Raw genomic sequence first — 288358 nt, 5'->3', positions numbered from 1 at the left:
CGGCTTGAGTTCCGTCGGAATCGTGTTTGTCGTTCTGAGTTTGTCGAGGTGCAAAGGTTAGTAAACCTCGATGTATTAGATAAATAAACTTTACGTTGAGTGTTTGAGATGCAATATAAAAATTGGTATGGAAATTTTCTGCCTATGTTTCATTGTCTGCATTTTGGTTCATTTTCATGTTATGTTATTCTTGTTTATTTGATGTCATTTGATTAAGTTGGACTAGTCGTTCTATGACACAAGTTTGACGTTAATCTGTTCGTCCTTTCCTTTGGCTAGGTCATTCGGAAAAAATAGTATTAGTGCATGCTGTTACTACTCCCGAAACACTCTTTCACTAAACTCCTTTTATTAAACTTCTAACAAGTCATGGGATTTTAGTTGTAAAGAGGCCGTAAGTTTAGTATTGTTAAAGACGTAAAAATGGCATCCTTTTAAAAATATAAAAAAAATAATAATAATAAAGAATAAAATGAGACGAGCCTCGCCGAATAAAAGGGACAAATTGCGGGGCCCTCACAAAATATATGTATTAAACACTTAGATTCCGGGACGGGCCGTTTAGCAAGTTTCACGGCCCTACCCAAAATAATAATGCGCTAGTTGCTTTAGGCGCGCCTTTAATAATGTTATCTCCCTAAACTCGGGTGCACATTTATGTGACCCAAATCCAAATCTCAACGGAGTCGAAATATGTCTCTAGTCACGGGCGCATTGATTGTGGCGTGGCCCGAGATGCATTTTCATGACGTTGCAAATTCTTTTAAAAAATAAGAATGAGATGAGCCTCGCCGAGTAAAAATACAAATTGCGGGGCCCTCAGTAAATACTTGTTTAAAATTACTTAGAATTCAGGAGGGTCGTTTAGCGAATTTCGCGGCCTCCGAAAAATAATAATGCGCTAGTTGCTTTAGGCGCGCCTTTAATAATTTAATTTTCTTAAACTCGGGTGCGCATTTCATGCGACCCAAATCCAAATTCTAAAACATCAAATAAAATATGTTTCGGATTGTGGGTGCATTTCATGTGACACAGTCCAAAGATATGTTTTAAGCGATGTTCACATTTCTTAATAATAATAATTAATAAAGCGGTTAAAAGATAAAATTTGCACATGGTTCATAATTGTATTAAAAATCAGATAAATAAGCCGAATATAACAGTTGAGCGACCGTGCTAGAACCACGGAACTCGGGAATGCCTAACACCTTCTCCCGGGTTAACAGAATTCCTTATCCGGATTTCTGGTACGCAGACTGTAATATAGAGTCATTATTTTCCTCGATTTGGGATTAAAATTGGTGACTTGGGACACCCTAAACCTCCCAAGTGGCGACTCTGAAATAAATAAACAAATCCCGTTTCGATTGTCCTTTAATTGGAAAAAACTCCCATGCGCCCCGCGGGCGCGGAAAAAGGAGGTGTGACAACATGGACTTACTCGAGACCTTAAATCAAACCAAACAACATCAAAAATATGAATCACACCTATATTCAAGCCTAAGGAACTAATCCAAATTTCCAAATCTAAACCTTACACCGAACATGCCTAAACAACTCAGAATAACCTCAAATTTTTATTGCAAGTCCTAAATGACACAATGGAACTATCCCGACTCCCAAAACCTAAATCTGAACCCGATATCAAGTTAACTCTCGGTCAAATTTATCAACCTGACAAATTTTCTACTTTTCCCATTTCAAGGCAAAATGACCTAGGAACCTTTAAATCCAAATCTGGGAACACGCCTAATTCCAAAATCACCATACGAAGATATTGAAACCATCAAAATACCATTTTGGATTCATCTACCCAAAAGTCAAACTCCAAACAACTCTTACAACTTAAGCATCTAACCAAGGGACTAAGTGTCCCGATTCGATCCAAAATTTTCCTGAAACCAAACCAACCATCCCCACAAGTCACAAAATCATAAGTACATATATGTAAAGAATCAAATAGGGGAAATAGGGCTAGAGTACTCAAAATGACCAGCCGGGTCGTTGCATTCTCCCACTCTTACACAAATATTCATCCTCGAACGAGTCTAGAATCATATCTGGAGTTTAAAAAATGTGAGGATATCCGCTCCACATCTCCTGCTCGAAAAGTAGACTCCTCGACTGGCTGAACTTGCCACTGAACCTTCACTGATGCTATATTCTTCGACCTCAACTTTCGAACCTACCAATCCAAAATGGCCACCAACTCCACGTCATAAGTCAAATCCTCATCCAACTGCACCGTGCTGAAGTACAGAACATATGAGGGATCCCCATAATACTTTCGGAGTATGGAAACATGAAACATTGGTGAACTCCCGATAGACTAGAAGGCAAGGCAAGTCTATAGGCCACCTATCCCACTCTCTCAAGCACCTCAAAAGGACCAATATACCGGGCTCAACTTGCCCTTCATAGGCGAAACTCTGAGTAGAACCTTCTCACCCACCATATATGCAATATCACGAGCCTTCCTATCAGTATAACTATTTTTCCTGGACTGTGATGTATGAAGCAACTCCTAAATCAACTTCACCTTCTCCAAAGCACTAAGGGCCAAATCATTGCCCAATAACCTGGCCTTTCTAGGCTCAAACCAACCAACTAGAAAACGACATCACCTCCCATATAAGGCCTCATAAGGAGCCATTTGGATATTCGACCGATAGCTATTGTTGTAGGAAAACTCTGCTAATAATAGAAATTGATCCCATGAACCTCCAAAATAAATGACACAGGCTCATAACATGTCCTTCCAAATTTGAATAGAGCGCTCGGTCTGCCCGTCCGTCTAGGAATAAATGTCGTACTTAGCTCGACCTGTGTTCCCAACTCATGCTGCCCTACTCTCCAAAAATGCAATGTAAACTGCGTGCCTCGACCTGAGATAATAAACACAGGCACACCATGAAGGTGAACAATCTCCTGAATATAAATTCAAGCTAGCTGCTCTAAAAAGTAGGTAGTCATGACTGGAATGAAGTGTGCAGACTTGGTCAGTCTGTCCACAATGACTCACACTGTATTGAATTTGCTCAAGGTCCGTGGAAACCCAACTACAAAATCCATAGTGATATGCTCCCACTTCCACTCCGAAAATCAAGCCTCTAAAGCAGACCACTCGATCTCTTATGCTCGTATGTTATCTGCTGGCAGTTCGAACACCAAGCAACATACTCAATAATATCCTTCTTTATTCTCCACCACCATTAGTGGTGCCTAAAATCATGGTACATCTTCACAGCCCCTGGATGGATAGAGTATTGCGAACTATGGGCCTCCTCAAGAATCAACTCTTAAAACCTATCCGCATTTGGAACATAGTTTTGAACCTTCAGCCTCAATACCCCATCATCTCCAATGGTAGTCTCCTTAGCATCACCGTGTTGCACCGTGCCCTTACAAGTGAGGGTCATCATACTGATGTGCCTTGATACACTCAAATAAGGACGACCATTATACAACACATGCAAGAACCCTACTAGCAATCAAAATATCCAACCTCACAAACCGATTGGCCAAATCCTAAACATCCAATGCTAACAGTTTCTCCCCAATTGGAATACAAGAAAGACTCCCTATGCTCTCAGCCTTCCTACTCAAAGCATCAGTTATCACATTGATCTTCCCCAGATAATAAATATTGGTGATATCATAGTCCTTTAGTAGCTCTAACCACCTCCATTGCCTCAAGTTCAGATCATTTTGCTTGAATAAATGCTGAAGACTCATGTGATCTATGAACACCTCACAAGACATGTCGTAAAGATAATGCCTCCAAATGTTGAGATCATGAATAGTGGCTGCTAACTCCAAATCATGCACTGGGTAGTTCTTCTCATGGGGCTTCAACTAACGCGAAGCATAAGCAATAACTCTACACTCCCACATCAACATACATAGACTGTATAAGAACTCGATCCTGAAGGCAAAACCAGAACTAAAGTTGTAGTCAAGTCAGTCTTGAGCTTCTGAAATCTCTCCTTACACTCATAGGACCACCTGAATGGGGCACCCTTTTGCGTCAATCTAGTAAATGGGGTTGCTATAGATGAAAACCCCTCCATAAAAAGGTGATAATACACAACAACCCCAAGGAAACACTGGATCTCAGTAGAAAAAGACGGTTTGGGCCAACTGTGAACTGCCTCAATATTCTTCAGATCCACCTTAGTTCCCTCACTAGACACCACGTGGCCCAAGAATGCTAGCGAGTATAACCAAAACTCATACTTGGAGAATTTAACATATAGCTTCTTGTCCTTAAAGGTTTGGATCACGATCCTCAAATGTTGCTCATGATCCTCCCAGCCATAAGAATACACCAATATATCATTAATGAAAACTATGATGAAGGAATCAAGATAAGGCTGAAATACATTGTTAATGAAGTGCATAAAAGCTACTAGGGCATTAGTCATCCCAAAAGACATCACCAGAAACTCATAGTGACCATAGTGGATCCTGAAAGCTGTCTTCAGAATAGCTGATTCTCGGATATTCAACTGTTGGCACCCCCATCTTGAATCTATCTTCAAGAATACCCTAGCACCCTGAAGCTGATAAAAAAATTATAAATACGTGGTAGTGGGTACTTGTTCTTGATAGTAACGTTGTTCAATTGCCTATAGTTAATGCACATCATTATAGAACCATCCATCTTCACAAGTAATGTTTGTTCACCCCAAAGTGACACACTAAGCCTGATGAAATACTTATCAAGCAACTCCTGTAACTGTTCTTTCAACACCTTCAACTTTATTGGTGCAATGTAATATTATAGAATAGTGATGGGCTGAGTGACCGACACCAAATCAATACCAAAATCAGTATCCCTTTCGGGTGTCATACCCAGCAGGCCTGTAGGAAACATATCTAGGAACTCCCTCACTACTAGAACTGACTCAGCAGTAGGAGTATCAACACTAACATCTCTCATGAAGACCAAATATGCAAAACACGCCTTCTCAGCCATATGTTGAGCCTTCAAATATGAAATCACTCTACTAGTAGTGTGTCCTAGAGAACCTCTCCATACCAACCTAGGCAACCCCGACATTGCCAAAGTCACGATCTTAGTGTGACAATCAAAGATATCATGGTATGGAGATAAACAATCTATATCGAAAATGACCTCAAAATCAACCATATTGAGCAATAAAAGATCGAATCCTAGTCACATAACCTCCAGTGATAATAACATATGATCGATATAGACGATTCACATCAGTAGAATCACCCACTGGTGTAGCTACATAAACAGGAATATCGAACGAATCATGAGGCATATCCAAATAACGAGCAAAATAGGAGGACACATAAGATTAAGTGGAACCAGGGTGGAATAACACTGAAGCGTCCCTATTGCATACTAAAACAATGGATGTGATCACAACGTCAGAAGGAAATGCCTTTGGCCTAGCTAGAAATGCATAGCAACGGGCCTGAATAATGATTGATTGACCTCCCCCTCTAGGGAGACCTCGAACTGACTGAGCCCCACCCCTAGCTGTTTGTGCGAGTGGTGTAGCTATTGGTTCTAAAATTATAGGCTGCGAGCTCTACTGTGGAACTCTACTCAGAAGTTCGGGGAAATCCCTCTTGAGATGACTCAAGTCTCCACACTCAAAGCACCCCTCTTATGAGGCTGATGACCTTGATAACCCGAATAACTACTTGTGGAACCCTGAGCAGATGGAGCACGGTAAGAATTCTATGCCGGTAGCGCACTAAATGATAACAGAACTGACGAGCACTGTATTAACTGTTGCTAACTGATGAACCACGAGAAATATGATGAGCTACCTGAGCGGGCCTAAAAAGGCGTCCTCTGCTGTAATGTGGTTGACCTGTAGATGAGGAGCTGCTAAAGCCACATGAACCATGGGGTATCTTGGCCTCCTGCTCTTCTCGCTCAAGCCTGCAAACATGCTCTAACTGCCTAGCAATCTTAACCACCTGTTTAAACCTAGCATCTTGAACCATGGGGTATCTTGGCCTCCTGCTCTTCTCGCTCAAGCCTGCAAACATGCTCTAACTGCCTAGCAATCTTAACCACCTGTTTAAACCTAGCATCCATCTTGGCCTCTCAATCCAAACTATAACGTAGACCATAGTTGAGCACATTAATGAACCTCCTAATCTTCTCCCTCTTAGTGGGAACCAACCATGTTGCACGACATGCTAAATCTACAAATATCATCTCGTACTGGGTCATAGTCATATCCCCCTAACATAGCTTCTCAAACTCCCTATGCAACCACACTGGCTGATTTAACTACACTTGCTCACACTGCACCAATTCCTACAACTAATGAGGGTGCATCGGTTGCTCCAACTGATACTCCAGTTCGACCTCTAGCCCCAACTTTCGGTCCTAGTGTTTCCAATGGGGACCTTAGGGGAGAAATACAGATGTTGGCTCAGATAGTAGCTTCTCAGGCCCAGAGATCGAATATTGCACCTACTTCTTCCAGCCAGCAAGGAGATTCTTCTAGTTCTAGGGTGAACATTTTTCTTCAATGACATCCTCCAGTGTTCATGAGTACTAATCCTGAGGACCCCCAGGACTTCATTGATGAGATGCACAAAATTCTTCGGGTTATGTGTGCTACTGAGATGGAAGGAGTGGAATTGGCTTTCTACCGCCTGAAGGAGGTGACCTATTCTTAGTTCGAGATGTGGGAGGAGTCCCATGAGTAGAGGAGCCATCCGGTGAGGTGGAGTGAGTTTTCTGATGCCTTTATTAATCATCCCTTGACTGACGAGACTAAGGTATTCTGTGCCACTGAGTTTGAGAACCTAAAACAAGGTAGCATGAGTGTGTGGAAGTACCATATGAGGTTCGCGCATCTGTCCAAATATGTTATTTACATGTCGCCCACTATTGAAGCTAGAGTGCATTAGTTTGTTCAAGGCCTCACCCCTTGGTTATTAATGAGGCCGCTACAGCTGCCTTGAATTCGTATATGAATAATAGGAAGATGGTGGCATTTGCTCTAGCCATCGAGACCTGCAAATTAAAGAATAGAATGGAGCGAAAGGGTAGAAATATAGCCCGGTCCGCTGGAAACTTAGGTGGTTCTTTTGGTGGCGGTAGTGGTGGAAGGTCAGCATTTAGGGGAGGTTCATCAGGGTCATCCCAGTCTTTTGCTCAATCTTCGATTACTGCACCGCCATCAGGTCGCAATCAGTAACAGTTGAGCTATTTCAGGCCCTGTCAGGACAACAAGGGATCATACTAGTAGGATCGACCTGGAGAGAGATGTCAGCAGCAGCGGAGGCCCCCATGCCCTAGGTGTGGGAAGATGCATATTGGGACATGCTTCATAGACTAACATATATGCTATGGTTATGGTATTACGGGTCACATTCAGAAGGATTGTTGTTCGTCCTGCCAAAGTGTAGGTAGGGGCACGACACAACCAGCCAGTTCTGTAGCTACTACATTTGTAGTACCTCCTCCAGCTCGAGGCCCTCCAATACCCGTAGGACATGGTGAAACTAGGGGTTATGCACAAAGTTCGGGAGGATCCAGTTGTTTCTATTCTATGAGGGGTCGCCAGAGTTTAGAGACTTTTCCAGGTGTTGTCACAAGTATATTGACTGTCCAATCTCATGATGTATATGCTCTTATTGATCCTGATTCCACATTGTCATATGTCACTCCTTATGTTGTTATGGAATTTGGGATAGAGACGGAGCACCTTCATGAGCCGTTCTTTATATCTACTTTGGTTGGTGAGTCTATTTTGGCCACGCGAGTTTATAGAGATTTTGTTGTCATGGTGCAAGGTCGGGACACCATGGATGATCTCATTAAGTTGGGTATGGTTGATTTTGATACACTAATGGGGATGAACTGGCTTTATTCATGTTTTTCCAAGCTCGATTGCCGAACTAGAACCGTTAGGTTCGAATTTCCATATGAGCCAATTATTGAGTGGAAGGGGGATGATGTGGTGCCAAAGGGTAGGTTCATTTCTTTCCTTAAGGCCACGAAGATGATTAACAAGGGGTGTATTTACAATTTGGTCCGGGTTACGGACACTGATGCTGAGGCGCCTACACTTGAGTCTATGCTAATTGTGAGTGAATTTTTAGAAGTCTTTTCGGATGAGCTCCCTGGGATCCTGCCAGACAGGGAGATTGATTTTGTGATTGATGTGATGCCAGGCATGCAACCTATTTCTATTCTGCCCTACAGAATAGCACCAGCAGAATTGAAGGAACTAAAAGAACAATTGAAGGATTTGTTAGAAAATGGTTTCATCCGGCCGAGTGTGTCACCTTGAGGCGCATCTATTCTCTTTTTAAGGAAGAAAGATGGGTCACTGAGGATGTGTATCAACTATCGGTAGCTCAACAAGGTCACAATCAAGAATAAGTACCTGCTGCCAAGGATATATGACTTGTTTGTAATTGTAGGGTGTTTTCTCTAAGATTTACCTAAGGTCAGGGTATTACCAATTGAAGATCAGGGAATAGGATATTACTAAAATAGTATGGATAAGGTATTGGAACTTGTTGGTGTGACTGGATGGGGTCTCAAGGCCTCGAGTGTGTTTTCGGGTAGTTTCAGACCATTTTGTCTTGGTATTGGATTGTTGGTTTGATGATGTGTTGTAGTGCTTTGTGATCATGGTGAAAAGATAGTAGGCAGAAGGATTTTACTCTTCGCATTCGCGAGCAAGGTCATGCGTTCACGGAGAGGAGGGAGCTGAAGCACCGCAATCACGTGAGGAGGACGCATTCACGAAGGAGTGATGCTAGAGGGAAGGAATACCTCTACGTTCACAGAGATAGGATTACATTCATATAGGCTTAGTAGGTGGTGGGGGTTTCGCTAAGGACTTCGCATTCGAAAAGAAGAGGCACCAGTTGGGCAAGGATTTCACCTTCGCGATCGCGAAGTTTCTCCCACGATCACGAAGTGTATAACTGGACAAAAGTATAAGTTATTATTTTCGGGACCTTGAGCTCATTTTATCATATTTTGTGGTTGGTTAAGTTTTCTTGACTAAAATTTGATTATTATTCATGATTTTACCTCTGATTTTGGCATTTGATTGGTGAATTTGAAAGAGAAAAATTAGGGATTTTGGTAAAACATTTCTAAAGTGAAAAATAGAGATTTGAACCCTACTTTGGAGTCATATTTGGAAGAAACTTATATATTTAGACTCATATTTTAATGCGTAGTCGGGATTTGTTACTTTAGTTGGTTTCCGGGAGGCGAGCTCGGGTAGACTTTTTGGTTTACTTTGTGCAATTGATTAAAAATTTCACCTTTATCATTTGTATTCGATTCTATAGCTTTATTTGGTAATATTGGGTTGTACTTAACTAGATTCAAGCCGTTTTGAGTTGGATTTTGAGGATTTCGCACTTTTGGTGATTTTAAGGCTATCAAGTGGAGGTAAGTCTCTTGGCTAACCTTGTTAAAAGGGAAACCTCTAGGAGATGACTTGTTTGTTGTGTGTTTGAGGTATTGGGCTGGTGTGTATATATAGTGGCGAGCGTATATACATTCATCGAGTTTATATCATGACCAGAGATAGAAATTGGATTTTTTATTTTTATTTTAGTTGACTATGTGCTCGTTTGATTCATGATCTATTTAGTTTATGTGACTACTGTGCTCTCTTATTCATGCAAGAAATCATGCCTAGGCTTGTGATTAATTGTGAAAGCATGTGAACTTATTCTTGATATGTTAAATTGCTTAATTGTCCGTAATCACAGAGAGATTTCACGAGCACATATCTGTATGATATTTTTTAAGTCCCTGTGCACCTTCTTCCTATAATTCTTGAGCATGTACATACATTTTCAATAATGGATTCGTGATTTGGATCAAGGATTTTGGCACGAAGGGTAAGCGTGCAAGTAAGACACAAATATGACACATTAGACATGATAATCAGATATTGATTTATGAGGGGATGCTATTATACCCCTCTTGCGCTTGGATTTGATCTGTCCCTCCGGAGTTAGGTGATAACCCATGTTACTTTTGACCTTGTGAGCATGGTCGGTACATGAAACTTATAACGGGGTGATACATATATTGTGTATTGGGTTATGTTGATACATGGATTGTGTATTGGGGTACATGGATCTTGTACCGAATGAGCATGTATTCTTAATAATGACTCATTTAACAACTTTATTTAACTGTTAATTGTACTTGACATCCTTATATGCTAATTGGGAGCCCCGACTCCGCTATTTGAGCATGTTATATTTTACTTCAATATCTAAGCAGCGTATGGTTATTTCTGTTCCAAAAAAGCATGCTTAATACGTTTCAACTATTGATATATGTGACTCATGTTATTCATGATGTTACCTATTGTTAAGTTGTTAAATTCTATTATTTCACTTGTGTGGTAAGCATTCTGAAGTATCTAGCCTCTCCACTACCTCTTCGAGGTTAGACTTGATACTTATTAGGTACCGATTGTAGTGTACTCATGCTACGCTTATACATATCTTTTTGTGCAGATCCTCAGGTGAGTCCTAGTAGAGCTTTTTGATTGGGCTAAGAGATTTCACAGAGACTTAGGGTGAGCTACACTTTATAGATCTACTGCGCAGTTCCCGAGTCCTTGTCCCTTTTATTATTTCTATCTATTTGTATTTCAGATAGCTTGACATGTACAAAAACTTGATCACATTTCTTTAATTTGCTCGTGTATTTGTGCCACCAAGTCTTTGAGGCATATTATGTTGGCCATGTCTAGGCCGTGATTGGGTTCCACTCGATATTATTATTGTTTTGAGATTGTTTCCATCTTTAATTATTATTTACCTTTGTTAAATAATGAAAATGGACCTTTATTTATTGTTTTCGAGTTGGTTTGCTTAGCAAGTTCAGCTAGGCGCCATCACAGCCTTGTCACACCTCCTTTTTCCTACACCCCGAAAGGGTATAAGGGAGTTTTTTCAATTAAAGGACAATCGAAACGGGATTATATTAATTGAAATATTCAGAGTCGCCACTTGGGATAATTCATGGTATCCCAAGTCGCCAGTTCAAATCGCGAGTCGAGGAAAAGGTTGACTCTGTATTACAGTCCGCGAACCAAAAATCCGGGTAAGGAATCCTGTTAACCCGAGAGAAGGTGTTAGGCATTCCCGAGTTTCGTGGTTCTAGCATGGTCGCTCAACTGTTATAATTGGCCTATTATCTGATTTTAGAACATGTTTAATTCTATGTGCAATTTTAAGTTTTCAACTGCTTTCATTAAATTAATTAAAGGAAGATTGCAACGTCATTTAAAATATGTTTCAAACCACGTCACATAAATGCACCCGCAGTCCGCAACACGTTTTATCTAACGTTGAAATTTGGATTTGGGTCACATAAATGTGCACCCGAGTTTAGGAAGGTAAATTATTAAAACAATGTGACTAAAGTAACTACGCGTTTGCAACTTTACGAGGGCCATGGAAATTCGCTAAATGGCACGCCTTTATTGCTAAGGATAAAACAAAATTAATTAAATCAAGGGCCATGCAAATGTCATTTTTGTTTGGCACAACACACCTTAATTCTAAATTAAAAATTCAAATTAAACTCAGAGGGCCATAAAGTATTTGTATTGTCTAATACGGCTCACCTCCTAAACACACTTAATTAGACGTACTCGAGGTATTGGGGTAGTGACTAATCATGTTGTTTACTGAGGCCCAAACTCAATTATTAGTGAGGTCCAACTAACAACATCAGGTGAACGGGAAATCTAACCTTCTGGTTTTAAAATCCAAATGTTCAGTATCCATTTACCAAAAGAAACTTTGCATTGAAAATGAGAACAATTTTAGATACAAAAGAAAAATAAACGGTCCATGTCAAAATCAATTAGTCTGAAGGCCGAAAGAGCAGGCCCAACACGAAAGGCCCAATTTAATTAGGAGTTAAGGATGGACCAAATGGAAGACTCGAGTTCGAGTCACTTGACAAGCGTCCAAGGTCAGCAACGATTACAAAAGGGGGGGGGTGCGGTATCAAATCCAGCTAATTACCAAAGGCAGAGCAACATTGAACTTTAAGTTTGGGCATGAATGGGCCCAAGTTTTAATGACAAACAACAGTCCAAAAATTCAAATTCACAAACGAGTAATGAACATGACAAAATTCTTCATCTGGGCCAACCTATAGCCCAAGTTTTCAGACCCAATTGAAAACGCAAAATCAATACAAATTGCAAACCCTGTCAATCTATGACATTGCATCATTACACATATCCTTACCTTTTCCGTTAATTAAACCTCCCTCCCCAAACCAATTACTGGATATTTCCTAAACTCAGATGCCCTTTTACTTTGAAACAAATTCACACATTTTCAAAGGGAAATTAACGCCTGTATTCTTCCTCCAAAGCAAACCCAAGATGATCCCCTTTTCTTAGCATGATTGACACAATCCAGACTAAAAAAATCCAATTATTCAATTGTATGACCATAGTAGCAAACATTCTATAATAACATAAGAATCAAGATCTATGACCTATCACTGATTCTAATCATATGTATTATCCTTCAGTTCCCTTGACCATTCAGAGACAAAATATACAAACTCAATAATTGGAATGTCACTTAACTACAGAATTTTATACAACACTACAGTCCATGCTAAGCAAAATACTATCCCTTAGAAGAAATGGTCAGCAGCCAACATTATGTGCATTAGAGGTAAAATTTAAAACAACAAACATAAATAGAAATAAACTTAAAAACATGCTTCGAATTCTTCATTTTTTCATTTCATTCTCCAAATTCACTTCACAAATCATTGAAGCTCAAAGTAAGTACCTGGATATTGAAAGAACAAATAAAATATGAGGAGTCAACAGCAAACAGCAACAGAAATCCACCCAGATTCAGCCAATAATAACAGTGAAATCAACTCAGAAGGAAGAAACCAATCCCCAAATTTAAACCAACTCTTTCAATTCCCAAAATTCAGTCCATTTTCAACCTCACATAGAATCAGAAACTGTGCAGTAATGGAAAGCTTTAAGATTCAAAACAGGAAACTCAATGGAACAATATTCTTTTTTTATTTTTCAGTCATTTTTGTGATTTTTTCTGGATTTTTATCTCCTGATCTCTATATTCTGTGTTTCTCTATTTTTCGAGTCCCCTTCTATATCTGTTTTCTAACCTCTAAATTGGTAGCAAGTTAGTGCATTTTCCATTACAAATCCCATTTTTCATTTTTAATTATCTCCACTCAAACATTTAGTGCATTTCTAACTCTACCACTTATTAGAAGCTTCATAAGTAGGTACAAACCTCCTTTTTTACTAAACAATCATCAAACTACCCCTTAACACCCCTATTAATTACCTCAGAAACCTCATGAGTCAAGTTGACCCAATAATTTAGCTATACATAGGCTCAATTATGCCCCAATTACCTAATCAGACCTATTGAAATGGGGTCTAAAATGGCTTCAACTTCCCAAACAGCAAGAATGAATCAAACAAAACCAGTAGTCTACGACAAAGGAGAAAACAATCGCTTAACTGATTTCTAAAAGTTAGAACCTACACTAATTACTGATTAAACAACACAAATAGACCTGGAATTAACTAAGTTATTAAATCAACCTAATTAAGTTAAACGGTGTGACTGAAACGAAAAGCAAAATCAGAAGTTTCAAGCATGACACTAATGAAACTAAACAGACTACTAGAAATCAGAGAGAAGACCTTTAAGAATTGAGAAGAAAATTGAACACAAAATTACGCTAAAGGGATCCTAAGTTCAGGATTTTGCTCAAATTTCATTCAAAGTAATAAAAAAACTAACTAAATAAAGGGAGAGGAAAAGAAGAAAAAGTAAGATAGTGAAAAGAGAGGTAAAGAAACTTACCGGATAGAAATCAAATCCCATCGGGTTCAGTGATTTAATGAAACTAATGTTAATCATTTGTTCTTTGTCAAGAACAACTGATCAACATCAGTTTCGTCAAATCAACACTTCAAAACTCGAAATCAACAACATCTTATGGTCATGCATGCCACCGGGTTCGATGAAAAAATGATTTTAGGTTTTTTAGGCTTCGAACTACGGATTTGAAATTTGAGGAGTTCTGAATACATTCGAGGGAAACTAATGATGAATTTGGTATGAGGGAGTCCTGGGAGTTATATGGTGTTGATTTTGGAAGTGATTGAGCCACCAGAACTGCCGTGAGGCAATTTCCGGTGGGTGGAGTGAGGCGGAGTGAGATGGGGCGTCTCTAGGGTTAGAGAGATGGGGGATGGAGGGTTGGATTTAGGGGTAGGGGGTTTGGAGGGTTATGGGTATATTAAATTAGAGAATTAATTAGAGCTGTTGGATGATAGAAATCCAACGGCTGTGATTAATCCTTTAATGAAAACGGGGTCGTTTGGTTTCAAACGGGACTGGATCGGGTAGGGGAGACGGGTTGGGTTAAATGGGTAATGGGCGAGAGTTTGGGCTGTTGGATGTGGGGGAATGAGCAGTTGAGATTTGTTGACCCCGAAACGACGTAGTTCCACTCCCATACTACGTCATTTCAAGGGTCTGGGCGACTGACTTCTTGGACCGGGTTTTGGGCAAATTTTGGTTGGGTTTTGGGGGTAGAACGACTTGGGCCTGGTATTTTAATTAAATGTGGCCCAACTAGATTTCTTATTCTTTGCTTTTTATTTTTCTGAATTTCTTTTAAAAAAAAATTTAAAATTAAAATAAATTACAAACCTAAATTAATCCCTGATCAAATTATCCTATTAAATTAATTTAACTCTAAATTATAATTATCATGACTAAATTAAATACCAATTAAAGTAAAAACTACTAAAATTCAAGACTAAGATTAAAAGGCAGAATAAACTATTTTTTGTAATTTTTTTCCATTTTTATAAAACACATAATTACTAATTAATTCCAAAATACCAAATTAAATCCTAAATGCAATTGCAATATATATTTTTTGTATTTTTCGTTAATTAAATAAAATAAACATGCACAGACAATATCCACACAATAACAGAAAATGCCACAAAAATCCACGACATTGCAAACAATGAAAAATTATTTTGTTTTGAATTGATGGGAGTAATTCATATAGGGTAAAAATCACGTGCTCATAGCTGCCCCTCTTTGCTCAGAAACACGAAGAGTTTTCGTGCAAAGATAAAGTGAGCGGATACGAGCGATTTTTTCCCGTTTGAATACTCCGTGGGAATTTTTTTTTTGAAAGAATCTGACCGAACCTCTGCTTCAAAGGTTTCTTGCATATCCTTAGCTATAAAGGAATCAGGTCAATGTAGTTCGGGAAGTTTCGATAGCTGGGACTACCATGAAGCTGTGATTTCACTGTTGTTGCTGCTGCTACTGCTTACTGAACCCCTTATTACACCATGTCAAAATAAAAAGACACTAGACTAGACTATGATCTATGCATTATAAAAGTCCTATCTATATCTTCAAACTTGCTCTTGTGATTCTTGTTGCTTTGTTGACTTGTATTCTCCCGGTGAAATCCCTTTGTTGCCGACTTGAATTGTAATCTGAGATGTTTTCCCTTTCTCCAGGTGGATGCCTGACTGCTGAACTTGAATTGTATTCCCTTGCTCTCTAGGTGGGCGCCTTATTGCTGAACTTGAATTGTATTCCCTTGCTCTCCAGGTGGGCGCCTGATTGCTGAACTTGAATTATATTCCCTTGCTCTCCAGGTGGACACCTGATTGCTGAACTTGAATTGTATTCCCTTGCTCTCCAGGTGGGCTCCTGACTGCTGATCTTGAATGTATTCCTTTGCTCTCCAAGTGGGCGCCTGATTGCTGAACTTGAATGTATTCCCTTGCTCTCCAGGTAGGCTCCTGACTGCTGATCTTGAATGTATTCCCTTGCTCTCCAGGTGGGCGCCTAATTTCAAAAAAATAAATAAAAACAAAGAAAAATTTCTGCCCTAGTTTGGTAGCTGGGCACATATGTGAGTGTTAACTGAATCATGTTACCAAATATCAGTAAGAACTTGAAAGCTGAAACTTGAACTGTACTCCCTTGCTCTCTAGGTGGGCGCCTGATTGCTGAAACTTGAACTGTTGTTCCTTGTTCTCCAGGTGGACGCCTGATTGCTGATACTTCAACTATTGTTCCTTGTTCTCCAAGTGGACGCTTGATTGCTGATACTTCAACTGTTGTTCCTTGTTCTCCAGGTGGACGCCTGATTGCTAGTACTTGGTCAGCTCTTATCTTTACCATCCGTGTTGTTCTCCCTATTCTTTAGATGGGCACCTGACTTCAACAAAAATAGACAAAACAAAAGAAAATTTTCTGCCCTAGTTTGGTAGTTGGGCGCATCTGTGAGTGTTAAACTGAATCATATTACCAAATATTACTAAGAATTTGAAAGCTAGGTCCCATTATCCAGGGGGGGTCCTGACAACTCTTAACTAAATGATAATTTTAAATCTAAGCTATATCTTTTAAAGGTATGACTTCCGCTAAATCTTGTTATCTAAGAAGGTCTTAAACTACTCCCCATTATCGAGGAGGGTCCTGAAAACTCTTAATTAAACGATAATTTTAAAGCTAAATTATATCTATTGAAGGTATGTCTTATGCTAAATCTTGTTATCCAAGCCAGTTTTAAACTACGTCCCACTAAACATGAGGGTCCTGACAATCAAAAATCAAGTTTTATCTTAAGAGTGATAATTTTACGGCTAAATTATATTACCCTACAACAGAACTTATGCTAAACCTTGTTATCTAATGGAAATCTCAAAGCTAGGTCCCATTATTCAGGAGGATCCTGAAAACTCCTAATTGAATCCTATCTTAAACATGCAAACTTTGAAACCAACTTATATTCCTTTGGGGTACATTTATGCTAGATTTTGCTATTTACGATTGTTTCGATTTTTAAACTAGGTCCCATTTTCCAGGAGGGTCCTGAGAATTCTGCAATCAAACTTGCCTGGTACTTGTTCTCCTTACGGATGATTTCCTAAAACAAATGCCATCTTTTCCCCTGTTTCAAATCAAAGAAAATCTTGTCAGTTTAAAACGTGGTGGTTAGTTGTGGCATTCTTGCTGGAGGTGGTTTTCTTTTTGCTAGGCTTTGCTTCGTTCCGACTGCCTTGAACATGGTCGAAGTATTGTTTTGACCTTTTGACTGATCCTTAACTGTAGGATCCCCAACTGTTGTTCTCTATTTCTGACCTTTACATTTCCCACGACATTACTAAACCATTCCACCGATTTAACTTTTGCTTACACCCTATGTCCCACTTTTCATCATATTATCTTTGGCATGTCCTAGCCGCATTTTGCTTTGTGCAATTTTGAATCTGGTAGTACACTTTGACATTTCTTCTTATTTGTTGAAACAAGGCTAACCTTGGAAGAGCTTTAGAGGAGTAAAATTAACAGCAATGAAATGCAATGATTTTGAGAATTAAGAATAAAGAAGAAAATCCAAATTTGGATGATTGTTGGAGATAGGAAAAGAAACTTATCTGAGTGGAGTCACTGGCACCAATGATCATGGTATGCATTTTGGATTAATCAGCCCAGTCTATTTAACCAATCTCTTTTCCAATTGTTTTATTTTGTGCTCCAAGATTTCCACAACCCAATTTTACTTTCCGCCAACTTACGAACCTTGTTCGACTTGCAGTGCCCTGAAGGGTTTTCACCGGCAAACCTCTCTCATTTGTTTATTCCTCAATTCCTTGTCGCCTCATTGTGCCTGTGAAGGTTTTCATCAATAAGACTCTCTCATTTTTATTTTCTCTCAGCTTTCATCGCCTCATGGTGTCCATGAGGGTTTTCACCAATAAGACTCTCTCATTTTTTGATTTCTCTTGCTTAAACCAAAGTGTTGCCCCTGATATGAATTCTCTTTACTTGTTTGATTTGGCAACTCTCGAAGACTGATCGGGAGGTCTTTCTTTGGATAGCCATGTGGGTTCTTCGATATGTTTGGAAAGAAAAGGGTATCAAAAAGGCTCCAAGCATCTCAAATGGGTTAGAATTACAACTTTGGGAATCAGATTTCTTATCACAATCACAACTTCTGCCCCAGTATCTTGCTTGGGGATATTTTGATATTTTATTTTACTATGACCGAGCTGTGAGGCTGCCTACGTATCCTTAACAGGAATCAGGTCAAACGTAATTCACTGCCGAATTTGTTTGTTCAGTTGTACTTTCTCTTTTTGCTTCTTTTCTTTTCTTTTTTTTTTCTTTTTCGTTATTGATTCCAAAAGAGGGGTATGAAAGAAATAAATAAGGCTAAAAAAAGGGGGAACAAAGGGTAAAGTGTTTAGATAGTAGAACAGTTTGCCTTCGTCATTTCAATCTTCGAAATAATGCCAAATACAAACAATCAACAATTATACCAAAGAAATCATACATAATATCTCTTGACTGCATCAGAATTTATAGCCTTGTCTATGCATTTTCCTTCGATATTTGTTAAACATAAAGCACCATTGGACAATACTCTAGTCACAATGAATGGCCCTTGCCAATTTGGGGCGAACTTGCCTTTTGCTTCAACCTGGTGTGGAAGAATACGCTTCAGCACTTGCTGACCTACTTCAAACTTCCGGGGACGTACCTTTTTATTGTATGCTCTTGCCATTCTCTTTTGATATAACTGGCCAGGACACACTGCTGCCTATCTTTTTTCTTTAATCAAACTCAACTACTCCAAACGGGTTTTGACCCACTCATCATCATCAATCTCAGCCTCAGCGACAATCCGAAGGGACGAGATTTCAACTTCTGCAGGTATTACTGCTTCAGTGCCATATACCAACAAATAAGGAGTTGCACCTACTGAAGTACGGACAGTAGTGCGATAACCCAACAACGCAAATGATAGTTTTTCATGCCATTGTCTCGAACCTTCTACCATTTTTCGAAGTATCTTCTTTATGTTTTTGTTGGCTGCCTCGACTGCTCCATTCGCCTTGGGACAATATGGGGTAGAATTGCGATGTGTAATCTTAAACTATTGACATACCTCTTTGATCAAATTACTGTTAAGATTAGCACCATTATCCGTGATGATCACCTTTGGGATTCCGAATCGACAGATGATATTTGAGTGAACAAAATCGACCACTGCTTTCTTGGTCACCGATTTGAAAGTTTTGGCCTCAACCCACTTGGTGAAATAATCAATGGCTACCAGAATGAATCTGTGCCCATTGGATGCTGCTGGCTCAATTGGTCCAATGACATTCATACCCCAAGCAACGAAGGGCCATGGTGCGGACATTGTGTGCAACTCGGATGGCGGAGAATGAATTAAATCTCCATGTACTTGGCACTGATGACATTTGCGCACAAAACTGATACAATCTCGCTCCATGGTGAGCCAATAATAACCTGCTCGGAGAATTTTCTTTGCCAGCATGTATCCGCTCATATGTGGTCCACAGACTCCCGAATGTACTTCGGACATGACAGCCGTAGCTTGTCTAGCATCTATGCATCTTAACAATCCAAGGTTTGGAGTTCTTTTATATAAAACTCCTCCACTTAAGAAAAACCCACTTGCCAACCGTCAAATTGTTCTCTTTTGATCCCCCGTGGCTTGCATTGGATATATCCCCATTCTTATGTACACCTTGATATCGTGGAACCATGGTTCGCCATCAAGTTCTTCTTCTATCACGTTACAGTAAGCATGCTGGTCTCGGACTTGAATATGCAGAGGATCGACATAAGCTTTGTCTGAATGGTGTAACATTGATGACAGGGTAGCCAAAGAATCGGCAACCTCATTATGGACCCTTGGAATATGCCTGAACTCCACTGGTAGAAATCGTTGACAAAGATCATGCAAACATTGTCGGGTATGAGTTTCAAATCTCGTGTTTCCCATTCTCCTTGAATTTGATGTACCAGAAGATCCGAGTCTCCCAAGACCAAAACTTCCTGCACATCCATGTCTGCAGCTAGCCTTAAATCCAAAATGCATGCCTTGTACTCAGCCATATTATTGGTGCAATAAAACCGAAGCTGAGCCGTAACAGGATAGTGATGTCCTGTTTCAGAAAAAAGCACAACCCCTATTCCAACTCCTTTCATGTTGACTGCCCCGTCAAAGAAAAGTTTCCAACCTGGTTTCTCGATCTGCTCCAGTTTATCGATATGCATCACCTCTTTATCGGGAAAATAAGTTTTCAATGGCTCGTACTCATCATCGACCGGGTTCTCGGCCAAATGATCCGCCAATGCTTGGGCTTTTATTGCAGTCCGAGTCACATAGATGATGTCAAACTCTGTGAGCAAAATCTGCCACTTCGCAAGTCTTCCTGTCGGCATAGGCTTTTGAAAGATATACTTCAACGGATCCAATTGCTAAATGAGGTAAGTAGTGTAGGATGACAAATAATGTTTCAATTTCTGAGCCACCCAAGTTAGGGCGCAACATGTCCTTTCCAGATGAGTGTACTTAACCTTATAAGCTGTGAACTTCTTGCTAAGATAGTAGATGGCCTGTTCCTTTCTACCGGTGATGTCATGCTGCCCTAGTACACAGCCAAATGAATTTTCCAGGACTGTTAAGTAAAGAATCAAAGGTCTCCCTGGTTCCGGTGGAACCAGCACAGGCGGGTTTGACAAGTATCCCTTTATCTTGTCGAATACTTCTTGACACACATCAGTCCACTTGACCGCAACATCCTTCTTTAGCAACTTGAAAATAGGCTCACAAGTTGTCGTGAGCTGAGAAATAAACCTGTTGATGTAGTTCAACCTCCCTAACAGACTCATCACTTCAGTCTTTTTCCTCGGAGGTGGTAGTTCTTGGATGGCTTTGATCTTTGATGGGTCCAACTCGATGCCTCACCGGCTGACGATGAATCCCAACAGCTTTCCGGATGGAACACCAAATGCGCACTTGGCAGGATTAAGCTTGAGGTTGTACTTGCGAAGCCTCTGGAAGAATTTCCTCAAATCCTCAACGTGGTCGACCTGATGCTTTGATTTTATGATCACACCATCTACGTATACCTCAATCTCCTTGTGTATCATATCATGAAACACAGTAGTCATCGCCCTCATGTAAGTTGCCTCGACGTTCTTCAAATCAAATGGCATTACTCGGTAGCAATAAGTTCCCTATGGCATGATGAATGTTGTCTTTTCTGAATCTTCTTCATCCATTAGAATCTGATGATAGCCGGCATAGCAATCCACAAAAGATCCAATCTCACACTTGGCATAATTATCGATCAAAATGTGGATATTGGGTAGTGGGAAGTTATCCTTTGGACTTGCTTTGTTAAGATTGTGGTAATCGACACATACTCTGATCTTGCCGTCCTTCTTTGGCACAGGCACGACATTAGCCAACCAAACAGGATATCGAGTGACCCGAATAACCTTTGCTGCTTGGTAATTTCTTCTTTAATCTTCACACTCATATCAGTTTTGAATTTCCTCAACTTTTGCTTGACAAGAGGAAACGCTAGATCAGTGGGCAATTTTGGACTACTAAATCGGTGCTTAAACCCGGCATGTCGTCATATGACCACGCAAAAACATCTCTATATTCGATGAGTGCTTTGATTAACTCTTCCTGGATCTTTGGCTTGAGGTGGACACTTATTTTAGTCTCTCGGATATTATCTGCGTCCCCTAAATTGACTGCTTCTGTTTCATTCAGGTTGGGTTTGGGTTTTTCTTCGAAGTGAATTAACTCCTTACTAATCTCTTCGAAGGCTTCATCTTCATCGTATTCTGACTCGTAGTCACAATCTACTTCTTGAACTATTATTTCAGAATCAGATTGATTTTTAAGACTAGGCTGAGGATTCCTTATGCATGTCATGTCATTAGAGCCATCGTAAAAAGAACTGTACAGAAAAGAAAAGAAAAATAAAAAGGAAATTATTAGGAATGACAAAGAAAAGGGAAATTGCATTTCATTGAATTTTAAAGATAACTAGGTTTAACACATCCAAATGGACGGAACATAGAATATGGATTACAACCCTAGAATAATCCAGATAAAATGAAAGAAAAATCAAAGCCCACTACCAAAGCTCCTTCCGAGTAGGAAGAGGAGTAACTTCCCAATTACTGATCTTTGCACTTGGTCCAATGAATTGCACATCCGCTTGACTTGATCCTTCTCCAGTTTTCACCATGTTAACATCAATGAACAACCTCTCGAACCCCTTATCCAAATCTCCATCATCATCAATCAATGAACTGGGAACCGTTGCTGTCGGATGCTTTATGGCACTAGGCCTAACAAATGATCTGGATAGCTACGGGATGGGCTTTGGGAGGACCCACACCCTTTGCCTCAACTTTCTGGCTCTTCTTACATCCGCAACTGTGGGCTTAAACCCCAGACCAAAGGTATCCAAGTTTTTGGGCAGAGATACTGGCTGTACGATGCCCTGCAACGAAGCACCCAAACCATTGCCAGGTACGAAGCCATTCTTCAACATCTCAGAAGCCACCATGACTGACGCGGCTGTTACTTTAGGAATTGGAATGCTTTTCCCCTCTGGGATCTTTTCAACTGATACTGCGTCAAAGACCTGATATACCCATGGCCCTTTGTCGTCTTCAACTTCGATGAAAGGTACGATGGCATCATTTTGGGCACACATATTATCCCCACCGTGCACCACAATTTCCTGTCTATCCCATTCAAATTTAACCATCTGATGCAAAGTAGATGGCACTGCCTTGGCGGCATGAATCCAGGGTCGCCCCAGCAAAAGATTGTAAGAAACTGCCACGTCCAACACTTAGAATTCCATAGTGAACTCAACGGTCCCTATTGTCAGTTCTAGTATTATATCGCCTACTGAATCTTTGCCCCCGCCGTCGAACCCCCGAACACAAATGATATTCTTGTGAATTCTATCATTGTCCACTTTCAGCTTGTTCAACATAGAGAGAGGGCAAATGTTTGCACTAGATCCATTGTCGACTAGAACTCTGGTAACTATAGAATCTTCACACTTTACCTTCAGATAAAGGGCCCTATTATGCTCAGTACCCTCTTCGGGCAACTCATCATCGGAGAAAGCAACTATGTTTACTTCGAAGATTTTGTTGGCTATTTTCTCCAAATTATTCAAGGAGATCTTATCGGGAACGTGCACTTCATTCAAGATTTTCATTAAAGCTTGATGGTGCTCATCCGAGTGGATTAGTAATGACAATAGCGAAATTTGAGCAGGCGTCTTTCTTAATTGTTCCACGATAGAGTAGTCCTGTAGCTTCATCTTCCTCAAGAATTCTTCTACTTCTCCTTCAATTACAACCCCTTTTACCAGCGCCTGATTATCTTTTGTTCTTCTTAACTCCTCGGGAGTAAAACACCTTCCCGAGCGAGTCAAACCCTGGGCTTCACAGACTTCTTCTCTAATTTCTTTCCCTTTATACGTCACTACCACTCGTTCATAATTCCAAGGAATGGCCTTGCTATTGATTATTGGCAACTGGGTTACTGGCTTGATAATAACCCGATCTGCGCGGGCACCTTCCACAATTATGACAGGTTTGCTGGCTGCTCCTGGTACAATCACCTTCACCCCTTCCTGCTTCGTTGCAACCTTGCTTGAAGATCCCTTCTCAATTGCCACAGATGGCCCAACAATATTTTTGCTCGACTTGAGCACCGACTCCTCACCTGCTGATTGTTCAACTATCTTGACTCCACTGGACCGAATCATCATGATAGTCTGTGATTGCTTCTTGGGTTCCCCCTACTCATGCACTATTTCAATCATATTTGCCTCCTGATAGGTTGACATCAGATTCCTATTGATATTGGGTGCCTCGGGAGCTTGAACTTCAATTCTATTGGTATCAATGAGCTCCTGTATCGCACTTTTCAAGTTCCAGCACTTCTTTGTATCATGACCCGAAGTACCAAAACAATACTCACAGCGGATAGTATAATCAAGATTCTTTGGAGGAGGATTTGGCAGTTTGGACTGTATCGGCCTCAGCATATCCAACTGTCTTAGTTTGTGGAACAGACTAGTGTACGACTCTCCCAACGGAGTAAAGGTTTTCTTTTTCTGCAACCTTTCACCCTTAAATGCTTGACTAGGCCGGAAACTTGGTCCTCGTGGATGCATATAAGTATTTTGTGGAGCGGGAGCATGCCATTGCGTGTGGGCAGGAGGTTGGTTGTATGCTTGTGCATGGTGGACAGAAAAATAAGGTTCTGGTGGGGGATAATAGTGTTGGGGTGGATTGTGGTGGTAAGTTTGTTGATGGGGTCGAGGTTGATTGTAGTGGTAAGGTGATTCTCTGGATCCGGACCAAGTTCCTGACTCAACTATTTACGCGTCCTCTCTCTTCTTTTTCCCAATCCCTCCTATGCCTCCCTGAATTGCCTGAGTAGTTGCTTTGATAGCCGAATAGCTCATGCTTTTATTCGCCTTGAGGCCTTCTTCTACCATACCCCCCCATCTTCACCACTTCGTTAAATGACTTCCCCACAGCTGAGACCAGATGGCCATAGTAGGTAGGTTCTAAAGCATGTAGGAAGTAATCCACCATCTCACTTTCCTTCATTGGGGGGTCTACTCTTGCTTCTTGCTCCCTCCATCGAAAACCATATTCCCTGAAACTTTCACTATGTTTTTTCTCCAGTTTAGTCAAGGACAATCGATCTGGAATGATCTCAAGATTGTATTGGAAGTGACAAGCAAATGCTTGCGCCAGATCATCCCATGTGCACCATCTTCCATGGTCTTGGCGGGTATACCATTCCAATGCTGATCCTCTCAAACTTTGACTGAAGTAAGCCATTAATAATTCATCTTTTCCTCCTGCTCCTCTCATCTTGCTGCAAAAACCCCTCAAGTGGGCTACTGGATCACCGTGCCCGTTGTATAGATCAAACTTGGGCATCTTGAAACCTGCCGACAATTGCACATTCGGAAACAGACATAGGTCCTTGTAAGCCACACTTACTTGACCTCCAAATCCCCGCATGTCCCTGAATGATTGTTCTAAGCTTTTAACTTTCCTGAACATCTTTTCATGTTCAGGATTTTTGAATGGTTTATCAGCTTCTATCGGGAAGTCAAAGCGAGAAGTATAGAAATGGGTTTCTGGAGCTTTGAAAGTGGGCTCCGAGGGATAGTATTGGTTGTCCGGGGCCTGGAACATAGGCTCTCTAAGAGATTTGTGGAGTGTAGCTGGTGGAGGTGCTACGAAGACAGGAGTTACTGGTGGAGGAGGGTATGGAATTGGTTTAGGGGGTGGAGATTGTGGCGTATGAGAAGTGGTGCCCCCGTAGTGTTGGTAAATGGGAAAGCTCGGGGACATATCAGTGACAAGATGATCTTGAGACTGATCCGGGGGTGGGGTGAAGGTAGGGTTAGCCGGGTAAGCTGATGGTGGTTGTCCTTTAGCCCAGGCCTAATACATTTCGGCCATTTGTTGTTTTAATTTGTACATCTCTTCTTTCATGGTATTGACATCCAACTCTTCTTCTTCTCTCGAAGGATCAATAACACCGATGTCTACATTTGGGATAGACATGATTATTTTACTTTTGGATCTGGTTTGGTATGGGTGGGTTGCCAGTATGCTTAGGTGAACTAACTGCTTGAATTCTGGATATCAACAACAAAACTTGTTAGTCATTAGAGCTTAACAAATAGGCAACCGCACATAGGAATGCAATGCACTTAGGCAATTAGTCATTTCTATCATGCATTTGCTTGGTTGCTTGTGTCATCCCGAATTTTCCTATTTATGACCTTTCCCTTTTATTGTTACTCACGCCTATCCTTTATTCCCCCTTTTTCTTTTTCTATTTTATTCTTTTTCTTTTGGTTGTGGTCGAATCCTATGGAGATTTCCTACGTATCATGACCCCGCATGAATCAGACCGAGCGTAGTTCTGGGGCAATAAAGCGTAAAAATGAAAAATATTTTGGGATTTTCAATTCATCTCATAAAAAGGAAATTCTTTGAATTACAATGATTCAAAACTAAAAGACTCAAAAAAGGAAAACAACAGACTCCAACACCCTGAACTGACTCACGAACTGACTTACAGACTCAAACTCCTATAGAAAAAGAAAGGTACATACTCAAATAAAATCAAGAATACATTAATGCTCCTGGTGCCTGCGGGACATCATTCGGTCTCGCCGCGGGCCTAAATGCGAGATCCTCTTGCAGTCGCTCAAAATCACTCATAACTTGGCGGCCGAAAGTCATTACTGCAGCGAAAAAGGTGGTACGAGTCATGTTCTCGCACGTTTGGCACTTCATGGTAATGTAGTCAGCGATGGTTCTGATCCTTTTTCTAATTCTGCCTTTTCCCTGAAGCAACCTCCCTATTTGCTGATTTCGGGCTTCTAACACTTGAGAGTCATGAAGGTGTTGATTTTGCAAATACTGCATTCCTTCCTCCATCTGAGCCATCAGATCATAACAGTTCTCCCTATCAGCTTTGAAATCTTTAGCCTGCTTGACTGCCTCATTCTCGAGAGTGGCTATCTTTCTTCTTAGGATAGTGATGGTCCCTTCATAGTTCCTCTTCATCTGTTGCACAAATCGTGCCCGCTCTTCTGCGTTCTTTGTCCATTTTGCCCGGATTTTTGCTAGACCAGCTTCAGACTTTTCCAGGTCTTCTTGATACTCGAGGGCTTTCTTTTTCAGACCGCTTATGAGTCTTTTATCATCCCAGCTTCTTTCCGGATTTCTGGCAGCTATTTTCATCTTCTGGATCTAAGCTTTGAGGGCCTCATTTTCCTGAGCTAGTTTTTTCTTTTCTTCCTTGTCTGTAGCGGCTTGAACACCCTTTTCAAACTGAAGCTCCATGACTCGCCTTTCCAACTGGCTTATTTTGGCCCTGTACTCGTTTTCTTTGGTCAACCAGTCCCATTGCACCTGTGCCCCATCGGTGAATAGTTGGACATGGGGTCTCTTTGCGGGCCTCTCGGGGATCTGGAATCTTTTGCCGAACTAGGCAATGTACTTGGGGTCCACTTCACCTCTAGCTAAATCTCGCACCATGGTCTTAGGTTCAAGAAACCTACATTCATTCAATATCTGGCGAATTTTCCCTTCTGGAAATGCGGCTTTTGGGCCCAGTTCAATGGCATATTTACTCAAATCTTCATCATTGGGAACAGTTTGAAATCTTCCCTAATTGGCGCAAAACCCTGAAGGGAGCATATGGCTGGATGCTTTGGATGCCCATTAAGAGGATATAACACACTTCAGCTAACGTGTACGCTGCTTCGGTGACAGGAAGCCATCCGAATTCCCACTCAATTTTATCTGCAGTCAAGGATCTCAAATGTATAAGCCAAGCTTTAGTGCCTTCTAGGAATTCAATACCTGCCACTCGGCTTTCGAATTCTTCAATACAGCTCAAACCGGTCAAACCGTAATTCATGTACCCAACCCGGTGGCAGAGATGTTCTTGCATCCATAATTGTAGCAACAGATTGCAGCCTTGGAAGAACTTTCCCCCTTCCCGATAGATAGTCAAGGCTCGATAGATTTCAGATAAGATTAGAGGAACCACAGTGAGGTTGGCTTTATTGATTGCAACATCGATCATTCCCACAAGACCTATCTCTATATTACCATCTTTTCGCGGACAAACCACAACACCCAAGAAGGCTACCATGAAAGCTAAACCCCGCCTTGTCTCCCATTTGTCTTTATTTCCGGCATGGGTTAGACCAGTGTTCGGCTCTTCAAAACCTCGGGGGTTACCATATCGATGATACAAGAACTGGAGCATTCAATACCCTTTAGATAAATTTCCGTCCTGAATATCCCGACTAATACTCAGCAAATCCAGAAATCTATGGGGGGATACCGGTCTTGGTGCCAATGGATATCGACTTCTAAGGTTTCCGTTAAGGCCTGCATAACCCGCAACTTCCTCCAATGTAGGTGTAAGCTCAAAGTCGGAAAAACGGAACACATTGAGAGTCGGGTCCCAAAAAGGTATTAAAGCTTTAATTATGTCCAACCTTGGCTTGACATTCAATAATCCGACGAGGCCTCCCAGAACCTTTACCACTATTTCTCTACTGCCTTTTCCTAGATCATTCCACCACATACGGAGCTTTAAGGGGATCTCATTAAGGACTGTGAAGGATTCAATTTCGTTTGTGCTCATCCTGCACATTTATTAAGGTGATTTAATAACTCATTTTGACCTAAAACAAATAACACCATTTTTTCAAAATTTTCATTTCAAAAAACAAAGCCTGGTTTTGCAGATACAACCTTTCAGCACTCTGGGAAAGAAGATTTTAAGGCTATGCCCGCTAACCGTTAAAAAAATGACCCAAGGTAGTTGTTCTTGCAAAATCAGCCTTCTGGCACCCTTTTGGGGACATTCGACTCATTTTAAGCAAGAATGGCATCGCCCGACTTATTTGACACAAATCAAAATTTTGTTGTTTTTGTGCTATTCTTGCAAAAAAAGAAAGTTGGACCCGATGAGGGTTGTCTACGTATCCCACATCCGGCAAAAATCAAACTGGCATAGTTCAGGCAAGTAAAACTATTTTTGAAAACAAAACTCTTTTTTTTATTCATTTTTCTCAAAAAAAAAATCAACGGAGTTTCAGTACTATTTGGACATTCATTTTTTTTTCAAAACAGGTGATTAACTCACTCAACCCTTATACCGCTATTTTCTTTTCCAACTTTTCTCTCATCATTCAAAAGCCGGTCAGCATGCGAACCAAAAGCAAATAAATGCACAAGTAGCATGTAAAATATGCATCAGTATGGTCTTTTTAATTTGGGTACACCTGTCCTAGACGGACCCAACCCCTGTGTTGAGTCCCCAAAGTCAAATGCACATGATGCAATCAAACGTTCCTACTAGGGATCTGGCATGAGGCTTTGTTATACTAGGTTTAAAACCTGGGTTTATTGTTCTAGACCTGGCTTACCCGAGCGGACAGTTCAAGCTGAGGGGGGGTAGCGTACCAGGAATACAGAAGCTTCACCGGCTTTGCAACTTGTCCGAATCTCGTTCTAAAATTGGAATGACTCGAACAGAAGAGAAGTCATACGAAGTGCACACTCCCCAAATGATTTAGAAGACTCAGAGAGAAGAAGGGTTTCGTAGCAGTTTATATACAGTTCAATAATATCAAAGTGGTAAAAGCAACACTTAGCACATTAGGTCCAAACATGTGAATAAAACCAGATAATAAATAAAGCCAAATATAACAATTCATCTAAGCTCGAATTCTAAATCTTGAACCAGAAGTTCTGGGTTCTTGTCCCCAGCAGAGTCGCCAGAGCTGTCACACCTCCTTTTTCCTACACCCCGGAAGGGTATAAGGGAGTTTTCCAATTAAAGGACAATCAAAAACGGGATTATATTAATTGAAAGATTCAGAGTCGTCACTTGGGATAATTCATGGTGTCCTAACTCACCAGTTCAAATCGCGAGTCGAGAAAAAGGTTAACTCTGTATTACAGTCCGCGAACCAAAAATCCGGGTAAGGAATCCTGTTAACCAAGGAGAAGGTGTAAGGCATTCCCGAGTTCCGTGGTTCTAGCATGGTCGCTCAACTGTTATAATTGGCCTATTATCTGATTTTAGAACATGTTTAATTCTATGTGCAATTTTAACTTTTCAACTGCTTTCATTTAATTAATTAAAGGAAGATTGCAACGTCATGTAAAATATGTTTCAAACCACGTCACATAAATGTACCCGCAGTCCGCAACACATTTTATCTAACGTTGAGATTTGGATTTGGGTCACATAAATGTGCACCCGAGTTTAGGAAGGTAAATTATTAAAACAATGCGCCTAAAGCAACTACGCGTTTGCAACTTTACGAGGGCTATGGAAATTCCCTAAATGGCACGCCTTGATTGCTAAGGATAAAACAAAATTAATTAAATCAAGGGCCATGCAAATGTCGTTTTTGTTTGGCACATCACACCTTAATTCTAAACTAAAATTCAAATTAAACTCAGAGGGCCATAAACTATTTGTATTGTCTAATACGGCTCACCTCCTAAACACACTTGCTTAGACGTACTCGAGGTATTGGGGAAGTGACTAATCATGTTGTTTACTGAGGCCCAAACTCAATTATTAGTGAGGTCCAACTAACAACATCAGGCGAACGGGAAATCTAACCTTCTAGTTTTAAAGTTCAAATGTTCATTATCAATTTACCAAAAGAAACTTTGCACTGAAAATGGGAACAATTTTAGATAAAAAAGAAAATAAACGGTCCATGTCAAAATCAATTAGTCTGAAGGCCGAAAGAGCAGGCCCAACACGAAAGGCCAAATTTAATTAGGATTTAAGGATGGACCAAAAGGAAAACTCGAGTTTGAGTCACTTGCCAAGCGTCCAAGGTCACAAGGTCAGCAACGATTACAAGGGGGGGTGCGGTATCGAATCCAGCTAATTACCAAAGGTAGAGCAACGTTGAACTTTAAGTTTGGGCCTGAATGGGCCCAAGTCTTAATGACAAACAGCAGTCCAAAAATTCAAATTCACAAACGAGTAATGAACATGACAAAATTCTTCATCTGGGCCAACCTATAGCCCAAGTTTTCAGACCCAATTGAAAACACAAAATCAATACAAATTGCAAACCCTGTCAAACTATGACATTGCATCATTACACATATCCTTACCTTTTCCGTTAATTAAACCTCCCTCCCCAAACCAATTACTGGATATTTCCTAAACTCAGATGCCTTTTTACTTTGAAACAAATTCACACATTTTCAAAGGGAAATTAACGCCTGTATTCTTCCTCCAAAGCAAACCCAGGATGATCCCATTTTCTTAACATGATTGACACAATCTAGACTCAAAATAAATCCAATTATTCAATTGTATGAATATAGTAGCAAACATTATATAATAACATAAGAATCAAGATCTATGACCTATCACGGATTCTAATCATATGTATTATCCTTCAGTTCCCTTGACCATTCAGAGACAAAATATAAAAAACTCAATAATTGGAGTGCCACTTAACTACAGAATTTCATAGAACACTACAGTCCATGCTAAGCAAAATACTATCCCTTAGAAAAAATGGTTAGCAGCCAACACTATGTGCATTAGATGGTAAAATTTAAAACAGCAAACATAAATGGAAATAAACTTAAAAACATGCTTCGAATTCTTCATTTTTCTCATTTCATTCTCCAAATTCACTTCACAAATCATTCAAGCTCAAGTAAGTACCTGGATATTGAAAGAACAAAGAAAAGATGAGGAGTCAGCAGTAAACTACAACAGAAATCTACCCAGATTCAGCCAGTAATAAAAGTGAAATCAACTCAGAAGGAAGAAACCAATCCTCAAATTTAAACCAACTCTTTCAATTCCCAAAATTCAGTCCATTTTCAACTCACATAGAATCAGAAACTGTGCAGTAATGGAAAACTTTAAAATTCAAAACAGGAAACTCAATGGAACAATATTCTCTTTTTATTTTTCAGCCGTTTTTGTGATTTTTTCTGGATTTTTGTCTCTTGATCTCTATATTCTGTGTTTCTCTATTTTTTGAGTCCCCTTTTATATCTGTTTTCTAACCTTTAAATAGGTAGCAAATTAGTGCATTTTCCATTACAAATCCCCTTTTCCACTTTTAATTATCTCCAGTCAAACATTTAGTGCATTTCTAACCCTACCACTTATTAGAAACTTCTTAAGTAAGTACAAACCTCCTTTTTTACTAAACAATCATCAAACTACCTTTTAACACCCCTGTTAATTACCTCAGAAACCTCATGGGTCAAGTTGACCCAATGGTTTAGCTATACATAGGCTCACTTATGCCCCAATTACCTAATCAGACCTCTTGAAATGGGGTCTAAAATGGCTTCAACAAACAAAACCAGTAGTCTACGACAAAGGAGAAAACAATCGCTTAACTGATTTCCAAAAGTTAGAACCTACACTAATTACTGATTAAACAACACAAATAGACCTGGAATTAACTAAGTTATTAAATCAACCTAATTAAGCTAAACTGTGTGACTGAAACGAAAAGCGAAATCAGAAGTTTCAAGCATGACACTAATGAAACTAAATAGACTACTGGAAATCAGAGAGAAGGCCTTTAAGAATTGAGAAGAAAATTCAACACAAAATTAAGCTAAAGGGATCCTAAGTTCAGGACTTTGCTCAAATTTCATTCAAAGAAATAAAAAAACTAATTAAATAAAGGGAGAGGAGAAGAAGAAAAAGTAAGATAGTGAAAAGAGAGGTAAAGAAACTTACCGGATAGAAATCAAATCCCATCGGGTTCATTGATTTAATGAAACTAATGTTAATCATTTGTTCTTTGTCAAGAACAACTGACCAACATCAGTTTCTTCGAATCAACACTTCAAAACTCGAAATCAACAACATCCTATGGTCATGCATGCCACCGGGTTCGATGAAAAAATGCTTTTAGGTTTTTTAGGCTTCGAACTCTAGATTTGAAATTCGAGGAGTTCTGGATACATTCAATGGAAACTAATGATGGATTTGGTATGAGGGAGTCCTAGGGGTTATATGGTGTTGATTTTGGAAGTGATTGAGCCACCGGAACCGCCGTGAGGCAATTTTCGGTGGGTGGAGTGACGCGGAGTGAGACGGGGCTTCTCTAGGGTTAGAGAGATGGAGGATGGAGGGTTTGATTTGGGGGTAGGGGGTCTGGAGGGTTGTGGGTATATTAAATTAGAGAATTAATTAGAGTCATTGGATGATAGAAATCCAATGGCTGTGATTAATCCTTTAATGAAAATGGGGTCGTTTGGTTTCAAACGGGACTAGATCGGGTAGGGGAGACGAGTCGGGTTAAATGGGTAATGGGCGAGGTTTTGGGCTGTTGGATGTGGGGAAATGAATGGTTGAGATTTGTTGACCCCTAAACGACGTAGTTCCACTCCTATACTACGTCGTTTCAAGGGTCTGGGCGACTGACTTCTTGGACCGGGTTTTGAGCCAATTTTGGTTGGGTTTTGGGGGTAGAGCGACTTGGGCCTGGTATTTTAATTAAATGTGGCCCAACTGGATTTTTTATTCTTTGCTTTTTATTTTTCTGAATTTCTTTTAATTTTTTTTTTAAAATTAAAATAAATTACAAACCTAAATTAATCCCTGATCAAATTATCCTATTAAATTAATTAAACTCTAAATTATAATTATCATGACTAAATTAAATACCAATTAAAGTAAAAACTACAAAATTCAAGACTAAGATTAAAAGGCAGAATAAACTATTTTTTGTGATTTTTTTCATTTTTATAAAACACATAATTACTAATTAATTCCAAAATGCCAAATTAAATCCTAAATGCAATTGCAATATATATTTTTTTTGTATTTTTCATTAATTAAATAAAAAAACATGCACAGACAATATCCACACAATAATAGAAAATGCCACAAAAATCCACGACATTGCAAACAATGGAAAATTATTTTGTTTTGAATTGATGGGAGTAATTCATATAGGGTAAAAATCACGTGCTCACTAGCCTTGAGGTGGGATTTTGGGTCATGACAAGTTACTATCAGAGCTCTAGGTTGTGTAGGTCTCGGTATGGAGACGTCTGTACTTATTTCTGAGAAGCTACATGATATTAGGAAACTACCCTTCTTTTATTCTTTAACATGCATCTTTATTGATCCAAAGTTTGAATCTTTTTGTTTCTATTCTCACACAGATAGTGAGAACACGTTTATTGAGAGCAGTAGGGCAGATACCAGCCCCTCAGGCTAGGGTTGTGAGAGGCCGTAGTTGAGGCTGAGGTAGGGCCTGTGCTCCAGTTAGAGCCCCTTCTAGGGTAGCCATTATGGATCCACCAGTAGCTCTGGTAGGGGAGCAGGTTTTTGATTAGTGTGAGCCAGTTGGACCAGCTCAAATACCAGAGGGGTTTATTGCTACCCCAGTACTTCACGATACCCTTGTTCTTTCTGTTGGTCTGGTGGAGGGCCTAGCACAAACTGGAGTACTTCCTGTGGCACCAACTACTTCTCCGACGGGGGGGGGAGGGTTAAAGACTCTCGTTACTCACGCTCCTGAGCAAGTTACGGCTGGTTATCAGATGCTAAGGGTGGTACATATTGGGGGACATCCTCCCATAGCTGTTGTAGGCCGCTATGGATGAAGAGGAGTAGAAGAGGTTTGATCGGATCAGGAAGATGGGCCCTCCACATTATGATGGTGATCCTTTTGCCAATACATAGTATTTCATATATGGTTTCCAGGAGATTCTACTGAATCTTGGTTTGGTGAAGTCGAATGGGGTCGTATTCACTTCCTTTCAACTTCAAGGGACAACTAAGAGGTGGTAGTAGTCATATGAGCGTAGCAGTCCAGCAAGGTCACTTCCACTCTCTTGGAGTCAAATCTGACATATCTTCTTAGAGAAGTTCATTCCCCTCACGTAGAGGAAGGAGATGCAGGGTCAGTTCAAGCACCTCCAACAGGCCCGTATGTCAGTGATCGAGTATTTGATGAGATTCATTGAGCAATCCCATCATGTAGCTTTTCTAATCCCTACTGAGGTTGAGGAGGTCCATTGAGGGGTTAAATTTTAGTATCAAGATTCTATCAAGGGAGGTAGAGACTAGTACTACATTTATTTAGGCTGTATACATAGCGCGGGGGATTAAGCGCATTACAGGGTCAAAGCAGGGAGACCATGGTGGTGAGAAGAAAGAAGCTCCGATATTTTGGTAGTTTCAGTGGTACCCGTCTAGAGGTAGGGATCATTCTAGGAGAGGCCATCCTAGAAATCCATCTCCTTCATCTTATTAGCCCCCTTATGGTGCTCCAGTTGAGTCTTCATTCTGTGCATTACTAGTATCGAGCTCCTACTGTACTACTTCAGCCCATGGTTTTTCTAGTGGATACTCAATTTATTAGAGGTAGCCTCAGTTTCAACAGACATTCTCAGCTCGAGGTTGTTTTTAGTGTGGAGAGGTAAGGCATTCAAGAGGGATTGCCCCATATGTGGTAGAGGTGCAGCATAGAAGGATTCTCAGGCAATGACTCCAGTTCCAGTTCCTACACCACCAGCCCCACCATCTAGAAAGGGAGCTTAGGCAGTAAGGGGATTCCCTGGAGGCAAAGGTCAGTCGGGCGGAGGTTAGGATCGCTGTTATGCATTTTTAGGTAGATCCGAGGCAAAGGCTTCTGATGCCGTGATCACAGGTATTGTTTCGGTCTGTCGCAGAGATGCATCAGTTCTATTTGATCCTAGTTCTACATATTCTTATGTGTCATCGTACTTTGCATCGTATTTGGATTTTCTCCGTACTTCTCTTGATATTCATGTTCATGTATTTACACCTTTGGATGGCACTATTGTGGTGGATTGTGTGTGGCAGACTTGTTTGGTTACAATTTGGGGATATGAGACCAGTATTGACCTATGGTGGATTTTTATGTGATCTTGGGTATAGATTGGATATCTCTATATCATGCTATTCTTTATTGTCACACTAAGACCGTGACGTTAGTTATGCTAGGGATGCCAAGGTTGGAATGGGAAGGTTCTCTTGGGTATACTTCTAGTAGGATGGTTTCATTTCTGAAGGCTTAGCGGATGGTTGAGAAGGGGTGTTTTGCATAGTTATACTTTGTGAGAGATGTTAATACTAATTCTCCTACCGTTAAGTTAGTTTCTATTGTGAAAGATTTTCCAGATGTATTTCTAGCAGACACTGAGTATGCCACCCAAAAGGAATATTGATTTTGGTATTGAATTAGTGCCTCTCAGTCAACCCATATCAATTCCACCATACAGTATGGCTCCAGTAGATTTGAATGAATTGAAAGAGCAGTTGCAAGAGTTATTGAATAAGGGGTTCATCAGGCTTAATGTTTTACCTTGGGGTGCACCAGTATTGTTTGTTAAGAAGAAGGATGGGTCTATGAGAATGTGATTGACTATCGGCAGTTGAACAAGGTGACCACCAAGAACAATTATCCATTTCCTTGCATTGATGACTTATTCAACTAGCTTTTGGGTGCTAGGTTATTCTCGAATTGACAGGTTACAAGTACTTTGGTCATAAGTACTTTGCTTTATATTTTGATGATCTAATAAACTTACTATCCAGAACTAGATAAGGAACATGTTACACATTTACAAGACCTTAAGATCACAAGAGTCCAGGTTGGGATCCAACGTGGGATATGATTCAACCCTTTATAGTGGAAGGAATGGCTGAGGGAACAGGTCCTTACCAGTTCCAGAGGAGACTGTAAGAAGTCAACTCTCCAACTGGAAAGTTGCTGCCTGCACACACTACAATACAGGAACAATGCAGTAGTCAAATTTCTGTGGAAGGCTTTTTACCTAACTTTCTTATATCATTTTATGTGATGTCACACATGTATATATACAATCAAGGAAGGTAAAACATTTTTTGCTTGAACACTTAGAGATTTTACTCAAGCTCTCTCTCACGTGATATCCAGGAAGTAATTCTCAAGTGCATCAAAAACAAAGAACAAAACAACTACGCACCAATTCCCACATCTAGTTATTATATGTCTATAGTTGAGTTGTAACTTTGTAATAATTCTTCAATTGTAATTCCTATCTAGCTTGTTTAGAAATATTCTGTAGGAAACCCTTGTAAACGTTAAACTTGTGTGTTTGAGTCTTGGATAGAGTTAGTCAAGTTGCAAAGTCTTTGTAATAGAGTTATTACAAAGTGGCTTGTAATAGAGTATTACACGTTAGTGAGGGATTAAAAGGTTAATTCCTAGGTTGCATAGATTGTAATCTAAAAGCTTCTCAGTAGTGAAGTTGAAATCCTACAAGGGTAGGTCGTGATTTTTAATACCGTTGAGTTGGAAATTTCAACATAAAATTCCTCTTATCATTTATTTACTACGGTGTGCGTGTGTACTGTTGAACCTGATAGAGAACCTGGTTATCTATAGAGTTTGGTTGACTCTTTTATACTATCAATTGGTATCAGAGCGAGTTCTTTCTATCAGGTTCACTCCTATAAAGGATCCTCATGGCTGCTCCTCCAAACTTCGAAGAAGGCGAGTCTACTTACGAACCACCCAGGTTCAACGGACAGTATTATGGATGGTGGAAAATTAGGATGCATGACTTCATCATGGCTGAAGATTCTGAGCTATGGGATGCCATATGTGACAGACCCTTTGTCCCCACCAAAAACCTTGGCAACCCATCTATCTATTACCAAGACAAGGAAAGAATTTAATGATGTTGATAGAAAGGCCATAAAGAAGAACTTTCGTGCAAAGAAAATTCTTGTTTGTGGCATTGGTCTTGAAGAATACAACAGGATATCAGCATGTCAATCAGCAAAAGAGATCTGGGAGGCTCTTTATATAGCTCACGAGTGAACAACACAGGTGAAGTAATCCAATATTGATATGCTCACGACAGAATATGAGCTCTTCAGAATGAAAGATGATTAATCCATCCAAGATATGCATACTAGATTCACCCCCATCATCAATGAGATTCACTGTCTTGGTGAAAGTATTCCGAGAAACAAGCTTGTTAGGAAAATCCTTAGTGTACTGCCCAGTTCCTGGGAAAGCAAAGTTAACGCCATTACATAGGCTAAGGACTTGCAGATACTGACCATGGATGAACTTGTTAGAAACTTGAAAACCTATGGAATGGAGAAGAATAAGGACAATGAAAGAAGAGATCCCAAGAGGGAGAAGAACCTGGTCCTCAATAAGGACAACAAGGACTCAAGTGGTGAAGACGGGGACATGGCCTATTTGACAAGAAGATTCCAGAAGATGGTTCGCAGGAATTGTCGACGCCCCCTTTTTCTCTAACCGTGGGGTCAGAAATCGGGTATACGACATTGGGAGGACAACTCTATTCCCTTTCGAGAATTGGGTTTAGAAGTAGAAGAGTCGCCACCTAATGATTATAGTGCATTAGGACACTTTAAGAAGGGTTTGAGATGAAGAGACCAGAGATTAGGGTAAGGGCTAAAAATTATCCAGAGGGGAAGGTGTTAGGCACCCCTCAAGATCCACTAGTGTGGTTCCGTCCATGTTACAATTATGACTTTACAAGTAAACAATCAAGGCTCAAATAAGGATTCGCATATAACATTGCAATCAGGTTGAAAACTTTCGAAGGTAGGTAGAGAGGGCAGAAATTTATAAAAAAACGATTTGAATAGTTTTACAAGAAGAGATGAAAGCAAATAAAGGGAGAGGGGTCCTAAGTTTATAATTAATATGGATCACTTCAATGCAATACCCAGCAATCACTCCTCAGAAGAGGGGTCGCACATTATATTAGCGCATTGGTCATCATATCCATATCTACCCTTCCCACCCCGTTAAGGTGTTAAAGCGCGAAATGGTATCGTTACTTATTGCATGCTATTACCCGTCCCAATCCTATCAGTCCCGGAGGCATATGAGACTCCTAATCCTAAAGGGGAGGGAGTTGGGGCTTTTGCGGAGTTTTCAAAAGGATAAAAATCTAGGCGACAAGCAATAACAGATAGCAGTTAAAAGGGAAACAAATAGCAGTTAAGGCTCAAGCCAGCCTCCTCATTCAAAGTAGCAGATTATCTAGCATGACTTATAAATACTGGTTTGGTCTGTATTAAACTTAACGTAGGAAGGGTGGCTAATTTATCACATATTTTCAAATAAGAAGTCCGAATTAGGCCTGCCTACTGTTTGTAATTATCAAAACTGATGCAATTATAAAAATTTACCCTAAGGCTTGCCTAGGCGTTAAACAGAACCTATAGGCATGATATCTATTAGTTTCAGAAATAAAGAAGTAAACTGATTGCAGAAAAAGAATTGTCAATTACAGGGACATAAGATCTGCAGGCGTTAAACATTATTGCTACTGATTTTAGGCTTATAAGCGAGTTGACGATTCAGGTTTAGTTAACAGCTCCTATAGACAAACTTTCTAGGTGTTACTGATTTGAGCACTGTTATTGCTTATGCAGGAATCCTGTAGGCAGATTGTCTACATGCAATTGATTAGGTATTTAAATCCTATAATAGGTTTGCCTAATGACGGATGCAGAATGCAGGAAGTTCTATAGGCATGGCGTTTATATGAAGATGCAGAATTTTAGAATCGGCTTACAGGCATAACATTTGTTATGAAATTGCAGAAAACCCTATAGACATAGTATTTATATGAGAATGTAGAAAATCCTATAAACATGGTATCTATATGAGAATGCAGAGTTTCAGTGATTTATAAAATGCAGAACTTTAGAAAAATGGTAATCCCTATGAACATGGTATCTACATGAGTGCAGAATTTCAGAAGTATACTAATTCCCTATGAACATGGTATCTACCCCTTGCATGCATAATCCCCTGCCATTTTCCACTAGCCGACCCCAAATGTTTATTACAAGATTATTACAGACCAGAATGAATAAGAAATATATATCAGAAATTAAAGATTCCAACCAAGGAGAGCCTAATTCAGACCCCAGGTCTGAAATATGAAATAAACCAACTTCTCAAGATTAGATTCCAAAGCCTTCTCTCATCCGGGGTGTTTCAGAGATCCAAGGAGTTTCAGGAACTCCAGGCAATGCTTACACCCCAAATATATTGCAGAATTAGATTATAGTGCAGTGGGGAAATGCCAGCTCTCAGATGTCCAAGTTCAGAGGGAACTCAAGGTCCCAAAACAGGGCTCAAAAGAGAGGGGCAGAACTTAAGATTCTAGGAATAGGTGTAAGTGGACAAGGGGAAAGGGAATCAGAGAGAGACAGGGTAAGCTAGTGGTCATGCCAGCAATTGGGATGCTGGCACACCCCTGACCAGCCAGCTAGTCAAGCATTGAGAGTTGGATAGTAATTAGGATACTGTCAGGCCAAGAGCTTAACTCAACACATAGAAGGGAATAGGGGTAGAGGATTCGTAACAGAAGCAAAGAAAGGAGATATGAAGCACAAATTACAGCATATAAGCAATAAAGTAAACAAGAAGCTTGAAGCTGTGAAGTAAACACATAGGGGGTGAGGCAGAATATTTAAACAAAGGACATACCAGTTTCAAAGAAAATAAGTAAGCAAAAGTAGCCTTGAGAGAGCCAAGTTGCAAACAAAGTAGTTCCAAAAGATCTCAAGCGTAGCCAAGTATTGAATTCAAACAGTATTGCAAGTAAGTAATCAGAAGTTTTTTTTTTTGTAAAAGTATTGAATTGTAAGTTAAGGATCCAAGTGCAGAAGGGTCGTGCCCCTTTTATAGTGCAGAAAACTAGTGAGAAAAGGTAAGGAAATAACATTGAAATCAACTTCCCTTTAGTTAAGGGATTCTGATTTCAACATGTAAAAGCCAATTAAGGAAAGAAGTTTTGATTAAAACCTTTTCAAAGTAGCACAAAAGGGGTAAATATAGAGAAGTTATTAAAGGAAAAAATTCGATAGTACACGGCTTGGAAAAAATAAGGAAAGGGAATCAATCAAACAGCCAGGGAAATCAAAATTACAAGTTCAATTCGAATGAACCAAGTCAGGAAAAGGTAAAGGAGGTTCAATCAAAGAAAATTAGTAACAATCAATCAAACTCCCCCCCCCCCATTAGAGGATTTCAGAATCAATCAATTAGTTGGTAAAAAAAGACCTTTGAAGGCAGAGTCCTTATATATAAAGCACACAAATATGTGAATACCAGAGGGGATTGTCAAATTATTTAGAAGAGAGTTTAACAAAGAAAGGTTCAGAATCATAAGCAAGAAGAGGTATAGGTCTAGTTTGCAGACTCACAATAAGTCTGGGAGTCCAGGGTCCCGAAGTGGAACCTAACTCGCACACAAAAGATCAAAATGCCAAGAAATCCCCGAACCTTAGGGTTTCGAGTTGAGTCAGACAATAGAGAAGAGAAGGCAGGCTCAAAAGTCTTTTCTAAAGACTTATGAGAAATAAACAGACATGATACACAGTCAAAAGCATGGAGAACACATTTTGAGAAAAACTCAGAACTTAAACAAGTTCAGAAGAAAAAGTGATACAAACTTAAGAAGCAGTAGATGAAACACATTTAGCAAGAACACGAACAGAGCCCAGTAAAACAAACAAAAATCGAAGACCTTAACAGTAAACACATATAGTAGAAGAGTAATGAAAACATAACAAGGATAATCATGTGAGCACAGGAGTAACATGTATAAAAGAAAAGTAGAAGGACAATACAGGCGTTATAGAAAAGAAAATATACGAACATAGTATAGACAAATACATGCAAAGAAAAGAAAAAGAAAAGCTAGAGAAACATTTTAGGCATTTTCAGAAAACCCTAAATCGAAAAGAAGCGATTTTGAAAGTAACTTTTGAAAGAAAAGTTGGGGAAATTGTTTGAAAACTCAAGTAGAGCATGGATACACAACAGATCTAAGAAAAATTGAAGAAAACCTCGAATAGTCAGGGTTTCGGAAGAACCCTAGAATGAGAAAGGCTTTTAAAAAGGTCCGATCGGAGCAGGAGATGTCAAAACCAAGCTTGAACAGCCATAGCTGGCCGGAGCAAGGTCGGAGACAAGCCAAAGAACTCGAATCAAACAAGGTCTGGGCCAAGCCTCTTCAAGGTCTGGTCTGGAAACCATGATAATCGAGCACATAGGAGTCTTAGGAGGCTGGTACAGGTCTTTAATGGCTTTGGAAGCCATGGATTCAGGCAATTTTAGGTGGTAGTCAGAGGGAGGCGACTAGGGTTTTGGAGGAGGTTGAGAGAAAAGTGGATTTCAGAGGCGGCGGACTAAACGAAATGGCTAGGGTTTGGGGGTAGGTCGGGATTAATTTAGGAAAGGGTATAAGGTGGTCGTTGATCATTTTGATCAACGGCCTGGATTGAATGGGTAGGTAAGGGATCCGGGCAGGTTGTTCTTTAAAGGGTCGTGCGTCAGGGTAATTGGTCTCTAAGATTGGGTTTAATTGGGGGTTAATTTGGGCTAAAATTGAAAGCCAATTTGGCTATATATTAAATAGCCATTTTTTCCTATTTAATTTATAAGAAATAATAAAAATGATTTTAAAAGTAAATTTAAAGTACTGACCCAATTAATAATATATAAATATTAATTTAAAAATATTGGAAATAATTTTACAATTATAAATTGCTATTAATCTTAAAGTAGGCTATAATTGCAATTATATGCAATTTAGCTTTTAAAATACCCAATAAATTTGTAAAAATATACAAAAAATTATATTAACTATATTTTGGTATACATGTGGGAATAAAATAAATTATCCACCAAAATTGATGATTTTGGGAATAATTATTGGATTTTGTACTACTAAAATAGACAATAAATTGGTTTTGAAAATCTTTAAAAATTTTGAAAAAATACCAAAATACTTGGGCATGCTTATATATGCGTACACATGCTATTTTGAAAGTATTTTGAGTATAAAAAATATATAGAAAAAAATTGGGTATCAACAGCTGCCCCTCTTTACCCGGGAAGGATGAAAGAGTTGTCGGGTAAAGATAAGATGGCCAATTTTGACCGGAAGTGGCGATTTGAAAGGAATGCTGACCGAGATCTGGCTCTTGAGCTGCCTACATATCCCTGGTCTTACAGGAAACAGGCCATATGTAGTTCCGGAACCATTTGAAACAGACGAACGCGATGGGATATGTCGATGTTTAGATTTGAAACAGACAGAATATGTCGATGGAGATTTGAAACAGACGAATGCGATGTTTAGATTGAGAGAGGTTTTCTGGAAAAAAATCGATAGGCTGCGGGAACTGGAGCGGGATCGCTCCTGCTGAGACGGCCGTTGCCAACCGGTGTACCTGCAAATGAGCAATACAAACATATGTTGTGCATAAATTTAAACATGATACAAGTTCCCACTGGACCATGAATGCTTTCTTCGGACGGTTAGGATGACGTCCTTGGACCATGATGCCCTGGGCCATGAAGCGTATGATAAAGGATTTGCAGGCTATGAAATGATGTTCTCGGGCCATGAGAATGATGCCTCCGAACTATGATGCCTTTGAATAATGATATGCAAAAGATAAAATGGGGTCCTCAAGCCATGGCATGGCGTTCTCGGGCTATGCAAATGGTGCCTCCGAACAATGACGTCTTTGGACAATTTGGCGATCTTTCAGCCCATGAAATGCAGAAGGCGGCGATCTTCTAGCCGATGTAAGACGTAAATAAAAGGCGGCGGTATTTCAGCCGTGCAAGAAAAATAAAGTGGCGCTATTTCAGCCAATGCAAGACGTAAAATAAAAGTGGCAACATTTCAGCCATGCAAGAAAATAAAGTGGCGATATTTCAGCCGTGCAGGATGGAGGTAGAGCTTAACCTCAGAAGGCATAAAGGTAGCCTTATGCAATGCAAAGATATGCAGATGGACGTAGAGCTTAACCTCGGAAGGCAGAAAAGTAGCCTTATGCAATGCAAAAAATGCAGATGGAGACAGAGCTTAGTCTCGAAAGGCGGACAAGTAGCCTTATGCAAGTGATGATGGAGGTAGAACTTAACCTCAGAAGGCAGAAAGGTAGCCTTATGCAATGCAAAATGCAGATGGAGACAGAGCTTAGTCTCGAAAGGTAGAAGAGTAGCCCTATGCAGATGATGATGGAGGTAGAGCTTAACCTCGGAAGGCAGAAAGGTAGCCTTATGCAATGCAAAAATGCAGATGGAGACAAAGCTTAGTCTCGGAAGGCAGAAATGTAGCCTTATGCAATGCAGAAAAATGCAGATGGAGGTAGAGCTTAACCTCGGAAGGCAGAAAGGTAGCCTTATGCAATGCAGAGAAATGCAGATGGAGGTAGAGCTTAACCTCGGAAGGTAGAAAGGTAGCCTTATGCAATGTAGAGAAATGCAGATGGAGGTAGAGCTTAACCTCAGAAGGCAGAAAGGTAGCCTTATGCAGTGCAAGAATGTAAAAGGACGATTAGTAGTAAGATCTCTTAGCTGATTATGACAATATGACTGCTAGGGAGATTGTATACGGATAGCAATTGCGGACAAGTGATGATTCTGAGAAGTTGTATTCTTGAGCGTGCATAAATATACCTAATGATATTGTGAATTGAGTGCCTGCATCCAAAGAAAAATCGTGAGTTCTATAAGGGTAAAGTTTAGTTCGTCTTCCCCGGGCTCTTGACGTTGTGTGTTATTGGGGTAGCGTCACTAAACAACAATAATTCGGATAATAGTTATGCATGATTTAGTAAATATAGCGTAAGTATATGATCGAAAATAGCTTTCTTTAGATGAACCAACGACTGCGACGTGGTTCAAGACATTGCAACCTCTTTCGCTCCGGAATTTTGAGGATCCTCCTCAAAATTCTGCCCCAGATTGCTGAGCGAACATTTTTGACGGCTGTGCTGAATGACTAAAAACATCTTTGGAATTTTGAGGGTCCTCCTCAAAATTCTGCCCCAGTTTACTGGGCTGGCGCTTCTAGCGATGCATGAACTAAAATTAACTTCGGAATTTTGAGGGTCCTTCTCAAAATTCTGCCCTAGTTCCAATAGCGGGGAAAAATGGAATTTTTATTAAATTATGACCGAACCCATAGGGCTGCCTACGTATCCCCTCTTAAACGGGAATCAGGTCAGGCGTAGTTCGAATTACAACATTAAGAGAATCATAAATGGTTACACATAATATCGTTTCACTGCATCTGAATTGATTGGCTTCGGCCAGACTTCTCCATCCATCTCTGCAAGAATAAAGGCTCCTCCAGTTAGAACCCGGTGGACCATGTACGGACCCTGCCAATTGGGAGAGAACTTCCCCTTGGCTTCATCTTGATATGGGAATATTTTCTTCAACACCAGCTGCCCCAGCGTAAACTTCCTTGGCTTAACCCTTTTGTTAAAGGCTTTGGACATTCTGTTCTGATACAACTGACCGTGGCAGACCGCATTCATCCTTTTCCCATCTATGAGGGCTAACTGCTCGTAGCGACTTTTTACCCATTCTGCATCATCCAACTCTACTTCTTGTATGATCCTTAAGAAGGGAATTTCTACCTTGGCGGGGATGACTTCCTCTATACCATAAAGCAGCATGTAGGGAGTTGCTCCGGTCGATGTGCGGACTGTGGTACGGTATCCCGATAAGGCGAATGATAACTTCTCATGCCATTGTTTGTGCCTTTCGACCATCTTCCTTAGTATCTTCTTGATATTCTTGTTGGCTGCTTCCACAGCTCCATTCATTTGAGGCCTGTAGGCTGTAGAGTTCTTGTGTTTGATCTTGAAAGTTTCACACATTGCTTTCATCAAGTCGTTGTTGAGATTGGAACCATTATCGGTGATGATTGATTCTGGAACTCTGAATCGACAAACAATGTGGTCGCGGACGAAACCCACCACAACCTTCTTAGTGACCGCCTTGTATGATGCTGCTTCGACCCATTTGGTAAAATAATCGATCGCCACTAAGATGAACCTGTGCACATTTGATGCGGCAGGCTCGATAGGTCCGATAACATCCATTCCCCAAGCGGCGAATGGCCATGGTGAGCTTGTTGCAGTAAGCTCGTTTGGAGGTGCCTTTATCATATCTGCATGTATCTGGCAGTGATAGCATTTGCGAACATACTGGATACAGTCTGTTTCCATAGTCATCCAAAAATACCCTGCTCGGAGTATCTTCTTTGCTAAGACAAAACCATTCATGTGCGGCCCGCAGGTCCCTGCATGCACTTCGTCCAATAGCCTGGATGCTTTATTCGCTTCGACACACCTTAGTAAACCCAAATCGGGAGTCCTCCTGCACAGGATTCCTCCACTGTGAAAAAAGTTGCTGGATAGCCTACGAAGTGTACGCTTCTGAGTAGCGTTGGCAAGTCTTGGATATTCCCCTGTTGTCAAGTACTCCTTGATGTTATGGAACCATGGTTTTCCATCCGCTTCTTCCTCAACGTGGGCACAATAAGCTGGCTGATCATGAATCTTTACTGGGATGGGATCAATGAAATTTGTATCTGGATGCTGGATCATGGATGATAAAGTAGCTAATGCATCAGCAAACTCGTTCTGGACTCTAGGGACGTGCTGAAATTCTGTCTTTGTGAACCTTTTCCTCAACTCCTGTATATGATGCAAGTAGGGAAGTATCTTAGAGTTCTTGGTTGCCCACTCTCCTCGAACCTGATGTATGAGCAAGTCTGAATCCCCGATCACTAGCAATTCCTGAACGTTCATGTCAATGGCCATTTTGAGTCGCAAGATGCAGGCTTCATATTCAGCCATATTATTGGTGCAAGGGAACCTAAGCTTGGCGGATACCGGGTAGTGCTGGCCGGTTTCTGATACTAGGACTGCTCCTATGCCAACTCCTTTGAAATTTGCAGCTCCGTCGAAAAACAACCTCCAACCATCATAGGATTATGCAATATCTTCTCCTATGAAAGATACCTCTTCATCGGGAAAATACGTTTTTAGGGGCTCGTATTCTCCGTTCACGGGATTCTCGGCGATATGGTCCGCCAAGGCTTGCCCTTTGATTGTTTTCTGGGTCATGTGAACAATGTCGAATTCACTTAGCAGGATCTGCCACTTGGCGAGCTTGCCAGTGGGCATGGGCTTCTAGAAGATATACTTCAGAGGGTCCATTCTGGATATGAGATAAGTAGTGTAAGCACAGAAGTAATGCCTCAACTTCTGCGCGACCCAAGTCAGAGCACAACAAGTGCGTTCTAAAAGAGAGAATACCGGGCCTTGTACGGTGTGAACTTCTTACTGAGATAGTAGATGGCTTGCTCCTTTCTCCCTGTTTCATCATGTTGTCCTAGAACACAACCGAATGCTCTATCCGATATCGCAAGGTAAAGCAATAAGGGTCTTCTCGGCTCAGTCAGAACCAAGACCGGCGGCGTTGACAGGTATTCCTTAATTCTGTCAAAAGCTTTCTGACAATCATCAGTCCATTTGGTAGCAGCGTCCTTCTTCAACATTTTGAAAATAGGTTCACAAATGACCGTGGATTGAGCTATGAACCGGCTGATATAGTTGAGTCTTCCCAGGAAACTCATCATGTCCTTCTTGTTCTTTGGCGGCGGCAATTCTTGGATATCTTTGACCTTTGATGGATCCAATTCTATTCCTCAATGACTCACGATGAAACCCAATAATTTTCCAGCAGGAACCCCGAATGCACACTTGGCAGGATTCAGTTTGAGATTGTACCTCCTTAGTCTGTTGAAGAACTTTCTTAGATCTGCCATATGATCCTTGGCTTTCTTAGATTTGATGATGATGTCATCCACATATATCTCGATCTCCTCGTGTATCATGTCATGAAAGATGGTAGTCATGGCTCTCATGTAGGTGGCACCAGCGTTCTTCAAACCGAATGGCATCATTTTGTAACAGTACATTCCCCACGGCGTGATGAAAGCCATTTTCTCTGCATCTTCCTCATCCATCCATATCTGATGATACCCAGCGAAACAATCAACAAAAGACTGCAACTCATGCTTGGCGCAGTTGTCGATAAGAATGTGTATGTTAGGCAAGGGGAAGTCGTCTTTGGGACTTGCCCGATTAAGATCCCGGTAGTCAACACAAACTCTAACTTTCCCATCCTTTTTTGGCACTGGCACGATGTTGGCTAACCATGTCGGATACTCTACTACCCTGAGAACCTTGGCTTTGACTTGCTTGGTAACCTCTTCTTTGATTTTCAAACTCATGTCGGGTTTGAATTTCCTGAGCTTCTACTTTACCGGCGGGCATGTTGGATCTGTTGGCAGTTTGTGAGCTACAATGGAAGTGCTGAGACCAGTCATATCATCATATGACCAGGCGAATATGTCTTCATATTCCTTCTGGAACTCCGTGTACTCTTTCTTTTCTGAGGGTGACAGGTGAATACTTATGCGTGTTTCTTTGACATTCCCTATATCTCCCAGATTAACGACCTCAGTTTCGTCCAAGTTAGACTTAGGCCTATTTTCAAAATTCTCAACTCCTCTGATGACCTCTTCTGGTATATCATCCTCTTCTGAGTCCGTATCTGTTTGTTGCGTCGTCTCGTTGCAAGTCACAATCGTTGGTTCATCGTCAAGGAAAGTAATAGTAATGTTGTGTAAAATAAAGTGAATGATAGAAAAATAATAAGAGCGAGATATATAATAAACTGAAATGCTTCGATTAAATTCTTAATTGTTTTGAGTATTAGAGCTCTTTTCAGAATTAAAGACAATGCGGAAATAAAATCAGCTAGTAAAAAGTAAAGTGTGATGCATGGTACTTTTGTTTAGCCTTGCTACCCCGAAGCTTTCCGGGCCCTGGTGGTTCTGATTGACCAATTTTGCTGAGGCGCTCTCCTCGGTTCACAACTTGTATAGAAGGGCCTTCCTCCCCTTCCTCCTCGAAAATAACACAGCAGTCCATATCATCATCCTCCAAGAACAGATTCTTCACGGCTGCCAATGCTTCATCTTCCTCCGACCCATATATAATATTTGCCGGCTAGAAAGTCTGCTCTAGGTGAGGTATCAGATGCTCCAGTGGGTAGTAGGGATCGCGCCATGGTGGCGACCAGTGATTGAACTCTTCCCAAGTGTACTCATACCCCAAACCAAATGTAGTGCCATGTTTTTTCTTCAGCTTGATGGGTTTGGCGATTCCCTGGAGGTGTTTGCCAAGTCCCTTTCTAGGTTCGTATCCACACCAATTCAGGATACTTTCAATCTTGTTATCCCACCATTTATCTTTGTCTACAGCGTTGACTCTTTCAATGTGGTGGTATGTTTCTCCGCCTATTCTCCTTCTGCCTCCAATCATCGGGATGGTCTGGCGACTATATATGGGGTTGCTACCATCGCCATGAATGATCACCTCTTGGTGATTCCATTCGAACTTCACTGCCTGATGTAGGGTCGATGCTACAGCTCCAGCGGTATGGATCCATGGTCGTCCCAACAGCAAATTGTAGGATGTTGGGACATCTATCACTTGAAAGTCAACATCGAACTAGGTTAGCCCCATTTGCAAGCATAGGCTGATCTCTCCGATAGTAGACCTTTGGGACCCATCGAAGGCTTTGACATTGATGGCCCCATCTTTGATCTCGTGCAGGCTCTTTCCCAATGTTCTGAGAGTTATCAACGGACAGATGTTGAGGCTGGAGCCTCCATCGATCAAGACTCTAGTGACGAAGTAATCCTCGCATTGCACGGTGATGTGTAGGGCCATATTGTGACTCAGTCCTTCCGGCGGCAGTTCATCTTCGTGGAAGGTGATTTTGTGGCTTTCCAGTATTTTTCCTACCATATTTGCCATTTCGCCCCCAGTTATGTTGCTAGGCACATAAGCTTCGCTCAATATCTTCATCAAGGCATTTTTGTGTGCGTTAGAGCTCTGTAGAAGAGCTAGGATGGAGATCTGTGCTGGTGTTTTGTTCAACTGCTCAATGACCGAATACTCCTTAGCTTGTATTTTCCTCCAAAGATCATCGGGACCAGTTTCAGTAGTCTACCCCGAGGCTTGCTTACTGGACTCAGCTAGGTGCTCTGGAGTGTAAACCCTACCTGTTCTGGTCATACCCTGCGCATCAATTGCTTCTCCCGTCTTGGTCTTTCCTTTCCTCCTTGCTTCAGCTGTGTAATCCCATGGTATGGCATTTGAGTGGAACGGTGTTATGTCTGACATTGCTATAGGAATGGGTACCCTCGGTGGTAACACAACAACTTTAAAGAGTACAGGTGCCTTTGGAGCCCCAAACTCAACCTCAATTGGCCCGGCCAGCTTCGCAGAAGAAGGTGCTTCAAATTCGAGAGGTATAGACATGTTGACTTCATCACCCCTGGAGGGCTGGTTCTGTACAACAATCGGGTTAAGTGTGGCTGCCGGTTTCTTTGGCTCATCATCCTCAGCAATCAATCCTATCGATCCCTTGGGATCCCAGTTATCTTCGATCTCGATCATGTGAATGTCCCCACCTCTATGATCAGGCAGATGGTTGTTGTGGACATTGGGAGTAGGCTCCTTTGCTACGATAACCTTATTGTCGATCAGAGTTTGGATCTTGTCCTTCAACGAGCGGCACTCATCAATGGTATGTCCCTTCATGCTGGAGTGGTATGCACAGGTCTTATTAGGGTTGACTCAATGGGAAGGATTTTCTGGAGTTATGGCAGGGATAGGGGAGACGTAACCAACAGCTTTAAGTTTTTCATACAGCTGGTCAATTGGCTCAACGATGGCTGTATATTGTCTGAGAGGTCTGCGGTCAAAATTTGGTCTGGTTCTAGGGAAATTTTGGTGAGTGGGAGGTGATTGGTAGTGGGGGGGGGTTGGGCATTATAAGCTTGGTAAACAGGTGCAGGTTGAGAGCATCTGGGTGAAGTGGGTTGATATGCGGGAGGTGGAGATGATTGGTAAACGGGTGGTGGATTTTGGTAAGAGGGTGCGGGTGCTTGGTAATTCGGGATAGGCTAATATGTAAGTGGAGGTGACGGGTAAGTGTGGTATTTTAGTGGTGATTTGGCTCCCTGTGCGACCATCACGGCATTGACGTCCTTTTTCTTGGACGTGCCACCAGACTATAAAGCCTTGTTGGTGGCATGCAATGCTTCAAGATTAGTATCCATACCATTCTTAATGCCTTCCTCAATTCTTTCTCCCAGCTTGATGATATCGGAGAATTTTTGGCCCTCGATCAACATCAACCTCTCATAATATTGTGGGTCCTGATCCCGGACGAAGAATCTGTTCATTTGCTCCTCTTCTAAGGCCGGCCTGACCTTAGCAGCCTTTGATTTCCAACGAGTAGCATACTCGTGGAATGTCTCGGTAGGCTTCTTCTTCTTCAGATTCTGGATGTAGAATATATCCAAGCATTCTCTGTATTGAATCGGAACCTCTCCATGAAATCTGATGCCATACCTACCCAGCTTGTCCATTTCTTGGGGTCCTTACTGATGTACCAGGATAAAGCATCCCCCTTCAGGCTTCTCATGAAGAGTTTCATACGGATTTTCTCATTCCTTCCGACTCCGACCAGCTTATCACAATATGTCCTCAAATGGACTTTGGGATCTCCCGTGCCATCGAACATTTCGAACTTGGGAGGTTTGTATCCCTCCAGAAGTTCAACATCTGGCTGAATGCAGAGGTCCTCATAATTCAGCCCCTCTATGCCTTTGTTTCCTTCCATGCCCTGGACTCGGCTGGTCAATTTCTTGAGTTCTGTTGCCAAGTTTCTGATAAGAGAGTCCTTGTCATCAGACTCAGGTGCACTTGATATTGGTTGACTGTAGTGGTGTATGGTATCTACGTAGATGGGAGTGTTGTGGGGGTGGTCGTTTGTGGTGTTCAGTGGTTCAGGAATGGGTAGTGGAGTGTGGCATGTGTTGCAATGTTGAGCATGAGTGGGTTGCATCTGTGGTTGTGGGGTGTTCTGTGGAGGTGCGGGATTTTGAGCATTTGAAAAGTTGACATCAGGAGCGGTGAGAGTGAATGATAAATTTGCCAAGTTCCGAACTTGATCCAGTTCTTCTTGGAACTTCAACAGTTTCTGCTCAAGTTGGGCAGCAGTTTCCTTAGCAACCGGGGTACCCTGAGGAATCTCAATTCTTTCAATTTCCTTTCTGGCGCTTGAATCTCCCATTCTACCTTTGTTCTTGTTTCGGATAGGACTCGGAGGAGGAGGAGGAGGAGGGCCCTTGGATCTCGTACTGTATGATGATGGTGCCAGAATGCACGAACTAACCTTTGGGGAGGGGAATAAAAATAAAGAAAAACAAAAAAGGTAACAAGTTAGTGCGGGTTATGAGAAGAAAATGTTGCAATATTTAAACACATTGTGCAAGAATATAAATTGCGTCCTAATTTGGGTGCCTCGTTGTGCCCGAGGTAGGCCTAGCGACAAATTAATTTGGAGAACTTATAATGCTAAATCCTCATTTTATTGATAAAAATAAGACGAGTTCACAACGATGCTAAATAACAGAAAATAAAATGTCACTAGTGGCCATTGGCCTTATTACATCATTAAAAGCAAAATAAAAGACTCCTAACTACTTGGTCCCAGAAGGACCTTTCCCAGATTTGGCATCTTTATCCCCCTCGAACAGCTTCACCAGCTCGCGCAGTCGTAGCAGCAGATACGCTTGGGCCAAATGTCCGCTTGCATTCCCTTTAGCGTTTCGACAATCTTCAATCCTCTTGAGGAACTTTCCTTCTAGCTCCACTAGAGCCCGCTCCAAATATCCTAGTCGTTTGTTGGCGCTGATAGCCATATCTTTCCATTCCTCGATCAACTTTTGATGGGCTTCTTGTATTTCCCGATGCTCACTTTCACACTCTCGAATTCTCTTGCGCAGTTGATTGTACTTAACCCGTGCTTCAGCTTTTTCATCGATGATTCTGTGTCCGTGAATGAACCCAGGCTGACCCATACCATTGTGATCATCTTCCAACAAACCCGAATAGTGCGGCACGCAACCAACATGATACCTGTCTAGATCCATAAATTCTTTCCCCAAAATGAGCTTACAATGCCACATGTGTTGAGCTTGGCATTTGTGAGGGCTATCATCGTCCTGGAAATCAGCCCTAAAGTGACTCATTTTGTCGACCCTTGGTATGATCTGCTTTCTTTCTGCCTGCCTCGGGATCGAACAATGAATTCTTTCGTAGGGAACCATTCGACCATCCACTGTACCTAGTCTTTTTTTAGATTCTCAAATAGCTCTACCCATCTTCTAGCGTCCTCTGGCTGAGCAAACATGTTAGGAATATAATTCATATGTCTTGGTTGGTGGAAGGCAATGTGATCATCCCATTATCTGCGTAAGATCTCTTGTCGGTATTCTCCTTTCTGGAGGTGCTCCATGAGCCAGAGCTGAAGTAATAAATTGCATCCCTCAAAATGACTGGCTTTTCGCTGACAGTTGTCCAGAGCCCGGTATATCTCAGCAACAATCATGGGCACTATACTGAAAGGCCGTCCGCCAATTCCTTCCATCAGAGTCTTGGTTACCATGGTCAGTCTGGTGTGGATCCTAGCCTTCTTCATAGGGAACACTATCATCCCCAGGAAACAAAACATGAATACGAAGACCCTTCTGTGAATATGCCCCAGTGAGGTGAGGGAAAATTCATTTGAGTAGGTGCGGTATGACTTGCCATGGCCGTACCTCTCGTACAGATAGCCGAATGGGATGTAGGAGTCTTTCAGACAGGTCAAGTCTGGGTTCTTCTTCAGTCCCATCATCTTAAGGTAAGCCCTACCCTTACGATTCTCTGGCATAAGCAAACCCGGAGTCTCCCAAGGAATACCAACTAAGCCTCCTATTTCTTCGAGCAAAGGAGTCATTTCAAGGTCCCCGAAGCGGAACACGGACCTGTCACTATCCCAGAACAGAGTTGCAGCCTCTATGATTTTGTTGTCAGGCTGGATTTCTAGAAGAGAAGGCAGATTCCCTAAGTATTTGCGGACGAGTGTCTGATCACTGGAGTGGAGATCTTCCCACCAATTCAGCAGCCTTGGATGAATGTTGGTTACCATTCCAAATCTGGGGACTTCGTGCCTCATTTTCTGCAAAACAAAGTGTTAGACCCCTACCCCACCAGACTCGACTATGTAAACCAATAATTAGCATAAAAAACATTTAGTTCTCCAAATAAATGCACAGAACGTGTAGGTGTCCATTTGGGTTTCAGGGAAACCCGATGGACTTTGGATAAGGCTATCTTAATGAGTCATTATGTGGACAACATAACTGACTCGGCTAGGTTTGACCATGATGCATGCACAGTTAGACAGAGTAAGGTTTCTATCGGGGTATTAGACAGGTACCCTTGAGCGGACAACTCAAGAGGGAAAGGCACGGAACCGTCGACTGCACCGCTGATAGACTGGTTTTACCGCAAATACGCCTTTGCCGAATTTAAAGGGTGATAATATTGGAAGAGCGCAACCACTCATTATAAGCATTGCTATGGTATTTGTTTGGCACGAGTGGAATATGATGTTGAAGATGCAGTTTATAAGAATGAAACAAATTGACATGTATTTTCACGTTCATAAGATAAATGATTACAATAATTGCAGTAATTACAATAGTATTGAAATAAAGCAGTAAAGGAAAGCAGCTAAAGGAAAGAAAAGACATGAAGAGCCAAGTGAGTTTCGTAGTGAATAAAAGATAGTAAATAAAGCAACTAATGAGATAGTAAAGTCACAAGCAACATGCAATGGTAAAAGCCTAAAGAAAATCCCCATCAGAGTCGCCATGCTGTCGACGCCCCCTTTTTCTCTAACCGTAGGGTCAGAAATCGGGTATACGACATTGGGAGGACAACTCTATTCCCTTTCGAGAATTGGGTTTAGAAGTTGAAGAGTTGCCACCTAATGATTATAGTGCATTAGGACACTTTAAGAAGGGTTTGAGATGAAGAGACCAGAGATTAGGGTAAGGGCTAGAAATTATCCCGAGGGGAAGGTGTTAGGCACCCCTCAAGATCCACTAGTGTGGTTCCGGCCATGTTACAATTGTGATTTTACAAGTAAACAATAAAGTCTCAAATAAGGATTCACATATAACATTGCAATCAGGTTGAAAACTTTCGAAGGTAGGTAGAGAGGGCAGAAATTTATAAAAAAAAGATTTGAATAGTTTTACAAGAAGAGGTAAAAGCAAATAAAGGGAGGGGGTCCTAAGTTTATAATTAATATGGATCACTTCAATGCAATACCCAACAATCACTCCTCAGAAGAGGGGTCGCACGTGATATTGGCGCATTGGTCATCATATCCATATCTACCCTTCCCACCCCGTTAAGGTGTTAAAGCGCAAAATGGTATCGTTACTTATTGCATGCTATTACCCGTCCCAATCCTATCAGTCCCGGAGGCATATGAGACTCCTAATCCTAAAGGGGAGGGAGTTGGGGCTTTTGCGGAATTTACAAAAGGATAAAAATCTAGGCGACAAGCAATAACAGATAGCAGTTAAAAGGGAAACAAATAGCAGTTAAGGCTCAAGTCAGCCTCCTCATTCAAAGCAGCAGATTATCTAGCATGACTTATAAATACTGGTTTGGTCTGTATTAAACTTAACGTAGGAAGGGTGGCTAATTTATCACATATTTTCAAATAAGAAGTCCGAATTAGGCCTGCCTACTGGTTGTAATTATCAAAACAGATGCAATTATAAAAATTTACCCTAAGGCTTGCCTAGGCGTTAAACAGAACCTATATGCATGATATCTATTAGTTTCAGAAATAAAGAAGTAAACGGATTGCAGAAAAAGAATTGTCAATTACAGGGACATAAGATCTGCAGGCGTTAAACATTATTGCTACTGATTTTAGGCTTATAAGCGAGTTGACGATTCAGGTTTAGTTAACAGCTCCTATAGACATGCTTTCTAGGTGTTACTGATTTGAGCACTGTTATTGCTTATGCAGGAATCCTATAGGCAGATTGTCTACATGCAATTGATTAGGTATTTAAATCCTATAATAGGTTTGCCTAATGATGGATGCAGAATGCAGGAAGTTCTATAGGCATGGCGTCTATATGAAGATGCAGAATTTTAGAATCGACTTACAAGCATGGCATCCGTTATGAAATTGCAGAAAACCCTATAGACATAGTATTTATATGAGAATGCAGAAAATCCTATAAACATGGTATCTATATGAGAATGCAGAGTTTCAATGATTTATAAAATACAGAACTTTAGAAAAATGGTAATCCCTATGAACATGGTATCTACATGAGTGCAGAATTTTAGAAGTATAGTAATTCCCTATGAACATGGTATCTACCCCTTGCATGCATAGTCCCCTGCCCTTTTCCACTAGCCGACCCCAAATGTTTATTACAAGATTATTACAGACCAGAATAAATAAGAAAAATATATCAGAAATTAAAGATTCCAACCAATGAGAGCCTAATTCAGACCCTAGGTCTGAAATATGAAATAAACCAACTTCTCAAGATCAGATTCCAAAGCCTTCTCTCATCCGGGGTGTTTCAGAGATCCAAGGAGTTTCAGGAACTCTAGGCAGTGCTTACACCCCAAATATATTGCAGAATTAGATTATAGTACAGTGGGGAAATGCCAGCTCTCAGATGTCCAAGTTCAGAGGGAACTCAAGGTCCCAAAGCAGGGCTCAAAAGAGAGGGGCAGAACTTAAGATTCTAGGAATAGGTGTAAGTGCACAAGGGGGAAGGGAATTAGAGAGAGACAGGGCAAACTAGTGGTCATGCCCAGCAATTGGGATGTTGGCACACCCCTGACCAGCCTGCTAGTCAAGCATTGAGAGTTAGGATCCATTGTGGATCAAGCCAAGGCTTGGACAGTAATTAGGATACTGTCAGGCCAAGAGCTTAACTCAGCACATAGAAGGGAATAAGGGTAGAGGATTCATAACAGAAGCAAATAAAGGAGATATGAAGCACAAATTACAACATATAAGCAATAAAGTAAACAAGAAGCTTGAAGCTGTGAAGTAAACACATAGGGGGTGAGGCAGAATATTTAAACAAAGGACATACCAGTTTCAAAGAAAATAAGTAAGCAAAAGTAGCCTTGAGAGAGCCAATTTGCAAACAAAGTAGTTCCAAAAGATCTCAAACGTAGCCAAGTATTGAATTCAAACAGTATTGCAAGTAAGTAATCAAAAGTTTTTTTTTTTGTAAAAGTATTGAATTGTAAGTTAAGGATCCAAGTGCAGAAGGGGAGTGCCCCTTTTATAGTGCAGAAAACAAGTGAGAAAAGGTAAGGAAATAACATTGAAATCAATCTCCCTTTAGTTAAGGGATTTTGATTTCAACGGGTAAAAGCCAATTAAGGAAAGAAGTTTAGATTAAAACCTTTTCAAAGTAGCACAAAAGGGGTAAATATAGAGAAGTTATTAAAGGAAAAAATTCGATAGTACACGGCTTGGAAAAAATAAGGAAAGGGAATCAATCAAACAACTAGGGAAATCAAAATTACAAGTTCAATTCGAAAGAACCAAGTCAGGAAAAGGTAAAGGCGGTTCAATCAAAGAAAATCAGTAACAATCAATCAAAGCCTCCCATTAGAGGATTTCAGAATCAATCAATTAGTTGGTAAAAAAAGACCTTTGAAGGCAGAGTCCTTATATATAAAGCACACAAATATGTGAATACCAGAGGGGATTGTCAAATTATTTAGAAGAGAGTTTAACAAAGAAAGGTTCAGAATCATAAGCAAGAAGAGGTATAAGTCTAGTTTGCATACTCACAATGAGTCTGAGAGTCCAGGGTCCCGAAATGGAACCTAACTCGCACACAAAAGATCAAATGCCAAGAAATCCCCGAACCTTAGGGTTTTGAGTTGAGTCAGACAATAGAGATGAGAAGGCAAACTATTCAATAGAGGCTCAGGAGTCTTTTCCAAAGACTTGTGAGAAACAAACAGACATGATACACAGTCAAAAGCTTGGAGAATACGTTTTGAGAAAAACTCAAAACTTAAACAAGTTCAGAAGAAAAAGTGATACAAACTTAAGAAGCAGTAGATGAAACACATTTAGCAAGAACACGAACAGAGCCCAGTAAAGCAAACAAAAATCGAAGACCTTAACAGTAAACACATATAGTATAAGAGTAATGAAAACATAACAAGGATAATCATGTGAGCACAGGAGTAACATGTATAAAAGAAAAGTAGAAGGACAATACATGTGTGGTAGAAAAGAAAACATACGAACATAGTATAGACAAATACATGCAAAGAAAAGAAAAAGAAAAGCCAGAGAAACATTTTAGGCATTTTCAGAAAACCCTAAATCGAAAAGAAGCGATTTTGAAAGTAATTTTTGAAAAAAAAGTTGGGGAAATTATTTAAACACTCAAGTAGAGCATGGATACACAACAGATCTAAGAAAAATTGAAGAAAACCTCGAATAGTCAGGGTTTCGGAAGAACCCTAGAATGAGAAAGGCTTTGAAAAAGGTCCGATCGGAGCAGGAGATGTCAAAACCAAGCTTGAACAGCCATAGCTGGCCGGAGCAAGGTCGGAGACAAGCCAAAGAACTCGAATCAAACAAGGTCTGGGCCAAGCCTCTTCAAGGTCTAGTCTGGAAACCATGATAATCGAGCACGTAGGAGTCTCAGGAGCCTGGTACAGGCCTTTAATGGCTTTGGAAGCCATGGATTCAGGCAATTTTAGGTGGTAATCAAAGGGAGGCGACTAGGGTTTTGGAGGAGGTTGAGAGAAAAGTGGATTTCAGAGGCGGCGGACTAAACGAAATGGCTAGGGTTTGGGGGTAGGTCGGGATTAATTTAGGAAAGGGTAAAAGGTGGTCGTTGATCATTTTGATCAATGGCCTGGATTGAATGGGTAGGTAAGGGATCCGGAAGGGTTGTTCTTTAAAGGGTCGTGGGTCAGGGTAATTGGGCTTTGAGATTGGGTTTAATTGGGGGTTAATTTGGGCTAAAATTGAAAGCCAATTTGTCTATATATTAAATAGCCATTTATTTCCTATTTATTTTATAAAATATAATAAAAATGATTTCAAAGTAAATTTAAAGTACTGACCCAATTAATAATATATAAATATTAATTTAAAAATATTGAAACCAATTTTACAATTATAAAATGCTATTAATCTTAAAGTAGGCTATAATTGCAATTATATGCAATTTAGCTTTTAAAATACCCAATAAATTTGTAAAAATATACAAAAACTTATCTTAACTATATTTTGGTATAAATATGGGAATGAAATAAATTATTCACCAAAATTGATGATTTTGGGAATAATTATTGGATTTTGTACTGCTAAAATAAACAATAAATTGGTTTTGAAAATCTTTAAAATTTTTGAAAAAATACCAAAATACTTGGGCATGATTATATATGCATACACATGCTATTTTGAAAGTATTTTTAGTATAAAAAATATATAGGAAAAAATTGGGTCTCAACAGGAATGGAGGCATTCCAAAAAGGGAAAGTTCTAGCAAGCGAAGAAATTATGACCTCTGTCATAAATGTGGCAAGCCAGGACACTTCATCAAGGATCACCCTCTTATAAAGCAAGATCAATACAATAACAACTTTGACAAAGTAGCTAAGAGGAACCAGGTTCCTGACAAACACTTCAAGAGAAAGAATGATGATGACAATGTTGTAAAGCAAGATCTTGCTACATGGGGAGACTCCTATAGCGAATCTAAAGAAGAAAACGACCATGATGGTAGTTCAATAATGGCAGTAGAACATAAAACAACTGAGTATGACTCAATCTTTGCTTTAACGGCTCACTCTAATGACGATGTAGATGACGACAACGATGAGGTAAATTTTCTGGATGTTCAGAGAAATCTGAAATCTTACTCTCCTAAAAAGCTCATGTCATTAGCAAATGTACTAATTGATGTGTACCATAGTTTTATCAATGATAAAGATGCATTAACTATGGAACTAGGAGAAGCTGAACAAACCAGAGATGACTTAGTAGTCGTTGTAGTTGATTTGAAAGAAATAATAGAGAACCTGAAAAAGGAAAAGAATGCATTATAAGAGAAAATTGCTAGTAAAGAACATGAAAGAGATGATCAAATGGTTGTTGCGGTGGACTTAAAAGAAATCATTGAGTGTGTAAGTAAAGAAAAAGAAGCCTTGACTAAGAGAGTTGCTATCATTGAGCAAGAGAGAGATGACCTAGTAGTGGTGGTAATACACTTGAAAGAGACAAATTGAGGAATTAAAAATGGTAAATAAACCTGGAAACTTTGAAAAGGGAAAGGAAGTTGCAAGTGAGGCACACATTAAGCTTGAAAATAAGTTGAATTTGGTGAAGACTAGCATGTGTGCTGAGCTGGAGAAAAACAGACAGCTAGAAGAACTAGGAAAAGTAAAGAGTGACCTTGATACATCGCTTAAGTAGACCTGGTCCTCTGATGATATCACTGCCATGTACACCAACAGCGGGGTAAATAGGTAGGGGATTGGATTTCAAAGGGAAAAGATTCCCTACAACCCTCATAGCAAGTACATTACTATAACCGACAATTGGCTATGTACCCATTGTGGTAACAATGGGCACCTCAAGGAAAACTGCATGGCCAGGGTTCAGACTCATCAAAAAAATAAAATCTTTGTTGAAAGAGTAACTACTGCTAGAGGACCTGGTCCATCAAATAGGAAATGTATACTGCCTGCTTGGACTAAAAGAGCACTCGTTCATCCCTTCTCTCATTACAAGGGACCCAAACTTGTTTGGGTTCCTAAATTTAACCCTTGATTTCCTTGTGCATTGAGCAGTGAAGGGGAGTAGCCGACAATGATATATGGACAACGACTGCTCAAAGCACATGACTGGAAATATGATCAATTTTCCTTCACTAAAAGCATTACAATGAGAGAGTGTACCCTTTTGGAAATATCTAAAAGGGGTACACTTTAGGAGTTGGAAAATATGTGATAAGGGAAATAAAGTGAAATCCTTGTCCAGGATATGCACAATCTCAAATTTTGTGACTGGTGAGGTGATGTTGTAGCAAAAAGATACAAGAATACTTATGGTGTTGCGCTTGAGCCTCTGCAGAAGTGGTGATATAAGTTGAATAAGAGTTGTTGAAAACGATGCTGAACTATAGGGCAAAAGGCTGGGATATGCAGGTTTTTTCATCAGTAAATAAACTGGCCCTGAAGGACCTGGTTCGAGGTCTGACCAAGTTAAGTATCAAGGAACACAAAATGTGCAATAGGAAAGTATGTCAGATCTCCATCCATGCCCAAAGGGGCATCCAGCACCTTAAGGCCACTTGATCTTCTTCATATAGATCTAGGTGAAACAGTGAGAGAGCCAAATAGGAAAGAAAGAAGATATATCTGTTTGAGAGTGATTGACTACTCCAGGTCCACTTGGACTCTATTCTTCAGAACCAAGCATGAGATATTTCAATTAATTGTGGCTTTTGTTAAGAAGATCTAAGTATAGATAGAAACAAATGTGGCTTGCATCAGATCAGATCATAGAACAGGTTTGGATAATGCTAGAGTGGATGAATGCTGCATTCAAAGAAGAATTATTCAACTTCTTGACTCCAAGAACAACACAACAAATAGAGTTGTGGAAAATAAAAACATGACTCTTGAAGATTTGACACAATCAATATTATTTGATGGAGGGATTGAAAACATCTTGACCAAAGTTGTTGACTCATTTGAGGATATCTGGGTGCAATTGTTATGTTCTCAACAATGGAAAGGATCAACTTTGAAAATTTGATGCTAAAAGAGATGAAGGAATCCTCCTAATGTACTCGTCTTAAGAGGGAACAATAATACCGATCAAGGTGGATAACGCTTAGTGATTCCAGCAAAGAACCTAGTCCCACGACTACAACAACAGAAGCTGAAAATCAAGTTATTGAAAAAGGTTTGACATAGAAGTATCAAAAGTAATCAGCACTCCCATTGCCATAGCTACACACCTAGACATGGATGAACCTGGTTCTCCTCTAAATCAAACCATGCATAGAGACATCACTGGATCACTCCTGTATCTCACTGCAAGTAGACCAGACATTGTGTTCAGAGTTGGGTTCTGTGTCAAATCCAAAGAAGTCTCATCTGAAGGCTGTTGTAAGAACTTTGAGATATCTTAGAGGAACACACGGTCTGGTTCTCTGCTATCTTTCAAGTAATGGATAGGAAAATCACGTTTGAAATAGGACATTCTCAGGGTTCTTGTCTTGTCTCATGAGGCTCAAGGAAGTAAAATTCAATGGTATTCTCAATAGCTGAAGTAGAATATGTATCATCTGCCTCCTGTTGTGCTTAGGGGTGGGCACATTTCGGTCGGAAAAGAATAAACCGATCGAACCAAATTTTTTTATGTCGGGTTTGGTTATTTTGTTTGTTCGGTCGATTTTGGTTTAAAAGTTTAAAATTTCAGTTTTTCGGTTCGGTTTTCGGTTATTAAATTTTTAGTTCGGTTAACCGAAAAACCCAATTATTAGCATATATGTTCTTTAAGTCATATATAGGCTAAGCCCATAGGTAATAAATTAATATTATTAGGTCCAATCTATCAAAGACTCAGCCCAATTAAATAAGTCCATCAACTTTCCAATCTTAAAGACTTTCAGTCTATTTAGAACTTCCATAGTATATATGATAGATACCAGGAGGATTTCACCCAGAGTTGTAATTTACACTATGTTTAAATTTTATGATCCATAATAGTGTGCAAAGTTTAGTCTATTTTTTTTTATATAAACACAATATTTCCAACAATTTCGAAGTTTTGGGAAAAATCAACAAATTTGCCGGTCCTATTATTACATAGAAGGAGTCCAATATGATAATGTTCAAACCGAAAACCGAACCGAAATAACTGAACCGAAATTAGAAAAATCGAACTGAACCAAACTTATTTCAGTTCGGTTTTGGTTACTACTTTTACAAAATCGAAAACCGAATAAACGAACCGAACCGACCGAACGCCCACCCCTGGCTATGCTCAAATGTTGTGGACCAAACAGTAAATTGAAAGACCTTGATTCCAACTCAAGAGGGCCAAATACATTGATTGCTGACGATCAAGTTGCTGACATTTTCACCAAAGCCCTGATAAGAAAACATTCTGAGAAAAATCACCTTGCATTGGGGATGATAAAACCCAACTGAGGATCTAGTTCTTCATGATTGGTTATGAAAGTCATACTCAGGTAAAAGTTAGCTAAAGTGTTTTATGGCTAAGTCTAACTTACATCTATACCGTTACAGGTAGACACACATGATGACTACAGAGCAGCAGCTGCAGTGCATGCTGCAAAAAAGGGTTAAACTCACTTGCCAGACCTGTCAGGGAACCTGGTTTTCTTGATACAGGTTAGTAGCTTCTTTGTTCTCTCATAAACAATTTAAAATGGACAAAAACAATTCCACATCATCAACATGATAGTCTCTTTAAGTTGTGTCTTTTCAGCCAAAGCGTCATACCTTTTCTGATCGATACAACTCCCCAAGCAAAAGTTTGCCACCGTTTCAGAACCGGTCCAGCATCATAAATAAACAAACTTCACAACCCTTCACTTCCAAATTAAAACCTCCTCTTTTCCTTCTCTCTTCTTAATCCACAAGCCTTCGAGTACAATTTCACCATGTCTGAAAATCAAGTAACCTCCAGTGTAGCCAACAATACTGTCATTGAGTCCACACCAGTTAGCATTCCAGATGTAGACTCCTCCCCCAACACAATCACTAGTCCAAACCCTAAAACAGAGTCTACTCCACACTCCACTCCCTCTCCTACCTGCTCTGAATTTGTTCCTTATCTGAGCAAGTTTGAGAATGTTTGTCCTCTTCCTCCAGTCTCACATGTCAAATAGAGTGAACAAGGTAAACAAGGGAACCTTGTTCAGGAATCATCAACTCTCTCCATGGTTGGGCACTCTAGTGAAAATCCAGTGATTAGTTATGAAAACACTGAGACAAGCATGATAGGCTGCGATTTTACAGGTATCACTCCTCTTTTTGTTGAAATTTCCATAAAACCACAAGAAAAGGAGGGAATAGAAAATATGCTCTCCATTGCTTCAGAAGGGGTGGTTGCAGAGGAAGGTGGAGGAGGGTCTGAGTCTTAAGGGGAAGAGCCTCAGTCCATAGAAGATTAGGGAGCACTTGTTCTATTTGAATAATCAACTCAAGATGACACTACTAGGGTCCCAAGTGATGAACCTGATCCCTTCATGGAGGATCTAGGTCAGGGGCTATCTCTCCAGGCCAGTGTTGATCCTGCTCCTTCTCCACACTTCTATGCTGAGCCTCTAAATATGGTGGTGCCTGAAATGAAGTCTGATAGTAAAGAAGACACAGATGATTTGGTGATTGCTAGTTTTATTAAGGCTAGGAGTAATCCAGTTGCAGCTCCAGAGTCAACCCCTAAGTGACCCAGTACTCGGTTGCAGCAAAAGGAGGCTCTGGAGTCTACTCTCAAGAAGCGTCAGAGGAGCAAGAGAAAGAGAAGGCTGGTAAAGGATGAAAAATTTGTGCATGAAAAAGTCGTCCCTGTGGTAAATGTGGATGAGGAAGTAGAAGAGGAACCTAGTTCCTTAACGCACAAGGCCTCGAAGCAAAAGCACTCTCACCCTCATTCTATAAGGCACACTTCCAGAAATGCTGAAAGTCCTTCCAAGAGTGTTGATGCTTCTTCGAGTAAAAAGTTGGTGAAAAAATCTAGTGACAAGACATTGAAAGAAAGTGGTGACAAGTCTGATGATGAAGAAGTGGAAAAATCTGGTGAACATATGCATAAAAAGTCAGCGGAGAAGGGAAAGTCTATTCGCAAGTTAGTAAAAAGAAAAAGGGATGATGATGAGGAATATGGTTCCATCAAGAAAGCAAAAGTTGGTGAGTCTCTGAGTTCTGAGGAAAGGAAGTTGAGAAATCAGAAAGTACTGTGGGGCCGCACATTTGCCTCTGACATTCTAGATCTTGTTGGGATGAGACAGTTAGTGGAAATTTGTGATTCTCAACAATGGACTAATTTGTTTATAAATGAGGTTCCCAAAGTGTATGAGGGGGAGGTACGAAGTTTCTATACCGACCTATTCACAATAGAGAGTGATCAAATTTATGTGCTGATAAATGGGATGGACATAGTGATGGACTCTGCCTTATTGGGGTCAATTCTGGGTGTTCCTGTCGAAGGGCTGTAATTTGTTTAGGGTGCCTACACATCAAACTTCAAAAATGTCATTTTCAAGGACAAGGCAATACAACATAGGGCACAGGTGCATAAAAAGGCACTCCTTCTAGTATATTAGGTGTTTTTTAAGATGGTTAACAAAGTGTTGCTTCCCCGTGCTGAGAAAAGATCTGTTGCATCCAAAGCTGACCCGTTCCTTATGGAAGCCCTGGATAATTTTACCATCATCAATTTTCCTGGCATAATGATTGAGCATATGCAAAAGGTGGCAAACCTTAAGGATGGGAATCCTGGACTACCTTATGGGTTTCTTCTGACAAAGGTCTTTGAGTTCTTCAAAGTGTCTCTGGGACAAGACAAAGTGGGAATTAAAAAGCAATCCTTTTCAAAAACTACTCTTGAGGAGTGTGAGTGTATTGACAAAGTTGGAGGAGTTAGAAGCACTTCCACTATCTCTCAATTGATAAATGCTCAGAATAGTGCCATAGATGAGATCCAGTAAGGCTAGGAACGTAATTCTTGAGAGTCAGCTCAGTCAGTTACAAGAGGCACCTGACTCTAGTAGTTCTCACAACTCAGAAGTTGCACGTCTAACAAAGGAGAATGCTGAGCTTAGAAAACAGGTAGAGGACCTGAAAGAAAGACTGCTCAATGAGCAACTGTCCGTGAATGCTCACATGGATCTTGTCCTCCAAACCCTTGCTTCCTCTTCCAAGCCCCATTCCTCCAGTGTCCCCTAAAGAATGTCGCCTCAGTGTCAAGTTTTCAGTGTCCATCTTCTTAGTTGTTTTTGGTGATGTTTTTTTTCTGGTAATTGTTTTTGTTTGTTTTAGACTATGGATGATAACAATGATTCTGCTCCCGCCTATAAAGGTCCAAATTTGGTTAATGCAAATGGTTTCCTTTTGCTTTTTATGCTACTGCTCTTTTGTCTCTATCTTCTATCATGTTGTGTGCACACAAGTGGCATGAGTTAACCATGATAGACTTCTTTATGCTACTTACTTGTTCCGTGTTTTTATGATGCTAAAAGGGGGAAAATTTAATTGAATAATAAAAAGCATAAATGAATAATAATTTTAAGGGGGAGAAATACAGATTTAGGGGTCAAGGGGAATTCACAGAAGTTCAGGTACAGATTAAGAGGAAATGCAAAAATTTAGGAGGGAAACTTAAACTTAATGTCTTTCTAGTTCGCAGTTTGGTGCTATGATGCAAATATTCAGGGGGAAACTTAAACTTAAGGTCTTTCTGGTTCGCAGTCTGGTTCTATGTGTATCTTTTTGGGATTTTCAATTATGAGTTTGCCATAATCAAAAAGTGAAAAATTGATAGGTTACAAGTACTTTGCTCATAAGTACTTTGCTTTATGATTTAATTATCTAACAAACTTACTATCCAAAACCAGATAAGGAAACTGTTACACATTTACAAGACCTAAATATCATAAGGTTCAGGTTGGGATCCAGCGTAGGGTATGATTCAACTCTTCAGAGTGGAAGGAACAATTGATGGAACAGGTCCCTACCAGTTCCCGAGGAGAGTATACGAAGTCAATTCTCTAGTTGAAAAGTTGTTGCCTGCACACGCTACAGTACAGGCACAGTGCATCAGTCAACTTTCTGTGGAAGGGTTTTTACCTAACTTGCTTAAATCATTGTATGTGATGTCACACATGTATATATACAATCAAGGAAGGTAAATTTTTTTTTACTTGAACACTTAGAGATTTTACTCAAGCTCTCTCTCACGTGATTATCCAGGAAGTAATTCTCGAGTGCATCAAGAATAAAGAACAAAACAACTACGGACCAGTTCCCACATCAAGTTATTGTATGTCCTTAGTTGAGTTGTAACTTTGTAATAGTTCTTCAATTGTAATTCCTATCTAGCTTGTTTAGAAGCATTCTATAGGAAACCCTTGTAAACCTTAAACCTATGTGTTTGAGTCTTGGCTAGAGTTAGTCAAGTTGCAAAGTCTTTGTAATAGAGTTATTACAAAGTATCTTGTAATAGAGTATTACAAGTTAGCAAGGGATTAAGAGGTTAATTCCTGGGTTTCATAGGTTGTAATCTAAAAGTTGCTTAGTAGTAAAGTTGAAATCCTACAAGGGTAGGTCGTGGTTTTTAATCCCATTGAGCTGAGAATTTTCCATGTAAAATTTCTCTTGTCATTTATTTACTGCAGTGTACGTGTGTACTGTTGAACCTGATAGAGAACCTGGTTCTCTATAGAGTTTGGTGGACCCTTATATTCTATCCTGAATATTGACTTGAGATTGGGTATCATCAGTTGAAGATCAAGGCCTCGGACTTTCTTAAGATGGGCTTCAGGACTATTTATGGGCACTATGAGTTTTTAGTTATGTCTTTTGGGTTGCCTAATGCCCCCAACAACCTTCATGCATTTGGTGAATAGTGTGTTTTAGCTTATTTGGATTCTTTTGTCATTGTGTTCATTGATGATATGTTGGTGTATTCTCATAGGCTGAGGAGCACGAGCAACATTTGAGGACTGTGCTCCAGATTTTGAAGGAGACGAAGTTATTCGCTAAGTTCTCCAAGTGTGAGTTCTAGCTGGACTCGATGGTATTCTTGTGCCACGCATTATCTAGTGATGGGATTATGATGGACCCAAAGAAGATTGAGGCAGTTATGAGTTGACCCCGACCTTCTACAGCTACTGATATCAGGAGTTCCTTAGGCTTAGCTGGATATTATAGCCTCTTTATGGACGACTTTTAATCTGTTGCATTCCTATTGACTCAGTTGGCTCAGAAGGGAAATCCATTTAGGTAGCGAGACGAGTTTGAGGAAATCTTTCAGAAGCCAAAGACGACATTGACTGCGCCTCCAGTTTTGGTACTACCCTCACGATCGCGGTCATACACAATCTATTTTGATGCTTTGAGAGTTGGTCTTAGATGTGTATTGATGCAAGATGGTAGGGTGATTGCCTATGCGACGCGCTAGCTAAATCCCTATGAGAAGAACTATCTGGTGCATGATCTAGAGTTAGCTGCTATTGCACGCACGCTCAAGATGTAGAGGCATTACTTATATGGCGTGTCTTGTGAAGTATATACGGATCATCGAAGTCTCCAGTACGTATTTAAATAGAAAGATTTGGATTTAAGGCAGTGGAGATTGTTGGAGCTATTGAAATACTATGATATCACCATTCTTTATCATCCGATGAAGGTAAATGTAGTGGCTGATGCTTGAGAAAAAAGGCAGAGAGCATGGAGAGTTTGGAATTTATCCCAATAGAGGAGATATCGTTATTTATCGATGTTCAGGCCTTGGCCAATAGGTTTGTGAGGTTGGATATTTCGGAGCCTAGCATGGTTCTTGCTTGTGTTATACCTCAGTCGTCTTTGCTTGAGCGCATTAAGGCATGCTAGTATGATGATCCCCACTTGCTTGTCCTTAAGGGCATAGTGCAGCGAGGTGGTGACAAGGAGGTAACTATTGGTGATGATGAGGTATTGAGGCTTCAGGGTTGAATCTGTGTTCTGAAGGTGGATGATCTGAGGTAGTTGATTCTTGAGGAGTTCACAGTTTGCAGTATTCTATTCACTCAGGTTCTACGAAGATGTATCGTGATTTGAAGCAACATTATTGGTGGAGAAGGATGAAGAAGGACACTGTCGAGCATGTCGCACGGTGTTTAAACTATCAACAGGTCAAGTATGAGCATTAGAGACCGGGTGATTTGCTTCAGAGGTTAGATATACCAGAGTGAAAGTGGGAGCATATCATTATGGTCTTTGAAGTTGGGTTGCCACTGAACTTGAGGAGATTTGATGCTATGTGGGTTATTATGGACAGACTGATTAATTCTACACATTTCATTCCGGTCATGACTTCCTACACTTTTGAGCAGTTGGCTCGGATTTATCTTAGCGATATTGTTTGTTCATGGCAACAGACTTCCCATGCCTGTAGAGCACCTCAACCCAAGTCATGGCCAACTCATCCCAAAATAACATCCAAAATCCAGCATATTACGTAATAGAAGGTCATCCCTAGTCTCAAGACCCCCAATAGTGACCCAGTAAGAACGGTAGACACGATCTACCATAATAGAATCCCTAACATGAATAGACACGTAAAAGAGTACTCAAAGAATCACGAAACATATTCACATATGAAGTAAGATAGGATGACACATACGAAACAGTAGAACCCGAAGCAAATAAAATTGATGCATATCTATAGTACACAGGGGCCATACCTGTAATGACAACATCTGGTGTAGCGACTTTAGACCTACCAGGGAAAGCATAACAACGGGTCTGGCCTCCCTATCTAGGACGCCCTCTACCCACATGTCCCCCACCTCTAACTGGCTATGCAGGTGGAGTAGCATCTAGAGAGGAAACCATAGCCTGAGTACTCTATTGAGGTACACTCATCTGAATTCAGGGATAATCTCTTACCATATGCCTGATATCCCCACACTCAAAGCAACCTCTCTGCTGATGTGGTTGTGGGAGCTGTCCAGAACGAGTTCTCTGGGATCCATGGATAACTGGAGCACCATGTGAAACTTAAAATACAGATTGATTTGGCTGACCAATAAAACCTCTACTATGACACACCATGCCCCCAAAATTGTCACGACCCAAACTGATGGGCCGCGACGGGCGCCTGAGTCCTACCTGTCAAGCATCCCTAAGCATGCGTATAAGATATAAACCTGAATAATATCTGCTGAATTATGAGAATAACATACATGAAGGAAACCTGCCAAAAAGGCATATGTACGTATACATGCAGAATACAGTGGGTGAGCCTGCAAGGCTGCTATAGACAACTAAATACCCAAAACTGAAAGCCGACAAGGCCACATACAACCTAACTAGACATACTGTCTACAGACCTCTAGTAGAAATATAACTATACAAATACGGGACTGAGCCACGTCATACCCATATATATAAACATATCATACCAAAATCAAAAACAGCTCCAGCTCAAGTGGAGCACGCCAACTCTCGCTGATCAAGGGTCCTAAGAAGGGGGACTGTCAGCTGGCCTACCTGCACCTGCGGGCATGAAATGCAGGCCCCGTGAAATAGAGTGCCAGTACAAAAAATGTACTAAGTATGTAAGGCATGAAAATCAGTACATAAGAGACATAGATGAAATATGGAATAAAGAAATCCGTCTGTAAATCTGAATAACATTATAAATCCTAAAACATTTATAATGTCATGCACGTGTATATAAATGTCATGTTATGCATAGGTATAGATGTACATAATATCATCAAGCCTCTGAGAGCATCCCATCATATCATCTCGGCCACTATGGGCAACATCATCAACGTATACCAGCTAACAGGTGGTGGTGCGTATATAACGCCGTAACTTTTTCCCATATCCCATATACATATATTTACATATATACTAGTACATAACATCATCTGGTCCTGGGTCATGTATAAATAGGTGAAATGTATGAAAAATATGTAAAATCTCAATATTCCTTCCGGATAAACTTTTTCAACTGCGTATTATACTGAGACCCGTGAATAGAAGATGTAATAATATGTCACATGGGGAATCAAGAACATAGAGATCCCTAGTATTTCTATGACTAGAGTCGTTTACGAAAATTGTGCATTTGCTCGTTTCTTCTGTATAATTTGGACCATGCCAAAAGAAAGAAGAGATGACCTTAACATACCTGGAATAGGAAAAACTCCGTATAATATTTCGTTGGAAAACCTTTGTTGATTGAACTTAGAACTCAAAAAAAATGGATTAAGCTTCTGCTTTTTGAATTTCTTGAACGAAATTTGCTTCTGCTTCTTTGAAATTCTTTGAACAAAATTTGCTTCCGATTCTTTGAAATTCTTTGAACAAAATTTTCTTCTGATTCTTTGAAATTCTTTGAACGGAATTTGCTTCTGATTTATTTGAAATTCTTTGAACGAAATTTGCTTCTTTGAAGCTTCTTGGAACATCAAACCAAGAAATTAACGTTTTTGGTTCTTTCTCTCTATCCAGTATAGAAATGCAACAAGAATTGATATAAGTCTTGTTTTGTTTAATTAAAATTAATTATTACATTCCTACTTAAGCTTAGGTAGCCACCTAGGCATAAATGACTACTTAGTCTATCTCTAGATTTGTGGCTTCTTGCCATATGTTAGGTATGTAATTTATGAATTTCTATCCACTTATTAGTTAACTGGATAATGTTCCGTTACCTAGTAATTAATCAATTATGCGTATAATTAAGAATTATCTCAATTTACCTAAAAATACTACTCATTTTTAATATACTTTATACATCATTTTATCATGGCCATATGGTACCTTGTATGGTACTAGTCCATAATTATCGGGTATTATCTCTCAACCCGTATTTTATCGCAAATTGACGACTTTCAACGAAACTCGTTTAATTTAATCCATGTACCCTTTATCCCTGATGACACTTATTTCTCGCTTGTTATAAATAGCGTAAATACATTAACCTCAAGATAATCTGATCCCCGAGTCTATGTCAATTAACTGAAGACGAAACTTTTAATGTACGAAAATGCGAGATGTAACAAAAATAGGGACCAATAAATCCTCCAAGTCCACGAGGCTTCTTAGCCTCCCTATCATCTCTCTCTAGACTGCGGATACACTCCAACCTCCTAGCGATCTCCACACCCTGATTAAATGGAGTATCAGTCTCTAACTCCCGTGCCATCCTAAATTTGAGATCATGACTGAGCCTCTCAATAAATCTGTGGACTTTCTCTCTAACAGTGGAAACTAAAGCAGGTGCATGACCAAATAACTCAGCAAACCTCATAGCATACTCGGGCACAGTCATAGTCCCCTAACGTAACTGCTCGAACTCGTTGCGCAACGTATCCCTGAGTGTCTGTGAAATGAACTCCCTCAAAATTAGATTAATGAACTGAACTAAAGTAAGTGGCTCTGCGCCAGCTGGCCTACTCTCCTCATAAGTCTGGCACCATCTATATGCTGGCTAGCGGGCAGCTGGAAAGTAGTAAGGTTGACCCCGCTCAACTCTAATATACCCAGAGTTTGCAGAATACGGTGACATTGGTCTAGAAAACCCTGTGCATCCTCAGAAGCTATGGCACGGAAAGTAGGAAGATGATACTTCTAAAACCTCTTTAACCTGCATATACTCCTCATCTGATACCACTGTCCTGACCTCAGGCTGAATCACAATTACGATGGTATCAGTATAACACCCGAAGACTGATGCTCGGGAGTATGTGTAGCAGGAGTCTGGACCCCTCCCCTAGCTGGAGAAGTAACTGGTACAACCAGAATCAGTCTCGCCTGAGATAAGGTCCCAAACATGCTCAGAAAGTGTGCCAAAGTCTCCTAAGTCCAGGAGTAGTAACAGGCGCCTCGGGTGCCTGCTCCCCAATCAGAGCTACTGGTGGCTCCTTAGCTATTTCTCTGGTAGGTGCTCTAGATGTAGCACGTGTCCCTTCTCGGCCTTTGCCCCGGCCCCTAGTAATAACATACCTGGTGGCAGAATCATCAGTAACTGCAACTTGTGTTCTCACCATCTGTAAGAGAATAGAAAGGCAAGGGGTAAAACTTCGAAATAAGTAAATCCACATGTTAAGGAGGGAAAGAAGTGAATTTTCCTAATAGTTTTGTGGCCTCTCAAAGATAAGTACAAACGTCTCTGTACCGATCCAAAAGACTCTACTAAACTTGCTTATGACTCGTAGAACCTATGAACCTAGAGCTCTGATACCAACTTGTCATAACCCAAAATCTCACCACAGGGGTCGCGATGACACCTAGTTTTTGAGACAAGTTAAGCCTATCACATCACGATGCCAGTCAGAATATAATAATTTTTAGAATTTAATAAGAGCTGCAAAAAGTAATAAAGCTGCCAATCATGAATACAATAAGAAACTTTCCAAAATCGGTAATACTGAGTCACAAGCTCTACAAGGAATACACAATAAGTATCAAATGTACATCACTGTTTTGAAAGACACAAACAGTGGAAAAGAAGTAGAATGGTAACTCCGAGGCCTGCAAGCTTAACAACAAGTATACCTTGAAGTATTCAACAGCTCGTCACCACTCTCTAACGACACGCGCAATAGGAGGTGCCTGGATATGTTCAAAGAATGTGTAAAAGCGCATTATGAGTACACTGCAGCCGGTACCCAGTAAGTATAAAGACTAACCTCGATAGAGTAGTGACGAGGTTCAAGTCAAGATACTCACTAGTTAATTAACTTGTGCAAAATATCAAATACTAGCAACAGGAAGAATAGCAAAAGGCAATAACTATAAATCTCATCAAAACAAGTGGTAATAATTTAATACAAGTAAAAGCTCAATTTTTACAATGAGTCGTCAATTAGAATCGTACAAACGTGGCACATTATGCCTACATTATCAATCACCTTTGCACGACAAAGACCTCGTGCCAAAACATAAGTCATACCTCCCACAACAAAGATCTCGTGCCACAATATAAGTTACACTCGCACGACAAAGACCTCGTGTCTCACTCACACGGAAAAGACCTCGTGCATCACTCGCACGGCAAACACCTCGTGCCACACCATATATCATACCTGTGTCAGTTACTAATAACACGTTCAAGAGGAATTTATCCAGAATCAATTAAAGTAATACATGATAAAAACTTTCTTTTTATTTCAATTTGTTACGCTTCCAATGACTCAACAAAATATGAGATAACAACTCTACATAGGTAAATCCATCTTCACAACCAAATCATCAATTAATAACATAGGCATCGATTAGGACATTAGAAATCACACAACAAGCTCACGTAAAAATGTATGACACATATAAGGAAGTCATAAGCACAATTAAGAATACCATATTTTTACCACCACACAAAGATCGTCAATAAAGCGCCCCTAGGCCATCACATATCATCCCCACATTGCCACCCTTATCTCACCACATGCGCAACAGTAAAATAAATACTCGTCTTATCTTGCTACACGCGTATTAACAAATCATCTCATCTTGTCTCACCACATGCGCAAACCCGATATATATAGCCCACATTGTCTCACCGCATGTGCAATATCAATAATAAAAATAATAGCACGGAGAAACCTCGTGCCAACACCCGAATAATCCACCCAACAAGTCCACATGTTCCATAGTCATAACAAACATGCCAACAATTATCATCAAGGCATAAACTCACAATCTGCTAATGCAGTGTACATAGACAAACTAATAAGGGAATTGCAGATGGGTATTCAACCTATAAGTATGAATTCAGCTAACTCAAATTAGCAACTAACTCATAAATGCCCTACTTGGCCAATTTAAGAAATAAAAATCCTAAAACATGATCTCTAACACGGAACATAAACTCAAATAATCATCCAAAGTGAATACATGTAGAGTAGAGACCTCTCAATCAAAACAAAGCGATAAGAGCAACCTCGGGTCAAATTCGGTCATAACTCACACATACGATCGTGTACACACTCGTCACCTCTTGTACACACTGTCCACGCATATCAAAACTAAGAAATTAAGCCAAATTCTAAGGGGTATTTCCCCCACAAGGTTAGGCAAGATACTTACCTCAAAAGTCCTCAATAAATACTCTAAATTTTTTTTAAAAAATCCACTTCCACTCAGCTCAAATTTAGCCAACAATGATTTGACAATATCAAACAATGCAAGAGAAACCAATTTCGATTAATAAAATTAAGATCTTTAAACAATTCTGCAAAAGTCAATCCGGGGACCATCGGTCAAAACCCCAGTCAAAGGGTAGATCTCAACTACTCATATCCCCATGAATCTAAATATTTGTTTGGTTTTCAAATCCGAGTCCAAATCGACTCTTGAACCCCAAAATTTTAATTTTCAAAATATAGCCAAAAATTACCAAAATTTCTCTTCAAATCTCATGATTTAGATGGTAAAATTCATAAACAATCATGTTATATAATTAAAATTGAGTCAAAATCACTTACCATATAGCTTTGTATTCCCCTCCTAAAATCGCCTCCCACCGAGTCTAGGGCACCAAAATGTGATAAAATGAGACAATGTCCCGAAATCTCATTATTTGTTCAGGTGCGTATGTCGCGAATGCGATCTAGGGATAGCAAATACGACCCCTCGCAAATTCGGGAAAGGCATCGCAAAAGCGACCCCTGAGAATGTTGCAAATGCGACACAGACATTGCATTTGCAAGTCAATCCCTTTCGCAAAAGTAGCCAATTGATCGCAAAAGTGACCTGCCCCTAGCCTAGCTCATCATTGCATTTGCGAGGATGGCTTCGCAAATGCGAACTGGTGCTCGCATTTGCGATAACTACAGCACCAGCATACCAGTAGATATGAATCAATTCCAAACCATTCGAAAATACGTCTGAATCTCGCCCGAGCCCTGGGCCTCCACACCAAATATTTATACAAGTCTAAAAATATCATACAGCAAGTTCAAAATACCAATATATCACCCGAAATCAAAAATCGGATACCAAAATGTATGGAAATTACAATAAAACTCAATAATCGCTAAAATCACAATCAAGCGTCTGATTCATACCAAACCAACTCGGAATGACACTAAACTTTACACACAAGTTCCAAATAACAAAACGGGTCTATTTCAAGTCCTGAAACCAAAATTCGAACCTGATAGCCATAAATTCAACCTATGGTCAAACTTAGAAATTTTCTAAACCTTCAAATTGCCAACTTTCGGCAAAAAGAGCCAATTCAACCTAGGAACCTCTGTATCCAATTTCGGGCATTCACCTAAATCCAAATCACCATACAAACTTATTCGGAACCATCAAAACACCGTTCCGGGATCGCTTTCACAAAAGCCAAACCTTGGTCAACTCTTGCAACTTAAAGCTTCCAAATTGAGAATTTCTCTTCCAAATAGAGCCCGAACCTCTCGAACATCGAAACCCATCATACACGCAAGTTGTGATACATTATATGAAAGCTAATCAAGACCTCAAACCACCGAACAAAATGATAATACTTAGAACGATCGATCGAGTCATTACAACGATGTACAAACTGGAGAAGAAAACTTAGAAGAAAGGATATTGCTAATAATTAAACAGATTTTTGCACAGCCGCCTAATAGCCCTAGGAAGTTGGCCTATTTCCATTTTATTTCTTCATCTGTTGTCAACACGGAACTCTTTAATACTGTCTTCGGTATATGTTGGATGATAGTTGAGTTATCACTTGTGAAAGAGCAAAATGAAAATAGTCACTAATCTTCTCTACATTGACAGAGTAAAACTAGAACAAAATCTACGCAGGCCCACAAGCAGCAAAATTTTATGCTTCTCGATTAAAAATAAAATGCCATAATTTGGCAACAGAAAAGAGACCGCTAGAGGAACTTGAGCATTTTTCTTCATCACATTTTTCCACAAAAGGTGGAGAATTACTTCCTGAAAGGCGTGCAACTATTGCTTGAATATTAAATCAGTTGCAGTTGTTGCTATATGAATCATCTAGATGTCTATACTGCGCTATCTAGGTTTCTCGGTAACCCATTGTCCATTTAACACTATGTTCATGATACAAATGTAATATGGGAGAAATTCAAAAATACCTAGATTTACAAGTGGTCATTCAAAAATAGCCACAGTTTCAAAAGTAATTAAATAGCCACTTTTTATGTAAAGATAAATCTGAACGAAAACACTATTCAAAATCAGGAAAAATACTCCAGTATAATATATTGGAATTCTATAAGATATTGGAATTCCAGTATATATACTGGAGTTCCAGCATAAGTAGTAACTATAGTTTTCCTAGTTGCCATTCTTAGCTACTATTTAATTGTTATTACTAACTAGTATCACTTGTATCCAAACGCGCAACGAATATAACCTGTGTCAACTGTATTCGTTCGCACACTTGTATCCAAATGCGTATCAACTGTAACCAAGACGAAATACAAGGGTGTAAACAAAGGATACAACTTGTATCGACTGTATTTGTTCACACAACGAATACGACTAAGGCAAAATATAGAAATACATAAAAATAAAATGTTCTTGTTGAGAGTCAAACTCAAAACCTCCGCTAACTAAGACATGCGCTCTAACCAATTAAGCTACTCTTATTTCAGATCAAAATCATTAATCTCTTACTTTATGAATTTGATATAAAATTCAAATATAGTTACGAATGATAAATTTGCTGAAATGTTAGTTACGAATACAAATACAATGTAAATACTTCTGAACATGAATAATACTTCAATCATTTAATAAACTTGATATATATACAAACAATTTATCTTTAAGGTCATTCAGTGGTTATAAGGTATATTTCTACATGTTCTCCTATTGTGGCCCTCACGTCCACATTGTCCGCATGAACTCTTTGGCCTCTTAGCTTGTGATTCTGAAAACTTCTTTTATGTCACCTTCTTCGGTCTTCCAGGCATCTTATTCCAAACTGGTGGCAACACAACTTGTTCTAATACCTCTACTGGAATTGTCCATGTGCTTTCATCTAGATGAGGATAAATTGGAATGTCGTATGCTTTCAACATGTATTCATTGTTGTAGTACATAGAGCAGTAATCTTCACCCTCTAAGTTTTTTGACCTCAAAACCGGCCACGCATGTGGACAAGGGATTTGATCAAGCTGGAACCTTCTACAACTACATGTCCTTTCCCTAAGTCAAACGATGAACAACCTCTCATTATCAATAGCTGAATGTAAGTTTTCAGTCGATGGTCTCACCTATATTTGGTAGAAAAGCAAGATTAGTCTACACTTTATGTATAAAATCCAAAAGAGTAACTTTATTGAGTTACTTTGTAGAAAAACATGAAGTTTGAAAATAAGGAATATGTTATATAATATAAACTTACCATCATATGCTGTGATGCATCAAGATTTTCATCCAGTATAGCATTGTATTTAAAGGTAAACTTTGTAAATGTCGCTTGTGCAGTGTTTCGATTTGTGTAGTTCCACCTGTTGATCAACATTCGAATTTCTTCCAGTAACTGCTGTATCGGAAGTTCCCTCACTTCCTTAGTTGCTGAATTTAATGATTCTGCAATGTTAGAAGTCATTGTCATTGTTCTGTTGACTTTTGCATGCGCTCTACTCCACTTGTGATACCCAATATCAAATAAGTAATCCTTCACTCTTCTATCTATTTGTTCCATCTCTGTCATATGGTGATTAAACTCTTGAATAGTATATGCTCTTGCAATAGCAAAAAATATCTCTCTTAGCTCTTCTTGGCTCCTCTTATATCTGTCTTTTATGTTATTCCATAGATGCCATATACAAACACAATGAGAAACTTGAGGATATACTATTGAAGCTGCCTTAGCTATGCTCTCATTTCTGTCCGATACAATGCACATGTCATCTCTATCACCAAACGCTTCTTTGAACCTTTCAAAGAACCACCCCCATGAGGCATCATTCTCCTTATCAACAATTGCATATGCAAGTGAAAAAATCTTGCCTGTTTACAATATATTAATTATATTCCTTCAACAAAGTATTTATTATAAATATATTCTATTTAATAAATACCTATGGATGGTTAATTGATATGCACGGATTTAAAATAACTATATAAGTGTAAATGGCTATACACAGAACTTTTATACATATATGTATACTCTGATATACAATTAGTTCTTTGGATATACATGAATATGTTACTAATATTTAGAATAAATGAAATATAGTAGAGTATTTCTAGAACAAACCTCCAGCATCTTGCGAGCAAGCTGTGAGTAACATTCCTCTGTACGTTGCTTTAAGGAAGCTTCCATCAACCACAACAATAGGTTTGCAAAATTACCATCCCTTTATTGATGCATATAAGGCGACAAAGGCATACATGAAGTGTTCTTCATCTGATTTTCTCAAACACACAACTGACCCGGGGTTGGAATGCATCAACATATATAAGTAGCTTGGCAGCTTTGCATACGACTCACTTGGGTCTCCTCTTAAAAACTGAAGGGCCTTTTGCTTTGATCTATTTGCCTTCCAGTAGCTTAAGTCAATACCGTAATTTTTTTTCATGTCTTTCATTATGTCCTTTGCAGTGTATATTGTTTTTGGATCAACATATTTATCACAAATAATTCTTCCAATAACAGAAGCAGTAGCTACACGTTGTGTAAACAACCTATCCCTCGCCGAACATGTTCCTTACTGAATTTTCTAACCCTAAAGATTTTTGACTTGTTTAGCGATGAAGACTTGAAAAACCACGTGCAACGGTCATTGACACATACCAGACAGTATCTAATAACATCCAAATTTACACGATAATAAATAAATTAAGATAAACTATTGTGTGTTGTGAAAATAAAAAAACTGTTGATTGTATACAATTATTAAAGTTAGATATACATTCATACCTTGATGGACTTGATCGATCAACCTTAAACTGAAATTTTTTCTGAATAGCATAGTTTTTTAACGCCATCATCAGTGTCTCCTTGTCCTTGTAAAGTTGGCCTTCCGAAACAGTATTATTTAGAGGATCATCTATTATTGGAGTTTCATCAAAATCTACAACTTCAGCATCATCTACGTTATCAAACGCAATCAACTGTAGTGTATCCCCGTTATGTATATCATATGTATTAGCAATTTGTAGGCATACAGATGAATTTTCCTCGTTTCGATTAAACGCGTGCATATCTTTCTCTTTCACTGTTAAACACAGCGGATACTCATTAAACGCATAATTTTTCTTCTTCAACTCGATATATACACGCAATCCCATATCATTGTGTATCATCATTGGTGGTGAATCTTCATCGCATTTATACTGGATTTCAAGCAAATTAATTGTGGTGTCAATCATCAACTGTTTTGAAATTGTAGAAACAAAATCAATAAATTTAGTTTCAGTACTAATCACCACGCCTTCAACTGAGTAATCCACAAATCGATTGTTGATATCCCAGCGTCCCCCGTGCTGTATCAAAATCGGCAAAGTAGCCATTGAATATGTATTCTATATACAGAGATTAGAACCCTTGTTCTTCGGTATCTTAGAACTTCAAAAATAAAAAAAAAATTGTTTCCAAAGAAAGAACTAATTATTGCATCAGAATACAGAAATTTGATATTCAATTTCCGTGATGGCTGAAAAATCTTCGCACCCTTGTTGATTTTTAAAGGAAATATATTTTCTGCATTTGGGTTTATTTTGGTTGACTGGGTAGTTACCCTTCTGATGGGATACATCATGCAAGCGTGTTTGGAGGACAAAATCTTAAAACCCCCCTATTTTTGAGGGTTGTATAATCCTGTCTTTTAGGATTTGGCTATTTTATGCCAATATTTTTGGGCTACTAGTGCCAACGTAAATTTATGGCCAATACAATGCCAATTACAGTGAAGGATTGCTATACGGTGTCAATTCCTCTAAATATTTTTCCAGATCCGATGAAAGCCCCATTAGAAATTGACCATCTCTCCTCCTCCTTTTCTTCTTCTTCGCCAAGTGAAGACATGTCACGGTATAAGAAAGAAATGAAAGAGAATATAGCTTTTTGGGGCAATTTTCTGGATTTTTATAAATGAAATTGAAAAAAAATATTTGAAATTCGAACTATAATCTAAACTAATAACGAAAATTAACAGAATTAAAAACTCCAGCTAAAACTCCATTGCTAAGTTAGGGATCTGCAGATGAATAAGAAGAATGAGAAGAATTGGAAGAAGAAAGAAAAGGATCGAGAAAGAAGGAGTGTGAAGAAGAGAGTAAGATTACCAGAATTTTCGTGAATGCCTTTCTCTCTCCAAAGTTTTAGCTATGTAACTGAATTTGAGAGAGCAAAGTTGGCAACCAGCACACTAGCGCATAAAAAGCTATGATATTGAATTTTTTGGGTTTTATTTCAACAATTCTTTGATTATGCTTAATGCGTGCCTTTATGCAGTGAGAATTTAGTTTTGAGCATTTTAAGCTGCTTCTATGCCGTACGCAGATGTTTATTGTCGGAATTCTTCTTTAACTGTTTCTGATTTTGCGCTTTTTTTGCTCATTTGATCTGTAAGCTTTCTGGGTTTATGCGTTTATATAATGTGCATATATGTTAGTTTCACTGTCCAGATAGTTGTCAAATCTATACTTTTACCAAAGTGATATATATATATATATATATATATATATATATATATATATATATATATATATAGTTGCGGTAAGTTGATGGCCAGAGTAAAAATAATCTATTTTTTATAAGTATAAAAAAAATAGTCTAAACTTTGATAAAACTTCTAGTAGCCTAGGAATGTGAGCCTGAATAGAGAGGAATGGATACAGATGATTCATATAGTTGATCCTAGCATTCTATGATAGAGTCATAGTTGATTGATTGATTGATTTATGGAAAGAGAACGAATAGCGAGTGAATGGCAAAACTACAATGAAACCATTAATTGCTGAATCTGTTGGGATGTGTCGAAATCTGTGACTGTGAGCTTGAAAAGAGAGGAATGGGTACATATGATTCATGTGGCTAATCTGACCTTGTTTCTGGTAGTCGTAGTTGGATGATTGATATTTTGGATAGAGCATGGTAAAATACCTTTTGAGTTAATAAGCTTCAATGGTTTGCTCGAGCGGTTATGATGTCTTCGCTCCAGCAGTTATCAATTTCTTTGCTGCTTACAATACTTATTGGGGTCTATAGAGTGCACCTACGGGCTACGGCTGCATAGTTATGTAGATGGTATGCATAAGCCTATAGGAGCTCTATGTGAAGATGTCTTGAACAGAGCAGCCATTTTGTGATTGGAGCGTTCAATATTAGTTTTTAAATTATAAGTGTTCCCTAGATGGTTTAGAAACTTTATTCTGACCTGATTTTTAACATGTGAGATGCTTTCGGAAACTTTGAACAGCTCCTGCGGAGGTAGGGCTACAATGTGTAGCAGTTTTATCAGATCCTGCTTGAGGCACGCGTAAGCCTTGAAGCTCAGCGAAGCATAGTCCGGTCACTTTTATTTGCCTAAGTGGCGCTTTATTGCAAATATCAAGGCATTAAGGTATGTACTTCAATGACAATGGACTCTATCTTAAAGAAGAAAATACTAGAAATAAATATGTAGCTAACGAAAAATGATACTTAGACGTTAGGGACATTAAGGATGGTTATCTTAATGATTAGAAGTCAAGGTATGCAGGGGCGGAGCTAGAGAACAACCTACGGTAACTTAATTTTATATCGATTTTATATTTGTATTAGAAAATTCATTAAATATGTATAAAGGTTTAACTGCGAATCCAGTAACTAAAAAGATACATGAGTTCGGTGACAAATTCAAAACCCATAAACTTTAAATCCTGGTTCCGCCTCTGAAGGTATGGGAGATAGAAGCTTAGAATAAAAAAAACTAGTCACTAATTTGAATGAGAAACTTGAAATTGCCGCTTTGCGTTTGATTAATATCTTATATAGGTTTTTGATTTAATTGAAATTATTTTTACTTCATATTTGCATGTTACTATAGTTATTTCAGTTTCGTTGCCCTTGATATTTTTTTTTTTTTTTTTTGCATCATGTATTTTTTTCGTATTTTCTTCATTTCTGTCTTTCTTCACTAAAACGCGCGCTTCAATTTGCAACTTCAGTTTGTGCTGACACTTGCACTCTTCTGCTTTTGCCTTTGACATTGACGTGTAGTAAAACTGTATGATTTCTTTCCTAGTTGAAATGTAGTATTCCTATGTGAACATTTCATGGGAGTAAAATCATCTCCGTTATTATGGCTGCACCTTTACTCTCTTGCTCTTCTGTCCTGTGAAAACTGATATACACATGTCTGTTGCAAAGTTATCAATTAGCAATTACGGAAATTGTTGATTCTGGAGGCAGAGGTGATGCTGGAATGAACCTAATCAAGGAATTCTTTGAACACTTATACTGAACATCCATTAACATCACTATATATCAGTTCATTTGATGACAGTTTCTGCTGCAGGAAGACTTTGTAGGCAAAACTGATATGGCAGCAAGGAATGCTTTCAGATATGTTTCTCGTAGGCTCTACAGCTATGGTAAGGTACTAAGCGAGGAGGAAAGAGCAGCTGAAAATGTCTACATCAAGGTGATTTTTCATCGTGCTTAATGACTTACCTGGAGCATGTAGTTTTTCAAGTGTATATGGTGTGCTTTTTGGACTCTCACATAATTGGAACAATGATTCGGTCGTTTGTTCTATTTCAGATGGTTTATCTTCCTCATCTTGCTTATATCGTCTTGATTGAGTATCATTTTATTAATATGCCTATCAGTTTCAAGTATCCATCCTTTCTTTTGCATCATCATTGTAAGTATTTATCAATTAATCGATTTGGTGGTGGGGGTTTTCCCCTGACTATCAATATGGCTTTATTGCAATATCAAACCTATTGCTTATTATATCAACTAGTACTCCTTTCTTCTGTTCTTGCTTCAGAAAAAGGAAAGTACCTGGTTTTTAGTATGTATTTAGTAGTTTTGTTGCAAACAAGCATATTGCCTACTGTTTTCCATTAAAAGGGTGTACTGTACCTGTTCTCTTGCACGGTTCAGGCCAATTCTGTATATGTTACTGGGTGTTTATTTTTTTTATTCGGCTTACATACTTCTATTGGTGAAGGGGTTCTTAATGCAGTTTATTTGATGCTTTGTTCTGAAGATTAATTTCATACTGAATGTTTCCAACTTAAGTCTGTATTTCGGTTGTCTAACTAGTTAATTTCCTGTTTGACTCTGTAAAAAGTTGAGAAGGAGAAGTTGGAGAAGCTTGCATGCGCTGTACGTTCTTTTAATTTGTATATGCTGATCAATTATGGTCTCCTTATTCCATGCTCGCCCACTTATGCAATGTTGAGATGTTCCCTACACTAATCAGCATTGAGTTGAGTTAGATAGCTTAAAACTGAGCCCTTCAAGTTGTGAATTTGAGCCAAGAGATAGAGATGATGAGGTCAACCAAATAAGTTATCACTTCTATTTTAGAGTTTACTACACTAATCAGCTGGTGTTTATAGTGGTAAATGAAGTAAGGCCCAATTATTCGCTACAATGAGCTGTGGGAAATGGGAAAGTACATGAAGCAAAAGGCACACCAAACACATACCCTACAGAAATTTATCATTTAGGCTCACTTATTTCAGTCCCTTTCTACACTCCCAACTACCCTTCATCTATGGCCTCAAATTTTCAGCTCAGAATTCAGAAAGTAATGAATATTCAAGAAACAAGACCCCATTATGAAGTCTTTGTCCTTTTGTTGGGTGAAAAGTCATACTCTTTGAAAAGAGAAAAGGACAGTTCTGTTTTTTCTTCTTCCTATGACTGTCAACTATGCCAATAGCAAACATAGTTGTACGAATTACAAGTAACTAAGACCACTAGCAAAAGAGAAAGAGATAAGGTCATTCAACAACAAGTTAGTGTACTCTGATCATTCTAGTATATTACTCTTAGTTTTGAACAGGTAAAACTAAGATTACTTTTAAGATAGAAACAGGCAAGCAAGTTCTTGATCAGTTCTTGGTTGCCTCTTTTGCGTTGCAGCTTTCAGAAATGGATATTGGATTAACAGTTGGTGGTGCATTTCTCTCTTCAATTCTGCAAGTTCTCTTTGATAGGCTTGCTCCTCAAGGTGAGCTGCTGAAGATGTTTCAAAGGGGCAAGCATGATGTTTTGCTGTTAAAGAAGCTGAGGAGGACTTTGCGTGGTCTTAAGATTGTGCTAAATGATGCAGAGAATAAACAGGCATCAAATCCAAATGTGAGCGAGTGGCTTTATGAACTTCGGGATGCTGTAGACAGTGCTGAAAACTTAATGGAAGAAATCAATTATGAAGTTCTCCGAGTTAAGGTGGAAGGTCAGTATCAAAATCTTGTAGACACAAGCAACCAGCAGGGAAGTGATCTCAACTTGTGCTTGAGTGATAAATTTTTTCTTTACATAAAGGAGAAGTTGGTAGATTCCATTGAAACATTGGAGGAGCTGCAAAAGCAAATTGGCTGCCTTGGCCTAAATGACCATCTTGACTCGGGTAAACTAGAAACTAGAAAACTTTCAACTTCTGCGGTTGATGAATTTGATATCTTTGGTAGGCAGAATGAAATAAATATATTGGTTGACCGTTTATTGTCTGATGATGCAAATGAAAAAAAGTTGACTGTAATTCCTATTGTTGGAATGGCAGGTGTTGGCAAGACAACACTTGCAAAAGCTGTTTACAATGTTGAGAAGATAAAAGATCATTTTGATTTGAAAGCTTGGATTTGCGTGTCTGAACCATATGATATTTTTAGAATAATAAAAAGGTTACTTCAAGAAATTGGTTCATCCAACTTGTTGGTTGATAACAACCTAAATCAGCTTCAGATCAAATTGAAGGAACACTTAAAGGAAAAAAAGTTTCTTATTGTTTTAGACGATGTTTGGAATGACAACTACAACGAGTGGGATGACTTGAGAAATTCTTTTTCACAAGGAAAAATTGGAAGTAAGATCATCGTGACGACGCGTAAGGAGAGTGTTGCCTTGATGATGGGTAGTGGGCCAATTAACGTGGGAACTTTGTCTACTGAAGTCTCTTGGCCTTTATTCAAAAGACATGCATTTGAAAATAGGGATCCTAAGGAACATCCAGAACTTGAAGAGGTAGGAAAACAAATTGCAAAGAAGTGCAAAGGTTTGCCTTTAGCACTAAAGACGCTTGCTGGTTTGTTGCGCTCCAAATCAGAGGTTGAAGAGTGGAGACGTGTTTTGAGAAGCGAAATATGGGAACTGCCGGATAACAGCATATTACCAGCGCTGATGCTGAGCTACAATGATCTTCCCATGCATTTGAAGCAATGTTTTTCCTATTGTGCAATATTTCCCAAAGATTATCCATTTTGCAAAAAACAAGTCATTCAACTCTGGATTGCTAATGGTCTCGTACAACAGTTGCAAAAAGATGAAACAATTGAAGATTTAGGCAACCAATACTTTCTCGAGTTGCGATCAAGATCGTTGTTTGAAAGGGTCCAAGAGTCTTCTAAAAGGAAGGTAGAGGTATTCTTAATGCATGACCTTGTCAATGATTTGGCCCAAAGTACATCTTTGAAACTTTGTATCAATTTGGAAGATAACGAAGGATCTCATATGTTGGAGAAAAGTCGACACATGTCATATTCAATGGGATATGGTGACTTTGAGAAATTGAAATCCCTCTACAAATTGGGAGAGCTGAGAACATTGCTTCCAATTAGTTTTGAGCTGGATAGTTTGTTTCCTCTAAGCAAGAGGGTGCTGCATAACATTTTGCCAAGTCTAATATCCTTAAGGGCACTATCATTGTCTCGTTATCAAATCAAGGAGTTGCCAAATGCCTTGTTTATCAAATTAAAGCTCCTAAGATATTTGGACCTTTCTCGGACAGAAATAAAACAGTTACCAGATTCAATTTGTGTACTGTACAACTTAGAGACACTTCTCTTGTCACACTGTAGTTATCTTGAGGAGCTACCCCTGCAGATGGAAAAGTTGATCAACTTGCATTACCTTGACATTAGTAGCACTTATCGCTTAAAGATGCCGCTACATCCAAGCAAGTTGAAAAACCTCCATATGTTATTGGGAGCTAATTTTTTTCTAGGTGGCTGCAGTAGTCTGAGAACAAAAGATATGGGTGAACTACATAACTTGTATGGATCTCTAACAATTTTAGAGTTGCAAAATGTGGTTGATAGAAGGGAAGCTCTGAAGGCAAGCATGAGGGAAAAGGAACATGTTGAAAAGTTAACATTGTATTGGGGTGGAAGTATTGCTGATAATTCACAAAATGAAAGAGACATACTTGATGAGCTGCAACCAAATACAAATACAAAAGAAATCCTAATCATTGGATATAGAGGGACAAAATTTCCAAATTGGCTAGCTAATCATTTGTTTGTTAAGCTGGTGGAGTTGTCTCTTGTTTGTTGCAAGGACTGTGATTCGTTGCCAGCTTTAGGAGAACTTCCTTCTTTGAAGTTTCTTGCCATTATGGAAATGGATCGAATAGCAGAGGTGACTGAAGAATTCTATGGTAATTCGTCCTCCAGAAAGCCTTTTAACTCTCTTGAGAGGCTTGAATTTGCAGATATGCTGGAGTGGAAGCAGTGGCATGTACTAGAAATTGGAGAGTTCCCTAGACTTCAGTATCTTTCAATTGAAAGCTGCCCCAAGTTGATTGGAAAGTTGCCTGAAAATCTTTGTTCTTTGACAAGATTGACAGTTTCAAAATGTCCTGAACTACTTTTAGAGACACCCATCCAACTCTCAAGTTTAAATGAGTTTGAAGTTGTTGGCTCTCCTAAGGTTGGAGTTCTTTTTGATCATACTGAACTTTTTACATCACAACTTCAGGGAATGAAGCAGATAGTTGAATTACGTCTTATTGATTGTCACTCTCTTACCTCCTTACCTATTAGCAGTCTGTCAAGTACGTTGAAGGAAATAAAGATATCTTATTGTGGGAAATTGAAATTAGAGCCATCAGTTAGTGAGATTCTTTCAAGCGGATGGAACATGCTTCTCAAGAGTTTGATACTTAAAGGATGTGATTCTATGGATGATATATCACCTGAGTTGGTTCCAAGAGCAGGAGAATTGAGAGTAGATCATTGCCACCACCTGACAAGGCTTTTGATTCCCACTGGGACTGAACTTCTGGATATTTCTGGATGCAGGAATCTTGAAATACTTTCGGTGGCATGCGGTGTTCAGATGATGTCATTGCGTCGTTTGGGTATTTTCAAATGCCAAAAGCTTAAGTCACTGCCAGAACGAATGCAGGAACTCTTTCCATCTCTTAAAGAACTGTTACTCGAAGATTGTCCAGAAATCGAGTCCTTTCCTGAAGGAGGATTGCCTTTCCATTTAGAAGTCCTTCGGATCGAGTATTGCCAAAAACTGGTGAATGGCCAAAAGAAGTGGTGTTTACAGAGATTCCCCTGTCTCACAGATTTAAGCATCATTCATGATGGTAGTGACGAAGAAATTCATTTGGAGTTACCTTGCTCAATTCGGCGTCTTACTATATACAATCTGAAAACATTTAGCAGCCAGGATATCAAGAGCCTCACCTCTCTTGAATCTCTACATACTGGTAAGTTACCTCAAATTCAGTCACTGCTCGAAGAAGGGCTTCCCTCGTCTCTCTCTGAACTAAAATTGTGTTACCATCATGAGCTCCATTTGCTACCGACGGAAGGTCTTGGACGCCTAACCTCACTTCAAAGTCTACGGATCATGTCCTGCAATGAACTCCGATCTCTTCCAGAGTCAGTGCTGCCCTCCTCCCTCTCTAAGCTGAGCATCTACGATTGTCCTAATCTCCAATCTATTCCAGAATCAGCGCTGCCCTCCTCCCTCTCTGTGCTGATCATCCAGATTTGTCCCAATCTTCAATCTCTTCCAGTAAAAGGGATGCCCTCTTCCCTTTCTGAGCTGAGTATTAGTTTTTGCCCTAATCTCCAATCTCTTCCAGTAATAGGGATGCCCTCTTCCATCTCTAGACTATCTATTTACAAGTGCCCGCTGCTCGAACCACGTCTAGAATTTGAGAAGGGGGATTACTGGCCAAAAGTTGCTCATATTTCCACCGTACAAGTCGACGGGGAACATCTGTGATGAACGAGTGGTGCTATAATAGATGTAAGTTATTCTCTAGACTATCTATTTACAAGTGCCTTTTTTTTTTGGTAATGATGCATATATGAATGACCAGCAACAAGCATTTGATTTTCCTGGTCCACTTCACAGAGAGGATACCTGCTGCATATGATCAATCCTCTATCTGTAAGTTGCATTGTAAGCCGAACCTGAGACAAGCATTTCTTCCGACCAACCTACTGAAGCATTGTGTTCTGTATGGTGCACAGCTTTTCCAAATTTGTTTCCAAGGCCAAGATGAGACGGCGATGGAATTTTCCTTTGAAGGATGGAGTAGCATGACTTAACAGAAAAAAACTTCTTCTGCACCCTTTCAGCACAAGCACACACTATGCTGTTCCCAGTCATTGCAGTTCCTTCAAAAGTCTAAATTCCACCCATGATTGGAGTAATAATCAGCAACAAGAGCTATCTGATTGGAAGCCAAAGCAAAGAGGTCAGGGAACTGTTGTTTGAGAAGGGAATGACCCACCCAAGCATCATGCCAATGCTTATCTTCCTTCCATCTCCCAAATGAAAATAGGTGTTGCCTAGAAAATCCTCTTCTTGAGTAGCTTTTTATTTTTCATTTTTTCTCTTTGCTTGTTTGTAAATTCTTTTCCTTTGTTAAATCCTGTTGAGCAGTGCGTAGCTTCTATCTCCACTATGAAGCCAAGGAATCATCTTCAGATCGGGATGAATTTAATGTTAGATCATGCCAAAGTCAAGGTGATAAAATCTTTATAATCTCATTGAAACATTGTAAAAAGAATCTAATACAGATAGAATTGAAATAATTTGCTCCAGAAACTTGATAGATTAATATAATATTAATGAACTAGTAATCTTTTACCATATGCATATATGTCAGCCAGATGTTTGTTGTCTTTTGGAGATTAATCTCAATTTTAATTCATGTATTCTTGTTATATCTCTTGAAGATTTTTAGTTCATGCATTGCTTGAACTTTCATCTCAATCGCAATTTATGTATTCTTGTTTTTTCCCTTTATCAGGGAGTTGAGAAAGGAGGATATGGTTTAGAGTTACGTACATGCACTCTTGAATGCAAAGCTCTAATAGAATCAAAGGTGTGCGCGACATAAATTTTGTTACCTATCTATAAAAAATTTAAAAAGTTTGCTTCCCAATAATTTTACAACTAAAAGCATCAGCACTATATAGGCGATTATGTATGATTTTGGGATATCAACTTAGCAATTTTTTTCTTTCTTTGTCAGGATTTTGGTAAAAATATATAAGCTATTAGAGCTCTTGGCTCATTTGGTGAAAGTAAAGTTGTGCTAACATTCTCTATTGAATAGACAATCACCTCAACTGTGGTCTACCAGCAAATTGTAAGTGAAGAGAGGTACTACTTCTCTTTCATCTGTCTGAGAAGGAAATTTTGAGCAAACTTTTCTATAAGAGTCACTTCCTCTGTGTTTTTCCAACATCAATTAAAAAGACTAGTCATTTTTATCATCCAGTGCTATTAACTACCAGAAATTACTATTTTTTTTTTCAGCTTAAAATAGGTCTGCAGTTTTGTTATAGCTGAGTGTGACATTAAGCTTACATTGCACTGTTTATATATTGCTCCAGGTAATTCTTTGTTTATAGTGGATTAGTTAGCATATAGATTTGATGGTAGCTAGTCTGAGGCTTGGCTCTATTAACATTCATTTTCCTTGCCAAATTCCTCAGCTTAATAAATTTTACTTGATTGCACTACTTTCAGGTTTTCTTCCAAAATATCATAACAAATCCGTGAGCAGTGTTTGACAGAATGGAAACATTTTGCTTGAAGTATCTCCTAATGAATGAGTAAGGCATGCTATTCTTCACTCTCTTGATTAAAAAGAATGATTCATCCTAGTGCTTGAAGTTTCATTTCCAGTAGAAACTAGAAAGACATAAACTTGGTGGTATGTTAGAATGATGTATTTATCTCTTTGCCCTTAATGACATTCCATTATTTTCCCAGGATAGGAATAATGTTTTTCTCATTGTCAAACATATAGCTTTATCTTAAATCTACATATAGAAGTTAAATTCCAAAAGAAAAAAAGAAATAGAAAAGAGCAGATAAGCATCCAAAGTCTAAGAAAATAAGTATACTTCCATTGCCAGGATTTTATCAGTAACACAGCAAAAGCATGAATCCCTTTTCATGCTAATTCTTCTGTTGTTTTGCATTTCCGTATTTGCTTTTAGCCTAAGCGTGGGACGAATATTAACCTTGTCATTTGGAGCTTGATAAGCATGAAGATATGTTGTACTCCTGGTGATATGCAGTACAATACAAAGGTATATCAGCCAGAGCTTAGTCTTGTTTAGTTTTATATGCATGTCACCAGACAATCTTATAAAGTATGACAGCTCTTTTTAGTTTTGTATATATGTTATGGGAATTATCAGCTCTTGAATGGTTTTACAGCTAAGGAAGAACAACTTTTCTATTATCATTTAATTTGCAGGAATTTGATGCAAAATGATTTCTCCGCTTATGAGTCTGGAACTGCCTTGCTTAATTGAGAAGTTACAATTCGAATTAAAAAACCCTTTCTCCGTCAGTGGTGTACAACTCGAGCATTACCCTGTGCTCCAATCTCTTCTAGGAAAAGGGCTACCCTCGTCCACTGCTAAAACTGCATCTTGAAATTGAGGAAGTGAGAGGAGTGGCCAAAGATTGCTCAAACCCATTGTATGAGTTGATAGTGAACTCATTGGTGGTATTATTAAGGTAAATGATTCTCCAAATTAAGGTGTTTATTAATATTCGAGTCTTCTGTTTGCCAGTTTATTAATTGTTTTTCTATGCTAATATTCCAGACTGCCTTGCGTTATTTATTTCCATCGCGAAAGTTATTAGTCGCTCTATTCCCCTGCTTCTAGTCTCCAATCACTTCCGGTATGACATGAATGATTGTTTTAGCCTATACTGTGTGGACTCTTAAAGAAATGTCGTCGGGTGCGGGTGCGTGTCGGATTCTCCGAAAGTATTGTATTTTTGGAGGATCCGAGTGCGGCAACATTTTTGGAGAGTCCGAGCAACATAGATTTTAGCATAACCTCAACTTTTTTAATAGTATGTTTTTGCTTATTGTTTGATTATATATCGTAGCGGAAGCAATCACAGTATCGTATTCACGTGTAAATTAAACAATTAGCACATACGGAGATTATACGAGTTACCTCTTGAAGCGTGAACAAAGCAAATCGATATCCTTCTCCAGTTCCTGAATTGCAAGACCTCAGCAACCTTCCACAGCCTTCTATTGTGTTACCCAAATAAAAATCGGAAATAGAGAACTTCGGGTGGGCGAAATTCAAGGAAGAAAAACGTGTTGTTTTTCAGTGCAAAAAACGGCCAGTTATATACCATGTATTATAGCTACGTTTTTTAGGTCAAACCCCTTTTCTAAAACCTGTTAGGTTCTCTTCTTCCACTAAGGAAAGGTTTCTTTTATTTCCTATTATTCAGACACAGTAGGGATCACATAATTTAATTAACAAGGCTTCCTATTATGGAATTAATTTCGAAATTTTGAAATTAATTTCTACCATAATAAATTACGAATTATTCCACTAAAAATTCATAATTGCACTCCTTAGTTCAATTTCGAAATTCTTCCATAAAACCTTATTTAACTCCCCATGCGAAGATTTAGATACTAACCAATCAAATTAAATTACTGACAATTTAATTTATTGATCACTTCCTTTAGACTTTTACTTAACTTATTTCATGTGCCGGACACAAAATCTACCGACCGGATTTACACATGAAAACTTATAAGCTTTCATACAGGAGTATCATCAATCTCAAAAAATCGAGACATGGATTCTATCAACTAATTCTTACTTCGCCAATGTATGTTATTATTGTCCAACTTACCAGGCTTATTGACCCACGAAAGAATCTCGCCTTTTAATAAATCAAAACAATAAATGATATACACAACTAATAATAATTATATCAAGATTAAGAGTATAAGTATATTGAATGAACTAGAGAAATTATTTTATTAAGTCAGTATAAAATACCTATCTCTACTTGATCCGTTCAATACATACAAAATGTACTAGCACAAGAAGTTGGAATTAGACCATTCTCATAATCAAGATAAATTATATTTAATCTTGTGCTAGAACCATTCCAATGGCTTGTCCAATTCCATCATTAGTTTGTGAACATAAACTTTATGACTTATAAGAACCGATGATTTAATCTTTCGTGTATAAGCTAAACTCTATACACTAAATCATCTACTATATAAGCAACGGACACACAAACAAATACATGATCTATTTAAAATAAAACTTTATTGAATTGAATAAATAAATAAACAATTGTTCTATAAAGAATACTATAACAATACGCATAGTTTATAGTATATCCTAACACTTATCCCTTGTAGAAGTGCTTGAGAAAAGCTTAAGCGGCGGACAACTGCCTGCAGACATGCAAGTAAATCCAAAAGATCAAGGCCCGAAGTAGCTGATGGCAGTGAGTCTACGTAATGGCAGAGTATTAGACTTGGAGCAAGAGAGGGCCCGAGAAAGCAGACAGGCTGAGACACTCGTACCAGTGCCCATTGAGCTAGATGATTCAACGAAACTAACAGAGGTGATAGTGCAGCCTGCCCAGGAAGAACATAACGCACAGATTGAGGCTGAGAAAGAAACTGAGACAGCCTAGGAACCGGTAGTTGAGGTGGTGTCTGACAAAGAAAATACCCAAATCATTGGGAAGAAGAGACCTCCAGCACCATTCCCACAGAGGCTAGCCAAATACCAGAAAGAGGAACAATACAAGAAATTTTTGGACATGCTGAAACAAATCCAGGTGAATATTCCATTGATTGATGCGTTGAAGGAGATGCCTGGTTATGCAAAAATGATGAAAGGCTTGATGTCCAGAAAATTTGATTTCCAAGACCTGGCCACAATGACTCTTACTCAGACCTGCAGTGTTGTGGTGACTAGACCAGTTGCTGAGAAGTTGTCTGACCCAGGGAGTTTCACGATTTCATGCACCATTGGTAACTTTGTTTTTGCCAAGGCACTTTGTGACTTGGGGGCTAGCATAAATCTTATGCCCCTGGCGATTTATAAGAGGTTGGGGATCGGAAGAGCTAGACCCACATCTATGTTGTTGCAGCTAGCTGACAGGACCGTGAAAAGACCCTCTGGGATCCTTGATGATGTATTGATTCAGCTAGGGAAATTTGTGTTCCCTGCAGATTTTGTGATTCTAGATTGCAAGGTGGATGAAGAAATTCCCATAATTTTGGGAAGGTCGTTCTTGGCCATGGGGAGAGCTCTCATTGATTATAAAACTGGGGAGCTCAATATGAGATTGAACGATGAGGAGATAACATTCAATGTGCAGAAATCTATGAGGCGACCGAGTGAATTCGTCAATTGATCTCGTATTGATGTCGTGGATGTAATCGTAGAAGCTGATGATGAAACGTTGACTATTGAGGACCCTCTTGCTGCATGTCTGGTAAATTTAGATGAGGTGAATGGGGAAGAATTGGCAGAATGGGTGTTGGCTTTAGAGGGCAGAGGGTTTTGGGATAGAACTCTTGAATTCGAGCATCTACACTTAGAAAATAGAGAAACTCCTCCAGCCAAGTCATCCATAGAAGAACCACCAAAGCTGGAATTGAAGCCACTGCCCGCCCATCTCAGGTATGAGTTTCTAGGACCTAACTCCACATTACATATTATTATCTCATCTATTTTGTTTGATGTGCAGGAACAACAACTTTTGCAAGTACTCAAGGAGTGCAAGGCTACCATTGGGTGGACCATGACAGACATTAAGGGGATCAGCCCGGCATATTGTATGCATAAAATTCTGCTGGAAAAGGGACACAAACCTTTCAGGGAGCACCAAAGAAAGCTGAACCCCAACATGAAGTAAGTGGTGAAGAAAGAAGTGATTAAGTGGTTGGATGAGGGAATCATTTTTCCAATCTCTGACAGCAATTGGGTTAGCCCGGTGTAGTGTGTTCCTTAGAAGGGTGGCATGACGGTGGTCAAAAATGATAACAATGAGCTGATCTCTACAAGAACCGTCACAGGCTGGAGAATTTGCATGGACTACAGAAAATTAAATCTGGCCATCCGGAAAGACCACTTTCCACTTCCCTTCATTGATCAGATGCTAGACAGATTAGCAGAGAGGTCTCACTTCTGTTTTCTGGATGGGTACTCAGGGTACAATCAAATTTCCATTGCACCAGAGGACAGAGAGAAGACCTCCTTCACTTGCCCATATGGCATTTATGCTTTTGGAGGATGCCCTTTGGCCTATGCAATGCACCCGCCACATTCCAAAGGTGCATGATGGCCATATTCACTGACATGATCGAAGACATAATGGAGGTGTTCATGGATGATTTCTCAGTGGTGGGAAACTCATTCGATGAGTGCCTTATAAATCTGACCCGTGTGCTGAAAAGATGTATTGAGACTAACTTGGTACTTAATTGGGAGAAGTGGCATTTCATGGTACAAAAGGGCATACTCTTGGGACACCGGGTATCGAGCAAGGAAATCGAGGTGGATCGTGCTAAAGTTGGCGTGATAGCAAAGTTGCCACCTCCCACTTCAGTCAAGGCAATCAGGAGCATCCTCGGGCATGTCGGTTTTTACCGGAGATTCATAAGAGACTTCTCAAAAATTGCCAACCCTCTCTGTAAGTTGTTAGAAAAAAATCACCCCTTCTTTTTTTCTGATGATTGCAGGGTAGCATTCGAGGAGTTGAAAAAGAGGCTAGTCATAGCACCCATCATTGTCGCCCTCGACTGGGAGCAACCATTCGAACTCATGTGTGACGCCAGTGACTATGCAGTGGGGGCAGTGCTGGGACAGCGGAAAGACAAGCTAATGCACCCAATCTACTATGCCAGTAGAACGCTGAGTGGAGCAAAGCTGAACTACACTGTGACTGAAAAGGAGATGCTGGCTGTGGTGTTTGCATTCGACAAGTTCAGATCATACCTGATTGGCTCTAAGGTAATTGTATATACTAATCATGTAGCTCTCAGGTACTTGATTGAGAAGAAGGAGTCCAAACCGCGCCTGATTCGTTGGGTGTTGTTACTGCAAGAGTTCGACCTTGAAATTCGTGACAGTAAGGGCACAGAAAACCAAGTAGCTGATCATTTATCACGACTTGAAGGAGCTGAAAACTCAGTTGAGTTTGAAGATATTCTGGAAACCTTTCTAGACGAGCAGCTACTCGCTACAAGTCTTGAGGAAGTACCATGGTATGCAGAATTTGCAAATTACCTGGCAAGCGGTATAGTTCCCTATGACCTTTCCTCTATGCAAAAGAAAAGGTTTTATCGTGACTGCCACATGTATTATTAGGATGAACCTTATCTGTTTCGAATATGTGTTGAGAACATGATCCGGAGGTGTGTCCCCGAGATAGAACAATCTTCAGTTTTGCAGGCATGTCACGCATCGGCGTATGGAGGGCATTTTGGAGGAGTCAGGACGGCAGCGAAAGTGCTAGAAGCCGGGTTCTTCTAGCCAACAGTGTTTAAGGATACACATCAATGGGTGAAGGGCTGAAATGAATGTCAGCCGGGAACATTTCCCGTCGCCATGAGATGCCCATGAACCCAATTCAAGAGGTTGAAGTGTTCGATATCTGGGGGATAGACTTCATGGGCCCCTTTGTCAACTCCTTTGGCAATAAGTACATACTTATTGCTGTAGATTACATGTCCAAATGGGTGGAAACTACAACTCTTCCCATTAATGATGCAAGAGTGGTGGTGGGCTTTTTAAAGAAGAACATATTCACCCATTTTGGGACCCCGAGAGCTATTATTAGTGACGGGGGCACTCACTTTTGCATTCGAGCTTTCGAGAAGTTGCTAGCGAAGTATGATGTGCGCCACAAGGTGGAAATACCATATCATCCTCAAACCAGTGGACAGGTCAAAGTGTCTAATAGAGAGATAAAGAGTGTATTGACCAAAACTGTGAACGCCACAAGAACTGATTGAGCGAAAAAGTTAGATGATGCACTCTAGGCCTACAGAACTGCGTTTAAAACAACAATTGGTATGTCGCCATATAAGTTGGTGTTCGGGAAGGCCTGCCACTTGCCAGTAGAACTTGAACATAGAGCTTGGTGGGCAATGCAACAACTGAATCTAGACATTGAGGTTGCGGCCACAACGAGAGTCACAGAATTGCATGAGCTCGACGAGTTCCGATATCTTGCTTTTGAGAGCACAAGGTTGTACAAGGAAAGAATGAAGAGGTTGCACGACAAGAACATCGTTGAGCGATATTTCAACCCCGGGGACATGGTATTGCTCTATAACTCAAGATTAAGGCTATTTCCGGGTAAGCTCAAGTCACGATGGTCTAACCCATTTCGAGTGGTCAAAGTATTCCCTTCAGGGGCTGTAGAGATTGCCTTAGAGAAATACTCTCATACGTTTAGAGTCAATGGGCAGATATTGAAACTATATGTGGGCATGAATAAACCAAAGGAAGTGTCATAGATCCACCTGACTGAACCTCAGAGGTCGAGCGAGCCTTAAATGCGCTTATCTGCGTCGTGCCACGACATTAACTAAGGAGCTGGTTGGGAGGCAACACAATGATAGTAGTAGTTGTTAATTTTGAGTTTGGGAAGTACTAACCAATGCAGGTGAGCTTGGGCAGGTGACAAGTCCATCGGAAGCGGAAAGAACATGTGAAAAAAGTGAAAAGATTCGTGCCCAGGAGCGCGCCGCTACCCACCGCGCTACAGGCCGCGCATATGGGCAAGTGTTCTGCCTCAGCTTCCAAGCACTAGCACGACCGCGCTACTGATTACGCTTGTGACCGCGCTAGTGGCCGTGCTAGTGACCGTGCATATGGCCAAGTGTTCTGTCTGGACTAGCGTAGTCGCGCTTTCCGCGCTACGACCGCGCTAGTCCCGCCTATCTGACGCGTTTTTTTGCCCTTAACTTAATAATAATAGTTTTTTTAGTTTTTAGTTTAATTTCTTTTACTTTAGTTTAATTCCCCCCCTCCCCTTCCCCCTCTTCAACCCCAGATTCCCCCAACTCCCAAAGCTAACCAAAAGACCCCCCAACCCTAACCCCTCTCTTCTTCAAAAATTCCATCTTCTTCAACTCCCCTTTTTCTTCAAATTCCCAACCCACCTTCCCCAAGTTTCAAGCCATGCTCTCCCCTACTCTTCTTCACTTCTCCCCACATTCTCTCACTACAGGTATGATTTCTTTGTGCCAATATTTTCTTCTTTTTTTCAGATTTTCGTTTTTCTTGTCTTATTTATGTAGTAGCTTCTTCTTTTCTTTTCTTAGTCGAAATTTGTAGCATATGTTGTAGTAATTGTGGGTGGTAAGGTTGGTGAAGTTGTAGCTTGAATTCGTATGTGATTTTGGGGACATTGTGGTGGTATTGGGGTTGTAACATGTTTGAAATGGGGTGTGAGTATATAATGCCCATAAGGTGTTTGTTTAAATGCCTCACTGAATATAATTGAGTCATTGTGACTAATTGTGCGCGTGAAGTCTGAGTAACCGCATTGCGTCACAGTTTTTTTTTTTGGATGTGCTAATGTTATTCCTTTTTCCAAGTACTATGGCTCCATCTAGGAAACGCCGCACCACAGGTGCCTCTTCCAGCAGTCAAGCGGGATCATCCAGGGTGCACGGGTCAGCTTCGGCTCGTCCCTTTGATAGTAGCAGGTTTGTATCTGCCAAGGCTCAAGACCGTTTTGCGGATAAGGCCCCTAAGAAGCCGATACCAAAAAAGGGCATAGATATAGGGTCGGTCCAGTTGGGTTGCCCTCACATGTATACGGAGCTGGTAAGGCGGGGGTTACAAACCTTCATTGACGAGCCGGGCAAGGGGAATGTGATGGTTGTCCGCGAGTTTTATGCCAATGTGAAAGAGCATGTGAATGGCATAATAACTATGCGCAGAAAGGCAGTGGATGCCTTTGTTGAGGCTATACGGACGATGTACCAGCTGCCCCCTCCTGTGGATCCATATGATGACTATTATGAGCGGTATGACATATCTCACACACAGTGGGCGAGGTTCTTTGAAACAATCTGTGTACCCGGAAAGGATATTGTCTGGATGAAGTATGGTCAAAAGTTTCACTCCTCGGTGCTAACCTTTGAAGAGAAGTGTTGGTTTTATGTTATCAACAAACGCCTGATACCGTGTTCCAACACTACGGAGGTGAATGGTCCTCGTGTGGCTCTGATTTGGTGTTTTATTAATGGTCACAACTTTGACGTGGCCAAAGGGATTCATGAGGAGATGTTCACCCATTGTCCGGTGAAAAGGTATCGGTTATTCTTCCGTTCCTTGGTTACTAAACTTTGCCGGGCAGCACGGGTGCCGGAAAATCTAGATGTGGATGGGAGAGTACCAAGAGACCACAAGTTCTGAGCAAACAAGGTCACTACTGGTAAGGAGCTGGTGGCAGCAGGTGGTGATGCTAGTCGTGAATCTGATGGCTCTGAGGATGAGGAGGCTGAGCAGGAGGATGTGGGAGCCGAGCCACAGGCTCATGAGCAAATTGCAGCAGCTGCAGCGCCATCTGGGTCTGCAGCACCATCTGGAGCTGCTCGGGTTACCCGGTTCATAGCTTTGGAGCAGGAGGTGGCTGGATTGCGTACCTCGGTCGCTGACTTTGGTACACGTGTTGACGCGGTGGCTGACCGGCAGGTGAAATCGGAGAAGAAAATATTGGGCTGGTTGAGAGCTCTGGGTCGTGCTTGCAATTTGAACCCAAACACGGTCTCCGATCAAGAGTGATCTTTCAGGGAAGTTCCTTTACCTCACTGTTCTTTATTTTGTATGCCATGAGGACATGTCTTCCTTTTAAGTGTGGGTGGGGGATACTTCAATGTATGTATGTATATGTAACAAGTTGACTATTTGATGTTTCTTTATTTTTTTCTTGATTGTTTTTGGTGGTTTGAGTAATAGTCAAATTAGGTAAGTTTAAAGTAGGTAAGCTGACTTGTCCCGACGACGGATCTCTTTCGACGGGGTTCTTGAGGGTCTAAGTCGACGTAAAAATCTAAAAAAAAGGAATATGGGGACTCTTCCTGATGACAGATCTTTTAGATAGTTTTCTTGAGGGAAGTAAGTCTAATAAAAATACGAAAAAGATTTTTTTTTGTTTTAGGTAGTGTAGTAACTCCCCCTTGGTTTTTCTTTGGGACACAGTTCTTTTTCAGGGGTTTTTGCTTGAACCGGGTGTAGTTAGTTTTTGTTTATTTTGTTTTTAGTTTTTAGTTAGTATTGATGGGCTACGAGCTGAAATAGAAAAAGAAACCCTTGGCGTTGATACACCTGAACACAGTAGATACTAGAGTGTAACGCTTAGTCTCAGTGGTTGATTCTTGTTAAAGTGCCTTAAATTGTATTTTTGTAACTGACTTGAATACTCAAATGAGAGTGTCTTGATAAGCCAATCTGGAGTGAGTCATGTGCCATGTCTGTGTGAGTTGTACTGTATTCTATGCTCTACATTTGATGCCTAGAACTTGCCCCGTGTGTTTGCAAAACGAAATATTAGCTTTATTCAGTCTTAGAAGTGATATAGGCATTTCTTTGTTAAGCCAGATATATAAAGTAGACTCACCTAAATGTAATACATCGTAGCCAACCCCGTTGAGCCTATAAGCCTGTTTCTTTGGCAACCACATTGCGAACCTTACCCAATTGTTTGAATGGCCCATCTGTTTGAACCCTTTTACCTCCCATGAGCACTTGAATGGTCTTGAAATATGCAAAAGTTAAAGTGTGGGGTGGTGGTTTAGTTTTGAGTGGAACCGATGAAATAGAGGAAAGGTGCAGTTTTTGGAAAAGTAAAAGAATAAGCACCACTTAAAAAGAAGGGGAAAAAAGGGGAAAAAAGAGGGGAAAAAAATGAGTAAATGTAGTAGTTGATAAGTGGTGATTTGATACAATTGCACCTAATGGAGTGAGATGGTATAAATAAAAATGCGGTGGAATGTCTGGTTGACATAAGTGTGGTTTTGAAGGTTAATGTGATTGTATTAAAAGTGCTTAGGGAGGTTAGTCACTATCAAATATATCATACTCGTCCCTTAGCCTACATTACAACCAAGTGAAGTCCTAATTGATCTTAGACTGAATGGGCTCGATTAATAGAGTAGTACACTACGGGCAAGCTTATGGTGCATCTTTGTGGCATGTGAATGTTCTTTTTGAGAGTGAGCGAATTTTGTCTATCTGAGTTCCTAATTGTTCTTAATATTATTATTTGTGAAACTACTCTCTTGTGTGATGTGAGGGCATGTGATTCACTAAGGAAATGTAAGTTTTGACTTCTGTATAGAGTAATTTGAGTAAGTACGAATATTGTACGGCACTTGAGAGTCGACTTTTGAGGCAAAGATTGTTCACTACTAGGCGTAACTTTGGTGATTTGTTCTTGGTGTGATACGTTAGGGGAAAAGCTTAGTGAAGGAACCTTTATAGAGTGTGGGGGATTGCTCGAGGACTAGCAATGATTTAAGTGTGGGGTGTTGATAATAGGCTAGATTCATATAATTTGACGACTGTTTATGTCCCAGCTTGACTATGTTTCACTGTTATAGGATAGTTAAATAATGATGAATTGGCTCTAATTGTGAGTTTCGTGTTTTACAGGAGCGAGTTACGCGTATGAGGACTTAGAACTGTATTTGGGGCTAAATTGAAGCAAGGGAAGCCCCTCGGAGCTGAGTACGTTGAAAGAAGAGAGAAAGAAGGGCTGAAATGATGACCCAGACTAGCGCGCCCACTAGCGCGACCGTGCTAGCCCAGGAGTTCGAGGCAGAATGTTATGCCATATGTGCGGTCAGTAGCGCGACCGAGCTAGTCCAGTTCGGAAAAATACAAGTCAGGGATAAACTTGGAAGTTCGGGGGTAATTCTACTTAACCTATAAGAGGTCCAGCTCACCCAAAGGGATATTATGAAGGTTTTTACAACTTAGTTGAAGGCAAGGAAAGGCAAGAGGCAAGGAGGATAATTCAACATCGAGTTCTTCCTTTTGTATTTTACCATTTGTGATGAATTTGGCTATTGTTATGATAAACATTAGTATGAGTAGCTAAATATTTAGTCTAAGGTTTTGATGGAACCTATTGAAGGATGAATTTCTTGTTATGTTAATATAGTTTGCCCGGTTTAATCTCTATTTGTTCAACTACATTCTTGTTGTAGTTAATTGATATGATCCTCAATTAGCTGTGCCTATTTAGTATGTATTACTCAGGAGAGAGTGCATATTTAGGTAATTGTTGAACAACACCACTTCCAGAATATATGAGGGATCCATAACCGAGGGTTTAAAGGCGGGATTAGGGATAACGAAGCCTTGACTGCGATTTAAAGTGAGCTGTGTTAAAAGCCAACTAGCGTAACTCGGGAGAATGCGTCTAGTAAATTGTCGTGATTACTCGGGAGAGAATTACGGTAGTAAGAGTGCTCATGATCGATAGAGACGATTAGGCAAATATATGTGAAATATAACCGGAAGGGATTCCATCAATAGGGAAAATCACTACCTTAGATCTTTCTCTTAATTGTTTACAACTTAATCATAGTTAGTCTTTATTTACTTATTTGCAGTCAGTCATAGTTAGTAAAAATATCCTCAATTGTGATTCAAAACGTTTGGGAAATTGATTACGTAGAATTTAGTGAGTCTAACAAGAGTAATTGATAGGTTAATTCCTTGTGGGTTCGACTCTGGGCTAAATACTCAGATTATATTTGCAACATCCGCTTAATCCTTTTTATAAGGCATAGTTGTGTGTGATCAATGTCTTTGCTCAAATTGAAAAGGGAAAACTTATTGAAGCTTTCATCAGTATTTATTCCTCTGGATTGAACATCAATGTTGTCCTACCATCTAGTTTCCAATAGAACATTATGTAATGCTCCCCACTGGCACTGCACTCAACTTCAGTGGATGAGTGAGTATTCATATTATTTTGAGATGGACATGCTATGCACTAAACTAGAATAAATTAGGCCTTTCCACTTTGATTCTACGTTTTGGCTAAGGGCAAGGCAAGCAAAGGGCAACACACTGGCAGATTGAGTAAAAATATGTAAGCTGTTACAGCTCTTGGCTCAGTTGGTGAAAGGAAAGTTTTGCTGACATTTTATTGAATAGACTGCCACCTAAAATGTGCTTCTCCTTTGTGTGGAATTTGACAGTACTACACTACTACTTCTCTTTCATCAGTCTCAGAAGGAAATATTGTGCGGGGTTTTTAGGGGGTTTTTCCTATATCAAATTTTGAACATCAATTAAAGGGCTAGTTATTTTCAAGTATCAATTAAATCATTCAGTACTAGTAGCTATGATAGGCAGAATACTGGCAACCCCTGTGGGAATCATCCTTATGTGGTTATGCTTGTTAATGAATGATAAACTTCGTCTTTCTATCCAAAAAAACTCTCATAACTGATATTCTTGTCCAAAATAGGTTCATAGTTTTATAAATGTGAGTGAAGTCTGGCCCTTCTTATCATTCAAGCATTCCTAATTCCTACTCAATTATAACAATAAAGCATATATTCAATGAGATAATAGCAAATCCAATTAACATTGGGCAAATAATCGAACACCCATTTACTTTACTCGGTTCATAATACTAGTAAATGATCTAGCTACTCATACTAAAGAAGATAAAACATAAGTGAGTTGCCTTCCTCCCCAAGGCTCTGAACCTTACTCTAGAATGTTTCCCAGTAGGTAAAACGTACTTGCATCGGGCATTTACACTCTATAAATAAATAAAAACGACACATGTTATTTTTTTTTCATTACAATTATTAGTTCTTTACTATTGTTAACTATCATATGTTATTGCACATGCTCCTAATTAATACAGTTATACAAAAAATACTTAATATCAATTAGCTTCTTCTTTTTTATATTATAATTATATTTTGACACTTTCTTTGTTCCCCTAATTACATCCCCAGGCCATCACCAGGGTAAACGATTTACGAACTTCAGTTTTATTTCATGTTCTGGCACTTTCTTTGTTCAATATATAAGAGTATAAACATCTGCCTGTTTTGTCCCCATGAGGGTCTAGTGGAAACAGCTTGTACATTTTCTTGTTCTTATTTTTTATTAATCTAATATTGTCACAAGCTAAGCTAATCTAAGAATTCCCAACTCCGAATGAGAAAATCATCCTAATGATCAATTTTCTAACATGAGATTGGATCACAATGGCTATATGTACCAATTGGAAAAATAATGTTATCAGCGTTCATCAAACAGAAGTACCTAAAGGTAAAACAACTTATATTATGTTTTTACTTCATTTTTAATTTTTTTATTTATTAAAAAAAAAAGGACCCTAGTAGCCTTAGTTTGTCTTATGGTTAAAAAAAAAAATAGACAGCCAGGTACACAAAGCATCTCACATTCACGCAGGGTCCGGGATGGACCGCACGCCAAACACCAAAGGTGTATGACGTAGGCAGCCTATCCCTAATATAAAGCTGGTACGAATAAATATTTACTTGCTCTAGGTGCAGGGCGGCCAGATGGTGAAGTCACTAAAGCGCGCGCTTTAGGCCCCAAAATTTTAGGGGCCCCAAATTTTTTTTCTTCTAATTCCTACTCGATGTTCGATCTTTGATTAATTCGAATTCGTACCATGTAAAGTCCATTAAAGTGGGAACTGCTCCTTAGAAAGATTTTTTTTTATTCCCAAGACTCGAATCGAATACCTCGTGTTAAGGAAGGAAAGATCCTATCCATCACACTACTACTCTTCTGTGAGACCCCAAATTTTCTTTAGAAAATATTTATAAGTATTTCAAAGTAGAAAAGTAAAATATTTTATATAAAGAAAAGATTACATTTATCATTAGAAAATTAGTAATACACTTCTAAACTCCATTTTTATTTGTTTTTTTCTTTTTTGTTTTTTCTCAGGTGTCCATCATTGCAACAAATATAATGAAACATAAAACAGTTATTCTGATATAAAGTTATTAACTTCTTGAATCGGATTCTACTACTTAAGATCAATAATGTTACAAGAGAGATTAAATGATTTATGCAAAATATTATTTAAAAATTTATTCTGAAAAAGCTAGAAAAATCTGCTTCAAATACAAATATATACTTAGTATTTTTTTTATAAAAAAAAAAAAGACCTCCCATTAAAGTTTGACTTTAGACTACCAAACTTCTTGAGCCGTGCTGCCGAGGTGTGAAATTTTTCTCCAAAACTTTTTGCGTTTTGGCCACGTACCGTTTAACTTTTTTGAGTAGGAATAGTACTTGAAATCGAAATTTTGTTCGCTTTGGCCACGTATCAATGACCTTTTGACCAGAAATAATAACTAAAATGGAAATTTTGTTCGTTATTTGGCCATTTATTACTTCGCAAGCTCATTTTAACCAAAATAGTTTCATCACAAGTATTGAGAGCCCTCGATTAAGGGACCATTTGAATTCTTTATGGTCGTACATAAAGAATGACTCATATTGACCTATCTGTTATCAATTGGAGTATATATTTGTGCCCTTCTTTGTATGCAATTACCTATAAACTATCATATATATAGCTCTCATTTTCTAATAGTTTAAACCATGATTTGGGTCAACGGTTTATCTCCATCATTGATGCGACTGCCGCCTTACACTTTTGATATATTAACCTTTTCTTCTACGATCATTGTTGTGCCTTTGGTGTAATTAGGGGTGGTAAAATGATTAAAAAAATAGTTATTCACCTATATTGTCCATTAAAAATGAATTGGATAATGAATTTTTTAAAAACGGGTCAAATATGGATAAGAATCATATTATCCACTTAGAAAATGGATAACCAAGTGGATAACCAATGAATAACTAATGGGTTTAACTTTTACATTAGTAAAGACTAAAATTGGGGGTTCCTCAAGTTTGGGAGACTTGAAATTCTCCCAAAAGTGATTATATTCAAGAAGCTATGGATAATATGGATATCCATATTATCCGCTGGTTAACCCATTTTTTATCCGCATTAAATATGGATCGGGTCGGATAATTTTTACCTGTTTTTTACATTATCCATTTTTGACCCGTCCATATTCGACCCGCCCGTATGTCACCCCTAGTGTAAATGCATACCTAAGTTTTCTTTATGCAATATTAGTATTTTTGGAGATTAGTTCTCATATTAGTCTAGCTGATTTCACTTCTTTTTATATCAGTCTAATGCATAAGATTGCAATGTTCTGAAAAATATTTAGCACAGCTCCATCAACTCCCGATGATTAGATGACGTTGGGCTTAAAAAACAAAAAATCAAACAACGGGAGTTGGGTATAAAGGTCGAGCTTAGTACAACTTTTCACCCATAACGGATGGTCAGTCCGAGCAAACTATTTAGATTCTTGAGAACATGTTGCGAGCTCGTGTGATTGACTTTGGAGGTCATTGGGGTCAGTTCTTGCGTTTAGCGGAGTTTAGTCAGTTCTTGCGTTTAGCGGAGTTTACTTGCAATAATAGATATTAGTCCAGCATTCACATAACTCCATACGAGGCTTTGTATGGTAGATGGTGTAATTCCCCTATTGGTTGGTCTGAGACCGGTGTGACTAAGTTTTTTAGCACATATTGGTAAGTGATGCTTTGGAGAAGGTGAAGTTAATTCAAGAACGACTTCAAACAGCTCAGAGTAGGCAGAAAAATTATGCAGACAAGAAGGTTCGTGATGTGACATTTATGGAAGGTGAGAAAGTATTATTGAAAGTTTCACCTATGAAAAACGTGATGAGGTTTGAGAAGAAGGACAAGTTGAGTCCAAGGTTTATTGGTCCATTTGAAGTATTAGAGAGAGTTTGTAAGGTTGTTTATAGGCTTGTTGCCTCCTAGCTTATCGGGGGTATATCTGGTATTTCATATTTCTACCCTTCAGAAGTATCATGAAGATAAGTCGCATGTTTTGGATTTCAGCACAATACATCTAGATGAGAATTTTTCCTATGAAGAAGAGTTGGTAGCTATTTTGGATAGGCAGGTTCAGAAGTTGAGGTCAAAGGAGATCGTTTAGATGAAGGTCCTTTCTATGAGCGAGGAGGCTGCTTGGGAGACCGAGTCAGATATGCGGAGTATATATTCACAGATTTTCAGTAGTCCAGGTACATTTTTAAACACGTTCAAGGACAGACGTCTATTTTATAGGTGGAGAATGTAACGACCCAACCGATTATTTTGAGTTCTAGAACCCCATTCCCCTATTTGAGACTTTCCGTAGGTTGGCTTAATAATTTATGACTTGTGGGGATGTTTGGTTTGGTTTTTGAGAGGTTCAGGAGTGATTTAGAACACTTAGTTCTTAAGTTGGGCTTAAGGTTAGAGGAGTTGACCAAGTTAATAGTATACGTAAACGACCCCAATTCGGTACTTTGAAGGTTCTAGTAGGTTGTATGATAATTTTGAACTTATACGTATGTTTGGTTTAGGTCGAGGGTGGCCCAGGGTTGATTCGGCGCTTATAGTCGAAAGTTGAAATTTTGAACTTTAAAATGTTTGAGATTTTTAGTTTGATTCTTGATTTTGATTTTGATGTTATTTTTAGTTTTTGAGCCTTTCGACAAGTTTTTATAGGATATACGAACTTGTTAGGACTTAGGATGATTAGACGGGGTCCCAAGGGGCTCGGGTGAACTTCCGGGTGATTTTATATTATTTTGAGCTAAGTGAGATTTTTTATGTGTCTGGTGCTGCCGCACCTGCGAGCCTAAGGCCGCATGTACGGAGCTCGCACCTGCGGGCATAAGTCCACATCTGCGAAGGAGCGCTAGGGCTGGCCAATGCGCACTTGTGGTGCAAGGTTTCACACATGTGAGGTCGCACTTGCATATAAGATGTCGCACCTGGAATATGCCTGGCAGATTCATTTAAGTCGAGATTTAGCTCATTTTCACTATTTTGAGACCTAGACTTCGGGGGAGGCAATTTTTTAGGATATTTTTTCTTCAAGCTTGAGGGTAAGTAATTCTTACTTGGTTTTGATTATATATCTTGATTCCCTATATATTTCTAAACCTAAAATATGGAGTTTAAGAGTAAAATTTGGGCTTTTTGTCTATAATTTAAGAAAGTATATTTTGGGATTTTGAATATCAATTTGAACTCAGACTTGGAAACTAATTACATATTTGGACTCATGGGGTTATGGGTTAACGAAATTTGACCTTGAACTCGGGTTTGACCATGTGGGCCCCAGTTGATTTTTTTAATTATTAGATTTGATTAAAGATTAAAGCTTGCAATTAGTTTTCATGACTTTATTTGATCCCGTTAAGTATTGTTTGGTTAGATTTGGATCAGCTTGAGGAAAATTTCAAAGAAAAAATGGTATTTGAGGGTTGAAGCGGTTCAGGGAGGATGTAAGTCTCTTGTTTAACCTTATTAAGAGTTTTTTTTTTTTTTATTTTATTTTACAAATTGGACTTATGTATTACATGCTACATGATTGGGGTGACGTTTACGCGAGGTGTAAAACATATATATGTACACTAAGACTATACCATGAGTGGGGTAGTTTTAGGCTTATTTAGCCTTATTTGGTCATTTGTTCTTCTTGACTTATGCTATATTTAATTGTATGACTATGTGAGCCTATTTATTCATGCTAGAAAATATGTCTTAGGTTATGACATCTTATCTGGTCATGATGCACTATTTTAAAAATTGTTGATATACTTAATTTAACTGTAGTCATACTTTATATCTAGAGCACACATTCACAACTTTATTTATTATGTCTTTGTGCATTTTGTTGATTATTTCTTGAACATATGCATACATCTTTCGAGATACAGATGTTGGTACAAATGGATATGATTATGTTATATTTGGACATCTAGGCAGACTGATATTGTTATGGCACGATTGTTTATACTGTGCGTTATTATAATATTGATATTGTTATGGTATAATGCTTTATATCGTATATTTATTGGGATACTGTTATGTTATGGTACGTAAGATTTTCGTGCAACACTTGGATATGCATTTATCCCTCCGCAGTTGGGTGATTACCTATGTTATATTGATCCTATGAGCGTACGTGATACATGTATCGTGTTGGGTACGTAGGACATATTGGATCCTATTGGAGCACATGTGATATGCTGAATATTGGTTGTAATAAAATCTTGGGCATGCATGATCATCCTAGAATTATTTATAAGCATTCATATAGATGCTACTTGGTGCATATCATCTTTACATATGGATTTAACAGTAGAATTGTGTTCTAGTTATCTGTTTGAGAGGCATGCTTATCCTATTTCTAATCTTTGCACCTCATTACTATATTTGCTTTTTTTTTTTAAATTATTTCTGTGATTTTATGCTAATATGGACTGCCCAGGTTGAGAAAGTGAGTATCATGCTTTTTACAAAATCTCGTTATCACTTCTTCGAGATTAGACTTGATAGATATTGGGTACACGTTGTTTTAATACTCAAAATATACTTCTGCATATTTTGTTCAGATTCTAGTATTGACATTAGTGGATTTCAAGAGAGTGTCCAATAATAGACTCAAGGTAGTGCTGCTTGATCGACCGCAAACCCCTTGAAGTCACCTTCTTTTCATTATCATACTGTTATCTTATTCCAACTAATATCTCTGTATTGTGACTCAGTTGTATTTTATCTTAGAAGCTCATGATTTCGTAATACCAGATTTTAAGAGTTGTTGGATTTTTCTTGTTTTGGTATTGTGGAGTTAAGACATATTTATGCTTTATCTATGTTTTGTTAGTAGATTGTTCTTTATTGTCTTGGTTTGGTTGGTTATTATTGTTGGCTTACCTAGTCAGTATGGATTAGGTGTCATCATAACCATTGATGGAATTTTGGGTTATGACATTATATCTTGCCCCAGATAACCCGTGAACAAGAAAAGTTTTATCCATTTAACAGAACTTGTGAACAATTTGTACATCCAAAGTTACTCGCCCTACATAACTACTGAACAAGGCAAGTTTTGTCCCTCCAGAAGAACGTGTGAACATTTTATACCAAAGTTGTGCCTTGCCAGCATAACTTTTGAAAAAGACAAGTTTTATCAATACAACATGATTTATGAACAATTTAACATGATAGATAGAATAAAAATTATACCAAAATCATGAACATAACTTATGTAAGCATTTATTTCAATCAGCTGCCTATCATAACTTGCGAATGTTATAACTAGTTGAAGTTTTTATTTTATTTTTGTTTTACACATTCATTAAAATGGTGACAAAATTAAAAAATTCTAATGTGTGAAAATATGCATTGGGTTTGAAGTCCATTCAACAACAATAATAACTACTATACTTCAGTTCCAAACAAGTCAATGTTGGCGATATGAATCCTCATTCCTTTTATTAGGCTCAACGTATATCATCATCATTATTAAAATAGAATGAAGTAATGGTAAAAAGATATATATATATCTTTTTTTACCATTATATAATGATGGAAGTTCTTTACCAAATCTAAAACATATTCCCAACTAGTAGGTATCACCTATATAGTTTTTCCTCTTTTGTTGTGCCTTATTTTTAGCTAAGTATGCATTGATTCTAAGGATTTTTAGGTCTTTCAAAATAACTCCTTTCATGTAATTTTAGGTATACCTCATCCTTTTTTAACAGCTTCCCCCATCGTAGTTTCAAACCTATGGATCAGTGCATTTGTAAGTCCATGTATAACATGACCAAACCATCTCAAACTGTCTTCTCTCATTTATCTTCAATGTGTGCTACTTGTACATTCACGCGCATGCATTTATTTTTAATTTTATCTAATATTATGTGACCGCACATCCATCTTAGCATTCGTATTTCTGCTACGCTCATTTTGTGGATATGTTAAACTTTAGCAGCCCAACATTCGGTCTTATAGTTGTTCTATAGAACTTATCATTCAACTTGGTAGACATACTTATATCACGTAGCACCGAGTAGCATTTCTCCATTTCAACCATCCAATTCCAATCCTACGAGTAACACATTTATCTGTCATTCCATTCTCTTGAAACAACAAGTCTAGATAGCTAAATCATTTGTATTTTGGCACCGCAATTTCATCTGGTCTTACCTCAATTTCGCTCTTTTCATACTGAATAAACTTGTAATGGATGTACTCAGTCTTACTTCTACTTATCTCAAAACTTTTACTCTCTAAGGTGTTTCTCCATAGCTCAAGCTTTTGATTGACACCCTTACTAGTAGCTTAATATTATCAACAAATAACATACACATTAAGATCTTATCTTGTATTGCGTTGGTAAGCTTATCCATAACTAGGGTAAATAAGTAGGGCTCAATGTAGAACTCTAGTATAAATCCACTACTGTGAGAAACTCTTTTGTATCTCCTTCTACTATTTTTACACTAGTGACAACCATTTCTTACATGTCCTTGATGATATTTAGATATTTAATATGAATTACTTTCTTCTCCATCACCTGCCAAACTAAAGGACCTTCTGTGGTACTCTATCATATGCTTTCTCTAGGTCAATGAATCCCATATGTAGATCTTCTTTTTTTCGCATTAAATTTTCATCAAACTTCTTAGCAAGAATATAGGCTCAATTGTAGATCTACTGGGCATAAATCCAAACATGCTCTCTGTCATTCTTATCGTGTTCCTAAGTTTATGGTCTATCATTCTTTTCCAAAGTCTCATTGTATGACTCATGAGTTTAATTCCATGATAGTTCGCATAACTTTAATATGTCCTTTTTTCTTTCGCATAACTTTAATATGTCCTTTAATATGTCCTTTGTTTTAATAGATCAGAATCATGGTACTCTTCATCCATTCTCCAGGAATCCTATCACCTCTTAATATATCATTAAATAGCTTGGTGAGCTATACCACTCCAACCGTCCAAAGACACTTCCAGACCTCTATAGGGATACTATCTCGACCACAAGCTTTTCTAACCTTGATATTTTTATGGCATTTTCTTTTTACCTATATCGGCCTAATTCTATGTGTATAACTAAATTTTTTTTATCAGACACATGCGCCTGGAGGTCTATAATGCTATCCTCTTGGTTCGAGTTAAACAATTGATCAAAATAACCTCTTCTTCTCTCCTTGATATCGTTATCTCCTGTCAACACTTATTGAGAATCAGTTTTAATACACTTCACTTAATTTGAATCCTTACCCCTCTTCTCTCTTAATCACACTAGTTTAAACATTTATTTCTCCCTTTCTCTTGTCTCTAGCTTTTGTTACAAGTAGTCTAGAGCTTTCTTCTTAATCCTCTTGTATTCTTGAAAAGCTTCCCCGTCTTTGCTTTTGGCAACTTCCAATAATACCCTCTTCTAAAGTCCATTCATACAAAAAAGGCAGAATAGCTTAGGAGACACTTGTACTTGTTCCGGTTTGTCATCCCGGTCCCTACACTTCATAAAGTTTCATCCAGACACTTCAACTTAATCAAAACAAGACTTTTAAACACCTCTGGAATCGTGTGATGCTCACTTGCTTGACGTGAATGACAAATCAACATCCACATCAGATTCTATGCCAAAATAATATTATTTAACAAAATTTTAATTCATAAACAAAAAATAAAAAAAATCAAAAATTTAAAATTAAAGAAAACCCCTCCTCCCTTCTTCAAACCCACCCACTCAACCTTCTTAAAAGAATAACCCGCATGCCATGACTCCTCCACCACGAGTACCACTACTTTCTTCACTCTTTTTTTATAGAAAATTATCTATCCATGAAAAATACATGAACAGAGAATTAAGTCTTTTGAATTTTGACTTATTCTTCTACCCCAATTTGGAAGGACTGTGAAAAAATTTGAAAACTAAAACCACCGGAAAAAATGGAGGAGTCATAGAGAAGGGAAAGATGACATGATGGAAGAAGAAATACACACCAAGGAGAAAATCTAACGAAAGAAGGGATGAAGAAAGATGAAAAAAAAGGGGAAGGAAGGGGATCTAAAGAAGAAGACAGGAGAAGAGGCCGGAGGGGGAGGGTCAGGACGAAGGGGGAAGGGACTGAACAAGAAGAAGAGGGGCGGGGGGGGGTCAGAACGAAGGGGAAGGGACTAAGAAGAGGGGAGGGGCAGAACGAAATGGTGGGGGGTGGGGGGGGGAGAACGAAGGGGAGTCTTCTCTCATATTAGAATAGCTGGTAGTATTTATTTATTTATTTAATAAAGAAAAATCATCAGCTCACGCACTTAATGTGCGTGTAAATCACTCATTTTGTCCACTTTACCTGCCACATAAACTCGGTCAACGACCAGAAGGGTTTAAAAGTTTTGTTTTGATTAAGTTTGTCTGGATGAAACTTTATGGAGTGTAAGGACAGGGATAACAAATCGAAACAAGTATTAGTGTATCCCAGGCTATTCTGCCAAAAAAAAGATAGTCGCAAACATAAGTAACTATTTTGTATTAAAAAAGAAAAGAAAAAAGAAAAAGAAAAAGAAAAAGAAAAAAGAAAAAAAGGTATTGCCAATTTAATTAAAAATTAATACGGCAAAAATCAAGAATTACGTCGAATTTTTTTAAAGAAAGAAACCAACACATCCCGGAAATCGGCTTTCCTTGCTCTGGGTCTGGGCTGGCCCCTTTTCCCCATAACTGCCTTAATTGCAATTCTAAAAGGCAACAAGATTCTTACTTCTTCACTGATCCAATGAAAGCACAATCAATAGTAGGAACTGTCATCGTTTTTTAGAAGCGAAATTCGAACGCTTTTGCGGGATTTTCAATGTAGAACCCATTGCCCGCGACGATCATCAATCTTCTACTACTACTCCTTTTTTCCTCAATTTTTTTTTGGGTATATGATGCTTTGTTCTGCATTTAGAACTCAGATACAGACGTGGCTTCGTGATTATGACAGGATTCAATCCTTTGCTGTTATTCTCATCTATGTTCAGGTAATTTTTGATTTTTCTTTTCTTTTTTTTGGGTATAAATAAATAAACTTATTATATTAATTTGTGATTTAACTTAATTTTCAGATTGGTTGTGCGATGATTGGATCTCTTGGGGCATTATACAACGGCGTTTCACTAATCAATTTAGGGATTGGGTTATTCGCATTGGTGGCTATTGAGAGTAGCAGTCAGAGTCTTGGTAGAACTTACGCTCTCCTTCTCTTCTGTGCCATCTTACTCGACGTTTGTTGGTTCTTTCTTTTCGCATCCGAAATCTGGTAAGTTATATACAGCGACTGTAATGAATTTGTCATTTAACCTGTTACTTACTATTTATTCTAGGTTACAAATTCATACTATTAAACAAAATTACCTGCAATTACTTTTAAGTGACCTTATTGTGTAAATGTTTTTTACACCATCAGTGCAGAAAACTTAAACTCATAGAGTAAAAGGAAGACTTAGTGAACTTTTCATAATTGTATAGCTTTAGGGGTCGTTTTGGTAGTAAGTTATTCATGTATTAGGAGTAACATAACTAATACCATGTTTGGTAGCCTTTAGTTTGTACACAAGTCAGCATAACTAATGTTATGTTTGGTTGCTTTTTATGTTGGGGTATAAATACAACAGATCTATGTATTATTTATGCACGGTAGGACATAATAACTAATACATGTATTCGTAATATATGGATTAAACATTCAAATGACCAAAAAACTCTCATATTTATTTTTAATAACACATTGGATAATGAAAATAAATTAAACATTTAACAGAAAATAATCTCTACATTACAATCCTTAAATTACCAATCCATACATTAGTAATCCCTACATAACTAATCTCTTCATAATTAAACCATGCATAACAAAACTCTGTATAATACATAACTAATCCATATATAACTATTCCTGCATAACTGATCCTGCATAACTAATCCATACATTACTAATACCTGCATAACTCTAACCAACAACCAAACAACCCCTTAGTGTATTAAGAATGAGACTATAAAATAACAAACCACTATAAAATTTCACTTGAATATCTTTTGTAGTATTGAGTGATGTATTAAGTTAACACAACTCACTAACAACTTGTTACCTCAGCTGCTTGTGTGTGTTAAAAATCTCTCGAAATTTGAGAATCACACTCTTAAGGTATCCTTATTCAGAGGATATTTTGATGCCAAACTTGCTTTAAACATATTTGACGATCGGAGAAATGAAATCTTAATGAGTTCCAGGACTTTGATCTATTTGTAAGAGCAAGACTCAAGACTTGTGAGTTAAGTGCACGTCACAAGTTCGAACCTTGCCAACAGAGAAAAATGTGGTATTTAGGTGGAGAAGGGTTGGGGGGCATTATCCACCGAGTTTAAAATCGTGTACCACTAACCCTTGGGGATTTCTTGGTTATCAAAGAAGAAAGAAGTGAAATCTTAATGAATACAAGGACTGTTTTGGGGGTTTCGTTATGTCTTGACAATCATATGATTCATTGCTATTTTGTGCTTTCAATGTTTTGGGGGATTTCATAATGTCTTGATAATCATATGATTCATTGCTATTTTGTGCTTGTTAGTGCACAAAATTGTCGTGTCAATAACGAAACATGAAAGGCTGAGTGATATGTCATATGATATAGTATTCTCTATCTCATCAAATTAACGCGCCATCCATCCAAAATTTTTGTTGCTTTTTGAATTAATTATTTTTCTGAAGATGCAAATTGTTAAAGTTAATTATTGATGCAGATTAGTGATCGATGAATTAAGATATTCGACCAGCATGTGCTTTAGAAATGGAGTGAGTGAGCTATAGTGGAGTTCCAATTGATATGTACATTGTAGTCTCTAGCTTTAATGTATTACAGCCTTTAAATATAAATGTAAGGCATTTATTATGATTTATGCATTGAAACCACCATGTGTGAGTAATAAAAAGATAATTTCATTTTTCTGTTCTTAGTTATAGTTGTAGATGCACTGGAGAAGCTTTATCAGATGTTCACGCTTTCAATTGGAAGTTAAAAATGCCAGCATGGAATTGAAAATTTATGAGTATCTGAAATTAGAAGTATGATACTAACAGTAGCGTGGTGGAGGAAAGATGAAGTGTTTAAGAGTTCTCACAACTAAATGCGTTGGTGTTAATGGAAGATTGGAGTAATATAAGAGACAAATAATTGATATCTTTTGTGATGTGTCTCTTTAGGTTCAATGTAAGGCTCTACAGAGATACTCCAACTGTTTTTATAAATAGAGCTGAATATATAGGTAATTAAGCTTGAACGAATTTGTAGTTTTGTCATTTCTCAAATCAGGGTTAAACTTGTTCTTTGGCACCAAGATTGACGCTGCACAAGTGCGGGGGTCTTTTCGCTATATGTGTGTGTGTGTGTGGGGGGGGGGGGTAATGGGTCTTCTCTTGTTGAATAGTAATTTGAATCTGGACTGACCTGGAAATTCTGTCTGGAAAAGAACATGAGAAAGGACTTGGGTTTAAAGGTTATTCACTGTGAGCACCCAAGAATGATTAAAGGAAAGCTGATATTTTTTGATAACCAATGATTAAAGGACAACATATACTTGCTGGTGCCCACAACTTCAAACAAGAAAGAATGGAGTATTTTTCCCATGCTGCCTTCCTTTCTTGCCGATCTTCAGTAATCTCCCATTTGTCCTCGGTAATGCTCATGAGATATTGAAAAATGAGAACACAGGGTTCATGAGCGAACCTGCAATGTAATAAGAGATGATTAGCATTTTCTCCAGTTTGCACATGCCGCACCAAATCACACAATATCATCCTGCTCTTTTCCAGATTGTACGCCTTTAAAATAGTGTCTTCCACTTGCAGAACAATCAAAGAAAGCTACATTTTTCGGAGATTCAGTTTCCACACCTCCATTTTATCTCCTCTTTCTGGAAGCTACAAGTGAAAGAATTGTAAAATATTTTGCGCCTACCTCCCTCATTATCATCTTATCTCCCTTAGTTTGCATCATTTTAAAGTTATTTCCAGCTTCTTTTCTGCATAGATGCAGGAAATAATTATGCAGGAACTTCTACTTGTCTTGTTTGATTTTTCCGAATCCACCCAAATCTCCCCACTTTCGAAATCTAGGTTTCACAGATTATCAGTGACATCATCTTTTGGAGCTCTATGGATAGGCTATCTATACTTCGTAAGTAGCTTCTTAGCGAGGCCTCCTCTTTTTATGTTTAAGGATCAACACACTCTCCAAATTCATTTTTTTCTATTTAATATATATCAGATATGGAAAATACTATGAGACTGACTGACTCAAGAAAAGATACTATCAAATGCTATTGAAGAAGTTCCTCCTCTGTGATCCTGTTGCCCCATGTAATAATATTCTAGAAGAATTGCCCTGTGTCCGTGTAGCATAACTAATCCTAGACTGATGATAAGTACACACCCTTATCTTTTCCTCTTTAGAAAGCAATCAAATAATAGTCTAATAAATGGGTGTCTGGGCTAAATATCATTGAAGTAATTAACTTCTAGCTTTAGTTCTTTGAATTCCTTCTAGCACAAGTAGTTAACAATCCCTAAGAATAGAATCTTCTCTATTGCTCACTTTCTGGATGTGTTTTTTGGTTTTGTACGTGGTCAGTGAGGATTCATATAGTCGACCCCAACTTGTTTGGGACTGAAGCATAGTAGTAGTAGTAGTTGTTGTTGTTGTTGGTAACATCATTGGCTGCTGCATCACTTTCTAAGAATGCAGGTAGAGCCAGCCATCACTCATATATTGTGTTCTCAGACATCCTTGTCCAGTAAATTTACCACAGTCCTTAAATGTTATAAAAGTTAAAATTTCTTCCTGAACTTCATTTATCCATGCAGGAATATTTCGTCTACAATTTATGGAACCTTTGTTATCTTCTCGGTGAAACTCACTCTCTCCATGCAAATTATTGGATTTTGTGTGAGATTATCATCTTCACTATTGTGGATTCAAATGTATAGGCTGGGTGTTTCTTATATAGAGAGTTCAGTTCCCCGAGAAGCAGATGTTGATATGAGAAACAGTTTTCTCAATCCTGCAACTCCCTTAACTAGACAGCCATCCAATTCTGATGATGCTCTAGGTGGTTCTGTATATGATCCTGCATATTATTCCTCCTTGTTCGAAGACGGTAAAGACGAAACATATTTTTGCAGGGTAAGCAGCTCACTTTGGCGCTTTCCTTCCTCTCTTTCTTTATCCTTTTATATGTAATATGAATTTGTCATGTTTCAATTGCTTTGAATTGTCTTAGTAAGTGATGTGGACCTTGAATTTGATTTGTTTCAGAAGTATTTGAACTCTCCATGACTTATTCCTCCAACTTGTTTGCTTTACACATTTACAAAATGTATAAAACGTAATGGATGTGGAAACATGATATAATTGGGATGCTGACCTGGTGACTTGACCGGAACAACTGCTGATCTAGTTACGCTTGACTAGAGGAAAATAAAGATGAAGTAAAGAAGAAAAATATTTGCTCATATACATAATGGGCTCATAGCTTGAGATATATGGTCTGGGTTTGGGGCAAAGTTGTCGGCTATAGAGTGCTATAAGGAGTATTATAATCTGCTTAACCTGAATCCACACGGTATATTTTTGTTTGATTTGAAATAATTAGCTTGATAGGAATACAAACATGTACTGCTTTTATATTACATTGAGGAATAGGTCAGATTACAACTCAACTCAACTTAACTTATTTGCTACTAGTTTGGGGTTGAATCTTGTTGATTGATTGGATGATCAATGTTCTAACTTATAAAGGTTGTTTGAATTTTGGGGGGATTGAGTCTCCTTTTTCACATATTAAGAATAGTCTTTTATCTTTGATCGCTTTTTGGTGCACTCATATAGCCCCTATTTGTATAAAAGATTGGGCGTCTTTTGTAGAGAATCATCTGATGTAAATTCTCTACTTTTTGGTATACTTCCTGTATACGGGAGTTCTCTCCCTTTTGATTAATACGTACAATTTACCTTATCAAAGAAAAAAGGTGGTTTGAAAAATGTTTAATATTTTAGATGAGCAAAACTTTTCAACCTTGGAAATGCGCATAATTTCGGGTCATTCTACAATATTAGCAACAGTTAATAAAAGAAATAATTTTATAAATTTGCAAGAGGAGATTATGAACTAGGGATATACACTTGATTGCCTTATTTTTAAAATTTTACCACCTTAACTTATAGAACTCCATTTCTTGATTGTCAAGGTATTTCTCTGCTAGTTTGTTTGATTAGAATTTAAACCAAATTCCTCTGTAATTTTTTTTGGGCTGTAAATCTTGGAGACTCTTTCCTATGGCATGCCGGTCTATTTGTTCCTGTATGAAGCTTCACTAAATTTTGATATACTTAGAAAAAAAAAAATTACTCTCTCCAAAATAATATGAAATGATACAGCAGTTTATAATCGAAATTCCAGGAAGATTAAAGGAAAAAGGCACAAAAGCATAGATGGGAAGCGGTACCTTTTTCACTTATGTGGAATGTACGGAAGGATGGAAATAGAAGAGTGTTCGCGGGAGGTTTTGTTTTTGGTGCAAATGAGAAGTAATAGTTTTACTTACAAACCATGAGTAGAGGGAGAATGGTGCAGTAGTGGCACCGGTAAGCAGAAACTGTCTAGATAATAAGCTCACATGGGGGGTTAATCTGTGGATGGATCATTACAAGGGGGGGAGGCTCTCTTGGGAGCACCTATGATATTCCATTTAGTATAGATAATTAAATGCGTTTTTTACAGAATAATGTTTTTAAGAAGGTTTTCTAGTTTTTGTCAGAGGATTCATATAGATGACCACACCTTGTCTGGGACTGAAGAGTAGTTGTTGTACATTCCTTGGTGCTACTCCATCTTTTCTAAATTAAAATAAGGAAACATCTTCTTCAGCATCCATAATAATGACATTTGAAAAACAAGCTTAATAAGTATACCCTCTTTCCCAATATGGATGTCCTAGTTCAATTGGCTGATATAGGTGGAGACAAATTCTACTTTAAATAAAATAATTCTTTAGTTTCGCTTGGTCAGTGGCTGTCTGCAAATAAAATCACTAAAACTTAGCCTACTATCTATCTAATAAGATGCACCATATTCTTCTTACACTAAGGGACACAAACCAAAAAGGCAAAACCTTGAAGCTGCCTTACTCCAGCACTCCCAACTCCAGCGAACCAAAGTGGACATCATTCTGGGACATGACTTCCTCATGTACTCCGCATACAATAATTCTTCATAATTGCCACCACGAGTACAAATTCTAGAAGTTCCCCAGCTCCTTTTCATAATTCATATGTTACTGCTGCCTTCATCTTTTAGGTTCTGCAGGGGTTTAACTTTCCATATTGGAAATATCAGCCCCTTGGAGATGCTTTGCTTCATCTCCCTCTGTTCTTCCTACATTTGAATATTATCCTTATTTTCTTTTTTCATTATTTGCTGAATGTTGATCTCTTTAGCACAACGGGTCCCGTAGGGTTTTAAGATTCCATATTGGAAATTTCAGCCACTTGAAGATGCTTTGCTTCATCTTCCTCTTTTTTTCCCCCCTACATTTTGATATTATCCTTGTTTTCTCTTTTCATTATTGCTGAAATGTTGATCTCTTTAGCACCAACATAATCCTTCCTTTTTTTGTTATATTTTTTGAGTGACACAATGTTCAGTGGTTTGACATGTTAAAAAAGGGCAGCCCTATGCACGAAGTATCCCGGTTTCATGCAGGATCCGGGGAAGGGCCGCACCCTAAGAAGTGTGATGTAGGCAGCCTACCTTAATGCAAGCATAAGTGGCTGATTCCACGGCTCGAACCCGTGACCTTCACATGGAGACAACTTGACAGTTGCTCTAATGCTCCCCTTAAAAAAATGATTAGATTAGATTTCCGATTAAAAAAATATGATTAGAAAAAAAACCGTGACCTATGGTCTGACAAGTTGCATTGCTAAATTAGATTATAATTTCCGATCCAGAAATATGATTTCTCTCTATATGCTCCATTTTGGGACCGCGACTACAAAGAGCTGTCCCTGTTGGCTTTTGGGCCCTCTCATCGATATTGTTTGCCACCATCCATTCCCCATAGCCGGATCTTACGAACTGAGATAATCAACTTTTTGAAGGATACATGACATTATTTTGTATAAAAATCATTAGCATTATTTTGTTAATATGAAACAATATTGAAGAATGTTGAGAAACAATATACGTCCTTACATGTACACAATATTGAGTAAAAGAAAACCATAGAAAGTAGAATAGTCAGTTTGTGATAAAAGGGTGTATGTAGCACTAGAATTGAGTTGTATTAAAAGCCATCACCCTGTCGGTTGAAGCGATGAAGCGATAAGGAGGGGTTATCGCTTTGTGGTGAAGCCATGCGCTTCAGGGAAGTGTGCACTTCAAACAGTGACACACAAAGTGATCCTAACGAGAAGCGGTTGATTTTTTGAATCGTAATTTTCAGGAGTTTGGATCAATTTCAGCAGCATTATAAATTAGATACTAAAATTAGTTATATTAGTTGCAGTGTGATTATTACAGTACTAAATTCATACATGTTTGGTATTTTTTTATTTTTGAAACTTGCACTTCATTTCTCAATTTTCGCAACAGGCCCCATGGACCTAGTCATTTTTTCACGAATCTGATACACACTTCTATTATGTTGAAAATGGCTCATCTTTCTGCCCGCTAGAAGAATGAACACTGGAAGTCAAACTTACTATCTTTGAAGTTGATATTGAATATTGATTATAATTTTATATTGGAGATACTGTACGAATATTGCTATAAACCACATATTTTTAAGATTTATATGGAGTCAAACTTACTAACTTTCAAGTTGATTTTGGACGTGTAATTTTTGTATTGGAGATACTATATGAATAGTAGATAAATCACATATTGTAGATATAAGAATATTCGTGCACCGAAAGGTGTGGCCTAGTGGTCAATGAAGTGGGTGAGAACTATGAGGTTTCAGGCTCAAATCCCAGCGGAGGCAAAAAATCTAGGTGATTTCTTCCCATCTATCCAGCCTTGGTGGATAGAGTTACCTAGCCCGAACGCTACAGTTATCCCCCAAAAAAAAGATATATGAATATTCGTATAAGTCACAATATTTCCTTTATGGATGCTAAGCCAGTATCATTTGAGTATCTTGTCTAACTACATTAACAACAACAATAACAATTGTTCCTTAATCCTGTTAGTTCAGTTCGGTTATATGAATCTTCATTATCCATTTTCCTCCATTTTCCGTCTCATTCCTATATTTAATATGTAATGTTCTTTACCAAAAAAGGATTCTTTTCAATTTCTAGTAACATGCACATCTCTAAACTGACTAAAGGAACTCCTAAACATTGTTCATCTAGCAAATTTGCCCAACTATTTCTGGAAAAAAATAAATTAAAAAGTGCTAGATAAATATTATAAGAAAATCATGGTTGTGTGACAAAATGAGATAGGAGTAAGACACAAGATATCAAGGAGGAAGTGACAGAAATACTTGACATTTCGAGTTCCAGAACACTCAAGTCTTAGGGGGGAGGTAATCAATTAGAGGGATGTCCCATTACCTATACCAAGATAGACGGGTGATCAGTATAATTAAGCCTTATTTTCAAAAATACCATAAAGCTATATGATGAAATAGATTAATAATCATCAATAGAAAGCTGAACTGGAAGATTGTGTGCATGTTAGTTCTTATGCAAAACTTAAAGCATGATTTTCATAACTTCAACATTATATTTATTTAACTATTATGATTCAAATGGATTTTTCTATTAGAACTGCATGGGCTGTGTTTTTCTAGCTCTGTCGTTAACTGCTATATTTGAAGAATGTTTATTTGAATATTCAATTGTCAAAGTGAATTCCCATTATTAGCTACTAAAGATCTTGGTTCAAGACTGAAAATTACTAAAGAACCTTTTTTTCCTGCGGCGAAGCCAGTTAACTGTCAAGAAAATAGCGCTTAGTAAAATTTGATCTGTGAATTATCCTAGAGCATTAAATGATTTTTTGGACCAAACTAGATAAGGTTTTCTAAACGATATCCACAAAAAAGATCTCTATATATTTACTCCATTCGTCCTATTTTATGTGTTTGGCTAGGCATTGAGACTGAGAATTTTTTCAGATTATACTATCTCTTATCATTTGAATTTGTTTCAATATATTTGACATTTTAGAAAACCAAGAGTCATTTATTTACATTTTCCCAATCTATCGTTGCTCCAATAAATGATTTACTAACCTCTTTCCTATACTAGTCGTCAAGATTTTTGCGCACACCTTAAGAAAGACATTTAATAGCTTTAATCATAAGAGTATTTATCTAAACTATCCTTCATGTTTTTTCTTTTTAAGGTGGACATTATGATTCTTGAGATCTATTCAAACAATAGTTACATGTCGATTAAAAGATTAACTTTCTCTTGGTACATTAATCTCTCCCCTATCCAAGTCTTACCTTATTCAAGTGCCATCCATCAATTTTTACTTACCTCAATAAACCTCAAAGAAATTTAAATGGAGCAAACTTTCTTAAACATTGAGATAAACATGGACAAGATAGAGCCACCACATTTAATCAATTCAATTAGATTTAAACATGCATGTTGAACCTGGCAATAATTATGTTGGTAGACAACAAGTACCTAATCTAAATCACAACATCGATGGTCAAGATTAAATTTATAATAGAAGATGAATGACTACTGCTCTAACATAGGTGTAATTTACTTGCCTAGAAAACCTCTCCACTAGTAAATGTTAATAAGCTTGGATAATGAGTGATTAATGACTATATGGTGTGTTCAACATTCTAATGACAATTGAGAGATTAATCAGATAATTGTATAGATTACTTACTGGAGCAAGAGTAGATTTGCAAACAAATGCCTTTCTCATTTTCTGAATCTTTAAATATTCTGAAAGAAATTCATTTAGCCAAATTCGCAAATAATGTAGATAGGAGGTGGTACACATTTTTCTAAAAATCTCTCAACCGTCAATACAATCACTAGTTACTCATTTTTCAAGCTTATTGACAATTACTAGATCAAAGTGGGTATCTTCCCGAGCAATTAAATTACATTAACTTTAGATTAGTAGTCATTCACCTCCTATTATATATTTATTTTAAACAAAAGTTGATGCAAATTTGTATCTAAAAAATGTAGAGCCGAAAATTCAATATCTACAAATGTCTCAACTCTTGGAGAGTTTGAATTAAGATTAAGTTTAGGAACTATATAATACATCAATATTGAGATCAAGACACATGTTGCAATATAATCATTGTCAGGTTCAACAATCATGTTTAGATATAATTGAATTGATGGAATTTGGTAACTCAGTTTTGTGTCCATGTTTATTTGCATTTAAGAAAGTTAAGTCTTCTTTTATAGGATAGTTTTTTGTGGGAAATACTGAAATTCTAGTATAATAAAATATGTGGAGCCTCCCTCATCGGCTAAGGGATGAGGGACTTGGTCTTCTTTATCATGGTATCAGAGCCAAACCCATCCCAGTTCTTTGTTTCACCGATGTTGGGTCCCCATATTATTTGTCCATGCTCCAGCTGGTAGGCCTGGGCGTGCGGGGGAGGGAGGAGGGGGGGGGAAGAGGGGTCTTGAGTCTCTCACATCGGCTAAGGGACGGGGGACTTGGTCTCCTTATATGATTTTGGCAATCTTCACCTCATGGGCTAGTTTTTGAGATTGAATTATACCCAATATCCATTTCTTTATCAGAATAAAATCTTCTAGTTGAAATTTTTAGCACCAATTAAATTTCATTGGGGTTTATTGAGATAAGTAAGAATTGATGGAAAGTGACACGCGAATAGATTGAGACATGGATAGAGGAGAGACTAGTATACTGAAAGAAAATTAATCTTTCACTCGACTATGTAGCTGATGTTGTTACTAATCTGAATCGAAGGTCATAATGTTCCACTTAAAAGAAAAAAGTTTAAAAGAGAAATAAAGGGTAGTTTAGACAAAAACTCTTATGATTAAGGCTATTAAATATTTTTCTTAAGGGGTGTGCAAAAACCTCAAAAGACTGGAAATATTAAACTAGTAATTCAAAAGTTAGTTCGATGTGGGAAACATCATGACTTAGATTTGAATTGTTAAATGAGTTTGGATTCGTGAAATTTGTATGCATTTATTACTTTTGAAAGGCGAGATAAATATTTAGGACATCCTAAAATAGAAAGCGTGGTACATAACTTTGGAGAAATAGGAGTATTTCTGAAGCTAGTAAAAGCACAATGATACATCTCTGTAGCAGAAATTGCAGTGGGCAGTTGTTACAAAGCGCATGATGGCTATATTTTACTGTGGTTTTTTACTCTGAGATTTAGTGCATATTTTTCTGCATTTTTGAGTTTACCTGAAGCATGATTAGCTAATAAAATTCTTGTTATGCTATATTTGATGACCATTATATTCTCATTCTGTTGTTCTTAGGGTAGTCCAAATAATGGCATTGTGATTGGATCACCTTCTACGGCGAAAACAATTCAATTTAAGCCATCAATGAGCAGATCTATCCGCATCACCGACGTGAGTTGTCCATAATATGGTTGACTTTGTCAAGTTAGCGTTTCATAACTCTTAGTTTTGGACTTCATATGATCTAAATGAAGTTATAGATTGCAATGCACCTCCTCTTTACTAAATGACACTTTTGAATCCTGAAGAGCTCTTTGATTTTCGTGGACAAAATTGAGTTCTTTACTAGGTGGCTGCCACTGATATTTTCATCATTGAATGAGAAGGGTATCTGGAAGTTTTTCTTTTTGATGAGGTAAGATGTTTCATTGATGGCATCCAGAAGATGCAGAAATACTAACGAGGTCAATGTTAGCTCCACTACAATTTGTTTCAATTCCAGCCAGGGAGCTAACCAAAAAAGCAAAAGAACAAAAGCATGGCCCAAGTCAAAATAAGTGAACTGATAAAATCTAGATGTGAGGCAACATTATTTAGAGGGGTTAGGTTGCTCCAACTAAAAAGGTACACTAGACATTTAGCTTTCAAAAAGGGAGGAGGAGGAGTTGAAATTCCAGTAAAACATCTGCGATTCCTTTCTTGCCAAAGAACCCAAAAGATACAAGGGGGGATCATCTTCCTGATTTTCCTGATGGCTCTGTCAACTTTCCACTTGTTCCACCCTTCAACTGCTTCCTTAATGCCCTGAGGTAGGGTCCAGCTTACCAGAATGGAAAAAAGCATAGACCACATGAGAACTCCTCCTACAGAGGGTTATCTTGTGTGAGACAGGCTCCCCTAAGGCCTAAGTGGTGTCCATGAGAAGCATATTACTTTTTTTGGGCAGTTTTGTCTTCCAAATCAGTTTCCAGGGCCAGGAATCAATGATTTCAGTCTACTCGCAGAAGTGTCTGTAGCCTGCCTTCACAGTGTAAGAGCCTGATTCAGAGTTGCCCTACTTGAGTCTGACTGATGCTTGTTCATTCATGGAGAAGATTCCATGTCCTCCATAGAGTTCCAAAAGACTTTCCAGTTCCCAGTCCTGTATGTTTCTTCTAAACAGGAGGTCCCAAGTTGGACCTCCTTCCTTCTGATCTGTTTTTAGCTATTGTTGAGTCTGGAGCATTGGCCATTTGATATAAGGATGTATAACTGTCCTTCAGGGTGTTTGTGCCCAACCATTTATCCTTCCAGAACTTGACATGTAACCTATTTCCAATCTTGAATGATGTGTTCTGTGAGAATTCCTCCCATAGGCTGCTGATGTGTCCATGAGGTGCTTTGTTGTGTTTAGTGCACCAGTGGGACTGTTGCTCATGTTTGGCAGCAACCACCTCTTTCCATAAGCTAGAGCCTTCATCTCCAAATCTTCCTAGCCATTTCATTACCATGCTCTTGTTGTGCTTTGTGAGGTCTCTGAATCCCCGTCCACCTTGGGATTTTGGCTGTATTACTCTGGACCACTTGACATGGTGGAGCTTATGACCTTCAGAGTTACGTTTCCAGAGAAAGGTTCTTCTAGCTTTGTGCAGTGATTTTAGGACCTTACCAGGCATGGGAAAGATTGACATGCTATTCCAAGACACTATTTATCAAGGTCAGTCTGCCACCCACTGAAATGTATTCTAGCTGCCATGTTGACAGTCTTTTTTCCACCTTTCCAGTGACCCAATTCCACACACCAGCTGATTTGTATTTAGCCCCCAAGGGAAGGCCCAAGTAAGTAGTTGGAAAGGCACCAGCATCTCAGCATAAGATAGCAGCCAGAGCTTCCAAGTTAGGGACTTCATTGACAGGGAATAGTACACTCTTTAACATATTGATATGCAGGCCTGAGCTGGCTTCAAATATGAGTAGAGTGAGATTGAGGTGTTGTACCTGAGATCTTTCAGCACCACAAAAGATTATTGTGTCATCTGCATACAATAGGTGTGAAACTGAAATAGAATCTGTTGAAGGGTTTCCTTCTATCCATTGTAGCTGCTTTGCTTTATCGAGCATCTGACTGAGTTTCATTTTATTCGAGATGTTATTGATGAGGGAACTATCAAGGTCGTGAAGGTTATCACAGACGATAATGCTGCAGACATGTTGACCAAGATAGTCCCGCTCGCTAAGTTTGCACACTGCAAGGACTTGGCGGGGGTGTGCATCAACTGATGCAACTCCGAAGAGAACAGTTGCTAGGTGGAGGTGGTATGTTCAACAATGGTTTGATTCTTCTTGTTTCTTACAACGGGGTTGCCCAGTAAGCTTAGAAGTTTTGGCCAGAGTTGTTCACACGCTCGAAACGCAAACCAAGGTGGAGATTGAAAATGTTGGTTTATGTTTAGTTAACAATGGCATGCTGAAAATGTTGGTTTATGTTTAGTCAACAATGGCATGCCAATTGGAAGAGTTGGTGGAAAGAGTTGGTGTGGATGCTAGGAGGAAGCTTCCTCCTTTGATGTCACCCATGACATCAAGAGGAGGTAGTTTGATGTCAGCAATGACATCAAGAGGAGGTCTTTACCTCTATAAATAGATGCACTCCTTCACTTGTAGAAATCATCCCAAAATAATACAATACATTGTAGTGAGTAGAGAGTTAAGAGAGAAATTCTCTTAAGTGTAATTGGGAAATCTCCCCTTCCTTTGTTAATATTAAAAGGACAATTGTTCTCTGGTGGACGTAGGATTATTTTGATCCGAACCACGTTAAATCTTGTGTTCTTTCTTTTACGTTTCCGCTAACAATTGGTATCAGAGCGACAGGATCCTTTAACGATCCAAGGAGGAAGAACAAGCAAATATGAGTTCCATGAAGTTTGAAATTGATAGATTCAATGGACGCAACAACTTCAATATCTGGAAGATCCAGATGATGGCGTTACTGCGGAGGGAAGGTTCAATCCATGCTATTGACAGAAAGTATCCTACGGATATATCAGCTCCCGACAAGGAGAAGATTGAAGGGGATGCATTGAGTGCAATCCAACTATCCCTTGCACCTAACGTGCTTTGTGAAGTGAGTACGGGTACCGAAGAGACGGCCAAACAGTTGTGGGAAAAGCTAGAAGGGCTATACCAAGACCGATCAGTGACAACAAGAATGTTGTTACAACGGCGTCTTCACACATTTAAGATGGGGCCAGGTACTTCGTTACAAGATCATTTAGATGCGTTTAATAAACTTGTCATGGACTTACAGATTGCAGGAATTAAAAGGGAGGAGGAGACGCTTGCATGTGCTTTGCTATTTTCATTGACTTCAGGATATCGTGATATTGAGAATTCAATGATGTATAGCAAGGAGCCTATCAAGCTTGAGCAAGTGCGGCAGGCACTTAACTCTAGTGATGTGCGGAGGCACATTGAAGGAGATAGAGATGACCAGGCAAGTGGCCTCTTTGTAAGAGGCCGGACTAGCCAACAGGGAAAGACCAAATCAAAGCACAGATCAAAGTCTCGTGTGAACAAGAAGAATACAGAGTGTTGGGGTTGTGGCAAGAAGGGGCACTTTGAACGAGATTGCCCAATGTCAAAGTCCAAGGAAAAGGCGAGTGCATCTACAGTTGAACAGGTACATAATTTTGATAATGATTATGTACTAACAACATCGTGTAATAATAATAGTAGTTATGAAAACAAATGGGTGTTAGACTCTGCTTGTACTCTGCATATGACGTTCCGAAAAGACTGGTTTAGCAGCTACGAGAAAAGTGGAGGAACCGTAGTAATGGGCAATAATGCAACTTGTGCAATAGTTGGCATTGGCTCAGTTCGGGTTCGCTGCCATGATGGAATCGTGAGGACTATTACACAAGTCCGTCATGTTCCTGATCTGAAGAAGAATTTGATCTCCTTGGGTACTCTGGATGAACAAGGCTACAGGTACATGAGCGAAGCAGGAACTATGAAGGTGACTAAAGGTTCTTTAGTCATGCTGAAAGGCAAGCTGGAGAATGGCCTTTACACATTGGCCGGAAGCACCATTGTTGGCTCTGCAAATGCATCTACAGTGCAGTTATCTAATGATGACAAGGCAAGACTATGGCACATGAGACTGGGTCATATGAGCGCACGTGGACTGGAGATGTTGAGCAATCGTAAACTTTTGGAAGGTGAGAAGATCAGCACGCTTGACTTCTGTGAGCACTGCGTTCTAGGGAAGCAGAAGAAGGTCAGCTTCAGCACTGGCAAACACAAGACAAGAGGAGTGCTAGACTACATCCATTCAGATTTATGGGGTCCTTCTAAACTTCCATCGAAGGGCGGAAAGAGGTATCTTCTCATTTTTATTGATGATTTCTCACGAAAGGTTTGGGTGTATTTTTTGAAGGCAAAAAGTGATGCTTTTGAAGCATTTAAAGAGTGGAAGATTTTGATTGAAAATCAAATGGAGCGGAAAATCAAGTATCTTCGCACAGACAATGGCTTGGAGTTTTGCAATGAAGAGTATAATGAATTCTGCAAGGTTCATGGGATCTCAAGACATAGGACTGTCAGGCATACCCCACAGCAGAATGGAGTTGCCGAGAGAATGAACAGAACTCTTCTTGAAAAGGCTCGTTGTATGCTCCTACAAGCCAAAATGTCCAAAGTATTTTGGGCTGAAGCAGTTCACACTGCTGCTCATATTGTCAATCGATCTCCAGCATCGGCAATTGACTTTAAGACTCCGAATGAGGTATGGTCAGGTGAACCCTCTAACTATTCATACTTACGAGTATTTGGGTGTCCAGCTTATTATCACGTTAATGAAGGAAAGCTTGAACCAAGGGCTAAGAAGGCCATATTCGTAGGGTATGTGGATGGAGTAAAAGGGTACAAACTTTGGTGTTTGTCTTTACTCAAATTTATAGTTAGTAGAGATGTCACCTTCGATGAATCCTCTATACTTGATTCCCGTAAAGTTTCCGTGGAGTTTTCAGGAAACAAGAACAACGAGCAGGTGGAGCTTCCGGTGGAGCTTGCCAAGGAAAAGGATCAAGAGACTCAGGTTAAAGATGAGTCAGAAGATGTAGGCGTTGAAGAACTTGCTGTCAATGAACCATACACAATTGCGAAGGGGAGGGAGAAGAGGCAAACACGAGAACCGGAACGCCTTATAAATCAAGCAAACTTGATTGCATATGCGTTCGTAGCTGCACAAGAAGAGATTAAAGATCTGGAGCCCTCCTCGTATATTGAAGCAACTTCTTGCAAGGATGCCGCACAATGGCGGTTAGCCATGACTGAAGAGATGGAGTCTCTTCACAAGAATCAGACATGGGTCTTAGTGAAAAGACAAAAGGGGAAGAGGACAGTTGGATGCAAGTGGGTCTACCGAAAGAAAGAGGGAATTTCTGAAGTGGAAGATGTTAGGTTCAAGGCGAGATTGGTTGCAAAAGGTTTCAGCCAAAAGGAGGGAATTGACTACAATGAGATTTTCTCTCCGGTCGTGAAGCATAGCTCAATTCGCGTGCTACTAGCATTGGTTGCACAATTTGACTTGGAGCTTCAACAGCTTGATGTCAAAACTGCTTTCTTACACGGTGATCTAGAAGAGACAATCTATATGGATCAACCTGAAGGTTTCCTAGCTGAGGGAAAAGAAGATCACGTATGCCAACTAAAGAAGTCTTTGTATGGTTTGAAGCAATCCCCTAGACAGTGGTACAAGAGGTTTGATGCATTCATGACTACACATGAATTCTCAAGGAGTGCATTTGATAGTTGTGTGTATCACAAGAAGATGTCTGGTAACTCAATGATTTATTTACTGTTGTATGTTGATGATATGCTTATTGCTGCTAACAACATTACAGAGATAAATGCTTTGAAGAAACTATTGAGTAAGGAATTTGACATGAAGGATTTAGGAGCTGCAAAGAAAATCCTTGGTATGGAGATTTCAAGAGAAGACGATGTTGTACATCTTTCTCAGAAGAGGTATATTGAAAGGGTTCTCGAGAGATTCAATATGCAAACGTGCAAGCCTGTAAGTACACCATTAGCTCCTCATTTTAAACTTTCAGAGTCACAAATGCCTCAGTCCGAGGATGAGGTGGAGCATATGTCAAAGATTCCTTATGCCAGTGCAGTTGGTAGTATTATGTATGCTATGGTATGCACACGTCCAGATATTGCTCAATCTGTAAGTGTGGTAAGTAGATACATGTCCAACCCAGGAAAGAGGCATTGGGAAGCTGTCAAGTGGATATTGAGATATTTCAAAGGAGCTTCTGGTGTTGGTCTTACCTTTCGAAAAAGTGGTACAGGTATTTCAATTCTCGGTTATGTGGATTCTGACTATGCAGGAGATCTTGACAGAAGAAGGTCCACAACTGGATACATCTTTACCCTCGTTGGCAGTGCCGTCAGTTGGAAGTCGACTTTGCAGTCGATTGTCGCTTTGTCTACGACAGAAGCAGAATACATGGCAGCAGCGGAGGCGGTAAAGGAAGCTATCTGGTTGAAAAGTTTAGTAGCGGAATTGAGTTTAGTTCAGCTGGAATCAACTCTTAGATGTGATAGTCAGAGTGCTATTCATCTAATGAAAAATCAGAGATTTCATGAGCGCACTAAACACATTGATGTCAGATTTCATTTTATTCGAGATGTTATTGATGAGGGAACTATCAAGGTCGTGAAGGTTATCACAGATGATAATGCTGCAGACATGTTGACCAAGATAGTCCCGCTCGCTAAGTTTGCACACTGCAAGGACTTGGCGGGGGTGTGCATCAACTGATGCAACTCCGAAGAGAACAGTTGCTAGGTGGAGGTGGCATGTTCAACAATGGTTTGATTCTTCTTGTTTCTTACAACGGGGTTGCCCAGTAAGCTTAGAAGTTTTGGCCAGAGTTGTTCACACGCTCGAAACGCAAACCAAGGTGGAGATTGAAAATGTTGGTTTATGTTTAGTCAACAATGGCATGCCAATTGGAAGAGTTGGTGGAAAGAGTTGGTGTGGATGCTAGGAGGAAGCTTCCTCCTTTGATGTCACCCATGACATCAAGAGGAGGTAGTTTGATGTCAGCAATGACATCAAGAGGAGGTCTTTACCTCTATAAATAGATGCACTCCTTCACTTGTAGAAATTATCCCAAAATAATACAATACATTGTAGTGAGTAGAGAGTTAAGAGAGAAATTCTCTTAAGTGTAATTGGGAAATCTCCCCTTCCTTTGTTAATATTAAAAGGACAATTGTTCTTTGGTGGACGTAGGATTATTTTGATCCGAACCACGTTAAATCTTGTGTTCTTTCTTTTACGTTTCCGCTAACAGTATCTGCGAAACATTAGCATCTGAGAAGAGTACGATTGTTTTCTGCTGCACTTGAACTGCTTTGAAATTTCAATAGGAAGAACACTTTGTATATTTTGGATCATCTTGTGTTGTAAAGTATATGTTTTGCATTTTCTTTTGGTGCAAGTACTTACATCGATCTTGGGGAGAGGTGATTAGGCAGGATATGACGAGGCTTCAGATTTCTGAGGACATGACACTTGATAGGAAGATGTGGAGGTCGAGTATTAGGGTTGTAGGTTAGGAGGCATTTGAGTCACGCATTACTTCGTACATTTGTAAGACTAGTCTAGTAGGGTTTTTTGTCTAAGATAGTTAGTTAATGGCAATGTTGTGTCTTACTATCTCACTTTTCATTACAGGACCTTTTTATTAGCTTTCCCTTTAGCTTTGCATCTTTCTTCTACATTTCATATTGTTCTTATTTTTCTTACGATTTATGTGGATTACTAATATTGTCTCCTTTTGTTATTTTGTTTTCTTGAGCCGAGGGTCTTCCGGAAACAGTCTGTCTACTCCTTTGGGGTAGGGGTAAGGTCTGCGTACACACTACCCTCCCCAAACCCCACTAGAGGGATTTTACTGGGTTGTTGTTGTAATATTATACAAAATAAGAATAAAAATAAAAGCATTAGAAGTTCTCTATATTTTATCCGGGCATAATAATCTATAATAGGACTAATATATACTCCTAGAAAGCATAGGACCTGAAGTAGTGTGCTATCAGGTCTAAAACATATTCCCAACTAATGGTTATCGCATATATAGATCTTTTCTTCTATTGTGCTCTATCTTTCGCTAAGTCCATGGATTCCAAGAGATCGTAGATCTTTCGAGACAACTTCCTTCCATGTGATTTAGATCTACCTCGTTCCATCTTACACCTTCACTTACATGATCTCACACCTACATAACAGTGCATCTGGAGGTCGATGTAGGATATAACTAAACCATCTCAAGACCTCTCATTTTATTCCCAATGTGAGCTACTTGCACTTTCTAGCGAACGTGCTCATTTTCCAGCTTGTCTAATCTTGTGAGGTCGTAAATCCATCATAGCATCCGCAGCTATGTGACACTCATCTTGTGGACGTGTTGGACTTTTACAGCCCAACATTTGCTCCCATATAACATTGATATAACATTGTAAAAGGGAGGGTGTGAGTGGGGGTGTAGGGGTGGGTTGGTGGGGATGGGGAATAGGGGGGGGGGGGAGATTGAAAAATATTTTCCTTCGTACCAAGCATATCCTTAATGTACTCTTGAGTACCTCTTTATTGAAAGTGATGTATTTCAAGTGGGAAAAAATATTCTCTTTCTTAACATGTAATCTTCAAGAACAAATGAAAAATTATACAAATTTGCTTCTACTTAAACTATTTTTTGTATGCAAGTACGCATCTAGAAAGAACAAAGACGCTAAACAATAGTAAACAATACTTACAATATTTAGAAGAAAAAAAAAACTCACATAGTCAACTATAGTGAGAAGAAACATACGAAGGAAAAGGAGTTAGAATACCTTTATAGCATTTTCAATTTAAAAAATGATATCATGTATTTTGAGTGAGCAAAAGTTGGAAGATAACCCACTAGGCTAACCCGTATTTTACCCATGAATACCATATTTCTACGGTTGAATATGGATGGAAGCCTAAATTTTACCCAACTTAAATATCACTCATCCAACCAATTAAAATAGGGGTGGATTGGCCGGGTTGACAAAATATGGGCTCATTTTGCCAGCACTAGTTTTATGGAACTTGCCTATCACTGTGGTAGGCATCTTTATGTCACTGAACACTCCAGTCGCACTTCCATTTCAACCATCGGATTTTGATTTTATGTGTAACATCTTCGTCTATTATTTCATTCTCCTTAAATAGCGAGCCTAGATAACTGAGTTGTTTGCATTTAGGTACCACAATCCTCTGTAATCTCACAGCAACTTTAGTCTTATGCTGGCTAAACTTGCAGTGCATATATTTAAACTTGCTTCTACTTTTAAGTTCTCTACATTGTCTATTGGCATAAAAGACAAAAACTCCAGCAAACATTGGACCTAAGATAACGTACTACAAACATTGGAATGTGCTTCATTTGGCTGTGAAATAGTAGGATAAGTAGCAGCATTTTTTATCTCTTAATTTAGATTGTCAGAGGAGGTATTACTGGCAAATTGATTACTTGGGTGATACATAGATATACTTTTTAGTTGTACTTAATTTCGAGGATAGATTCTTTTCCTAGCTCATTCATTAAGTTTTGTTTGCAGGATGAGAATGCTGCAAGAAGTCCCTATCATGTCTGAAATTGGTTGTTTTTCGATGAGCATTTGGGAAACGTCCATTCTCCATTTTTTATCTGGAGATTTAGTTTATTCACTTGATCCGGCAGGTTTGTGTATGGTAGTGAGTTCTGTACAGTCACCAAATGGTAGTATTCTTTTCCAGGATAAATACAAATGATAAACCTTGTCTTTTTGTTGTCATGTAAAGATAATCATGTAAGTTCCCATATTTTGGCAATGCAATTTTACACCTTTCAAGTAAAAGCGTCTTGAAGATGTCTCAGTATGAGGTTCATCAAGTGAAGATAGGTTTTGAATTCAATTGCACTGGTAACCGACTTCTATTTCTTCCCTTGTATCTTCCTCACATTCGTATTGGACTTGATTTGATGTGGCTCGATATGTTACTGGTCCTCGTTTAGCTTATTATCTATGGAAGCAAAACTGCGCCGTGACTGGAGATGCATTTTTAATGCTTGTGAGGTGATGTCGGGGAAGTCTTGCAGTAACTGGAGGGTACTTAACAAGAGCTGGTGCAATTTGCATCTTTCATCTATTCTTTGGCAGGTATTGTCATTGCAGTTCATGCTTCAGGAGTGTCTTGATACTTGCACTTTGTGCTAGTTGAATACTTTTGCCCTAGCCCTTGTCTTTCACTATATGGAAAAGAATTTAAACTATATATGCTAACTCTTTTTTCTTTTTATACTATTAGTTAATGTTAACTTCTCATCGCATATTATTGAATATTGATTAATACTTATCACAAAAGTTGTAATAACCTTATACGTGACATGATTGTGTGGATATTTTTTTAGAGTAATTAACTAATATAGCAGCCCGGAAAAATGTATCTTTATACATTTTGTGTATAGTGCATGTATATTAGCTAGGGGCTGTACATAATTTTGGTCGAGTACATGTTTTAAAAGCCCTTTTTATGCCGTCAGTAATAAAACTTGCTCTATGGGAATGTGAGCTTTTTGCCTTTTCATCAATTGAAGGTAGCATAAAATCAACTCATTTCAACTATCAACTAGTCTAACTTGTTGCTCCTCATGAATGAAAAAGATTCAAAAAATATTTTGAAGTAACAATGGTAAATCCTAAGTTAAAAATTATATGCATTTATCAAGTTATAAGTAATCCATTAAACGTGGGATGCTCTGAGATTTCATGAATGCATTAGCAATTTTATATTTCTTTTTTTTCGGGGGGGGGGGGGGAGGGGATAAAAAAGGTTTTTTTTTTCCTTCTGAAAAACGTAGTTGTTCCATAAATAAAGCAATTGGTTCAGTGTAATCTCTGCTTAATTGGATTTGAGTGTAATTGACTGTAATTACACAGTTTTGACATGTTTGTCTGACCAAGTAATTACCTGATCAACATGTAATTGGGTGTAATTGAGGAAGTGTAATTACACTCTGCAAATTTCAAGAGGGAGGGTAATTACATGGTATAATTACCAGATTGTTTTTTGAATCACTTTTCTTTTCTTTTTAATTTACTTTTTATTTCTATTCTTTTTTTTCTTTTTAATTTTTTTTTTCAAATAATATTTTTTTTACATTTTTTTTGTTTCCTTATTTCTCATTTCCCAATCTTTACTTCACGTGTTCTACATAATTTCTCATATTTTGTTTTTTCTTAATTATTTTTCTTTATTACATAGTTATGTTATTATCCTTAGTTTGCTAAGAAATTATACCCCATAACCTTATAAAAAATAAGTCATCTACAAACTTGACTTATAATGTATGATGTTATTAAAGTTGAACCTTGTTATTGGATGAGGTTATATGCAAACTTAACTATGTTAAAATGATAAGATTAATTTTTAATACTTAAATAATATTTGTATTTTCCGACCTTTATTTTTGTGATTCCATGTAGTTGCTCCTTCTTCTTCTTCTTCTTCTTCTTTTTTTTTTTTTTTTTCATTTAGCATAATTGTGCTATTATTCTAGTTTTGAAACTACTCCTCCTAATATTAAAAATAATGAATCATTAATAAACCTAGCATATAATTAGTGATATCATTGAAGTAGAATCTCATAGTTGAATGAAGTTATAGACTTATATTTTTCCTTTTCTTTGAATTATACGTACTTAAATTATATTGAAACTTAATTTATTTTATGTTGTAATTTTACATACGAGTATTATGTTATCTATTTTATTGGATTTTGAATTTACATTATATTTTTGCTTCCATTTTATTTGCTTTAATAGTATTCTCTTATTAATTTAGATTGCATGCCATTTATTTTTCAGTTAAAATTGATAGATTATTTTTTCGTAAAACATTTGAGTAATATTGTGGAGTTATATTTATAAATTTAATTATTTTATCAAGCATGCAGTCCTATATTTTTACAAAATATGTACCTTTTGTTTTTATAATTTATTAAAGTAAAATATTATTAATTTAAAAAATATATATCATTTTTTTAATAATATTAGTTACAAATATATGATTAGTAATTAATATATTTTCAAGAAATTATATCTATCTTAAATATCAAATTTAATATTATTTATAAAGGCAAATATTCGGTAAGTTTTAGCTTTTAATTTTTGATTATTAACTTTATAGTTAAAGTTAATCTAATTGTGTAATTATACTTGTGCAACCAAACAATACACTTGTAATTACACTGTAATTATATTATGACAAACAAACAAGTTGTCGTAATTATAATAATATGTAATTACTATCCTAATAATTACACAAATTTCAATTACTCGGTGACTTTCTGTTTACCTCGAAAATACGAGTAACAATTAAACTTGTTTATGGTTTTAAAGATACATGATTTAGTTCAATACTAATTATTAACCAAGAAACCTAACGTATAAATGAAGCCAGTAAGGAAGCCAGTCTCGGCCTCGAGCTAAGGTGGCCTTGAGGTAGGTCAAGAACAATAAAGTTAAAGGACAATTCTGATGAAATGTGAGTAAGAAAGTAAGAGAGTATATTCTTTGCCAATGATTGATGATAGTTACAAATGATTGGGGTCCCCTTTATATAATAGGGGAACCCTTAATAAGGTACATTTCTATTTACAGTAAGGAATCTTATTGGGACAACTGTCTAACTGCCTAGTACGGATTCGTACCTTTCGTACAAATCGATTCCAGAATTTACGCCATGATTTTGGGGACATGGCGGGAATCTTGTTCTTTCTGTTACAATCTCATAACGGCATCATCTTGGGGTTGAGCATACTCGGCTTCGATACTTATAGCGTACTTCGATTCTCGGGCCTTGTACTATGTCATAGGGCTCGAGCTTGGTCCATCGAGCTCGAACTCGACCCATCCTGAACTCGGGCTTTAGGCGACCCCTCGAACCCGTGAAATCGGATATATCTGATTTCGACCGTATATACTTTCCAAACAGACCCGAAAGCTAATTCCAATGTAATCGGAAGCTTCGCTCTTGCTCGAACTTTACAAAGCTTCATTATTATTAAACATTGAAGGACAGAGTTATCATATTCATACCCCACGCAACAAATAATAATACACATTATATGAAATAAGACCAGACAAGCATGAGAAATGCCGATCCATGATTTGGGCCATATGGTACGATCACGATCCTTGAATTTCTACGTAAACGCCGTAAAAATTGCACGGAGCGTTCTATTTGGTCGCATCCATTTAACCTATACCCATTTTTTTTAAAACTTTTAACTTGTACCCACTTTTTAAACAACTTCAGCCCTCTTTCTCCTCCTCCTTCTCCTCCTCAAAGTTTTATCTTTTCTTTTTCCAGAAGTAAGGTTCATCCCTATCTGATTCTTCTTATTTCTCCTGTGTATATATATATATATATATATATATATACACACACACATACACATACACACACAACTGACTTGGTGATTTGTTTGATTAATTACTATTCGTAATTACCTAATCTGGTAAGTAGCAGCAGTAAAAGTCATGAAATTACTGAGGCAAATAATCGTACAGTTCTGTATAAGGACAAAAAAGTGAATAAATGAATGAATGAATGGATTGAATCTGCCTCTCTAATTTCTCTGAGGATATTTACAGTGTTTCGTGGATCCTATGCAAAGTAAAGAATCTAACAAAATTTGCAAGTTTGTGGTGTAGTGTTCTCCTGCTGTCTCTAATTAATTTTCTTTCAGTTTGGCTAAGATGGTGTGGCAAATGAAATTATAAACAAACAAAAACTTCAGCTCTATAGCTGAAATTCCCCAGTTACAAAAACAAAAACTTCAGCTCTAGAACTGAAGCTTACAAACAAAAACTTCAGCTCTAGAGCTGAAGTTCGACAGTTACAAAACAAAAACTTCAGCTCTAGAGTTGAAGCTTACAAACAAAAACTTGCCAGTACAAACAAAAACTTCAGCTCTAGAGCTGAAGTTCGACAGTTACAAAACAAAAACTTCAGCTCTAGAGCTTAACATTAGGCCCGACTACTAGAATGCTGAAATTTTGCGTGATTGCCTTTGCTACTTTAGCCCCGTATGCTGAAGTTATACGAAAAAGCGGGTACACTTGCAATTTTTTTTGCAAAGCGGCCACAAGTTAAAACGTGACACAAAAAGCGGGTATAGATGCAAATGCCCCGTAAACGCATGCATTAATTCCTTTTCAATTTCAGAAGTACTGTCCTGTAAAATTCTTATCCATATTTTTAATTAATTTATTTATGGGTGGACCTGAAAATAGTTAATTCTTAGATGCTTCAAAAAACATCTTAAATAGATTCTAAACGCGTAACTTAGTAACATGTTGACATTTATTTTATTACACCCACTCTTTGAAGACATCATATATAAATAGTGATACTCTATTACTTTTAAAATTGTAATTAACAATGCAATTAGCTCTTAGATATTAAGAGGTCAAGAAGTTCTATACAATTTCAGATCTAAGAGACAATATAAATATAAACACCTCTACCTTAACCAAAGGGTCAATGGTATAAGTCATGTTGGGAGACAATTAAGAATTACTAGTAATTTAGGGAGCCACTATTAATTCTTTAAAGGATATGGGAGAACTTAAAGAAATAAAAATACAAAAAGAATTAGTAATATTTTGGGATGGTAACGTGAGAATTAGTAATGCATGGATTGACAATACGGGGATTAGTAATAAGGAAATTGTAATGTAGAAATTATTTCTTGTGAGATGGCTGGTTGTATAAGAAAGCTAGTTTTGGATGAGAAAAAAAGATAAAAGATAGAAGAGTATCCTTGTCATTTCCATTGAACGAAAAAGAAGTACCAAACAATGTATAAGTTATACCCAATTTTATGCGGATAGAAAAAGAAAATCAAACCTTGCATAATGAATATTGCGTTTTATAACATGTATTATAACTCCTAATGAGTCCTACTAAACGGGCCATATATAGTACACTGTAAATTCAATACTTTGACAACTTATACTATCCAGTGATATGATTCAAATTTCTGAATTTTATTAAGTATTCATACTTCATATTGTCAAACCACTTATTGAGATAATATATTTATCCTGTATTTTCTTCCTTTTCCAGATTAGTCAGCTTATGCTGAGTCAACAGTTAGTGGTTAGTATTTGACAACTGTAGCCACATTAGGTTAGACATTTTTACATTCTTGTTACTAGTTATATATAAGGGGACCTACACACAATTAATCATATTGAGATTTCTTCTTCTCCATTCACGTGTTCTCTGTTTTCTTCTTCTCTGTTCTTTCTTCTTTCCAGAAGCTTCCGACCTCCATTGTAGCTCAGTTCAAGCTAAGTTTGATATGGTATTAGAGCAACACAGGTTTTCTCTCTCATTCCATATTCACATTACTTCGCATTAATTCTCAATTGCTTAATTTCCACATGCAATTGTGATTTAGGTCTAATTCTCTGAAAATTAGAGTTCAACAGTTTATTTTGGGTCTTAGAAACTTAATAACCTAGTTCTCTAAATCATGGTTGTTACCGACGAGATTGAACAATCTGATGTTGAAATCAGTGTTGAATCAATTAAAGTATATGGTGTTGATTCGAGTTGTCCTTTCTACATGCATCCGTCAGATAATCCTAATGCAATGCTAGTTTAAGTTTCGTTTGATAGCACTGGTTATCATTCATGGAGAAGAGGCGTATTGCGAGCGCTTTCGGTAAAGAACAAATTAGGTTTTATAAATGGCGAATGTAAAAAGCCAGAACGTATCGCATGTGAGAGAAGTGTGGCAATATGGTCACATTATGGATTCTGAATTCTCTAGCTAAGGAGATAGCCGACGGAGTTGAATACGTCAAAGATGCAGTCGAATTGTGGAAAGAGTTAGAAGATCGTTATGATCAGACGAATGGTGCAAAACTGTACCAAATCCAAAAGGAAATTAATGATTTGTCTCAAGGAAATATGGACATCGCTGCTTATTACACCAAAATAAAGAAGTTGTGGGAAGAATTGAGCACTCTGAGTGTCAAGAGTCAATGCAGTTGTCATTGCACCCGCGGAGCCAAAGAAAACATGTATAAGGCAGAGCAGGATAGGAGATTAATCCAATTTCTTATGGGTTTGAACGAGGTTTATACTGTTGTCAGATGAAGCATCCTTATGATGAATCCATTGCCTTCAATGCCACAAGCTTTTTGCTTGTTAGTTCGAGAGGAAAAACAAAGGGAAATCCGGCTAAATAATCAACTTGTCATGAATTATGCCTCGCTGAATGTGAACACCACAGGATCAAATAATTTTAGAACCAATTATTCACCAAACAACAACTATTATGGAAATAATAGGTCTCGACCTATATGCGTTTACTGCAAAAAGCCAGGACATACCAAAGATAAATTTTATAAATTGCATGATTATCCTCAAAGTTTTCAAAACACTCAGAATCCAAGTCAAAACTACAAGGGAGATAGAGGAAATGGATGGAAAGGAAAGAGAATAGTGGCAAATGTACATGGGACATCTACTGATACAACCTCTATGGTGGGGGATGAACCTGTTCGTAAGGATGAGTTAAAATGTAAGTCTTACTAAGGAGCAATATGGACAACTTGTCAACCGTCTACAACACTTTCAAACTGAAAATGGTGGTGAGAACCCAAGCTGTGTGATCAATGGAGCCGTAAATTTTGCAAGTATGATAGTTTGTTCAAGTAAAGTCACTTCTGTTAATTTCGGCAAACTCACTGACACATGGATTATAAACTCAGGTTCATCAAACCACATGACATTTAATAAATCCTCACTAACCAATGTCATAACCTTACCATATCCTCTCCCAATTATACTTCCTAATGGCTATAGGGTAAAGGTGACTGAAAGTGGGAATATGACATTGACCCCTGAAATCATTCTGTATAAAGTCCTCTTCATTCCTTCCTTTAAGTACAATCTCATTTCTGTCCATTGTCTAACTTTGAATTTAAAAGGCATTGCCTCCTTTACTGACAACGCTTGTCTACTGCAGGCCCCTTCAATGAAGAGGCCTCTGGAGATTGGTAAGGTGGAGGATGGTTTGTATCTTCTTTGTTCACGATGTCTCAAAGATGCAGTAACTCCAGTTAAAAGTTCTGTTTCCTATTCTTCTAGTTATGATTTGAATAAAATGTTGTGTCACTCATGTCCCAATAGAGTGCATTGTAATCCTTGTTCATCTGTAAATAATCCAACATTGAATAAAGTGCACCATTTTCCTATTGTCAATTCTTGCATGTCCCATGGAAATAGTATGAATCTATTATGGCACAATAGACTTGGTCATGTACCATTTTGGAAAATAAGAGGGATAACATTCATACTTGTAACTTTTTCACCTAAACAACTCTTCTTATGTTCTAGTTGTCCTATGGCAAGGTAAAATAGGTTACCCTTTCCAAAACTAGCACCTCCAGACAAATATTCGAGTTGTTGCATATAGACCTATGGGGACCTTACCATGTAGCAACTTATGATAATTACAAGTACTTCATAACAACGATTGATGATTATAGTAAATCCACATGGACTCATCTGCTAACCTGCAAAAGTAACACTCTGCAAATAATTAAATCCTTTGTATCCTTGATTGAAAACTAGTTCAATACTACCATAAAATCCATCAGATCAGACAATGGGCTTGAATTTACTAGCAGGGAAGCCAGTCTCTTTTTCCAGTCTAAAGAGATAGTACATCAAAGAACTTGTTCTTACACGCCACAACAAAATGGTGTAGTGGAAAGAAAACACAAATACCTACTAAAAACAGCAAGAGCTCCTTTATTCCAATTTAATTGCCTATTAGATATTGGGGAGAATATATTTTGACTACAACCTATATTATAAATAGACTACCTACTACTTACCTTAAAAACAAATGTCCTTTTGAACTCTTGTGCCAAAGAAAGGCAGATTATTTCCATATGAGGAGCTTTGACTGCTTATATTATCCAACTATCCCCAAAATTCTTAGAGATAAGTTTGAGCCTAGAACAACCCCTCATGTCTTTGTGGGATATCCCTTTAAAATAAAAGGATACAAAGTATTGAATCTAACCACTAGAAAATGCATATTTCCAGAGATGTAATCTTCCATGAGAGTGTTTTCCCTTTTGCACTTTTATCTGATTCCAATTTTTATTCATTTCCTATTGTACCTAGTTCATTTCCACATCCTGCATGTTTGAATGATACTGAGTATCATTTTTCAGATCATGTTGCAGAGGTTCAGGGGTTTCAAAAGTCATACCTAATGAAATGTCATCTACTACACCTAATGAGATGCCACCTAGTTCTTTCCCTGTTTCACCTGTGACCCCTGCTGCTTCCAATACACCTAAGTCACCGGTCATTGGTGACTATTCTCTAACACAACATCCTCAGAGCCCACAACCTACTCCACAATTAAGAAGATCATATAGGGAACCTAAAACTCCTTCTCACCTGAAATATTACATTATCTCAATTCCAAAATTAACATCAGATTTAAATACAACTGGTCAAACCTCTTTTTCTACTTTATTTTCTCATAACAACCACATTGCACCTGATGTACTAATACATGCTGGTCAGACTCTTGTTAGAAATGTTTTTCATGATAGTGAACCAACCTTATACGAAGAGGCTACTATCAACCCTACCTGGCAATCAACAATGACTCAAGAACTTGAAGCTTTATATGCCAATTACACTTGGGACTTAGTTCCCCTACCTGTTGGAAAAAAGGCAATTGGCTACAAATGGGTGTAAAAAATCAAACATAAAGTAGATGAGAGCATTGAGAGGTTCAAGGCCAGGCTAGCTGTGAAGGGCTACACTCAACAAATGGGTATTGATTACACAACAACTTTCTCCCTAGTGGTAAAAATGACAACAGTTAGAGCATTGTTAGTTGATGCAGTAAAAAGAGGCTGGAAAATCTATCAGTTGGATGTGAATAATGCATTTTTCCATGAAAATTTGCATGAAGAAATCTATATGGAGGTGTCACCTAGTCTGATAGTAGAGAAACCAGGACTTGTCTGTAAACTAAACAAGTATGGCTTGAAGCAGACTAGTAGGCAATGGTATGCTAAGTTGACTGAAGCCTTGTGCTCTAGGGGTTACAACCATTTCCTTCATGATTATTCAATGTTCCATAAGAAAGAAGGAGATTTAATGGTCTTCGTGGCAGTATATGTGGATGATGTGCTCTTAACAGGAACCAACCCCCATGAGATTGAGTAGTTAAAGAGTTTTCTACATGAAAGTTTCAGAATTAAAGATTTGGGTTGTTTGCATTACTTCCGGGGATTAGAAGTATTATACAAGTCTAATAGCATCATCATTTCATAGAGGAAATTTTCCCTTGATCTGTTAAAAGAATATGATTGCTTGGGGCATACCATCTTGTCATCTTCTCTTGATCCCACTGTCAAGCTCAAAACCAAAGAGGGAGCATTGCTGGAGGATCCTACATACTACAGAAAATTGGTTGGGAAGTTGAACTTCCTAACCAACACCAGACCTGACATAGCTTATAGTATTCAACACTTGAGCTAATTTATGCAAGAACCCAAGGAACCTCACTTAAAAGCTGCATTCCACTTGTTAAGATATGATCCCACCTTAGGCATCTTCCTGTCTAAAGATGAGGACTGTACACTAATGGCATTCTGTGATTCTGATTAGGCTACACGCCCAGACTCAAGAAGGTTAGGGAGTGGTTATTTTGGTATTACTGGGAAACAGCCCTATCAGTTGGAAGTCGAAGAAGCAGGAGATCATATCTTTATCCTCAGCAGAAGCTGAGTACAGATCACTCAGGAAGGTAGTAGGAGAGTTAGTTTGGTTATGTAGACTATTGGATGAGCTTAATGTACCATATCCCAGGCCTGTTTCAGTGCATTGTGATAGCCAATCAACCCTTCACATTGCTAGAAATCCTGTGTTTCATGAGAGGACTAACCATATTGAAGTTGATTGCCATTTTGTGCGTGACAAACTACAAGGACTCATATCTCTATACCATGTCACTACAAATGAGCAGCTAGTAGACATCCTCACTAAAGCCCTTACTGGAGTGAAACATTCTGTTGTATTAGGCAAATTGGCAGTGTTGCCAGCACTTCCAACTTAGGGGTGGGGGTGTATTGAGATTAAATATTTATCCTGTATTTTCTTCCTTTTCCAGATTAGTCAGCTTATGCTGAGTCAACAGTTAGTGGTTAGTAGTTAGTATTTGACACCTGTAGTCACATTAGGTTAGACATTTTTACATTCCCGTTACTAGTTGTATATAAAGGGACCTACATACAATTAATCAGATTGAGATTTCTTCTTCTCCATTCACATGTTCTCTGTTTTCTTCTTCTCTACTCTTGCTTCTTTCCAGAAGCTTCCGACCTCCATTGTAGCTCAGTTCGAGCTATGTTTGATATCCTTTACAAATACTTTTTATTCAGTGATATGATTCAAATTCAGTGTTTGCACAAACACTCAAGTTCTAATCCTGAGTTTGAAAACGTCAACTTTTGTGTAGTAAAAATAGCACGAACAAACAAGATTTTTTTTCTTTCACAAGCTCACCTTTTTAGAGAAAAAGAAAACAAATGTCACTTTAAACTTACACGACCTATTTGGTGCTTGTTTAAAGTTTTCCAAAAACTTGAGTTTGCAACTCAATTTTGAATTTTTGAAAAATATATAGATGTTTGACTGTTTTTGGCAAAAAAAAGAAACCCCAAACAAACACTTTTTCCTCCAAAAACTTTTTAAATAATCAGCTTTTGGTAAACTTCAGACAAACATTTTCTTTAAAAAATTCAGTGGAAAACATTTCAAAACGCAGAACCTCTTAAAATAGGGGTTTTTCTTTTTTGCAGAAACTAATGTAAACTTATTTTCATAAAATTAATATAAATACAACATTTTCTTCAAAAATTATATTTCAAAGACTTTTTAAAGAAAATAACCAAATTCAAAATTCAAACAGTTTAACAGAAGTTGGGCTCCAACCATCGTGCAAATGTGATTAAGCTCGCGACCAAAAACATCAGAATTTAGACAACTCGCCAATGATAATTGAAACTTTGAAAGGACAGAATGAGAGATAATACAAAAGGATCAGTATGACCGTGGAATTAATACACAAAATCTGTTTTTTTATTATATTTTTATTTTCTTAATAATTATATGATATTTTATATTTACTGATTTCATTAATTCAGATTCCCATTATATATGATTTATTAAAGGGTATCGTTCATGGAGCTCGTGCCTAAATTTTTTAATTAAGGGTCAAAAGCTCACATTCATCTCACGAAAATTGCATTTATTCACATACCAACTGTTTGTCGTTATTTGATTCTCAACTTTTCCGTTTGGTATTTCTTTGTCTCAAACTTTTTATCGGGGTAATTCTTTTGCTAAACTTTACTGCCCTGCAAAATTGACTAAATTCATTAAGATAAACAAAATTATGCCGTGTCCAATTTATTTATTCCACCTTTTTTTCAAGTATCCTTTTTGTTTTTCTTTTCTCTCATTCTTAATTTTTTTTTCCACCGAAAATGTTGGCCCATGAATAGAGAAAAGAGAAGCAAGAAGAGAACTTCACTGCAGAATTGACTATTTTTAATTTAAAATAATCTATAAAGCATTTCGGTAGAGGAGATGAAGTTGCAACAACCTGTAATCTCTTTTTATTTATTTATATATATATATATATATATATATATATATATATTTTGGAGTTCAATGTATGCAGAAAATTACTGATAAATGATGAAAAGTGCATTATTTTTGAGTATATTTACATATTAATTCTTGTATGAGTCGCGGGAGATTACATGGTTTGTAAAGTGAAATATGCTCATTACACGTTTCTTTTGTGTAGGAACGAGTTTGGATGATAAATGATCAAAAGATGATGATTCAACACAAAAAGAAGAGGTGGAAAGAATTTGAAGCTCGTCCAATTTCGTGTGTGGCACGAAAACGGACGCGAAAAAGGAGAAAAATGAAGGCACAAAACAACGAAGCGAAGCGAAGCGAAGGCACGAATCGCTTCACGAACTGAAAATTGCAAAAGCTAAGTCCGCGTCTATGGTCGCGCGCTGCGCGAAGGCAAATGCGCCCTCCAGTTCTCCTATCCGATTTTGGATAGCCTTGGACGGCCTTCCACCCTACCTAGGTCATATAAATACATCCTAAAATATAACTTTGGGGAGGGGGGAGATACTACTTTATGATTACACAATACCTTTGGAGGAAAGAATACACTAGGAGCAAGGAAGAAGATTCAACCACGAGTTTTCCTTTGTTCTTCCTGTTTTCTATTGTTGGTTATGAATTTTAGTATTATATTTTCACATACTACTATGAGTAGCTAGCTTATCATTTAGAATTTTGATGGAACCTTTTGGAGGATGAATTCTTATTAAGTTTGAATATAATTTAGCCTTTGAGTTTTTTTACTTGTTCAACTACGTGCTTATTTCTGTTGATTGAATGACCATCAGTTGACTGTGCCTATTTATTATTCATTACTTGGGAAAGGGTACATATTTAGATAGTTGTTGAACAACGTCACTCCTAACGTATATGAGGAATCAATACAGTAGGTTTAAAGGTAGGTTTAGGAATAACAAAGCCTTGGCGTGGTCATAGTGAGCGGTAAGATTGTGTCATCTAGCGTAGTTCGAGAGAATATGTCTAGTAAATTATTATAGTTGCTTGGGAGAGAATTACAATACCTGTAGTGCTCACGATCAATAGAGAATAATTAGGTGAAATTATAAGAGACGTAGCGAGAAGGCTTCCGACATAATTGGGGAAATCATAACTCTAGACCTCCTTAATCTTGTCTCCAATCCTTAGCATCTTTAATTGTTAATTTACTATTTTAATTTGTTAGATAATTAGTTATACATAAGAATCTTAATATTTATAACTTAGGAATTGTTCAAGCTTGTCTTCTTGGTGATAATGACAGTTGTACCTAAACCTTAGTTCACTTTGGGATTCGACTTCAGACTTTTAGACTGGATTATATTTGCAATGACCGCTTATCCTTCTTAGGACTAGAGTTGGGCATGATCAAATTTTGACGTCGTTGCCGGAAAACTAACGTTGTAGCTGTACATATTTCTAGGTTTCAAGTTTGAACTTTTTTTTTTTAGTATTTGATTTTTTTAATTTTGAGTTTTACTTGTTTATTTATGAAACATGGCATCTTGGAATTATGAGAGTTTTGATGTTGATAATTTTACTATTGATCTTCCTAATGCTTATTGTGAAGGAAACCACCCATGGAAAAACTATCAAAATATTTTCAAGAGCGAGTTATGTGCACCAACTCAATCTTATATATGGAATGTGTGTGATATGTGTGGTGGTCAAGATGGTCACTTTTATGGTTGTGCTTATATTTCTTATCTTCCCCTAACCCCTTACTTTAACAATTCTTCTTTTTCTTGTGAAGTTAATAGGAATAAAGAACCGATGGATGATGACCTGAAAGAGATCAAGGATATATAAGGTGCCTTGTGGAACAAAATAATGAGAAATAACTGCAAATACAAAGGCAAGATGCTACTATTTGCAATCTGGAGGCACAAGTAAGTCAACTAGTTGAAGCATTTAATGCTCAACAAGCCAATATTGTGGATAGTACCCAAGAAAAACATGAATTAGATACCAAAATCGAGGTTGTAATGGAGGAGGTCAGAGTAGAATACCAACAATCTAACCAACTAGAATTTGAGGATGCCAATGTTGAAGAAGTAATACTAGAGTCAACCAGGGACGTTGAAGATACAAATTTAGTTGACTTTACTGTGATTGGTGTTGAGGAGGTTGAAAATCTTGAAGTTCATGTATTTGAGCGCGTTGGACCTCATTCCAAACACTTCTCTATATTATATTCAGATGGTAAAATGGAAATTGATCTGTATGAGCCAATGCAAGAGTCAAAGGAAGAGGTAGATGAGCCCTATATTCTGAAATTTTGAAGGCCGTCTAGGCAGAGTGACATTCCTCGGCGGAAAGCCAAAAAGTGCATAAATAATCATTTAATTTTAGGCTTGCAATAATTTGTATCGCCCCAAGAGCATGATCGTAAAGCAGAATCAAAATTTGGGGTCCAATTCATAAGTTCGAAATAGAGGCAGAAAGTGATTCACGTCGTGCCGCGTTGTTAAATCAAGCGCTTGTTGGGAGGCAACCCAGCTTTTCTATTTTTTGTTATTTTTATTTTTATTTTTTATTATTGTAGTATTATTTTTTATTTCTTTAGAAGCATGAGAAGTAAGGCTATTGGAAGAAAGCAAAGGCAAGTGAGATGGTTAGAACGAAGTGTGGGGTACCCGCCAAAAGAGCTAAGTATGGGAGAAGTCTGAGTATCCCATGAGCTTCTAATGCTTCGGCCTTTGGCCTACTAGGGAGTTTATTTTACCCTCTTATATTTATGGGTGTGTATTGGAGATAATGCACAATTTTAAGTGTGTGGTGAAGAGACTGTTTGGGTGGTTTTCTATGTTATTTTAGTTGTATTATTTATGCGTATTGGAAAAACAATTAGGTAGAAATAATCCCTCTTGATTTTTCTTATGACCACGGTTCTTTTCCAAGGGATGACTCTTTGAACCAGGTAGTAATTTTCTTTTTGAAGTAGAATTTTCAAAAATTTTGGACTTTTCCCAACGGTGGATTTCCTAGACAGTTTTCTTGAGGGTTTAAAACTAAAGAAAAATGCAAAAAGATTTTTTCTTTTTTTCAACTGATAATGGAATGGGAAGAACTTGGGTATCTATGCTTTTTGACATGTTTTATGTTGGGGCTTAGAGCTGGAGCATTTGCACTGAGTACTTTGTTCTTTATTCTTGTGACTATATGCCTTGAGAGTATATGTGTTTATTTTGACGCTTGGGCTCGTCTATTGACTCTTGTTATTACTTCCTAGTGTTTAGATTATATGATGACTATTATAGTTGCTTTAACTTGAGAGTGGGGTCTGAGCTGTCCTAAGTAAGTCATGTGCATGGTGTGAGGTGAGATTTTAGTTGTACTCTGTGTCATCCATTGTTAGTCTAGAAATTGCCCCGTGTGTGACTCGAACCGAAATGATTAAGTCTTGTGAGTTTAGGAAATGATATTGGTGTTTCTTTGATTGAACCTTCAGTCTATTGGCCTACTAGTGATAAATATTATCCTTTGTTAGCCCGTTTGAGCCTGTAAACCTTTTCTTTGGTACCCACATTACAAGACGAATCCCTTTTGTTCTTAATTAAATCTTGTCGAACCTTTACCTCTGAAAGTACTTAAGTCGTTATAAGAGAAGGAAAAGAGATTGGATAGCTTTTGAGTGGAACCATAAAAAGGCCAAAAGGTGCATGTATGAATTGAGAGAGCCACTAGTTGGAAATACCAATTTATAGAGGGTGTTCAAAAGATTTTAGAAAAAAGAAGAAAAAGAAAATACAAAATAAAAAAATCCCTCCAATTCATCTTGATATGTGCTAGTAATTATGTAGATGTGCTTAAAGTCAACGGGCTATGTTATTTACGGTGTCGTAGCGATATGTTGAGTGATCATGAAGATGATTTGTTTAAAAGTGCTTAGGAGGGTTAGTCACTATTATCCATATCTATCTTACCCCTCCCTTAGCCTACATTGCAACCCATGAAGACCTAATTGATCCTAGACTTTGCGAGCTTAAATTAGTAGAGACTTACATTATGGGCAAGCCTATAGTACGAGCTTTGGGGGCACTTGAGTTTCTTTGCAAGAGTAAGTGAAGTCTTTCATTCTGTGATTGTGCGGACTGATTATATTTGAATGTGCGAACTGATTACTCTCTTTTTGTTTTGTTGGTGAGGGCACATGCTTTATAACGGATTGGTAAGGAACTCGTATCTTTAGTTTGCACAAGAAGTGAGTCACAAAGAGGAATGTAGTGGAGTCAATTTTTGAGGCTAGGATGTTAGAAGAGTCATACAAATATTTTAAATAATATTGGCATGAGTTTAGAACTTGAGTAAATGTATGTAGAGTGCATATGTTGGGTTTTAAGTGTTGATATAAACTATTGTCATTAGTGTGATGCTTGAGTATGTTTTGAAAGGTACGCTTAGTTTTAAGTTGCTCGAGGATGAGCAAGAGTTTAAGTGTGGGTGGTGATAAATGATGAAAAGTGCATATTTTTAGTATATTTGCATGTTAATTCTTGTGTGAGTTGCGAGAGATTACATGGTTTGTGAAGTGTAATATGCTCATTACGTGTTTCTTATGTGTAGGAACGAGTTTGGATGATAAATGATCAAAAGATGATAATTCGTCACAAAAAGTAGAGGTGGAAAGAATTGGAAGCTCGTCCAATCGTGCGTGGCACAAAAACGGACACAAAAAAGGAGAAAAATGAAGGCACAAAATTGTGAAGTGAAGCGAAGGCATGGATCGCTTCGCAAACTGAAAATTGCAAAAGCTAAGTCCGCATCTATGGTCGCGCGCTGCGCGAAGGCAAACGCGCCCTCCAGTTCTCCTATCCGATTTTGGATTGCCTTGGACGACCCTCTACCCTACCTAAGATTTGGGGGAGGAGACACTACTTTAAGGTTACACAATACCTTTGGAGGAAAGAATACACTAGGAGCAAAGAGGAAGATTCAACCATGAGTTTTTCCTTTCTTCTTCCTGTTTCTTTGTTGGTTATGAATTTTAGTATTGTATTTTCCCATACTACTATGAGTAGTTAATTTATTATTTAGGATTTTGATGGAACCTTTTGGAGGATGAATTATTATTATGTTTGAATATAATTTAGCCTTTGAATTTCTTTACATGTTCAACTACATGCTTATTTCTGTTGATTGAATGACCATCAATTAACTGTGCCTAAATATTATGCATTACTTGGGAAAGAGTACATATTTAGGTAGTTGTTGAACAACATCACTCCTAACGTATATGAGGCATCAATGCGGTAGGTTTAAAGGTGGGTTTAGGAATAACAAAGCCTTGATGTGGTCATATGAGCGTTAAGATTGTGCTAGTTAGCGTAGTTCGGGAGAATATGTCTAGTAAATTGCTGTAGTTGCTCGGGAGAGAATTACGATACCTGAAGTGCTCACGATCAATAGAGAATAATTAGGCAAAATTATAGGAGACGTAGCGAGAAGGCTTCAGATAATTGGGGAAATCATAACTCTAGACCTACTTAATCTTGTCTCCAATCCTTAGCATCCTTAGTTGTTAATTTACTATTTTAATTTTTTAGATAATTAGTTATACATAAAAATCTTAAAATTCATAACTTAGGAATTGTTCAAGCTTATCTTCTTGGTAATAGTGAACAGTTGTAGCTAAACCTTAGTTCTCTTTGGGATTCTACTACAGACTTTTAGACTGGATTATATTTGCAGCGGCCGCTTATCCTTCTTAGGACTAGAGTTGGGTGTGATCAAATTTTGGCGCCGTTTCCGAAGAACTAACGGTGTAGCTGTAGGTGTACATATTTCTAGGTTTCAAGTTTGAACTTTTATTTTGTTTTTTTAGTATTTGATTTTTTTGATTTTGAATTTTACTTGTTTATTTGAGAGACATGGCCTCTTGAAATTATGAGAGTTTTGATGTTGGTAATTCTACTATTGATCTTCCTAATGCTTATTGTGGAGAAAACCACCCATGGAAAAACAATAAAAATATTTCCGAGAGTGAGTTATGTGCACCAACTCAATCTTATGTGTGGAATGTGTGTGATATCTGTGGTGGTCAAGATGGTCACTTTTATGGTTGTGCATATTTTTTTATCATCCCCTAACTCCTTACTTTGATGGTTATTCTTTTTCTTGTGAAGTTAATAGGAACAAAGAACCTAGGGATGATGACCTAAAAGAGATCAAGGATATGATAACGTGCCTTGTGGAACAAAATAATGAGAAACAACTGGACATAAAAAGGCAAGATGCTACTATTTGCAAGCTGGAGACACAAGTGAGTCAACTAGTTGAAGCATTTAATGCTCAACAAGCCAATATTGTGGATAGTAGCCAAGAAAATCATGAATTAGATACCGAAATTGAGGTTCTAATGGAGGAGGTCAGAGTAGAACACCAACAATCTAATCAACTAGAATTTGAGGATTCCAATGCAGAAGAAGTAATACTAGCGTCAGCAGGGACGTTGAAGATAAAAATTTAGTTGACTCAAGTGTGATTGGTGTTGAGGAAGTTGAAAATCTTGAAGTTCATATATTTGAGTATGTTGGAACTCATTCCAAATACTTCTCTACATTATATTCATATGGTGGAATGAAAATTGATCTGTATGAGCCAATGCAAGAGTCAAAGGAAGAGGTAGATGAACTCTATATTCTGAAATTTTTAAGGCCGTCTAGGCAGAGTGACACTCATCGACGGAAAAGCCAAAAAGTGCATAAATAATCATTTAATTTTTGGCTTGCAATAATTTGTATCGCCCCAAGAGCATCATCGTAGAGCATAATCTAAATATGGGGTCCAATTCATAAGTTCGAAATAGAGGCAGAAAGTGATTCACGTCGTGTCGCGACGTTAAATCAAGCGCTTGTTGGGAGGCAACAACTTTACTGTTTTCTATTATTTTTATTTTTATTTTTATTTTTTATTATTGTATTATTATTGTAGTATTGTTTTTGATTTATTTAGAAACATGGGAAATAAGGCTATTGGAAGAAAGCAAAGGCAAGTAAGATGGTTAGAACGAAGTGTGGGGTGCCCGCAAAAAGAACTAAGTCTGGGAGAAGTTTGAGTATCCCATGAGCTACTAATGCTTTGGCTTTTGACCTACCAGGGAGTTTCTTTTACCCTCTTATAGTTGTTGGTGTGTATTAGAGACAATGCACAATTTTAAGTGTGGGGTGAAGAGACTGTTTGAGTGGTTTTCTATGTTATTTTAGTTGTATTATTTATGCTGCTGGAAAAATAAAAAAATAAAAAAATTAGGTAGAAATAATCCCTCTTGTTTTTTCTTATGACCACGGTTCTTTTTCAAGGGATGACTCTTTGAACCGGGCAGTAATTTTTTTTTTTCAAGTAGAATTTTTAAAAAGTTTTGGACTTTTCCCAACGATGGACTTCCTAAACAGTTTTCTTGAGGATTTAATGTCTAAAAAAAATATAAAAAGATTTTGTCTTTTTTTTTTCAACTAATAATATAATGGGAAGAACTTGAGTATCTATGTTTTTTGACATGTTTTATGTTAGGGCTTAGAGCTGGAGCATTTGCACTGAGTACTTTGTTCTTTATTCTTGTGACTATATGCCTTGAGAGTATATGTGTTTATTTTGACGCTTGGGCTCATCTGTTGACTCATGTTGTTTCTTCCTAGTGTTTGGATTATATGATGACTGTGCTAGTTGCTTTAACTTGAGAGTGGGGCCTGAGCCGTCCTGAGTCAGTCATGTACATTGTGTGAGGTGAGATTTTAGTTGTACTCTGTGTCATCCATTGTTAGTCTAGAAATTGCCCCGTGTGTGACTCGAAGCAAAATGATTAAGTCTTGTGAGTTTAGGAAATGATATAGATATTTCTTTGATTGACCCTTCAGTCTATTTGCCTACTTGTGATAAATATTATCCTTTGTTAGCCCGTTTGAGCTTGTAAACTTTTCTTTGGTACCCACATTACAAGACGAATCCCTTTTGTTATTAATTAAATCTTTTCGAACCTTTACCTTCGAAAGCAGTTAGGTCTCTAGAAGAGAAGGAAAAGAGATTGGGTAGTTTTTGAGTGGAACCATAGAAAGGCCAAAATGTGCATGTATGTATTGAGAGATCCACTAGCTGGAAATACCAATTTATAGAGGGTGTTCAAAAGATTTTGAAAAAAAAAAATACAAAATAAAAAAATCCCTCCAATTCACTTTGATATGTGTTAGTACTTATGTAAATGTGCCTAAAGTCAATGGGCTACATTATTTACGGTGTCGTAGCGATATATTGAGTGATCATGAAGAGGATTTGCTTAAAAGTTAAGTGTATTGTATTAAAATTGCTTATGAGGTTTAGTCACTATTATCCATATATATCCTACCCATCTCTTAGCCTACATTACAATCCATGAAGACCTAATTGATCCTAGACTTTGCGAGCTTAAATTAGTAGAGACTTACATTACGGGCAAGCCTATGGTACGAGCTTTTGGGGGCACATGAGTTTCTTTGTGAGAGTGAGTGAATTCAAAAGAATGGAACTCGCTCTAAGGGACCCCAACTGGATAGGAATCTTCTACCTATGGGGAGTCAATTGGCGCCTTCTTAAAGAACATGCCCAGCTTTCTTCCTTTGCCTTCCCTAACTCTTCTTTTTTACTTTTACGTATGTAAGACCCTGTCCTCTTCCCTTTTGACATTAAGATAATTGAAGAAGGCGGTGCTTTGAACATTTTCGCTGAAGTCGAAAAAATAAACATTTACCTTTTCATTCTGTGAGTCCTTAAATTATACTTGAATTCATATTTGAGTGTGCGGACAAATATTAGAAGAGTCATATTTGAGGGGACATGCTTTACAATGGATTGGTAAGGAACTCGTATCTTTAGTTTTCACAAGAAGCGAGTCACAAAGAGGAATGTAGTGGAGTCAATTTTTTAGGCTAAGATGTTAGAAGAGTCATACAAATATTTTAAATAATCTTGGTATGAGTTTAGAACTTGAGGAAATGTATGTAGAGTGCATATGTTGGGTTAAGCATTGATATAAACCATTGTCATTAGTGTAATGCTTGAGAATGCTTTGAAAGGTATTTCTTGCCTATGCGCTTAGTTTTAAGTTGGTCGAGGACGAGCAAGAGTTTAAGTGTGGGTTGGTGATAAATAATGAACAATGCACATTTTTAGTATATTTGCATATTGATTCTTGTGTGAGTCGTGGGAGATTACATTGTCTGTGAAGTGAAATATGCTCATTATGTGTTTCTTATGTGTAGGAACGAGTTTGGATGATAAATGATCAAAAGATGATAGTTCAATACAAAAAGAAGAGGTGGAAAGAATTGGGAGATCTTCCAATTTCGTGCGTGGCACGAAAATAGATGCGAAAAAGTAGAAAAATGAAGGCACAAAACAGCGAAGCAAAGTGAAGGCACGGATCGCTTCGCGAACTAAAAAACTACAAAAGCTAAAGTCTGCGTCTATGGTCACATGCTGCACGAAGGCAGACGCACCCTCCAGTTCTCCTATCCAATTTTGGATTGCCTTGGATGGCCCTCTACCCTAATATGTCATATAAATGAACCCTAAAACATAATTTTGGCGGAGGAGACACTACTTTAGGGTTACACAACACCTTTGGAGGCAAGAGTACACTAAGAGCAAGGAGAAAGATTTAACCACGAGTTTTTCCTTTCTTCGTCCTGTTTTCTATTGTTGGTTATGAATTTTAGTATATTTTCACATACTACTATGAGTAGCTAATTTATTATTTAGGGTTTTGATGGAACCTTTTGGAGTATGAATTCTTATTAAGTTGTAATATAATTTAGCCTTTGAATATCTTTACTTGTTCAACTATGTGCTTATTTTTGTTGAATGAATGACCATCACTTGACTGTACCTATTTATTATGTATTGCTTGGGAAGGGGTACATATTTAGGTAGTTGTTAAACAATGTCACTCCTAACGTATATGAGGAATCAATATGGCCATTTTAAAGGTGGGTTTAGGAATAACAAATCTTTGATGTAGTCATAGTGAGCGTTAAGATTGTGCCAGCTAACGTAGTTTGGAAGAATACATATAGTAAATTATTGTAGTTTCTCGGGAGATAATTACGACACCTGAAGTGCTCACGGTCAGTAGAGAATGATTAGGCAAAATTATAGGAGACGTAGAGAGAAGGATTCCGACAATTGGAAAAATCATAACTCTAGACCTCCTTAATCTTGTCTCCAATCCTTAGCATCTTTAGTTGTTAATTTACTATTTTAATTTGTTAGATAATTAGTTATATATAAGAATCTTAATATTTATAACTTAGGAATTGTTCAAGATTGTCTTCTTGATAATAGTGAACAACTATAGCTAAACTGATAGGTTATATGTGTATCCCTATTACATTTTAATGATCTAACAAACTTACTTTTAAGAATCAGATAAGGAACCTGATACACATACTCAAGAACTTAAAGATCAACAAGTCTCTAGTTGGGGATACAGTTCAACTCTTCATAATCATAGGACCAACAGAGAGAATAGATAGCTACCAGTTACCGAGAAAACTGCACAAGTCAACTGCACCAGCTGTAAAGTTGTTGTCTGCACATGCTACAATACATAAACAATGCAACAGTGCAACAATCAACTTTATGGAGAATGCCCTTTACCTAACTTGCTTACATCATTCTAAGTGATGTCACAAATGAATTATTAACATCAAGGAAATTAAATTAAAATCACTTGCACATTCAAGAATTGATCAAGCATTCTCTCAAGTCAATCATCAATCTTGCAAGTGACTCTCTAGGGCATCAAGAACAAAGAACAACATATCAACAGACCAGTTCCCCTTATTGAGTTATTACATGTCCTTACTTGTGTTGTACTTTTGTTGAAGTTCTTTACTTGTAATTCCTACTTATCTTAGTTAGAAGCATAGCGTAGGAAACCCTTTATAACTCATAAACCCTTGTGTTTGTGTCTTGGCTAGAGTTAGTCGAGTTGTAATGTCTTTGTAATAGAGTCATTGCAAAGTGGCTTCTAATAGAGTGTTACAAGTTAGTGAGGGATTAAGAGGCTAATTTCTAGGTTACACCAGGTTGTATTCTAAAGTTTCTCAGTAGTGAAGTTGAAATCCTACAAAGGTAGGTCATGATTTTTTATCCCGTGAGCTGGGAATTTTTCACGTAAAATTCCTCTCTCTCATTTACTTATTGAAGTGTGTGTGTGTCTTGTGGAAATAGTTTGGTGTACCATTAAATTCTATCAATTGGTATCAGATCTGGTTCTTTCTATCAGGCTAACACCTAGAAATGATCCTCATGGCTGCTCCGCCAAACTTCAAAGAAGGCCAGTCTAGTTACAGACAGCCAAGGTTCAATGGCCAATATTATGGATGATGGAAGACTAGGATGCACGACTTCATAATGGCAGAAGACTCCGAGATTTGGGATGTCATCTGTGATGGACCCTTTGTTTCTACCAAGACTGTTGGCGACCCAGCTATAACCATTCCCAAAACGAGGAAGGAATTCAATGACGCTGATCGAAAGGCCATAGAAAAGAATTTTTGTGCAAAGAAAATTCTTGTTTGTGGCATTGGTTTTGATGAATATAAAAGGATATTGGCATGCCAATCAGGAAAAGAAATATGGAAAGCTCTTCAGATAGCTCATAAAGGAACAACACAGGTCAAGCACTAAAATATTGACATGCTTACAACTGAATACGAGCTTTTCAGGATGTAAGATGATGAATCCATCCAAGACATGCACACTCGTTTCACCTCTATCATCAATGAGCTTCACTATCTTGGAAAAATCATTCCAAGAAACAAACTTGTCAGGAAAATACTCAGTGTCCTACACAGCTCCTAGGAAAGCAAAGTGAATGCTATCACAGAGGCGAAGGACTTACATGAGCTAACCATTGATGAGCTTGTCGGTAATCTGAAAACCTATGAAATGAAGAAGAGGAAGAAGGATAGTGAGAGAAAAGATCCCAAAAGGGAGAAGAACCTGGTCCTCAAGACTGACAGCAATGATTCAAGTGGCGAGGATGCTGATATAGCTTACCTGACAAAATGTTTCCAGAAGATGGTTCACAAGAATATAGGCATTCCAAAAAGGGGGAGCTCCAACAAGCCAAAAGGTTATGACCTATGTCATAAGTGTGGTAAGACAGGACATTTTATCAAGTATTGCCCTCTCCTAAAGCAAGATTAATACAAAAACAACTTTGACAAAGCAACCAAGAGGAAGCTGGTTCCTGATAAACACTTCAAGAGGAAAAATGTCGTTGATAATGTTGTGAAACTAGCTCTTGCTGCATGGGGAGACTCCTCCAACGAATCTGAAGAAGAAAATGATCATGGTGATAGTTCAATGATTGAAATAGAGGTGAAGCAACTGAGTATGACTCAATCTTTGCCTTGATGGCTCAGTCCGATGATGATGAAGATGACGACGGTGATGAGGTAAACTTTCTAGATGTTTAGAGAAATCTGAAATCTTGCTCTCCTAAAAAACTCATGTTCTTTGGCAAATATGTTAATTAATGCTTATCACAGTCTTATAAATGATAAAGATGCTTTAACTGTGAAGTTAGGAGAAGCAAAACAGTCTAGAGATGACCTAGTAGTCGTTGTGGTTGATTTAAAGGAAACAATTGAGAACCAGAAGAAAGAGAAGGAAGCCTTAAATGAAAAAAATTGCAAATATAGATCATGATAGAGATGATCTAATGGTTGTTGTGGTAAATCTAAAAGAGACCATTGAGTGTGTCAGAAAGGAAAAGAAGTCTTAACTGAGAGAGTTGCTACCATTGAGAATGAGAGAGATGACCTATTAGTGGTGGTAGTGGACCTGAAGGAAATAATTAAGGAACTTAAAATGGAGAGTAGGCCTGAAAATTCTCAAAAGGGAAAGGAAGTTGCAAGTGAGACACACCTTAAGCTTGAAAGTGAGTTAAAATCAGTGAAGTCTAGTCTGTGTGCTGAGCTTGAGAAAAACAAACAACTTCAGGAAGAACTAGGAAGATTAAAGAGTGATCTTGAACTGAAGTGGACTTGGTCCTCTGATGCTATCACTACCATGTACACTAACAATGGGGAAACAGGCAGGGAATTGGGTTCCAAAGGGAAAAGACTCCCTATAACTCTCATAGCAAGTATGTTACTATACCTGACAGTTGTCTTTGCACTCACTATGGTAACACTGGGCACTTTAAGGAAATCTGTAAGGCCAGATTCCAATCTCAATAGAAAAATAAAGTTTTTGCTTAAAAAGTAACTACTACTAGGGAACCTGGTCCTTCACATAAAAATGTATAATGCATGTTTGGACCGAAAGAGCCCTAATTCACCCCTTTCCTCATTACAAGGGACCCAAACTTGTTTGGGTTTCTAAATCTAACCATTGATTTCCTTGTGCAAGGAATAGTGAAAGGGAGCAGCCAACAATGGTACATGGATAGCAACTGTTCGAAGCACATGACTGGAAGTACAAATGATTTTCTTTCACTTAAGGCCCTACACGGAGGGAGTGTTTCCTTTGGAAATGGTAAGAAATGATACATTCTGGGAGTTGGAAGGATTGGGAAGTCTCTCTCTCACTCAATCGAAAATGTGTACTACATGAACGGGTTGAAGTACAACTTGCTAAGTGTTTCCCATATCTGTGACAAGGGAAACAAGGTGGAATTTTTGTTAAAACTATGTACAGTCACAAACCTCGTGACTGGTGAGGTGGTGCTAGTGGCAAAAAGATACAAAAATATCTATGTTGTTGATTTTGAGTCTCTGCAGAATGGTGATCTCAGTTGTCTAAGTGTTGTTGATGATGATGCTAAAGTATGGCATAGAAGTCTAGGTCATGCAAGCTTCATGTTGCTGAACAAATTGGTCATGAAGGACCTGGTTCATGGTCTTCCCAAGTCAAGCTTCAAGGATCACAAAGTGTGTGATGCATGTGTAAAAGGAAAGCAAGTTAGATTCTCATTCAAGCCCAAAAAGGAAGTCAGTACCTCAAGGCCACTTGATCTTCTTCACATGGATCTATGTGGACCTATGAGGGTGCCAAACAGAGGAGGAAAGAAATACATCTTCGTTATAATTGACGACTACTCTAGATTTACCTGGACTTTGTTTCTCAGAACCAAGGATGAAACTTTTGAAGTGTTTGTTGCCTTCGTCAAAAAGGTCCAAGTGAATATGGGTAATAAGGTAACTTGCATCAGGTCTGATCATGGGACAGAGTTCGACAATGCCATATTGATGAGTTCTATACTGAAAGTGGTATCACTCAGAATTTTTCAGCTCCAAGAACACCTCAACAAAATGGTGTTGTGGAGAGGAATAATAGAACTCTTGAAGACATGGCAAGGACAATGTTAATTGACAGTGGGATTGCAAAGAATTTCTGGGCAGAAGCTGTCAATACTATTTGCTACTTGGTGAACAAGTGCATGATCAGGTCTCTTCTAAACAAAACTCCATATGAACTGCTGAATGGAAGGAAGCCCAAGCTGACACATCTAAGGACTTTTGAGTGTAAATGTTTTGTCCTCAACAATGTAAAGGAAACTCTTGGAAATTCGATGCCAAAAGTGATGAAGGAATCTTTTTGGGATACTCATCTCAAAGCAAAGCTTATAAAGGTTATAATAAAAGGACTCAATGCGTTGATGAGAGTATACATGTGATCTTTGATGAATCTCACCTCTCATGTGATAAGGACAGATGTGTTGATCAAGATAGAGAACTTTTATCTGTTCCAGGTGAAGTTATTGACATGTCAAATGGAAAGACAAACATGATGAGTTATGTCAAGGAATCCAATGAAGATGATGCAAATACATATCCATTCATTGGAGAGACACCTGGTCCCACGATCACAACAACTAAAGCTGAAAACAGAATTATTGATGCGGTCCAAGGTACTCCACTTGCTGAAACAAGAAGCGGCCAAAAACCTCAGTCAGGCATACCTGGGTCTTCTACCAATGAGATTCAGGTACCAAATTGGAAGCACAAAAGTTCACACCCCCTTGACAACATAATTACTCCTCTCGATTCAGGAATTCAAACCAGGGCAAAAGCTAGAAACTCACTTTCCTTCTCAACCTTTCTTTCTCAAATAGAGCCTAAAAATAGCAAAGAAGCATTGAAAGATGCAAACTGGATCAATTTGAAAGGAACAAAGTATGACACCTGGTTCCTCAACTTGCAGATCGAACTATTATAGGAACCAGAAGGGTATTCAGTAACAAATTTGATGAGTTTGGAAACATAACAAGAAATAAGGCAAGGCTGGTAGTTCAAGGCTACAATTAGGAAGAAGGGATTTATTATGATGAAACTTTTGCTCCAGTTGCTCGAATGGAATCTATCAGAATCCTTATTGCTTTTGCATTACATATGGAGTTCACATTGTTCCAAATGGATGTCAAAAGTGCATTTCTAAATGACCTCCTAAAAGAAGAAGTTTATGTCAAGCAGCCACCTGGATTTGAAAATCACGAGTATCCTGAGCATGTGTTTAAACTGGATAAGGCGTTTTATGGGCTAAAGCAGGCTCCCCGGTCTTGGTATGAAAGGTTGTCAAAATTCCTTCTAGAAAATGGGTTTACAAGAGGGAAAATTGACAACACTCTCTTTCTGAAGAAACGAGGAAGAAACCTGCTCATTGTGCAAATATATGTTGATGATATCATTTTTGGAGCCACAGTAAATTTATGTGAAGAATTATGCAAAACTCATAGGGAGTGAGCTTGAGATGAGTATGATGGGAGAATTAAATTTCTTCCTGGGACTTCAAGTGAAACAATCTCAAAAGGGAACATTGATAAGTCAGTAGAAGTACATCAAGGAGCTGCTAAAAAGGTTTGACATAGAAGCATCAAAAGGGATTGACACTCCTATTGCCACAACTACTCGTCTAGACATGGATGAACCTGGTTCCCCTGTAAATCAGACCATGTATAGAGGCATCATCGGGCCACTCTTGTATCTCACTACAAACAGACCCGATATTGTGTTCAGTGTGGGTCTCTGTGCAAGATTTCAATCTAATCTAAAGGAATCTCATCTGAAGTCTACCAAAAGAATATTTAGATATCTCAAAGGAATGCAAGACCTGGTTCTCTACTATCCGCCAAGAGACAACTTTGATCTTGTTAGGTATGTTGATGCTGATTATACAGGATATCTGGTGGACATGAAAAGCACGTTTGGAATGGTACATTTCCTGGGTTTTTGTCTGATCTTATGGGGTACAAGGAAGAAAAACTCGATGACACTCTCAATTGCAGAAGTGGAATATGTAGCAGTTGCTTTTTGCTGTGCTCAATTGCTGTGGATCAAGCAATAGTTGGAAGACTTTGGAGTGTTTTCTGACTGTGTGCCCCTCCTGTGCGACAATACAAGTGCACTCAACGTGGCCAAAAATCCCGTCCAACATAAGAGAACCAAACACATTGATGTGCGTCACCACTTCCTTAGAGATAATGTTGAAAAGGGGCTCATCTGCATGAAATTCTGCAACATAGAAGATCAGATTGCAGGTATATTCACCAAGGCCTTAAGCAGAGAATATTTTGAAAGAAATCGTATGGCACTGGGGTTGATAAAACCCAATAAGAACCCGGTCCCTCGATGATTGGCAAAGAAAGAAATGTCCAAGTAAAATTAGCTAAAAAGTATTTTCTAGAAAAGTCTAACTTATCTCTATACCATTACAGGTAGACACGCATGATGATTACAGAGCAAAATAACTAATTGATGCAGTGCACGCTGGTAAAAAGGGCAAAGCTTACAGGTGCAAGATTCATCAGGGAACCTGGTTCTCCTGACATAGGTTAGTAGATTCTCTGTTCTCTCATGCACAATTTTGAACGGTTAAAATAAGTGCCACAACATCAGTGTGTCAGTTTCTTTTCTTTGCATCTTTTGAACCCAAATGTCTCACCGGTTGATAATCGACCTGATTCCCAAAACTGCCGCCCTTTCTTACCCGGTCCCTCATCCATCTTAAATACATCCATCACTGTCATAACTCTTCATATCAAACTTCAAAATTTTCCTTCTTCTTTCTCTCTTCAAACTACCAATCCCTTCTCTTCAACTCACCAATTCTCACCATGGCTGAAAATCACGAAACCTCGAGTGTTCCAAGTAATACCCATATTGAGTCCTCACCAGTTAAAACACCGATATTAGACTCCTTACTCAACACCACTACTTGACAAAACCCTAGGTCAGAGTCACCCCCACACTCACTCTCCTCTCCTACCCAATCGAGTTCTAGTTCTCATCGGAGCCGCAAAATCTCGACCAAAAGGTTTGTATCTACGAGCTCTCCTCCTGCCTCGCCAGAAAAACTGGGTGAAAAGGGTACAATAGACGAAGAGGAAAATCAGGAAATGTCTAGTCTTCCTATGGACGAAGGCAAAAATGTAGACCAAACTACTGGTTCTGAGAATGCTAACTTAACAAAAACAGTTCCTAATCTTGAGTCCACAGGTAACACTCATCATTCTCCTGTGTTTTCCATGGAGTGACAAGAGAAAGAAGCAATAGAAAACATGCTATTTATAGATAATAAAGGGGTTATGATCGAATGAGGTGAGGATAGGTCTGAGCCTTAGAGGGAAGAGTCTAAGACCTTGGTAGAAATTAGAGAGCTTGTGCCTGTTGAACAATTGGTACAAGATAATACTACTGGGTTACCTAATGAAGGACTTGATCCCTCCTCAGAGGATCCAACTCAGGGGTTCTCTCAAGAGCCCCAGGTCAGTATTTATCTTGCTCTATCTCCTCATTTTTATGTTGAGCTTTTGTCTGTGGTGGTGCTTGAGATGAGATCTGTATTTAGTGAAGAGCATGGGGATAATGAAGAGGATTTGGATGATATAACTATTGCTAGCTTTATATGGGTTAGACGTAGACTAGTTGCCACTTTAGAGCCAATTCCTAAGTGACCCACTACAAGGTTACAAAAGAAGGAGGCTCTTGAGTCCGCTCTCAAGCAAAGCCAAGTCAGTCAAAGAAGGAGGATATTGGTGAAGGATGGGAAGGTTGTGCATGAGAAGGTAGTGCCTGTTGTCACTGTGGATGATGAAGCGGACGAAGAACCTGGTTCCTTGACTCAAAAGTTCTCACAAAAGCACTCTCTCTCCAAGTCTAAAAAGAAATCTTCTATGAGTGTTAAAAGTCCAAACAAGCATAATGATGTTATCTCTAGTGAAACGTTGGTGGAAGAATCCGGTGACAAGATAGTTGAAAGTGATATTTTTGCTGACAAGTTAGTGGAAGAGTCTAGTGACAAGGTAGTTGAAGAACTAGGTTAAAATATGTCTGAGAAGATTGAGTCTGTGAAGTCTATTGAGACGGGAAAAAGTGGTCGCAAATCTGTAAAAAGGAAAGTTGATACTTACGAGGAACTTGGTTCCTCCAAGAAGGCCAAAGTTAGTGATCCCCAGAGTGCTGGGAAATAGAAATTAAGGAATCAAAAGGTACTATGGGGCTGCACATTTTTCTCTGATATTTTGGAGGAGGCTGGAATATGATAATTGGTTGAAATTTGTGAGTTTCAACAGTGGACACATTTGTTCACAAGTAATGCTCCAAATGTGTATGAGGAAGAAGTACCGAGTTTCTATGTCGACTTCTTCAAAGCTGAGGATGATCACATCTGCGTACTGGTGAATGGAGTTGATATGGTAATGGACTCTATTTTATTGGGGTCTATTCTAGGTGTACCTGCTGAAGGGTTGTCTACTATTCAGGGAACGGTATCCTGAAGGACAGAGCAGTTCAACAAAGGGAACGGGTACAGAAGAAGGCCCTCCTTCCATTATACCAATTGTTATTTGAGATGGTGAACAAGGTCTTGATCTCTCATGCTAAGAGAAGATCCATTACTTCTCGTGCATACCTGGTTCTCATGGAAGCACTGGACAACTACACTATCATCAACTTGCTTGGGATCATGATAAAACATGTATAGAAAGTGGCAGAATTCAAAGATGATATTCATGGGTTGCTTTATGGGTTCCTTCTCACCAAGGTTTTTGAGTTCTTCAAGGTTCCTCTAAGACAATCTAAAGTGGGCACTAAGAAACAAACTTTCTCCAAGTCCACTCTCAAAGAATGTGAGGGCATTTATAAGGCTGGGGGAGTTGGAAGCACTTCTACCATTTCTCAGCTGATCAACGCTCAGAACAGTGCCACTACTTAGATAAGGTAGTTGAAAGAAAGTAATGCTGTTCTAGAGAGTCAGTTGAATCAGCTTCAGGAGGCACCTGGTTCTAGTAGCTCTCAAAGCAAAGAGGTTGCCCATCTGACCAAGGAGAATGCTCAGCTCATGAAACAGGTGGAGGACCTGAAAGAGAAACTGCTCAATGAGCAAATGTCGGCGAATGCTCGAATGGATTTAGTCCTCCAAACCCTTGCCTCTGCCTCTAATCCCTCTCTTTCCAGTGCTCTCTATACAGTGTCCCCTTAGTGTCAAGTCTTAAGTGTCGGTCTCTTAGGCTAGTTTATGATGATATTTGTGGTACTTGTTTTCTCTTTTTGTACTGAATTGTGGATGGTTGTTAGCAACATTGAATCTGCTCCCTGTCTTAAAATCCAAACTTTTTAATGGAAGTTTTTCCCTTTTTGCTGTATATGCCTTGCTTTTATACTCTATTTTTAATCATGTTGTGTGCATATAAGTGGCATGAGTTAACTCAAGCCAGACTTCTTTTTTTCTTAACGTCTGTTACTGGTCTTTTTATGATGCCAAAAAGGGGGAAAATAATTAAGAGGGAACAGGATGAGAAATAGATTAAGGGGGAATATAGGAAATGCTAATATCATTTTGGTTCTTAGGGGGAACTTGAATTATAAGTTTGTCATCATCAAAAAGGGAGAAATTGATAGGTTATATGTGTACCCCTGTTATGTTTTGATGATCTAACAAACTTACCGTTAAGAACCAGATAAGAAACCTGATACACATCCTCAAGAACTTAAAAATCAACAAGTCTCCAGTTGGGGACACAGTTCAACTCTTCAGAATCAAAGGAACAAAAGGGAACAGATAGCTGCCAGTTCTTGAGAAAGCTGCACAAGTTAACTGCCCCAGCTGTAAAATTGCTGTCTGCATATGCTACAGTACAGAAACAATACAACAGTCAACTTTATGAGGAATGCCCTTTACCTAACTTGCTTACATCATTCTAAGTGATGTCACAAATAAATTATTAATATCAAGGAAGGTAAAACAAAATCACCTGCACATACAATAATTGATCAAGCATTCTCTCAGGTCAATCATCAATCTTGCAAGTGACTCTCTACGGCATCAAGAACAAGAACAACATAGCAACGGACCAGTTCCCATTATTGAGTTATTACATGTCCTTAGTTGTGTTGTACCTTTGTTGGAGTTCTTTACTTGTAATTCCTACTTAGCTTAGATAGAAACATTGCGTAGGAAACCCTTTGTAAATCACAAAACCCTTGTGTTTGTGTCTTGGCTAGAGTTATTCGAGTTATAAAGTCTTTGTAATAGAGTTATTGCAAAGTGGCTTGTAATAGAGTGTTATAAGTTAGTGAGAGATTTAGAGGTTAATTCCTAAGTTACGATAGGTTATACTCTAAAGTTGCTCAATAGTGAAGTTGAAATCCTACAAGGGTAGGTCATAGTTTTTTATCCCGTGAGATGGGAATTTTCTACGTAAAATTGCTCTGTGTCATTTACTTATTGCAGTGTGCATGTGTCTTGTGGAAACTAAATGATTTTATTTACCAATAGCAATATGTACAAAATTCAATCCGGAACAGGGCATTCCCAGTTCCATTCCCTTTTCTACATTTCTTCTATCTTCCTTTACACTAAGTATCTATTTCTGCTATTTTCTTTCCTGTCTTACTATTCATTGATCCTCTGATTGCTACCTCTATTAGAATTTGTCTCACTATCATTTTTACTATTTTCTTCTGGTCTTGGAATATTCTGTTGTTCCTTTCATTCCATATGTGGTACACTGCACATGCCAGGGTCAATCTATAGACTTGAGCTGCTGCATTGTTTCCAATTGCATTGCTTTCAGCCCATTGTATCTCCCTTTGCCATTCCATCGGAGCTCTAGTTATTCCTTGCCAGTGTAGTATCTTGCTCTAGATTTCTCCAGTAATTCGACAGTTAAACAATAAATGTTCAATAGTCTCTTCTGCTTCAGTACATATAGGATAACTTACTTCATCTGTAATCCCCCATCTGTGTAGTCTGCTTCTTGTGAATAGCCTATTTTGTATAGCTAAACTCAGCACAAAAATCCACTTTGGAGCTCCTAGGTTGTTGCATGTTAGTCACCTCCATGATACCTTTTGATATTGCCCACGCATGCTATTATAACACTTCTTGATAGAGAAGTAGTTCCATTCTATTACTTCTTCCTTGTTGGTTCCTGCTTCTTCTATGTAGCTCTTTGCTTTGATTATTTTTTGTACCATCCATGAGGTATTCTTTGGTTTGCACTCCCAAACTTCCTTTTTCTTCCCATAATATAGATAGACCCATTGGACCCATAACTTGTCCTTCTTTTTGTATAGGTTCCATAATAATTTGCAAATGGCAGCTCTGTTCCATATTTGAATATCCATAACATTGAAACCACCTGCTGACTTTGGTGAACACACTTTTTTCCATGATAGCAAGGCTCTTTTTGAAGCCTCTGTTCTTCAAGTCCATAAGAATGTTCTACAAATTGTATCTCTTCCATAGTAACATCTTCAATTAGTTTTAACTGTTGCTTTCTGTCTACTACATTGCCCTTCTTCATGATGCTTGGTTGAATGGCTGGTATGCTATCAACTGCTGCTCCCAATAACCCTTTGTAGAATCCCACTATTTCCATATCTATTGCTTTTCTAGACTGAATAATTTCACCAGCTGTATTTTTGAGACTTCTAATCTTATTTTGATTTACTATATTCTTCATGTTAACAAAAAAGAAAGCTGTATTGTGGTCCCCTAGCTTCAGCCATTGATTCCTAGATTTCTGCTTATATATACTTTCCTCTATAGTTATACATTTTTCCAATTACTTCTTTAGCTCTTTCTCTTCTTCAGACCTCTGTGTTGCTGCACTTGTAGTTCCCATCTGCCCTTGTAACTCCTGTAACCTTTGTCTTGCATTTCTAACCTTCAAATCTAGTGCTTTGAATTCTTTTGTATTCAGCCTCTTTAGTGCATATCTAACTTCTTCAGCTTTCTCCAGACTTCTGCCATTCTGCCTGTGTTTAGTGTTTTATTCCATGCTTCCCCTACTACATCTAAAAAATCCTTATGCTCAGCTAGACAATTGAAGAATTTTAAAGGTTTTGGGGACTTTTGTTCCTCTCCAATCTTGACACATAATGGGGAATGATTTGAGAATAAAGGATCCATGATCACTGCATCTACTTTTGGCATGGTGCTTATCCATTCAACATTTATAATTGCCCTGTCAATTCTGCTAAACACATGGGTATTAGTCTATGTGTATTCCCTGCCTACAGTTCTCATTTCACACATTCCTGTATCAATTAAGAAGTTATTGAAATCTCTTATTTCATTCTCATGGACTGTGCTGCCATTAATTCTGTCCTCTACTGCCCTTATTGCATTGTAGTCTCCCATACATAACCATGATTTCCTCTGATAATGGTTCCAGCTTGTTAAATCTCTCCATAGACTTTTCCTTGCCTCCACTGTATGCAACCCATAAATTGCTGTGAAATCAAATTCTAGCCTTGTGTCTAGTACCACTACCTCCCCATGTATGTACTGTGGTTTAACTTCCTTCATAATGAATCTTATTTCTGCTGGATCCCATATCACCCATACTCTACCCTTCCCTCCTCCATCATAGTTTGTACACCACTCCCATCTAGGAGCTATTTTTTGGATAATTTTTTTTGAAAACTTTTCTTGTACTCTATGCTCTATAATAGCTATAATACTAATATTATGATCTTTAATAAACTTATGCATCTCCTTTTGCTTATATAGCTTATTCATACCCCTAACATTTCAAGTAACTAATTGCATTGCACTATATTGTTTGTTATCCCAACCTGCACACCTCCCCCATAACTACATTGCCCTCTTTTTCCTTGTTTATATCATTAGAGCTTGCTTCTGTTAGAATATCAAATCCATTACCCACTAGTATTTCTCTTGCTGGTGCTGCTTGGGAATTCTTTGTGGCTGATTTACCTTTTGCTGCTTTCCATCCTTTGTTTTCTTCCATTGTTGCTTTCATTGCATTCTGCAGTTTTGGCACTTGTTCTGTATGTCCTTCTGCTTCTTGTGCCCTATGATTCATGCTTCCTTGCTTCTCTTGCTCTTTTGGTTTCCATTCCGGCTTCATCTTCTGCTGCTTGTTCATCAGAGCTTGTGCTTGTTTAGTTTGGCAGTTATGTCCTAATTGTAAGCAAGTACTACAATATATTGGTTTCCAATCATAGACAACTGGCTGATCAAATTGTCTACCATTCGGATCCTTGACTGTTATCTTTGTTGGTAATGGTTTGGTAATGCCCATTTCCACAAGGATTCTAGCATAGGATATCCTTTCCACTCTTGTTATACATTCATCTGCATATATCGGAATTCCCAACCTACTCCCTATACGGCTCAGTGAATCCATTCCCCAGCAGTTCAGTGGCAGATTTGGTAATTTAACCCATAACGGCAGAGTTTTCAGCACTTCTTCATTGAAATCAAAATCTGTTGTCCATGCCTTAGTGATTACTGGTCTATTTTGGATTGTACATGGGCCTGAGTAGAGTACTTCATTCCTCTCCTCTTCATTTTTGAATCTCACAACAAAAAATCCATCGTTGTGGTGGTACACCTTTGGTTTTGCTACAAAATTCCATTGCGATGCAATAAACCTCTCAATTGCTCTAATACTTGGTGTAACTCCCACCACATACATGATAACTGATGTTTTCCACTTCTCAGCTTCCTTTTCGATTTCCTCGTTTTGCAATTCGACTATTTTCTCACCATTTTGTATCACTGGTGCCACGAACGATAGTCTCATTCCTCTAGCAGCAAACGTGTTACCAACGACTAAATTTGCCCATGATTTACCTTTATTGACTTTCTCTGCATTTGCTTCTATCGTGATAGGTTGTTTTTCAATGTGGATTTCCTCTGCATGCGTTCCATCATCTTTTTTACTACTTGTGTTATTCGAGTTTTGTACTTTTTCCTGTTGTATTTTAGCTTGTTTTGCCGTAAATTGCTCATTCAAGTTCTTACTTGTACTCGCTGTTTCAGTCCTTTCTGTCTTTAGTGTTATCGCCTCCAGATCTCGATTTTGTGCACCTTGATTTGGAGTTGATTTGTTCGATTCGTTGTTTCTGCTCGTTGTTGCTATGAATTCAGCTAGCTGGATCTTCGTGACAGTTTTCTTAGGTCTTCCTCGCCCTCCCATGGCTGATGACGTATTTTAGTTATTCACACTAAAGTGCGCCTTATAAGAATTTTTACTTATAGTACTTTATGTAGTTAATAATTTCTATCATAAACCTTAGTTCTCTATGGTATTCGATTCCGGGCTTTTAGACTGAATTATATTTGTAGCAATCACTTACCCTTTTTAGGACAAGAGTTGGGCGTTATAAATTACCCTCTTAATTTGAAGAAGAGAAACAAGCAGTTCTAGATATCCTCCAAAAATAAGTAATTACAAGGAGATTCAAAATTTTCTAAAGGAAAATAAAATGAATTTTGTGCAATCAGATATTATTCCGGTAGAAAGAACGTATAACATCTGTTCTATATATGTTGTTCAATATATCAGAAAATTATATTTCTTTTAGAATAACAAAAGGAAGAAAAGAAGGATCTACTAGTCACATGCTAAAGAAATAACGGAGGAGATGGAATATAAAGAAAAATGGTCCATACAATCCCCTTCAGCAACTAACTGAGCACTAATACTGAAATGAAAAAACAAACTACGCAGTTATAGATATCTTTTAGTACTAAGATTTTCATAAATACTGTTTAAGTATAAAAACATGGTTATAATATAGTAGTTACATATATGAATATTATTTAAAAATAATAAATTATTATTAAATATTAAATAAGGTAAAAATTATTTTCTCCAATTTTCCGTTGAAAATCAAACTCCTCCTCAAACTTTATGACTTACACCACAGTCGTTCTTTGCTCTCATAATCCAAATATTGGGAGGTGATTTTCTGAAAGACATTGTTAATTCAACCTTCCAAAATATCAACCTTCTATCTTTTTCTACAAAACATCTTATTCTCATTTTTTGTATGTTTTTCACTTTTCATGAAATTCATTATAGCTTTGTGTTTTTTTTTAAATTTTTTTAATCACCTTACGTATTTTACCTATAATTATTGTTATTCTAAATTTATTCAAAATGCAAATAAGTAAATCGCTAACTTGTAATACAATATCCTTTGTTATCTTTTTTTCCATTTTCTCACCTTGAAATCGGATTTTTGAAAAAGGAGGAGAAGAATGTATATATTTAAAATTAAAAAAATTAATTTAATTTTAACATAAAGCTGGCGGGAATAAATGATTTCCATCCAAAATTAGATGCCTTACTTCATGAAATTTAGAATCACCACTTTTTGAATGGTAAGAATAAAAATAAACTAAAAAAATGAAGGAGTAAATTAAACGGCTAATTTTTTAAATCCATAAATCAGAAAGCAAGTGGGGGTTGTCGCTGATTCATGTAGGCCCCACATAAAAAGAGAAACACAAAAACGCGTTAAACTCAGAAAAGAAGCTCACAAACAAACAACAAAAGAAGCAAAATCGAAATACAGAGAGCCCTCTTGAATTTTTTTTTTTTTACTTTCTGGTAATTAATTTATTTGTGTATGTTAACGTGTACACGTTTTTAGAGTTATCTTCTCGCTTTAATTTGTTGACTTCTCCATTTTTAATTTAATGTCCATTTCTTTGTTGTAATCATCAATGGCTGCTGGATAAAGAAATTATCACAACTTTCTTGAAACTTCCAGAGCCTTCTATTATTTATTTCTCATCTTTACCTAACCTTTGTTTGTTCAAAATCCTGTTTATTAGGTATTTAAACCCCATTTAAAATTATTTAATTTGTACATTTTTATATCTCTAACTTTGAGCTAGATCTGCAAAAAATTGTTTCAAATAATAGAGTTTTATTTTTCTTGTTTTCAGCTCGGCAATTTTGCTAATTTCTGCTTCCAGCTTCTTAAACAAAGGTAAGATCACCTAAGCTTAGATTCTTCCTCAGCAACTTGATATGGCTTTTCTCCATTTTTAATATGTTTTTTTATTTTTTGCATTCCCATGTCCTTTTTTTTTTTTTTTTTTGTATGTTTTTGCGATAAAGGGCTCAAATATTTGTGAACTTTTTCTTGTTGTTGCTTGGATTTTTTTTGTTTGACAGAGAATAAAGGCCCTAATATTTGATGCTAGGATCTTGTTAATATTAGACTCAGTCATTCTTGCTTTTTCCTAAAAGAATCGATTTTCTTATTGGATTTTCTTTTGTGTATTTTTTTCAACAAGGGGATAAAAGTTTTATGAACTATCTGTTGTTGACTAGGCTTAAACTTTTATACACTCTTGTTACATTCTTTTATTTATTTTTCAATTCTCCATATCCATTTTTCTCATTTGTAGTATTTTATTTTTTGAATGAAGGGGTGAAATTTTTATGAACTTATCTGTTGTTTGTTTGACAGAAAAAGAAGATTAAAATGGATGGAAGAGGAGCATCAAGATATTGGTGTCATCAGTGTTCAAGGAGGGTGGACCCCGCAATGGAGGTGGAATTGAAATGTCCCATTTGTCAACAAGGTTTTGTTGAGGAAATGGGATCAGAAACTGCTCTTGAAAATGATTTGGGAGGGTCCGACTCTGATCGTGCCCTCTCGCTATGGGCGCCAATCTTGTTAGGCATGATGAGCAACCCTCGTCGTCGTCGATCCAGGTTTAGGCATCATCTCGAATTTGATAGTGATGATGATGATGATCATACTCGTGAAGGGGGAGAGACTGAACTTGATCCTGAGCTGGCATCTATAATGAATAGGCGGAGGAGGAACTCTGCCACTATTCTCCAGCTCTTGCAAAGTATTCGAGCTGGAATGGAGAATGCTGACGGTGAAAATAGTAGGGAGACTGTTAGGGATGGTGAGGAGCGTGTGATACTTGTAAATCCGTTCAATCAAACCATCATTGTGCAGGGTTCTTATGATTCGGATAATAATGACCGACCCATTGGCTCATTGGGTGATTATTTCATTGGTCCTGGTTTAGACATGTTGCTGCAACATTTGGCAGAGAATGATCCGAATAGGTATGGTACTCCACCAGCTCAAAAAGAGGCTGTAGAGGCGTTGCCTGCGGTGAAAATTGACGAGACACTGCAGTGTTCCGTGTGTTTGGAAGACTTTGAGATTGGGACTGAAGCCAAAGAGATGCCTTGTAAGCACAAGTTTCACAGCGAGTGTATCTTACCGTGGCTGGAGCTTCATAGCACCTGTCCAGTCTGTAGGCACCAGTTGCCCTCTGATGAATCAAAAGTTGAGAATGTCACTGGTAACACAAATGCTGCTCAGAGTAGTGATACAAGGAATGAAAACGGTCGACGTTTTCCAGTGTCGCTTCCATGGCCTTTGAGTGGTTTGTTTACATCAGGTACCCAATCTAGTAATGGAAATTCATCATCAACGACTACTTCTTCATCAGGAAATGCAAACTCAAATGCTCATATGCATGATGATTAGCGGATCTTCTTTGGCCTTGCTTGTGTACATAGACTGGGACTTGCTAAATTTTAGTAATTGCAAACAATGGATCCTGTTCTTGCCTGCCTGTATTATATAGAGGATCATTTTACTTTTGTTAGACTAGATGCCTGCCGAGCTCAAAGACTCTCTTCTGTTTGTATAGCTTTAAAATATATGTCTTCGTACACTTTTTGGTTAACTATCTCCAAAAAGCTCAACCCTCAAATCCTTGAAGCTAGTGGATAGAATGAAAGGGTCTATGTTCTATGTCTTCTGAATCATGGAAATCAAAAGAAGTACTTGGTTTTGTTTCTGATTTATCAGCCAAACTTTTAAAGCTGTAGCAATGTGCTATGGTTCATTAACTCTGAAGCACTGTTGGTTTGTTATGTGGTGGATTCCTGAAGTCGTAAATGTTTTTTACATGTTCTTCGAGTTGTGTTGTTGACTTCCAATTTGGTAAGTCAAATTTCTAAATATGATAAATTTCTTCGTCGGGCTTGGATTTCTATATCACAATGAAGCTGGGCTCTGATGATTCATCCTTTCCAGGATGTTTAGCTTCCTATAGAAAATTCTGCTCCTCTTGTGCTTTGACAGTGGATGAAGGACAACACTCTTACGTTTTATCTGCATTTAGCTGTGTTGCTAGAATGATTTTTGTATGTGTTTCTTGGATCTCTAGAGGCAAGTTTGTGTCAGTAGAGTGTAGTTTCCTTGATAAACTTTAACTGAAACTGCATCTCAATAAAATTAATATTCTTGACTGTTACAACCAGGAGAGAATGCACATTTTAATGTATTAGCTATGAGGGAATGAAAATGAGCCACGATTTCCAGCGTCGTTCCCAGGGGCGGAGCTACCACTTTAGTTATGGGTTCGGACGAACCCAGTAACTTTTGTTTAGATCCTGTATTTGCAAAAGAAAATTGATTAAATATGCATAAATATTCAATTTCGAACCCAGTGACAAAAATAAATTATGGGTTCAGTGACATTCAGAACCCGTAAACTTCAAATCCCGGCGCCACCTCTGGTCGTTCCCCTGGACTTTGTGTGGTTTGTTCTCACCCTCAAACTCAGGTTCCCAATTCAGTAATAATACATCTTCTTCCTCAAACTTTAGTACTCATATGCATGAGGATTAAATTTTATTTTAAGTTTTTCCTCCATAGTTGGTGTTGTGACAGGTCATTTGTTATGCGATCTTCTTGTTGAGTTTCACTCCATTTGAAACTGAATCTCAATAAAATTGGTGTTGTGATAGATAGAAGGTAAAACACTAATGAATTGGTCATGAAGGTTAGCTGTTAGCTCATAGTTAGTCTTTCCATAAGACTTCGAAATTATACCAACTCATATATGGCAATGGAATCATGGTTCTCGGGTTGGTAAAGAAAGTGATTGTAGAGAGAGCGCTTTCAACATTGTGATCTTGAATTGGAAGAATGTTCTACTATTCACGTTTACATCAGATGGAATTACTTTTCATGCCGTTCTTGTCGCGAAAACAGACCTCATGAGGTATTTGTTCGGCTTGTACAAGTCTCTTGACTGCCATTTTCCAGGTCTTATCTCAAATATAAAAAGCAGGACTACGATTTGATGTGTTTTTCTGAACCATGAGCTTTGAAAGCAGTTATGACTAGGGGTGTTCATGGTTCGGTTTGGATCGATTTTTTCCTAAAAAGAAACTAAACCAAGTAAATCGATTTTTCAAATATTAGAACCAAACCCAACCAATTAAGTCGGTTTTTCCTCGATTCGGTTTATGTCGGGTTTTGTCGATTTTTCAGTTTTTTTTTCCGGTTATTTATTAGTTTTTTCATAAATATAAGACATACACTATCAAACACATATTCCGGCGACCATATTTTCAACGTAACACTATCAAATCAATTGCCCTTTGAGAAATCTATTATTTACCAAGATATATTGATGATAATTTAATCAAATAGTGATAAATAATTTAAGGACTCAATTAAAAATATATTATTTTTAACAAGAAATGAATTCTTACTCTTAACAAAAGAAATCTACCAATCAAACTAGAATGTAAAGGTAAAGAACTATACTAAAAGTGCAAACTATAAACATTTACCATAAATTTTTTGAAACTTTGTATAAGTGTAATAATAAATTTGAAATAGTTAATCCTATAGTCGGTTTGGTTCGGTTTTTTCCGTTTTTTTTTATTAAAACCAAAACCAAACCAAATTTGATCGGTTTTTAAAATTCAAAACCAAACCAAACCAAAAAGTATCGGTTTTTTTTTATCGGTTTGGTTCGATTTTTCGAATTTTTATGAACACCCCTAGTTACGACCATTTTCGCCTAAAATCTATAATACTCTTAGTACAGTCATAGATAAGAAGATGTTCCTGGTTAGTCAACACCATTTTGACGTACCTTTTAATGGTGCACGTTCTTTTTTATATTTAAATTTACATAAGAGGTTATTCTACATGGAATATCTAAGCTAGTGGTAGATTCAGAATTTTAAGGTCTTGAGTGTTCACTCTCTTAAGTGAAAAGTTGCTACCCATCACATAGTAAAAATTCATAACCATTTAAATTGCGATAGTAAAAAAACTTAATAGGAAAACTACAGTTAATATTATCATTAGCAAAAAAGATTTCTATTCACTAGCCACAATGAACTACTAATAATGTTATATTACAGAAAAAGATATCTAGTCACAAGTCACAACTTTGCATATGTTGAAAACGATCAATAATAGCATCATTGCTTGCAGTTGGAAATATCTTACGCTCTACATAATAAGTTAAACAACCATTTAAAAATGCATCACCAATGTTCTTACGAAGTTCATTTTTTAATGTAGTTCATGGATAAGAAAACTCGTTCCACAAAAGCAGTAGTAACATAAAGAATGAGAGTCAACTTAATAAGCAAATAAACAAGTGGTCAAGTTTGTTATAAATCTGTCTTAACCAACACTTTAGCAAGCTCACTAATTCCTTTTGAAGAACCTCTTGTCAGAACCACAGACATAAACTATAAAACTATCAAGCTAACATTTGAGATCCCAAAGCTTGCTGCTATCAAACTCCTTTGGATAATGTTCATCCAACCTCACTATCCCGCTTATCAAAATTACCAAATAAATTAGCTGAATTTAAACAAGCCATACTGAGAAGTAAGTCAATACTCACACTATCAAAATGATTGTTAGGCTCTTGAAGATGCAAATCAATGATCAGCATAAAATATTTCAACACGCAAATAATGAGAGCATGTAACATCAAGAGCTCTACGCTTTTGACTTTCCGGGAAAGTAGCGAGCGTCCATCTTCGGGATCATTATTTCATGTTTAGCACAGAAGGAAGAGATATCATCCATTAATAATTCAAATTCACTATCTCTCATCGCTTGCAATCTTTGCTTTGTAAGAGCGAGGAGTCCCATAGCACTGCCAATATCTTGATCCATCCTTTGTAATAAGGAGTTCAACTCATTGGTTATCGCTAGAACTTTCAACATCAAGGACAACATAAAAGCAAAATCAAACTCCTTAATCTTACTCACAAGATTTTCAACAAAATTATATCGGCATAATTTGGACATTCACGTGCAGTAAATTCAAGCACATGAATAATTGATAGAAATAGGACAACGAGATTATCCAATGTTCTATAATATGAACCCCAACGAGTATCAACTGGTCGTTGAAGTCCATGCTCTTGATTTAATCCTCACCTAGTATGTACTTCACCTGATATAAGCAATTCCTCTAATTTTTCAGCTTGAGGTTGTCAAAGCAAATCTCTGCGCTTAAAAGATGCTCCAACAATATTTAACACATTAGTAAATATACAGAAAAGTCATCTATGTGAGCACGTGATTTTTGCTTTAATGAAAACTACTCCAAAATAAATCAAAAAATAAAATAAATTTCTTTTACTGTGTAATTTTTGAATTTGCGTGATGCTAAATACTTGTGTTATATCCGTAAGTGTTTACTTTGTCATAATAAAATGAAAAAATAAAATAAAATACATGTTGCATGCATATAGGATTTAATTATGCATTTAAAATATAATTTAAATAAAATCACAAAAAAATATGCAATAGTTCTATTTTTAAATATTCCACTGTGTGATTGATGTCTTGTCTATGTGTTAAATAATTGTTATAGAATAATTAATATATTTTGTGAATATAAAATTTGTTTTATAATTAAAATTAGAATTTTAAATTAGAAAAAATGAAAATATATATATATATATATATATATATATATATATATATACAAAATCGGACCTGGATTAAAATCCAGGCCCAAAACATTTTAACCCCCACAGCCCAATCCTTTAGCCCAGGTCCGGACCAAACCAGACAAACCAAAACGACAGCGTTTGGTCGTGGCTTCTCAGAAACCGTTGGATCAAATCCAACTAACGGTTGAGATACACTACCCTTACCCGTAACCCGTAACCCGACCCTTTGACCCAATACAGGACGACCCTGAACTTAGACCAAACGATGTCGTTTTGATAAGTGGATTGATCCTGGCCCTTCATCTTACTTGATCGGACGGATAGCATCAATCCACCCCACCCCTATATAAGTCCCAAGCCCTACCCCGGCCCCTAACTGAACACCCCCCCCTCTCACTGTTCATCATCTTCTTCAGACCCTCCCACCTAACCCTAGCCGCCCTAAGACCCCAAAGCCTGAAACCCGGCGGCATCAACGCCGCCGGTCACCAAAATAACACCCTAGGACCCCCTGAACATCCTCTACACGAATCTGACCTTAGTTTCCTTCGAATCAGGCCCCAACTCTTCGAATCTTAAATCGAAGGTTGGCCTGAAAACCTGATCTTCTCCGATGGCTTCCAAAATAACACCACAACTTCCCCTAGATACCCTCATCACGGATCTGTTAGTTGCATGGTTCGAATCATACTGGAACTACTCGAATCTTCATTTGAAGATTCGAGTACAACCTGACCTTATCCCAACCTACTTCAAACTCACACCAGTTACCCCCCTGACCTCCCTCGTGCCGACATTTTTGGTTTCCCTCGAATATAACCAGAAATGAGTAAATCCCAAATCAAACTTTCAAGAACCCTAAAAAACCCAAACTTTTGGATTCTGTTCAGATTGAGTAAAGATTGAGGTTTAATCGACCTTAGTCGAAGTATTTTCAGTGGAAAATACTTCGACTAAGGTCTGTTTGATTTCAAACAAAAATCCGAAGCCGAGTTGAGTTCGAGTCTGATTAAAATTCAGAGGTACTTTTCTATTTCTGTTTGCATATTCTGTATGTATTTTTGTTTGTTTTAATAACTTGTTAATTTTTTTTATACTTTTTGTTTTGATTAATTCTGTCATTTTGTCTCATGCCCGTCTATATGATCAAAATATGAAACTGTTTCAGTTGGTTGTGATTGTTCATAATGTAAGTAATCGACTCGATTAAGTTCGTCGATTAGTTATATTATGAATTCTCACTTATGATAATGCTAATAAAAACAGTCTGCTTCTATTGTTTTAGACCAATTATGGACAAATGTTGTAAATAGTCTACTGATTAATACTTGTCAATTAAATCATGTTTGTTTGCAAATCAGTAATTTCAAATGTATGATGTGTATATATTGTTTTCTGAACAGGGCATTGTCAGTATATTGACAATGCTCCTGTGTTTGTTTGATTTATTGTTCAAAGTTAAAGCTCAGTTACTGAACTCAGTGTAATATGTTGCTATGATGATTGGTTCTGAATTCAGTATGATTCTACCAATGTTTGATTGAATGTAATTGTGTTAGGAGTTACCCTTTTAATCAGAATTCAGTCCAAACTTTAGGATTGGTTATAGCTGCTTAAACAGATTTTAAAATCTGTACTGTGAAATTCTGAATTTAAGACAGTAATAACATTAATTACAGTAGAAAATCTGGGACATTTTTGGACAGAATAGTGAGGGTAATATGATATAAAAGTGAGCTGATAGTGGAGTGATAATGGCTATTAGTTAATGAGTAATAATGGGGAACAAAGGGTAATGGGCTGCTTAAAATCAGGATAGGATCATTTAAAGTATTAAAAAGTAGGTTGTAATGGAATTTTCTGTTTTTAAAAGATAAAAGGGGGTCCGGGCATCACTTAAAAAGGGGGGACATACCTGTATAAGATGGAGAGAATTGGGACTGATTTAAGAGAGGAGTTTTGAGAAGAAAACTTGAAGAGAATTTAAGAGTTTTTTGGAGAGATTTCAGAACAGAATTTAGACAGACTTTAAGAGTTTTCAGAGAGAGAAATCAGTTTTCAGACAGAAATTTTAAAGTTCAGTTTTCAGAGAGATTAGAACAAGGAAAACTGAGATTTTGGGTAGATTTTAAGAGGAGGAACAATCTGATTTAGAAAGGCAGTTTTGTTTTTCTTCAGGTTATCTGTTTAAGAGAGGCTGATTTCCAAAACATTAGGAAATACACACAGAAATACATACACATTTGTGAAAAACAGAAAGAAAGAAATGTGAAATAGGAATCTGAAACAGGAAGAGGAAAGAAACTGAAATCTGAAATGTTATCTTTCTAGAATCTGTCCGTTGTTTGCTTGTGAATATTGTTCAGTCCAAATCTGAAATTTTTCTCAAGTCTCTGTCACTGTTCATCTGGGTTAACGGGTCTTATTCAGACTTGCTGAGACTGCTATTCCATTGATTTTGTTACTGCTGCTACTGCTGAAATTTACTCCTTCTACCTTCATTTTCAGGTACATATCCTTTTAAATTCTATGTTGGAAAGAGATTCAACATGACAAATAAACAAAGTTTGAATTGTAATATTATCTTCTATTCATTTGAGTTCTTTAGTTAAAAATTTCAGCTTTGGTTTCATGCTGGTAGTGAATTCGAATCGATGGCTACAAGTTAATTGTATTATTTTTGAAATTCATATAAAACTTTGTAATAATGTTATCCATGTCAAATTTCATTAGTTTAGTTATCTATGAGTTGTGTAAATAGGAAGCATGGCAGAAAGTTGGCTTTATTTACATTTTTGCGGTATTGTTAGATAGGTATAGCATAATATGGAAATATCAAGGAAAATATGCTATCAGTTTATTTTGTTAGTTAATTAATTGTTGTTTAAAGCTAGATGATGATTGGTTGCAATTAGCTATCTTTTGGCATAACATTGGTTGTGTTCATAATCTATAGTTGAAAGACGAGTTAGTATAATCCGTTATGTTTATGATGTCAAATATGGTAAGTAATATTGTATGCAATATCATTTTATTAAGTCAGTTAGACTTGTTCCCTTTCTTAATAATAGAAGGGTTTAGGAACTTATACGATGCGAAAGTTAATGGTTGTAATAATTCATATAGATTTAGAATCAAATGGGTTTGATTACATATATAACTCAATCATAGGCATAATTAATTAAGTTAATTTCGCCTATTGGATCAAAACAAGTATATAAGAGTAAGATACAAATTGCAAAACTTTATATCAATGGTAATTAGAATAGAACTTGCACTAATTAATAATAATAAAAGTTCTTGAAAATATTCTTTCCTTTATAATTCATTTTCAGTTTTATATACAATTCATTCTTTGGCATATATATGTTTTATAATTGTCAAAAATAGTATTAATCATATTTTTATCCTTTCACTGAGAGTTTGAATAGTCTTGGGATGAACATAATTAATACTCAGAAATTATAGTCAACGGGCAATATTTAAAAATTGTGAATTTCTTTTAAAAGAATTTAAAGACACCCCTTGAATATGAATTTCTCAGTATTTTCATGTAAAATGTGTAGATACAACCAAACAATTTGTGGAAAAATCCCTAATATCATTGCAAATATTTTGCGTAATTAGGGATACGTTCGTGTACCCTGATTATATTTTTAAAAGCAAAATTCGGATTATGCGTACGCGCAATTTCGAGCGGATATTTAATAAAAGGATTTTTTTTAAAAGGCGTTAAATTAATTTCATAAAAACCCGCGATGTGCGGTTCAATATTAAAAAAAAACAAATATTCTTGATTCAACACAATCTCAAAAATGATTGCTTAATAAATATATTATCAAAAGTTATTGTGTACACGTACGCGTGACAGAAGTCCGCATTTTTATAACACGAATATACGTACGCGTAATTCGATTCAAGGAAGGATCCTTAATCACAATAAGTAAAAGCGGTAGAAAAATCACGTAACAAAACGTATTTAATAAAATCAAGATAATTAAGCCAATAATAAAAACAGTTAAGCGACCATGCTAGAACCATGGAATTCGGAAATGCCTAACACCTTCTTCCGGATTAACAGAATTCCTTACTCAGGATTTCTGGTTCGCAGAATAATAAACAGAGTCATATTCTCCTCGATTCAGGGATTGAAATTGGTGACTTGGGACGCCTTAAAATTCCCAGGTGGCGACTCTTAAATAATTAAATAAATCCCGTTTCGACTGTCCTTTAATTGGAGAAAATTCCCCACACGCCCCGCGGGCGCGGTAAAAAGGAGGCGCGACAGCTCTGACGACTCTGCTGGGGACGATAATACCAGTGTTATTATAACCCAGAACCATTGGTTCAGGGTTTAAAGAATTCGAGCTTAAAATATCTGTTTTTATTGGCTTTATTTACTATATGATTTTCAACTGTTTATATGCTAATATGCTAAATTTTTACCGCTTTAATATTATTTGAATTATGAATATATACAACTGCTACGAAAACCCCTTTCTTTCTGAGTCTTCTAAATTTATGGTGTACACGTGCGCGTGACCCACCTTTCTGTTAAAGTCATACCAAATAAGACGGAGTTGGGACAAGTAACTAGGCCGGGCAGACTTTCGTGCTCCCGGTACGTTGCCCCCGCTTCGGCTCAAACTGTCCGTTTGGGTAAGCCAGGTTTAGAACAATCAACCTAAGGTTTTACACTTAGAATAACTCAGCCATGTACCAGATCCCTAGTAGGAACGAATATTTGCATCATATGCATTTGGCCTTGGAGACTCAACACAGGGGTTGGGTCTGTCTAGGACAAGTGAACCCAAAATAAAAAGACCATCATGATGCATCCTACTTGTTACTTGTGCATTCATTTGCCTCAAACATGCTTGTTGACCAGCTTAAATAAAATCATGGTGAGAAGAAAGGAATAAAATGGGTTGTTTTAAAAATTTCGAAAAAAATAGTTTTAAATTTTGAAATAAAGGTATTTAATAAATAAATAAAAAATTTCGAAAATGATTTTTTTTTAGTATAAATTTTCAAAATAAATTTTGACTTTATCAAAATTAAATTTCAGATACAAAATGAGCACCACACAAAGCCCCTCATCCACAAGTACGGAAGAATTTCTATGTCAGCTTCAAATGTGGTGGTATGATTTAGGCGAAGACGGTCAAAAATGGGTCGTCAAGCATTTGGGAAATCTCACGGACATTATGAAAGTTAAACCCCGTGATGATCTGATTGCGGCGTTAGTAACTTTCTGGGACCCTGTTCACAATGTTTTTCGTTTCTCTGACTTCGAGCTTACTCCTACATTAGAGGAGATAGCTGGATATGCTGGTTTTGACGGAAGTTTAAGAAATCAAAGCTTGATATTCACAAAGGCTCCTTCGGTACATCGATTCTTCGGTCTTCTGAACATCAGCAGTCAAATCAGGAAAAGCAATGTCATCAATGGATGTTGTTCCTTCAACTTTTTGTATTCAAGGTTCGGAAAATCAGATGGGTTCGAAATTCATGAGAAAGGCCTTACTAATAAGCAAAACAAAGACACTTGGAAGATGCACCGTCGATTTGCTTTCATGGTGGCTTTTCTAGGAGTCATGGTCTTCCCAAATAAAGAGCGAACAATTGATATTCGCACCGCAAAAGTTGTGCAAATCCTCACCACTAAAGAAAATCACACCCTTGTCCCCATCATTCTATCAGATATTTATCGGGCTTTGACTTTATGCAAATCAGGAGCAAAAGTCTTCGAAGGGATGCAAAATTTTGTTGCAAATATGGGTGATTGAACATCTCCAACAACAGCCCAAGATCATACAGTATGGGTCAAACAATGATAATTGCATCGAAAGCTATGAGGAAAGAACAAAAAATTATCAGGTTCCAGAAGGGATAGAAGCATGGGTATCTCATCTAAAGGCTTTAACAGCAAATCAAATTGAATGGACCCTAGGATGGCTCCCGATGAGGGAAGTAATACATATGTCAAACTCAAATAGTTATCTACTACTATTGGGATTAAGAAGCATTCAGCCGTATGCACCACTAAGAGTCCTAAGGCAACTAGGGAGATATCAAATAGTTCCTGATGATGAAGATTTGAGTATGCAAGTAATCGAATTACACCCAGAAGCCACTATTCCCGAAGCTCTACTTCAGCAGATGTGGAATGGGTGCCGATACTTGAAAAGTGATACTCAAGTCCTAGACGCTACAAAGGGTGAGATAAATCCTGGATATGCAAGGTGGTTCGAAAAACGGTCTCGCGTGGATGATGTACCAGAACCTGAGCTAAAAAGGCCAACAAAAAGACCCCATGTTCAAAACTTCAATGATAAAATCCAAGAGCGGTTGATCTGGGGAGAAAAAGAAAAAGGGTACAAAGCAACTATCCATGCCCTAAAAGAAAATCTAAGAAGCCTCAGTTTGGAGAAAGATTTGCAAGCACAAGAAGCCGAAGGCGAGAAAAAGAGTCTAGCTTGTGAGAATGAAAATCTTCATGCTCGATTCCAAAAAATGAAAAGAGTTTCTGAAACGCCAAAGAGGAGCTGGAAGGATCAAAAAACCATCGCCAATCTCTTTGAAAGAATGCAAGATTATGATTCCATTCTTGCGGAAAACGAAAGGGCATTGAGCAAAGCAAAAGAAAGGATCCAACAATTAAACGAAGAAGCCAGATCTAACAAGGAACGCCAAGATAGGCAATCCGAAAAAGACAAGGCACAATTCAAGAAGGAAAAAGACTATTGGATGCGATCAGAAGACCAGCTTCGTGCACAACTAGAAGAGGCAAGAAGATGCAACAGAGAACATCAACAAGCAGACCTCGACAGGGAAAGATCGCAAGCAAGATTAGAGCAGGCCAGACTCCGAGCTCTGTTAGAATCAGCTCTAGATCGTGAAAACCGTGTCAGAGATATAGCCACCACTCGTCAGCAGCAATTGCAAGACCAAGACCAACGTCTCCAAGGTTTTCAGGGCACAAATCCACGACCTGGCAGTCTTCACATCTCAAAGTTATGTAAACTGCCAAGGAATGGATTATGAAAGGTTTACAGAGCATGCGCCCACTTTTGCTCGTCATCTAGCAATGGAGTTGGAAAGGATGTATCGTACGCTGGGAGGCCATCCAGGTCAAGCCCCACATTGAGCAGATAATCCAATATTTGACAACAAAAGTGGAAAGTGGGGCACGTTGTGAGATGTTAAGAATTGTATCTTTTATTTTGATTTAAGTGTGTGTGTTTTCAAGCCATTTTCTTAAAGTTTTCAAATGTAATTCCATCTTTGTGTAATGAATAAAAGTGATTGCCTTTGGTCCGAACTACGCAAGGTCTGATTCATGTGAGGCATGATATGTAGGCAATCTCTATAAGATTCGACCACCACGATAAAAGATATATATAATAAGTAAAAATGAATAACAATAAAAATTTCAAGAAAGCTGGGACGACACAAGCAGCCGAGCAAATGCATAATAGAAAGGGATTATTTGTCTAGGAACATTGCATCTCAACGTGTGATTATATATGTGTTAAACTCTCAGAACTAACAAGTTCCTTCATTTTCAGAATTCAAGCAGTTAGTTTCTCTAAAGAGTATACTGGCATATTATCACTATCACACAAGATCAAAAGGACCAATACCCGAAAGTATGTCTATCCCAGATGTTGACACAGGTATGGAGATAGAGGAGATGGATGTCGGGAAAATGAAAGAAGAGATGTTTAAGCTCAAGCAGCAAATGGCTGAGATGTACCAAGCTTGGTCTACAGGACAGTTACCCCCATCTTACCCAAATAACCCTGCTCCATCAATGACCCAAGCTCAGGATAATATCACCACTGAATTATCCCCAAACTTCCCAATTTACCAACACTACCGAGGCACCACCTCTCAAACACCACAGTCTCCACCTCTAAAACCTGTTCCATATTTTCCTCCACCTATGACTCCTGTTTTCGTAGCACCTCCCCCGGCTACATTCCACAAATCTCCTAGTGAGCCTACATTCCAGGCCCAGGACAACCAATATTACCCCCGGAACCCACCCTCAAAGCCTCCGAAATTCATTCAACCACTCCTCGTTTTGATCTCCCAACCGAAATTGACAAGCCAGCCAAAAATGCTGAGCAAGAAGAGATGTTCAGGAAGGTCAAGAGTCTAGAACAATCATTCAGAGACATGCGAGGATTAGGTGGGCAAGTCAGTGTAGCCTACAAAGATTTGTGCTTGTTCCCAAACGTACAATTACCGGTTGGCTTCAAGATGCCCAAATTTGATTTATACAACGGGCACGGTGACCCAGTAGCCCACTTAAGGGGTTTCTGTAGCAAGATGCGAGGAGCTGGGGGAAAAGGATGAATTATTGATGGCTTACTTCAGTCAAAGTCTAAGTGGATCAGCTTTGGAGTGGTATACACGCCAGGACCATGGAAGATGGTACACCTGGGATGACCTGGCACAGGCATTCGCATACCATTTCCAATACAATCTGGAAATCATCCCAGATCGATTATCTTTGACCAAATTTGAGAAGAAACACAATGAAAGTTTCAGAGAGTATGGTTTTCGGTGGAGAGAACAGGCAGCAAGAGTGGATCCTCCTATGAAGGAGAGCGAAATGGTAGACTACTTCCTCCAAGCCTTGGAACCGACTTACTATGCCCATTTGGTTTCAGCGGTTGGGAAATCATTCAACGAAGTAGTGAAGATGGGAGGTATGGTGGAAGAAGGCCTCAAGACAAATAAAATCATGAGCTATTCAGCAATTAAGGCAACTACTCAAGCTATTCAAGGCGGGGTAGGAGGAATCGGAAGAAAGAAGAGGGAGGAAGCAGCCGTAGTTGATTCAGGAATTTGGTCGGGACCCAGAGGTTCACCGCTTTACTATAATCAACCACGACCTCGCCAATCAGCTTACCATCATGATTCATCCTAACACTACTATCACCCTTCAGAGCCTCATTTTTCCATTAACCATGCTCAAGCATACAATCAGCCACCTGTTCACACCAATTGGCGTGCTCCTGTCACACCAAATACTTACCCACGAGCCTATCCCGGACCAGGTTTCAGGCCTAGGCCAGCATTCAGGGGAGAAAGGGAACAGAAAAAGAAAACTTACACTCCATTGGGAGAGTCTTACACTAGTCTGTTCCACAGGCTGAGACAGCTAGACATGCTGAGACCAATACAATCCAAGCTACCCAATCCTCCTCCAAAGAATCTGGATTACACCATTAGCTGTGAATATTGCTCCGGTGCACCAGGCCATGATACGGAGAAATGTTGGCATTTGAAAAATGCAATACAAGAGCTGATTGATACTAATAAAATCGAGGTTCAAACCCCCGAAGCCCCAAATATCAATAGAAATCCAATGCCAGCCCATCAAGAGGCTAATATGATAGAAATCATACAAGCTGATGGGAAGACAAAGAAGCCGTCACAAACTGTCATGATGATCAAGTCTCATGAAACCAAGCCAGATAAGCAGTTAATGGAGGAGAAGCCGGTGTCTAAGCAAAACAAAAATGGTAATGAACCATCTATGATAGTCGATGAGGGATCATCGAGCAAAGTTGCCGCAAAACAAGAAAGGCCGAAAGTGATAGTACCAGGGGTTGCTAACAAACCCATTATATTTGTGGAAGGAGCCCGTACAGATCAGGTTATTATTGCACCTGTAATCCAGCTGCCGGTCATCAACAACAAAGCCATCCCATGGAACTATGAACGGGTGACTGTAATGTACAAGGGCAAAGAAATCAAGGAAGAAGTGTGTGAGGTGCAAGGCTTGACACGTTCGGGAAGATGTTTTACTCCCGAAGAGTTGAGAAAAACTAAAAACAATCCAACGCCAACAAAGAGAGCTGTGACGGAAGAAGAGGCGGAGGAGTTTTTAAGAAAAATGAAACTCCATGATTATTCTGTTGTGGATCAATTAAAGAAGACCCCCGCTCAAATTTCATTGTTGTCATTACTGATCCATTCAGAGGAGCACCGTCTGGCTTTGATGAAAATCCTGAATGAGGCTCATGTTCCTGAAAAGATCTCTGTAAATCATTTGGGAAAAATAGCCAACAGAATCTTTGAGACAAACAGAATTACATTTGCTGATGATGAATTACCTGTGGAAGGTACCGAGCACAACAGAGCTCTTTACCTCACCGTGAAATGTGAAAACTCCATAGTAACCCGGGTATTGGTTGACAATGGGTCAAGTGCAAACATATGCCCTCTCTCCACTTTAAACAAATTAAAGATTAAAGAGGAGAGGATCCAGAAGAATAGTATCTGCGTACGAGGGTTTGACGATGGAAGCAAAGATTCATTTGGCGACATAGTATTGGAACTAACAATAGGGCCAGTTGAATTCACAATGGAATTCCAAGTGTTGGACATAACTGTTTCTTACAACTTGTTGTTGGGTCGACCATGGATCCACGCTGCTAAAGCAGTCCCGTCAACACTACATCAGGCTGTCAAGTTTGAATGCGATCATCAAGAAGTAGTCGTGTATGGAGAAGAAAGTTTAAATGCTCACAGCAGTACCATTGTACCGGTCGAGGGAACAGAAAATGACCAGGGACTATGGGTATACCAAGTAACCGACACAGTGTCGATAGAGAAAATTCCAGAGGGGAAATATCTTCCAAATCCAAAGATATCCTCTGCATCAGTCATGGTAGCTTATGAAATGTTAAAGAATGGCTTTATACCCGGCAAAGGTCTGGGTTTATCTTTGCAAGGAATTATACAACCAGTATCTCTCCCCGAGAACTGGGGAACATTCGGTTTGGGGTTCATACCCACTGCCAATGACGTGATAAGGGCTAGGAAGCTGAAACACCAAACATGGGTTCTTCCAAAACCAGTCCCACATCTGTCAAAGTCTTTTGTCAAGACCGGCGCTAAAAATCGCCCGATAACAAAAATTCCTAAATCCCGGGTCAATCTTGAGAAGGAATTAATTGAAAGGTTCGAGAAATTGTTTAGTGATGTGAATATGTTGGAAAGCGGAGAAGGGTGTAGCAACGCAGAAGTTCAATTCGTTGGGCCAGAAACAAAGCTCAATAATTGGAAAGCCACTCCTCTCCCAATTCGAAAGGAGTCTTGGTAGTTTATTTTGATTTTCTTTCAGTTTGTTTGGGTTACTTCAGGGTTGTAATCCCAAAGCTTATCTTACAGTTTGTTTGAAGTGTGCAAACCTTGTTATCTTTCATCATCCAATAAAAAGCAGTTTCCTTTTTATTATCATTCCTAATAGCTTTCTTTTCTTTTTCTTCTTTCCTGTACAGTTCCTTTTACGCTGGCTCTAGTGATATGGCATGCATGAGGAATCCTCAGCCCAGTCTTAAAAATCAATCTGGTTCCGAAATATTAATTCAAGAAATATATTGTGATTATGAATCAGAATATGATGAAGATGAGGTTTTTGAAGAGATTAGTAAAGAGTTAATTCACTTTGAGGAAAAAATCAAACCTAACTTGAGTGATACCGAGGACGTCAATATAGGGGACACGAGTAATGTCCGGGAAACTAAAATAAGTGTCCATCTCGAACCAAAGATCCGAGAGGAGTTAATTAAAGCACTCATAGAATTCAAAGATGTTTTTGCATGGTCGTATGACGACATGCCGGGCTTGAGCACTGATTTAGTGGTCCACAAATTGCCCACCGATCCAACGGTGCCTCCTGTCAAGCAGAGGCTGAGAAAATTCAAGCCTGATATGAGTGTGAGAATTAAGGAAGAAATCACCAAACAATTGGAAGCAAAGGTCATTCGAGTCACTCGATATCCTGTTTGGTTGGCTAATGTCGTTCCTGTGCCAAAGAAAGATGGCAAAATTAGAGTATGCGTCGACTATCGCAATCTCAACAAAGCAAGTCCAAAGGATAATTTCCCATTACCCAATATCCATATTTTGATCGACAATTGTGCCAAGCATGATATAGGGTCTTTCGTGGATTGTTATGCCGGGTATCATCAAATTCTAATGGATGAAGAAGATGCAGAAAAGACGGCATTCATCACACCATGGGGAACTTATTGCTACCGGGTAATGCCATTCGGTCTAAAGAACGCCGGAGCAACCTATATGAGAGCAATGACCACAGTGTTTCATGATATGATACACAAGGAAATTGAGGTATACGTGGATGATGTGATCATAAAATCAAAGCATCAGGCCAACCACGTTGGGGATTTGAGGAAGTTCTTCTTAAGACTTCGCAGGTACAACCTCAAGCTTAACCCTGCCAAATGCGCATTTGGAGTTCCATCCGGAAAGTTGCTGGGATTCATAGTCAGTCGACGAGGCATCGAGCTAGATCCGTCAAAGATTAAAGCCATCCAAGAACTGCCACCTCCAAAAAACAAAACTGAAGTAATGAGTTTGTTGGGGAGGTTAAATTACATCAGCAGGTTTATTGCTCAGCTCACAACAACCTGTGAGCCAATTTTCAAATTGTTAAAAAAGGATGCTGCGATCAAATGGACCGATGAGTGTCAAGAAGCGTTCGATAAAATAAAAGGGTACTTGTCGCACCCACCCGTGTTGGTCCCTCCAGAGCCAGGAAGACCTTTGATTCTTTACTTAACGGTTTTGGAAAATTCATTTGGTTGCGTATTGGGGCAACATGACCTCACTGGCAGAAAAGAACAGGCCATCTACTACCTTAGCAAGAAGTTCACAGCTTATGAGGTTAAGTATACTCATCTGGAAAAGACATGTTGCGCCCTAACATGGGTAGCTCAAAAATTGAAACACTATTTGTCATCCTACACTACTTACCTCATTTCTCGGTTGGATCCATTGAAATACATTTTTCAAAAGCCTATGCCAACGGGAAGACTTGCAAAGTGGCAGATATTGCTCACAGAATTCGACATCATCTATGTGACTCGAACTGCAATGAAGGCTCAAGCACTGGCCGATCATTTAGCCGAAAACCCGGTCGATGAGGAATATGAGCCGTTGAAGACTTATTTTCCTGATGAAGAAACAATGCATATCGACGAGGAGGAGCATATTGAAAAGCCTGGCTGGAAACTTTTCTTTGATGGAGCCGCTAACATGAAAGGAGTTGGGATAGGAGCTGTAATCATTTCTGAAACAGGGCATCACTATCCTGTTACGGCTCAATTACGATTTTATTGCACCAATAATATGGCTGAATATGAAGCTTGCATTTTGGGGTTAAGGCTAGCCGCAGACATGGGTATCCGAGAAATCTTAGTCATGGGAGATTCGGATCTTTTGGTACATCAAATTCAAGGAGAATGGGAAACCCGAGACTTGAAGCTCATACCATACCGACAATGTCTACATGATCTTTGTCAGCGGTTTCAATCAGTGGAATTCCAACATATTCCAAGAATCCATAATGAGGTTGCCGATGCATTGGCTACCCTGGCATCAATGTTGCACCATCCGGACAAAGCTTATGTAGATCCAATACATATTCAAGTCCACGATCAGCACGCTTATTGCAATATGGTTGAAGAAGAATTTGATGGTGAACCATGGTTCCACGACATCAAGGAGTATATCAGGATGGGGATATATCCCGCACAAGCCACAGGAGATCAAAAGAGGACCATTAGGCGATTGGCAAATGGATTCTTCTTAAGCGGAGGAGTTTTGTATAAAAGAACACCAGATCTTGGATTATTAAGATGCATAGATGCCAGACAAGCTACAGCTGTCATGTCTGAAGTACATTCAGGAGTTTGCGGACCCCACATGAGTGGATATGTGTTGGCAAAGAAAATCCTCCGAGCTGGTTACTATTGGCTTACCATGGAGCGAGATTGTATCAGTTTTGTGCGCAAGTGTCATCAATGCCAAATACACGGAGATTTGATTCATTCTCCACCATCCGAGTTGCACACAATGTCGGCACCATGGCCCTTCGTTGCCTGGGGCATGGATGTGATTGGACCAATTGAGCCGGCAGCATCCAATGGGCACAGGTTCATTCTGGTAGCTATTGATTATTTTACCAAATGGGTTGAGGCCAAGACATTCAAATCAGTGACCAAGAAAGCTGTGGTCGATTTTGTCCACTCAAATATCATATGTCGATTCGGAATCCCGAAGGTGATCATCACAGATAACGGTGCTAATCTTAACAGCAACTTAATGAAGGAAGTATGTCAACAGTTTAAGATTACACATCGTAACTCTACCCCATATCGGCCCAAGGCGAATGGAGCAGTAGAAGCAGCCAACAAAAACATAAAGAAGATACTTCGGAAAATGGTAGAAGGTTCAAAACAATGGCATGAAAAATTACCATTTGCATTATTGGGATACCGCACTACTGTTCGCACTTCAGTAGGAGCCACTCCTTATTTGTTGGTATATGGCACTGAAGCAGTAATTCCTGCAGAAGTTGAGATTCCTTCCCTTCGGATCATCGCCGAAGCAAAGATTGATGATGATGAATGGGTCAAAACCCGTCTAGAACAGTTAAACTTGATTGATGAAAAACGATTGACCGCAGTATGCCATGGTCAATTATATCAAAGAAGAATAGAAAGAGCATACAACAAAAAGGTGCGTCCCCGGAAGTTTGAAGTAGGTCAGCATGTGCTGAAACGTATTCTTCCACATCAGGTTGAAGCAAAAGGCAAATTTGCCCCGAATTGGCAAGGACCATTCATTGTGACCAGAGTATTATCGAATGGTGCACTATGTTTAACAGATATTGAAGGCAAATGCATAGATATGGCGATCAATTCTGACGCGGTAAAGAGATATTATGCATAACTTTTTGAATGTTTGTATTTAGCACTATTTCGAAGATTGGAATGACAAAGGCAATTTATTCTGCTATCCAAACACTATACCATTTGCTTTCCCTTTGAGCCATACTTGTTTCTTTCTTACCCCCTCTCTTGGAAGCAATGAAATTCAAAAAAAAAACATCACTATTATTAGGTGAACTACGTTTGACCTGATTCCTCAAAGAAGGATACGTAGGCGCCTCACGGCTCGGTCATAGGGTGCACAATATACATGATGTGCACAAAATGTTATGTCAAGCGACCCCAATCAAAAACTGGGGCAGAAATTGTATTGGAAATAAGAAAAGATTCCAAGAGTTGTAATTTTAAACCCATACCAGAACTATTTAGCTGTTAATACCTTTTCCATTTCTAGCCCCATACCAGAAAGACCTTTCGACCAATCTTAGAAAAATGCTGAGTCAAGCAAATGAAGATGGTTCATAATACGCTGGTACAAACAAGAAAAGAAAGTAAAAATGAGAGAGTCTTATAGGTGAAAACCCACACGGGCACCATAAGGCGACAGAAGTTGAGAGAAAAGTAAAATGAGAGAGTCTTATTGGTGAAAAGCTTCATAGGCACCCTAAGGCGAAAAGGAAGTGAGAAATGAACAAATGAGGAAAGTTTATCGGTGAAAACTCTTTGAGACGTTGCAAGTCCAACAGGTCTGTGAAATGAAAAATGAAGTTGGGTTATGGAAATTTTGGCAAAAACAAAAATGAGACAATTGAAAGGAGGATTGATTAAAAGACTGGGTTGATTAATCCGAAATGCATACCATGATCATTGGTGCCAGTAACTCCAATCAGATAAGTTTTTATTCTTTCTCCAACAGTCATCCAAAATTGGATTTTTCTTTTCATTCTATAATTGTCGAAATCAACGTGTTTCGTCACTAATAATCTTACTTTTCTAAAAGCTTTGAGATAAGTTTTATTCCAAACAAATAAGAAGGAATGTCAAGGTATACTACCGAGATTCAAGGTTACAAAATATAGCCACGAAAGGTGGGAGATAAAAGATATGGGTGTAAGAAAGTTGAAATTAAAAATGGATCAGCAAAGTCAGAAGGGACATATGATTACAGTTAAAAGGGTTTGAAGGAAAACATACAGAGGGGAAATCCTATAGTTAAGGATCAATTACAAGGACAAAATAGTCTTTTCAACCATTCCAAGGCAACAAAGAAGAAAAGCATCACCATCGGCAAGAATACCCAGTCAACCACCCTGCTTTAAACTAACGAAGTTTTCTTTGATTTAAAACAGGGGCAAATACAATATTTGTTTCAAGAAATACCTGGATGAAGAATCAAAGAAGTCAGGCGTCCACCTGGAGAATGAGGATGAAGAATAAAAGAAGTCAGGCGTCCACCTGGAAAATAAGGATGAAGAAAAGAAGAAGTCAGGCGTCCACCTGGAGAATGAGGATGCGAAAAGAAGAAGTCAGGCGTCCACCTGGAGAATGAGGATGAGAATTGAAGAAGTCAGGCGTCCACCTGGAGAATGAGGATGAAGAAGTTAAAAAGAAGTCAGGCGTCCACCTGGAGAATGAGGATGAGAATTGAAGAAGTCAGGCGTCCACCTGGAGAATGAGGATGAGAATTAAAGAAGTCAGGCGTCCACCTGGAGAATGAGGATGAAGAATTGAAGAAGTCAGGCGTCCACCTGGAGAATGAGGATGAGAATTGAAGAAGTCAGGCGTCCACCTGGAGAATGAGGATGAAGAATTGAAGAAGTCAGGCGTCCACCTGGAGAATGAGGATGAGAATTGAAGAAGTCAGGCGTCCACCTGGAGAATGAGGATGAAGAAGTTAAAAAGAAGTCAGGCGTCCACCTGGAGAATGAGGATGAGAATTGAAGAAGTCAGGCGTCCACCTGGAGAATGAGGATGAAGAATTGAAGAAGTCAGGCGTCCACCTGGAGAATGAGGATGAGAATTGAAGAAGTCAGGCGTCCACCTGGAGAATGAGGATGAAGAAGTTAAAAAGAAGTCAGGCGTCCACCTGGAGAATGAGGATGAGAATTGAAGAAGTCAGGCGTCCACCTGGAGAATGAGGATGAAGAATTGAAGAAGTCAGGCGTCCACCTGGAGAATGAGGATGAAGAATTGAAGAAGTCAGGCGTCCACCTGGAGAATGAGGATGAGAATTGAAGAAGTCAGGCGTCCACCTGGAGAATGAGGATGAAGAAGTTAAAAAGAAGTCAGGCGTCCACCTGGAGAATGAGGACAAAGAAAAGAAGAAGTCAGGCGTCCACCTGGAGAATGAGGATGAAGAAATTGAAGAAGTCAGGCGTCCACCTGGAGAATGAGGATGAGAAAAGAAGTCAGGCGTCCACCTGGAGAATGAGGATAAAGAATTGAAGAAGTCAGGCGTCCACCTGGAGAATGAGGATGAGAATTGAAGAAGTCAGGCGTCCACCTGGAGAATGAGGATGAGAAAAGAAGAAGTCAGGCGTCCACCTGGAGAATGAGGATGAGAATTGAAGAAGTCAGGCGTCCACCTGGAGAATGAGGATGAAGAAATTGAAGAAGTCAGGCGTCCACCTGGAGAATGAGGATGAGAATTAAAGAAGTCAGGCGTCCACCTAGAGAATGAGGATTTGAAGAAGTCAGGCGTCCACCTGGAGAATGAGGATGAGAATTGAAGAAGTCAGGCGTCCACCTGGAGAATGAGGATGAAGAAGTTAAAAAGAAGTCAGGCGTCCACCTGGAGAATAAGGATGAAGAAAAAAAAGTCAGGCGTCCACCTGGAGAATGATGATGAAGAAAGAAAAGAAGCAGTCAGGCACCCACCTGGAGAACAAGGGAATACAATTGAAGTATTGAAGTCAAAAGCCCGCTCATATAAGAAAGTAGCACACTTAGAATCAATAAAGCAGAGGAATCCAACAAAATCCCCAGCAAGAAACAACAAGAGTTCCAAACAGATGAAACAAATACGGGACACAAGGAAAAGGAATACGGAATAAGCCAAACGCCCAAGAGTCACCAAGAAATCAAGACAACAAGAAACGCAAGGGCATAATCTAGATAAGATTTTATAATTCATGTACCATAGTCTAGTTTAGCTTTTTGTATTACCTTGGAAGTAAGGTGTAATAAGGAGGTCAGCAAGCAGTAAAAACAGCACGAAGCAGCAGTAACATCACAGTCCCACGGTAGTCCCAGCTACCCAACACTTCCCGAACTACATTGACCTGATTCCTTTATAGCCAAGGATATGTAGGAAACCTTTGAAGCAGAGGTTCGGTCAAATCTTTCAAAAAATGCTTCCCACGGAGTATTCGAACGGCCAAAAATCGCTCGTATCCGCTCACTTTATCTTTGCACGAAAACTCTTCGAGTTTCCACACAAAGAGGGGCAGCTGTGAGCACGTGATTTTTGCTTTAATGAAAACTACTCCAAAATAAATCAAAAAATAAAATAAATTTCTTTTACTGTGTAATTTTTGAATTTGCGTGATGCTAAATACTTGTGTTATATCCGTAAGTGTTTACTTTGTCATAATAAAATGAAAAAATAAAATAAAATACATGTTGCATGCATATAGGATTTAATTATGCATTTAAAAGATAATTTAAATAAAATCACAAAAAAATATGCAATAGTTCTATTTTTAAATATTCCACTGTGTGATTGATGTCTTATATATGTGTTAAATAATTGTTATAGAATAATTAATATATTTTGTGAATTTAAAATTTGTTTTATAATTAAAATTAGAATTTTAAATTAGAAAAAATGAAAATATATATATATATATATATACAAAATCGGACCTGGATTAAAATCCAGGCCCAAAACATTTTAACCCCCACAGCCCAATCCTTTAGCCCAGGTCCGGACCAAACCAGACGAACCAAAACGACAGCGTTTGGTCGTGGCTTCTCAGAAACCGTTGGATCAAATCCAACTAACGGCTGAGATACACTACCCTTACCCGTAACCCGACCCTTTGACCCAATACAGGCCGACCCTGAACTTAGACCAAACGATGTCGTTTTGATAAGTGGATTGATCCTGGCCCTTCATCTTACTTGATCAGACGGATAGCATCAATCCACCCCACCCCTATATAAGTCCCAAGCCCTACCCCGGCCCCTAACTGAACACCCCCCTCCTCTCACTGTTCATCATCTTCTCAGACCCTCCCACCTAACCCTAGCCGCCCTAAGACCCCAAAGCCTGAAACCCGGCGGCATCAACGCCGCCGGTCACCAAAATAACACCCTAGGACCCCCTGAACATCCTCTACACGAATCTGACCTTAGTTTCCTTCGAATCAGGCCCCAACTCTTCGAATCTTAAATCGAAGGTTGGCCTGAAAACCTGATCTTCTCCGATGGCTTCCAAAATAACACCACAACTTCCCCTAGATACCCTCATCACGGATCTGTTAGTTGCATGGTTCGAATCATACTGGAACTACTCGAATCTTCATTTGAAGATTCGAGTACAACCTGACCTTATCCCAACCTACTTCAAACTCACACCAGTTACCCCCTGACCTCCCTCGTGCCTAGAACATCTTTGGTTTCCCTCGAATATAACCAGAAATGAGTAAATCCCAAATCAAACTTTCAAGAACCCTAAAAAACCCAAACTTTTGGATTCTGTTCAGATTGAGTAAAGATTGAGGTTTAATCGACCTTAGTCGAAGTATTTTCAGTGGAAAATACTTCGACTAAGGTCTGTTTGATTTCAAACAAAAATCCGAAGCCGAGTTGAGTTCGAGTCTGATTAAAATTCAGAGGTACTTTTCTATTTCTGTTTGCATATTCTGTATGTATTTTTGTTTGTTTTAATAACTTGTTAATTTTTTTTATACTTTTTGTTTTGATTAATTCTGTCATTTTGTCTCATGCCCGTCTATATGATCAAAATATGAAACTGTTTCAGTTGGTTGTGATTGTTCATAATGTAAGTAATCGACTCGATTAAGTTCGTCGATTAGTTATATTATGAATTCTTATTTATGATAATGCTAATAAAAACAGTCTGCTTCTATTGTTTTAGACCAATTATGGACAAATGTTGTAAATAGTCTACTGATTAATACTTGTCAATTAAATCATGTTTGTTTGCAAATCAGTAATTTCAAATGTATGATGTGTATATATTGTTTTCTGAACAGGGCATTGTCAGTATATTGACAATGCTCCTGTGTTTGTTTGATTTATTGTTCAAAGTTAAAGCTCAGTTACTGAACTCAGTGTAATATGTTGCTATGATGATTGGTTCTGAATTCAGTATGATTCTACCAATGTTTGATTGAATGTAATTGTGTTAGGAGTTACCCTTTTAATCAGAATTCAGTCCAAACTTTAGGATTGGTTATAGCTGCTTAAACAGATTTTAAAATCTGTACTGTGAAATTCTGAATTTAAGACAGTAATAACATTAATTACAGTAGAAAATCTGGGACATTTTTGGACAGAATAGTGAGGGTAATATGATATAAAAGTGAGCTGATAGTGGAGTGATAATGGCTATTAGTTAATGAGTAATAATGGGGAACAAAGGGTAATGGGCTGCTTAAAATCAGGATAGGATCATTTAAAGTATTAAAAAGTATGTTGTAATGGAATTTTCTGTTTTTAAAAGATAAAAGGGGGTCCGGGCAGCACTTAAAAAGGGGGGGACAGACCTGTATAAGATGGAGAGAATTGGGACTGATTTAAGAGAGGAGTTTTGAGAAGAAAACTTGAAGAGAATTTAAGAGTTTTTTGGAGAGATTTCAGAACAGAATTTAGACAGACTTTAAGAGTTTTCAGAGAGAGAGAAATCAGTTTTCAGACAGAAATTTTAAAGTTCAGTTTTCAGAGAGATTAGAACAAGGAAAACTGAGATTTTGGGTAGATTTTAAGAGGAGGAACAATCTGATTTAGAAAGGCAGTTTTGTTTTTCTTCAGGTTATCTGTTTAAGAGAGGCTGATTTCCAAAACATTAGGAAATACACACAGAAATACATACACATTTGTGAAAAACAGAAAGAAAGAAATGTGAAATAGGAATCTGAAACAGGAAGAGGAAAGAAACTGAAATCTGAAATGTTATCTTTCTAGAATCTGTCCGTTGTTTGCTTGTGAATATTGTTCAGTCCAAATCTGAAATTTTTCTCAAGTCTCTGTCACTGTTCATCTGGGTTAACGGATCTTATTCAGACTTGCTGAGACTGCTATTCCATTGATTTTGTTACTGCTGCTACTGCTGAAATTTACTCCTTCTACCTTCATTTTCAGGTACATATCCTTTTAAATTCTATGTTGGAAAGAGATTCAACATGACAAATAAACAAAGTTTGAATTGTAATACTATCTTCTATTCATTTGAGTTCTTTAGTTAAAAATTTCAGCTTTGGTTTCATGCTGGTAGTGAATTCGAATCGATGGCTACAAGTTAATTGTATTATTTTTGAAATTCATATAAAACTTTGTAATAATGTTATCCATGTCAAATTTCATTAGTTTAGTTATGTATGAGTTGTGTAAATAGGAAGCATGGCAGAAAGTTGGCTTTATTTATATTTTTGCGGTATTGTTAGATAGGTATAGCATAATATGGAAATATCAAGGAAAATATGCTGTCAATTTATTTTGTTAGTTAATTAATTGTTGTTTAAAGCTAGATGATGATTGGTTGCAATTAGCTATCTTTTGGCATAACATTGGTTGTGTTCATAATCTATAGTTGAAAGACGAGTTAGTATAATCCGTTATGTTTATGATGTCAAATATGGTAAGTAATATTGTATGCAATATCATTTTATTAAGTCAGTTAGACTTGTTTCTTTCTTAATAATAGAAGGGTTTAGGAACTTATACAATGCGAAAGTTAATGGTTGTAATAATTCATATAGATTTAGAATCAAATGGGTTTGATTACATATATAACTCAATCATAGGCATAATTAATTAAGTTAATTTCGCCTATTGGATCAAAACAAGTATATAAGAGTAAGATACAAATTGCAAAACTTTATATCAATGGTAATTAGAATAGAACTTGCACTAATTAATAATAATAAAAGTTCTTGAAAATATTCTTTCCTTTATAATTCATTTTCAGTTTTATATACAATTCATTCTTTGGCATATATATATATATGTTTTATAATTGTTAAAAATAGCATTAATCATATTTTTATCCTTTCAATGAGAGTTTGAATAGTCTTGGGATGAACATAATTAATACTCGGAAATTATAGTCAACGGGCTATATTTAAAAATTGTGAATTTCTTTTAAAAGAATTTAAAGACACCCCTTGAATATGAATTTCTCAGTATTTTCATGTAAAATGTGTAGATACAACCAAACAATTTGTGGAAAAATCCCTAATATCATTGCAAATATTTTGCGTAATTAGGGATACGTTCGTGTACCCTGATTATATTTTTAAAAGCAAAATTCGGATTATGCGTACGCGCAATTTCGAGCGAATATTTAATAAAAGGATTTTTTTAAAAGGCGTTAAATTAATTTCATAAAAACCCGCGATGTGCGGTTCAATATTAAAAAAAAAACAAATATTCTTGATTCAACACAATCTCAAAAATGATTGCTTAATAAATATATTATCAAAAGTTATTGTGTACACGTACGCGTGACACAAGTCCGCATTTTTATAACACGAATATACGTACGCGTAATTCGATTCAAGGAAGGATCCTTAATCACAATAAGTAAAAGCGGTAGAAAAATCACGTAACAAAACGTATTTAATAAAATCAAGATAATTAAGCCAATAATAAAAACAGTTAAGCGACCATGCTAGAACCATGGAATTCGGAAATGCCTAACACCTTCTTCCGGATTAACAGAATTCCTTACTCAGGATTTCTGGTACGCAGAATAATAAACAGAGTCATATTCTCCTCGATTCAGAGATTAAAATTGGTGACTTGGGACGCCTTAAAATTCCCAGGTGGCGACTCTGAAATTATTAAATAAATCCCGTTTCGACTGTCCTTTAATTGGAGAAAACTCCCCACACGCCCCGCGGGCGCGGTAAAAAGGAGGCGCGACAATCTACATCTGAATGCTTCTTTGCAAGAGCCACAAATGTTAACCGCAATTGATGTGCAAAGCAGTGAATGCAATATTTCAATGGAGTCTCACTCAAAATCAAAGTCTTATAGCTCTCCTTTCACATTACTAGCTCCATCGTAGCCTTGCTCAAGTATTTGTGATGTACTTAATGAGTGATCCATAAGAAAAGAGTCTATTGCCTTCTTCAATGATTAATCAAATGTATCTATTAGACTACACACAATTGAGATGGGACCCAAATGGATTCTACAACCTAAAAACATAGTAGATATCTTTAGCCGTGTATATGAGTTCATGTATAACTAGAATACTGTGAGGAGTTATCTGTAGACGGTGCCTAGAGTTACAATTGGAATAGTCTATGTAGCTAAACCTATGCTTAAAGGAGTCCTCATGAAGTTGTATAAATATTCCATGTACGTTGTACGTTCTGATTAAGCTAAGAGCTAACAACAAGAGCTTATTCTTTTTATGTACTTCTTCATGGTATCAAAGCTTAGGCTTTATTAAAATTAAGATCCTAAGGCTCATTCCTTTACCTAGTCATGTATGCAAATCAAACCACCTCGCTTGCACTCTCACCTTCCTCCCTTCATCAACTCATTGTCATTTGTCCCATAAAACTTAAGCCATCAAATTATCTTGTTTGGAGGACACAAATCCTCCAACTTATGCAGACATTGAAAGTAACAAATATTATCAAAGAAGAGGCTCCAAATAAATTCCTAGAAGGAGAGACCAACGCTAACCCCAAATTCACTGAGTGGGAAGAGAATGATGTTCTAGTTAGAAGTTGGCTCTCTAGAACAATGACAGAAGAGTCAATGTTCCTCATTATAGGATGTTCCATGGCGAAACAAATGTGGTTGTGTCTTGAGTATACTTACCTCCAAGCAACAAAGGACAAGGAGTTTCAATTGAAGCAACAATTTCAAACAGTAAAACTGGGATCAAAATCCATAGATGAATACATAAAAGAGTTTAAAGAAATTTGTGATAGTCTTATGGCGATACACAAACCATTGGATGAAGATAGCAAAGTAATCAATTTCGCTAGAGGTTTTGGGAGCAAGTACAAGACCCTTCGTACTGTAATGTTGGGGAAACCACCCTACCCCACATTTAACCAATTTGTTAATGCCCTTAGAGGATTTGAAATGAGGGAAGACACTGATGACATTATGGAACAAACACCTCCTAATTCTACTATGACTTTTGTAGCACAAAAATCTCAAGGAAGAGGCCGTGGCAATTTTTATAGAGGAAGAGGCCAACCAAAAGGAAGGGGAGGAAGACAATTTAGTCAAAGGAATTTTGGAGCACTAAATCAAAAGAGAATCTAAAGTCAAGCCCCTATTAGATTTGTGGAAGGAACAATCATACAGACACTTTCTTGCTTCTATAGATGGGACTACTCTTACCAAGCACAACAAGAGGTACCACAGGAACTAGCAACAATGTCATTTAATGATCAACCTGATGACAATCTTTACATAGACTCTAGAGCTACCAACCATATGGTACAATTTGCAGGTACTCTAATAAATCCATCTCCTTTTAAGGGAAATGACTCTGTAATGGTAGGAAATGGTGATAAACTTTCTATCACACATATAGGTAATAAGAATATTGGGAGGAACCTGTACCTAAAAGATGATTTTGTTGTGCCTAAACTCAAGAAGAACCTCATTTCTGTTAGTAAATTTGTCAAGGATAATGCATGTTCTTTGGAATTTACTGACGAAGATTTTATTGTTAAGGACAAGAAAACGAGAATCACTCTGGCAAAGGGAAATAAAAGGAATGATCTATACACGTTGGAGGGAAACTTACATGAAGCACTGGCAATTACAAAGATTGAGAAGAATTCATATACGATCTGGCATCAAGACTAGGACATCCGCACTCAAGAATACATAAGTTTTTGCATAGCAATAAGATGATTGATGTCAAAAGTTGGAATAAAATCTTTTCTGTTTGTACTAGTTGTCAGATGGGTAAAAGTTGTAAGTTATCTTTCCCAGTATCAAATAAAAGAGAGATTGCGCCATTAACGAAAATTCATTATGATTTATGGGGACCAGCCCCTGTGGCTTCTTCTCAAGGAATTAAATATTATGCTATATTTGTTGATGATTGTACCAGATTTACATGGTTTTACCCTCTCAAAGGAAAATTTGATTTTCTATCTAACTTTATAGTCTTTCATAAATTAGTAGAAAATTAATTTTCTCAAAAACTCAAATTCTTTCAATGTGATGGGGGAGGAGAGTTTAGTAGCTTGGAATTTCTTTATTATTTGGCTCAACATGGCATCCAAAGACAAGTTTCTTGTCCTTATACACCTGAGCAAAATGGCATAGCAGAAAGAAAATACAGACATATTGTGAAAACGGGCTTGACACTAATTTTTAATGCCAACCTACCACTGTTTCTTACGGGCTTGACACTAATTTTTAATGCCAACCTACTACTGTTTCTTTGGGTTGAAGCTTTTATGACGGCCGTTTTCTTAATTAATAGAATGCCTACTTCTACATTAAGCATGCAATCCCGTTTCTTTAAGTTGTATGGATTAGAGCCTGAATACAATATCTTAAAAGTTTTTAGATGCAGATGTTTTCCCTACCTCAAAGGACAAAATAAGAATAAATTCCAACCAAAAACTTTTCCTTGTATATTTATAGGCTACAGTCTTCTTCGCAAAGGTTACATATGCTATCACCCTCAATCAAGGAAGGTTTTTATCTCACGGCATGTTATATTTGATGAACTTCACTTACCATATCTATCTCCTACTACTGATTTGAATGTTGACTCTAGTTCATCGCATTTTACCACTTTCCGAGAGTTCTTTAACTCAGTTGCTGCTCCATCCTCTTTTGAGGAGAATGTGAACGATGAACAACCTCAACTGGGTGTATCTGCTTTGCCATCATTATTCAAAACCTTGCCTGCTTGTACAACTGAGCACTTGGACGTTCCAACTCATTCAAATCAACAAGACCAAAGTCCATTGGCTTTAGCTCCAATTTCTCCACAAAGTACAGGTTCATTTTCGTCCACTTCAACTAGCCATTCCACTACCTCATCATCCAATTCATCACACCTTGACATCTCAAATACACCAGGTATAGAACTTTTTGTTGACTTACCTCCCATTCCTTGTACCACAAATTTACAAGTTAATTCTCATCCCAAACCTATGCCACCATCTCGACCCCAAAACCCATCAAATACCCATCATATGCTCACACGAGCAAAAACTAGTTTAATACATAATCCTACCTTTGAAGTTCTTACAGCGACCACGATGCTAGACACAAAAGAACCAAATACCATCAAAGATACATTGTCTCGACCTCACTGGGTATCAACTATGCATGAGGAGCTTCAAGCCTTGCGTAAAAATAAAGCTTGGGTTCTAGTTCTTCGTCAGCCGCACATGAACTTTATTGGGTCCAAATGCGTGTTCAAGACCAAACTAAAAGCCGATGGGTCTGTGGAACGTTTCAAAGCGCGACTTGTTGCTAAAGGTTATAATCAAATCGAAGGAGTCGATTTTGAAGACACATTCAGTCCGGTGATAAAGGAAACAATTGTCCGCATTGTTTTCTCCATTGCAACTACTCTCAATTGGCCCATTCGACAACTCGATGTGAAAAATGCTTTTTTACATGGAGACTTGAAGGAAATTGTGTTCATGGAGCAGCCCCCGGGGTTTAAAGATCTAATTTTTCCACACCATGTTTGTCGGCTAAAGAAAGCTTTTTATGGACTCAAACAAGCGCCCAAGGCATGGTTTCACAAGTTTAGTTCTTTCCTTTTACATCTTGGCTTCTCTTGTAGCAAGGCAGACCCCTCATTGTTTGTGTTGCACTCTTCAAAGGGCACTCTTCAAAGGGCACCCTTCTGCTTCTTTTTTACGTCGATGATATCATCCTCACATGCAGCCATTCCTCACTAATTAATATCCTCATCCACAAGCTCAGTTCCATGTTTGCAATGAAGGATATGGGAGATTTATATTACTTTCTTGGAATTGAGGCTACCCTAACCAAAGATGGGCTTTTTCTTAGACAACAGAAATATGCCTTGGATATTCTTCAAGGACCAATATGCTCGCTGCTAGACCTTTGAATACTCCTCTATCTCAGAAGCATACTTTACATGACTCTACTGGTTCCTTAGTCGATGCATCTGAATATAGGAGCATTGTTGGAGCTCTCCAATACCTCACCCTTACCAGGCCCGAAATTTCTCATTCAGTAAATCTTCTTTGCTAGTTTATGCAAAGTCCAACTGAAGTTCATTGGTCTGGAGTTAAACGAGTCCTTCGTTACATCGCAGGAACTTCTCAACTTGGATGACGCATCTCTGCTCAATCTTCTCTAAATCTAGTTGGGTTTTCGGATACAGATTGGGCTGGCTGCCCACTTTCTCGCAGGTCCACATCAAGTCTATGTGTTTTCCTAGGTTTGAATTGCATATCTTGGTCCTCTAGAAAGCAAAACACAGTTGCAAAATCCAGCGCCGAAGCTGAATACAGGTCCTTGGCCTCTCTTCCTGCTGAAGTTACGTGGGTTACCTACATTTTGAAGAATATTGTCATTTCTCTATCTCAGCCTCCAGTATTGTTTACTGACAACATCAATGCATTACATCTCACAGCTAATCCAGTCTTACATGCTCGCATCAAACATGTTGAACTTGATTATCACTTTGTCCGGGAAAAAGTTGTCCAAAGAGCTATGGTGACAAAGTTCATTCCTTCCATGTCTCAGGATGTTGATATATTGACAAAACCCTTGTCTATATTTCAGTTTCAGTCGCTCCGAACCAAGCTTGGAGTAGTGCAAATTCCCCACTCCAACTTGAGGAGGGGGGGGGGGGGATGTTAGACTACACACAACTGAGATGAGACCCAAATGGACTCTATAACCTAAAACATAACAAATATCTTTAACCGTATATATGAGTTCATGTATAACTAGAATACTGTGTGAAGTTATCTGTAGACAGTGCCTAGAGTTACAGTTGGAATATTCTACGTAGCTAAACCTATGTTTGAAGGAGTCCTTCATGAAGTTGTATAAATATCCCATGTATGATGTACATTATGATTAAGCTAAGAGCTAATAACAAGAGCCTATTCTTTTTATGTACTTCTTCAGTATCATTAAGATGAACGATACCAGCAAATCATTCTATTACTTCGCCTTCTTTGTTAATATATCTCAAAACAAATGCCATTTGCTCTTTGTGTGATATATCCTTTGATTCATCAACCAGTATCCCGAAAAAATCTCCATCTAAATCTTCAATGATTGCTTTAATTGTCTCTTTGGAATAAGCATCAATAATATCCTTTTGAATTGATGGGGAATGTTGCTCCCAAATGCGCACACACATATACGTGGTAGTACAAGTAATAAAGTGATAAATCGAGTGTTGAACCCGCAGAGACTTGTGTTAGCTACCCACTAGTTTCACCAAAATTATTATTAGTCGAGTCAATCAGAGTTCAAAAGTGTGATTATACTAAGCAATAATTGTGACAAGTAACTAATAAATCAAGCAACAAAATGATTGATGTGTATTCAGTAGATATGAATATACTAGAATTGTGATCGATTCACCAATCCTATTGTGTTCTAATTAACTTTTTCTTTCATACAATTCACTCATGGTTGCTAATTAGTCAAATAATTTCTCTCGTAGCATTCTCCCGAATTACTACTCGCCTAGTCAAAATAGATTATCGCCCATATTCCTATGAAATCAATCTGTTAAGAACGCATTAAGATTACGATATTCAATTAAGCATGGTGACTAGGTATATTCTTATCCTAACCACAAATCCACCCCCACTGAGAGTTAAGATCATGCCCTCTTCAATTCTTCTTTAGTCTAGACGTAGCTTTCCCAAGCATAGCATAGATAGTAAATAGAACCTAACTGTTAGCCAGACAATAAGCAATTAATCAGAGAATTGAAGAAATAACCTTATATTAGCAATTGTAATCAAGGTTAAGTCAATGTCAAACAACAGTATTCATGGGTAAATCACAACCCTGGAACTATGGGTTTTAGCCACTCATGATAAAATCAAAATAATTTCACAAGTGTTGAATAATTGAGAATACTAAGAATGATGAAGAAAAATTAAGATATCCTTGCTCCTGAGTATTCCTCGTGAGTGTTTTTCTCTCAAAGAGGCGTCTCCCCTCACAAAATAGGTTTAGGCTTGCTTTTATACACGCTGGGGATGTCTTGGGCCGAAATAACCTTGTTCCGGTCGAGTTAGGAAAATTTTCTGTCACCAGTGTCCAGGGTAGCATGGGGCGCTGGCACTGGGACTTTTGCAATTTTCTCTTCTGCGCCACAGGTAGCGCCCCACGCTAGCCTGGGCACTACTCTATGGCCTTTTCCTATTTCGTTCCTTTTTGCCTCCAATCTCGCACGTTCATCCCATATTGCCTTTGGATGATTCCTACACATAAAAATACTATGAATTAGCATAAATCATTAAAATTCACATCCGGAATCTACGAAACATGATTAAAATATGAGGCACTATGCATATAAATATACATACTTTAAGCTAAATATTAACACTCCAAACTTAGACTCTTGTTCGCCCTCGAGCAATGGGACTATCAACTACACCCCAACAATGTACACCTCAACTAGAAAGGAGGAATTCAATTATTCAATCATACACTTTACCCTTGACTATGGTCGATACTGACAATCAGGCATGAACACACGAAATTCACATTCTTTCCATTTTAAACATGTTCAAGTATAAACATTTCAGTTTAATCAATTCAAACAACCTATCCATATCCACCCTACCTGAAGAGCCGACTCATTTTCACTAAGCATCCTCAACTTGCGCACTCACACAACAAGAGAAATTCATAACATCACCAATCCGTCATGAGATCATGTGTCCTCTCCAACAAACAAAAGAGTGAATATAGAATAGTTCAAACATTCAAGTATGACTTTGAAGATAATTTAAGGATATCACACAATTTGAAAAAAAGTCGCTCACTCTCACAAAGAATTCATGTGCATCCTGTGGTCGTACCATAAGCTTTCCCTTAGTGTACATCTCTACTAATCTAAGCTAGCCAAGTCTAGAATCAATTAAGACTTTATGGGTTGTAATGTAGGCTAACGGATGAGTAGGATATGTTTACGAATATTGACTAACCCTCCTAAGCAATTTAATACACTAAACTCAAATTCGAGCACATATTCTTCGCAACCAATTCACTCTCCATAAACCATATACAACATAGCCTTTTCTTCAACTAAGCACTTCTACCTCCCCACTAGCACGAATTAGTAATATTAGGAGGTATGTATTTTTCCTCTAAATTATTTATAGTATATTTATTTTTTCTTTTCTTGCAATTTTTCTTTTCTACACACACTCCATGCATTAAGGTTCATCGGCTAGTGACCTTTTTTCATAATTTTAGTGCACCTTAAGGGCCCTCCCATCGTTCCACCCGAAATCTACTTTTCAATCTCTCACCTTACTTCTTTTAGAGACTAAGTGCCTCCGGAGGTAAAGGTTCAACAAGCTCAAATTAAGAACAAAATAGGGATACGACTTGTAATATGGGTGCCCAAGAAAAGGTCTATAATCTCAAAGGGCTTAGCAATGGAATTTTTTATTTTAAGTGATAAGAACATCTACGATCAAGCAAGAAATTCCTATGTCATCTCCTAGACTAGCACAACTTAATGATTTCGCTTCGATTAATATACGGGGCAAGTTCTAGACTATACAGGATAACACAAAATATCACAAATCCTCACACACACATTGCACATGACTCAATCAAGACGGTTTTGTTCAACTCTCAAGTTAAGCAGACATATATAGTTGAGAAATTTTAAGCAATATTGCACTAGGTGACATACAAGTCAAACAACAGAGAAAAGACGTCACAGAGTAGACTATTTATATTACTTTGGCATCACAATTCAAATCAAGTATAACAAGAAGACGGGAAGACAGAGCGCATGCCATAGCCTAATGTCCCAGCACCAAACATGTCAATAGGTACCTCAGAGCAACTAAGTTTTCTTTTTATCCTGCTCCTAAAAAAACAAAGCACCCAGTTCAAGTTACACCCTTGGAAAAGAACAGCGGCCAAAGTAAAACTAAGGGATACTACCTAACTATCCTAACAAATATTTTTTTGATGTTTTAAATCGGACTTTAATCCCTCAAGAAAATTATCCTAAAGATCCATCGTCAGGAAAAGTCTGAGCTTTTTATGATTTTTTTCTTCTTAAAGCTGGACTATGTCTACTACGAGTTCCTAAAAGAAAAACTAATAAAATAAAAATAAAAAACAATTTTATACAATTACATCACATAAAGTAGTTCCCCCACCCCACACTTAGCTTATGCATAGTCCCGATGCATGTAAGAATTTAAAGTAAAGTAAGGTGGAAAAGAGAACTTCCTGCTAGTCGGACCCATGCGGGTCATACTCGGACCCTTCATCCTCAGAATGCACACAAGCCGCAGCTCCGAGCCATCATTATTATTTGCCCCCAGGGGCACCAAAGCCATTGGCCCCGTGATGACAGTACCAATATCATCCTCATCATCTGAGCCTTTGTGGCTATTTTCATCCTCTAACGGGTGAATGGGACTGCCAAGTGCAATTCCCAACATTTCGTTTGAAGAACTGAACAGATCATTGCGTAGATGCATACACTTCTCATTCGTCACGTCCAACCTACTCATTATCACATCCAGGGAGCTAAATAGATACATGTCATAGTTTTTGTCACTCTCATTCCGCGCCGCCTAGCTCATCTTGAACGTAGACTCCAACAAAGAGGTAATCTCCATCAACCCCTTTGGAGCCTCCACAACCTCATCATAACCGTGATATTCAGGTACCTCCTAGGAGAGCATGTACTGCATTAACAGGTTTCCAAAGAAGAATACTTTTATTTTCTGCCCAAATCGTGTGCAGGCCATATCTCCTAACATGATCTCACCCACATTGATGGATCGCCCAGTCATCAGAAAAAATATCAAACACACTCGAGCTCAATCGCCCAATCATCAGAAAAAATATTAAACACACTCGATCTCAAGTGCATTCACTGTTGTACTCAACCGACATCAGTCTAGCCTGCACGAAGTTTTGCCATACCTTGGCAATCTTGTTGAAGTTAAAGCGAATCATCTCAAGATGGGCATCACCCTTAGTTCTTGTCCACTTTGCATTAGAATCGACGCCACACAGAGTGTGACATATAACCTGGAGCTTAGGATTTGACAAGCTTTTACAGCCTTCGCGGGTTAGGTCAATCAACTCTCAAAAATTTACATAAGGAATCCCTATCCGGCAGCACTTCCTTTCCTCAGACCCACGACATGAACATGTCCCATTCAAATTTGCATAGAGTTCCCTCACTATGCTCGAATTTTCATATGACAGGCACTTTAGGAACTTATCCATCTTCATATCTCTCAACCGGGCTAGCACATTCGGGAAGTTTTTCTCCAGAGTTTTCACGTTGATCCCCATTTCAGAGACCTACTGCCCATATGGCTCAAAGCCGTGATACCACTGGATGGCGTCCTCCCGAACTAGATCAAAATGGGTCCTTGGACCCGACGGTCCTCTCCTTGATCCATTGGCAACCTGCTTCCCTTTAGCTTGCCAAGATTACCCTTCCCCTTGCTTGCACTTTTTAGGAGGGGGAGCAGTGGTGGAGGACTTCTCCACTCCTTTGCCTTGTTCGCACTGTCACAAGCCATAGCAACCTACAACATAATAATCATGATTGTGAGAATGAATTTAGAAATTCTCCTAAGGTTATCGTGAGAGTCAAAGATGACCCCACACTTAAAATCGAAGGCTCTATGTAATATACTCACAATATTAGTTTAAAGCGCACAAATTTTGCACCACAAGGAGATGTGTACTCAAGACTTTTCGATACACAAAATTATAATTCACTAACTATGCCACACAAATCAAGTAGTCAAACATGGCAAAGAGACTTAGCCTTAGAGCAAGCAAGTAACACATGGTCCTAAATCTCTACAACTAATACATTACACTAGCTAATTCTAACAAAGTGATACAACATACATAATATAAGATACATGGTGTGGGTGGCATGTGAACATTAAATACAAGATTTGGGTTATGTAAAACCACCCCCAAACACCCCACACTTAGCCCGACATCACATGTAACTACACTCAGCTTCTCAGACTTTACTGGTGCACAATTTACTCTTTCAAGCATTTTATCAAACACACGGTGGATATTAAGTGTGTGCAACTCAATTCAACAATGGTGGAATATGGTGGCCCTTCCAAATTTTAATGAAGCAGAGAAAATTGTAGTTTACTACTCCGTAGAGAACTTCACAATCAATTTTTGACAACTAATTTCTTGCACAATTGGGCCACCCACCATAGAAAAGAGTTCTAAGAAACAACTTATGTGGGGGTTGGGTCATTTGGGAGGGTGGATGGGCAATATAATCTATAAAATAAAAAAATGGGGGGAGAGAGTTTAGGAGTTAGATTTATTTTTATATTAGAGGGGTTATGGGTATAGGTATTAGGAGATAGGTTAAAGGGTGAGAGCAAACAGGCATGTGGGTAGGGTTTAGGGGTAGTGGTTTTAAATAATAAAATGAAAAAGAAAAGAAAAAAATTTAAAAATACTTACCTGCCCCCCAGCCTAGTGCATCGTGCTAGGCCTGGTGCTGGGGAAAACCTTCTATTTTGTGCACCCCAGGTAGCGCAGGGCGCTGACCTGGGAGCTACTTCACCATTTTTTTTGAATGAAGTTCCCAATCCCCCCAACACTTAGTACAACCATTATATACATCCCATACCATTCTACCTATAATTTCTATGCTTACAAAGAAAACAAGAACTCTAGTCTACTCTAACTAAAAAATTAAAAGGCTAAGCTATGAAAGCAATAAACATTGGGTTGCTTCCTAATAATCGCCTGATTTAACGTCCCGGCACAATGCAGGGCCTCGCTTACTCATCAGCGAGTATTACTTTGGACTTCTGACGATCAATGACACCTCCCCTATAGTGCTTGACCCTTTGCCCATTCACTAAAAAATGTCTTTCACCATTTAAAGCGCGCAACTCAATTGCACCATAAGGTGTAACTCTCACTACCTCAAATGGGCCTGACCACCTCGATTTTAATTTCCTAGTAAATATCTTAAGCCTAGAATTGAACAATTGTACCTTTTGGCTTAGTCCAAAGTGATGCAGCTTGATACGCTTGTCATGCCAGTTTTTTTTTCTCCTTGTAAATCTTAGCATTTTCATAGGAGTGTAGACTGAACTCAGATAACTCATTCAATTGCAAGAGTCTCTTCTCGCATGTGGCTTCAAAGTCTATATTCAACTTTTTAATCTATGCCTTATGTTCAAGCTCAACCAGCAAGTGACATGCCTTCCCATAAATAAGCTTATACGGGGATGCCCTACTTGATATTTTGTATGCAGTTCTATATGCCCACAAGACATCATCTAACTTTGCAGCCCAAGATTTCATGTTAACACTCACTGTCTTCTCTAATATCAGCTTTATTTCTCTGTTGGACTTTTTAACTTGTCCACTTGTTTGCCTATGATATGCCGTGGCAACTCTGTGGCGGACCCCATATTTGTCTAGAAGGTTATTCAACAATCGATTGCAGAAATGCGTTGCTTCATCACTAATCAAGGCACGTGGAGTCTCAAACCTCGAGAATATATTTTTCTTCACAAAAGTAGCTACCACACTGGCATCATTGGTTGGCAATGCGACTGCCTCTATCCATTTTGACACATGGTCAACCGCTATCAAGATATATTTGTTTCTTCTGGACAATGGGTGTAAGCACGTGATTTTTTCCCAATATGAGAATTACTCCCAAAAAATTCAAAAATAAAATGATTTTTCTTTGGTGTGCAATTTTGTGATATTTTGTGATATTTTGAAGAATTATTTGTATTTGTCTGTGCGTGTTTATTCGCTAAATTAATAAAAAATACAAAAATATGTCGCATTTTGCATGTATGATTTAATTCTACAATTGTTAGTAATTAAAATTGTTTTACAAAAATTAAAAATTACAAAAATAGGCATCGTTTGCATTTTTAGCATTTAATGTCCAAATATACAATTTTATGCTTAATTAATACTTAATTGTGCGTTAATTGTTATTGGGAGTTAATTTGCGCCTTTATAACTTAATTTAGTTCTTAATAATAGTTTAAGTATTTTTATAATTTAGTTTTAGAAAAACAAAAGAAGAAAAGAGAGCGAAAATATAAAGAAAGTCGGAATTGGACCTCTTCTTCAATTTCAAGCTATAGGCCCAAAAAATGGCCCAATCTTCCCTACGACCCAGTCCATTTTGAACTGGGTCGACCCAGTCCATAACCCAACACCCCTATTATCTTACAAACAACACAAAACAAAAGAAAGAAAGAAGAAAAAACCCTAAAAAACTAAGAAGTCATCCGCCCCCACCCCTCCTATCTTCTTCTTCTTCCTCAAGCTTCTCCACCTCCCATGGCTGCCCTTCCTCACGCCTCCACCACCTCAACACACACACACACACACGTCATTCTCCATCGTCCCATCTACCCCAACACGAGCAGCCATGGCTGCTTTCTCCCCCCATTTCCCGTTGTCGAAACCAAATGACCATTGGAGTAGCTTCACGTCCGCCATTGTTGCTGCGTTTTCTTCCAGTCGTTGCAGCTGCTACTGCTGTTCCTTCGTCATCCATGGAGGGCCTTCTACTTCCATCTTCTCAACTTCAAGTCCAAGCGACCATGCTGCTCCGTTCTCCAAAACGCAGCAATGAGAGCTGCTCGAAACCAGCCCAAAAACGAGCTCCATTGTCGCTCCGTCGTGTTGCTGCGTCGCTGCGTCTTCAGCTTCACCATTGCTGCTGCTGCTCACGTTTCTGCTCCAGCTGCTTCTCGCCGGGTCTGCCTTCGTCCTCTTCGTCGAGCTCAAGCTTGAGCTCGACATCCATGGACGCCGCTGTTTCTTCTTCATCGAAGCCCAACTCCATCGCGCTACTGCTGCTCCGTTCCAGCTGCTTCTTGCTGCGTTTTTCTTCATCTTTCACCTCAAATGATGCTTGTTTCTTTGTCGTCTTCAAGTCCGTTTATGCCCAAGTTCGTTGGTTTCGTTTAGAGTTCGTTCGATGTTCGTCGTTGGACATTCACGGTTAGTTATTCTAAGTTCTATTACGTCCATAATTTGTTTGATATTTTCAGATTTTGAATTAGCATAAGTTTGCTTTATTTTTCTTATTTTGTTTTAGATAAAAATTGTTAGTTTAGTTATATTGTTGTTAGATTTAAGTTGAAGATTTAATTTAATTATTTTCAGTTTGTTTTATTAATTTTAAGAGGATTTAGTTTTAATGTAGAAAGGTGTTAGTTTAAATCGTTTAAATCCGTTGTTTGTTGTTAATATAGATTTAATTCGTATTCATTTTTTGAAGTTGGTTTTAATTTAGTGATTTAATGTGAAGTTATGTTTTGGTTTTAATTTTTGGATCATGCATCTTTGTTATAAGTTTCGTTGGATTTAATTTAAGAAAGATTAGTTGATTATTTGAAGATTAGTGATTTGAATATGTTTATTTGTTTTGTTTAAGTTTAATTCAAAGTTTGAACAAAGTTTGTTTGTTATTATTATTGTATATTTTCATTCATGTTCATACTTTGTTTGGTTGATCTTGAATCCGAAATTTGTATAGTTTGATTTCTTGTTTACCATTTATGATTATTTCTTGAATTGGTCTCATAATCTTGTTTAAAGTTTAATATAAGAATTGTTTGTTGTAATGTTGTTAGTAGTTGATTTTAAGTTCAATATGATTGAAGTTAGAAATCTAAATATACTTGTTTGTTGTTGTTGTTTAAATCCGAAAATAGGTTTGTTGCTAAAATATTGTTCAATCAAATTTTAGTTGTTCTTTGTTGTTCAATTTGTGTTCATGTGATTTGTTGTTGAAATGTTGTTAAAATCGTGTTCATGTGATATTGTTGTTATGATGTTCATCCATGTTCATATTGTTGTTTGAACATTGTTAGAAATTGATCATATTGTCTATATTTTGGTTAAGTTTGATTAATTGATGTGTTATAGCTGATGGGTAGTTTGGTAAATTTGTAATACGTTCAGGGGTAGTTTGGTAATTTCAGTAAGGTCGGAAGGGGTAGTTTAGGAATTGTACATTTTGAAATTGTTTATTTGAAGCATGGGGGACAAAATGAAATGGGGTGGGTTGTGATATGATTATTTAATATAAAGGGGGACAAGATTTAAATTAAAGGGGAATCTTGCATTATTTTAATTAAAGCATGGGGGACAAAATATAATGGGGTGGTGTGATATGTTTATTTAATGTAATGGGGATGAGTGGAAAGATAATGGGTTGGGTAGAGAAAAAGTATTGATTTAATTGATTAAAAGATTTATGGGATGAGATTATATATATGGGAAGTCTTGAAGACAAATGGGAAAACAAGAATACAGAGAGAACAGAAAAGATACGAGAAAAAATACACACACAGATAGAGAAAAAAAACGGACAGAGAATAGAAGAGAGAAAAATTCCGAAAAATATTTAAGCTTTCAAAATAAAAATAAAAGCTAAAAAATCTACTGCTTTCTTTCTTTGTTTGAAATTAGTATTAATGGTTGTTGTTTCATTTAAAGCTTAAAGCTTTTGTTTTTGGGATTACTACTCCACCGGTTTGTACTGGGTTGTTACTGTTGCTGGGCAGTTGTTGATGTTGTACTGTTATTACTGCCGCTGATTCTCATCTTCATTTTCTTGCTTCCAATATCAGGTACATATCTGTAAATTCATGTCATGAAAAGCTTCAACATGACATATTAATGAAGTTCGGGAATTATAATTCTGTTTTCCATTCGTTCAAGTTCATTAGTTTAAAATTTGGTTTTGTTTCAGTTGATTAATATAGTAGTACGTTTGTCGTGATGAATATAAGATAATTGTTACCTCTTAAAGTTCGTATAAGTGTTGTAATAATATCACCTATTTCGGAATTTTCATTAAGTGAAGTCATGATTGAATTATCAAGGTAGGGAACATGACATAAAATGGGTCATTAATTACATCCCGTAATATTGTTAGCTAAATGTAAAGTAGAATGGAAGTATCAAGAAATTACATTATTAGTATATCTTGTAAAAAATCTGATTTTTGGTTTAGATTGATATAAGTTGTATGTTCATATATGGCATGATGATGAGTATATATATAATCATATATGGAAGGTGATTTGATATAGCTCGTTACGATGTTAGAGTGTTATGAATGTTTTAAGACGGACAATTGTGTTGCATGTAAGGCAATTTTATTCAATCGATTTGTATAATAATTCCCTTTCTTATCAACTTGATGTCTATCTACCATCATAAACAAATTAATCAAACGATTATAATTTTGGATTAAAAAACAATTAATGTAGAAGGTGATTAGATTTATAGATTATAACATTTTTTTAGCATTCGCTTCAAATAGAACAATGAAAATTCTTCAAAAATATCACTTCCTTACATCCATTCTTTCCCAATTTTTATACATAATTTGCATGTTGTCTATTTGGGTAGGCAAATATTGTATTCACTAAATGGTAGTATTAATCACATATTTATTTTTACTCCACAAATTCGAATGGTTTGAGGAATATAATTCATACGCGAAAAACATAAATTGCGACCAACGTCCAATAAATTGTAAATTCTTTTTAAGGAATTTAGAGACTAATAGAATATTTATTTCTCATGATGTTCACATAAAAATACGTGGATATAATAAACAATTTGTAAACAAATTTATACTACCATCAAGAATATTTTTGTGATTAGGGATACGTTCGCGTAACCTAATTATATTTCTAAAGGCAATTCGGATTATGCGTTCGCGCAACTTCGATCGAATATTTAATAAAAGGGATTTCTCGGAGAATATCATTATTAATTTCATAAAAACCCGAGATGTGAGGTTCACTACTTAATTATACAAAAAGGGCGAATATTCTTGATTTTATTTAAAGCATAATTTCGAAAATAATTATTTTAATAAAAATATTATCTATATTATTGTGTACACGTGCGCGTGACACAACTCCGCATGTTTTAAAAAATATAATTTATAACACGAATATACGTACGCGTGATTCGATTCAAAGAAGGGACTTTAAATCTAAATAGAAGCGGTAACAATAAAATCATGCAATAAAAAATGTATTTAGCAAATCAAAATAATCAAGCCGAATATAACAGTTGAGCGACCGTGCTAGAACCACGGAACTCGGGAATGCCTAACACCTTCTCCCGGGTTAACAGAATTCCTTATCCGGATTTCTGGTGCGCAGACTGTAATACAGAGTCATTATTTTCCTCGATTCGGGATTAAAATAGGTGACTTGGGACACCCTAAATCTCCCAAGTGGCGACTCTGAAATAAAAAATAAATCCTGTTTCGACTGTCCTTTAATTGGGGAAAACAAGAATACAGAGAGAACAGAAAAGATACGAGAAAAAATACCGACACAGATAGAGAAAAAAACGGACAGAGAATAGAAGATAGAAAAATTTCGAAAAATATTTAAGCTTTCAAAATAAAAATAAAAGCTAAAAAATCTACTGCTTTCTTTCTTTGTTTGAAATTAGTATTAATGGTTGTCCCAATTCTCAAATCATTGATCTTTACTACATTTTTCTCCTAGGATAAAAAGTCCTAGTCTGATGAATTTACCTCCCGATACAATCTTGGTCCGATGAAATTTTTCTCCCAAGATAAGATATCAAATCTTAGTCGGATGAATCTTTCTCCTAAGATCACAACAAAATGGACCTAGTCTGACGATTTATCTCCTAGAGTCAAAATCTTGGTCTGATGAAATTGTTCTCCCAAGATAAAATCTTAGTCGGATGAATCTTTCTCCTAAGATCACAACAAAATGGACCTAGTCTGACGATTTATCTCCTAGAGTCAAAATCTTGGTCTGATGAAATTGTTCTCCCAAGATAAAATCTTAGTCGGATGAATCTTTCTCCTAAGATCACAACAAAATGGACCTAGTCTGACGATTTATCTCCTAGAGTCAAAATCTTGGTCTGATGAAATTGTTCTCCCAAGATAAAATCTTAGTCGGATGAATCTTTCTCCTAAGATCACAACAAAATGGACCTAGTCTGACGATTTATCTCCTAGAGTCAAAATCTTGGTCTGATGAAATTGTTCTCCCAAGATAAAATCTTAGTCGGATGAATCTTTCTCCTAAGATCACAACAAATGGACCTAGTCTGACGATTTATCTCCTAGAGTCAAAATCTTGGTCTGATGAAATTTTTCTCCCAAGATAAAATCTTAGTCAGATGAATCTTTCTCCTAAGATAAGATATCAAATCCTAGTCTGATGAATTTTCTCCTAGGATAATAATAATAAAAAAAATGAAAAAATTGAAAAATAAGTCAGGCGTCCACCTGGAGAATGAGGATGAAACAATTGAAGAAGAAATCAGGCGTCCACCTGGAGAATGAGGATGAAGAATTTAAGAAGAAGTCAGGCGTCCACCTGGAGAATGAGGATGAAGAATTTAAGAAGAAATCAGGCGTCCACCTGGAGAACGAGGATGAAGAATTTAAGAAGAAGTCAGGCATCCACCTGGAGAACGAGGATGAAAAAATTGAAGAAGAACTCAGGCGTCCACCTGGAGAATGAGGATGAAAAAAAAATTGAAGAAGAAGTCAGGCGTCCACCTGGAGAATGAGGATGAAGAATTAAAGAAGGAGTCAGGCGTCCACCTGGAGAATGAGGATGAAGAATTTAAGAATAGGTCAGGCGTCCACCTGGAGAACGAGGATGAAGAATTTAAGAAGAAGTCAGGAGCCCACCTGAAGAACAGAATGACGATATATTGGTTAAAGTCAGGAGCCCGCCTGAAGAGAGGAATGGCGATTATTTTCAAAGTTGTTGTCAGGAGCCCGCCTGAAGTGAGGAAAGGCATTTAAAAAAAGTTTTTGAAATCTTGCCGACCTAAAGAAAGGAATGGCGATGTATTGGTGGAAGTCAGGAGCCCGCCTGAAGAGAGGAATGGCGAATTATTTTCAAAGTTGTTGTTGAAGTCAGGAGCCCGATTGAAGAGAGGAATGACATTCATTTTTGTTGTTAAAGTTGGGAGCCCGCCCATAGAACAGAGGCATACATTTCAGTCTTTAATTTTCAAGCATTGAACTTGGGAGCCCGCCCAGATAACAGAGGCATACATTTCAAGTCTTTAATTTTCAAGTATTGAAGTTGGGAGCCCGCCCAGATAACAGAGGCATACATTTCAAGATCAAGTCAGAGAACAATAAAACAGAGGGTTACAATAGGAATCCCCAGCAGGAAACAATAAAATTCCCCGGCACCGGGCCGCCCCCGCGAGGGTGCGTAGGGAGTTTTCTCCAATTAAAGGACAGTCGAAACGGGATTTGTTTGTTTGTTTCAGAGTCGCCACCTGGGAATTTTAAGGCGTCCCAAGTCACCAATTTTAATCCCTGAATCGAGGAGAATATGACTCTGTTTATTATTCTGCGAACCAGAAATCCGGATAAGGAATTCTGTTAACCCGGGAGAAGGTGTTAGGCATTCCCGAGTTCCGTGGTTCTAGCACGGTCGCTCAACTGTTATATTTGGCTTGATTATTTTGATTTATTAAATAGATTTTTATTGCATGATTTTATTGTTACCGCTTCTATTTAAATTGTTTATAATTAAAGACCCTTCTTCGAATCGAATCACGCGTACGTGTATTCGTTTTATATATTAATATTTTTTAACGTGAAAATCGTGTCACGCGTACGTATACACAATATAATAATTATTATTTATTTTTTTTCGAAATTTTTTATTATATAAAAAAGAAGACTTAAGTTCGAAATTGTGCTAAAAATAAAATTAAGAACGTTCGTCGCTCTTGTATAATTAAATATTGAACCGCACATCTCGAGTTATATGAAATTAATATTGATATTCTCCGAAGAGCCCCCTTTTTATTAAATGTTCGTTCGAAGTTGCGCGAACGCATAATCCGAATTGCTTTTAGAAATATAATCAGGTTACGCGAACGCATCCCTAATCACGCAAAATATTCTTGATAAGGTTCTCTACAAATTGTTATTACGTGTTGACCGCGAGCCTTATTTTACACATATGAATCATATATCTCAAATTTTAAAGAATTAATGGCGTGAAGAAGAAAACAGACAATATGTATCTAAAACTAACATTTTTTGTGGATACAACATTTGGATGTCCATAAATCGAATGGTGTATAAAATTGGGAAAGAACTTAAAATGATAAACAAATTAATAGTTTCCGCAGAATCTTCATTGTTTCATTTAAGGCGAATTCTTCTTCTATATATCTTTTACATAAGATGCCACGATTTGTTTATAAATCCCATGTCCTTCTCATGTATTTGTTTTAGTCCAAAGTTATAATTATTTAGTTGATTTTTTATTACGAAGATTGAGTTTGAGATAAATAAACCAATTCTTATATTCTGCCTATGCGAATATTTGCAAACACTAACTCTATATTTTGTAAAAAAATCATTGACATTATTTCATATATTAACAGAAATGAATTGATCGCGTTCCTAAAATAACTAAGCCATTTGTTATTAAGAAAGAGAACTAATCTACCAATTGATTTAATACTATATTAACCAACTAAAACAAAACTGAAACTTATAAACTAATAAAATTTAAATGAGTAGAAAACATCCTTATAATCAAACTTCATTTACTTGCCATGTTGAAGATTTTCATGACATGAATTTTCAGATATGTACCTGATATTGGAAGCAAAAGAAAATGATGATGAGAATCAGCAGCAATAATAACAGTACAATAGCAACAACTGCCCAGCAACAGTAACAACCCAGTAACAGACCGGTGGAGTAATAATCCCAAAAACAAAAGCTTTTAAGCTTTAAATGAAACTACAACCATTAATACTAATTTCAAACAAAGAAAGAAAGCAGTAGATTTTTTAGCTTTTATTTTTATTTTGAAAGCTTAAATATTTTTTCGGAATTTTTTTCTCTTCTATTCTCTGTCCGTTTTTTTTTTCTCTCTATCTGTATTCTTCTTCTTTTCTTTTCTTTTTCCTTTGCGCTGCTTTGTTCTTGCTTGCTGGGGATAATACCACTGCGGGAGTCTTCTTTCTTCCCCTCCTTCAAATTTTAAAATTTTAATTTTGTCGTAAATAAGTCGGGCAGTGTCCCGCCTCCACTTTTTGCTAAAAAAAATAGCAACAAAAAAAATATGTCAAATTTTAATTTTGAAGTCGGGTGATGCTCTTTTATCAAGACATAGCCGAATGTTCCCGAAAGGGACGCCGGAAGGCTGACTTTGCACAAACAGCCACCTTTTGGGTCATGGTTAGGATTTTGGTCCAGTTGACCCACACAGCCTTAAAAAATCTTCGTCCTCGAGGCGCTGAAGGGCCGTGTTTGCAACACCAGGTTTTTATTGTAATTTGAAAAAAAAATAGTCGGCGGTCAGGTGAATACCGTTTGAATTTTGTCATAATAAGCCGAGCCAGCTTCGGCCGCGTCTTAAACCGTTCTTGCCGAAATAGCCTCAGAGTATCTTTTAGTTGTCGAAAGGCTATTTTCGTAAAAGAACGGACAAGTGTGTAAAGTGTCATAAAATAATCCTCTCCGGCCTCAAAATTTGGAAGGGGTCACATTTGCAAAAATAACCGTTTGGTTGCATTTGTCAAACGGAGAAAGGAAGCTGGCCGTTTGTTTTGGAGTTTGTAAAACTTTTGATTATAATATGTGGGTCGTTTGATTTTCAAGTTTATAGGTCATTTTTAAACCTTTGAAACCCAATATGAAAATTGAAAAAAAATGATTAGTATTGCTTTTCTTTTATTGGTCCGAACTACGCAAGGTCTGATTCATGCGGGGTCATGATACGTAGGCAATCTCCATAAGATTCGACCACAACAAAAAAATGAAAAAAAAAGGAAAAGAAAAGAAAAAATGAAAAAAAAAATCGAAAAAAAAAGAAAAAATGAAATGAAAAAAAAATCGAAAAAAAAAGAAAGAAAGAAAATGAAAAAAAAGATGTTATTAATAATGGGGACCGACGGAGTCCATTCTAACCTGTTTTGAATCGCAAAGAAAGAAGGTGGTTGGTTTGTGGTAAGCCGGAAATACAAGACCCAGAAGCACACTTTGCGGGGATCAGGCCTGATAGCAGAAGCACTCGAATCCTATTGGGACTTGTTGACTAAGGTTGACGATATCGAAGTTGGAAATGGTCTAGACAATACTGATGCAAAGCTCAGTGGCTAAAGATGCCAATTTTGATAAAGTGGGAGGACGCTCCGTTCCGTGGTTAGCAAAAGAGAAGCGGGTGGTGTCTTATTTTGTTGTCATTTCTGTTGTTCGGATTATTAGGATTGTAATCCGAATATTGTCTTGTGTCAAACCTTCTTATCTTTCCAGTTTGTCATATCAATTTGTTTAAGTTTTGTCAAGGTTGTGTTAAGATTTTATTCTGGTTGTTTTGTTTGTTTTATTATTCAAACCATTTCACCGGTAGTCTAATACAAAAGCCGGTCTTTTATTGTTTCCAGTCATCTTTTGTTTAGTCCTTTTATCATTTTGTTCAGCGCCGATTCCAGTGACATGACATGCGCACACAGTTTGGGCCTAGTCTTAAAAGTTAATCATAAAACCTTGGGAAGATGATCAAAGCATTTAAAGGAAATAAGAACGGTTTGAGATTATTTGGAGCCCGAGTCATGTGGAACTGGGGCAAGTTAAACACAAAGAAAACCGTTAAAGAAAGATTAGCCTAAATTGGCATGAGGGTCGTTCATAATAATGAGAATGAGAGTATCGCCCAACGGTGCTTTAGAAGTGACAAATGAACAAACAGATGTTGAATATAATTGTCAAGTCCAGCACCATCGGAAGAGACTATAAATCTATTGTTCAATTGTGTTGTTTGCACTTGGCATGTTTTGAAGACTGGAATGACGAAGGCATTTTATTCTGCTACCTAAACACTTTATCCTTCGTTACCCCTTTTGAGCCTTATTTATTTTCTTTCATACCCCTCGTTCGGAATCAATAGCAACGACTAGGAAATACGAGCCTGGAAGGTAAAGAAAAATCATCAAAAAAAAAAAACGAAAAAGAAAAAGAAAAATAAAAAAAAACAAAAACAAAAGAAAGTCAAATGAAAAAAGAGGAATTGGGAACTACGTTTGACCTGATTCCTCAAAGAGGATACGTAGGCGCTTCACGGCTCGGTCATAGTTTTGAAAAAAATATAAATCAATCAAGTAAAATATCCCCAAGCAAGAAACTGGGGCAAAAGTTGCGTTTGTGGTAAATAAATCTAGTTCCGAAAGTTGTAACTAATAACCCAGAATTAATGCATTTTTGAGCCTTTAATACCCTTTTTTTTCTAGCCCTATCCAAAACCCACATTACGGTCCAAAGAAAGACCTTCTGACCAGTCTTCAAAAGATGCCAAGTCAGACAAATGAGAGTCTTACCGGCGAACATAACATTCTGTTCCACAGCAGAAAGGACTCTAATCTCCAGCAGAGAGAGTCATACCGGCAACACTCCAAATCCCCAGCTAGAAAGTGATACAAATGAGAGAGTCTTATCGGTGAAAACCTTCACAGGCACCATAAGGCGATGAAAGCTGAGAGAAGAACAAAAAATGAGAGAGACTTGATAGTGAAAACCCTTCGGGCACTACAAGTCGAATAAGATTAAGAATCCAATGGGGAATCGCCAATTGAAGATCTTGAAAGATGATTGACGGTAGAGGATAGGCCACATACGCATGTCATGGCCATTAGAGTCGGTATCTGCGTTTGATAGGTTTTTATTTATAGTTTCTTTTGTAAAAGAGTCATCGTTTCCTTTGTCTTTTGTTTTGTATCTTTTATCTTTCTCCTTTCATAAAAAATTTTCCCCAATAGAGTCTGTCCGGTCAGAACAAGTATGAAATGACTTCAAAATATGTCATCAGCTTCCCAATTATACAAAATGAGATCTGACTAGTGCATCCAAATGGTGTAGTCAGCGAGGAACAAGCGCGAGGCCAGTGTCAAGAAAATATCCCCAGCAAAAGGGAATTGACAAAAGGATTGACGAGTGTCAAAAGGGATATCCTTGCCAAAACCAAAGTTATAAACCTCAAGGCCAAAGCCCGTGGGCAAATCAAGGAGAGCAATGAGCATGATTTGGGAAATTCATACTAGGACTAAAAGGTCGGGGAAATGCCAGCTTCCGAGCTATGTCACAAAAGAAGACGGATATCCCCAGCAGGAAGGGATTATCCCCAGCACATAATATCATCCCCAACAAGCTGTGGAACGCAGAGCAAGGAAGGAGAAAGGGAAAAGCCATCCCAGTAGGGGTATCACAACCAATCACCATGTTTTAAACTAACAAATTTTGTTTGATTTGAAACAGGTAAAGGAAATGGCATTGATGTCAGGAAATGCATGCCGCAAGAAAGATTGTCAAACTGGGGCAGAAAATTTTCTTTTCAGTTAGAAAATTTTCTGGAAAATCAGGTACCCATTTGGGGAAGAATAAAGATAGCACCAAAGAAGTGGTCTTTGAACCAGGGTTGCCCCCAACATAATAAGTTTCCAATGGAGGAAATTGATCCCCAGCAGAAAGAACCAAAGAGATGAAATTGGTGCTCAGAAAAGCAAAAACCATTATCATCCTCAGCAGCTTCCAGAAGAATGAAGCATCGATTTGAAAGGATAAAATTCCCCAGCAGCGTCATCCTCAACAACGTCATCTCAAAAAGATAACACTTATATCCCCAACAATGTTAAAAAAAATAAAAAAAAATTGAATTTGAAGGAGGGGAAGAAAGAAGACTCCCGCAGTGGTATTATCCCCAGCAAGCAAGAACAAAGCAGCGCAAAGGAAAAAGAAAAGAAAAGAAGAGATTGCAAAGGTAAGTTTCTCAAATCATTGATCTTTACATTTTTCTCCTAGGATAAAAAGTCCTAGTATGATGAATTTCCCTCCCGAGTCAATATCTTGGTCTGATGAAATTGTTCTCCCAAGATAAAATCTTAGTCGGATGAATCTTTCTCCTAAGATCACAACAAAATGGACCTAGTCTGACGATTTATCTCCTAGAGTCAAAATCTTGGTCTGATGAAATTGTTCTCCCAAGATAAAATCTTAGTCGGATGAATCTTTCTCCTAAGATCACAACAAAATGGACCTAGTCTGACGATTTATCTCCTAGAGTCAAAATCTTGGTCTGATGAAATTTTTCTCCCAAGATAAAATCTTAGTCGGATGAATCTTTCTCCTAAGATCACAACAAAATGGACCTAGTCTGACGATTTATCTCCTAGAGTCAAAATCTTGGTCTGATGAAATTTTTCTCCCAAGATAAAATCTTAGTCGGATGAATCTTTCTCCTAAGATCACAACAAATGGACCTAGTCTGACGATTTATCTCCTAGAGTCAAAATCTTGGTCTGATGAAATTTTTCTCCCAAGATAAAATCTTAGTCAGATGAATCTTTCTCCTAAGATAAGATATCAAATCCTAGTCTGATGAATATTCTCCTAGGATAATAATTAAAAAAAATGAAAAAATTGAAAAAGAAGTCAGGCGTCCACCTGGAGAACAAGGAAGAACAGTTGAAGTATCAGCAATCAGGCATCCACCTAGAGAACAAGGAAGAACAGTTGAAATATCAGAAGTCAGGCGTCCACCTGGAGAACAAGGAAAAGCACCAAAACTGGGGCAGAAGATTTTCTGCCATTGTCGAAAATTTTCTCGGAAGAACGAGGAAATCAATTCAAGTTTTAAGAGATAGCAAGACAACACGATTCGAAGAAAAACAGTCGGAGGTAAGACAATTCCAAGATTTTGAAAATGGGATCATCCGCCCTCGAATAGGATATTTTGGGTTCATCCGCCCTCGAATAGGATATTTTGGGTTCATCCGCCCTCGAATAGGATATTTTGGGTTCATCCGCCCTCGAATAGGATATTTTTGGGTTCATCCGCCCTCGAATAGGATATTTTGGGTTCATCCGCCCTCGAATAGGATATTTTGGGTTCATCCGCCCTCGAATAGGATATTTGGGTTCATCCGCCCTCGAATAGGATATAATGGGTTCATCCGCCCTCGAATAGGATATTTTGGGTTCATCCGCCCTCGAATAGGATATTGTTGGGTTCATCCGCCCTCGAATAGGATATTTTGGGTTCATCCGCCCTCGAATAGGATATTTTGGGTTCATCCTCCCTCGAATAGGATATTTTGGGTTCATCCGCCCTCGAATAGGATATTTTGGGTTCATCCGCCCTCGAATAGGATATTATGGGTTCATCCGCCCTCGAATAGGATATTTTGGGTTCATCCACCCTCGAATAGGATATTTGGGTTCATCCGCCCTCGAATAGGATATTGTTGGGTTCATCCGCCCTCGAATAGGATATTTTGGGTTCATCCGCCCTCGAATAGGATATTTGGGTTCATCCGCCCTCGAATAGGATATTTTGGGTTCATCCGCCCTCGAATAGGATATTTTGGGTTCATCCGCCCTCGAATAGGATATTTTGGGTTCATCCGCCCTCGAATAGGATATTTTGGGTTTATCCGCCCTCGAATAGGATATTTGGGTTTATCCGCCCTCGAATAGGATATTTCGGGTTCATCCGCCCTCGAATAGGATATTTCGGGTTCATCCGCCCTCGAATAGGATTTTATTTTTAAAAGTTGTTGAAGTCAGGAGCTCGCCTGAAGAGAGGAAAGGCAGTTTTTTTTAAAAAAAAGAGTTGTTGAAATCTTGCCAACCTAAAGAAAGGAATGGCGATGTGTGATTTGAAGTCAGGAGCCCGCCTGAAGAGAGGAATGGCGAATTATTTTCAAAGTTGTTGTTGAAGTCAGGCGCCCGCCTGAAGAGAGGAATGGCATTCATTTTTGTTGTTTAAGTTGGGAGCCCGCCCATAGAACAGAGGCATACATTTCAGTCTTTAATTTTCAAGCATTGAACTTGGGAGCCCGCCCAGATAACAGAGGCATACATTTCAAGTCTTTAATTTTCAAGTATTGAAGTTGGGAGCCCGCCCAGATAACAGAGGCATACATTTCAAGATCAAGTCAGAGAACAATAAAACAGAGGGTTACAATAGGAATCCCCAGCAGGAAACAATAAAATTCCCCGGCACCGGGAAGCAGAAGGTTGCAACAAGAGGTCACAGCACAAACTCAAGTGCATGTGTCAAAAGAAGAAAAGTACCGGAAGAAATGCAAGCAGACAAGGAAGCAAGGCAACAAAAACAAATTGTACTCTAGCCTAGCTTCTTGTTTTCTTTTAAGCACGTTGTAACAAGGAGATCGGTAAGCAGTAGTAATAGCATGCAACAACAGTAACAGTGCAGTCCAACGGTAGTCCCAGCTACCAAAGTTTTCCGAACTACATTGACCTGATTCCTATTTAGCCCAGGATATGTAGGAAACCTTTGAAGCAAAGGTTCGGTCAAATCTTTTTCAAAAAATGCTTCAACGGAGTACTCGAATGGGCAAAAATCGCTCGCTTTATCTTTGCACGAAAACCCTTCGTGTCTTCGGGCAAAGAGGGGCAGCTGTAAGCACGTGATTTTTGCCCTATATGAGAATTACTCCCAAAAAATTCAAAAATAAAATGATTTTTCTTTGGTGTGCAATTTTGTGATATTTTGTGATATTTTGAAGAATTATTTGTATTTGTCTGTGCGTGTTTATTCGCTAAATTAATAAAAAATACAAAAATATGTCGCATTTTGCATGTAGTATTTAATTCTACAATTGTTAGTAATTAAAATTGTTTTACAAAAATTAAAAATTACAAAAATAGGCATCGTTTGCATTTTTAGCATTTAATGTCCAAATATACAATTTTATGCTTAATTAATACTTAATTGTGCGTTAATTGTTATTGGGAGTTAATTTGCACTTTTATAACTTAATTTAGTTCTTAATAATAGTTTAAGTATTTTTATAATTTAGTTTTAGAAAAAATAAAAGAAGAAAAGAGAGCGAAAATATAAAGAAAGTCGGAATTAGGCCTCTTCTTCAATTTCAAGACATAGGCCCAAAAAATGGCCCAATCTTCCCTACGACCCAGTCCATTTCGAACTGGGTCGACCCAGTCCATAACCCAAAAGACCCAATACCCCTATCTTGCATTTCAAAGACACAAAACAAAACAAAAAAAAAAAAACCAAAAACCCTAAAAATGACCTAAGTCATCCGCCCCCCCTATCATTCTTCTTCTTCTTTTCTTCTTTCTTCTCCAAACTCTAAAACACACATCCATGGCTGCCATGGCTAAGCTCCAGCAGCTTAATCTCCTTCGACACAAGCGCACACACCACCAAGAAGCCCATCTTCTCCATGTCAAGCTCAAAAGGCTCGTCCATGGCTGCGTCTTCGTCGTCAACCCATCGCCATGTTTGTTGCTTTTTCTTGCTGCCTCTGCGTCGTCCATGGCTTCCCGAACTGCTGCTCCATTTTCTCCATAAGCTGCTGAACGCAGCAGCAGTAGACGACCAGCTGCTGCCCGTGTCCAGCTGCGACGAGCAGCCATGGCTGTCCGCGACGCTGCCGCTGCTCCTCCTTCCTCCGCCGCTGCTTCTACTTCTTCTTCGTCTTCGTCGTCCTTCGTTCGAGCTTTGGTCGAGGCTTGGACAGATTTGTTTACAATCAAAGTTCGTCGTTGATTCATCTCCGGTTAGTTGTTTTTGAGTTTTATTTTTGTTCATATTTTGTTTGATATTTTCCGGATCCAAAATCGTTAAATGATTTAATCCTTGTTTTGTTCGTTGTTCATCTTTGAAATAATTTTCTATTGTGTTCATGTTGTTTGTTAAATTAATTTTCAGATTTCAAAATAGAAGTTTAATTAGTTGTTTTCATGTTTATTTCATGTTTGTATTATTGTTTAAGTAAGTATTTGTTAGTTTGATGTTTGTTAGATTCAAATTGAAATTTAATCAACTATTTCTTCAATTTGTTTCATGTGTTTATGTATTGTTAGAAATTGTTAATATTGTTAAGTTCAAGTTTAAGTTCATAATTGTTTCTTCGTCGATCTTGTTATTTGTTTAAAGAATTTAGTTGTATTAAAGGAATATATTGTTTTAATCGTTTAATCCGTCATGTTTGTTGTCTTAAAATAGATTCATTCATGTTCATACTTTGTTTGGATGATCTTGAATCCGAATTTTGTATAGTTTGATTTCTTGTTTACCATTTATGATTATTGCTTGAATTGTTCTCATAATCTTGTTTTAAGTTTAATATAAGAATTGTTTGTTGTAATGTTGTTAGAGTTGATTTTAAGTTCAATATGATTGAATTTAGAAATCTTCATACTTTGATTGTTGTTGTTGTTGAATCCGAAAATAGGATTGTTTGTTGCTAAAATATTGTTCAATCAAATTTTAGTTGTTCTTTGTTGTTCAATTCGTGTTCATGTGATTTGTTGTTGAAATGTTGTTAAAATCGTGTTCATGTGATATTGTTGTTATGATGTTCATCCATGTTCATATTGTTGTTTGAACATTGTTAGAAATTGATCATATTGTCTATATTTTGGTTAAGTTTGATTAATTGATGTGTTATAGCTGATGGGTAGTTTGGTAAATTTGTAGTACGTTCAGGGGTAGTTTGGTAATTTCAGTAAGGTCGGAAGGGGTAGTTTAGGAATTGTACATTTTGAAATTGTTTATTTGAAGCATGGGGGACAAAATGAAATGGGGTGGGTTGTGATATGATTATTTAATATAAAGGGGGGACAAGATTTAAATTAAAGGGGAATCTTGCATTATTTTAAATAAAGCATGGGGGACAAAATATAATGGGGTGGTGTGATATGTTTATTTAATGTAATGGGGATGAGTGGAAAGATAATGGGTTGGGTAGAGAAAAAGTATTGATTTAATTGATTAAAAGATTTATGGGATGGGATTATATATATGGGAAGTCTTGAAGACAAATGAGAAAGAAGAAGAATACAGATAGAGAGAAAAAAAAAACGGACAGAGAATAGAAGAGAAAAAAATTCCGAAAAAATATTTAAGCTTTCAAAATAAAAATAAAAGCTAAAAAATCTACTGCTTTCTTTCTTTGTTTGAAATTAGTATTAATGGTTGTAGTTTCATTTAAAGCTTAAAAGCTTTTGTTTTTGGGATTATTACTCCACCGGTCTGTTACTGGGTTGTTACTGTTGCTGGGCAGTTGTTGCTATTGTACTGTTATTATTGCTGCTGATTCTCATCATCATTTTCTTTTGCTTCCAATATCAGGTACATATCTGAAAATTCATGTCATGAAAATCTTCAACATGGCAAGTAAATGAAGTTTGATTATAAGGATGTTTTCTACTCATTTAAATTTTATTAGTTTAAATTTCAGTTTTGTTTTAGTTGGTTAATATAGTATTAAATCAATTGGTAGATTAGTTCTCTTTCTTAATAACAAATGGCTTAGTTATTTTAGGAACGCGATCAACTCATTTCTTTTAATATATGAAATAATGTCAATGATTTTTTACAAAATATAGAGTTAGTGTTTGCAAATATTCGCATAGGCAGAATATAAGAATTGGTTTATTTATCTCAAACCCAATCTTCGTAAGCAAAATTAACCAAACAATTATAACCTCGGACTAAAAACAAGTGGTGTAAAAGAAGGATGAGATTTATAGATTGTAACTTTTTAAGTCAAAAAATGTGTAAATAGCGTTTGCTCCAAATATAACAATGAAAATTCTTCAAAAAATATTACTTCATTTATTAAATCAATTGTTTTCCTAAGTTTTATACGCAATTCGCTTTTTGGGTAGATAAATATTGTATTTACCATAAAAATGGTAGTATTAATCACACGTTGTTTATTTTTATTTTATTTTTATTTTACTCTTTAAACTCATGGTTTTTGAGGAATATAATTCACACGTAAAAATATAATTTGCGGTCAACACTTAATGAATTGTGAATTCTTTTCAAGGAATTTAGAGGCATCTCAAATAGTGATTTCTCATGACTCTTACATTTAAAAATAGATGGATGCAATAAACATTTGTAGAGAATTTATATTACTGTCAAGAATATTTGCATAATTAAGGATGCGTTCGCGTGACTTGATTATACTTCTAAAGGCGATTCGGATTATGCGTTCGCGCAACTTCGAGCAAATTTTTAATAAAAAGGGGTTCTTCGGAGATCATCAATATTAATTTCATATAACCCGAGATGTGCAGTTCACTATTTAATCATACAAGAGCGACAGACGTTCTTAATTTTATTTAAGCACAATTTCGAACTTAAGTCTATTTTTATAATAATAAAAAAAATCGAAAATAATAATAATTATATTATCAATATCATTGTGTACACGTGCGCGTGACACAACTCCGCATGTTTTAAAAAATATAATTTATAACACGAATATACGTACGCGTGATTCGATTCAAAGAAGGGTCTTTAAATCTAAATAGAAGCGGTAACAATAAAATCATGCAATAAAAATGTATTTAACAAATCAAAATAATCAAGCCGAATATAACAGTTGAGCGACCGTGCTAGAACCACGGAACTCGGGAATGCCTAACACCTTCTCCCGGGTTAACAGAATTCCTTATCCGGATTTCTGGTGCACAGACTGTTAAATAGACAGAGTCATATTCTTTTCCTCGATTCGGGATTAAAATAGGTGACTTGGGACACCCTAAATCTCCCAAGTGGCGACTCTGAAATAAAGAAATAAATCCCGTTTCGACTGTCCTTTAATTGGAAAAAACTCCCTTGCACCCTCGCGGGGGCGGAAAAAGGAGGTGCGACAGAGTCGCCACTTGGGAGATTTAGGGTGTCCCAAGTCACCAATTTTAATCCCGAATCGAGGAAAAGAATGACTCCATATTATAGTCTGCGTACCAGAAATCCGGATAAGGAATTCTGTTAACCCGGGAGAAGGTGTTAGGCATTCCCGAGTTCCGTGGTTCTAGCACGGTCGCTCAACTGTTATATTCGGCTTGATTGTCTGATTTTATACAAATATGAACTTATGTGCAAATTTTATCTTTTAACCGCTTTATTATTATTGTTTTTAAAAGAAATATGAACATCGCTTAAAACACGTCTTTGGACTGCGTTACATGAAATGCACCCACAATCCGGAACACGTTTTATTTGATGTTTTGGGATTTGGATTCGGGTCACATGAAATGCACACCCAGGCTTAAGAAAGTAAAATATTAAACACGCGCCTAAAGAGACTATCGCGTTATTATTTTGGGGAAGACCGTGAAATTCGCTAAACGGTCCTTCCGAATTCTAATTAAACCATACATTTTGTGAGGGCCCCGCAATCTATACGTTTTATTTGGCGAGGCTCGTCTCATTTTTATTTTTACAGGATAAACCTACAATGACTATATTTTCTATTAAGTTCGTCTCTAAACTAAAAGAAAATCTCTTAATTATTTACATGCTGAAAAACGTAACTTATTAGTTATTAGTTTACGGCTAATGCGAATGGAAAATTGCGATCGAGTTTGTACAAAGAAAAACTGCTTTCATTTTATATTCTGTTATTCAACAATTGATATTCGCACCGCAAAAATTGTGCAAATCCTCACCACTAAAGAAAATCACACCCTTGTCCCCATCATTCTGTCAGATATTTATCGGGCTTTGACTTTATGCAAATCAGGGGCGAAGGTTTTCGAAGGATGCAAAATTTTGTTGCAAATGTGGGTGATTGAACATCTCCAACAACAACCCAAGATCATACAGTATGGGTCGAACAGAGCTAATTGCATCGAGAGCTATGAGGAAAGAACAAAAAATTACCAAGCTCCAGAAGGGATAGAAGCATGGGTATCTCATCTAAAGGCTTTAACGGCAAATCAAATTGAATGGACTCTGGGATGGCTCCCGATGAGAGAAGTAATACATATGTCAACCTCAAATAGTTATCTACTACTATTGGGATTGAGAAGCATTCAGCCGTATGCACCACTAAGAGTCCTAAGGCAACTAGGGAGATATCAAATAGTTCCTGATGAGGAAGATTTAAGTATGCAAGTAATCGAATTACACCCAGAAGCCACTATTCCCGAAGCTCTACTTCAGCAGATGTGGAATGGGTGCCGATACTTGAAAAGTGATACTCAAGTCCTAGACACTACCAAGGGTGAGATAAATCCTGGATATGCAAGGTGGTTCGAAAAGCGGTCCCGCGTGGATGATGCACCGGAACCTGAGCTAAAAAGGCCAACAAAAAGACCCCATGTTCAAAATTTCAATGATAAAATCCAAGAGCGGTTAATCTGGGGAGAAAAAGAAAAAGGGTACAAAGCCACTATCCATGCCCTAAAAGAAAATCTAAGAAGCCTCAGTTTGGAGAAAGATTTGCAAGAACAAGAAGCCAAAGGCGAGAAAAAGAGTCTAGCTTGTGAGAATGAAAATCTTCATGCTAGATTCCAAAAAATGAAAAGAGTCTCTGAAACGCCAAAGAGAAGCTGGAAAGATCAAAAAACCATCGCCAATCTCTTCGAAAAAATGCAAGATTTTGACTCCATTCTTGCAGAAAACGAAAGGGCATTGAGCAAAGCAAAAGAAAGGATCCAACAATTAAATGAAGAAGCCAGATCTAACAAGGAACGCCAGGATAGGCAATCCGAAAAAGACAAGGCTCAATTCAAGAAGGAAAAAGACTATTGGATGCGATCAGAAGACCAGCTTCGTGCACAACTAGAAGAGGCAAGAAGATGCAACAGAGAATACCAACAAGCAGACCTCGACAGGGAAAGATCACAAGCAAGATTAGAGCAGGCCAGACTCCGAGCTCTATTAGAATCAGCTTTAGATCGTGAAAACCGTGTCAGAGACATAGCCACCACTCGTCAGCAGCAATTGCAAGACCAAGACCAACGTCTCCAAGGTTTCAGGGCACAAGTCCACGACTTGGCAGTCTTCACATCTCAAAGTTATGTAAACTGCCAAGGAATGGATTATGAAAGGTTTACAGAGCATGCGCCCACTTTTGCTCGTCATCTAGCAATAGAGTTGGAAAGGATGTATCGTACGCTGGGAGGCCATCCAGGTCAAGCCCCACATTGAGCAGATAATCCAATATTAGAGAACAAAAGTGGAAAGTGGGGCATTTTGTGAGATGTTATGAATTGTATCTTTTATTCTGATTTAAGTGTGTGTATTTCAAGCTATTTTCTTAAAGTTTTCGAATGTAATTCCATCTTTGTGTAATAAATAAACATGATTGACTTTGGTCCGAACTACGCAAGGTCTGATTCATGTTTGACATAATACATAGGCAATCTCTAAGAGTCGACCACCACGATAAAGATATCTGTAATAAATAAAAGTGAATAACAATAAAAAAAATTTAAAAGCTGGGACGATACAAGCAACCGAGCGAATGCATAATAGAAAGGGATTATTTGTCTAGGAGCATTGCATCTCAACGTGTGATTATATATGTGTTAAACTCTCGAAACTAACAAGTTTGTTCATTTTCAGAATTCAACCAGTTAGTTTCTCTAAAGAGTATACTGGCATATTATCACTATCACACAAGATCAAAAGGACCAATACCCGAAAGTATGTCTATCCCAGATGTTGACACAAGTATGGAGATAGAAGAGATGGATGTCGGGAAAATGAAAGAAGAAATGCTTAAGCTCAAGCAGCAAATGGCAGAAATGTATCAAGCTTGGTCTACAGGACAGTTGCCCCCATCTTACCCAAATAACCCTGCTCCATCAATAATCCAAACTCAGGATAATATCACCACTGAATTATCCCCAAGTTTCCCCATTTATCAGCACTACCGAGGCACCACCTCTCAGACACCACAGTCTCCACCTCCAAAACCAGTTCCGTACCTTCCTCCACCTATGACTCCTGTTTTTGTAGCACCTCCCCCTGCTACATTTCACAAATCTCCTAGTGAGCCTACATTTCAGGCCCAAGACAACCAATATTACCCCCCGGAGCCCACCTTCAAAGCCTCCGAAATCAATTCACCTGCTCCTCAGTTTGATCTCCCAACCGAAATTAACAAGCCAGCCAAAAATGCTGAACAAGAAGAGATGTTCAGGAAGGTCAAAAGTCTAGAACAGTCGTTCCGAGACATGCGAGGATTAGGTGGGCAAGTCAGTGTAGCCTACAAAGATTTATGCTTATTCCCTAATGTACAATTGCCATTTGGCTTCAAGATGCCCAAATTTGACCTATACAGCGGGCACGGCGACCCAGTAGCCCACCTAAGGGGTTTCTGTAGCAAGATGCGAGGAGCTGGGGGAAAGGATGAATTATTGATGGCTTACTTCAGTCAAAGTCTAAGCGGATCAGCTTTGGAGTGGTATACACGCCAAGACCATGGAAGATGGTACACCTGGGATGACCTGGCACAGGCATTCGCATACCATTTCCAATACAATCTGGAAATCATCCCAGATCGATTATCTTTGACCAAATTTGAGAAGAAACACAATGAAAGTTTCAGAGAGTATGGTTTTCGGTGGAGAGAACAGGCAGCAAGAGTGGATCCTCCTATGAAGGAGAGCGAAATGGTAGACTACTTCCTCCAAGCCTTGGAACCAACTTACTACGCCCACTTGGTTTCAGCGGTTGGAAAATCATTCAACGAGGTAGTGAAGATGGGAGGTATGGTAGAAGAAGGCCTCAAGACAAACAAAATCATGAGCTATTCAGCAATTAAAGCAACTACTCAAGCTATTCAAGGCGGGGTAGGAGGAATCGGAAGAAAGAAGAGGGAGGAAGCAACCGTAGTTGATTCAGGAATTTGGCCAGGACCCAGGGGTTCACCGCTTTACTATAATCAGCAACGACCTCGCCAATCAGCTTACCACCATGATTCATCCCAACATTACTATCACCCTTCAGAGCCTCATTTCGCCATTAACCACGCTCAAGCATACAATCAGCCACCTGTTCACACCAATTGGCGTGCTCCTGTCACACCAAATACCTACCCCCGAGCTTATCCCGGACCAGGTTTCAGGCCTAGACCAGCATTCAGGGGAGAAAGGGAACAGAAAAAGAAAACTTACACTCCATTGGGAGAGTCTTACACTAGTCTGTTCCACAGGCTGAGACAGTTAGACATGTTGAGACCAATACAATCCAAGCTACCCAATCCTCCACCAAAGAATCTGGATTACACCATTAGCTGTGAATATTGCTCCGGTACACCAGGCCATGATACGGAGAAATGTTGGCATTTGAAAAATGCAATACAAGAGCTGATTGATACTAATAAAATCGAGGTTCAAACCCCCGAAGCTCCAAATATCAATAGAAATCCAATGCCAGCCCATCAAGAGGCTAATATGATAGAAATCATACAAGCTGATGGGGAGACAAAGAAGCCGTCACAAACTGTCATGATGATCAAGTCTCATGAAACCAAGCCAGATAAGCAGTTAATGGAGGAGAAGCCGGTATCTAAGCATAACAAGAATGGTGGTGAACCGTCTATGATAGTCGATGAGGGATCATCGAACAAAGTTGCCGCAAAACAAGAGAGGACAAAGGTGATAGTACCAGGGGTTGCTAACAAACCCGTCGTAATTGTGGAAGGAGCACGTACAGATCGAGTTATTATTGCACCTGTAATTCAGCTGCCAATCATCAACAACAAAGCCATCCCATGGAACTATGAACGGGTGACCGTAATGTACAAAGGCAAAGAAATCAAGGAAGAAGTGTGTGAGGTACAAGGCTTGACTCGTTCGGGAAGATGTTTTACTCCCGAAGAGCTGAGAAAAACTAAAAACAATCCAATGCCCACGAAGAAAGCTGTGACGGAAGAAGAGGCGGAGGAGTTTTTAAGAAAAATGAAGCTCCATGATTATTCTGTTGTGGATCAATTAAAGAAGACCCCCGCTCAAATTTCATTGTTGTCATTACTGATCCATTCAGAGGAACACCGTCTGGCATTGATGAAAATCCTGAATGAAGCTCATGTTCCTGAAAAGATCTCTGTAAATCATTTGGGCAAAATAGCCAACAGAATCTTTGAGACGAACAGGATTACATTTGCTGATGATGAATTACCTGTGGAAGGTACCGAGCACAACAGAGCTCTTTACCTCACCGTGAAATGTGAAAACTCCGTAGTAACCCGGGTATTGGTCGACAATGGGTCCAGTGCAAACATATGCCCTCTCTCCACTTTAAACAAATTAAAAATTAAAGAGGAGAGGATTCAAAAGAACAGTATCTGCGTACGAGGATTTGACGGTGGAAGTAGAGATTCATTTGGCGACATAGTGTTGGAACTAACTATAGGGCCAGTTGAATTCACAATGGAATTCCAAGTTTTGGACATGACTGTTTCTTACAACTTGTTGTTGGGTCGACCATGGATCCATGCTGCTAAAGCAGTCCCGTCAACATTACATCAGGTTGTCAAGTTTGAATGGGACCATCAAGAAATAGTCGTGCATGGAGAAGAAAATTTAAATGCTCACAACAGCACCATTGTACCAGTCGAGGGAGCAGAAATTGACCAAGGACCATGGGTATACCAAGTGTCAGACACAGTGTCGGTAGAGAAAATTCCAGAAGGAAAATACCTTGCGAATCCAAAGGTATCCTCTACATCAGTCATGGTAGCTTATGAAATGCTGAAGAATGGCTTTATACCCGGCAAAGGTCTGGGCTTATCTTTGCAAGGAATTGTACAACCAGTATCTCTCCCCGAGAACTGGGGAACATTCGGTTTAGGATTCACACCGACCGCCAATGACGTGATGAGAGCCAGGAAGTTGAAACACCAAGCATGGGTTCTTCCAAAACCAGTACCACAGCTGTTGAAGTCTTTTGTCAATAACGGCGCTAAAAATCGCCCGGTAACAACAATTCCTAAATCCCGGATCAATCCTGAGGAGGAATTAATTGAAAGGTTCGAGAAATTGTTTGGTGATGTGAATATGTTGGAAAGCAGAGAAGAGTGTAGCAATGCAGAAGTTCAATTCGTTGGACCGAAAACAAAGCTCAATAATTGGGAAGCCACTCCTATCCCAATTCGAAAGGAGTCTTGGTAGTTTATTTTGATTTTCTTTCAGTTTGTTTGGGTTATTTCAAGGTTGTAATCCCAAAGTTTATCTTACAGTCGGTTTGAAGTGTGCAAAACCTTGTTATCTTTCATTATCCAATAAAAAGCATTTTCCTTTTTATTATCATTCCTAATAGCTTTCTTTTTCTTCTTTTTTGTACAGTTCTTTTTATGCTGGCTCTAGTGATATGGCATGCATGAGGAATCTTCAGCCCAGTCTTAAAAATCAATCTGATTCCGAAATATTAATTCAAGAAACATATTGTGATTATGAATCAGAATATGATGAAGATGAGGTTTTTGAAGAGATTAGTAAAGAGTTAATTCACTTTGAGGAAAAAATCAAACCTAACTTGAATGATACCGAGGATGTCAATATAGGGGACACGAGTAATGTCCGAGAAACTAAAATAAGTGTCCACCTCGAGCCAAAAATCCGAGAGGATTTAATTAAAGCACTCATAGAATTCAAAGATGTTTTTGCATGGTCATATGACGATATGCCGGGCTTGAGCACTGATTTAGTGGTCCACAAATTGCCCACCGATCCAATGGTGCCTCCTGTCAAGCAGAGGCTGAGAAAATTCAAGCCTGATATGAGTGTGAGAATTAAAGAAGAAATCACCAAACAATTGGAAGCAAAGGTCATTCGAGTCACTCGATATCCTGTTTGGTTAGCTAATATCGTTCCTGTGCCAAAGAAAGACGGCAAAATTAGAGTATGCGTCGACTATCGCAATCTCAACAAAGCAAGTCCAAAGGATAATTTCCCATTACCCAATATCCATATCTTGATCGACAATTGTGCCAAGCATGATATAGGATCTTTCGTGGACTGTTATGCCGGATATCATCAAATTCTAATGGATGAAGAAGATGCAGAAAAGACGGCATTCATCACACCATGGGGAACTTATTGCTACAGGGTAATGCCATTCGGTTTGAAGAACGCCGGAGCAACCTATATGAGAGCAATGACCACAGTGTTTCATGATATGATACACAAGGAAATTGAGGTATACGTGGATGATGTAATCATAAAATCAAAGCATCAGACCAACCACGTTGGGGATTTGAGGAAGTTCTTCTTAAGACTTCGCAGGTACAACCTCAAGCTTAACCCTGCCAAGTGCGCATTCGGAGTTCCATCTGGAAAATTGCTGGGATTCATAGTCAGTCGACGAGGCATCGAGCTAGACCCATCAAAGATCAAAGCCATCCAAGAACTGCCACCCCCAAGAAACAAAACTGAAGTAATGAGTTTGTTGGGAAGGTTAAATTATATCAGTAGGTTTATTGCTCAGCTCACAACAACCTGCGAGCCAATTTTCAAATTGTTAAAAAAGGATGCTGCAATCAAATGGACCGATGAGTGTCAGGAAGCGTTCGATAAAATAAAAGGGTACTTATCAAACCCACCCGTGTTGGTCCCGCCAGAGCCAGGAAGACCTTTGATTCTTTACTTGACGGTTTTGGAAAATTCATTTGGTTGTGTATTGGGGCAGCATGACCTCACTGGCAGAAAAGAACAGGCCATCTACTACCTTAGCAAGAAGTTCACAGCTTATGAGGTTAAGTATACTCATCTGGAAAAGACATGTTGCGCCCTAACATGGGTAGCTCAAAAATTAAAACACTATTTGTCATCCTACACTACTTACCTCATTTCTCGTTTGGATCCCTTGAAATACATTTTTCAAAAGCCTATGCCAACGGGAAGACTTGCAAAGTGGCAGATATTGCTCACGGAATTCGACATCATCTATGTGACTAGAACTGCAATGAAGGCTCAAGCACTGGCCGATCATTTAGCCGAAAACCCGGTCGATGAGGAATATGAGCCGTTGAAGACTTATTTTCCTGATGAAGAAACAATGCATATCGACGAGGTGGAACAAATCGAAAAACCTGGCTGGAAACTTTTCTTTGATGGAGCCGCCAACATGAAAGGAGTCGGAATAGGAGCTGTAATCATTTCTGAAACAGGGCGTCACTATCCTGTTACGGCTCAATTGCGATTTTATTGCACCAATAATATGGCTGAATATGAAGCTTGCATTTTGGGGTTAAGGCTAGCTGCAGACATGGGTATCCGAGAAATCTTAGTCATGGGAGATTCGGATCTTTTGATACATCAAATTCAAGGAGAATGGGAAACCCGAGATTTGAAGCTCATACCATACCGACAATGTCTACATGATCTTTGTCAGCGGTTTCAATCAGTGGAATTCCAACATATTCCAAGAATCCATAATGAAGTTGCTGATGCATTGGCTACTCTAGCATCAATGTTGCACCATCCAGACAAAGCTTATGTGGATCCAATACATATTCAAATCCACAATCAGCACGCTTATTGCAATATGGTTGAAAAAGAATTTGATGGAGAACCATGGTTCCACGACATCTAGGAATATATCAGGATGAGCATATATCCCGCACAAGCCACAGGAGATCAAAAGAGGACCATCAGGCGATTAGCAAATGGATTCTTCTTGAGCGGAGGAGTTTTGTATAAAAGAACACCAGATCTTGGATTATTAAGATGCATAGATGCCAGACAAGCTACAATTGTCATGGCTGAAATACATTCAGGAGTTTGTGGACCCCACATGAGTGGATATGTGTTGGCAAAGAAGATCCTACGGGCTGGTTACTATTGGCTTACCATGGAGAGAGATTGTATCAGTTTTGTACGCAAATGTCATCAATGCCAAATACACGGAGATTTGATTCATTCTCCACCATCCGAGTTGCACACAATGTCGGCACCATGGCCTTTCGTTGCTTGGGGCATGGATGTGATCGGACCAATTGAACCGGCAGCATCCAATGGACACAGATTCATTCTGGTAGCTATTGATTATTTTACCAAATGGGTTGAGGCCAAGACATTCAAATCAGTGACCAAGAAAGCTGTGGTCGATTTTGTCCACTCAAATATCATATGTCGATTCGGAATCCCGAAGGTGATCATCACGGATAACGGTGCTAATCTTAACAGCAACTTAATGAAAGAAGTATGTCAACAGTTTAAGATTACACATCGTAACTCTACCCCATATCGGCCCAAGGCGAATGGAGCAGTAGAAGCAGCCAACAAAAACATAAAGAAGATACTGCGGAAAATGGTAGAAGGTTCAAAACAATGGCATGAAAAATTACCCTTTGCATTATTGGGATACCGCACTACTGTTCGCACTTCAGTAGGAGCAACTCCTTATTTGTTGGTATACGGCACCGAAGCAGTAATTCCTGCAGAAATTGAGATTCCTTCCCTTCGGATCATTGCCGAAGCAAAGATTGATGATGATGAATGGGTCAAAACCCGTCTAGAACAGTTAAATTTGATTGATGAAAAACGATTGACCGCAGTATGCCATGGTCAATTATATCAAAGAAGAATAGAAAGAGCATACAACAAAAAGGTGCGTCCCCGGAAGTTCGAAGTAGGTCAGCATGTGCTGAAACGCATTCTTCCACATCAGGTTGAAGCAAAAGGCAAATTTGCTCCGAATTGGCAAGGACCATTCATTGTGACCAGAGTATTATCGAATGGTGCACTATGTTTAACAGATATTGAAGGCAAATGCATAGATATGGCGATCAATTCTGACGCGGTAAAGAGATATTATGCATAACTTTTGAATGTTTGTATTTAGCACTATTTCAAAGATTGAAATGACAAAGGCAATTTATTCTGCTGTCCAAACACTATACCATTTGCTTCCCCTTTGAGCCATACTTGTTTCTTTCCTAACCTCTCTTGGAATCAATAAAATAAAATAAAACAAAATAAAATAATAAAAAAAAAAAAAAAATCTTCACTATTATGGAGTGAACTACGTTTGACCTGATTCCTCAAAGAAGGATACGTAGGCGCCTCACGGCTCGGTCATAGGGTGCACAACATGCACAATGTGCACGGAAAAGAAATATCAAGAGACCCCAATCAAGAAACTGGGGCAGGAATTGTATTGGAAATAAGAAAAGATTCCAAGAGTTGTAATTTTAAACCCATACCACAGCTATTTAGCTTTTAATACCTTTTCCATTCCTAACCTTATACCAAAAAGACCTTTCGATCAATCTTAGAAAAATGCTGATGCAAGCAAATGAAGTGGTACAAACAAGGAAAGAAAGTAAAAATGAGAGAGTCTTATAGGTGAAAACCCGCACGGGCACCATAAGGCGACGGAAGTTGAGAGAAAAGTAAAATGAGAGAGTCTTATTGGTGAAAACCTTCGCAGGCACCATAAGGCGAAAGGGAAGTGGAGAAGTGAAAAATGAGGAAAATTGATCAATGAAAACTCTTTGAGACAATTGAAAGGAGATTGATTGAAAGACTGGGTTGATTAATCCGAAATGCATACCCTGATCATTGATGCCAGTAATTCCAATCAGATAAGTCTTTTTATTCCTTTTCCAACAGTCATCCAAAAATTGGATTTTTCTTTTCATTCTATAATTGTCAAAATCAGCGTATTTCGCTACTAGTAATCTTACTTTCTCCAAGCTTTGAGATAAATTTTATTCTAAACAAATAAGAAAAAATGTCAAGGTATACTACCAAGATCCAAGGCTACAAAATACGGCCACGAAAGGTGGGAGATAAAATATGGGTGTAAGAAAGAGGAAATCAAAAGTGGATCAGCAAAGTCAGAAGAGGCATTTGATTACAGTTAAAAGGTTTTAAAGGAAAACATACAGAAGGAAATCCTATAGTCAAGGATCAATTACAAAGACAAAATAGTCTTTTCAATCATTCCAAGGCAATAAAGAAAGACGAAGAGAAACATCACCATCGGCAAGAATACCACAACCAGCCACCCTGCTTTAAACTAACGAAGTTTTCTTTGATTTAAAACAGGGGCAAATACAATATTTGTGTCTGGAAATACCTGGTAAAGAAGAAGAAGTCAGGCGTCCACCTGGAGAATGAGGATGAGAATTAAAGAAGTCAGGCGTCCACCTGGAGAATGAGGATGAGAAAAGAAGAAGTCAGGCGTCCACCTGGAGAATGAGGATGAGAAAAAAAAGAAGTCAGGCGTCCACCTGGAGAATGAGGATGAGAAAAGAAGAAGTCAGGCGTCCACCTGGAGAATGAGGATGAGAAAAGAAGAAGTCAGGCGTCCACCTGGAGAATGAGGATGAGAGTTAAAGAAGTCAGGCGTCCACCTGGAGAATGAGGATGAGAGTTAAAGAAGTCAGGCATCCACCTGGAGAATGAGGATGAGAAAAGAAGAAGTCAGGCATCCACCTGGAGAATGAGGATGAGAAAAGAAGAAGTCAGGCGTCCACCTGGAGAATGAGGATAAGAATTGAAGAAGTCAGGCGTCCACCTGGAGAATGAGGATGAGAATTGAAGAAGTCAGGCGTCCACCTGGAGAATGGAGGATGAGAAAAGAAGAAGTCAGGCGTCCACCTGGAGAATGAGGATGAGAAAAGAAGAAGTCAGGCGTCCACCTGGAGAATGAGGATGAGAAAAGAAGAAGTCAGGCGTCCACCTGGAGAATGAGGATAAGAATTGAAGAAGTCAGGCGTCCACCTGGAGAATGAGGATGAGAATTGAAGAAGTCAGGCGTCCACCTGGAGAATGAGGATGAGAAAAGAAGAAGTCAGGCGTCCACCTGGAGAATGAGGATGAGAAAAGAAGAAGTCAGGCGTCCACCTGGAGAATGAGGATAAGAATTGAAGAAGTCAGGCGTCCACCTGGAGAATGAGGATGAGAATTGAAGAAGTCAGGCGTCCACCTGGAGAATGAGGATGAGAAAAAGAAGAAATCAGGCGTCCACCTGGAAAATGAGGATGAAGAAAGAAAAGAAGCAGTCGAGGCACCCACCTGAAGAACGAGGGAATGCAATTGAAGTGTTGAAATCAAAAGCCCGCTCATATGAAAAAGGAGCACACTTAGAATCAATAAAGCAGAGGAGTCCAACAGAATCCCCAGCAAGAAACAACAAGAGTTCCAAAAGGAATACGGAATAAGCCAAATGCCCAAGAGTCAAAAAGATATCAAGACAACAAGAAACGCAAGGGCATGATCTAGATAAGATTTTTATAATTCATGTACCATAGTCTAGTCTAATTTTGTATTTCCTTTAAAGTAAGGTGTAATAAGGAGGTCAGCAAGCAGTAAAAACAGCATGAAGCAGCAGTAACATCACAGTACCACGGTAGTCCCAGCTACCCAAAAATTCCCGAACTACATTGACCTGATTCCTTTATAGCCAAGGATATGTAGGAAACCTTTGAAGCAGAGGTTCGGTCAAATCTTTCAAAAAATGCTTCCCACGGAGTATTCGAACGGGCAAAAATCGCTCGTGTCCGCTCACTTTATCTTTGTACGAAAACTCTTCAAGTTTCCGCACAAAGAGGGGCAGCTGTGAGCACGTAATTTTTGCCTTACGAAAACTACTCCTAAAATAAATCAAAAAATAAAATAAATTTCTTTTACTATGTAATTTTTTTGAATTTGCGTGGTGTTGAATATTTGTGTTATGTCCGTAAATGTTTATTTTATCATAATAAAATGAAAAATACATGTTTCATGTATATCTAGGATTTAAGTACGCATTTAAGAGATAATTTAAATAAAATCACAAAAAAATATGCATTCGTTCTATTTTTAAATGTGTTACTGTGTGATTAATGTTTTGACTATGTGTTAAATAGTTGTTATAGATTAATCAATATATTTTTGTGAAGTTAAAATTGTTTTATAATTAAAATTGAAATTTAAATTAGAAAAATAAATTAGTTGAAAAAGGAATAAAAAATCGGACCTAGATTTAAATCTAGGCCCAATTACCCCAACAAGCCCAATCCAACATCCCCTGTCCGGTCCAATTTAGACCAGACCAAACGACGTCGCTTCTGGATTTTTAATCTGGGCCGTTGATTCATGTCAATCAAACGGTCCAGTTCAGCCCCTTCACAAAAGGAACGACGACGTTTAGGGCAATCAAATCTGAACCGTTCATCCATCCTGATCCTACGGCCTCAAAAACTCACCGAGACCCGATCCATTTCACCCCCGGGTTGACCCCTTTCCCCAACTTAAACCAAACGATGTCGTTTGGTTAAGTGGATTGATCCTAGCCATCCATTCTACTTGATCCAACGGACGATACTAACCCACCCCACCCCTATATAAGTCCCCAAGCCTTACCCGGCCCCCAACTGAACACCCCCCTCCTACACTGTTCATCATCGTCCCCCAGACCCCCCACTCCTAACCCTAGCCGCCTTAGGATTCCACCGCCTGAAACCCGGCGGCATCAACGCCGTCGGTCACCACCTTGACACCCCAGAACCCTCTGAACACCCTCTATCCGTATATGTTACCTGCTTGGTTCGAATCTCCCTGGAGGTTCTCGAATCTTCATTTGAAGATTCGAGCCAAGTTCAGACTTGAACCAATCAACTCCAAATTAACACCATGGCTTCCCCTAACAACCCTTGTTATGGATCTGAAGATAGTTTGGCTCGAATCACTTCAGAGCTTCTCGAATCTTCTTTTGAAGATTCGAGTCAAACAAAAAACAGACTCAGATCCGTTTCAAACTAACACCAAATAACCCCTAGGCTACCCACACCCTCGTATCATGTTTGGTTCCCTGCAAATCTGCCTAGAAATGTTCGGATTTAAGATCCAAGAACCTGAAACCTTAAAAATTTCCAATCTTGGAATTTTTCCGATTTCAAGTAAAAGATTGAGGTTTAATCGACCTTAGTCGAAGTATTTTCAGTGGAAAATACTTCGACTAAGGTCTGTTTGATTTCAAACAAAAATCCGAAGCTGAGTTGGGATCGAGTCTGATTAAAGTTCAGAGGTATTTTTCTATTTATTTTGTGTATTCTATGTGTATTGTTGTCCGTATTAATAGCTTGTTAATTTTTCATATTTGTTTTGATCAATTCTGTCATTTCTGTCTATTTAATCCGAATGTGAATTGTTTCTGTTGGTTATGGTTATTTACAATGTGTGTAATCGACTCGATTAAGTTCGTCGATTAATTATATTACGAATTTTTTCATTTCTGAAAATGTTGACTAAAACAAGTCTGCTTCTATTATTTTAGACTAATTATTGACAAATGTTGTAAATAGTCAATTGATTAATGCTCGTCAATTAAGTTATGATTGTCTGTAAATCAGTGAATTCAAATGTATGTTGTATATGTTATTGTCTGAACATTAAAGTTTCAGGACATTGTCAGTATTGACAATGATCCTGTGTGTGTTTGATTCTAGTTCAGTATTAAGTCCAGTCTGAATTGGTTTGATAATTGCAGTAATATGTTGTTAGTTCTGAATTTAGTATAATATTGCTGAAATATCCAGTTTGAATTCAAGTTTGCAAAAGTTGGTCAAATGCAATTGTGTTAGGAAGTTAATAGGATTGGTTATAGCTGTAAATCAGGAGATACTAAGTTTGTACAGATTTTAGAATCTGTTTTGCTGTAGGTTCTGATTTTGTTTTCAGTAATAACATTAGGATTTCAGGGGCATTTCTGGGAATGAGCAGTAAAAAAACAGGGTGTTAGTACTAGTATATTATAATGTAATGTTAGTTGCTATTAGTTAATAATACTAATGGGGAACAAGGGATAATGAGCTGCTGAAAATCAGGGAAAAATTAGCCTAATGGGATTTAAAGTGGAAAAACAGATTTTAATGGAAATTTTCTGTTTTTAAAAGATAAAGGGGGTCCAAGCAGCACTTAAAAAGAAAGGGGCAGACCTGTATAAATACAGGAAGCTGGACAGATTTTTAAAAACAGAGATTTTTTAGGACTAAGATTCTGAAGAAAGGAAAAGAACTCAGATTTTTTTTTTAAAAAAGAAAGATAGGAGAGTTTTGAGCAATTTTCAGAGGGAGGGAAATCAGTTTTCAGAGGAAGATAGTTTGAGAGATTTTAGAAGAGGAAGAAGAAACAGAAAAGGAACAAAAAGAACAGTCATACACACACACAGATATACAGCAGCAGAAACAGAAAAAAAATAATGGGAATTTGAAACTGAAAAGAAATTGAAATCTGAAATATTGTTTCTTTTGTTGAATCTGTTCAACCTTACTTGGTTCCATTGATTCAGTTAACATCTGAAGTGTCTTTTAAAAATAACTATACTGTGCATCTGTTTTCTTCGGATTTTATTATTGTTTAAATCTGTGGGAATACTGGTATTTGGCTGAATTTGTTACTGCTGCCACTGCTGAAATTTACTCCTTCCACCTTCATTTTCAGGTACATGTCTTTTAAATTTTAAGATTGGAAAGAGATTCAACATGACTCATCAATGAAGTTTGAATTGAAAAATGTTATTTTCCAATTGTCCAAGTTCATTAGTTCTAATTTCATTTTTTATGTTAGTTAACTAAATAGTAAATTCAATTTGATAGCTATGAGTTAAATTGTCTTATTTTGAAATTCATATAAAGTTTTGTAATAATGTTAGCTATTCCGAAATCTCATTGGTATAGATATATGTGAATTGTCAAAACAGGGAGTGAGGCATAAAAATGGGCCATTGATTACATCCCATAATACCATTAGTTGAATGTAATGATTAAGAAGTTACATTAGTAGAATATCTTGTAACAAATATGATTTTTTTTGTTTAGGTTGGTATAAGTTATTATATGGTATGATGACAGGTATAATCATATGAGTAAAGTAAGTTGGTATAGCTCATCATGATGTTAAAACGTTATGAATATTTACGCCAAACAGTTAGGTTATATGTAAGGTAACTTTGTTGAATTAACTTGCATAATAACGCCTTTTCTATAAATTTGATGCTTATCTACTTTCATAAAACAAAGTGACCAAATAATTAGGTCTATTAAGATTAAAACGAGCATATGAGAATAAGTTGATTTGTATATACATAAATGGCAACTTCTTAAATCAATGGTAATTAAAAATAGAATTTGCATTAAATAATCATGAAAATTCCCGGAAAATATTTCCTTCCTTTATGAATTATTTATTTTCGGTTTTATATGCAATTTATTCTTTGGCATATTTATATATGTCACATTTGTTTTAAAGTTAGTACTAATCATATTTTTATTCTGTCTTTTGAATTTGAATAATTGGAATGAATATGATTTATATTCGGAAATTATAATAAATGGTCGATATTTAATAAATTGTGGATTATTTTCCAAAAATTTAAAGAACATCTTAAAACGAGGTTTCTCGTGCTATAACAAACATTTTTTTTTAAATTCCATAATATCATTACAAATATGTTGCGCAATTAGGGATACGTTCGCGTACCCCGATTATACTTAAAAAACAAATTTTCGAATTATGCGTACGCGCAATTTCGAATGATTATTTAATAAAAAGGATTTTTCTAAAAGCATTAAATCAATTTCATAAAAAACCCGAGATGTATGGTTCACTATTCAATAAAAATAAATATTCTTGATTCAACACAATCTCGGAAAAATGATTGCTTAAAATATTATCAAAAAATTATTGTGTACACGTACGCGTGACACAATTCCGCATTTTTAAATTTGTAACACGAATATACGTACGCGTAATTCGATTCGAAGAAGGGTCCTTAATCACGATAAGTATAAGCGGTAGTAAAATCAGATAACATCAATATATTTAATAAAATCAAGATGATTAAGCCAATAATAAAAACAGTTAAGCGACCGTGCTAGAACCACGGAATTCGGAAATGCCTAACACCTTCTTCCGGATTAACAGAATTCCTTACTCAGGATTTCTGGTTCGCAGAAAAATAAACAGAGTCATATTCTCCTCGATTCAGGGATTATAATTGGTGACTTGGGACGCCTCAAAATTCCCAGGTGGCGACTCTGAAACAAATAAACAAATCCCGTTTCGACTGTCCTTTAATTGGAGAAAACTCCCCACGCGCCCCGCGGGCGCGGGAAAAAGGAGGTGCGACAGTCTGCGTGGTATTATCCCCAGTGGTATTCACAACATGAAAAACCACTAATTAACTTTCCATTTGAAATCGTTGAATTAATTTTTAGTTTGTTCATGTGTTTTGATTGAATTAATTTTCAGATTTCAAATGGAAAGTTAATTAGTGGTTTTTCATGTTTATTTCGTATTTGTTTTATTGTTTAGGTAAAAGTTGTTAGTTTAATGTTGGTGAGATACAAATTGAAGTTTAATTAATTGTTTCTTCAATTTGTTTCATGTGTTTTATGTATTTTTAGAAATTATTAATATTGTTAAGTTCAAGTTTAAATTCATAATTGTTTCTTCGCCGATCTTGTTATTTGTCTAAAGGAATTTAGTTGTGTTAGAGAAATATGTTGGTTTAATCGTTTGAATCCGTCATGTTTATTGTTTAAAATAGATTTAATTCATGTTCATACTTTGTTTGATTATTCTTGAATCCGAAATTTGTATAGTTTGATTTCTTGTTTACCATTTTTGATTATTTCTTGAATTTGTCTCATAATCTTGTTTAAAGTTTAATATAAGAATTGTTTGTTGTAATGTTGTTAGAGTTAATATTGAAGTTAGAAATCTAAATATACTTGTTTGATTGTTGTTGTTGTTGAATCCGAAAATAGGCTTGTTGTTGCTAAAAATATTGTTCAATCAAATTTTAGTTGTTCTTTGTTGTTCAATTTGTGTTCATGTGATATTGTTGTTATGATGTTCATCCGTGTTCATATTGTTGTTTGAACATTGTTAGAAATTGATCATATTGTCTATATTTTGGTTAAGTTTGATTAATTGTTTGTTATAGCTGATGGGGTATTTTGGTAATTTGTAGTACGTTCAGGGGTAAAATAGTAATTGTAATAAGGTCGGAGGGGTAGTTTAGGAATTGTACATTTTGTAATTGTTTATATGAAGCATGGGGGACAAAATATAATGGGGTGGTGTGATATGTTTATTTAATGTAATGGGGATGAGTGAGAAGATAATGGGTTGGGTAGAGAAAAAGTATTGATTTTAATTAATTGAAAGATTTTATGGGATGGGTTATAAAAGAGAAGTCTTGAAATCAGAAAGACAAGACAGAGAAGAAAAAATACACATACAGATAGAGAGAAAAAACGGACAGAGAATAGAAGAGAGAAAAAAGGGCTGAACATTTAAGAGAAAGAAAAATTCCGAAAAATATTTAAGCTTTCAAAATAAAAATAAAAACTAAAAAATCTTCTGCTTTCTTTCTTTGTTTGAAATTAGTATTAATGGTTGTTGTTTCATTCAAAGCTTAAAGCTTTTGTTTTTGGGATTACTACTCCACTGGTCTGTTACTGGGTTGTTACTGTTGCTGGGCAGTTGTTGTTGCTGTATTGTTATTACTGCTGCTGATTCTCATCTTCATTTTCTTTTGCTTCCAATATCAGGTATATATCTGTAAACTCATGTCATGCAAAGCTTTCTACATGACAAATAAATGAAGCTCGAATTGTAATTTTGTCTTTTATTCATTTAAGTTCGTTAGTTTAAATTTCAGCTTTGTTTCATGTTGGTTAACTAGTAGTGAGTCCGACACGATGGCTATAAGTTAATTGTCTTATTTTGAAATTCGTATAAAAGCTTTGTAATAATGTTATCCATTTCGAAATCTCATTAGTATAATTATATTTGAATTGTCAAAATAGGGAACATGACAGAAAGTTGGCCATTAATTTTATCTTGGGATGTCATTAGCTAAGTAAAGAATAGTGTAGAAATATCAAAAATTATATTATTAGCCTATTTTGTCAAATATCAGATTTTGTTTAAGGCTAGATAATGTTAATGGTATTTCGATCAGATATGGCATAATAACGGTTATGTGAAATACCATGGTAGAAATGTGAATTGATATAATCCGTCTCGTTTATGATTTTGGAATATGATGAATGGTTCGGACGTTCCACTACGTTGCATGTGATGTCATTTTATTGAATCAACTTGTAGAATAATTCTCTTTCTTACCAACAAAGGGTCCTCCTATTTTAATTCACTTCTTAAAAATAATGTATAAAAAATAATGTCAATAATTCTTACCAAAGGTACATTTAGTGACTATAAATAGCATGCGTAGGCCGAGAATAAAAATTGGTTTGATTTTATCTGTCATCATAAGCAAATTAACCGAATAATTATAACTTTGGACTAAAAACAAGTAGATGAGAAGGAGATATAATTTCTTCGAAAACTATTAGTTTGTTTATCAAATTAATTCTTTTTCCTAGTTTTATATGCAATTCACTTTTTGGGTATGCATATATTGTATTTACGGAAAAATGGTATTATTAATCTCACGTTTATTTTTACCCTTTTAAATTTGAATGGCTTGGAGAAATATAATTCTTACGCAAAAAATATAATTTGCGGTCAACATTCAACAATTTATGGAAAATCTATACTACTATTAAGAATATTTTGCGTGATTAGGGATGCGTTCGCGTAACCTGATTATATTTCTAAAAGCAATTCGGATTATGCGTTCGCGCAACTTCGAACGAACATTTAATAAAAAGGGGGCTCTTCGGAGAATATCAATATTAATTTCATATAACTCGAGATGTGCGGTTCAATATTTAATTATACAAGAGCGACGAACGTTCTTAATTTTATTTTAAGCACAATTTCGAACTAGTCTTTTTTTTCTTATAATAAAAAATTTCGAAAAAAATAATAATTATTATATTATCAATATCATTGTGTATACGTACGCGTGACACGATTTTTCACGTTAAAATATATATAATATATAAAACGGATACACGTACGCGTGATTCGATTCAAAGAAGGGTCTTTAAATCTAAATAGAAGCGGTAACAATAAAATCATGCAATAAAAATGTATTTTACAAATCAAAATAATCAAGCCGAATATAACAGTTGAGCGACCGTGCTAGAACCACGGAACTCGGGAATGCCTAACACCTTCTCCCGGGTTAACAGAATTCCTTATCCGGATTTCTGGTGCGCAGACTGTTAAATAGACAGAGTCATATTCTCCTCGATTCAGGGATTAAAACCGGTGACTTGGGACGCCTTAAAATTCCCAGGTGGCGACTCTGAAACAAACAAACAAATCCCGTTTCGACTGTCCTTTAATTGGAGAAAACTCCCTACGCACCCTCTCGGGTATGTAAAAAGGAGGTGCGACAGCTCTGGCGACTCTGCTGGGGACGAAGACCCAGAACCACTGGTTCAGGGTTCAAGAATTCGAGCTTAAAATAATTGTTATAGTTGGCTTTATTTATTATCTGATTTTTTTTACATGATATATGCCCAATGTGCTAAATGACACTTTTACCGCTTTAATATTATTTGAATTATGAATATATACAACTGCTACGAAACCCCCTTCTTTCTGAGTCTTCTAAATTTATGGTGCACACGTGCGCGTGACCCACCTTTCTGTTAAAGTCATACCAAATAAGACGAAGTTGGGACAAGTAACTAGGCCGGGTAGACTTTCGTGCTCCCGGTACGTTGCCCCCGCTTCGGCTCAAACTGTCCGTTTGGGTAAGCCAGGGCTAGATCAATATGCCTCAGGTTTTTTCACTTAGAATAACTCAGCTTCATGCCGGATCCCTAGTAGGAGCGATTGTTTGCATCACGTGCATTTGACTTTGGAGACTCAACACAAGGGTTGGGTCTGTCTAGGACAGGTGTACCAAAAAAAATGACCATCCTGATGCATCTTACGTGCTGCTACTTGCGCATTTATTTGATCCGGATTTGTGTGTTGACTGACTTTTGAATATCATGAATAATATTTTAAAATTGGAAAAAAGAAATAGCGGTTAGGGAATTGACTGTTTATTTTTGAAGAAAAAAAAAAAAAACCAATGCCCAAATACTGTCAAAACTCTGCCGAAATTTTGAGAAAATGAAAAAAAATGTCTTATTAGTTTGTTTTATTAAAACCAAAGAAAAAATAGAAAAAAAAATCGTTGTTTTGTCTTATTTTTCAAAAAAAAAATAAGAATAAAAATAAAATATATATATATATAAAGGAAAATAGTTTGTCTTCCCCTGAAAATGACAATGAAAAAGAGTCTTACTTTTAAAATAGTTTTTATTTTATTCGTTTATGAAAAATTCAAAATAATAAAATAAAAAGAGTCGCGTTGAAAGTGGTTTTATTATTTGTTGCAAATATATATATATATATATAAAAATCCAAAAAGTTTTTCTTTATTTCCAAAAAATGTATATATATCTTTATTTGTTGCAAAAATATTTGTCCTGCCCAAAAAGTCTGGAAAAGTTTTTTTTTAGACTCCCAATTTTCAAAAAAAAAATCCAAAAATATTTTCCATTATTGACTTCTTTAGAAAGTTTTTTTTAATTATTAAAAAATATATATATTCGAAAATATTTTGATTCTTCTTTCAAAATTGAAAAGAAAATTCAAAATTCAAAAAATATTTTTTAGAAGCATTTCTTTTATCAAAAGTAAAATTCCAAAAATATTTTTTTCTTTAGAATAAAAAAAAAAGACAAATGGAAATTCGAAAAAAAAAAACTTCCTTTTACTTTTGAAATTCTCAAAGTTCAAATCAAAAGAAAAGGAATTTTTACGAGTTTTTCTTTCAAAAAGAAATCAATCAAAAAAAATACATATACTTCCTTTGAGCAGTTCTTTCACAGTTCCAATAAAAAAAAATATTAGTTCATTTACTTATTCACGAGGCCCGAACTACGCAGGTTTGATTCTCACCGGATGTGAGATACGTAGGCAACCCTCATCGGGTCCAACCCCCTTTTTGTTAAAATAAGCCAAAAACCAATAAATAAATAAAAAACTTGTCAAAATTTTAATTTTGTCGTAAATAAGTCGGGCAGTGTCCCGCCTCCACTTTTTGCTAAAAAAAATAGCAACAAAAAAAATATGTCAAATTTTAATTTTGAAGTCGGGTGATGCTCTTTTATCAAGACATAGCCGAATGTTCCCGAAAGGGACGCCGGAAGGCTGACTTTGCACAAACAGCCACCTTTTGGGTCATGGTTAGGATTTTGGTCCAGTTGACCCACACAGCCTTAAAAAATCTTCGTCCTCGAGGCGCTGAAGGGCCGTGTTTGCAACACCAGGTTTTTATTGTAATTTGAAAAAAAAATAGTCGGCGGTCAGGTGAATACCGTTTGAATTTTGTCATAATAAGTCGAGCCAGCTTCGGCCGCGTCTTAAACCGTTCTTGCCGAAATAGCCTCAGAGTATCTTTTAGTTGTCGAAAGGCTATTTTCGTAAAAGAACGGACAAGTGTGTAAAGTGTCATAAAATAATCCTCTCCGGCCTCAAAATTTGGAAGGGGTCACATTTGCAAAAATAACCGTTTGGTTGCATTTGTCAAACGGAGAAAGGAAGCTGGCCGTTTGTTTTGGAGTTTGTAAAACTTTTGATTATAATATGTGGGTCGTTTGATTTTCAAGTTTATAGGTCATTTTTAAACCTTTGAAACCCAATATGAAAATTGAAAAAAAATGATTAGTATTGCTTATCTTTTATTGGTCCGAACTACGCAAGGTCTGATTCATGCGGGGTCATGATACGTAGGCAATCTCCATAAGATTCGACCACAACAAAAAAATGAAAAAAAAAGGAAAAGAAAAGAAAAAATGAAAAAAAAAATCGAAAAAAAAGAAAAAATGAAATGAAAAAAAAATCGAAAAAAAAAGAAAGAAAGAAAATGAAAAAAAAGATGTTATTAATAATGGGGACCGACGGAGTCCATTCTAACCTGTTTTGAATCGCAAAGAAAGAAGGTGGTTGGTTTGTGGTAAGCCGGAAATACAAGACCCAGAAGCACACTTTGCGGGGATCAGGCCTGATAGCAGAAGCACTCGAATCCTATTGGGACTTGTTGACTAAGGTTGACGATATCGAAGTTGGAAATGGTCTAGACAATACTGATGCAAAGCTCAGTGGCTAAAGATGCCAATTTTGATAAAGTGGGAGGACGCTCCGTTCCGTGGTTAGCAAAAGAGAAGCGGGTGGTGTCTTATTTTGTTGTCATTTCTGTTGTTCGGATTATTAGGATTGTAATCCGAATATTGTCTTGTGTCAAACCTTCTTATCTTTCCAGTTTGTCATATCAATTTGTTTAAGTTTTGTCAAGGTTGTGTTAAGATTTTATTCTGGTTGTTTTGTTTGTTTTATTATTCAAACCATTTCACCGGTAGTCTAATACAAAAGCCGGTCTTTTATTGTTTCCAGTCATCTTTTGTTTAGTCCTTTTATCATTTTGTTCAGCGCCGATTCCAGTGACATGACATGCGCACACAGTTTGGGCCTAGTCTTAAAAGTTAATCATAAAACCTTGGGAAGATGATCAAAGCATTTAAAGGAAATAAGAACGGTTTGAGATTATTTGGAGCCCGAGTCATGTGGAACTGGGGCAAGTTAAACACAAAGAAAACCGTTAAAGAAAGATTAGCCTAAATTGGCATGAGGGTCGTTCATAATAATGAGAATGAGAGTATCGCCCAACGGTGCTTTAGAAGTGACAAATGAACAAACAGATGTTGAATATAATTGTCAAGTCCAGCACCATCGGAAGAGACTATAAATCTATGTTCAATTGTGTTGTTTGCACTTGGCATGTTTTGAAGACTGGAATGACGAAGGCATTTTATTCTGCTACCTAAACACTTTATCCTTCGTTACCCCTTTTGAGCCTTATTTATTTTCTTTCATACCCCTCGTTCGGAATCAATAGCAACGACTAGGAAATACGAGCCTGGAAGGTAAAGAAAAATCATCAAAAAAAAAAAAAACGAAAAAGAAAAAGAAAAATAAAAAAAACAAAAACAAAAGAAAGTCAAATGAAAAAAGAGGAATTGGGAACTACGTTTGACCTGATTCCTCAAAGAGGATACGTAGGCGCCTCACGGCTCGGTCATGGTGTAAAAAGAAATTAAAAATAATAAATAAATAATCCCCAAGCAAGAAACTGGGGCAAGGGTTGCGCTCGTGGTAAGCAAAATTGGTTCCGAATGTTGTAATTTTGAACCCCAAATTGATTTGTTTTTGAGCCTTTAATACCCTTTCTTTCTAAGCCTATCCAAAAAACCCACATTACGGTCCAAAGAAAGACCTTCTGATCAGTCTGCAAAAGATGCCAAGTCAGACAAATGAGAATCTTACCAGCGAACATAACATTCTGTTCCACAACAGAAAGGACTCTAATCTCCAGCAGAGAGAGTCATACCGGCAACACTCCAAATCCCCAGCTAGAAAGTGATATAAATGAGAGAGTCTTATCGGTGAAAATCTTCACGGACACCATAAGGCGATGAAAGCTGAGAGAAAAACCCAAAATGAGAGAGGCTTGATAGTGAAAACCCTTCGGGCACTACAAGTCGAATAAGATTGGGAATCAGATGGGGGATAGTCAAGGGAAGACCTTGAAAGACGATTGATGACGAAGGATAGGCCACATATGCATGTCATGACCATTAGAGTCAGTGTTTTCATTTGATAGGTTTTTATTTATAGTTTCTTTCGTTAAAGAGTCATCTTTTTTCTTTTGTCTTTTATTCTGTTCCCTTTTATCTTTCTCCTTTCATAGAAAATTCCCCAGTAGAGTTTGTTTGGTCAGAACCAGTGGGAAATGACTTCAAAATAGGCCATCAGCTTTCCAAGATAAGATCTGACTAGTACATACAAATGGTATAGTCAGCAAGGAACAAGCGCGAAGCCAGTGTCAATAAAAAGATATCCCCAGCAAAAGGGAATTGACAAAAAGATCAACGAGTGTAAGAGGGATATCCCCAGCAGAAAAGGATTATCCCCAGCAAATAATATCATCCCCCAGCAAGTTGTGGAACGCAGAGCAATGAAGGAGAAAGGGAAAAGCCATCCCAGTGGAGTATCACAGCCAACTACCACGCTTTAAGCTAACAAATTTTTGATTTGAAACAGGTAAAGGAAATGGCATTGATGACGGAAAGGCATGCCATAAAAAAAAAGATTATCAAACTGGGGCAGAAAATTTTCTTTTCAATTAGAAAATTTTCTGAAAATTAGGTACCCATCTGGGGAAGAATAAAGATAACACCAAGGAAGTGGTCTTTGAACCAGTGTTGCCCCAACATAATAAGTTTCAATGGAGGAAGTTATCCCCAGCAGACAGAATAAATGGATGACACTTGTGCTCAGAAAAGCAAAAAGCCATTATCATCCCCAGCAGCTTCCAAAAGAATGAAGCATCGATTTGAAGGGATAAAATTCCCCAGCAGCGTTATCCTCAACAACGTTATCCCAAGAAGATAACACTTTTATCCCCAACAGTGTTGAGAGAAAATAAATTCTGGAAAAATATATATATATATAAAGAATGGAGGAAGGGAAGAAAGGAGACTCCCACAGTGGTATTATCCCCAGCAAGCAAGAACAAAGCAGCGCAAAGGAAGGAGAAAAGAAAAGAAGAAATTACGAAGGTAAGTTTCTCAAATCATTGATCTTTACATTTTTCTCCTAGGATAAAAAGTCCTAGTCTGATGAAATTGTTCTCCCAAGATAAAATCTTAGTCGGATGAATCTTTCTCCTAAGATCACAACAAAATGGACCTAGTCTGACGATTTATCTCCTAGAGTCAAAATCTTGGTCTGATGAAATTGTTCTCCCAAGATAAAATCTTAGTCGGATGAATCTTTCTCCTAAGATCACAACAAAATGGACCTAGTCTGACGATTTATCTCCTAGAGTCAAAATCTTGGTCTGATGAAATTGTTCTCCCAAGATAAAATCTTAGTCGGATGAATCTTTCTCCTAAGATCACAACAAAATGGACCTAGTCTGACGATTTATCTCCTAGAGTCAAAATCTTGGTCTGATGAAATTGTTCTCCCAAGATAAAATCTTAGTCGGATGAATCTTTCTCCTAAGATCACAACAAATGGACCTAGTCTGACGATTTATCTCCTAGAGTCAAAATCTTGGTCTGATGAAATTTTTCTCCCAAGATAAAATCTTAGTCAGATGAATCTTTCTCCTAAGATAAGATATCAAATCCTAGTCTGATGAATTTTCTCCTAGGATAATAATAATAAAAAAAAATGAAAAAATTGAAAAATAAATCAGGCGTCCACCTGGAGAATGAGGATGACGAATTAAAGAAGAAGTCAGGCGTCCACCTGGAGAATGAGGATGAAGAATTTTAGAAGAAGTCAGGCGTCCACCTGGAGAATGAGGATGAAGAATTTAAGAAGAAGTCAGGCGTCCACCTGGAGAACGAGGATGAAGAATTTAAGAAGAAGTCAGGAGCCCACCTGAAGAACAGAATGACGATATATTGGTTGAAGTCAGGAGCCCGCCTGAAGAGAGGAATGGCGATTATTTTCAAAGTTGTTGTCAGGAGCCCGCCTGAAGAGAGGAAAGGCATTTTTAAAAGTTGTTGAAATCTTGCCAACCTAAAGAAAGGAATGGCGATGTATTGTTTGAAGTCAGGAGCCCGCCTGAAGAGAGGAATGGCGATTATTTTCAAAGTTGTTGTCAGGAGCCCGCCTGAAGAGAGGAAAGGCATTTTTAAAAGTTGTTGAAATCTTGCCAACCTAAAGAAAGGAATGGCGATGTATTGGTTGAAGTCAGGAGCCCGCCTGAAGAGAGGAATGACGATTATTTTCAAAGTTGTTGTTGAAGTCAGGAGCCCGCCTGAAGAGAGAGGCATACATTTCAAGATCAAGTCAGAGGACAATAAAACAGAGGGTTACAATAGGAATCCCCAGCAGGAAACAATAAAATTCCCCGGCACCGGGAAACAGAAGGTTGCAACAAGAGGTCACAGTACAAACTCAAGTACATGTGTCAAAAGAAGTAAAGCACCGAAAGAAATGCAAGCAGACAAGGAAGCAAGGCAACAAAAACAAATTGTACTCTAGCCTAGCTTCTTGTTTTTTTTAAGCACGGTGTAACAAGGAGATCGGTAAGCAGTAGTAATAGCATGCAACAACAGTAACATTGCAGTCCAACGGTAGTCCCAGCTACCAAAATTTCTCGAACTACATTGACCTGATTCCTGTTTAGCCCAGGATATGTAGGAAACCTTTGAAGCAAAGGTTCGGTCAAATCTTTTTCAAAAAAATGCTTCAACGGAGTACTCGGATGGGCAAAAAATCGCTCGCTTTATCTTTGCACGAAAACCCTTCGTGTCTTCGGGCAAAGAGGGGCAGCTGTAAGCACGTGATTTTTTCCCAATATGAGAATTACTCCCAAAAAATTCAAAAATAAAATGATTTTTCTTTGGTGTGCAATTTTGTGATATTTTGTGATATTTTGAAGAATTATTTGTATTTGTCTGTGCGTGTTTATTCGCTAAATTAATAAAAAATACAAAAATATGTCGCATTTTGCATGTATGATTTAATTCTACAATTGTTAGTAATTAAAATTGTTTTACAAAAATTAAAAATTACAAAAATAGGCATCGTTTGCATTTTTAGCATTTAATGTCCAAATATACAATTTTATGCTTAATTAATACTTAATTGTGCGTTAATTGTTATTGGGAGTTAATTTGCGCCTTTATAACTTAATTTAGTTCTTAATAATAGTTTAAGTATTTTTATAATTTAGTTTTAGAAAAACAAAAGAAGAAAAGAGAGCGAAAATATAAAGAAAGTCGGAATTGGACCTCTTCTTCAATTTCAAGCTATAGGCCCAAAAAATGGCCCAATCTTCCCTACGACCCAGTCCATTTTGAACTGGGTCGACCCAGTCCATAACCCAACACCCCTATTATCTTACAAACAACACAAAACAAAAGAAAGAAAGAAGAAAAAACCCTAAAAAACTAAGAAGTCATCCGCCCCCACCCCTCCTATCTTCTTCTTCTTCCTCAAGCTTCTCCACCTCCCATGGCTGCCCTTCCTCACGCCTCCACCACCTCAACACACACACACACACACGACATTCTCTATCATCCCATCTACCCCAACACGAGCAGTCATGGCTGCTTTCTCCCCCCATTTCCCGTTGTCGAAACCAAATGACCATTGGAGTAGCTTCACGTCCGCCATTGTTGCTGCGTTTTCTTCCAGTCGTTGCAGCTGCTACTGCTGTTCCTTCGTCATCCATGGAGGGCCTTCTACTTCCATCTTCTCAACTTCAAGTCCAAGCGACCATGCTGCTCCGTTCTCCAAAACACAGCAATGAGAGCTACTCGAAACCAACCCAAAAACGAGCTCCATTGTCGCTCCGTCGTGTTGCTGCGTCGCTGCGTCTTCAGCTTCACCATTGTTGCTGCTGCTCACGTTTCTGCTCCAGCTGCTTCTCGCCGGGTCTGCCTTCGTCCTCTTCGTCGAGCTCAAGCTTGAGCTCGACATCCATGGACGCCGCTGTTTCTTCTTCATCGAAGCCCAACTCCATCGCGCTACTGCTGCTCCGTTCCAGCTGCTTCTTGCTGCGTTTTTCTTCATCTTTCACCTCAAATGATGCTTGTTTCTTTGTCGTCTTCAAGTCCGTTTATGCCCAAGTTCGTTGGTTTCGTTTAGAGTTCGTTCGATGTTCGTCGTTGGACATTCACGGTTAGTTATTCTAAGTTCTATTACGTCCATAATTTGTTTGATATTTTCAGATTTTGAATTAGCATAAGTTTGCTTTATTTTTCTTATTTTGTTTTAGATAAAAATTGTTAGTTTAGTTATATTGTTGTTAGATTTAAGTTGAAGATTTAATTTAATTATTTTCAGTTTGTTTTATTAATTTTAAGAGGATTTAGTTTTAATGTAGAAAGGTGTTAGTTTAAATCGTTTAAATCCGTTGTTTGTTGTTAATATAGATTTAATTCGTATTCATTTTTTGAAGTTGGTTTTAATTTAGTGATTTAATGTGAAGTTATGTTTTGGTTTTAATTTTTGGATCATGCATCTTTGTTATAAGTTTCGTTGGATTTAATTTAAGAAAGATTAGTTGATTATTTGAAGATTAGTGATTTGAATATGTTTATTTGTTTTGTTTAAGTTTAATTCAAAGTTTGAACAAAGTTTGTTTGTTATTATTATTGTATATTTTCATTCATGTTCATACTTTGTTTGGTTGATCTTGAATCCGAAATTTGTATAGTTTGATTTCTTGTTTACCATTTATGATTATTTCTTGAATTGGTCTCATAATCTTGTTTAAAGTTTAATATAAGAATTGTTTGTTGTAATGTTGTTAGTAGTTGATTTTAAGTTCAATATGATTGAAGTTAGAAATCTAAATATACTTGTTTGTTGTTGTTGTTTAAATCCGAAAATAGGTTTGTTGCTAAAATATTGTTCAATCAAATTTTAGTTGTTCTTTGTTGTTCAATTTGTGTTCATGTGATTTGTTGTTGAAATGTTGTTAAAATCGTGTTCATGTGATATTGTTGTTATGATGTTCATCCATGTTCATATTGTTGTTTGAACATTGTTAGAAATTGATCATATTGTCTATATTTTGGTTAAGTTTGATTAATTGATGTGTTATAGCTGATGGGTAGTTTGGTAAATTTGTAATACGTTCAGGGGTAGTTTGGTAATTTCAGTAAGGTCGGAAGGGGTAGTTTAGGAATTGTACATTTTGAAATTGTTTATTTGAAGCATGGGGGACAAAATGAAATGGGGTGGGTTGTGATATGATTATTTAATATAAAGGGGGGACAAGATTTAAATTAAAGGGGAATCTTGCATTATTTTAATTAAAGCATGGGAGACAAAATATAATGGGGTGGTGTGATATGTTTATTTAATGTAATGGGGATGAGTGGAAAGATAATGGGTTGGGTAGAGAAAAAGTATTGATTTAATTGATTAAAAGATTTATGGGATGGGATTATATATATGGGAAGTCTTGAAGACAAATGGGAAAACAAGAATACAGAGAGAACAGAAAAGATACGAGAAAAAATACACACACAGATAGAGAAAAAAAACGGACAGAGAATAGAAGAGAGAAAAATTCCGAAAAATATTTAAGCTTTCAAAATAAAAATAAAAGCTAAAAAATCTACTGCTTTCTTTCTTTGTTTGAAATTAGTATTAATGGTTGTTGTTTCATTTAAAGCTTAAAGCTTTTGTTTTTGGGATTACTACTCCACCGGTTTGTACTGGGTTGTTACTGTTGCTGGGCAGTTGTTGATGTTGTACTGTTATTACTGCCGCTGATTCTCATCTTCATTTTCTTGCTTCCAATATCAGGTACATATCTGTAAATTCATGTCATGAAAAGCTTCAACATGACATATTAATGAAGTTCGGGAATTATAATTCTGTTTTCCATTCGTTCAAGTTCATTAGTTTAAAATTTGGTTTTGTTTCAGTTGATTAATATAGTAGTACGTTTGTCGTGATGAATATAAGATAATTGTTACCTCTTAAAGTTCGTATAAGTGTTGTAATAATATCACCTATTTCGGAATTTTCATTAAGTGAAGTCATGATTGAATTATCAAGGTAGGGAACATGACATAAAATGGGTCATTAATTACATCCCGTAATATTGTTAGCTAAATGTAAAGTAGAATGGAAGTATCAAGAAATTACATTATTAGTATATCTTGTAAAAAATCTGATTTTTGGTTTAGATTGATATAAGTTGTATGTTCATATATGGCATGATGATGAGTATATATATAATCATATATGGAAGGTGATTTGATATAGCTCGTTACGATGTTAGAGTGTTATGAATGTTTTAAGACGGACAATTGTGTTGCATGTAAGGCAATTTTATTCAATCGATTTGTATAATAATTCCCTTTCTTATCAACTTGATGTCTATCTACCATCATAAACAAATTAATCAAACGATTATAATTTTGGATTAAAAAACAATTAATGTAGAAGGTGATTAGATTTATAGATTATAACATTTTTTTTAGCATTCGCTTCAAATAGAACAATGAAAATTCTTCAAAAATATCACTTCCTTACATCCATTCTTTCCCAATTTTTATACATAATTTGCATGTTGTCTATTTGGGTAGGCAAATATTGTATTCACTAAATGGTAGTATTAATCACATATTTATTTTTACTCCACAAATTCGAATGGTTTGAGGAATATAATTCATACGCGAAAAACATAAATTGCGACCAACGTCCAATAAATTGTAAATTCTTTTTAAGGAATTTAGAGACTAATAGAATATTTATTTCTCATGATGTTCACATAAAAATACGTGGATATAATAAACAATTTGTAAACAAATTTATACTACCATCAAGAATATTTTTGTGATTAGGGATACGTTCGCGTAACCTAATTATATTTCTAAAGGCAATTCGGATTATGCGTTCGCGCAACTTCGATCGAATATTTAATAAAAGGGATTTCTCGGAGAATATCATTATTAATTTCATAAAAACCCGAGATGTGAGGTTCACTACTTAATTATACAAAAAGGGCGAATATTCTTGATTTTATTTAAAGCATAATTTCGAAAATAATTATTTTAATAAAAATATTATCTATATTATTGTGTACACGTGCGCGTGACACAACTCCGCATGTTTTAAAAAATATAATTTATAACACGAATATACGTACGCGTGATTCGATTCAAAGAAGGGACTTTAAATCTAAATAGAAGCGGTAACAATAAAATCATGCAATAAAAAATGTATTTAGCAAATCAAAATAATCAAGCCGAATATAACAGTTGAGCGACCGTGCTAGAACCACGGAACTCGGGAATGCCTAACACCTTCTCCCGGGTTAACAGAATTCCTTATCCGGATTTCTGGTGCGCAGACTGTAATACAGAGTCATTATTTTCCTCGATTCGGGATTAAAATAGGTGACTTGGGACACCCTAAATCTCCCAAGTGGCGACTCTGAAATAAAGAAATAAATCCTGTTTCGACTGTCCTTTAATTGGAAAAAACTCTCTTGCACCCACGCGGGCGCGGAAAAAGGAGGTGTGACAATGGGAACAATCCCATGAATTCTATCCCTCACACATCAAAAATCTCTACCTCTGGGATTTTATTCAAAGGCATGTCATGCCTTTTCGTGATTGTTCCTGTTCTCTGTTACTCGTCACACTTTTTAACAAATGCATGGGTATCCTTGAACAATGATGGCCAATAGAACCTAGATTGTAACACCTTTGCAGCTATCATATCACCTCCATGATGGCCCACATAAGGCGAGGCATTGCATTCATACAACACTAATTCCACCTCCTTTCAGGAATGCATCTCCTCATCAACTGATCAGCATACTGTCTGTATAGACTGGCTCATCCCAGTAGTAGAAGTTCACATCATGAAGAAACCTCTTCCTAGCCTCAGGAGGAAACACACAACTCATAATATAATTCAAATAGTCTGTGTACCATAGGGTAGGGTCATGGGTGATGGAAAAAACTTGCTCATCATGAAATGTCTTCTTAATTTGTCCACCTTCCTCTATGTGCTCATGATTTTCCAGCCTTGAAAGATGGTCGGCTACTTGGTTTTCTGTGCCCTTACGATCTCGTATTTCGACAACAAATTTCTGCAACAACAAAACCCAGCGCATCAATCTAGTCTTGAATTATTCTTTTGTAAACAAATACCTGATTTTTGCATGATCAGCATGGACTATAACTTTTGTTCCCACCAAGTATGTCCAAAATTTCTCAAAAGCCCATACAACTGCCAACAACTCCTTTTCAGTGGTGGTGTAATTCAGTTATGCATCATCAAGAGTAACATCTTGTCCTTCCTCTGGCCTATAACTGCCCCAATAACATGGTCACTTGCATCGCACATAAGTTCAAATGGTAAGGACCAATATAGTGCCACAATAATGGGGGCAACCACCAACTTATCTTTGAGCTCCTCGAATGCCTTCAGACAGGCTTCATCAAAATTGAAAGTCATGTTCTTTTCAAGCAACATGTACAATGGAGTAGCAATTTTTGATTTTTTTTTAATAAAGCGTCTATAGAAACCCATGTGTCCCAAGAAACTTTGGACACCCTTAACAATAGATATGAATATTCTAGGGTTGTGATTGATTCACCAATCCTATTGTGTTCCAATTAACTCTCCCTTTCATACAATTCACTCATGGTTGCTAACTAATCGAATAATTGCGCTCTGGTATTCTTCCGAATTACTACTCGCCTATTTAAAATAGATTAATGCTTATATTCATATAGAATCAATATATTAAGAACGCATTAAAATTACGATATTCAATTAAGCATGGTGACTTGGTATATTCCTATCCTAACCACAAATCTGCCTCCCACTCAGAGTTAAGATCATGCCCTCTTCAATTCTTCTCTAATCTAGACGTAGCTTTCCCAAGCAAGCATAGATAGTAAATAAAACCTAACTGTTGGCCAGACAATTAAGCAATTAGTCACATAATTAAAGAAACAACCATATATTAGCAATTGTAATCAAGGTTAAGTCAATGTGAAACAACAATATTCATGGCTAATGTTACCCCCCATGTTTTTGTATGTGAGAGTACGTCGTAAGTCAATTCATGTAAGCTTAAAAATGAGATCTTCTTTAAAAGTACATAAAGTAAGTTAATCATATTACCATGGAGGATGCAAATATTTATAATCATGAATAACTAGTACCAAAAAGGTTGGAAGGCTTAGAAGCTAAAGGAATTGAAGAAAATAAGTTTCGTCGAAAGTCGACAAGTTAGGAACGTTATAACATGTACTTTTGGGGTGAGACTAGAATGTTTAACATAATAAGAAGTTTATGTTATGAGTTATTTCAGTTGTATGATAATCGTGTGTTACATTTTGAAGTCAAGTGAGTTGTGGAACAAATGTCGACGAAAGTTGTCACAAGTTACATTCATAAATACGCTGAAAATTAGGCAAAATATAGCAGAGCATTTCTATCAATGTACATGGAATTACGGGATGATCCACATACCACATTAAAGATCTACAAGTTTAGTTTCTAACTCATTAAACCGTTTATCGATACGATATTGGAGTAGAGAGATATTCGTATTTTTTCAAGGCTGCACAGACTAGTAGGTGACAAGTAGGTGTATCACCTACTTGTTTAAATGAAGGGACCAAATAAATCCCAACAAAAGGGCGGCCAAGGGGCCTTTTAATGTCTGAATTAAACCATTTCTTTCACTCATATTTCATACTAAGAACTTCAGATTGAAATCCTGAAACTCCTCCCCCAAAAATCCCACACAAATCCTAGATGATTTCGGATTATACAAAGTGATTTTAGTGCTGAAAACCCGAGCAGCTTGCTAATTTACTTTCTCCTTCTTGTAGCTGTGTTTGGGGACTGGTTTTAGATGAAGAGGGACTATGTTTAATGGGTTATACTCAGGCCAAGGTGAGTTTATGTTACAACCCATGTTTTGTACGTGAAAATACGGCGTAAGTCAATTGATGTAAGCTTAGAAATGAGATCCTCTTTGAAAGTATATAAAGTGATTTGATGGTGTTACGTCCCATTTCTTTTGCAAGAATTTAAGAGTTAATATTCAAGGAAAAATATTTTTAATGGTACATGTTGTTACATCCAGTACTTCATACGTCACTATCATTATAAGATTATATGAAGTCCTTCTACAAGGAGAAGAAAGGTTTGCCGAAGTGTTAAGTAAGTTAAGGTGAATATATTACTTGTTAATCATGATTTAAATGTGCTTAAAGCCATGATATGACTATATATGATGTTTGGATATGAAATATAAAGTTTGAGAAAAATCGAATTTAAGTTGCGAAAAAACTGACTAAGGATTTGCCTTGTAATGGAGCTTTTTGAGAAATACATTTCATGAGCTATATATGGTCTTTTGGGGGCATATTATATATCATATTGAAGGTCTTGGAATGTAATTTCTAACGCTTTTAACTGTTCATTCATACGATATATGAATAAAAAGATATAAGCATCGGAAGGAGGACCTATGCGAGGGTGCCAAGTGGCACCTTTTTGACTTTTGAAAAAAAACGGGATATTTACATCCCAATCTCGTCTACTTCTCCATTATTCCAGAGACCTCGACCAAATAGCACCCCTAAACTCACCCTCAAGCTCCCCACAAGTATTTCCAATAATATTATCACCCCGAGCACGAAATCAAGTAGCGATAACATCAAAATGATCCCAGCGATGTAAGTAACGCTATATCACCTCTCTTTTTCTTTATAGTTTGAGTTTTGGAAGATATTTAATAGTTAATAAAATTTTTAATTTCTGGTTTTAAGCTCTTAAATATTAAGAAAGGTTGATTAATTCATTTTATAATAGTTAGAACTCACGGGACGGTGATCGGAAGCTGTGAGTGCGAGTTATTTGACTTGTAATTGGACTTTTTTGGGCTATTTCATGTAGCTTTTGGTCTGTCTCTTTTGTTGATATTAAATGGAGTTTTGGAGGACAAATGATGTGGAGAAACACCACATAATGGCAAAATCATGAATTAGTCATTGTGTTTGACACCACTATAGTCGTCGTTTTGGATATGAATTGATTGGGGTGTATTGGGTTGTTGTAAGCTAATTATAACATGGATTTTGACTTGAATCTACTGTATGAGGAAATTATATTATGTTCCTACAGGTGCTTAAGGTTATCTTTGAATTGGTTAAGTTAAATGGATGAACTAGACATGAACTAGTGAATAAAGTTGCTAGTTAAGAATAATTGGAGTTGTGGATCGTTTTCTTTGTTATGGATATATGGTATAAGGCTGGAATTATTGATGACTGACTTCATTATCATATTAATGATACTATTAAGTTAAAGTAAAAAGTCTATAAGGGGTGATATGGGGTATACAGATTCCAATTGGAGCTTGTCGCTCGTCGTAAAATAGTTATGACTTCTTGTTATTTTATGGTATCTTGTTATTGATAATTATGTGTTGTTGGATTTCTCTAGTAATTATTGTTGGTATATGGTATTGTAGGAGGTTCTTGTTACAGGGGAGATGTTGCTCGAATTTATATAAAAGAGCTACAAGTTTAAGTTGTAGACTTAGCCTTTATTCAATACTGATTTTGAAGCTCCTTATGCAATGGTATATTGAGTTGAGTTTTTTTGAAGAGGTTCTTGGGAGGTATTAAGGACTCACCATGGTTAAGGTATGTTAAGGCACTTACTTCTTTCTATTGGCATGATCTAAAGTGAAACGAACATAAACGGTACGCTAATTCATAACGGATCTACTCCTAGAAACCAATGTTGTCCATGTTGTTCTTTCCTTATAAAGTTATTCTAAGAAAGTGTGTATGATTTTTAAATCCTACTAAAGTTCATATTGATGGTAGGGATGTCCATAATGTTAATCGAATGTGCAATGACCTTACGTCACTCCGAAAGGTTTAGAATGTGATTCTATGAGTCCAGCATGTATTATATATGTATCTACTTTAATCTACCGAGTTGCGCTATAGTCGACCGGGTACGACACCTATTGTGCAACCACTGATCAGTTGGGTTTACTGAGCTCTACGTGGTCGGGTACGATTCTACCGAGCCTTATGATGGCCGGGTACGTTTTTACCGAGCCCTCTTTGAGGCCGGGTATGATATGATGATGATGATGCCCACAGAGGCATATATTTTCAAAAGTTTATGTATATATATGTATCATGCATTTTATGTCAATAGCCCTCAGAGGCACTCATATGTTACAGGTTGTATCTTCTTTATCTCTCTTTATATTACTGTTCTTATTTACGTTTTCCTATCTTACATACTCGGTACTTTATTCATACTGACGTCCCTTTTGCCTGGGGATGCTGCGTTTCATGCCCGCAGGTCCCAAGTGATAGGTTGACAGTCCTCCTAGTAGGCTATCAGCTTAGCGGAGGTGTTGGTGAACTCCATTTGCTCCGCAGTTTCCTATTTGGTCAGTATGCTTTGGATATGTATTGATTGGTATGGTGGGGCCCTGTCCTAACCTTTATGATTTTATGTACTCTTAGAGGCTTGTTGACAGATGTTAGGTATATAGATACTTGTATGACCTTGTCGGTCTATGTTTTGAGTTTACAAATGGTCATGTCGGTCTTATAGGCTCATATGTCACATGTATAAGTTTGTATATCATGTTGGGTCATCATATGTTGAGTATTCCCTTATGTTTTATTTTTGTTATCTCATGACAGGGTTTCTGACTCATTTACTCATGATAGCATGATAATAAAGATATGTTACATTGGTACTCGGTTGAGTAAGTTACTAGGTGCCCGTCGCGGCCCTTCGGTTTGGGTCGTGACAGTTTATGCTTCTCTTTCCCTTATCTAAGCTTCTACGAGTTGTAGCTCGATTGTAAAGACTAAAACTTGCGAGTTTCGAAAGTGTAGTATGTTGTTTGTTGTGGCATCACTTTGGGCTGGTTGTGAACATATATTTAAGTTGAATTCATGGCTATTTTATATGAGAAGAAGCTTAATTAGGTATTTTTAGTTGTGTTTCTCGATTTGAAAGAATAGACAAGTCGGAAATGTGTTTTAGTAATCCGAAAAATGAGTTTTGAGTTGCTGAACTTGTGGGACTGTTATGGGGCCATTTTAAAGTTGTATTATGGCTGAAAATTAGTAGGGATAATTGAATATATGGCGGTTAATATAATTGCTAATTTATGGATGGAAGAAGGGGTTTAAAACTATAGTTATTTAGTCATAAACCGAGCTTGCCGCTCGTCGGGATTGTTAATTGTTTTGAAAGGCTTATTATGAGTATTGGAGATGTTGTTTTCGCCGTGGTCAGTTGTTGTAACTTGTGGGAAGTCATATAAACTGGGGAGGTGTTGTCCATTTTATCGCAGAATAAAGTGTCTCATTCAAATGCTATAAGTTATAGCATTCGTATTGTGACGAAAGTATTGAAAGTATTGTTTATTGTTCATAGACACAGGAGTTGCAGTTTAAGTTAGGTTGAGGATTCGAAGGGATATTTTGAGGTATGTAAGGTCTTCCTTTCTTTTATTTTGCATGATTCCGTAAGTTATATTGCCCTTATAAGGAATTCAAGGTACGAGGCTTTGTATATGTACTGTACCAATGATTAATGTCCGTTCACGAGTATAATCATATGAATGTTGAAATGGATTGTGTTGGTCATAGGTTCACGTACGAATGTCCTGACGAATCAGAAGCAATGTAGTGTTCGTATAATGAGGGATAATTATATATGAATGGTTCAACAAGGTAGCATAATGTATAGGTTGTAGAAGGATAAGAATGTTTCGACCTAAAGAATGGCACAACTTCCAACACTTACACGTTTGTGTTCATGTAACTGATAAAGACCCACAAAGATAGTTATGTTTCTCTCAAGTTAAATAAGGTTGATTATATATGAGGGTTATGTTAAGAGACGATATACGTTACCTATGGAGTCATAAATTATAGAATATGATAAGTTTAGCAATAAGAATATAAATTGATAGGGCATAAATCTCGCAACTCTTGTTACGTATTGAAGAATGGAGATATATATATATATATATATATATGTGTGTGTGTGTGTGTGTGTGTGTGTGTGTGTGTGTGTGTGTGTGTGTGTGTGTGTGTGTGTAATGAGTAGCCTCACAAGCTAAGAATATTACATAGCTACAAGTAGAAAGAATCATGTAATCCCCAGAAACGAGCAGTGATGTGAAAAAGTGATAGAAGTGCGATTTAAAAATAGTTACAATGTTCTTTATGGCTAAATAATATAGAATATGAAGGATGACGTAGAAAGTGGCTAACGAATAAGGATTGGTTATTGTAACGAGTTACTCACGAACTTGTATGTTTAAGACTACGAGTTTATCTATTGAAGATTGAATGATGTCTACATGAGTGACACGAAATGAATATGTATTAGACATTATCCCTACGAACGGTCTATGAACGCGTAGGTGTATAGTGAAGCCCTATGGACGGTCTATGAACGCATAGGTGTATAATGAAGGTTGGTTATGGACGGTCTCAGTTTCACGCATAGACAGACCTCAGTATTATGAGCCGTACAAACGGTCTACTATGTTACGCGTACGAGCCACTTGTTATTCATGTTTATGAGTGAGCCTTATGGATGGTCTCTCATAAAATGCGTAAGTGCCACTTTTATGTTTCAGTGTAGCCCTAAAGATGGTTGATCTGTCTGAGGTAAGTATTCAGATATAAGGTATGTTGGCTAGAAGAATGTTATAGATGAAGTTCCATAATATGATGGTTTCCAATACAGATAGCATATGGGAACAAGTTCAGGTATATCATGAAACGAATTAGATGTATACACGACAATCGTGACACTAGATGTTCTTGGCCAACGGAGCCTACCCTTTTCATAAAACATCCTTTGTAAGTTAAATTGGATGGTTCAATACTTAGATATGTTACGAGTCAGAATAAGGTAAGTATGATTCCCGGATTTTATTGACCCTCCAGATTACTTTCAGTATATTATATATACATGTCTATTCAGTTTCAATTCAGTTATTCATATGTTATCTGCCTTACATACTTAGTACATTTCTTTGTACTAATGTCCCATTTTAGGGGGCGTTGCATTCATTCTTACAGGTTCAGGTATCTAGATTGACGGGCTCTTATCATAGACGAAGTTGATATCCAGCTGAAGATTGGCAAAGCTCCATTTCATCTGGAGTACAGCCGAGTCTAGAGGTTATCAGATTATCCTATGTATATATATATACTTATGGGTAGGTTAGTGTCATGTCTTGACCATATTTTCATGCCAGATACTCGTAGAGGCTTTGTTGACACAGGTTAAGTATGTACTGCATGTCAGAGGCCTTGATCACTTATGTATATACAAGTTCTGAGTACGATGGCTCTCTTATACAGTATTTGCCCACTTAAAGTTATACATTACAAGTTCTGGCCATGTTGGCCCATGATATTATAGAAAGAATAAGTTTAGCCAAGTCGGCCTATGTATGTTCTAGTTTTTTTCGAATAATCATTAGTTACAGATTGGTTTGCTTGGGCTAGTACGGCATGGGGTGCTAGCCATGCCTCACCTAGGTTGAGGTGTGACAAAGTGGTATTAGAGCAGGTCGTATCCTAGGGAGCCTACAAAGCCATGTTTAGTAGAGTCTCATTTATGGGTATGTTGCGCGCCACACCTATAATTGAGAGGTTACAGGGTATTTAGGAAATGTTACCCTTCTTTCGTTTCTAAATCGTGCCATAGAGTTTTGTCATAAGAGGTAAGTATGAAGCTCCCGTCGAATTGTGTATGCACCAGAGGTGCAAGTACTACAGTAGAACTTTAAGGTGTGGATGTAAATTCCACCTATGTGGAAGGAAGGTTATGAAAGCGACAGAAGATGTTATGCGAGATTTAAAGGTAAGTAGGTAAAAGTGAAGAAGGTACGAGATACTCAAGTACAAAAGATTGTGAATAGTCTAGACTTCAGATAGAGGGCTAGAAGTGTTGTGATTCAGTATCCACGACTGATAGTGGTGTCGTCAGTAGCGTATCTTCCAATCTATGGTTTATAGGTATCGAGAGGTTTAGTTATGAGAGTAAATAAGAGTCGTAGGTGACATGATATTTCACTTGAGGTTCAATAGTAACATAAGAAAATATATGGTGCTAGCAAGTTAATGAAGGTTGCGAGTAGTACGAATAGATACGTGTAGGTTGCAAGGTAAAGTATGATAGAGCGACAAGGTTTTAGGTAGATAAGAGTAATGATAAGAAAATGTTATTGAGAAGGTGACGAGAATAGGTAAGTCCTTGGGATTAAGCCCATCAAAACAAGAGAGTTGATGGTTTCCGTAAGTTATAGAAAGATCAATATAACCTGAATAAACTCAAAGGAGTTTAAGACTAGGAGAATGTAGAAGAGATGGAATGCTGCCTTGGTAGTAGAATAAGAGTGTAATTGTGACAAATGATAAAAGGATAACGTTTAAGCCTTCAATTGAGTAATGATTCAAAGAGAAGGGATTTCATGAATTACATGGGATTATAATACCCCCATAAGATGAATCAGGTTGAGATGCTATGAGCTACGGTTATTGAAGTGTAGTATCATCCCTAGGTCAATTAGGCTAATAACTTCACATGTTCCCCGATGAGACGTGAGCCATAGTGATAATGTAGCACGTAAGAGGTTTCAAGTTATTAGCGGTAGATTATAGGTCACCGTTAAGGTGAATCAATAATAGTCAGATAAAAGTTCCAAAGTATGAGATGAGATTAGGCTGCCATTGTTAAGATGAACTGTAATGAGGAAGCATTAAATAACTTAGATTTATACATATAGGACAAGATACGAGAGAGTAACATGGAGTTGGGTAGCAAACCTTGGTAATAATAAATCGAAGTAAGTGTTATGGTAGTATGACCTACCTAGATGCAGTAAAGACATAAGGATAGATTACCGAGGCTATGAAACAAAATATAGAAATGTCACAACCCTAAACCACCCAGTCATGATGGTGCCTATCGTAGTACTAGGCAAGCCAATTCAACATTTATAACAAAAACAGATATTTTTCTTACTTCATTTACTAATCAGATATTATCACAATCTTTCATTTTAAACATTCCAAAACAAGCAAAAACCAATGTAAAACATAAACCACTGCCCGATCCCGGTGTCACTAGTTATAAGCCACTAAAATACAATCTGATACTGTCTAATCAATACAAGATGAATCTGATAAATACAAATACAAAAAGATAGGAAGGAGAAAGGCAGGGCTACGAATGCCGTGCATCTACCTTGCTAACTCCGGATATGCTCTGAAAGAAGGATCAGCTCTCACTCGGATGCACTGGCACCTAGATCTGTACACAAGGTGCAGGGAGTAACGTGAGTACGCCAACTCAGTAAATAACAATTATAAATAAAGGCTGAGTGTAGTGATGGGCATTTAAAATCAAATACATTTCATAACAAAAAAACCTTAGTGGAAATAACCAGATCAAGTCAATAATTAAAGTTCGAACATCTCGTAAAAACTCCAATTTGGTATAAATGAAGAGTGAAAAAAGCCATTTCATAAATACAAGTCTCTCGGGCAAAGTATCACTCATGTATATATAGTATGGGTGTTTATCGGGCGGGCTGAGACGGACTGAACGGGAAAACCCCCAGCCCGTTCGGTTAGCGGGCGGGCTGTTAGTAGGCTAGGGATAACGGGCTATTATAGGGCTGTGATTTTTCGGGTTTTTGTGGGCCCGTAGCGTTAGGGCTCACATGGGCTCGGGCTCCAATTTTTATTTTTATTTTTAATTTAAATTTTATTTTTCTTATTCAATGTTATTGATAGTTAAGTATTTGCAAACTTTTAAGGGTTAGAATTAAACTTTGAAGTTTAAAGTTTAAAGTTTTAAATTTGAAATTTGTATTTTAAAATTATAAAATTGAAATTAGAAAGTAAGTTGCTACAAAAAATTATTTAATAAGAGTATAAGACCAATAGACAAATGTAAGGAACAAACTCCGAAGGCTTTCATTTACATTTTTAATACTTCAAATTAATTTGCAAATTCTTTTTTGATTTTTTTTATTTTTGAACTTGCAAATTAAAACTTAAAAGTTTACAATAATAATAATAAATAAGAAATAGTACATCACATGCTTTGCATCATTTTTGTAAGTTCTTCCATGTCAACATGAGGTTCTTGGTTTCCGGGATTGGTTGAATCGGAACCATAAATCATTATATCTCCAATTTCTTAGTCCTCCTCTTCGTCTACCTCGTCACGCCCTTGATATCGCCGTTCTGATCTTATCCAATCTCTGAAGCACACTAGAATTTCCAAAGCGTTGTTGCCCAATGAATGACGGATATCTCTTAGCTGCTGCCTTGCTTGGCTAAATGCGCTCTCTGATGCTACTGTTGAAATCGGCACATTTAGCACCTTGAGCCATGGCCGAAAGAACAGGAAATTGATTTGAGTTGCTCCTCCACCAACTCAGCGGTAGAAAATCCTTTGTGAGGGGCTCTGGTGACTTTTGCAAGTAGAATTGTAGTTTATCAATATTCTCTGCTACTGGTTTGTTGATGCTCTCCTAGTGTAGACCAAATCTGATAATCTTGAACACAATCATCATCATCCATAGTTGTTCCAGATGTTGAAGGATTAGTTGAAGGAATATTTGCATCTACAACCGAAGAAGCATCAACAATGTTAGCATAATAATTATATAAAGTTTGTAAATGTGTGTGTAGCTCAGAAATACAAGTGTCAATATCAGGAGTTTCAGTTGGGCCAATATCCATATAAGTATATAAAGCTCTAATTAATTGGCGACACTTTATCATTTTGATAGTAAGGTTTAAAATAGCACCAATTAGGTAAATATAGGGAATTGGGTAGAAATACTTTTTAAACTTATCTAGCATAGATTCAACAACAGTAGCATATCCTTCTTTCTGCTTCAAATTATGTAGTAAAAGAGAAATTTCAGCAATATGAACTAAACCATTTGAAATGGTAGGATAATAAGCTCCAGAAAACTCAAGTGTAGCCACATAAAATTTTTGTAAAAATTGTATAACATCATGAATGACTTCCCAAGTTCTAGATGTTAACAAACGGTTAGGATCAGTACAATGAGAATTAGCAACTTCAGTTATAGGCATTCTATATTTATAACAACATCTTAAGAACAAATAAGTATAATTCCACCTAGTAACTATTTCTTCAGGCATGAGTCTTGGTTTTAGTCCATAGTGTACACATTTTTCCTTAAATGCATTTAATCTAGCACTTCTATTATTTCCTTGAATTACACCAACAACTCTCATAACTAAAGTAATTCCATCTCTAAATAATTCAAGGCCACTCTTCACAATCAAGTTATAAATATGACATGCACATCTAACATGAAATATTTCAGGAATTGGTGGGTGTAGATGCAATTTTAATATTGTAATAGCAGCAGTGTTGTTAGAAGCATTATCAAATGACATACACAAAACTTTTTCTGCAAGATTATAAAATATAGCAACTTCATGTATAGTATTACTTATAAATGCACCAGTATGACTTTGATCTTCATCATATTTAAAAGCAATAATACGTTTTTGCATACAAAAATTATCATCTATCCAATGGAATGTAACAGTCAAATAATCATTTCCATTCACAGCATGACCAATATCAGAAGTAAGAGAAACTTTACAAGTAAGACTTGCGAACTAATAACGTATATATGTCTGATATTGTCCAAAAAGCCTAAAGATATCAGCTCTACAAGTACTTCTAGGAATATCTTTAAACATAGGGTTATAAATTCTTTGAATATAAGTAACAAGATACGGTGAAGAAGCAAAACTAAAAGGTAAACAACCTAAAACAATCGTTTTAGCTAATTATTCCCGATCTTTCTTAATATCGTATTTCCTCAATAACCCCCAGTACTCGGGTTAAGTTTTTGTTTCTCAGATTCCTCATCTACTCCCCAATCAAGAGGGTATTTCTCTTCCATATGCCTACGAAGTTGACCTGTTCCCCCTCCTTTATCGGGCTCATGTTTATAATGTTTACTACAAATTTTACATTTTACATAATTTTTTTGATCTTCTAGTCTTTCTAAAAACATCCAACACTTACTTCTTAATTGTCGATTCTTCTTCATAGGGAGAGGAGGCCTACTTGTTGCACCCCTAACATTTTGAGTTTGACTAGCATTACCAGGTGTAGGTGGTGGTGTTTCAAGATTATCGGGTAATTTAATATCATCTAAAAAAGCATCTAAATCATCATCTATACCAAATTTTCTTGCATTCGATCATAATCTACATTTAAATTCTCAGGTGAACTTTAAGAAATATGTGTAAAGCTACTAGAAGAACCAACACCACCTCTTATTCTTTTTGAAATTTTCTTACTACCACTTCTACTAGTGCACGCCTTTTTGGCCGCTCTAAATAAATCCATTATATAAATTAACGTAAGTAATTAAAGTAAGAAATTAAATTAGGAAATTCAAGTAAGAAATTATATTAAGAAATTAATTAATAAAATAAGTGTACACCAAATAAGAGAAAGAGATGGAACGAGTGTACCGGGATTTCTTATGCCGCACTAATTTTGAATTTTTGATATCAAAATTCAAACTTCAATTGATAGACCGAAACTTGATAGTTGATAATACTTGAATACTTGATAATTGATACCACACTTTACTTGAATAATTGATATTTGATAATAATAATAATTTTGTAATGGCTAAACTAAATAATTGATGAAACTTGAAATAATAAATAATTGAGAATTTGAGATTTGAGAATTTAAGAACTATAATATCAAGAGAAAATTGAGAGTTTGATACTTGAGAGAGAATTAGAGTAGTAAGAGAGTGAATTTGTGAGAACAAATGAAGAAGAAGGGGGCTATTTATAGATTTTGGGGTGGGAGGGCTATATTATTAATGGGGGGAGGGGGGCGAAATTGGCCATTTCTACAATTTCTGGCCATTCCCCAACGGTCATTACTGAATTGGACCATTGGGAACGGTCTAATTTAATTAAAAAAAATTCAAACAGTAACCATGCTGCTAACGAGCTGCAGCCCATGTTCAACCTGTTAAGCGATTTCGGGTTCAACGGGTTCGGGGCACCGTTAATCTAAATGTGAACGTACACAACCCGCCCCCCTTAACAACCCGTCCCAACCCGTCCTAATATGAACAGTAACGAGCTGAACCAGGTTGAAGCGGGCTGAAAACGGGTTAGCCTGGCCCGATTAACACCCCTAATATATAGCCCCTCAAATCTCATCAGTCATCACTCACACTCAACACTCACGCTCAAAAAGAACCTTGTAATATCTATTGCGGTATGTAGCCCGGTCCATAAGTATAAAGTCGACTGCGCTCACTGGGGGTGTGCAGACTCCAGATAGGCTCCTACAGCCCAAGCACTATATCGCTGCAGCGCACAGCCCGATCCAACATATTATTGTGGCATGCAACCCGATCCATATATGTATATAAAACAATATGGCATGCAGCCCGATCCATAAGTATCCTCATAATCCGGCTCTCGGCCTCACTCACTCGTCAGACTGACAAGCCTCTCGGGCATCTCAGTGCAAACTCAAGGAACTCAGCCCAAAACACTTTCATAAATATTAAAATAGAGTGGTGAAAAAGATTTAACAATAAATAGGTATAAACCATGACTGAGGATAATGATTTCTATCAAAAACAATGTGAGGATAATAGTACAATACCCCTGAGGCTCCAAACAGTACGACACAAGGCCCCAAACATGAACAGAATCATGTCTAAAACACATATATATCATATAGAGTTTATCAAAATATGCAACTCTACAGTTGCCACAGGACGGACCAAGTCGCAATCCCTACGGGTGCACGCCCACACGCTCGTCACCTGGCATGCGCGTCACCTCATTTATCAAATAATATGAAATTTTGGGGTTTCATACCCTCAGGTCCAGATTTACAATCGTTACTTATCTCGAACCGGATGAAAATCTACTCCGCAATGCCCTTGCCACTCGACTCGCCCTCAAATCGCCCCGAATCTATCCAAAATCAGAATCATATCATCAATACATGCCAAAGGAACAAAGTCCACGCGAAAATTATCAAATTAAACTTAAAATCTCGAAATTGGCCAAACCCGACCCCCGGGCCCGCGTCTTGGAATTCGATAAAAATTACAAAACTAGAAAGCCCATTCACTCACGAGTCTACCCATATCAAATTAACCAAAATTCGACATCAAATGGCCATCCAAATCCCCAAAATCAACTCTCTAAATTTTCTTCCATTTTCCCCAATTTTCACCCCAAATTCCCAAATTAAATGATAAAAATCAAGACACAATCATGGAATTTAACCAAATTTGAGTGAAGAACACTTACCCCAATCACTCCTCTGAAAATCCCCTCCAAAATCGCTTTCTCCCGAGCTCTCTATTGGATTTTGGAATTATGAACTCAAGCCCTCGTTTTTGAACTTAAACATTCTGCCCAGACATTTCCTTCCTCGCGATCGCGAAAATTGCCTCGAGATCGCGAAGCACAAAATGGACTGCTCTCATATTATCCTTACACAATCGCAGATCTACCCACGCGATCGCAAAGCACTGCTAGGACAACTCACACGATCGCGGCCTCTCCCACTATATCACATAGAATATTCGCTTCCCATTTTCACCAGCTCGCTTCCTTCTACACGAACGCGACCCTGACCGCGCGTTCCCGAAACACAACATCAAAGCCATACGTGATCATGTACTCACTTCTGCGATTGCATAGAACAAACTCCACCTCTGCCCCAATTAAGCCTACGCAATCGCGAACTCCCCTTTGCGATCGCGAAGAACAAATCTTCTGCAACAGAAAACAAACAAAAATCTGTTAACTCTTCAAGTCCAAATATGTCCCATTAACAACCCGAAACTCACCCGAGGCCCACGGGACCTCAACAAAACATGACAACTCCACCCATAACATCATTAAAACTTAGTCGAGCCTTTGAATCACCCAAAACAACACCAAAACACCAAATCAACCTCGGATTCAAGCCTAAGAACTTAGAAACTTTCAAATTCCACAAACAATGCTGAAACCTATCAAATCACCTCCGAATGACCTGAAATTTTGCACACATGTCAAAAATGACACTACGGACCTACTCCAATTTCCGGAATTCCATTTCGACCCCGATATCAAAATCTCCCGCTCGATCTCCCAAGTAGCCTCCTCCACGGGCCGACCTCTCCACTGCACTTTCACTGAAGCTATATCCTTTGATCTCAACTTTCGAACCTGCCGCTCCAAAATAGCCACTGGCTCCACATCATAAGTCAAATCACCATCTAACTGAACCGTGCTGAAATCCAAAACATGAGACGGATCGCTAATATACTTCCGGAGCATAGAAACAAAAAATACCGGATGCACACTTGACAAGCTAGGTGGAAAAGTCCGCTCATAAGCCACCTCCCTAATCCTTCGAAGCACCTCAAAAGGCCTAATGAACCGAGGACTCAATTTACCTTTCTTCCCAAATCTCATAACACCCTTCATGGGTGAAACCTTTAGTAGAACCTTCTTCCCATCCATGTAAGACACATCACGAACCTTCCTGCCAGCATAACTCTTTTGTCTCGACTGCGCTGTATGAAGCCGCTCCTGAATCACTTTCACCTTTTCCAAAGCATCTTGCACTAAGTTTGTACACAAAAGTCTGGCCTCACCCAGTCAAACCATCCTACTGTAGATTTACAATGCCTCCCATTAAAGCCTAATATGGAGCCATCTGAATACTCGACTGATAACTGTTATTGTAAGCAAACTCCGCAAGCGGTAGAAACTGTTCCCATGAGCCCCCAAAATCAATGACATAAGCGCGCAACAACTCCTCCAATATCTAAATAGTGCGCTCGGACTGCCCGTCTGTCTGAGAGTGAAAAGTTGTGCTCATCTCAACTTGAGTACCCAACTCTTGCTGCACGACTCTCCAAAACTACAATGTGAACTGAGTACCTCTGTCTAAAATGATGGAAACTAGGACTCCATGTAGGCAAACAATCTCTCGTATGTAAATCTTTGCTTACCGCTCTGAAGAATAGGTAGTACACAGAGGAATGAAGTCCGCGGACTTGGTTAGCCGATCCACAATCACCCAAATAACATCGAACTTCCTTAAAGTCCATGGGAGTCCAACTAAGAAATCCTTGGTGATCCGCTCCCACTTCCACTCTAGAATATCTATCTGCTGAAGCAAGCCACCCGGTCTCTGATGCTCATATTTCACCTGCTGAAAATTGAGACACTGAGCTACAAATCCCACTATGTATTTCTTCATTCTCCTCCACCAGTAGTGTTGTTTCAAATCCTGATACATCTTCACGACACCTGGATGGATGGAATACCGCGAGCTATGGGCCTCCTCCAGAATCAACCCACGAAGCCCAACTACATTGGGCACACATATCCGGCCCTGCATCCTCAATATCCTATCATCACCAATAGTTACATCTCTGGCATTATCGTGCTGAACTCTGTCCTTGAGGACAAGCAAATGAGGATCATCATACTGGCTCTCTCTGATGCGATCAAACAAGGAAGACCGAGAAACCATAAAAGATAAGATCCGACTGGACTCTGAAATATCCAACCTCACAAACCGATTGGCCAAGGACGAACATCCACTGCAAGAGGTCTCTCCCCAATAGGAATATACGCCAAACTGCCCGTACTTACTGCCTTCCTACTCAAGGCATCAACCACTACATTGGCATTTCCCGGATGGTACAAGATAGTAATATCATAGTCCTTTAGCAGCTCCAACCATCTCCGCTGCCTCAAATTGAGATCCGTCTGCTTGAACAGGTGCTGAAGGCTACAATAATCAGTAAACACCTCACAAGACATGCCATAAAGATAATGCCTCCAAATCTTCAATGCATGAACAATGGCAGCCAACTCCAAATTATGAACAGGGTAGTTTTTCTCATGGGGCTTCAAGTGACGAGAAGCATAAGCAATTACTCTACCCTCCCGCATCAACACACACCCAATACCAAATCTGGAAGCATCACAATATACTATATATGAACTTGAAGCTAATGGCAAAACTAACATTGGAGTCGTGGTCAAGGCAATCTTGAGCTTATGAAAGCTCGCCTCACACTCATCCGACCACCTGAATGGAGCACCCTTTTGAGTCAATTTGGTCAAGGGTGATGCAATAGATGAAAATCCCTGAACGAACCGGCGGTAATAACCCACCAAACCAAGAAAGCTGCGAATATCCGTGGCTAAGGATGGTTTGGGCCAACTCTGAACCGCCTCTATCTTCTTCGGATCAAATTGAATACCCTCACTGGACACCACGTGCCACAAGAAAGCTACTGAACTGAGCCAAAACTCACACTTGGAGAACTTTGCGTAAAGCTCTCCTCCTTCAACCGCTGCAATACAACTCTCAAATGCTTGTGTGCTCCTCCTGACTACGCGAGTATACCAGAATATCATCAATGAATACAATAACGAACGAGTCAAGATAAGGCCGAAACACGATGTTCATTAGATGCGTGAACGATGCTGGGGCATTGGTCAGCCCAAATGACATCACAAGGAACTCATAATGACCGTATTGGGTCCTGAAAGTTGTCTTAAGAATGTCTGAGTCCCTGATCTTCTTCAACTATTGATACTCCGAACGGAGATCAATCTTGGAGAACACTCTCGCTCCCTGAAGCTAGTCAAATAAATCATCAATACGAGGCAAAAGATATTTTTTATTGATTGTGACTTTATTCAACTGCCTGTAATCAATGCACATCCTCATCGTGTCATCCTTCTTCTTCACAAATAGAACCGGCGCACCCCAAGGCGACACGCTAGGCCGAATAAATCCCTTATCAAGGAGTTCCTGAAGTTGCTCCTTCAACTCCTCTGGTGCCATACGATACGGTGGAATAGAAATAGGCTGAATGCCTAGCACCAAATCAATACTAAAGTCAATATCCCTGTCTGGTGGCATGCCCGGCAGGTTTGCAGAAAACACATCCAAAAGTTCCCTCACTATCGGTGATGAATCAATGGTGGGAGTCTCTACACTGACATCCCTCACAAAAGCTAAATAAGAAAGACAACCCTTCCCAACATACGCTGGGCCTTCTAAAATGAAATCACTCTACCGGGAACATAATTCGTCGAACCTCGCCACTCAATCCGTGGCACACTCGGCATGGCCAACGTCACTATCTTAGCATGGCAGTACAAAATATAACCAATCCATGCCCAATATCACATCAAAATCCACCATACAAAGCAACAAAAGGTCCACTCGGGTCTCCAAACCCCCAATAGTCACCACATACGACTGATATACGCGGTCCACAATATTAGTATCGCCCACCAGAGTAGATATACGAACAGATGAAAAAAGAGACTTACGGGGCGTATCCAAATAACGGGCAAAATATGATGACACATATGAAAAAGTGGAACCAGGATCAAATAACATAGAGACATCTCTGTGGCAAACTCAGTACCTGTAATCACAACATTTGAAGCAATAGAATCTGGTCTGGCTGGGAGTGCACAGAAACGAGCCTGACCACCACCTGATAGACCTCCCCCTCCGGGGTAACCCCTAGCTAACTGACCCCCACCCCTAGTTGCCTGGGCAGGTGGTGAAGTAACTGGAGCTGAAGTCAAGGGTTGACTCCTCTGCTGAGATGGACCCCCAAGAAGATGTGGACACTATCTCCTCATATGCCCAAACTCTTCACACTCATAATAACTTCCTGGTGCGAGGGATGGGGACTGAAGGGAACCCCTAGTACCGAGATGACTAGTAGAAGGACCTAGTATGGAAGAGCCCTGAACTGATGGAGCACATGATGAACTCTAGGCTAGAAGGGTACGAAGTGATGAATGGCCCTGATGAGAAGTGTGAGAACCATGGCCCGATGATGCCCCGCAATGAACTGGGCGAGTTGAATGAGCATGTCTGAATAGACGGCCTCTGCCGTACTAAAATTGACCTCTTAAAGGAACACCTCCAAAACTACTAGATCCCTGAGACCTCTTGGCCTCCCTATCATCTCGCTCCTGGCGACAAACTGACTCAATCTCTCAAGCAATGTCAACAACCTGCTCAAAAGTAACACCTGACATCCTTTTTCTGGTCATGAGAATCCGAAGCTGATATGTTAGGCCATCTACGAACCTCCCGATCCTCTCTCTATCCGTAAGAACCAACCAAATAGCATGACGAGCTAGCTCTAAAAATCTCATCTCGTACTGTATCACAGTCATATTATCCTGACGCAACTACTCAAACTGCCTGCACAACTCCTCCTTGCGAGACTATGGCACATACTTCTCCAAAAAGAGAGCGGAGAACTGCTATCAGGTAAGGGGCGCTGCATCAACAGGCCTACGCCTCTCATAAGTATCCCACCAACTAAAGGCAGCTCCTAAAAACTGGAAGGTAGTGAACGAGACCTCACTGGTCTCCAAAATATCTGTCGTCCGAAGCATCCTTTAACACTTGTCCAAAAAACCCTAGGCATCCTCGCCCTCTGCACTACTAAAAGTCAGAGGCTGAAGTCTACCAAACCTTTCTAATTGACGCTGCTCGTCATCAGGAATAACTGGTACCATACAATCCTGAGCAGGCGCAACTGGCTGGGCTGTAGGTGCCCCCAGTGTCTGAAGTCCCTGCACAACCTGCTCAGGTATGTGAGCAGCGGGAGTCTGGGTGCCTCCCCCAGCCTGAGAAGTATATGCGATCGTAGTAACTGAGATCGCCTGAGCTAGGCCAGTGCACACTGATAGAATCTGGGCTAGGGCCTCCTAAAGGCTTGGAATAACAATTTGCATAGCTGGTGCCTGAGCTGGTCCTGCTGGAGCGTCCGCAATTGGGGCCTGATCGTGAATTGGGGCAGCTGGTGGATTTGCAGGTGCTTCCCTAGCTGTTGTGCAAGCTAGACACCTGCCCCTACCACAACCTTGACCGCGACCTCAGCCTCTAGTGGCCCCAACTGGTGGTACTGGTGGTCGTCCGTCCTGATCGGTAGCACATGTCTTCACCATCTGTGAGAGAATAGAATAACAGAAGTTTAATTACAAGAATAAACAGATTCGCACGATAGGAATTCAAGAATGTGAAGTTTTTCCCAAAGGTTCTGCAGCCTCTCGAAGATAAGTACAGGCGTCTCCGTATCGATCCGCAAGACTCTACTAAACCGGCTCATGACTGGTGAGACCTATGTAACCTATGCTCTGATACCAAATTGTCATGACCCTAAACCACCCCAATGGTGATGGCACCTATCGCAGTACTAGGCAAGCCGATTCAACATCTATAACAAAAATAGGGTTTTTTCTTACTTCATTTACTCATCAGATATTATCACAATCTTTCGTTTTAAACATTTCAAAATAAGAGGAAACAAATGTAAAACATCAACCACTGGCCAATCCTGGTGGCACTAGTCATGAGCCACTAACATACAATCTGATACTGTCTACTCAACACAAGATGAGTCTGATAAATACAAATACTAAAATAGGAAGGAGAAAGACAGGGTTGCGGACGCTGTGCAGCTACCTTGCTAACTCCGGATATGCTCTAAAGAAGGATCAGCTCTCACTCGGATGCCCTGGCACCTAGATTTGCATACAAGGTGTAGGGAGTAACGTGAGTACGCCAACTTAGTAAGTAACAATTATAAATAAAGGCTGAGTACAGTGACAGGAATTTAAAATCAAATACATTTCATAACATAAAAACCTCAGTGGAAATAACCAGATCAAGTCAGTAATTAAATTCCGAACATCTCGTAAAAACTCCAGTTTAAATAAAAGTTGTTAAAAACATTTGTTCAACATTTTCAATAGAGGCTCGGTATAAAAGAAGAGTGAAAACATCCATTTCATAAATACAAGCCTCTTGGACAAAGTATCACTCATGTATATATAGCCCATCGGGCAAGTCTCTCAGTCACTCGTGACTCAACTCTCATCAGTCAGCACTCACGCTTAATAGGAACCTTATAATATCCGTTGCGGCGTGCAGCCCGATCCATAAGTATAAAGGCGACTGCGCTCACTAGGGGTGTGCAGACTCTGGAGGGGCTCCTACAACCCAAGCGCTATATCGCTGCGGCACGCAACCCATCCAACATATCACTGCAGCGTGCAGCCTGATCCATATATGTATATATAACACTACGGTGTGCAGTCCAATCCATAACTATCCTCATAATCCAACTCTCAGCCTCAGTCACTCGTTAGACTCACAAGCCTCTCGGGCATCTCAGTGCAAACTCAAGTAACTCAGCCCAAATCACTTTCATAAATATTAAAATAGAGTGGTGAACAAGATTTAATAATAAACATGTATAAACCATGACTGAGGATAATGCTTTCTATCAAAAACAATGTGAGGATAACAGTAAAATACCCCTGAGGGTCCAAACAGAATGGCACAAGGCCTCAAACATGGCATTCAGCCCAAGTTAATAGAATCATGTCTAAAACACATAGATATCATATAGAGTTTATCAAAATATGCAACTCTACAGTTGCCATGGGACGGACCAAGTCATAATCTCTATGGGTGCATGCCCACGCGCCCGTCCCTTAGCATGCGTGACACCTCATTTATCAAATAATACTAAATTTCGGGGTTTCATACCCTCAGGTCCAGATTTACAATCGTTACTTACCTCGAACCAGACAAAATTCTACTTTGCAATGCCCTTGCCTCTCGACCCAGCCTCAAATCGCCCTAAATCTATCCAAAATCAGAATCATATCATCAATACATGCCAAAGGAACAAAGTCCACGTGAAAACTATCAAATTAAACTCAAAATCCCGAAATTGGCCAAACCATACCCTCGGGCCCATGTCTCGGAATCCGATAAAAATCACAAAACTAGAAAGCTAATTTTCTCACGAGTCTACCCATATCAAATTCACCAAAATCCGACATCAAATGGCCATCCAAATCCCCAAAATCAACTCTCTAAATTTTCTTCCATTTTCCCCAATTTTCACCCCAAATTCCCAAATTAAACTATAAAAATCAAGACACAATCATGGAATTTAACCAAATTTGAGTGAAGAACACTTACCCCGATCACTCCACTGAAAACCCCCTCTAAAATCGCCTTCTCCCGAACTCTCTATTGGATTTTGGAATTATGAACTCAAGCCCTCGTTTTTGAACTTAAACATTCTACCCACACATTTCCTTCATCGCGATCACGGAAATTGCCTCGCGATCACGAAGCACAAAATGGACTGCCCTCATATTATCCTTACACGATCGCAGATCTACCCTCGTGATCGCGAAGCGCTGCTGGGCCAACTCACGCAATCACTACCTCTCCCACACGATCGCATAGAACATTCACTTCCCCTTCTCACCAGCTCGCTTCCTTCTACGCGACGACCCTGACCACGCGTTCACGAAACACAACATCACAGCCATACGCGATCGCGTCCTCACTACTGCGATCGCATAGAACAAATTCCACCCCTACCCTAATTAAGCCTACGTGATCGCGAACTCCCTTTCGCAATCGCAAAGAACAAATCTTCTACAACAGAAAACCAGCAAAAATCTTCTAACTCTTCAAGTCCAAATATGTCCCGTTAACCACCCGAACTCACCCGAGGCCCTTGGGACCTCAACCAAACATGCCAACTCAACCCATAATATCATTCAAACTTAGTCCAGCCTTCAAATCACTTAAAACAACACCAAATCAACCTCGGATTCAAGCCTAAGGACTTAGAAACTTTCAAATTTCACAAATAATGCCGAAACCTATCAAATCACCTCTGAATGATCTGAAATTTTGCACACATGTCAGAATGACACTACGGACCTACTCCAATTTCCGAAATTCCATTCCGAGCTCGATATCAAAATTTCCACTGCCAACCGAAAACTCCAAATTTCCAATTTCGCCTATTCAAGCCTAATTCTACCGCAGACCTCCAAATTACATTCCGAACATGCTCCTAAGTCCAAAATCACCTAACGGAGCTATCCGAACCATCAGAATTCATATCCGAGACCTTCTACGCATAAGTCAATATCCGGTTAACTTTTCCAACTTAAGCTCCTAAATTAGAGACTAAGTGCCTCATTCCACTCCAAGACTACTCCGAACCCGAATCAACCAGTACGATACGATGAAGTATAGATGAACAACACATAAAGAAGCAG

General features: G+C 38.0%; 9 protein-coding genes and 1 long non-coding RNA gene across 32 annotated transcripts; 9 read left to right on the top strand and 1 right to left on the bottom strand.

The window, feature by feature from the left end:
* Window positions 1–6986: 6986 nt before the first annotated feature.
* On the top strand, window positions 6987–8297 carry LOC104249607 (uncharacterized). The gene is made up of 2 exons (XM_009806060.2): window positions 6987–7185; window positions 7411–8297. Exons 1-2 carry the CDS (start codon window positions 6987–6989, stop codon window positions 8295–8297), a joined length of 1086 nt encoding a protein of 361 aa, XP_009804362.2.
* A 71616-nt stretch (window positions 8298–79913) lies between these two features.
* On the top strand, window positions 79914–108910 carry LOC104217280 (putative disease resistance RPP13-like protein 1). 19 transcript variants are annotated; one of them, XM_070156254.1, is made up of 14 exons: window positions 79915–80403; window positions 82630–82755; window positions 84213–88334; window positions 88443–88875; window positions 88977–89060; window positions 89347–89421; window positions 89572–89702; window positions 89859–89935; window positions 90072–90157; window positions 90548–90640; window positions 90811–91076; window positions 92755–94033; window positions 94101–94264; window positions 101027–101555. In XM_070156254.1, exons 1-3 carry the CDS (start codon window positions 80332–80334, stop codon window positions 88308–88310), a joined length of 4296 nt encoding a protein of 1431 aa, XP_070012355.1. In that variant the 5' UTR covers window positions 79915–80331; the 3' UTR covers window positions 88311–88334; window positions 88443–88875; window positions 88977–89060; window positions 89347–89421; window positions 89572–89702; window positions 89859–89935; window positions 90072–90157; window positions 90548–90640; window positions 90811–91076; window positions 92755–94033; window positions 94101–94264; window positions 101027–101555. The 19 variants fall into 19 exon arrangements, with proteins under 19 accessions (XP_009765777.1, XP_009765779.1, XP_009765780.1 ...); XM_009767475.2 differs by lacking the exons at window positions 92755–94033; window positions 94101–94264 and having other exon boundaries at window positions 79914–80403; window positions 88443–88478; window positions 88562–88875; XM_009767477.2 differs by lacking the exons at window positions 92755–94033; window positions 94101–94264 and having other exon boundaries at window positions 79914–80403; window positions 88408–88478; window positions 88562–88875.
* Window positions 96430–96876, top strand: LOC138877350 (uncharacterized). The gene has a single exon (XM_070156954.1). The coding sequence runs from the start codon at window positions 96430–96432 to the stop codon at window positions 96874–96876; it is 447 nt and encodes a 148-aa protein (XP_070013055.1).
* Window positions 108911–112954: 4044 nt separating the features above from the next.
* LOC104217281 (retrovirus-related Pol polyprotein from transposon TNT 1-94) lies at window positions 112955–134715 on the top strand. Of its 3 annotated transcripts, XM_070156047.1 has the most exons (5): window positions 112955–113322; window positions 113407–113600; window positions 117201–117519; window positions 124864–124959; window positions 134437–134715. In XM_070156047.1, exons 1-5 carry the CDS (start codon window positions 113227–113229, stop codon window positions 134470–134472), a joined length of 741 nt encoding a protein of 246 aa, XP_070012148.1. In that variant the 5' UTR covers window positions 112955–113226; the 3' UTR covers window positions 134473–134715. The 3 variants fall into 3 exon arrangements, with proteins under 3 accessions (XP_070012148.1, XP_070012149.1, XP_070012147.1); XM_070156048.1 differs by lacking the exon at window positions 124864–124959 and having other exon boundaries at window positions 112977–113322; XM_070156046.1 differs by lacking the exons at window positions 112955–113322; window positions 113407–113600; window positions 117201–117519; window positions 124864–124959 and adding an exon at window positions 127546–128449 and having other exon boundaries at window positions 134437–134583.
* A 23299-nt stretch (window positions 134716–158014) lies between these two features.
* LOC138877349 (uncharacterized) lies at window positions 158015–161830 on the top strand. The gene is made up of 9 exons (XM_070156953.1): window positions 158015–158278; window positions 158465–158738; window positions 158835–158986; window positions 159031–159063; window positions 159374–159755; window positions 160022–160147; window positions 160310–160809; window positions 160893–161284; window positions 161326–161830. Exons 1-9 carry the CDS (start codon window positions 158015–158017, stop codon window positions 161828–161830), a joined length of 2628 nt encoding a protein of 875 aa, XP_070013054.1.
* Window positions 161831–162003: 173 nt separating this feature from the next.
* LOC138877348 (uncharacterized) lies at window positions 162004–162981 on the top strand. Its single transcript, XM_070156952.1, has 2 exons — window positions 162004–162173; window positions 162789–162981. Exons 1-2 carry the CDS (start codon window positions 162004–162006, stop codon window positions 162979–162981), a joined length of 363 nt encoding a protein of 120 aa, XP_070013053.1.
* A 5696-nt stretch (window positions 162982–168677) lies between these two features.
* On the bottom strand, window positions 168678–171062 carry LOC104218728 (uncharacterized). Its single transcript, XM_009769291.1, has 2 exons — window positions 169693–171062; window positions 168678–168870 (listed from the first exon to the last, which is right to left on the bottom strand). Exons 1-2 carry the CDS (start codon window positions 171060–171062, stop codon window positions 168678–168680), a joined length of 1563 nt encoding a protein of 520 aa, XP_009767593.1.
* A 1343-nt stretch (window positions 171063–172405) lies between these two features.
* Window positions 172406–174715, top strand: LOC104218726 (E3 ubiquitin-protein ligase SIRP1-like). Of its 3 annotated transcripts, none has more exons than XM_070156317.1 (3): window positions 172406–172481; window positions 172823–172866; window positions 173353–174715. In XM_070156317.1, the coding sequence occupies exon 3, from the start codon at window positions 173368–173370 to the stop codon at window positions 174397–174399; it is 1032 nt and encodes a 343-aa protein (XP_070012418.1). In that variant the 5' UTR covers window positions 172406–172481; window positions 172823–172866; window positions 173353–173367; the 3' UTR covers window positions 174400–174715. The 3 variants fall into 3 exon arrangements, with proteins under 3 accessions (XP_070012418.1, XP_009767589.1, XP_070012417.1); XM_009769287.2 differs by lacking the exon at window positions 172406–172481 and adding an exon at window positions 172576–172708; XM_070156316.1 differs by lacking the exon at window positions 172406–172481 and having other exon boundaries at window positions 172723–172866.
* A 27594-nt stretch (window positions 174716–202309) lies between these two features.
* Window positions 202310–202843, top strand: LOC138877347 (uncharacterized). Its single transcript, XM_070156951.1, has one exon. The coding sequence runs from the start codon at window positions 202310–202312 to the stop codon at window positions 202841–202843; it is 534 nt and encodes a 177-aa protein (XP_070013052.1).
* Window positions 202844–267699: 64856 nt separating this feature from the next.
* LOC138876854 (uncharacterized) lies at window positions 267700–269757 on the top strand. Its single transcript, XR_011402128.1, has 3 exons — window positions 267700–267799; window positions 268597–268771; window positions 269451–269757. It is a non-coding gene; the product is annotated as an uncharacterized lncRNA (long non-coding RNA).
* Window positions 269758–288358: the final 18601 nt, after the last annotated feature.

The sequence above is a fragment of the Nicotiana sylvestris genome, chromosome 9 (assembly GCF_000393655.2).
Source record: "Nicotiana sylvestris chromosome 9, ASM39365v2, whole genome shotgun sequence".
NCBI classification, from domain to species: domain Eukaryota; kingdom Viridiplantae; phylum Streptophyta; class Magnoliopsida; order Solanales; family Solanaceae; genus Nicotiana; species Nicotiana sylvestris.
This window is presented reverse-complemented; position numbering and strand designations above follow the sequence as displayed.

Excerpts from the sequence above, each read along its gene's own strand:
- LOC104218726 (XM_070156317.1), top strand. The coding sequence starts at position 173,368 with ATGGATGGAAGAGGAGCATCAAGATATTGGTGTCATCAGTGTTCAAGG.
- LOC104249607 (XM_009806060.2), top strand. The coding sequence starts at position 6,987 with ATGGTGGCATTTGCTCTAGCCATCGAGACCTGCAAATTAAAGAATAGA. Across the intron at positions 7,186-7,410 it reads GATTACTGCACCGCCATCAG|GTAGGGGCACGACACAACCA; the intron begins GTCGCAATCAGT and ends GCCAAAGTGTAG.
- LOC138877349 (XM_070156953.1), top strand. The coding sequence starts at position 158,015 with ATGGCAGAAGACTCCGAGATTTGGGATGTCATCTGTGATGGACCCTTT. Across the intron at positions 158,739-158,834 it reads GAGCTCCAACAAGCCAAAAG|CAACCAAGAGGAAGCTGGTT; the intron begins GTTATGACCTAT and ends ACTTTGACAAAG. Across the intron at positions 158,987-159,030 it reads GTTCAATGATTGAAATAGAG|TCCGATGATGATGAAGATGA; the intron begins GTGAAGCAACTG and ends TTGATGGCTCAG.
- LOC104217280 (XM_070156255.1), top strand. The coding sequence starts at position 80,332 with ATGAATAAGAAGAATGAGAAGAATTGGAAGAAGAAAGAAAAGGATCGA. Across the intron at positions 80,404-82,629 it reads GAAGGAGTGTGAAGAAGAGA|GAAGACTTTGTAGGCAAAAC; the intron begins GTAAGATTACCA and ends TTTCTGCTGCAG. Across the intron at positions 82,756-84,212 it reads CTGAAAATGTCTACATCAAG|CTTTCAGAAATGGATATTGG; the intron begins GTGATTTTTCAT and ends TTTGCGTTGCAG.
- LOC104218728 (XM_009769291.1), bottom strand. The coding sequence starts at position 171,062 with ATGGGAGGGCGAGGAAGACCTAAGAAAACTGTCACGAAGATCCAGCTA. Across the intron at positions 168,871-169,692 it reads GTTATGGGGGAGGTGTGCAG|GCAGAATGGCAGAAGTCTGG; the intron begins GTTGGGATAACA and ends CACTAAACACAG.
- LOC138877347 (XM_070156951.1), top strand. The coding sequence starts at position 202,310 with ATGACAGAAGAGTCAATGTTCCTCATTATAGGATGTTCCATGGCGAAA.
- LOC138877350 (XM_070156954.1), top strand. The coding sequence starts at position 96,430 with ATGTCGCCATATAAGTTGGTGTTCGGGAAGGCCTGCCACTTGCCAGTA.
- LOC104217281 (XM_070156046.1), top strand. The coding sequence starts at position 127,679 with ATGAGTTCCATGAAGTTTGAAATTGATAGATTCAATGGACGCAACAAC. Across the intron at positions 128,450-134,436 it reads GTGCATCTACAGTTGAACAG|GATGAGAATGCTGCAAGAAG; the intron begins GTACATAATTTT and ends TTTTGTTTGCAG.
- LOC138877348 (XM_070156952.1), top strand. The coding sequence starts at position 162,004 with ATGGAGTTCACATTGTTCCAAATGGATGTCAAAAGTGCATTTCTAAAT. Across the intron at positions 162,174-162,788 it reads AAGCAGGCTCCCCGGTCTTG|GATATCTGGTGGACATGAAA; the intron begins GTATGAAAGGTT and ends CTGATTATACAG.